This window comes from Microcaecilia unicolor, chromosome 4, assembly GCF_901765095.1.
Source record: "Microcaecilia unicolor chromosome 4, aMicUni1.1, whole genome shotgun sequence".
Taxonomy (NCBI): Eukaryota; Metazoa; Chordata; class Amphibia; order Gymnophiona; family Siphonopidae; genus Microcaecilia; species Microcaecilia unicolor.
This window is the reverse complement of record NC_044034.1, coordinates 177,068,377-177,352,523: the sequence shown is the minus strand read 5'-3', so window position 1 is coordinate 177,352,523 and position 284,147 is coordinate 177,068,377. Positions and strand designations below refer to the sequence as shown.

The window sequence follows — 284,147 nt, the reverse complement described above, 5'->3', positions numbered from 1 at the left end:
AGCAAAGGGAACTTCCCGTTCACCAATTGCAACTGGGACAGACTTGACTGTGCCTAAAGGCAGAAACGTTGGCAAAGTGGCAAGAAGTGCCTGATATTAGCGTTTGAGCTTGCATGTAGACTCCAAGAAAAATCTGTAGTGAAGTCCAGCTTATAACCGTGCGTTACAAAAACTAAGACACATTGAGCTGAGGCAATCTTGGTCCACTCCTCCTGAAACTTGTAGAGGAGTTCTGCCCAAGAAGTGAACTGAGACTCCATCATTGGGAGATGCAGCAGGCATAGGCAGACCTGGAGTTGAAACTGAGCTCATTCTACCAGCAGTCAAATGGCTTGTAGTGGAAGCGGAAACCCTGAATGTGGTTTTCTTGGCCCACGAAACCTACAACGAAACCGAGAGGATTAAAAATCATCCTTAGACATGTCCCCTAGCAATCTCCGAGACTTGAGAGGTTTTTACCCAACTGCCCTAGATCTTCTCCAGTCTCAAGATTACTTCCAAAAGGCAGGTTGCTAAATGTGACTTGGAAGCCACATCAGTGGTCTGATGACTAAGCCAGCGCTAACTTCCTTCAGAGAGGGTCAAGAATTGGCTGGTGTGACTGTGCACTAGAACTGACTGCTGCGCATTGGAGCTAACAAGTGCAGCTGAGAACAAGAGCCAGATGGCGTAACAGAATATGGCTGTTGCACCATTGCATACTAGAGATAGCAAGCTGCAGCGGGTCGTGAAGCAGCCTGTAGAGCTCTGTGCTCACTCTCAGCTGATTGCAACAACTATTAAGCTACCTCTACACTGCAGTAGTTTCTAGATCTCCTCATGAAATCTAGGTGCCCCATACATGAACAGATGCCAAAATTCCATAGAAGCAATTAAAGGTACCAGGTATGCTGCAGATACTGGGGTAACTGGGGCTAGTGTGCAAAAATAGAGAGGAAGGCAATCTTTAGTACAGTAGTAAAGTGATAACTGTTCCAGCCAGGCAAGCAGTAAGAGAATGAAATAAAATATACCCTATTGGAAACACAGCTGAGTCCACAGTTTCTAATAGGATGGATAAACCAGCCTTGATCCTGTAACCTTCAGACAGAAAGGCCAGCCACCTTCCTCAATACAACTAATTTGAGTTAAAACAGTGCACACATAGCAAATGCCACCAGGGCAGCACAGAGAGTGCAGGATTACCATGGAGACCGAGAGAAACCTGAGAGGAGGAGTTCACTAGCCTCAAAATGTGACATTTCTCACAGAAACCATGGAGTCAACAGCCCTAGGCCTGACTAACTAAACCCCAACTGTACTGCTATGCTCTGAGAAAGGGAAAGAGTGTAAAACCTAGAGTAGGATCCCTAATCCTGATCCCTTTTCCCCCTCCATTACACACACCCTGAACCTCCTTCTTAGTACAACTGTAAAAGGGTGCACCCAAACCATAAATCACCTAGTGTGGCACAGGCATGTCCACCAGAAGACTTTCAGATAGTACTTTCCAAGCTGCAACTTAAGGCTCTTGCTACCACAGAACAGCCTCATGGGTCTGCTGGGCCTCCGACCTCACCCTTGGGAAGATGCGGGAGACCCAAAGCTGTGGGAGGCCTGAGGATTTCTTCAGGAGTCTACAAACTGCCCCAGGCCACCTTCTCAGAAGCCCTTAAATACCAAATATGAAGAAACTGGGAGCGCTCCACCCCAGTTCCCCAGTCACATCTTCTGAAAGGCCTGCACATAAAACTGCCGGAATCTCAGGCGAATCAGGCCCCAAGGGAGCCGCCAGCGCTTCAGCCTTGCCATGTGGTGTGGCAGGAAAGATGGCACCCTCAGGCGCGCACACGCACCTAAGAAAACAGCTGCCCTATGCCCGCCAAAATGAGCCACGAAGGAGCACATTGCTCCACGGAGTCAGGCTGTACAATGGCGCTCCGGCACGGGAAACCTCAGCAGCCCAGTGGCTCCCACACCGGTTCAGGTAGGGTAATCACTAACCCCCTTGGGAATTGCTGTCACATGCCAAGTCGGTCCTCACACCCTCAGCCAGTACTGCAAACCCAGCATTAGCTCGCCATTTTAGATGAATCAGACTGAAAGGGGGGGGGGGGGGTTAAGGCAGGAGAGGAATCTGGAGCAAAAGAAAGACTCTTAATTTTTTTTTTAAGTCAGGAAAGTGAGAACCACAAACCCCAGTCCGGCTGAGAGGGGAGGAAGGGAGGGACCTGGCACCACCAGGTGTGCACCCAAGGACCGGGACACCTCAGACCCCAGAAGCTCAACTAGACCCAGGGGACCAGCCCAGGAGCCAATCGATCCAGAGCTGCACGTTTATGACCATCCACCTGCTAGATAGAATACTGAAGTTAAGATGGCTGCCCATGATCACATATAGTAAACCTCTGAAGTTCTCACTATCTCCACCTGCTGGTAGAGGGACATAACCCACAAGTCTCTGGATTGGTCTGTGGGACGCCATGGAATTTAATTTTATAGCACTAATAGAGTTTTATCTTATTGGGCAGACTGGATGGGCCATGTAGATCTTTATTTGCCATCATCTATTATGTTACTAATTGTTTTATGAGGGTAAGTTCTGTATGCTTGATCTTTCCTATTTGCAAATGAAGTTCCTTTTCTTTTATTGTTTTTTTTTTGTTGTTGTTGTTGTTGTGTTATTGTGAACCGCCTCAATTTATCTCCAAGGTAGGTGGTATATCAAGTTGATAAACGATAAAATACTGCAAATCGCTTCAATGTGTTCTGTGGTAGCCTGTTAGCATGTAGTAACCTACAATGCCCTTTAGTAAAAGGGTGCCTTAATGACTTGCTGTCCCAAGCTCTGATGCAAATACAGCTTTGCAGAAGTATGAAGGAAAGGGATTAGGACTTGATATACCGCCTTTCTGTGATTTTTGCAACTACACTCAAAGCGGTTTACATAGTATATACAGGCACTTATTTGTACCTGGGGCAATGAAGGGTGAAGTGACTTGCCCAAGGTCACAAGGAGCTGCAGTGGAAATTGAACCCAGTTCCCTAGGATCAAAGTCCACTGCACTAACCACTAGGCTACTCCTCCACTCCAAAAGAAATTCCAAAAGGATAAAATAACCGGTAAACCTGAGTACTGTCTGTGTGCATGCCGTGGACTGCAGTGAAAACTATGGTTCTGACCATTGTGCCACTTCATTTTGTGAATTTAGTGCATGTAAAGTGTTTACTGCAAGCACTAGAAAATGCTCAACTAGCTCTGGAAGGACCTTGGGACTTTCCTTGTGAAAGATTTTCTCCCATTCTATATCGGGGGGGGGGGGGGGCAGTTTAGGAACAGTGACCTGAACCATTTTTAAATTAGTGTCTCAGGGTAGAGAGACATTTTTATTATTAACATTTTAAACTTAAGTACATAACTATTGCCATACTGGGAAAGACCAAAGGTCAATCAAGCCCAGCATCCTATTTCCAACAGTGGCCAATCCAGGTCACAAATACCTGGCAAGATCCCAAAAAAGTACAAAACATTTTATCCTGTTATCCCAGAAATAGTGGATTTTCCCAAGTCCATTTAATAATGGTCTATGGACTTTTCCGTTAGGAAGCCATCCAAACCTTTTTTAAACTCCGCTAAGCTAACCGCCCCTGCCATATTCTCTGGCAACAAATTCCAGATCCTAATTACATGTTGAGTAAAGAAACATTTTCTCCGATTTGTTTTAAATTTACTACATTGTAGCTTCATTGCATGCCCCCTAGTCTTAGTACTTTTGGAAAGCGTAAACAAACGCTTCACATCTACCCGTCCAACTCCACTCATTATTTTATAGACCTCTATCATATCTCCCCTCAGCTGCCTTTTCTCCAAGCTGAAGAGCCCTAGCCGCTTTAGCCTTTCCTCATTGGGAAGTCGTCCCATCCCCTTTATCATTTTCAACGCCCTTCTCTACACCTTTTCTAATTCCACTATATCTTTTTTGAGATGTGCCGGCCAGAACACTGAGCAGAAGGTTTCAACGTATCATCAACGACGACACCTAGATCCCTTTCTTGGTACGTGACTCCTAACATGGAACCTTGCATGACGTAGCTATAATTCAGGTTCCTCTTTCCCACATGCATCACTTTGCACTTGCTCACATTAAACGTCATCTGCCATTTAGACTCCCAGTCTCGTAAGGTCCTTTTATAATTTTTCACAATCCTCCCGCAATTTAACAACTTTGAATAACTTTGTGTCATCAGCAAATTTAATTACCTCACTAGTTACTCCCATCTCTAGGTCATTTATAAATATGTTAAAAAGCAGCGGACCCAGCACAGACCCCTGGGGAACCCCACTAACTACCCTTCTCCATTGAGAATACTGACCATTTAACCCTACTCTCTGTTTTCTCTCTCTTAACCAGTTTTTAATCCACAATAGAATAGTACCTCCTATCCCATGACTCTCCAATTTCCTCTGGAGTCTTTCATGAGGTACTTTGTCAAACGCCTTCTGAAAATCCAGATACACAATATCAACCGGCTCACCTTTATCCACATGTTTGTTCACTCCTTCAAAGAAATGTAGTAGATTGGCGAGGCAAGATTTCCCTTCACTAAATCCATGCTGACTTTGTCTCATTAATCCATGCTTTTGAATATGCTCTGTAATTTTGTTCTTAATAATAGTCTCTACCATTTTTCCCAGCCCTGACGTCAGACTCACCGGTCTATAATTTCCCGGATCTCCTCTGGAACCTTTTTAAAAAATTGGCGTTACATTGGCCACCCTCCAATCTTCCGGTACCACGCTCGATTTTAAGGATAAATTACATATTACTAACAATAGCTCCGCAAGCTCATTTTTCAGTTCTATCAGTACTCTAGGATGAATACCATCCGGTCCAGGAGATTTGCTACTCTTCAGTTTGTAGAACTACTATTACTATTTAGCATTTCTATAGCGCTACAAGGCATACGCAGTGCTGCACAAACATAGAAGAAAGACAGTCCCTGCTCAAAGAGCTTACAATCTAATAGACAAAAAATAAATAAAGTAAGCAAATCAAATCAATTAATGTGAACGGCAAGGAAGAGAGGAGGGTAGGTGGAGGCGAGTGGTTACGAGTCAAAAGCAATGTTAAAGAGGTGGGCTTTCAGTCTAGATTTAATAAGACGTAGGGGCTCAGGAAGTTTATTCCAGGCGTAGGGTGCAGCGAGACAGAAGGCGCGAAGTCTGGAGTTGGCAGTAGTGGAGAAGGGAACAGATAAGAAGTGTTTATCCATGGAGCGGAGTGCACGGGAAGGGGTGTAGGGAAGGACGAGTGTGGAGAGATACTGGGGAGCAGCAGAGTGAGTACATTTATAGGTTAGTAGAAGAAGTTTGAACAGGATGCGAAAACGGATAGGGAGCCAGTGAAGGGTCTTGAGGTTTACAGAGAATTCATTTTCTCCGACTCAGCTTCGGATACCATTTTCGGCACCAGTATCCCACCCAAATCTTCCTCAGTGAAGACCAAAACAAATAATTCATTTAATCTGTCTGCTACAGCTTTGTCTTCCCTGATCGCCCCTTTTACTCCTCGGTCATCTAGCGGTCCAACCGATTCTTTTGCCGGCTTCCTGCTTTTAATATACCTAAAAAACATTTTACAATGTGTTTTTTGCCTCCAACACAATCTTTTTTTTCAAAGTCCCTCTTAGCCTTCCTTATCAGTGCTTTGCATTTGACTTGACATTCCTTATGCTATTTTTCAGTCAGTTCCTTCTTTCATTTTCTGAAGGATTTTCTTTTAGCTCTAATAAGCTTCCTTCACCTCACTTTTTAACCATGCCGGCTGTCGTTTGGTCTTCTGTCCTCCTCTTTTAATACGCGGAATATATTTGGCCTGGGCTTCTAGGATGGTGTTTTTGAACAGCATTCACGCCTGATGTAATTTTTGTTTTTAATTTATAGAAGTCTTTATTTAATTTTGAGAAACAGTTCAAGTGCAAATACATCTCAATGGCAAATAAAACGCAAGTGAAAACCCCCCCTCCCAGGGACTTTGAACGAGCCTCAAAAACAGATAGAGCAATGTGACACCAAAGGTTCCCAGATGGCCTCCCATTTATTTTTTATTATTTATTTATAGTTTCAATACAGTACAAGATTAATTCTTGTTAAAGAAAAACAGATCATATAATTTCCAACAATATACATATTATATCACCTCTTTTAGAATTAAAAGAGGAAAAAGAAAAAAATCCTAGACCACCAATATACAATTTTGAGGGTGTTAAGAAACTCTGGTGGAACTTTAATTATAAAGAAACTTATAACATCAAAGGCCTGGCTTACTCCTCATTACATATTTGTTAATCCAAGTTCTCTTAACATTAGCATCTATCTGGTTACTTTCTTCATTTCTAGAAAAACTTTCAGCTGCTCTGGTTCAAAAAACACATTTTTTATCCAAATAATTTACCAAACATTTACACAGGTAAGACAAAGTGAATCATGCCCCCAGCCTCCATGTCTCCTCTCTAAGTGATAAGAAAACTTTTCTTCTATCCTATGTGGTTTTTACCACATCAGGGTAGATCCATATTCTGTCACCAAGAAAGACTTTTGTGGAATTTTTGAAAAAAAGTTTCAGAACTGAGTTTAAGTCCTGTTCAAAGACCAACGATACAAGTAATGTTCTCCTTTCAAGTATTTCAATTTCAGATTGTTCTAGAAGAGCAGTTAAATTCTGTAGTCCCTGTGTTTCCTTCAATCTCCCACCTTTTTTTGTAGCAGGCAAATAGTAAATTTTATTAAATGGAGGAAGAAGCTCTGGAGAGTATTGAAGATTTTCAACCAGGTATTTCTTAAACAGTGTCATTGCATTCATTTCTGAAGATCTTGGAAAATTCAACAAACGCAAATTTAAATGTCTATTCTAATTTTCAAACTGCTCTATCTTTTGATGGATCATTAGTTTATCTTTTACTAGGACATCTGTCTTCTGTTTTAAGGTGGAGCGGTCATGTTGCACAGCATTATTATTTTCTACCGATTCTTTTTTAAAGGTTTCAAATGCATTTGTTAGTAAATCCAATTTACTCACGATTCGAGCAACTGAATTGGTCAATGACTGTAACGCCTCCCAAACAGAGTCTAATGTTACCGCTGCAGGAGCTACTAGCTCAACTTTGTTGGTATCTCCGAGCGTCTCAGCTTGAGCTCCGGCGATAGAGATTCCCGTTGCGCCATCTTCGGACGTCTCCAGGGAATCTAACCCACTTCTGAGACCTGCAGGGCGGGGGGTTAACATCCGGCGAGGACAAAGTTGTTATTATACCCTGTGAGGGAGACGATCCACCAACGTCTCCTCCCGCGGGAATGGGACTCAAGCAGGTCTGGCGAGGAGTACTGGTGGCATATCTGTCGATCGTCATCTGGGTAAGGGCATTTTCCGGGTTTATCACCAGTAAACCCTTAACTACCCCTCTTGCGGTGTGGCATGATTAACCAAAGGAAAAAAGAGAAATAAACTTCTCCTTGAAGAAAATCTTATCCACCAGGGAAGATCTCAGAGATGTGGCAGAGCGTCCATCCGCTAATCCGCCATCTTGGCACACCCAGAGATGGCCTCCCATTTAGACAAAGTTTTATAACTTGTTGCTCACAATCTCTCCATTTTGCATGAACCAGAGTTTATTTAACCACTTTACCAATGAAGGAAGTTGAGGAGACTTCCAGTGAGCAGCCAGAGTGACCCTCACGGCCGACATTGCATGCCTAACCAGCAATGACTGAGATGTAGTTAGACCATGCGGTTTTTTTTTTTTGGAAAAAAGAAAATATTCAGGGGACCATTTGATAGGTTTAGAGAGCCACTTCTGAAGTCTGTATTGAATAGCTTTCCAGAAAGCATGAACCTTAACACATGACCACCACAGATGACCCATAGTACCCTTTTGCCCACATTCCCTCCAACACAATGGAGATGTCTTTAGAAACATGTGCTGCTGGTGTCAAGTACCACCTATATAAAACTTTTACAGCGTTTTCTTTAAAAGGGACTGAAATAGAGATTCTAGATAAGGCATGTTCCATAGAACTCCATTCATCATCATCCATTGTCACGCCCAGCTCCCGCCACTCAACAGGAAGGCTTCACCTGTCTATACTGGTAAGTATATAGGCATGTGATAAGACCCTGCCTTCCCCCAGAGTCTTCACACAAGTCCTCCAGAAAAGAAGCCTCTCTTGTCACCTTATCTCTTATGGCAGCTGAAGAAAGAAAGTGCTTCACTTGTGTATAAGCATAAAATTCCCTGGGTGAGATAGCATATGTTTCAACCAGAGTATCAAATGCAATAAGTACACCCTCGTCAAAAAATTGACCCCAGGTCTCCAATCCCCTAGAAAATCAATCTGAAAAAGGCCCCAGGTCAAGACCAGGTGGAAAAAGGGGAGTTATGTGTTAACGGCGTAAATTTTGAGAGAACTAAGTCAGGCTTGGCAAATAATCTGTCCCAATAGTAAAAAGTGGTAAGTATCGAAGGGCAAAAGCCACATAGACGAACGCAAGGGGCACACTCCCAATCCACCTTTTCTGGGGGCTCGCGTGGAACCATTCAATAGCGGCCTGAAACTGAACTGCTTTTTGTAATACCAAAATACATTCAGTACCCCCAGACGACCCTCTTTCTGGTCCCGATGGAGCACATTTCTGGAAAGCCGTGGCAGCTTATTGGGCCAGATAAAGCGAAACAAGCGATTCTGGAGACCCGAAAGAAAATCACGTGACAGGAGAAGAAGAAGAGCCTGAAAAATATACAGCAAGCGAGGTATCACATTCATTTTCAAAGTAGCAATCCTGCCAAACCATGATAGCTCAATGGAACCCCAGACCTCCAAATCTTTGTACAGTTCCCGCAAAAGGGGGGGGCTAATTGGCTGAAAATGATTCAGAAAAATTCTTAGTTAGAAAAATCTCCAGATACTTAATGCCCCGGGTAACCCATCAAAATGAAAAGGCCTGTTGTAAGGACATTAAAATCGGACCAGGCATACCAATGGCCATAGCCTCTGATTTAGTCATATTAAGCTTAAATCCGGAGACTCATCTAAGAGCTGGATTAGGTTAGGCATGGAAAGTAGCAGTTTAGTTAAGGAAAGTAAAATATCATCGGCAAACATTGCCAACTTGTATTCCTGGCCTTCTACCACAACACCTGAAATATTGACATTAGAACGAATAGCAAGAGGTTCCATAACTAAAGCAAAGAGCATGGGTGAAAGAGGACAACCTTGGCGAGTACCCCTAGACAAAGGGAACATAGGAGAATTGCCCCCATTTATTCGAACGCAAGCTCTCGGGGAATTAGAGAGAGCCTGAGTCCACCCCTTAAATTCCACTCCAAATCCCAAACACTCCATAATACCAATCATAAAAGGCCAGTGAACACGGCATCTAACCCCAAAAGACACAAAGGAACATTAGAATTTTTGGCTACGTGTAACACATTAATCATATGACGAACATTGTCCTTGGCCTGCCTCTGAGGAACAAACCCTACCTGGTCGGGGTGGATTAGATTTGGAAGTACCTTTGCTAACCGATTTGCGAGGACCTTAGCTATGATTTTGACATCGGAATTAAGAATGGATATAGGACAGTATGAAGCGCACTCAGCCTTGTCTTTCCCAGGCTTCGGAATCACTGTTATCCAGGCCTCCATCATGGAGACAGGTAGAGCCTCTCCGCCCCGTATACCATTAAGAATCTTAACCAAAAGAGGAGCAAGCTCCCCTCTAAAAGTCCTATAAAAATCGTTTGGTCTTCCCGGTAGGTAGCTCCTTCAGGACTTTAGCAACTTCCTCCACCTTAATAATGCCATCTAAGAAACTACTTTGTTCCACTGATAGGGAAGGAAGATTCTGAGCTGCCAAGAAGGCCTCTGGCCGAATCTTAGAATCAGCAGAATATAATGACTGGTAGAAGGACTGAAAGCGCTGTCGAATCAAGGAAGACTTAGTCAACATCTCAGATTTCCAATCCCCAATCCTCAAAATAGTGTGCTCAAATCGTTGCTGTCTCAATTTAAGGGCCAAAGAACGGCCAGGTTTATTATGATTGAAATAATGAAGCTGTTTTTGTTGCTTCTGGATAAAGAGTAGCTGATCTGAATAGATATTATCTAATCTTAACCGGAGAGAGTGGATCCTCATCATGACATTAAGCGAAGGAGAGGACTTATGAATGGCGTCTGAGATATTTGCAAAATACAGTCCGACACTTCCTGCCTCCTCGCCCTAGCCCGCGAGCTTGCAACCTTTAAGAAGAACCCCCACGTCACGGCCTTTAAAGCGTCCCAGATGATCCCCAAAGAAGGGCTTGAATTTAAATTAAAGTAGAGATATTCCCTCAAAATGGTTCGATACTTTGCTACAATCTCATCTTCCTTCAACAAGGACACATTCAAAGTCCACATACTATCTCTGTCTTCCTTGCATAAGGATAGCAGCTGAACCCAAGCCAGGGAGTGATCCGAAATAGTTGTAGGGCCAATATCTGAAAGACAACCCACCTGGATCAACTGAACATCAAACAACAAATAATCTATTTGAGAATAAGAATCATGTGGGTGAGAATAGAAAGAATAATCCCGTACCCTAGGGTGATGTAATCGCCACACGTCAGAAATGGCCAAGGCTCGGGCCAACTCAACTAACGCCTTGAAGTTTGTAACATCAGACCCTAATACTACCCCTGACTTATCCAGAGATGGGTCAAAGTAAGAATTGAAGTCTCCTCCCATTACCAGTTTACCATAGGGGTCTGATTGAACAACTTTTCCGAGCTGAGCATAAAATTCCCCCTGCGATTGGGCGCATAAACTACAACCAATGTAAATGCTAAATCATTCAATAAGACATGTAGAAGCAAAAACCTACCCGCAGGGTCCTGCCAAATCTTCAGCACTTGAACCCGAAAGGAAGTGTGAAACAAAATTGCAACCCCCCGTTTCCTCGGTGCTTCAGCCGCAGAGGCACAGTAGACATATAGATAATGATGATGAAATAAATATTTTTCATGAGCCTTCTTTAAATGAGTCTCCTGTAAAAATATTACATGAGGTTTATGGTACTGCAGTTCTTTGAACAAGTTTTGACGCTTCTGAGGAGAGTTTAGGCCTTTAACATTGTATGTCAAAAACTTTAAATCTACACTCATTTAAACGTCATACTTCATAAGTACATAAGTAATGCCATACTGGGAAAAGACCAAAGGCCCATCAAACCCAGCATCCTGTCCCCGACAGCAGCCAATCCAGGCCAAGGGCACCTAGCAGCTTCCCAAACATACAAACATTCTATACATGCTATTCCTGAAATTGTGGATTTTTCCCAAGTCCATTTAGTAGCGGTCTATGGACTTGTCCTTTAGGAAACCGTCTAACCCCTTTTTAAACTCTGCCAAGCTAACCGCCTTCACCACGTTCTCCAGCAACGAATTTTAGAGTTTAATTACGCGTTGAGTGAAGAAAACTTTTCTCCGATTTGTTTTAAATTTACTACACTGTAGTTTCATCACATGCCCCCTAGTCCTACTATTTTTGGAAAGCGTGAACAGACGCTTCACATCCACCTGTTCCACTCCACTCATTATTTTATATACCTCTATCATGTCTCCCCTCAGCCGTCTCTTCTCCAAGCTGAAAAGCCCTAGCCTCCTTAGTCTTTCTTCATAGGGAAGTCGTCCCATCCCCGCTATCATTTTAGTCGCCCTTCGCTGCACCTTTTCCAGTTCCACTATGAGGCTTATTTTCAAAGCACTTAGCCTCCCAAAGTTCCATAGAAACCTATGGAACTTAGCCTCCCAAAGTGCTTTGAAAATATGCCTCTATATCTTTCTTGAGATGCGGCGACCAGAACTGAACACAATACTCAAGGTGCGGTCGCACCATGGAGCGATATAACGGCATTATAACATCCTCACACCTGTTTTCCATACCTTTCCTAATAATACCCAACATTCTATTCGCTTTCCCATCTTATTTCTTAGGCTCCTGGCATTCGCATATAGACATTTCAAAGTATGTTTGTTGTTCCTATTTACATGATGCTTAGTACTTGACTAAACTAGATCCTGCAGTGCCTGCTAGATTCTATCTGTTAATGCTGTGGTACAAAGTTTTTAAAACTAAGTGGAAAAGACTATGGAGATTAGTTGATAAAATTTAAGTACATAAGTATTGCCACACTGGGAAAGACCAAAGGTCCATCAAGCCCAGCATCCTGTTTCCAACAGTGACCAATCCAGGTCACAAATACCTGGCAAGATCCCGAAAAAGTTCAATACATTTTATGCTGCTTATCCCAGAAATAGCAGTGGATTTTCCCCAAGTCAATTTATGTTTCAACAATTTTTATTTGATGATTCCATGAAATAAATAATCACCACTTACACAATTCAATGCTAGGAGATAAAATGATAAAAGTAAACTAGAAATAAACAAATCTATGATTACATCATCAAACATTTTTCTCTGTGACCCCCCTCCCTCCTTCCCCCACCCCATCCCTCTTTCTCTGAGTTTGGTTCATGTTTATAGCACAACAATTGTTACTAATAACATTTCCAAAAGATATTAATACTTCCGCTTGAGCCGAACCAAATAGAATACAAATTCAGCTCACCGAAGTCGACCCAATAATAACAGCAGATCATCCACATAGCATTAGTTCTTCCCCCCCCCCCCCCCTCTCTCATCCCACCCTTTGAACATCTAACAAAGACAACTGGAAACTATTTTGTGAACATGAACAAGCTGATTGCAGGACTTCGAGGCTCTTTATCCAGAAAATGTAATTCACTCGCCCACTTTCCTCTCGCCAATTTGTGATCCAGCGCCCAGAGAACTGGGTAAGCCAACAGGAAGCCTTGACTCTGATAGCCTCCTGTGCCACAGCCAGATCCCAAATATGGACTACCATTTTAATACATGTCTCCAGAAGGCAGATATCAAGCCCATTGAGAACAACCCCCCCCCCCCCTAGCCCCACCTACCAAACCCCCTCCCCCCCCCAAAAAAAAATCAAAAACCACTTATCACCAAACTTCGCGCTTTCGAAGATAGAGACTGTATATAAGGCCTCCAGATTTCAAGAAACCTAGCCCTCCCTTTGAGGGAGGGCCCCACCGCCCTACGTTCGTGCAGCAACAAGTCATGCAGCCTGTTCCTCCAATGCCAAAAATCCGGGGGGATCCCATCCAGCCACTTGTTCATAATCAATTTCTTCCCCAATAAGCAAGCCTTCTGTATGAGTTGTTTCTGTCCCCTACGTTGGAGAACAAAAAGCTCATATTTATCCAAAAGAATCCTCATCGGGGTAAAGCTAATCAGGGACTGCACCAGACCTTCCAAATATGTACGTATCTCCACCCAATATGCTTTTATAACAGGGCATTCCCAGAGACAATGATAAAACATACCCTCTGTCCGCTGACATTTAGCACAAAGCGGATCCGGTACCTCTCCCATTTTAAACACCTGTGATTTGGCCATGTACGCTCTATGCAGAATTCTATACTGACACTCTCTAAGGTGCGCATTAACCGAAATCGAAGGTATCCTGGCCACTAGTTTGCTATAATCTATCTCCAAGTTTGGTCTCTGCAAATCTCTCACCCAGCGGGCTGTAATGGGTGTTGTATCTTAATTGGGCCCCAATTTCCACAAGACCTTATATAGTCCTGATATTGAAAGTCTTTCTCCCGGCACTGCTTGAAAAAACTCCCTGATTTTCTGCCCATGTCCACTATTCAGCTTTTCCAAATTCAGGGTCTGGACATAATGCCGCAATTGTTGATAAGCAAATTCATGCCTAAGGTCTATGCCCACCCCTAACGCACCCAGACTCAGCAGTCCTCCGCCCAACCTCAATACGTGTTCCATTCTCGTGATCCCCAGAGAAGCCCAACTTCTGAACACTTTGTTCTCAGAACCCGGCAGAAATGATGGGTTGCCCTGCAATGGCAAAAGGTCTGATACATCCGCCACCAGCCCCCAATATGTATTCAGGTCTCTCCAAATTTCCCTCATGGGCCCTAATAACAGACTATCCTTAAACTTTTTTGGTACCTCACACTGCAACCCATGAAGCAGAAAATATAAATGGAACGGCGCAAAGAAATCCTGTTCCAAAGTCCGGGGTGTAAAGTCTCGTCTATCCAACAACCAATCACCTAGGTGTTGCAGGAGGCATGCCTGATTATATCTTTTAATATCTGGGACTCCCATGCCTCCCATCTTCCATGGCCCCAACATCAGCTTCAACAGCATCTTGGACTTTTCCCCCCTTCAGATGAAAGATCGAAGACATTTATAAAATTGAATTATATCTTTAGCACGCAAGCACAACGGGAGAACCTGAAGCATATATAGCCATCTAGGAAACTCCACCATACTGAACAACTGAACCCTCCCATGCAACGTAATTGGTAAGATCTCCCATCTACTCAATCTCTCCCTCATAAGATCTAGCAATCTTGTGAGATTTAAGGAATAAAAAACTGATGTCCTCATGGCCACCTGTACTCCCAAATATGTAAAACTCTGCGCTGCCCACTTTAAAGGAAACCTCTCCCCCCATTCTGCCTTTACGCTATCCGTGTCTGTCAATGCCAGTGATTTAGAAAAACTGATTTGAAATCCGGCAAAGTCTCCATATTCCCGGGACAATTCCAGTAGTGCCTCCAAAGAGTTCTTAGGATCCGTGAGGTGAACCAGGATATCATCTGCAAATGCCGTCACTTTAAAAACCAACGAACTCCAGGGTACTCCGACCACTTCTGGATGAGATTCAATTTCCCTAATCAGCGGATCTAACGCAAGCACAAATAGCAAGGGCGATAGAGGGCATCCCTGCCTCACCCCCCCATCTGATCGAAAAAGTCGCTGAGCATTCACCATTAACCCACATATACGCCTGAGGAGCCGAGTAAAGGGCCCCTACAGCCTCACCAAAAAGGCCTTCTATTTCTACTTTCCGCAGTACCGCAGACACAAAACTCCAAACTATCTGATCGAATGCCTTCTCTGTGTCAAAACTAATAAGCAGAGAAGGCCATTTTGCTCAGCCACCCGCTCCAATGACGCTATTAGAGCCCTCACATTACTCGCTACCAACCTACCCTTCACAAACCCCACCTGCGGGGCTGCACCCAAGCCAGTCGATTAGCCAAAATTTTTGCATATAATTTGACATTGCAGTTTAACATGGAATTTGGCCTGTATGACCCTAGATCCTCAGGATCTTTGCCCGGCTTCAACAAAATAATCATTTTAGCAGTGAGAAAGGTCCCCGACACCGACCCCCCACGTGCCATAGCATTAAATAGATTCAACAAAGGGATCGTCACTTGATCTTGGAGCAATTTATAAAACGCCAAGCTAAACCCATCGGGACCCGGCGCCTTATGTATATCACCCTGCTGCATTGCCAACAACAGCTCTCCCTCTACAATAGGAGCATTAAGAATTTTTTCCTGCGCCGCAGAGATCTTTGGGAGTGTAACATTATCCAGGAACATAGCATTATCTGACATTATCTCCCTAGGCTCTTGATATAGCCCCATGTAATACTGCTGAAAACCCTCTATTATGTCCTGTGGCGTTCTCCGCATCTTACCACTGATGTCCCGCACCTGCAAAATTCTAGATGGGCCCCTCTGACCTCGAGCCAAAAGACTTAACAGGGCCCCCGCCTTGTTCCCGTAACGAAACAACTGGTATTTATAGTATTTTATTTTTGTTACATTTGTTACATTTCCGCGTCCTCTCATGTAAAAGCTCATTTAGGTCCCTAAGGGAGGTCAAGTAAGATCTTTTCTGGTCTTCTGTCTGGGAGGCTCCATATTGAATCCTATGCAGCTTAACTTCTTTCTCCAACCACATTATTTTCTTCTCTCTCAATTTCCTCTTCCATGTCCTATAGGCTATAATTTGCCCTCTCAAAACCGCCTTAGCTGTTTCCCAATATAAATCTGTCTGTTTCTTATGTTCTCCGTTATGAAGCTCAAAGTCCCGCCACTTCCCTTGTAGAAATTCGTGAAACCCTGCGTCCCTATATAATTCGAATAGAAATATCCAGCCTCCCACCGATCCCTTCCCTCCTGCCAATTCCAATTTTACCCATATCATAGAGTGATCTGAGATCTCACACACCCCTATCTCTGCTTCTAAAGTCCTAGGGAAAATAGGGCCTGAAATAAGCAAATAATCTATACGGGGTAAGGACGAGTGTGCCCGCGAGAGGTGTGTATAATCTCTACTCGTGGGATGCAAAATTCTCCACACAGCCAGCAATTCCAGGGTTGAACACAAAAATGGAAGGCCCTTTGAATAATGTCTCTGCCCGGGACCCCCCTGTCCGGTTTTATCTACTAAGGGATCAAACATCATGTTAAAATCTCCCCCAAGGATAACGTTATTCCCCTGATATGGACTTAGCAATGCAATGAGCTCAAGGTAAAATTTTTTCTCATACACATTGGGCGCATAGATGTTACAGGGAACATACCTAATCCCCCCAACTCTACTTCTACTAATACATATCTACCCTCTGTGCTCCTCTTAACTTCCCTTAGTTGGAGTTGCAACCCTTTTACGAAACATAATTAACACCCCCGCTCTCTTGTTATTAGCCGGAAATCCCACCCGGCCCTGCTGGAATTTGAGATGCTCTTGAGAAGTCAGATGTGTCTCTTGGAGGAACACTACATCTGCTGCATTTCGCTGCAAAGCTTGCAAAATTTTTTTACGTTTTACAGGCGGGGAGACCCCCCACCCCCACATTCCAGGAGATCAACTTAACAAAATTCATTGACCCGTCCTGGCAGATAGGTGTCCTGCGAATATGCTATTGCAATACTAAGAGTGCACCCCCCCCAAGCCCTTAGGCGCCCTCCCCATTAATCGTCCAATTTTTTGTCTCCACCATTTAATGCACTGAAAATTAAAGTACACAAAAAGAACAACTAAACTAAACCAAATCAACAAAATACCCCTCCACTCCCCTACCCTCCCTCCTCCCCCCCCTCCAGCCCACACACCACCAAACATTGTTCTCCCTTGAGAACTTGTCACGTGCCCTCCCCTCCCCCTGCAGCCACAATTCTTATTCTAGAAGTTTTACCCACTATATCTTGCATTCATGCATAGTCATACTCCACAGATCCTATATTAAGTTGTTTGTTTTTTTTTTTAACAGTACAATGTTAAACACCCTCAAGTCTCAACGTTCCAACCAGCTCTCTCACTCCACATTCGCCCTAGGACCAGAATTTCTTCCAGAGATAGCACCATAGGCGGTCGGTGGCCCAACTGTTGGGGAGGCTAAATGGGTCGGGGTTTGGGGTGGGACCAGGGGCGGGGCTTACATCTATAATTGTCTGACAACACAGAAAAAAAATAAGTAAAAATAAGTCACAATTAATACTTTTTATTAAATTTAGATATTAAATATGTATCATATCAAAGAATAAAGCGGTTGCTCAAAGCATGTACTAACCACAATTGCTCAACTGCAAAACACTATTCACAAATTTGTGCAAAAACACACTCATAAACCTTACTGTACCATAACACTGGGCAGACCCTAATAAACCAATATACCACCCATAAGGAAAATGCAGACCGTCAACAATATGAAACAAGGGATCATAATATCACAATTCTCATATAGAGCCACAAAACACCCTTTTAGGGTGGAAAGTGTTCACAATGAGCTCCTTTTAGATCCTTCAAGAGGTAGTGTGTCATGATTTAGGCTCTAAAACCCTTTCTGATGATTGGTGCCACCTCAGTAAGGCCAATACACAATCTCTCCACTGCAAAACACTATACACAAACTTGTGCAAAAACACACTCATAACCTTACCAAACCATAACAGTACTAATTCCAAGGACAGGACGAGCTACAACCTTATGCGTGGAAAGGCAGCACTGTAATTACACCGGGCTCTAAAACACCAGTGCACAACCTAGTGAAACAAAAAAAAGGGCTGAAAATACTACACGCTAGCAGAATACTGCACCTTGATCACACATGAAAAACACATGACACAACAGATATGAAGGCAAAATACTGAACTGGAAAGTTACCTCAAGAAGTCAGACTCAGCACGCAGCAATACTAGAAAAATTGAAACTTACATGCAAAACATCACAAATGCATATTTCCAAAAGCTGACATATTCCAGTTAATAAATTCTGAATAAAATACTTTTTTCTACTTTTGTTGTCTGATCATTTAGTTTTTCTGTTCGCTTTGGTCCCAGTGTCTTCTGTTTTATGCAGTGTCTTCTTTCCATTTGATATGTTTTCTCTCACCATGTCCACCATCCTCCTGTGTCCTTATGCGTTCTATCTGTAGCCCTGTCCCTATTCTTTCTCCACTTTAAACATCTGCCCTCAAAGTGTTTCAATCCAGCCCTTAAATTCAGCAATTTCCCCTCCATCCATATCCAGCATTTCTCCTCACTCCCTTCTGTCCCTGGATCCACAATCTCCCTCTTTTTCTCTTTCCCCTCTAGTGTATATCTATCCCTCCCTCTCATCCATCCCCATGTACAACCTCTCTTCCCTCCTTCTTCTCTGCCACTGCCCATATCACTCTCAGTATCTCCTTTCCTTGCACCCTGGGCCCAACATCTATCTCTTTCGTCCTCTTCCTTCCTCTTATAGCATCCCTCCCATCCCCATACAGCATCTCTCTCTCTCTCTCTCTCCCTCCCTCCCACATCCATGTTCAACATTTCCCCTTTCTTCTTGCTGTGCATCTGTCCCTCCCTCCTCCCTCATATCCAGCATTTCTCCCTCTCTCACCTCTACCAGCCAGCATGCTGCCTCGGTCCCTGACTCCCTGCAGCATTCTTGTCTTCAACCGTACCTGTCACCGTCAGTGCTGCTTCCCGCACATGACTCCAACCCCCTGCAGGGCCCACCCAACATCCCCTTGCAATTTGCCTGCCTCGGTCCCTGACTACCCTGGCTGCTGCCCTTGCAATTTGCCTGTCTCGGTCCTGTTTAACAGGAAGTGCATCAGAGAGAGCCGGAGGAGTGGACGCGGCAAAGGGGAGTGGGAACGGAGCTGCCTGTGAGAATGAATGGCAGGCAGTGAGGCATCGCTGACGGCGACGGGTATGGGCAAGGGGATGTTGGGTGGGCCCTGCAGGGGGTTGGGGTCACGTGCGGGGGGGGGGGGGGGGCAAGGAGAGCTGCCGGTCGGGGACTCTCCGACGGGGAGAGCAGGAAGGACGGTGGGAGAGCTCCCTGGCTGCTGCGGAAGCCCTGCGTTTTTGAGGGCAGCAGCCAGGGGAACGTCAAGATTGGGCTGGGGAGGCTTAGCCACCCCAAGCCTCTTATACGGTGCGCCTATGGATAGCACCCTCTTAGCTGTCTAAGGCTCTCCCCTTATATTATTAACACAATTCCCTTCTTCCACTCCACCACGAATACATTAGGGCACCTGCTACTCCTCATATATTGTGAGGAATGGGTTGATAAGCAGAAGCGGAAGGGGAGAAAAGGGGCCCTGCTTCCATGTAGAGGGGAAGAGGGGAAAGAGGGTGACTACAGAAACTACCGATCCCAGAAGGCCGCGCAAAGTAAAGGGGGGGAAGAGAGGGGAAACTACAAGTCCCAGAAGCCTGAGTTGAGCAGGAAACAGGAGGTGGAGGACTTGCCTTCTCAGAGAAGCAAGGGGGAGGAGGCTGATTGGGAAATGAAGTCTGAGGAAGGGAATGAGGAACACCTGCTGGGGGAGGGAGGGGCTGAGCATATGGACTGGCAAGAGGGAGAAGGAGGGGGGGAACAAGAGGAGATGGATATCTCAGCTTTTGCTCGGGGCCAGGAGGGGACCAAAGGGAAGTAAGTCCTGGAAAACAGACTGTATGAGTGCTAACCCGGTGTGGGTGGTTGTCAGGAGTGAGTGCTGACAAATGAGGGAGGTGGGTCTCTAGGTTTAGCTGACAAGGAACTGCTAGAACCTAGGGGAACTCATACAGCAGCGGGAAAGTTTGCAACAAGATAGCATTTGAACTTGAGAACTGAACTTTGGATTAGAACTCTATAAGGGGGAGAGAAATGAACTGAAGGGGCCTGTGCCAGGAACAGGACCCGTATAGAAGCATTGTTCACTTGGGAGCCTGGCTGGAGAGAAGCCAGGGAGCCGATAGACCTGGTTGCTGGCCTAAAACAACTTTGCAGGCGTGATCTGCTAAAAGTAGATGACGGCCTCCACCTGAGGAAAAGAACTACTGTCCCGCAGGACAAAGGGGGAGGAAGGGGAGAACGGACACAGGGGGTCCCAGTAGACGGAACTGTTTTCTTTTGGCTACCCAAAGAGGAGTATCTTTTTCAGTAGCCCGCCAGTCCTGGAACTGATTGACGGACTTCAGGCGGGAGTGAACTCAGCAGAGGAAGCATGATCTGTGTTTGAATACCAGCAAGGAGGATTACTAGCAGTGCGGAGGTGATTCCCGGATCAGGGCAAGGAGGAGGCAACACCTCGAGCGGTGGACCAGTACCGAGGTGACATTTCTACAACATCAGTTAGATCTCAGCTGACTTGCGTTCGCCACCTCCACTGCCCCGTTCTCCATGTTGCCATCGATCCGCTTGGCTAGCTGTAACGCCTCTGTTGGGGAGGTGAAGAAATGAGCTTTGCCTTCGTGGTAGACCTGCAACTGGGCCAGATGCAAGGCAAACTGGACCTGCTTCTTAAATAATTCTGAGCAGACCTCAACAAACTGTTTGCGCTGTGCTGCTACCGCTGTAGAAAAATCTTGAAAGCACAGCACGGTATTCTCTTCATAGCGTACTTTTCTCGCCGAACGCCAAGCTCTCAAAATCTCTTGCTTGTGAGCGTAATTTAACACTCTACAGATACCTGTGGCCGTTGTGTTTCTTGCCTCTGCTGACCCAATCGGTGTGCGCGTTCAATTTTCACAATGTTTTCCAGCGACTTTAATTTCAGGACCATGGGTAGCCAGGATTCAAGAAACTTCCGCAGCTCCACTTCCCTAATAACTTCAGGGATCCCCACAAACCTCAAATTATTTCTTCTTGATTGGTTTTCCAGGACTTCCATTTTTAGTTCGTGCTGGGAAATCCTCTTTTGCCACTCTTTATTTTGGCTCTCCTGCTGAACACTCCGGTCCTCCAAATCTGATAACCGCTGCTGGAAGTTCATCAGATCTGTTCGCAAGCTCTCCAGCTTACCATCCATATTATCCAGCTTCTCTGATATTCGTTGTAGTTTTAGGTCTACCAAAGACTCCAGCAGCTGCGAGACCTCTGCTGATATTTCAGCTGCCCAGGCAGAGCTCACGGTTTCCCCCGAGGGGCCAGGGTCCGCCATCTTGCCATCCCAGTTCTCCCTTGTGCTCCGTCCTTTCGCTGCGATTTGGAGGTCATAGCGGTCACTGCAAATAGCGATTTTCACCAACAGACACCACAGCAGTATTCCCCTCAGGTATTGTCCACTCGTGGGTCACAAAGATGCTATTTCACGCTGTAAAGGGGTGATGTTGTTACAGGGGCCTCGGAGCTCAGTCCTGCGCCGTCCTCTCCCTAGCCTAGCATCACGTTACTCTCCCCAAGTCAATTTAATAATCGTCTATGGATTTTTCCTTTAGGAAGCTGTCCAGACCCTTTTAAAACCCCGCTAACTGCCTTTACCACATTCTCTGGCAATGAATTCCAGTTTAATTACACGTTGAGTGAAGAAAAATTTTCTCCGATTCATATTAAATTTACTAGTTTGTAGCGTCATCGCATGCCCCCTAGTCCTGGTATTTTTGGAAAGAGTAAACAAATGATTTACGTCTACCCGTTCCACTCCACTCATTATTTTATAGACCTCTATCATATCTCCCCTCAGCCATCTCTTCTCCAAACTGAAGAGCCCTAGCCACTTCAGCCTTTCCTCATAGGGAAGTCATCCCATTCCCTTTATAATTTTCGTCACCCTTCTCTGTACCTTTTCTAATTCCACTATATCTTTTTTGAGATGTGGTGACCAGAATTTAATACAATATTCGAGGTGCATTCGCACCATGGACCGATACAAAGGCATTATAACATCCTCACTTTTGTTTTCCATTCCTTTCCTAATAATACCTAACATTCTATTTGCTTTCTTAGCTACCGCAGCACATTGAGCAGAGGATTTCAACATATCAAGAACGACGCCGAGATCCCTTTCTTGGTCGGTGACTCCTAACATGGAACCTTGCATTACGCAGCTATAGTTCAGATTCCTCTTTCCCACATACATCATTTTGCACTTGCTCACATTATGTTTCAACTTTTTTATTGATGATAATGAGCAATATACAACTCCATCACTGGTAATAACACATACATACAGTTATATGATCTACATTGCTTACTTCTCTGACCCATGTACCTAAACCATCATCAAGTTTTCTGAAATGTCCCTAGCCCCCCCCCCCCCCCACCACCAATGCATTCATGTATTAAACTTAGTCCTGGTGCATTTGCTCACATTAAACGTCATCTGCCATTTAGACTCCCAGTCTCGTAAGGTTCTCTTGTAATTTTTCACCTCTCGTGATTTAGCTACTTTGAATAACTTTGTGTCCTCAGCAAATTTAATTACCTCACTAGTTTTTTTTTGTTACATTTGTACCCCGCGCTTTCCCACTCATGGCAGGCTCAATGCGGCTTACATGGGGCAATGGAGGGTTAAGTGACTTGCCCAGAGTCACAAGGAGTTGCCTGTGCTGGGAATCGAACTCAGTTCCTCAGTTCCCCAGGACCAAAGTCCACCACCCTAACCACTAGGCCACTCCTCCACTCCCATCTCTAGATCATTTATAAATATGTAAAAAAAATACAGCGGTCCCAGCACAGACCCCTGAGGAACCCCACTATCTACCCTTGTCCATTGAGAATACTGACCATTTAACCTTACTTTGTATTTTCTATCCTTTAACTAGTTTTTAATCCACAATAGGACACTACCTCCTATCCCATGACTCTCCAGTTTCTTCTGGAGTCTTTCATGAGGTACTTTGTCATGAAAATCCAGATACACAATATCAACTGACTCACCTTTATCCACGTTTGTTCACCCCTTCAAGAAATGTAATAGATTGGTGAGACAAGATTTCCCTTCTCTAAATCCATGTTGGCTTTTTCTCATTAATCCATGCTTTTGAATATGCACTGTAATTTTGTTCCTTTATAATAGTCTCTACCATTTTGCCCAGCACTGACATCAGGCTCACCGGTCTATAATTTCCTGGATCCCCTCTGGAACTTTTTTTTAAATATCGGCGTTACATTGCCTTCCTTCCAATCTTCCAGGTACTATGCTCTATTTTAAAGATAAATTATATATTACTAACAATAATTCCGCCAGTTCATTTTTCAATTCTATCAGTACTCTGGGGTGAATACCATCCGGTCCAGGAGATTTGCTACTTTTCAATTTGTCAAATTGCCCCATTATACCCTCTAGGTTTATAGAGATTTCATTCAGTTATTCTGATTCGTCAGCTTCGAATACCATTTCTGGCACCAGTATCTCTTCCAAATCTTCCTCAGTGAAGACTGAAGCAAAGAATTCATTTAATCTCTCTGCTATGGCTTTGTCTTCCCTGATTGCCCCTTTTACCCCTCGGTCATCTAGCGGTCCAACTGATTCTTTTGCCGGCTTCTTGCTTTTAATATAAATTTTTACTATGTGTTTTTGCTTCCAACACAATCTTTTTTTCAAGGTCCCTCTTTGCCTTCCTTCTCAGCGCTTTGCATTTGACTTGATTTACCTTATGCTGTTTCGTATTCAGGCACAGGCAGCTTCCTTGTGACTCTGGGCAAGTCACTTAACCCTCCATTGCCCCAGGTACAAATAAGTACCTGTATGTAAGCCACATTGAGCCTACTGACATGAGTGGGAAAGCGTGGGGTACAAATGTAACAAAAAAAAATTCCTTCCTTTTTCTGAAGGATTTTCTTTTAGCTCTAATAGCTTCCTTCACCTCACTTTTTAACCATACCGGCTGTCGTTTGGTCTTCTTCCCTCCTTTTTTAATACATGGAATATATTTGGCCTGGGCTTCCAGGATGGTATTTTTGAACAGCATTCATGCCTGATGTAAATTTTTGACCCTCGCAGCTGTTCCAAGTTTTTTTTTCACCTTTCTTCTCATTTTATGATAGTCTCATTTTTGAAAGTTAAATGCTAACGTATTGGATTTCCTGATTATACTTACTCCAAAGCTAATATCAAATCTGATCATATTATGATCACTGTCAAGCGGCCCCAGCACCATTACCTCCCGCACCAGATCATGCACTCCACGAAGGGCTAGGTCTAGAATTTTTTCTTCTCTTGTCAGATCCTGTACCAGCTGCTCTATAAAGCAATCCTTGATTTTGTCATGGAATTTTAGCTCCCTAGCATGCCCTGATGGTACATTTACCCAGTCAATATCAGGGTAATTGAAATCACTCATTATTATCGTGTTGCCCAGTTTGTTAACCTCCCTAATTTCCTTTAACATTTTTACATCCGTCTGTTCATCCTGGCCAGGTGGACAGTAGTACACTTCTATCACTATTCTTTTCCTCTTTACACATAGAATTTCAATCCACAGGGATTCCAAGATGTGTTTTGTTTTCTGCAGAATTTTCAATCTCTTTGATTCAAGGCCCTCTTTAACATACTATGCTACCCTTCCACCAATTTGATCCACCCTATCATTACGATATAATTTGTACCCCGGTATGACAGTGTCCCACTGGTTGTCCTCCTTCCACCATGTCTCAGAGATGCCTGTTATATCTAATTTTTCATTTAGTGCAAAATATTCTAACTCTCCCATCTTATTTCTTAGGCCTCTGGCATTCGTATATAGACATTCCTTAGCGTCCCTCCGGACCAGGATTGGACTGATGGGTTGTGCACGCCTACCAGCAGGTGGAGACTGAGAAAATTAGTACATAAGTAATGGCACACTGGGAAAGACCAAGGGCCCATCGAGCCCAGCATCCTGTCCACGACAGCGGCCAATCCAGGCCAAGGGCACCTGGAAAGCTTCCCAAACGTACAAACATTCTATACATGTTATTCCTGGAATTGTGGATTTTCCCCAAGTCCATTTAGTAGTGGTTTATGGACTTGTCCTTTAGGAAACCGTCTAACCCCCTTTTAAACTCTGCTAACCACCTTCACCATGTTCTCCGGCAATGAATTCCAGAGTTTAATTATGCGTTTGGTGAAGAAATATTTTCTCCGATTTGTTTTAAATTTACTACACTGTAGTTTCATTGCATGCCCCCTAGTTCTAGTATTTTTGGAAAGCGTGAACAGAGACGCTTCACATCCACCTGTTCCATTCCACTCATTATTTTATATACCTCTATCATGTCTCCCCTCAGCCGTCTCTTCTCCAAGCTGAAAAGCCCTAGCCTCCTTAATCTTTCTTCATAGGGAAGTCGTCCCATCCCTGCTATCATTTTAGTCGCCCTTCGCTGCACCTTTTCCAATTCTACTATATCTTTCTTGAGATGTGGCGACCAGAATTGAACACAATACTCAAAGTGCGGTCACACCATGGAGCGATACAATGGCATTATAACATCCTCACACCTGTTTTCCAGTGTATTATCGACAACGACACCCAGATCCCTTACTTGGTCCGTAACTCCTAACGTGGAACCTTGCATGACGTAGCTATAATTCGGGTTCTTTTTTTCCCACATGCATCACCTTGCACTTGCTCACATTAGTTTAAAACAATTTTTATTGAACATTCAATAAATCGTTACAACCATAAATTTGTGTGAATTGTTCCTTCCCCCCCCTCCCCTCATTACATATTGTCTCTCCCCTCCTTACATTAACAACGTCATTTCTTCTTGTATATTAACAGATTCAAGATAACTCCCACCACCATATTAACATAGCAGCCATATGAATGAAGGTGGTCCTAGTCCTAGAGATAATCCCTCTCTATATTGAGTAGATTCATGTATGTCATTCTTTATTAACGATTTCTCCCTTCCCCCTCCCCTGTTGCCCTCCCTCACCTCTCTCCTACCCGTTCCTTCCTCTCCCTTCCCCCCCAAAAAAGGTCAAGACTTCTATATACTGGGATTGACTGTCACCAACTTGTAGCGGGTATCACTCCCCATTTCATTAGAGGCCCCCAAATCGGTTGAGGACAAAACTGCGTGCACGTGGAGCCAAGGCTTGTATGCAAGATTTCCATATTAAATAAAACTTTTTGTCTTTTGAATTTCCATTGTACTTCTCATAGCTCCATTAATAATAACTCATGCAGTCTATTACGCCACTGCTAATAAGTAGAAGCATCTTGGTGGACCCAGTTAGTTAGAATGCATTTTTGCTCACATTAAACGTCATCTGCCATTTAGCCACCCAGCCTACCAGTCTCTAAGACTAGAAAGCCAATGAGAGCCCTGGCCATGTGATCCTAGCCTCAGTATTTTCTCAGTCTCCAGCAGGCAGGATGGTGAGCCAATTAGTTTCTCTCTCTTTCTTTTAGAGGCCAATAATAAGAACAATAATGCTACTTCTTCTTCTGTGCCGGGGGAATCTCTGTTAGATGCTTGGCTGATAGGGATTTCTTTTCCAGCCTCTGGGGTGTTATACTCGGGTGCCCCGAGTCCCTCCCCATCTCCCTTACTTAGTTGGGAAGGGCTACTCTTGCTACTCTTTCAGTAGAAAGTTGTATTGCCTTTGGGAGAGGCAGCCACTCTAGGAAGTTACAAGAACATGTATTTTTCTTTCCCCAGACTTTTAACGAGCAAGCTCAGCAGTTAAAAAAAAAACAAAAAACAGACTGCTAACGCGCAGGCAGCTCTGAGGTATCCTATTACTCTTCAGCATTTTTTCCTTTCTAGCTCAGCTGTTTAAAAAAAAAAAAAGTAACAGAAGAAACATAATAGTGACGGGGTTTTATCTAGCCATTTTCTTCATCAGAATTTCTTTCTCCGTTTCCTCGCATTTTGGCCAGTGAGCGGCGGTTTAAAAAAAAAAAAAAAAAAAAGGCGCGAAGCATTGTTTCTCAGCCGGGCAGAGCTTCGCCATGTAGGGGAGGCTAGCGCATGTTTTGTCAGCGCCGGAGTGTAACTGTTCTTGCGGAGTTACGCGTCTCTTCAGGCGGCATCAGTGCTTTCAGGTTTCTTCATTTTGCCTGGTCCGTCGCGTCTGTTTTACTGCCTTCCGTTATTTCATTCTTTAATTTTGGCGCGGAAGGCCGCCATTTTGTTCCCGCAGCTGCAGCTTCTTCGACGCAGCACTTCTCTGTTTTTTTCCTTTCTTCTACTGTGCAGAGCGAAACGGAGGCAGTGGAGTCTGGTGAATCTCAGGAGACGAAATTTTTTTCCTTGACCTGGTCTCCACATATTCCAACAAGTTTGGCCTAGAGGAAATTTTAGGGGAGTCATCCACCCTTTTCTTCATTTAAAGAGCCTTCACGTTCAGTTCCACAAGTATATTCATGGTTCACCTAGATTTAGCACTGTGCTCCTATTTTATGCAATGTATGTTTTACATGGAAGGCTGGCTTACTTGCACCTTTGTCCACACAATTTGCACAAATTGTTTCAGGCTGGTGGCTCTGTAATCTGGGATAATCTTAGTCTGTGGGTTCCCAGTGTTGGGGCTGTCTCATTTTGCTAATTCGTTATTTAGCTCGAGGGTATGTACACACTACATGGTTGTATTTTCAGTTTTTACAAATACCATGATTTCAAATTATGTATACCTAGAGTTTCCTTGCTCAAGCATGGTTACAGTCATGTATGGTGTTCACTGTAGCATCGGCAGTGAAAATTAAATAACAATAATCCCCATGTAAAGTATAGTCTCTTTTACAAAGCCTCTGGTGGTTTTCTTGCAGGGGCAGCATCTTCAGGTGTTTTCTGCATGGTGTGTATTACACTTTGAGACATAATTTCTTCAGATATCATACGTGCCTGAAGGATATTTTGGCCATCTACAGGGGCTGCCAAGTCATCTGGGACTATAGCTAGCTCTGCGTTAAATAATGCTATACCTCGTGCAGCACATTTTTTGGGCAGAAACTTTTTCAGCATTTTTCTCTCAGGACCAGTCTCTAAAAGTTCACCATAGTTATGCTACCCCTCAGAAAAGAGGAGATTTTTGTTCACTCATCACTAGACGCATATAAAAAAAAAAAAACATCTTGTCGACAGAGTCAGCAGGCCACAGACCGAGGGTTGCAATTTTTATTGTTCTCAGGATGCCTAGTAATGGTGGCCAAGAGCCGTCTGAATCTTTCGTAGTCTCCACAATATTTCGGGGTTACCTGCAACATAGTTGCAAGGTTTTCCCTTGGCAATTGCCTTTTGCAGTCTCATGAGCTGCACTCTCGTGCTCTTTCTCTTCGTTGCCAGTGTTTACCTTTGCGTGTTCTTTATGGGCCAGCTCCTTTGCATTTCAGCTCCCCTTTTGTTTTTTCTCCTGAGACTGCTGGTCTTGTATTTGTGCATCAGTTGGGTAGGACACTCTTGAGACTGCTGGTCTTGTCTTTGTGTATCAGTTGGGTAGGACATTTCTACTGGCATTCGGTTTTGCTTCCAGGACTACCATGTGGTCTCTTTCCATTGCTATTGACATTTGGTTTGCTTCCAGGGCTAGCATGTGGTCTCTTTACATTGCAACTTACTTTTCCTCCGGGTGGCATTTTGGAACTCTAGGGGACTGTCAGTCATTCTCAGATCATGTAGGTATCCCTGGGGGCTAGCGATTTATTCTGAGCACTGTGTCTTTTTGTCAGCATTGTTGCCATGTTATGTTTCACTCATCTCTATAAGCAGACTAAGGGGTAATGTAGCGAACAGTGCAGTGGGATGTCATCGAGGAGGCCCAGGTTCGGTTCCCACTTTGACTCTAGTCGTCCTGCCTCCTAGGAGGGTTGACATCCGGTCTTTTACAGCTCTGACATTTGGTTTATGCCATGGCTGGTGTCTGTTTTCTTCCAAGGGGGTCATTTGTATGGATCTATCATCTGGCAAGCCCTGTAGCATACCGTCCCATTCTGGCAGGGTGGCCGCCTTTTCAGGTTGGGCATTTCGATCAGGCATTTGGATCTCAGGAGGGTAACCCTTATGTTTCCTTGCAGAGATGCCAGGTTGCCTTTTGGGACTGTCATCTTGCCTTTTGTCTTATGGGGCTTGGATTTTCCTGCTTTATGGGCCTGGGGTTTTTTGTTTCTCTACAGCAGCTTCTCTCTTCCCCAGTTTGTCCTCTTTGTATCTTTCTTTCTCAGGCTGGTGTATGCTCTGAGTCTGGGACAGGCATCCAGCCTTGCTAAGCAGGACAGCGTCCTTTGTAGTTGCAGTATTCTCTTCTCAGTTTCAGCCTCTGTGCCTTAGCGGCATTGTCAGACCATAGAACGACAGGAAGTTAGTCTTCTTCACCCAATAGTCCTAAATCATCTTGTTTTCTTTAAGTTTTTTTTTTTCTCTCTTAAGACAGTGTTTTTTAGTAGCCACGGCTTCAGCTAGGAGAGTCGGAACTGCAAGTTTCTTTCATACTAGTTTCCATTTGTTCTTTTTGGATTTTTTTTCCAAGGAACAAGTACGTCTATGTAGAGAGAACTTCTACATCTGGGTACTTCTTTTCTGTCTACCGTAGTTTCCCATTTTCATCTTTTCCAATCACTTTTATTGGTCTGCGGTCTTCTTCGGGCGTGCAAGATCACAGGAAATTATATACTTTACATATTAAAAGAGCTCTTATATATTTAGAGAGCTGTTACAAGCTATTTGGTCCTTCTAGCCAGTCGAAGTAAGGGTTTGGTTGTTTCAGCCTCACTATATCCCGATGGATTAAGGAATTGATAACTTCTATTTGTCTGCTCACTGGGGGACCATTTCCGGAGAGTGTTACAGCATATGCTACATCTTGAGAAGCGGGATTTTTCCTTCGCAGAGCGATTTTTGGTGCCCTAGGTGCACATTTTGTTAGGTGCCATTTTGGGCTTAGCTTCATTCTTTTTTGATTGATACGCACTCTACCTATTCATTGTCGATCTTTGCAACTCGCATATTCTTAGCAGGTTTGATAGGGTCCCTCCCTTAAGATTACAGCTTTGGTACTTCCCATCAGTCCAATGCTGGTCCGGTCTGGAGGGACGCTAAGGAAGGAGAAATTAGATCTTACCTGCTAATTTGCTTTCCTTTAGTCCCTCCGGACTGGACCAGGCCCCTCCCATGTTTAGTCAACTTTTCACATTTTCTTTTTTCTTACGTTTGCAGTGATATCGTTCCTTTTCACTCACGGAATTAGAAAAAAAAAACCCAAACCAACCATATGCTAGTATATATATAGATCTTTAACTGGGCCATTCCACGTCTCTGGTGAGAGTTGCTAGTGGGCTCAGTTGCTGGTATAGCTATCTATCTATCTATCTATCTATCTATCTATCTATCTATCTATCTATCTATCTATCTATCTATCTATCTTTAAGTAGGACATACCACTTCTCTGCTGACAGTTGCTGTGATGTTAAGTTGCTGGTATATATATGTAAAACTTTCAGTGAGCCATACCACCTCTCTGGTGAGAGTTGCTGGTGAGCTCTAATACCAGTGAGCCATACCACTTCTCTGGTGAGAGTTGCTGGTGAGCTCTAATACAAGTGAGCCATACCACTTCTCTGGTGAGAGTTGCTGGTGAGCTCTAATACTCGGCATTGCCGAGTGCTTTGTGGCTGCTATGATTCCATGTGGCACAGAAGGCTGGTCTTTCTTTCCTGCTTTGTTAGTCAAATACTGAGGTTAGGGTCACATGGCCAGGGCTCTCATTGGCTCTCTAGTCTTAGAATTTTCTCAGTCTCCACCTGCTGGTAGGCGTGCACAACCCAATCCTGGTCCGGTCCGGAGGGACTAAAGGAAAGCAAATTAGCAGGTAAGATCTAATTTCTCCTTTCAAAGTATGTTTGTTATTCCTATTTACACCATGCTCAGTACGTGACAGTATTAATTTGCAATCTTTTGTCCGATTTTTATTTTTATTTAAGGACACCTGCAGCATCTACTACGGTCTCTTTTGCAACCTATCGGTATACCCTATCTTTCCTGTTTTGGTGATATCTTTAAAAGATACCTTATTCTGAACCATGTGCTTTTGAGCAACTGTCAGCCTTCCCTCAGTCTCTAGTTTAAAAGCTTCTCTACTTCCTTTTTAAATGCCAATGCCAGCAGCCTGGTCCCTCCCTGGTTAAGGTGGAGCCCATCCTTTCGGAATAGGTTCCTCCTTCCCCAGAATGCTGCCCTGTTCCTAACAAATCTAAAACCCTCCTCCCTGCACCATTGTCTCATCCACAAATTGAGACTCCAGAGCTCTGCCTGTCTCTTGGGCCCTGCGTGTGGAACGAGTAGCACTTCAGAAAATGCTGCCCTAGAGGTTCTGGATTTGAGCATTCTACCTAAGAGCCTAAATTTGACTTCCATAACTTCTAGCAGGTTAGGCAAATCCTCCGAGCGAAAAAGGCGCGCTGCGGAGGGGTCATCCGCTCCATCCAAGCAAGGGTCAGTCTCTTCCATAGAGTCCGCAAAGGATCTCTGGGAGAACTCAGACACGCTGCCGTCATCCACATCCGAGGAGACCGAGTCCCCTAGTGGCTGAAAATCCACCCGAGGGCGTTTGAGCAGAGGCCTCCTCACTCTTATCAGACAAGGGTGCGGGGGCCGTGTTCTGCATAAGAAAGGCCTGATGCAGCAGCAAAATGAACTCAGGGGAGAAACCCCCTAGCCTGTGCATTTCTGCAGCTTGCGCCGCGGCCCTAGAGGCGCTCTCAACCTGCGATCCCAAGGTCGGAGGAGAGGCGCGATGCGCGTCCAAAATGGCGTCCGGCGTGAAACTCCGAGAAGGAGCCGCGCGTGAAGAAGGGCGTTTTAATTTCGCCGACTTCTGTCGCCCGATTCAAGGGTGACCAAGCTGTTAACGTCTCCCATCTCGAGGGCGGCCCAAGAAGAAGCCGACCGAGCTGTGTGGCCGGTCACGACCGGGAGGGCGGCCAGCGGGGGATGGGCGCCTAAGATGGGAAAGGCCGCCAAGCCGGAGGAAAAACCTATGAACTCTCCCGGCTCCGAAAGGGCGCCCAAAAAAGGCGACTCTACCTTCGAGCCCCCTGCTAGGCGCTGCGAACGCGTTCCGAGGAGCGTCTTTCGCGCCCTTGCCATCCGAGGCCATAGCCACGTGGAGACCATTCGGGGAACCCCCTGCCCACTAGTAAAAGGTAAAAATTACCTGCTTCTTGCTCCGAGCTGTGACGACTTGTTCCAGTGAGCAGCTGCAAATGGACGTCCCTTTTGAACGTTTAAAAATTTTTTTTTTTTTTAACGGAGCCAGCGGGAGGGGGGAGAAAAGGAGGGACCTGGCACCACCAGGTTTGCACTTGCTCACGAAGAGCCCTCAACCCCAGGTACTCAACAGAACCTAAACAATTAGGCTTGGAGACCTAGCCAGAGCTGCTGCTGTGCGACCACACACCTGCTGAGATAAGAGAACATACTGGGGAGTTTCCGGCAGCACATGACCACATATAGGGAGGCAAAAGATTGCTCTCTATCTCCACCTGCTGGTAGATGGACACAACCCACCAGTCTATGGATTGATCTGCTTGATGAAATGGAAGTATGTATTTTTTGAGGCAAGTCAACTGAACTCCTTTTAGAAGTAAAGCTGAGAGACTCACAGCTTCCATTACCAGGGACATTAACAACTTCAACCCCATAAATAGTTTATACTGCCTGGACTGCTTATACCAGTCAACATTTTTCAAATTTTAGAAGTTGGCTTCTGAAAATTTATTGGTTTCCTTAAAATTGTGAATACACCCCCTGTTATTGTGGACTATAGACGAGTAATGGTATCTTTCTTTTTTCCCAATTTTCCTTAATGTTTATATCTTGAAATTTTTTTTGTTAAGACATTAAATCGTCTTTATCTGTATTCAAGATGTTCTTGATGTAAATAAAAAATTTAAATAAATAAAAAAAAAATCAAGGAGGATTTTAAACGCCTATCCTGCATATCCTTGAGCGCTACACCACCTTCACCAGAAGCATAGTTTTCTTAGTGACAGTTGTCACTAAAGCATCCACTTTAGGAAGAGTAAACTGCTCTGCCCGGTCCACCGAGACTGGATACAGCCGGGACACAGCTCTGGCCACTTTAAGCACCCCATCAGGGTCTGCCCACTGAGCTGAAATTAACTCCTCTATAGCCTCGTGCACAGGAAAGGCCTTTGAAGGGTGCCTGGTACTGGCCATTTTGGGATTAACTGCCTGAGAGGCAGCCACCTCTAGGTCCTCAATATATATATATATATATTTTTTTACATTTGTACCCCACGCTTTCCCACTCATGGCAGGCTCAATGCAGCTTACATTTAAGGCTTCTAAGGCCTGGGAAACAAAGGAGGACAATTCCTCCTTATGAAATATCCGTACAGTAGATGTGTCATCTGCCTGGTCAGGAAGAACACTCTCCTCCTCCTCCTCATCCAGACCTGTCTGTTTCCCCTCAGAAAGAGCCACCAGAGATGGGGCGGTAGGCAAGGGAACTAAGGAAGCCTCCTCAGAACCTGAAGAAATCCTCCGTCTCTTAAGGGAGGAGATCTCCTCTGGAGACAAGCCCAATACCCAAAGGTCATCCTCATCCTCCTTGACCTATCCGCCGCTTTTCACACTGTCAATCACAATTTACTGCTTACCACACTATCCTCATTTGGTTTCCAAGGCTCTGTCCTCTCCTGGTTCTCCTCTTATCTCTTCCACCGTACCTTCAGAGTACATTCCCATGGATCTTCCTCTACCCCCATCCAGCTCTCTGTTGGAGTCCCTCATGGATCTGTCCTCGGACCCCTTCTTTTCTCAAAATACACCTCTTCCCTGGGCTCGCTGATCTCATCTCATGGTTCCCAATATCATCTCTATGCTGACGACACCCAGCTTTATCTCTCCACACCAGACATCACTGCGGAAACCCAGGCCAAAGTATCGGCCTGCTTATCCGACATTGCTGCCTGGATGTCCGACCGCCACCTGAAACTGAACATGGCCAAGACTGAGCTCATTGTCTTTCCACCCAAACCTACTTCTCCTCTCCTTCCACTCTCTATTTCAGTCGACAACACCCTCATCCTCCCCGTCTCATCTGCCCGCAACCTCGGAGTCATCCTCGACTCCTCTCTCTCCTTCTCTGCGCATATCCAGCAGACAGCTAAGACCTGTTGCTTCTTTCTCTATAACATCAGCAAAATTCGCCCCTTCCTCTCTGAGCACACCACCTGTACTCTCATCCACTCTCTCATCACCTCTCGCCTTGACTACTGCAACCTACTCCTCACTGGCCTCACACTTAACCATCTAGCCCCCCTTCAATCCATTCAGAACTCTGCTGCACGTCTCATCTTCTGCCTTGACCGATATGCTCATATCACCCCTCTCCTCAAGTCACTTCAGTGGCTCCCAATCAGGTACCGCATACAGTTCAAGCTTCTCCTACTAACCTACAAATGCACTCGATCTGCAGCCCCTCAATACCTCTCTACCCTCATCTCCCCTTACGCTCCTACCCGTAACCTCCGCTCACAGGACAAATCCCTCCTCTCAGTACCCTTCTCCTGCACTGCCGACTCCAGGCTCCGTCCTTTCTGCCTCGCCTCACCCTATGCTTGGAAGGCGGCAGGCAGACACCGCCACAGACATCTGCTTAGTCGAAGCTCTGACCAGATCATAAAGGGCGTCAGCCAAAAACGACAGGGCAGACTCCATACGTGGACCAACCTCTGAGAGGGAACCCGCACCATCCTCAGGCTGATCAACCGCCTGCTGTAACCAGGAAAGACAGGCATGGGCTGCATAGGAACTGCAAACTGCCACCCTTAAGGAAAGGCCTGAGATTTCAAAGGACCGCTTCAGCGCGGATTCTAGCCGCTGGTCCTGCATTTCTTTCAAAGCGACCCCTCCCTCCACCGGGAGAGTGGTCTTCTTAGTCACGACTGTGACCAACGCATCCACTTTAGGCATCCCAAAAGGGGCCAAGAGATCCTCACTCAGAGAGTAAAGCTGACTCATAGCCTTGGCTACCTTCAAAGGCCCATCAGGGTCAGACCATTGAGCTGAAATAAGCTCTTGGATGGAGTCATGCAGAGGAAAAGCCCGAGAAGGCTTCTTGGTACTAGCCATCCTAGGATTAACCGAGGAGGCATCGCCCTCGGCCGGATCTTCAATAGAAAGAGCCTGCAAGGCATCAGAAATGAGAGCTGGCAGCTCGTCACGGTGGAAAATCCGCACCGCTTTAGGATCATCTAAATCCTATGGCAAACAGGGACCCTCATCTGGATCATCCGTCCATGAGGGCCTACCAGACTCCTCAGACTCCCCACAGCCTGACCAGAGGGGGGAAAAGGGAGATATGCCACCGTCAGACGGGGAATTTACCCGTCTACGTTTAGCATCAGTCCAACGCTCGGGGGAACCAGCCAACACTGGACTATCAAAACCTGGAGGGAATCCAGCCTGCAACGCAGTGTCAGATGCCTCTGGCAGAGTCCTTTTTAACATAAAGGCCTTATGCATCAGCAGCACAAATTCAGGGGAGAAAAACTCACCCTGGCCCTCCGCTCCTGAATTAGGAGAAGCAGAGGAAGGAGCTCCTCTAGCAGCCTCAGAATGAGGTGCCCCCTGCACTCAGACTCCTCCGCAACCGCGAGGGTCGAGACACGTGGCGCTTCCAAAATGGCGCCCGCTGCCAGCTCCATTGAGCGGGAAGAATCACCACTCTCCGTGCCCGTACTAGCACGAGCGTCTAGGGAGCACGTACTGCAAAGCCCCGCTGCTGACCTGCGTTTACCACAACGGGAGCAGCGCTTAACGCCTTCAGCAGCCATCGCCCGCCCGGAAATATAGAAATAAAAATGGCGGCTTCGCGCTAAAACTTATCCCGCACAGAATGCTGTCCGCGGGAACCTCCCTGGAGGAGCTGGGCACCACTCTCACCTCAGAAGACCGAGTCAACAAGCTCCGGTCAAGCTGCACTGAACCAGAATCTCTGGAGAAAGCCTCAGAGCAGCCACGCTGTAAAAGCGTGCCTTTTTTTTTTTTTTTTAACACTGTGATGAAAGTTGGAGGCAGGCAGCAAATGAGGGACTCCGGGAGGTGGGGTAAGGCAGGGACAGGGAACAAAACCAAGTATGCCTTCAAAGTGGGCACCACCAGCCACAACACCCCCGCTCTACTGGCAAAGCACAGGAGCCACCCCAGGCAGAATTCCAGGAGCAGATGAAGCGACGTCCACACCTGCTGGGAGATAGAGATATACTGAAGGCAGAAGGGGCTAGCCATCCAAGGTCACTCTAGTTTTTCAGTGCTCTCTATCTCCACCTGCTGGTAGGCGGATACAACCCATCAGTTAATGGATTCATCTGCTGTTGATGACAAGGAAGTATATTTAGTACCTTGAGGGCAGATAATAAATCTAAATCTAATTTTAATTTTGACTACACTCCTGTAGGAATCCCATGGCAACTTCTTCCATCACTGCAGGAATCCTGTGGCAACTGCAATTCCCACACAGCTCTCTATACTACACCTGATCTTGAGTGAGTTCTTTTTTAAAAAGGTAGGAAGTAGTTCAATCTTTATTCATTATGATTTTTTTTGTTGTAATATGCTGTGTAACAGTATCGTTGCTCCATAGGCGCCCCACCCCGTATAAGAGGCTTGGGGAGAACAGCAAACATGACCCGAACAAAAGGAAGGATCGATCGCTTCTCTCTCTCCCCACCTGCTGAGACTTTTGGCAACTTTCTTCTTTCCCTCCCTGTCACCTGCAAGTCAAGTATTTCTCTCCTTTTATTATCCCCCCCTTTTCTTACCCCTCATAGTTTCAGCGTTTCTCCCCTTTTCTTACCCCCTTGTGGTTCCAGCGTTTCTTCCCTTTTCTTACCCCCCTCGCGGTTCCAGCGTTTCTCCCCTTTTCTACCCCCCCCCCCCCGCGGTTCCAGCGTCTCTCTCCCTCCCACTCCCTATGGGTCAATGGTGCTTGCTAACCTTCCTCAACAGCTGCGGGCAGGGCAGCGATTGAAAGGAGCTGCCACGATCTTCCCTGTGATGTGTTCTGATGCAATTTCCTGTTCCGCAGGGGCAGGACACATCACAGGGAAGATCGTGGCAATTTCTTTCAATCACTGCAATACTCCTGCCCTGCCTGCAGCTGTTGAGGAAGGTTAGCAACACCACTGGACCATGAGTGGAAGGGGGAGAGACGCTGGAACCGCCGGGGGGGGGGGGGGGGTTAGAAAAGGGGAGACGCGCTGGAACCGCGAGGAGGGTAAGAAAAGGGAAGAAATGCTAGAACCACGAGAGGGTAAGAAAAGGGGAGAAACGCTGAAACTGTGAGGGGTAAGAAAAGGGGGGATAATAAAAGGGTTAGAAAAAGGGAGAAACGCTGAAACCGCGGGGAGGTAAGAAAAGGGGAGAAATGCTGAAAACTGCGAGGGGGGGGATAAGAAAAGGGGAGAAACACTGGAACCGAGGGAGCGATAACAAAAGGACAGAAATGCTTGACTTGCAGGTGACAGGAAGGGAGAACTAGAGGGAGGGACAGAGACAGAAAGAGGTGCTGGAGGGAGAGGCATAGATACTGGACCAGCTTGGAGGTGAGGGGGGCTAAGACAGAGACTGATTGACTGGCTGACTAGGGGAAGAAAGGGGAAAATATACTGGATGGAAGAGAGTGGAAGAGACCCTCAAGACCTAGGAAGGAGACATACTGAACTGTGGGGGAGGGGACTGGGATGAAAGAGGGAGATATCCTGGTCCCAGGATGGGGGGTGCGGGAAGAAGGGAAGAGAGAGGAGAGAGACTGAAGAGGTGCTAGGTATGGAGGGAAAGGGATAAGGACACAGAAGGGCAACACTGACAAAGACAGAGTGGAAACTGCTGAATATAAGGGCTGAATCCGGATACTTTGAGGGCACATGCTGAAAGCAGAGGAGGGATAGGGCTACAGGTGGACAGGACGCAGGAGGATGGTAGATATGGAGACAGAAAAAATTTCAAATGGATAGGATACATTGCAAAGACAAGAAGAAAAAAAAAAACAGAGAAAAGCATAAAACAGACACTGGAACCAAAGCAAATAGAAAAAAGAAAATGGTCAGACAACAAAGGTAGAAATTTATTAATTGGAATATGCCAGCGCCCTCCGAAGGGACACCACCTTGTAGTGATGGAGGGGCTTCTGTGTTTCAATGACTCAGAGGGCTATGCTGAAGGGTTACCCATATCAGACAGGCCTCTGAGGAGAAACCAGACAAAGAGTGTCCCAAACTGGGAGAGTGGTAAGATGGCGACCTGAAGTTCGTATGCCCAACGGCCCAGCTGCCCACTGAAGTTTCGTTTTCTTTACGTAAATTTCCTCTCTGCAATTGCTGTTACCTTAACTGAGAGGAAGGGGCCAACCGGCGGTCAGCCGCTGATGGCCAGCGTTTTGTCCCCTGAGCAGCAAGTGCGGGACCGCTGCACGACGAACTGCCCATAGATGAAAGGGTTGGCAAGTCCTTTGATTAGCGCCGGCGAAGCATCGACGCTCTTGGACCTGGAAAAAACAAGTCCATCGCTCCCGAATTATTCAACCACCATGTCCAAAGGAGTGGAGGAGTGAGTTAGAGGCATATGCTGAAACGGAGGACGTTTACAGAACCAGAATCTGCGGAACCACTCCTAAACGCCTAAGAGAAATCAACTTGGAGTTTTTTGGTTTCCGTGGAGGTTACATTGAATACCATCTGGAAGGCGCTTCAGGACCTAACGGTGGCAGTAAATAATTTTGTTTCAGATATAATTTTATTAGAGTTACATGGACAATTTAACTGAACCCTTTGAGAGTGAAAATTTGATATAACAAATGATTCTACACGAGCAAGAAGCGGTTATGATCTTGAAAATGAAAATAGACCAGAAACTTTGAATAATAAAATGAATATTATTATAGATGATTAATATTGAGATTATTGTTTTTTCCACAGAGTTCCGGGTATAACTCTTAAAGGTTTCCTCAGAAATATTTCCTCAATTATTACTTTAAAAGGAGTGAAGCCTGTGAAAACTGGGATTACTTTAATTAGTGGGATCTGAATTAGAGACTTAAGTATATGTATTGTTAAATAACTTCTGGTTTTTAAAAGAGAAAGAATGTAATCAGATTACTATTATTTCTAATATTGGACAATAAGTATGTTTTCAATGAAATGATTTGACTATACACCATATTGGCCTTGAGGAAGCCAACCAGATGATCAATGTAGAATAATGAATTAGATGAGTAACATCTGGGGATAATCAGGTTAATGCCACGTTTTTTTTCTGTTTACTGTTTAATTGATCTTGTCTTGTTTCACTCTCCCTATTTAGTGGTCTAAGGAAGAGAATAGTTACCTGACTGAAATAAGGTAAAATTATGTATCATACCTGATAATTTTCTTTCCATTAATCATAGCTGATCAATCCATAGACTGGTGGGTTGTGTCCATCTACCAGCAGGTGGAGATAGAGAGCAATCCTTTTGCCTCCCTATATGTGGTCATGTGCTGCCGGAAACTCCTCAGTATGTCGATATCCAAGCTCCATCCGCAGGACTCAGCACTTAGAGAATTACACCCACAAAGGGACACTCTGCCCAGCTCACCACCGCCGAAACGGGGGAGGGGAATTAACCCAGCTCATCCCCACACAAGTGGGGGAGGGGAATCCGTCCAGCTCATCCCCGCGGAGCGGGGGAGGGACACCACCCCGCCGATGCGGGGGGATCTGGCTTATCCTGCAACCGCAACCGCGGGAGGAGCTGACTGACCCTAACACCGCCGAAGCGGGAGGGGTACAAAGCTGCCCTACAGCCGCACGAAGCGGGAGGTAGCGCCGGCAGAATTTATGTCTCAATCCAGCCCCGTAAAACGGAGGGGAGAGGAATGCAGCAGCTCACTGTAACACAAACTCGTCTCAACTCTTGAAGAATCCAATTGAAAAAACTTGAACACGAAGTCCTCCTGAACAGGAACTGAAGACTAAACTTGAATCTGAAATGCAACCAGAATATAAACAGTACAGATATCTGGGAGGGGCTATGGATTGATCAGCTATGATTAATGGAAAGAAAATTATCAGGTATGATACATAATTTTACCTTCCATATCATCAAGCTGATCAATCCATAGACTGGTGGGATGTACCGAAGCAGTACTCACCCAGGGCGGGACATTGAAATCCCTGACCGCAACACTGAAGCTCCAAACCGGGCCTCCGCCCGAGCTGCCACAGTCAAGCGGTAATGCCTGGAGAAGGTATGGGCCGATGCCCAAGTTGCCGCCTTGCATATCTCTGCCAAGGAGACGGACCCGGCCTCTGCCATAGAGGCCACCTGAGCTCTAGTGGAGTGAGCTTTCAGCTGAATAGGCGGCACCTTCCCCGCAGCCACATAAGCCGCTGCAATGGCTTCCTTGACCCATCTTGCCACTGTAGGCTTAGCAGCCTGCAGACCCTTACGAGGACCTGCAAACAGGACAAACAGATGATCCGATTTCCGGAAATCATTGGTCACTTCCAAGTATCTGATGATGACTCGTCTCACATCCAGATATTTGAGAGCAGAGTATTCCTCTGGGTAGTCCTCCCTACGAAAGGAAGGGAGACAGAGCTGCTGATTCACATGGAAGCGAGAAACAATCTTGGGCAGGAAGGAAGGCACTGTGCAAATAGTCACTCCTGCCTCAGTGAACTGCAGAAAAGGCTCTCGACATGAGAGCGCCTGGAGCTCGGAAACTCTTCTGGCTGAAGTGATAGCCACCAAAAAGACTGCTTTCAACATCAGGTCTTTCAGAGATGCCCTCGACAAGGGTTCAAAAGGCGGCTTCTGCAAGGCTCTTAGCACCAGGTTGAGATTCCACGCAGGCACCACTGAGTGCAGAGGAGGGCGCAGGTGATTAACTCCCTTGAGAAAACGTACCACATCTGGCTGCGAAGCCAGGGAAGCACCCTTCAGGCGGCCCCTGAAGCAAGCCAGAGCCGCTACCTGGACTTTAAGGGAACTGAGCGACAGGCCTTTCTCCAGACCTTCTTGCAGGAACGCCAGCACTGAAGAAATTGAAGCAGTGAAGGGAGAAAGTGAGCCTGCTTCACACCACGCTGCAAAGGTACGCCAAACCCTGGCGTAAGCAGTAGAGCGCTTCCTCGCTCTCAGCATAGTGGCGATGACCTTGTCTGAGAAGCTCTTCTGCCTCAGACGCTGCCGCTCAATAGCCAGGCCGTAAGACCAAAGGGGGAGGGATCCTCCATCACCACGGGACCCTGATGCAACAGTCCCTGCTCCACTGGCAGCCGCAGAGGGTCGTCCACTGAGAGCCTGATCAAATCCGCATACCAGGGACGTCTGGGCCAGTCCGGACCCGCTAGGATTATCCGGCCCGGATGCTTTGCCACCCGGTCTAGTACCCTGCCCAACATGGGCCAGGGCGGGAACACATAGAGAAGCTCTTGTGTCGGCCACTGTTGGAGAAGAGCATCTACTCCCAGAGATCGAGGGTCCCGTCCTCTGCTGAAAAAGCGCGGCACTTGGCAATTGGCCGATGACGCCATCAGATCTAGGCTCGGCTGGCCCCAGCGCTTCGTGATGTCCAAGAACGCCTGAGCCGATAACTGCCACTCTCCGGGATCCAAGGTATGGCGACTGAGAAAGTCCGCCTTGACATTCATGACTCCGGCAATGTGGGCAGCTGACAGCTGTTCCAGATTCGCTTCCGCCCACTGGCATATTCATGGCTTCCTTGGCTTTCTTGGTACCTCCCTGGCGGTTGACATAGGCCACAGCAGTGGCATTGTCCGACAGGACCCGCACTGGCTTCAACGCCAGTACCGGGAGGAACTCCAAAAGCGCCAACCGAATGGCTCTGAGTTCCAGGAGGTTGATAGACCACTTTGCCTCTGCAGGAGACCAGAGCCCCTGCGCTGTCCTTCCCAAGCAGTGGGCTCCCCAGCCCGTCAAAGAGGCGTCCGTCGTGACGACAATCCACTCCGGGGTCACAAGAGGCATCCCTGCAGACAACTTGTCTGTCTTCAGCCACCAGCTCAGCATCTTGCGCACTGCTGGGTCCAAGGGAAGGCGCACAGCATAATCCTCCGACACTGGAGTCCAGCGCTGCAGCAGACAGTGTTGTAGTGGTCTCATATGAGCCCTGGCCCAGGGCACTACTTCCATCGTGGCCGTCATAGAGCCCAACAGCTGCACATAGTCCCAAACCCGAAGCGGAGAGGCTACTAGGAACTGGTCCACCTGAGCCTGAAGTTTGACAATCCGATTGTCCGGCAGGAACACTCTGCCCACTTGGGACTGAGTCGGGCGCAGCTGGCTTTTCTCCCAGTTGATGATCCACCCCAGGGAGCTCAAAAGAGCAATCACCCGGTCCACAGCTTTGCCGCACTCTGCATAAGAGGGGGCTCGGATCAACCAGTCGTCCAGATAAGGATGGACTTGTACTCCTTCCTTTCGCAGGAAGGCCGCGATGACCACCATTACTTTGGAGAAGGTCCGCGGAGCAGTAGCCAACCCGAACGGGAGGGCTCTGAACTGGAAGTGTCGGCCCAGGACTGCAAAACGCAGAAAGCGTTGATGAGGAGGCCAGATGGGAATATGCAAGTACGCTTCCTTGATGTCCAAGGATGCCAGGAACTCCCCTGCCTTCACTGCCGCTATAACAGAGCGGAGAGTCTCCATGCGAAAGTGCCGAACTTTCAAGGCCCGATTGACCCCTTTGAGGTCGAGGATAGGCCGTACAGAACCTCCTTTCTTTGGTACCACAAAGTAAATGGAGTAACGTCCCTTGCCAAGCTGATTTTCTGGCACCGGAATGACCGCACCCAGGCGGATCAGATTGTCCAAGGTCTGCTGCACTGCCACAGCTTTGACCGGAGACTTGCAGGGAGAGAGTACAAACCCGTCTCTTAAGGGTCGGCAGAACTCCAGCTTGTAGCCGTCTCTGATGACTTCCAGCACCCAAGCGTCTGAAGTTACTCTGGTCCACTCGCCCAGAAACAAGGACAGGCGTCCTCCAATCTGCACTGGGCCATGGACCAGGACCCCGTCATTGGGTACGAGACCCTGGGGGAGGACCGGAGGGCGCACCTCCGGGACGGCGGTCTCTGCGAAAGGAATGCTGCTTGGGGGAGAAGTTCCTTTTGAAGGAAGAGGGGGCAGAGGAGCCCGACTTGCCCGGGCGGTACTGACGGGCTTCCTGAAACCGTCCTCTGGAGATACCGGGGCGAGCACTGGCCCGAGCCCTGACCTCTGGTAACCTCTTGCCCTTAGACGTGCCGAGATCGGTCACGATTTTGTCCAGCTCGACCCCAAAGAGCAGCTTGCCTTTAAAAGGCAACTTAGCCAGGCGGGACTTAGAGGCGTGATCAGCAGACCAATGTTTCAGCCAAAGCCACCGCCGCGCAGAGACTGTCTGAGCCATACCTTTAGCCGAGGCTCTCAAGACATCATACAGTAAGTCTGCCAAATAAGCCAAGCCCGATTCCAGGGCCGACCAATCAGCCCTCAAGGAAGGATCCGAGGGGAAAGCCCGCTGCACAATCGTCAGGCACGCCCTGGCCACATAGGAGCCGCAAACTGAGGCCTGCAAACTTAAGGCAGCCGCCTCGAAGGACGACCTTAAGGCCGCCTCCAATCTTCTGTCTTGGGCGTCCTTTAGGGCCGTGCCACCTTCCACCGGCAACGCCGTTTTCTTAGTCACCGCAGTGATTAAAGAATCCACGGTAGGCCAAAGAAAGGCCTCCCGTTCACTTTCAGGCAAAGGATAGAGGCGGGACATAGCCCTAGCCACTTTGAGGCTCGCTTCCGGGACATCCCATTGAGCCGAAATTAAGGTGTGCATGGCATCATGCACGTGGAAGGTTCTAGGCGGGCGCTTCGCCCCCAGCATAATGGCGGAGCCAACAGGGGCTGAGGGAGAGACGTCCTCCGGAGAGGAAATCTTCAAAATGCTCATGGCCTGCACTAACAGGTTGGGCAAATCCTCTGAGCGAAAGATACGTGCTGCAGAGGGGTCATCCGCTCCATCCGAGCGGGAATCAGTCTCCTCCAAGAAATCCCCAAAGGACCGTTGGGAGAACTCAGATACGCTGCCCTCATCTACATCAGAGGAAACAGCGTCCTCTAAGGCCTGGGAATCCACCCGAGGGCGTTTACTTCCGGGGGCCTCAACCCCTTTATCGGACAAGGGAGAAGGGGCAGCGTTCTGCATAAGGAAGGCCTGATGCAGCAGCAAAATAAACTCGGGGGAGAAACCCCCCAGACTATGCAATTCAGCAGCCTGGGCCACAGTCCTAGACGCACCCTCAACCGGCGCTCGCAAGAGCGGGGGAGAACCATGCTGCGCATCCAAGATGGCATCTGGCGCGACACTCCGCGAAGGAGCCGCGCGGGAAGAATGGCGCTTAACTTTAGCCGCTTTTTTGCCGTCACCCAAATCAAGGGCGGCCATGGCATTAACGTCTCCCAGCTCAAGGGCGGCCCAAGAAGAAGCCGTCCGAGCAGAGTGGCCGGCCAAAATGGCGGAGGCGAGTAGCGGGGGATGGGCGTTTATGGCAGGAAAAACTGCCGCACCGGAGGAAGACCCGGGACACTGACCGGCCTCCAAACTGACACCCAACAAGGGCGAATCAGACTTTAAGACCCCCGCATCCCCGCTAGAAGTGCACACGTGGTCCGGGGAGCGATTCTTCGCGCCCTCGCCCTCCGACGCCATAGGCCACGTGGAGATCGATCGGGGAACCCCCTGCCCGCTATAAAAAGGTAAAAATTACCTGCTTCTCGCTCCGAGCTGTAACGACCTGGTGTCCCAGTGAGTAGCTGCAATAAACGTCGAAATAAACGCCTTTAATTACGTCCAAAATTTTTTTTTTTTTTTTTTAACGTAGCCAGCGGGAGGGGGGAGAAAAGGAGGGACCTGGCGCCACCAGGTTTGCACTTGCTCAAGAAGAGCCCTCAACCCCAGGTACTCAACAAAACCTAAAAATTAGGCTTGGAGACCTAGCCAGAGCTGCTGCTGTGTGTGACCACCACCTGCTGAGATAGAGAACATACTGAGGAGTTTCCGGCAGCACATGACCACATATAGGGAGGCAAAAGGATTGCTCTCTATCTCCACCTGCTGGTAGATGGACACAACCCACCAGTCTATGGATTGATCAGCATGATGATATGGAATTCCTATATATTACTTTCTCTGTATTTCTGGCATGTTGTTTTATCGCTTGTAAAAATGTAAATGGTTATAAGTAAAATAAAAAGGAATATGTCAGCTTTTGGAAATGTACATCTGTGATATTTGCATTTGTTTCAATTTCTCTAGCATTTTTTTTCACTAGGTAGTGCATTGGTATTTTAGGGCCCAGTGTAATATTTACAGTGCTGCTTTTTTGTGCATAAAGTTGTAGATTCTCCTGTCCTGGGAGTTAGTGCAGTTATAGGTTTTTTTTTAAATTGATATTTCAAATTACTTTACAAGAAAAAAATCTTGTTTAAGAAAAGTGTTGTTACAACACCAACAGTACAAAGTGAAATAAATTTAAAGAAATAAACACTCAAGTCCAAAAATAAGGGGATCCAAGAATCAAATGCAGGATTGTCACAAGTCTCTAAATCAAAATATGCGGCATATATGAACAGAGCATAAATTTAAACTCCAGCTATTGGTCTTCTAGCTGATATAAATGTTGTTAATTGTTGAGATTCCAGAAATACATATTTACTTGACTCAGTCTAACAACACATTTACAGGGAAAATATAGATGAAATGTCCCTCCTAATTGAAGTATAGCTGGCTTCAGCAAAAGAAACTCCTTACGATGCTTTTGCGTTTCCTTGGCTATGTCTGGAAACAGGTTTACCTTCAAGCCGAGAAAAAGCTTCTCTCGGTTTTTAAAAAATAATTTAAAGAGCCAATTTTTATCAGGAGTTAGAACTAAAGTAGCTACCAGGCTGTATTTGTTCCAATTCGGAGGTTTCCAGAAGTGCTGATAAATCTGTTAAATCTCTCCCAGTTTGTGGGGTATTCTTCTGTGGAATATAGAAAACGTGACTGAATGGTGGATAATTTTCCTCAGGAATATTTAAATTTTCTCGCAGGTAACGTAACGTTAAGTGCAGTTATAGTTTAATAAGCTTTTGAGTGTATTTTTGCCTGTTTGTGTACAGTGTTTTGCAGTGGAGGCCTTCCGTTTCTAGTGTCATGCTAATTTAATCCTCATAATGCTTGAAGTACATTTTTGAATTGTGGTGGAAAGATAAAAGTAAAAAAAAAAAAAAAGGCATGAAAAAAATGAATATTGCACAGTGAAACTGCACATTTATTTAAGGAACAGTGTTAGTAAAATTTCACCACAGGGGGTTTTGCAGCAATGACTGAGTGTAACCGCTAAAGATGTGTTCTGTAGCCTCAAACTGGACATTAGAACATCTTGTGACATCTGAGGTACTTTTTTCCCCCCTTAGAATAAGAAGTGAAAAGTGAATAGTGGACCTGTGTGTTTCTCTATATGGTGTAGTTTCACATTATTTGGGTTGAGAATACTTTGCCATTTTTCGTTAAGTGGCCCTACTGAGGTGACACTAAAAACATCAGAAATGGTTTTAGAGACTAAATTATGAGACAGCCTCTTTAAATACAACTGAATTATTTCCATAGGCGTGTTGGCAGAGGGCAAGTGGAGAGAAGAGAGGCAGACTAGATGCAGGCCTCTATGGAGGCATAGGCATCATCTATGAACACTTTTTTTCAACCTGCTTTAATTCAATTGCTTAAGAAACTTATATACTGTATATGTCTATTGAGGGTTACACTGCTTTCTTGTCACTTTACTTTTTAGCATTTTAGCACAGGCCCCATGCCCAGCCACGCCCACTTTCGCCTACCCAAACAGCTGAGCTACCGACCGCCTAAAGGCATAGGTAGCTTAAAGCTAGCACAAACAAGAGCTTAAAATAATAAAGCCAGCAACAGACATAATAAAATGTGTGCTGATATAAAATAACAACGAAAAGACAAATAGCAAAACAAGGGTGTGTCATTTCCATGCGACGGGAAGGAGTTGTGATACTTATTACTCCTCCTCTTGTAGCTGTAATAGGTCATCGACAAAAGCTCTATCCAAAACGATGTAAGTAAGCTTTAACAGCCGTGTACATTCAGTGCCCAGGGCCAAAAAGGATTAGGATTCCGTATTTGATAGACAAAGAACAATAAAACCGCTGTACTAAAAGCTAGATCTGAAGCAATTCCCTGTTGAATTGCCAGATTCAGAGCTACGTTTTTTTAATCGTGGTTTGTGCTTGTTCCACGCTAAAGAACTATATCTCTCAAGGTTCCAGCCCCAAAGCTTTAGTTCCATATCTCTTTTCAAACTGCTGTTCCATCTGCCTATTCCTCTCTCAGTCCAGCCCTTCAGAGCTGATTTGAAAGGAAAAACAGCTCAGCTATCAGAATGGAAACGAGAGCCGTCGCTGCTTCTCCTACAAGGAAACAATACCTACAGACAGTACTAATTCCCGTAGTCACATGTCCGCACGTTCGACTCATTTGCTCTCACGAGGAGCGCTATGCCATTGACTTCCCCGACCAGCGGCCGGCCCGCCGTAAGCCGAGCCAAGCCAAGGCCCGCCCGCTACTACTACCCAACTCCCCCGCGCTACAAAATGGCGTCCACGCCAGAACCCCGGAACACGCATTGCTCCAAACCCTGCGGGATTGGGCGGGGCGCACGTGCTCGAGCGAGCAGCCTATCCGGCCTGTGATCCGCCTCCTATCAGGCAGCCGTTCTCAGGTCTATCAGCAGCGGACCAATCATATTCTCCATTATGGAGAAGGCGTGGGGGGGGGGGGGGAAGTGGAACGTGTGAAACTATCACACCGCCTCTTTTTTCAATCCTCTATATTCAGTACCTTCAATATTCCAAGCAGCGACAACTGGGCGGGATGAGAAGAAGGATAAAAAAAAAAGAGGAAAGCCCTCCACCAATGAGAAGCGAGTTCACAGTTGTCAGTTAAGAGAGCTCAACCAACCGGATGGAGGAAGCGAAGAGAGCGCCCCGCCCCCGCATGAGGCCGGCGCTCTGTTATGCCGCTAAGCCTAGTGCGGGGCTCCTTAATCCCCGGCCGTTTCCTGCCCTGATGCATGGTGGTCGGACGGAGGAATTGTTGGAAAATTTCGGAGGTTAGTATATAAATGTGTTTTACCCAGTATGCCTTATTTCCAACAGCCATCTCCAGAAAGGAAAAGAGCTTGTAGAGAGTGGTGCTTTTAGTGTACTTGCTACTCGCCCCCCACCCTTTCCTCAGGCGGTGCTGGTGCTACTTGTTCTCTTTCTTACTCTGTTGGTGTCGACGCTTTGTATAGTTTGACTCGTTGCTCATGTTCTGGTCTGCCGCCGCCTTAGTCACTGCTCCTTTGCGGCCTTCCTCCGGTGCCTCCCCTGCTGTGCTTAGGCCTCTCCGTTGGTGCTCCGACGCTCTTCTGCTGTTTCTTTCGTGTCTTCAGTTCCTTGTCGACAGGTGTTCGTCCCTGGCAGCCTGGAAACCGTTCTTTGTGTTGGTAATTCTTGTGGGGTTTTAAAAACTTTTTTCCAATTCTTCTCTAATAAAATTTTGTAAAACTGAAGTTCTGTGTTATTTCTTACTGTAAATATGTTTCTTATAAGTCCGAAACTGTGTTTAAGCTCGGCCTGTGCTTTTGTAACAGTGCTCTCCTGTGGATCTTTAAAATATTAATAGGGTGAAAACGAAATACAGGCCGTAATTCCACCCTTTTAAGGAAGTTATTTTTATGTTTTTATTATAAAAATAAAGTTGTTGATATAGAGCTCTTTTGCTCATAATATGGATATTTACAACTTGTTATAACTGTTTCCTAAAATTTGAAAATGGTGTATTAAAGTGCATGTGCGTGCCTTGCTACCTAGGAGCTGGCTCTGGGTGTGCTTGAGCACCCTCAATATTGAGAACATTTCTTGTATGTGTCCAGGGAGGAGTTATTTCCATTGGGCTTAGCACCCCCAATAATTAAGTTGGTTCCTATGCCTCTCTATATATGGATTAAATAAATATAGGTACCTTTTTTTTGTTTGTTTAGAACATATAAGAATATTCTTATATTCCTTAAAACCTATTTTTTTAAAGGGAAATTCTATTTCTGTGTAAATGAGTAAATACCTGAATATTGTTGGCTTACAAGTGTGGAGTGTTTTTTTTTTTTGCTTATATCAAAAAGTTGTCAAGGTTTTGTTACATTGAAGTTTAGTGTTAGACATAATTTTTTTCTTCTAAATTCATAGGTTAGGGCAGTGATGGGCAACCTTTTGAGCTTGGTGTGTCAAAATTCGCCAAAAAACCGAGCATAACTTGGGTGGTGTGTCACTTCGAGAAAAAAACCATAATTTCACGATATTTATAGTTTAAATAAAAATGTATAATTGTAATATATAACTATTTAATAAACCAAAAACTAATTAACTTACCTGCTTAGTGACTTTTTTGTTCATCTGTCAGTCGGTTTCTTTTGTTGGTCTTGATATTATTTAACTTGTGTGGGGTGCCGTGAACTAAGATAAGTGAGGGGGAATTCTTTAACTAATCTGCCTATTAGTGACTTTTTTTGTTGCTGAATTTCATTGGCTAAATCTTCAATTGAAGGTTGGTATTTTGTACACTTCAAGCCCAACCAAGTGCTACTAACTTCATCTTTCAATCTGTTTCTTTTGTTGGTTTTGATATTATTTAACGCCGAGAATAAGGTTTCACAAAAGTACGTAGAGGGAAAAATTGTGAGTAAAGCCATTGCTATATTTTTCAGGGTGCTAAAAGTGTCTGGTAATCGGATCCAGGCACTCCAAATTTCCTGGTAACTCAGATATTCTCTTAATAATTGCATCTTTATTCTGCATATCGTGAAATAGAACTGGTGCACATCTTAGGAGAGTTTCTTTAATAAATCCTCCCTCACTCAGTGCTTTTCCATGCTGAGCTATGGAGTGAGCAATGCTCAATCTTGCAGATGTTAAATTTGTAGAACCTTTTACAAATGTAAGGATGGAATTAGATTGGCTCTTATAAAAGTGTAGCTGCCTGGAAATGTATTCCTTCCTTTCATCCTCACTTTTTTTCAAGAGCTGGGACTGATTAGTTTTAAAATGTCTGTCTATATTCCACGTTCTGCTTACTACCATTTCAGTACATAGAACGCAAAATGATCTGCCATTTTTTTTCTATAATGCCACACATCTCGGTCCATGTCTCTTGAAAGGGTCGGCTACTGCTACTACCACTTCCTTTACTTAACCTTCGTTTTTTATTTTTTGGGTTCTCCATCAGGGGGGCAGTGACAGAAGATAGAATTATAGATAGCCTGTTAGCCCTGCAGGCAATTAGGGGTTAACTAGCCTAACTGACCACCTTATGTAAATTAAGATGGCTGCCGCTATTTCTAATGGCAGAAAACGGCACCCATAGCACATGCCCTCGCCTCTCCCAGCCTCCCCCTCACCTATCTCAGTAATGATGGTCAATTAGAAATCCACGACACCCAAGAACAATAGATTGGATGATGGTTGCTGTGGTTATGTGGTAGCTGGTAATGGCGATCAAAGGGCCCTCAGAGATGCGTCCCCCACGGCATTCCGCTGCTCTCTGCTCCGCCGGCCGGAAGTGAGGTCAAACGGCCGTGCAGGAGCCGGGGCAGAGGGAGCAGCAGGGAGGGAACGAGCGAAGGACGCGGACGGAGCCAATAGGAGTGCACACGGGTAAACATGCACTGGGGGGGAGATCGCGCTGCACCTTGGGGGAGGGGGGCACATCAGCGATCCGCCCGGGTGTCAGCAAGGAACGCCGCTGCTTCTCTGTATGCGGCCACGTGTCACTGAAAATGGCTACGCGTGTCAGTGGTTCGCCATCAGGGGGTTAGGGTAAACAGAGAGAAGATGAGAAAACATTTGCTGTTAACAGATGTGAAAGCAGGATTTGTATTTTTGGCTTACTGTTGATAACTGCTTAGCCACACTTATCAAACAGCTTTCATTGTGGTTAATATTATTTTTCTCTTATCCTGAACAAGTGCTTTTATTTAGTGAGATGATTTAATACTTTTATACAAATATAATGGAAGAAGTAACTAGTTAGTCTCACTCACTCACAAGGATTGACTTGGGCTACACATACTGCAGCGGGACATGTTTATTCACTCCTACCCTAGCTGAGATGATAATTAACCATCTCTCTGACCTCGTGTGCAACTTTCTTCAAATCAATCACCTTACTTTCAAATTCTTCCTACTCTTACTCATCTATATGTTACAACTTTGCCTTACCCTTCACTACCAATTATAATGTTTTAGTACGTATTGTGTTATTGCAAGTAGTATACTATGCCATACTTTGTATTGTTTGAATATTTTTACTGCTCTAATCGCCTCCTGCTCATGTTTGATCTATTCTTACTGTACACCGCCTTGAGTGAATTCCTTCAAAAAGGTGGAAATAAATCTTAATAAAAATTAGGATAAGTCAAAGTAAACATTACAGTACATATCTTGGTGACCCTTTTACTAAGCCTAGGGTATTTAATGTGCGAGCACGTAGTTGACTTTAGTATAAATGCCCCTTTGTTTTGAGATGCACTAAAAAGTGACCTGCACTTCTTTTTGTGGGCAGCTTTCCTGCATGCTCAGGCCACCTCAGTGGGCTAAAAAAGCCAAATTTCCATTTATGGCAACAGCCAGGTGGTAACTCCAAAATTAGTGCCTGACCATTGATTGTGTGAGCCTTTTATCACCTCCTCTATACTTGGAGGTAAGAGCTCATGTGTTATCCCTGTAGTAACCAGGCAGTGTTTGGATAAAGATTTCAACCTTTTCTTCAACCTGTAACGGTCCACTCTTGTAATATGGGATTTATCTGAAAAATCATGAATTCCTTTTATGGCAATGTGTTCTGGATGCCGTTCTTTGGAAATCCCCAAATTGCTTTTTGTTAAGAGCATTACTCCTGGAATCCATCAAGTTCAGTATCCTATTTCTAATCGTGGCCAATGTAGGCCACAAGTACTAGCACTAGGCAGGAGACTAATAACTGACATAAAGTTGTATAAGCATAGAGGATCTTTAAATGCAAAGACATGAAGGAAAAGCCTGGCTGAATAACGCTACCATCAGTGGAAAGTCCTATTCCAGTATCTACATAACTTTTTTTTTTTTTTTCCAATGTTTCTAACTTGAAAGCAACCCAAATTCTGATTTTTAAACCTGCTTAGGAGCGATAAATGCACAGGGGTAATGGTAGGAGAGGGCTTGCATTGTTCCTCGGTTATATAATGACGTGTTAGAGGGCTGTAGAAGGGCATGTACCTTTCCAAGATGAAAGGTCAGTTGCATGGAATGATACAGTTGTAGGGAGCAGAGGGCTGGATTATAATTATGACCATTTTGTATAGATTACACCAACCCGCCCATCAATGAGCATAGGGTGAGCTGATGTTTGGTGGCTGTGGGTTTTAACAAAACTTGATGCTAGGATGGAAGAGAGCCTGAATGATTGAATTAAATGTGTTATAAGTAAAAAGAGGACAACACTATGGTTTAGTGTACTGTAATGTATTTGTAATAGTAGGAACAGGGTTAAGAGGTTAGGTAAGCATATTTTTAATTTAGCTTGTCTCTTCTTGGCAACGCGAGGTGAGTTAAATTCAGGCATAGTAGATATTTCTCAGTGCCCAGAGACCTCAGTCTGTTTGTTCCTGATTATGGGGGAGGAGAGCCAGTGCTTTAAGTATGGTACAGCTGTATGTTTGTCTACCCACAGAAATCCCACACAGGGTGAGCGTTTAGTTTTTGAGTTCTTGGGGAGCAGAGCTGTCCCTGAATATTACTTACCTCAATGACTGACAAAAAAAAATAGGTGTGAGATACATCAAAATGCCTCTTTATTTGAAAGTTATAACTTAAATGTGGTGTGGGAGGTGGAGGCGCACTGGTGCTAGGGGTGGAAGAGACACAGCTGTAGGTTTGCTAGTAGTGTACATCATTCCTGTGGGATGACCCTGGATGAGTCAGGTGGTGGTGACCTAACCTGTTCTAATTCTGAATAGCGATATAATATTCATCACAAATAGAACATCAACATTATACTCTATGTAGCATCCATCAGCTTTTGAAGGGTTAATAGCTGATTTCAGCCCATCAATACTGAATGACATCTTTGAGGAAAAGGACATTAAGCCCACTTTCTAAACTGCGTCATGGACAAAGACGTAGAACCTGCAACTTTTATGACTGAAACATTATGTAAGTGGTTTGATTTTCTTGAACTAAAGGATGAAGTATTTGTTACTGTCTTATTGCAACTGAATTGCCAACTTTCTTGAGTTTGGCACTTTTAGTCAAAAGATTAGTGTCTGTGATGCATGGTGGCAAACTTAATGTTTGATATAGATGCAGCATGATATGCTCAAACTTGTGCCCTTTCATCTCCCTCTTCTTCAGCAGATTTATCTGGGATATGATTGGTCTTTAGAAGTATGCCCTGAAGGAGGTAAGCTTTCTAGAAGAGGGTCAAATTACAGTGGTATGATGACAGCAGATTGATTTAGAGAGAGAGTGTATCGGAAGCAATGGTTGATTCAAGAACCTTTGCAGTAGTTCCAAAACACATTCTGGAAATTGCATAGAACACTCCCTAGTGGCTAGCAGTGCAAATCACTAGTTATGAACAGAGTCTGGGAATTATTTGTAGCAGGAGCTAGGGATAACTTTGACGCATAGATTTATGTTCTGCATGTATTTTTTTTTTGGTCATACAACATTTTACTTAATTACATTCACATTTATCACATAAATGTAAGGAAATACAGAAATTAATATAAAAAGGAAAACATTTTCTCTCAATAATATATATTTACATAATTGTTCACAATTGGAAGATCCAAGATCAGGAAAACAATCTTAAAGAAAATAAGAAAAACTCAAAATGGTTAATCTTGTACTTCACATTGTCTGAGGGAGGAAGGGTAATCGGTTATTGCAGCCGGTACAGTGGTAATTGAAGGAAGTTGCTGCAGAGGATTCTTCATCTGTTTCCACAACTCTTATAATTTCTTAGGTTCAAACAAATAAGTAATAAGGAAATAAAACACTTACAAGGTAATCACGCTAGGAAGGTCCCACCTAGGGCAGTGATTCCTGGCTTAAAAGCCAAGACTTCACACCTCCCAGTCTGCGATTCCCTTGATGTGTCAGGAAATATATGCAACTTTGAACCCAAAAAACTATCAACCATGTATCGGAAATACAATTTCAAAACATTGTTCTTATCTAAATCAAAGACGAAAGTCACTAATAATATAACTCTATCTATAACTTCTGAATTTTCCAAAATGTCAGTTAAACTTGCATCTCTTTTCTCTGATAAAGAAAATTTTAAAGGAAATATAATTTTAGTCACCAAGAGGTGGCTATCAGAAGGTATTAGCAAAGTATCAGAGAAATATTTCTTCAAGAATTCAGTAGCTTATATATAGGATATTTTAGGTAAATTTATCATTCTCAAGTTATTTTCCCTTAATTGGTTCTCCAGAAATTCCAATTTTTTACAAGAAAGATAACTATTCTTCATTACCAAATTATCTGATTTTCATAGAGAAGCCATTTCTGTAATCAAAGTCTCTATTTCTATATCTTGGACTTCCACTTTGTTAGATAAGTATTAATATAAATTCTTTAACTCACATAGAGGCATATTTTCAAAGCACTTTGGGAGGCTAAGTTCCATAGGTTTCTATGGAACTTTGGGAGGCTAAGTGCTTTGAAAATGAGCTTGATAGTGAAAAATTTTAAACATCTGAAGAAGTTATTCACATTCTGCTGCAGTTCCTATAGTACGTCCATTACGACATTATTGGCTTCACCAAGTCCAATTTCTCCACAGAAACCACTCCAGATATCTTTGGGGGGAAGAGCTCACTCTCCAATCCCCCAGTTGGTTTATTATCCGAGTCGATGCTGCACCAGGACATCCTCAGGTCACATGAAAATCCTAACCCACTTCGGGCGTTTCTATTATTTACCTCCATAGCGAAGCATTACTATTTCCGGGTCTTGGAGAGGTCGTGCCAACAGGGCTACTCAAAGTCACTCTCTCCACTGAGATTCGGCAATAAAGCCTTGCTGTTCCCCGAAGCAAGAACCGATATCCCTGACGTTATGACCCCGAATCTCTCCAAAATAGACTGAGAAGTGGTGGGAACCTCAGCCGTGTTCGAGGAGGACAGCACCACGGCTTTGCCTTTTCTCTTCCCCATTCTCTGGGGAGTGCACCCTCTTCTTCAGGCATTCTGGTGTAAAATGGGAACTCAACTAGCGTACATCCTCCCTCAACGCCATCTTGGATCCTCCAAGTTGGGACACTTTGTCTGGTTTCTCTTCAGAGGCCTGTCTGATATGGGTAACCCTGCAGCATAGCCCTCTGAGTCATTGAAACACGGAAGCCCCTCCACCACTTACAAGGTGGTGTCCCTTCGGAGGGGTTCTGCATGTATTTTCAACAACAAGCAGACCTATGGTTTGTATGTCTGTTCTGTTGATGCAGAAAGGACAGAAGTTTACTTGTAGCTACATGAAGAAATGGAAAACTAATCAGATACATTGCTTTGGAAAATGCAGACGCTAAAAATTGTATTTCACACAGTGGTCATAGCCTTGTGTTATTAACATAGCAAAATAATCACCAAGCCACTCATCCTCTTATTGGTAATAACATTAGGCTGCAGCTTATTAATACACAAACATGCTAGGAAAACAACCTAGTATCTGAGTTACCAGCTACATGTGCATCAGCTACCATACAGGCTTGCTCTGTGTCCCGGCAGCGTGGTTATTTCCACCTTTAGGTATGGTGAGCGGGTAGTGCCTGCACCCATATAGGCCCCAGCGTGAGCTGTGCATTGTTCAAGGGATACACCGGCCCTACAGGTGGTGTACTGAGGGTATCCCTCTCATAGTCTATCTGTATTTCTAGTCTATCCAGTTCCTCCTCTGCCTCAGGTACACTGGCCATCAGGCCGGGATAGTTCTGCAAACTTGCCTTGGGCTCCCCTACAATTAGCTGCAGCCTGGTTGAACTGGAATTTAGATATGGGGTGCCACATTGATGCACCAAAAGATGCTCCTCCAAGAGTGGCCTACTGGCTAAGCCTCCTAGTATTCTCTAATAGGCAGGTAACTCCTGCACCTGGTGTAGTACTAATTCAACCCTGTTACCCAACTGGTCATTCTTTGATACTGAGAATGCACAAACACCCTATGTTCTCCACTAGCTGTATATTTTTAAACAGTTTATTGCCTACCCCTCCAAGTTTTGAAGTTGCCATCAGTTCGCTGATCCTTAGTGCTGTAAAGAATGCCATAAGAAGGCTGTATGGCCCAGACATGTCTTGAAGGTGGTTTTCCCATATTATACATAGCAAGCCATATATATTTTTTAAATTGTTATTGCAAAACCAACAGCTTCCAGGCACAAAGTATCATAGTAAAATGTTTAGCAAAATGTGTATGATAGGTTGTCTTTTAGTCTGGGGTGCATGGAGCTGCCTCCCTAACTGAGCCAGCCATTACCTTCTTAACCAGAACCCCTTGGTGGGATCAGAGTGCTTCTCTGCCAAGTTAGAGGCAACCATCCCCCTGGATATTCCAGCCCTTACAAGTGTGATGTAGTCTACTATCAAATGTTTTAGTATTGGTCCTTGTATCCATCCCCTCTCTAGTGTGAAATTCTGTATCCACTGGTACCAGAGTACATCCTCCAGGTACTTGGAACGATGGATGGATGGAGCAAATCCCATGCTTCTGAACTCCAATCAGCAGAAGATGCTCTGGGACTACTTTTCTCACAGGGTTCATCGCAGGATCCAGCTTCCTGTAAAGGGCCCACTTAGAGCAAGAAAGAGCTATTTTGTTTTGCACTCTGGGAATATTCTTTCCTTGTCACAAAACAGCAGATAAATCCAGGAGCTGGTGGGTTGTGTCCATCTACCAGCAGGTGGAGATAGAGATAACAGAAATGTCGGGAGTAAGAGCAGACGGCCAGCCCCTTTATCAGTTAATATATCTCTATCTCCAGCAGGTGGTGGGTGGCTTCTTTCTAGCTGCTGGATTCAAGGCCACAGAGTGCTCCTGGGCTGATGGCCAGTTGAGTTCGGGGGAGGGGGGTGTCTGATTTAGGGTGTCAGCGTTGGAGGCATACCTTTCTCCACCACCGCCAACTCCAGACTCCGCCCTTTCTGCCTCGCCTCACCCTATGCTTGGAATAAACTCCCTGAGCCCATAGGCCAAGCCCCCTCCCTACCCATCTTCAAATCCTTGCTCAAAGCCCACCTCTTCAATGTCGATTTCGGCACCTAACCATTGTACCTCTATCCGGGAAATCTAGACTGCCTCAATCTTGATTGACTGCACTTTTTGTCCTTTAGATTGTAAGCTCCTTTGAGCAGGGACTGTCCTTCTTTGTTAATTGTACAGCGCTGCACAACCCTGGTAGCGCTTTAGAAATGTTAAATAGTAGTAGTACTTTACTGTAAGGTCCCTGCCTCACCCCATACTCACTTCTGACAGGCTTCAGGTCTCTCTTGTTCTTTCTTCTCTCCTCACTTAAAAAAACAAAAACATGGAATTTATTTTTTTTTTTTAAACCCAAACAAATTGAGAGCTGAGAGCACTTCAGTGCCTGTCTGACTGATTTCTGCTGCTGTTAGGGCTAGAGCGTATTCCCTTGGCTCTTGATGCGCGGTTTAGCGCTTGTGGGAGAAATCAGCTGGTAAGTGCCAGCTTCGGTTTTGTTTTTCTCCCAGTGGGGCGGTATGGTGGTGGAAACAGTGATACGCTGTTCCTGCTGTGGGAAACGACGTTCAGCGGCAGGAGTTTGTAGCACCGATTGTGCGGAGGTGAATGGGGCAGAGAGCTCTTCCTCTATCTTGGAGACAGTGGTTTCCCGCCCTGAGTTGCGTGGTCCGTGCGCCATTTTACAAAGTCCTACCGAAGCAGATCCTGCTCTCCCAGTTTCCCATTCTGATGGGGCCTTGTCGGGGGAGGGGTCTGAAATGCTGCCTCCCTTGACGGCTCAGAGTCCAGCGACGACTTTTGCTCAGGGGGAATTCTTTTCTCCAGAATTTGTACTTCTGATGTATCAGGCCTATATTCTGAAACGGGCCCGCCCCCTTTCTACCGCAGCCCTCTCCTCTGGACCTTCTGCAGCTCCTGGGGGCGAGATGAGTTTTTTGGGGTCCCCTCCTGATGATGGTGTGGGTCTTAAGAGAAGGACCTCTCCTATTCCTGAGGAGGAGTTTTTGGCCCCAGTGTCGGCGGCTCCGGTCGTAGCTCCTTCTGAGGAGTCCTGGAGACAGGTGGCTGTGGACGATTTAGAGGATGTTGACCTTCCTCAGGAGCAGGCAAATCTTTGGTTCGTCTCATCCATAAAGATGAGTTGTCATTTCTCATTTCACAAGCTTTAAATATTGAGTACCCAGATGTTGCGGCTGCTCGGTCTGTGAACCCTAAGATGGCCAGCACTAGACGTCTGGCTAGGGCCTTTCCAGTGCATGAGACCATTGACGAGTTGATTTCTGCCTAGTGGTCAGATCCAGGTAGCACTCTGAGAGTTTCGAAGGCCGTGTCTCGTCTTTATCTGGTCGCGTCTGTGCGATCGGAACAGTTAGCCCTTCCTAAGGTGGACACCCTAGTGACTGCAGTCACTAAAAAGACTACCAGTTGAGGGTGGGGTAGCACAAGGACATGCAAGACAGATGTCTGGAAGCCTCCTTGAAGTGCTCCTTTGAGGTGGCCTCGTTGGCACTTCAGGCTTCCATTTGTAGGTCCTATGTGGCTAGAGCTTGTCTTAGTTGACTCCACTCCGGGCAAGAGTCTCTTCAGGAGACAGATGGGACCGGGTCTCTGGCTTTTTCTCAAACGGAGGTAGGTCTGGCTTATTTAGCAGATGCCCTTTATGACATGGTTCTTTCCACAGCCGAGCTTATGGCTCTAGCTGTTCTCTCGGAGAATGTTATGGCTTCGTCATTGGTGGGCTGACTTGGCCTCCAAACAGCGCCTTATCCATTTGCCTTTTCGAGGTAAGCTGTTTGGGGAAGACTTGGAGAAAATTGTTAAGGATTTGGGGCAATCCAAATCCCAACGCTTCCCTGAAGAGAGACCTAAGCCTGCTTCCTGACAGGCCCACAAAATCCCGGTTTCGGGATGTGTGCCGTTATCGCCCTGGTCGGGCTTCTGGCTCCTTCAGCATCCCCGTTTCCAGCAAAGATCTTCCTTTCGCAGTGAAAAGCGAGCTGCAGGAGCCCTCAGCCGTCAGGGAGCCGGCCCGTTCTATGGAACAGCAGATGGGGGGGGGCACTTTCTCTCTCTGTTTCTCCCAGAGTTGGTCAAGATAACCTCAGACCAATGAGTTCTAGACATAGTGCAGGACAGATACAACTGGAATTCAGTACACCCGTCAGAATATTTTTGTGGAATCTCGATTTGACTTCTAAGGTTGGGAGCCATAGTTCCCGTCTCGCCTCCTGAATTGCGCAAAGGCGGCTATTCCATTTATTTTGTAGTACCAAAAAGGGCGGAACTTTTCACCCGGTTTCGATTTAAGAGTCGTGAACAAGTTTCTGCGAGTTCGTCATTTTCGAATGGAAACATTACGGGCTGTTATTGCAGGAGAGTTCTTGATGGCGCTCGACCTGAAGGAAGCTTACTTACACATTCCAATTTGGCAACCGCATCAGAAGTTTCTAAGGTTTGCGATTTTTAGGTCGTCGCTTCCAGTTTCAAGCTCTTCCCTTTGGCCTGGCCACGTCTCCACGCACCTTTTCAAAGGTCGTGGTGGTGGCTTTCTTACAGAAAGAGGAAATTCGGGTTCATCCTTATCTCGATGACTGGTTGATTCGAGCCAACTCTCCTCAGAGGTGGACTGCCACCTCCCGGGTAATCTCTCTTCTTCAGTCTGGGCTGGATTATCAACTCGGACAAGAGTCAACCGTTTCCAATTCAGACTTTGGAATACCTGGGGGTGCTTTTCGACACAAAGGTAAGGAAATTCTTCCTCTCCAGTGGCCGAAGAATAAAGCTGATGGAACAGGTGTACTCCTTGCTTCGAATGTCCCGCCCTCGCATGGGGTCCATGGCAGCTACCCTGGAAGAGGTGCCATGGGCGAGTGCTCACATGCGTCCTCTACCGTTTTTACTTAGATGGTCGGCAGCTAACCTGGACGGACGCGGCCACTGGAAGCATGTCTTGGTAGGTCTGCCGGACCACTTTGCAGAAGGATATGCCATTAGCCTCCCTGGATTGGGTGGTGGTTGTGTAGGGATGGGGTGCTCATTGTCTTCACAGAGTGACCCAGAGGACTTGGACCCCTTTCAAGGCGGCGTGGTCCATAAATCGTTTGGAGCTGAGAGCAGTGGTGAATGCTTTGGTGGCTTTTCAGGATCTCCAGCAAGGGAAAGCGGTTCGAGCGTTGTCTGGCAATTCGATGATGGTAGCGTACATGAATCACACGTAGGGACACACACTGTCTCTAGCAGTGGAGGCAGCCCGTTTCATGGATTGGGCAGAGACTCGTGTTCTTTGCCTTTAAGCGGCTCACACTGCAGGCCAGACCAATATCCAGGTGGATTTCCTCAGTCGAATTCTGTTGGATGGAGCAGAGTGGACGTTATCGGTGGCTGCATTCCGACTGATTTGTCGTCGTTGGGGAACTCCAGTGATGGACCTCATGGCCACGGTACAGAATGCCAGGGTTTCCAGATTCTTCTCCCGAAAGACAGCCAGGATCTGCAGGAATCGACACCCTACTGCAGCTGTGGCCGAAGAAGGGGCTACTCCTGTGTTTCCTCCTTGGCCTCTGATAGGAAGAATTCTGCATCGCATCAGTTGTTATCTCGGGCCGGTGGTTCCAGACTGGGCCCGAAGGCCATGGTATGCAGACCTTGTTCGGTTATTGCACGACACTCCGCTACGACTTCCGGTAACTCCAGATCTACTGCGCCAAAGCCCTGTCCGATGGAAAATCCCTCCTGCTTTGGTCTTGCGGCCTGGCTATTGAAAGGCACCGATTTGAAAAATAAGGGGTTTTCGGAGTCTCCGATTACCACGCTTTTCCAAGCCTGAAAACTGTCCACTTCTTACATTTATGCCCAAGTATGGAAAAGCTTTTCCTTGTGTTGTGCTCAGAAGACTGATTCACCCTTCTTGGCGTCAATTTCAGTGATCTTAGATTTTCTCCAGGAAGGTCTTGCTAAGGGTCTCGCATATAATTCTCTGTGAGTTAAGTGGCAGCTCTAGCTTGCTTTTGAGGTCGAGTAGCCGGGTTCTCCCTGGCGGCTCACCCGGATGTGGTTTGCTTTTTGCGAAGAGCCCTTCATCTTCGTCCGCCTCTTTGGTAGCCTTGTCCTTGGCAGCTAAACTTGGTGCTCAGTGCTTTACAAGCACCTCCGTTCGAGCCTTTACAAAAGGCAACGGATAAGGATCTTACTCGTAAGGCAGTGTTTTTGGTGGCTATTACCTCAGCTTGGCGCATTTCCGAACTGCAGGTTTTGTCTTGTAGGCATCCCTTTTTACAGTTTTCAGACACTGGGGTCTCGGTTCGGACAGTTCCATCCTTTCTTCCAAAGGTAGTGTAAGAATTTCACCTCAATTGGACTCTTTTTCTTCCATTGTTTCGGAAAGAGGATTTTCCAGGGGAATTTGTCCCTTCGCCTTTTGGATGTGCGCAGGGTGCTTTTCCGTTACCTGCAGGACAGAAATAAATTTCAGCGATCAGACCACCTCTTTGTCCTTCAGTCAGGGTCGCGGAGAGGTGAGGCAGCCTCCATAGCGCGTTGGATTAAGGAGGCCATTGGGTCGGCGTATCTGTCACAAGGTCGAGAGCCACCCTTGGCTCTATGAGCTCATTCTACTCGAGCGCAGGCGATGTCTTGGGCGGAGACCTCTAACCTTCATGTGGATGAAATTTGTCAAGCAGCTACTTGGGCTTCTCGTCATAGTGTTTGACAAAAAGTATCGGTTGGATGTCACCGCGAAGGAAGATGCGTGTTTTGGGGCTCAGGTGTTGGTGCTGGAGACGTCTGCTTCCTGCCCTTCTTAGGGTAGGCTTTGGTATATCCCACCAGTTCCTGGATTCATCTGCTGTTTGTGACAAGGAAGGTAAAATTAGGTCTTACCTGATTATTTTCTTTTCTTTAGCAACAGCAGATGAATCCAGGGTCCCTCTTGTTAGCTGACTATTTTTTTCCACTGCTGTGTTCTTTTTCTCTAATGCACATTCAGACAGATATTTAATTAAAAACAAACAAAAAAAAAAACAACCTGCCTCTGCAGGGATTGTAGGAACAGAAGTTTCATAGTTACAGTTCTCCAGTCGTTTCTTTTTTTATTATAGTCAGGATGGTTTCTAAATTCGTTATTGAGTTTGGTTGGCCTACTTCTACTGCTTTCGAAATACTTATACTAACTGATAGAGGGGCTGGCTGTCTGCTATTACTCCCAACAGTTCTGTTCTCTATCTCCACCTGCTGATAGATGTACACAACCCACCAGTTCCTGGATTCATCTGCTGTTGCTAAAGGAAAGAACATTATCAGGTGAGACCTAATTTTACCTTCATGCTGTCATAGGAACACTAGCCAACACAGCAGAAATACCCTCAGCAAAGTGACCATGATTTCACAAAGTGCAGTCTGCTTTTTAAATAAAGACCTCGTATCTTGATTCATGTCTGTTTGGCCACAAAGTTTGCTTTGTATTTCCTGTGGCATTTCTTCTTTGTTTGGTGATGCTCTGGCAGGTGCCAGTTGTAAACCAACTCAGGCCCCTGAATGGAACACCAAGATTTCTGAAAATACACTCAAAACTAGCAAAAACTGAGCCATTGGAATACAATTCCAGTTCCGGGGAAGGAAGAATGTTCCCTATGCTTATAACAAGCGTAGGTACAGTCCTCCTTCTCGACAGCCTTAGGCTCATCCCCAGTGCGCTTGTTCTCATCAACAGCGTGCGCCAAGGCAGGCCCCTGCAGCTCCCCAGCAAAAGCAAGGAGACTGGCTTTTGACTGGCTCCAGTTGAGCATAGCCGCTGTAAAAGTGTCCGTGCCGGACGGCTTGCCTGTCGGAGGGAGGTTACAATTTTTTCACCAAAGGTGGCCTCTCATAACCTCTGACCGGTGGGTTCTTCAAATAGTCCGGTTAGGATACTCTCTCAATTTGATATCCAAACCTCCAAATTGCCCACCGGGAGCTCAGTCCTTCAGCTTCCAGCACAGGTAGGTACTTGCAGAGGAACTCTCCGCCCTTCTCAATGCCAGGTACTTCCTTGTCCAAAAGAAAACGGGATGCATCCCATCCTAGACCTAAGGGCCCTGAACAAATCCGTAGTCCGAGAAAAGTTCAGGATGGTTTCCTTGGGCACCCTTCTTCCCATGATTCAGGAAAACGATTGGCTATGCTTTACTCATACTACCCCTCTCCTCAAGACCCTTCACTGGCTCCCTATCCGTTTTCGCATCCTGTTCAAACTTCTTCTACTAACCTATAAATGTATTCACTCTGCTGCTCCCCAGTATCTCTCCACACTCGTCCTTCCCTACACCCCTTCCCGTGCACTCCGCTCCATGGATAAATCCTTCTTATCTGTTCCCTTCTCCACTACTGCCAACTCCAGACTTCGCGCCTTCTGTCTCGCTGCACCCTACGCCTGGAATAAACTTCCTGAGCCCCTACGTCTTGCCCCATCCTTGGCCACCTTTAAATCTAGACTGAAAGCCCACCTCTTTAACATTGCTTTTGACTCGTAACCAGTCGCCTCCACCTACCCTCCTCTCTTCCTTCCCGATCACATTAATTGATTTGATTTGCTTACTTTATTTATTTTTTGTCTATTAGATTGTAAGCTCTTTGAGCAGGGACTGTCTTTCTTCTATGTTTGTGCAGCGCTGCGTATGCCTTGTAGCGCTATAGAAATGCTAAATAGTAGTAGTAGTAGTACTATGCTCTCTGGACTTAAAGGATGCTTATACACACATACTGGTACTTCCAGCTCACAGGCAGTATCTTCGATTCTGTCTGGGAGCGCAGCACTTCCAGTATTGTGTGCTGCCTTTGGTCTAGCGTCTGCGCCCCGGATCTTTACAAAGTGCCTGGCAGTAGTTGCAGCATCGCTACACAGACTGGGAGTGCATGTGTTCCCTTATCTCGACGATTGGCTGGTGAAGAACACTTCAGAGGCAGGAGCTCTGCACTCCATGCAGATAACTATTCAACTGCTGGAGCTACTCGGGTTTGTAATAAATTATCCCAAGTCCCATCTTTTCCCTGAGCAGAAACTGGAATTTATAGGAGATCTGCTGGACTCACAGGCGGCTCGTGCCTATCTTCCAGAAGCGAGAGCAGACAATCTTCTGTCTCTAGTTTGCAGGGCCAGGGCATCTCAGCAGATCACAGCTCGGCAGATGTTGAGACTTCTAGACCATATGGCCTCCACAGTCCATGTGACACCCATGGCCCGTCTTCAAATGAGATCAGCTCAATGGACCCTAGCTTCCCAGTGGTATCAAGCTGCAGGTGATCTAGAGGATGCAATCCAGCTGTCCACCGATTTTCAAAATTCCCTTCACTGACCTTGGGACGTCCCTTTCAAATTCCTCAGCTGCAAAAAGTGCTGACAACGGATGCATCCCTCCTGGGGTGGGGAGCTCATGTCGATGGGCTTCACACTCAGGGAGTTTGGTCCCTCCAGGAAACAGGTCTTCAGATCAATCTCCTGAAGTTGTGAGCGGTCTGTAACGCTCTAAAGGCTTTCAGAGATTGGCTGTCCAACCAAATTATTCAAATTCAGACAGACAATCAGGTTGTCATGTACTACATCAACAAGCAGGGGAGCACCGGATCTCGCCCCCTGTGTCGGGAAGCCATAAGTAATGCCATACTGGGAAAAGACCAAGGGTCCATCGAGCCCAGCATCCTGTCCACGACAGCGGCCAATCCAGGCCAAGGGCACCTGGCAAGCTTCCCAAACGTACAAACATTCTATACATGTTATTCCTGGAATTGTGGATTTTTCCCAAGTCCATTTAGTAGCGGTTTATGGACTTGTCCTTTAGGAAACCGTCCAACCCCTTTTTAAACTCTGCTAAGCTAACCGCCTTCGCCACTTTCTCCGGCAACGAATTCCAGAGTTTAATTATACGTTGGGTGAAGAAAAATTTTCTCCGATTTGTTTTAAATTTACTACACTGTAGTTTCATCGCATGCCCCCTAGTCCTAGTATTTTTGGAAAGCGGGAACAGACGCTTCACATCCACCTGTCAGGATGTGGCTTTGTGCTCGACGTTACGGCATATTTATCCAAGCCACTTATCTGGCAGGCGTAAACAACAGTCTGGCCGACAGATTGAGCAGGATAATGCAACCTCACGAGTGGTCGCTCAATGCGGGCGTCGTACGTAAGATCTTCCGAGAGTGGGGCACCCCTTCGGTGGATCTTTTGCCACTCAGGTCAATCACAAAGTCCCTCAATTTTGTTCCAGACTTCAGGCCCACGACAGACTGGTGTTGGATCTTTTCTCCTTCATTGGGGGAAGGCCTTCTGTACGCATATCTTCCCATACCTTTGGTGGGGAAGACTTTGCTGAAACTCAAGCAGGACAGCGGAACCATGATTCTGATTGCTCCTTTCTGGCTGCATCAGATTTGGTTCCCTCTTCTTCTGGAGTTGTCCTCCGAAGAACCATGGAGATTGGACTGTTTTCCAACCCTCATATCTCAGAACGAGGGGGGCGCTTCTGCATCCCAACCTGCAGTCTCTGGCTCTCACGGCCTGGATGTTGAGAGCGTAGAATTCGTTTCCTTGGGTCTTTCTGAGGGTGTCTCCTGGGTTTTGCTTGCTTCCAGGAAAGATTCCACGAAGAGGTGTTACTTTTTCAAATGGAGGAAGTTTGCCGTCTGGTGTGATAGCAAGGCCCTAGATCCTCGCTCTTGTCCTACACAGACCCTGCTTGAATACCTTCTACATTTGTCAGAGTCTGGTCTCAAGACCACCTCCGTAAGAGTTCACCTTAGTGCAATCAGTGCTTATCAACGTGTAGAGGGTAAGCCTATCTCTGGACAGGCTTTAGTTTGCTTCATGAGAGGTTTGCTTTTGTCAAAGCCCCCTGTCAAATCTCCGCCAGTGTCATGGGATCTCAATGTCGTTCTCACCCAGCTGATGAAACCTCCTTTTGAGCCACTGAATTCCTGCCATCTGAAGTACTTGACCTGGAAGGTCATTTTCTTGGTGGCTGTTACTTCAGCTCGTAGAGTCAGTGAGCTTCAAGCCCTGGTAGTGCATGCTCCTTATCTCAAGTTTCATCACAACAGAGTAGTCCTCCACACTCACCCTAAATTCTTGCCGAAGGTGTTGTCGGAGTTCCATCTGAACCAGTCAATTGTCTTGCCAACATTTTTTCCCCGTCCTCATACTCGCCCTGCTGAACGCCAGTTGTACACCTTGGACTGCAAGAGAGCATTGATATTTTACGTGGAGTGGACAAGCCCCTTCAGACAGTCCGCCCAAATATTTGTTTCTTTTGATCACAACAGAAGGGGAATCGCAGTCGGGAAACGCACCATTTCCAATTGGCTAGCAGATTGCATTTCCTTCACTTATGCCCAAGCTGGGCTGACTCTTGAGGATCATGTCATGGCTCATAGTATTAGAGCCATGGCTGTGTCGGTGGCCCACTTGAAGTCAGCCAGTATAGAAGAGATTTGCAAGGCTGCAACATGGTCATCAATCCACGCATTCATATCTCACTACTGCCTTCAGCCGGATACCCGACGCGACAGTTGGTTTGGGCAGTCAGTGCTGCAGAATCTGTTTAGGGTTTAGATTCCAACTCCACCCCCCTAGACCCATTTTTATTCTGTTCCAGGCTGCATTCTCAGTTAGATGTTCTAGTTCGTAGGTCAATCCTTCTTATGTCCTTGCCGTTACCAGGCCCAATTGACCTTTCTTTGTTGTTTTGAGAGAGCCTAGGTGCTAGGGATACACAAGTTGTGAGAACAAGCAGCCTGCTTGTCCTTGGAGAAAGCGAAGATACATACCTGTGGCAGGTATTCTCCGAGGACAGCAGGCTGATTGTTCTCACAGACCCGTACATTCCCCTTTGGAGTTGTTCTTTAATTCTTGCTTTTGGATATAACTGAGCCGGTCTCTCGCGCAACGAGTGGGAAGACATCCACGCATGTGCCCGCGCACCAGAAGGCTCTCTGAAAGCTCTGAAGACTTTTGCTTTGAAAAGTTCCGTTGTGGGGCTGCCGTGGATGCCGACCCCAGTCGTGAGAACATCAGCCTGCTGTCCTTGGAGAATACCTGCTACAGGTATGTATCTTCGCTTTCCTTCAATTTGTCAAATTGCTCTATTACATCTTCCAGGTTTACAGAGATTTGATTGTTTTTCTTACTTGTCATCATTGAATACTATTTCTGGCACTGGTATCTTTCCCACATCTTCCTTGGTGAAGACCGAAGCAAAGAATTCATTTAATATCTGCTATGGCCTTGTTTTCCCTGAGTGCCCCTTTTACCCGTCGGTCATCTAGCGGTCCAACAGATTCTTTTGCCGGCTTCTTGCTTTTAATATACCTTAGAAAAAATTGTACTATTCGTTTTTGCCTCGATTGCAATCTTCTTTTCAAAGTCTCTCTGCCTTCCTTATCAGCACTTTGCATTTGACTTGCCATTCTTTATGCTGTTTCTTATTATTTTCAGTTGGATCCTTCTTCCATGTTCTGAAGGATTTTCTGTTAGCTCTAATAGCTTCCTTCACCTCTTGTTAATTATGCTGGCTGTTTGGTCTTCCTTTCTTCTTTTTTAATACAGTGATATCTCGGTTTTTGTTGGTAATCCGTCCGAAAACAATAAACGAAAACCGAAACAGACGAAAACTGAGGCAATTATTTCCATATTGTGACAAGGCTACAGCCCAGAGGTACAAAAAGAAACAACAAAACCCTGAACTACGTCTCCCAGAATGCATTGTCCGTCCCAGCAAGGGGAGCCCCAGGGATAGGCAAGCTGGCTATATACCAACTCTGACCACAAGAGGGAGGGAGAATGAAGAAGCCCAATTCCCTTGGCTCCGTAATCAGTACATCATGCCTCCCACCTGTAAGAGGGAAGGGTGGGGTGAGAAGCAGGAGGAGGATTGGATGGATTGGGTGGAGGAGGGGGTTAAGGAGGCTGAGCAAGAGGCAGAAAGCAGGATGGAATGGGAGCTGGAGAGCCCGGAGGACGGTAGCACCTGAAGGTGGAAATCTATGTGTTTAAAAGATGTTCCATATCATCATGCTGATCAATCCATAGACGGGTGGGTTGTGTCCATCTACCAGGAGGTGGAGATAGAGAGCAAAGCTTTTGCCTCCCTATATGTGGTCATGTGCTGCCGGAAACTCCTCAGTATGTTCTCTGTCTCAGCAGGTGGTGGTCACACACAGCAGCAGCTCTGGCTAGGTCTCCAAGCCTAATTTTTAGGTTTTGTTGAGTACCTGGGGTTGAGGGCTCTTCTTGAGCAAGTGCAAACCTGGTGGTACCGGTCCCTCCTTTTCTCCCCCCTCCCGCTGGCTCCGTTGAAAAATAAAAAATTTTGGACGTCCTTAAGGGCGTTTATTTCAACGTTTATTTCAATGTTTATTGCAGCTACTCACTGGGACACCAGTTCGTTACAGCTCGGAGCGAGAAGCAGGTAATTTTTACCTTTTTGTAGCGGGCGGGGGTTCCCCGATCGGTCTTCACGTGGCCTATGGCGTCGGAGGGCGAGGGCGCAAAGAATCGCTCCCCGGACCGTGTGTGCGCTTCTAGCGGGGATGCGGGGGTCTTAAAGTCTGATTCTCCCTTGTTGGGTGTCAGTTTGGAGGCCGGTCAGTGTCCCGGTTCTTCCTCCAGTGCGGCGGTTTTTCCCGCCATAAACGCCCATCCCCCGCTGCTCGCCTCCGCCATCTTGGCCGGCCACTCTGCTCGGACGGCTTCTTCTTGGGCCGCCCTTGAGGTGAGAGACGTTAATTCTATGGCCGCCCTTGATTTGGGCGACGGCAAAAAAGCGGCCAAAGTTAAGCGCCGTTCTTCCCGCGCGGCTCCCTCGCGGAGTGTCGTGCCAGACGCCATTTTGGATGCGCAGCATGTTTCTCCCCCGCTCTTGTGAGCGCCGGTTGAGGGTGCGTCTAGGGCTGTGGCCCAGGCTGCTGAAGTGCACAGTCTGGGGGGGTTTCTTCCCAGAGTTCATTTTGTTGCTGCATCAGGCCTTTCTTATGCAGAACGCTGCCCCGGCTCCCTTATCCGATAAAGGGGTTGAGGCCCCCGGAAGTAAACGCCCTCGGGTGGATTCCCAGGCCTTAGAGGACGCTGTTTCCTCTGATGTAGATGAGGGCAGCGTATCTGAGTTCTCCCAACGGTCCTTTGGGGATTTCTTGGAGGAGACGGATTCCCGCTCGGATGGAGCGGATGACCCCTCTGCAGCGCGTATCTTTCGCTCAGAGGACTTGCCCAACCTGTTAGTGCAGGCCAAGAGCATTTTGAAGATTTCCTCTCCAGAGGACGTCTCTCCCTCAGCCCCTGTTGGCTCCGCCATTATGCTGGGGACGAAGCACCCGCCTAGAACCTTCCACGTGCATGATGCCATGCACACCTTGATTTCGGCTCAATGGGATGTCCCGGAAGCGAGCCTCAAAGTGGCTAGGGCTATGTCCCGCCTCTATCCTCTGCCTGAAAGTGAACGGGAAGCCTTTCTTTGGCCTACCGTGGATTCTTTAATCACTGCGGTGACTAAGAAAACGGCGTTGCCGGTGGAAGGTGGCACGGCCCTAAAGGACGCCCAAGACAAAAGATTGGAGGCGGCCTTAAGGTCGTCCTTCGAGGCGGCTGCTTTAAGTTTGCAGGCCTCAGTTTGCGGCTCCTATGTGGCCAGGGCGTGCCTGACGATTGTGCAGCGGGCTTTCTCCTCGGATCCTTCCTTGAGGGCTGATTGGCCGGCCCTGGAATCGGGCTTGGCTTATTTGGCAGACTTGCTGTATGATGTCTTGAGAGCCTCGGCTAAAGGTATGGGTCAGACAGTCTCTGCGCGGCGGTGGCTTTGGCTGAAGCATTGGTCTGCTGACCACGCCTCTGTCCCGCCTGGCTAAGTTGCCTTTTAAAGGCAAGCTGCTCTTTGGGGTCGAGTTGGACAAAATTGTGACCGATCTCGGCATGTCTAAGGGCAAGAGGTTACCAGAGGTCAGGGCTCGGGCCAGTGCTCGCCCCGGTAACTCCAGAGGACGGTTTCAGGAAGCCCGTCGGTACCGCACGGCCAAGTCGGGCTCCTCTGCCCCCTCTTCCTTCAAAAGGAACTTCTCCCCCAAGCAGCATTCCTTTCGCAGAGACTGCCGTCCCGGAGGTGCGCCCTCCGGTCCTCCCCCAGGGTCTCGTACCCAATGACGGGGCCCTGGTCCATGGCCCAGTGCAGATTGGAGGACGCCTGTCCTCGTTTCTGGGCGAGTGGACCAGGGTAACTTCAGACGCTTGGGTGCTGGAAGTAATCAGAGACGGCTACAAGCTAGAGTTCTGTCGACCCTTAAGAGACGGGTTTGTACTCTCTCCCTGCAAGTCTCCGGTCAAAGCTGTGGCAGTGCAGCAGACTTTGGACAATCTGATCTGCCTGGGTGCGGTCGTTCCGGTGCCAGAAAATCAGCTTGGCAAGGGACGTTACTCCATTTACTTTGTGGTACCAAAGAAAGGAGGTTCTGTACGGCCTATCCTCGACCTCAAAGGGGTCAATCGGGCCTTGAAAGTTCGGCACTTTCGCATGGAGACTCTCCGCTCTGTTAGAGCGGCAGTGAAGGCAGGGGAGTTCCTGGCATCCTCGGACATCAAGGAAGCGTATTTGCATATTCCCATCTGGCCTCCTCATCAACGCTTTCTGCGTTTTGCAGTCCTGGGCCGACACTTCCAGTTCAGAGCCCTCCCGTTCGGGTTGGCTACTGCTCCGCGGACCTTCTCCAAAGTAATGGTGGTCATCGCGGCCTTCCTGCGAAAGGAAGGAGTACAAGTCCATCCTTATCTGGACGACTGGTTGATCCGAGCCCCCTCTTATGCAGAGTGCGGCAAAGCTGTGGACCGGGTGATTGCTCTTTTGAGCTCCCTGGGGTGGATCATCAACTGGGAGAAAAGCCAGCTGCGCCCGACTCAGTCCCTGGAGTATCTGGGAGTTCGATTTGACACCCAAGTGGGCAGAGTGTTCCTGCCAGACAATCGGATTGTCAAGCTTCAGGCTCAGGTGGACCAGTTCCTAGTAGCCTCTCCTCTTCAGGCTTGGGACTATGTGCAGCTGTTGGGCTCTATGATAGCCACGATGGAAATAGTGCCCTGGGCCAGGGCTCATATGAGACCACTACAACACTCTCTGCTGCAGCGCTGGACTCCAGTGTCGGAGGATTATGCTGTGCGCCTGCCCTTGGACCCAGCAGTGCACAAGGCGCTGAGCTGGTGGCTGAAGACAGACAAGTTGTCTGCAGGAATGCCTCTTGTGACACCGGAGTGGAATGTCGTCACGACGGACGCCTCTTTGACGGGCTGGGAAGCCCACTGCTTGGGAAGGACAGCGCAGGGGCTCTGGTTTCCTGCAGAGGCAAAGTGGTCTATCAACCTCCATTCGGTTGGCGCTTTTGGAGTTCCTCCCGGTACTGGCGTTGAAGCCAGTACGGCTCCTGTCGGACAATGCCACGGCTGTGGCCTATGTCAACCGCCAGGGAGGTACCAAGAGCGCCCCTCTAGCCAAGGAGGCCATGAATCTATGCCAGTGGGCGGAAGCGAACCTGGAACAGCTGTCAGCGGCCCACATTGCCGGAGTCATGAATGTCAAGGCGGACTTTCTCAGTCGCCATACCTTGGATCCCGGAGAGTGGCAGTTATCGGCTCAGGCATTCTTGGACATCACGAAGCGCTGGGGCCAGCCGAGCCTAGATCTGATGGCGTCATCGGCCAATTGTCAAGTGCCGCGCTTTTTCAGCAGAGGACGGGACCCTCGCTCTCTGGGAGTAGATGCTCTTCTCCAACAGTGGCCGACACAGGAGCTTCTCTATGTGTTCCCGCCCTGGCCCATGTTGGGCAGGGTGCTAGACCGGGTGGCAAAGCATCCGGGCCGGATAATCCTGGTGGGTCCGGACTAGCCCAGACGTCCCTGGTATGCGGACTTGATCAGGCTCTCAGTGGATGATCCTCTGCGACTGCCAGTGGAGCAGGGCCTGTTGCATCAGGGTCCCGTGGTGATGGAGGATCCCTCCCCCTTTGGTCTTACGGCCTGGCTATTGAGCGGCAGCGTCTGAGGAAGAAGGGCTTCTAAGACAAGGTCATCGCCACTATGCTGAGAGCGAGGAAGCGCTCTACTTCTACTGCTTACGCCAGGGTTTGGCGTACCTTTGCAGCGTGGTGTGAAGCAGGCTCACTTTCTCCCTTCACTGCTCCAATTTCTTCAGTGTTGGCATTCCTGCAAGAAGGTCTGGAGAAAGGCCTGTCGCTCAGTTCCCTTAAAGTCCAGGTAGCGGCTCTGGCTTGCTTCAGGGGCCGCCTGAAGGGTGCTTCCCTGGCTTCGCAGCCAGATGTAGTGCGTTTTCTCAAGGGAGTTAATCACCAGAGGGCTGGAAGAGTTACAAGCCTGGTTCCCCCAGCTGCTCCTGATTGTGGTGTAAGGACTATGTTGGAGCTGGAAACCCTGGTTGGACAGGAGGGAACAATCCTGCTTAGAGGCCAGCACGGCTTGTGATAAGGACTTTGAAAAGGGGTATTTTCAAAGGGGACTATTGCAGCCCTTCAAGAAAGGGCAGAGACTTTGGATTGCTGGGTGAGGGGTAGCACAGCCCTGCCTGGGGCAGCCCTAACCCAGGGCTGGACTGAAGCTTTTGTCTGTAACTTGGAAACTAAAAAGAAAAAGAAAAGAATATTTGAAAGTATCTGTTGGTGGCAATTTGTGGAGCTTGGATTAATCCTGGGGAGGAGACTTCCTTCCTCCTCCTACTGGCGCAGCGGGCCTGATTACAATATGAATCAATGTAAATCCAATTAATTCGTTCTAGACACTCCAAAATGCATACCAAAAACACATTTTATAGAAAATAAATATAGTCCCATGATGGAGCTAAAGGGAAAGGGTTAACTTATTAGCAAGGGAAACACTTAACAGGGAAAATTAGATTTGAGCACATGTGATTTTATCTTGCGTGCGTTGCATTAGACGCGCGGGGTGATGCTCACACAATGAAAAACAACGCCACAATGAGCAGGAGAACGCTTGGTCGTCCTTTGTTTTTGCAAAATTAGCAGTGAGGTCACGTGGTCACACCAACGAAATCTGAGGCAACCGATGAAATCAGAGACAAAATTTTCACTGGAAAAATCAACGAAAACCGAAACCGACGATAACCGAAGTCAACGAAAACAGAGGTTTCACTGTACATGGAATATATTTTGCCTGGTCCAGGGTGGTATTTTTGAACAGCATCCATGCCTGATATAAATTTTTGACCCTCGCATCTGCTCCTCTTTTTTTTTTTTTTTTTTTTTCCCCTTCCCACCGTTCTTCTTATTTTATCATCTCCTTTTTGAAAGTTACATGCTAACATATTGGATTTCCTGTGTGAACTTACTCCAGAGCTTATATCAAGATATACATAAATTGACCATCAATTTTTTGGTAAGCAGAAAAATTGTATTGGCAGCAGCCTGGAAGAGTCCTCTGCTGCATCCAGTGGTGAAGGTTATCTACAAGATGGATTTTCTCTATCAAATGTCCAAATTAACGTCTTTGAGAACTGGCTGCCAGATTCTCTGTTTTCATAAACATTTGGAACGATATGCCACCTCGAGGCTTCAGTCAGAAGTTGACATTGCTGCCCTGTGCTTAATTACTTCTTCTCCATAGACCTGCACAATTTCAATATATCTGGTTTCTTCAGGGAGCCTCCCTGTTGACCTCATTGTGACGGGATGGTGAGGAGGTTTGGTTGAGTTTTCATTTGCATTGTTCTGCTTATTATAGCTATGTGTTTTGTATCTCATGACACAATAAAATAAAAGTTTGAAAAAAAATGTGTGTTTTGGTAATATAAGGCACATTATTGCCATTTTAACATGCATTAAGAAGCAAATAATGCGCTTTAGGTGAAGGGTAAGTTAATCCTAGGGGGGACTTCAATGCCTAGACCGTTAGGAGCTGTGATGAGAACTGGCTATCGTAACTCTGAGGCCTTCAAAAATCTATCTCGTATGCTAGGTTTGTGTGACCCCTGGAGGTTCTCTTATCCTTGGAGTCGTGACTACACTTTCTTTTCCTCCACCCATCATTTACTCCTGTATTAATTATATTTTATTAGCTACTTGGTTGGGGGGTGGGCTCCGCATTGGGATATTGGGTGTATAATTGTCATGATAGTCACATGACTTCCACCAGTTGTGAGCCCTTGTGCTGTTCCGTAACCAGAGGTACCAAGCCAGGGGGCGCAAGTTCAGTTCCAGAAGCAGCAGTGGGAATGTCCAGTGCTTCACCTGTGATGACCGCCATTCCCCCAGCGGTTGAGCCCCTGGATGCTGGCTGCCGACAGGACTTGGAATAGGATCTAGGCAAGAATAGACTACCTGAAACGGTACCAGAAGCAGGTTGCAGGTCCAAACAGCAGAGGCACAAGACTGGACTATGACTGCAACCAGACAGTAGCGTCCAGGAATGGCTGTACAGTACAGATGGGCAGCAACAACAGATAGTGTCAGTTTCAGGCTGGCATCTATCAGAAGTCAGGTTCAGGTGATAGGTTTAGACAGACAGCTAGCAGAAGTCAGTCAGGTTCAGGCGAACAACTAGCAGAGATCAGTTGGGTTCAGGTGGGTGGCTAGCAGAGATCAGAGTCTGAGTCAAGCTTACAGTCTCAGGTGGGCGGCTAGCAGAGGGCAGACTCTGATTCAGGTGGGCAGCTAGCAGAGGTCAATCACGGTTCAGACAGGTAGGTGTCAGGCAAGTCACTGAGATGCACCAGAGATCTGCAATGAAGTTGTAACTGAAGCACTGGGACACCAGCCGTTCAGTCCCTAAATGGTGAAGGCGTCTGATGTCAGGGAACCCGTGCGCACCTGGAAGGAAGTGTACGCTGTAACCAGGTACCTCTAGGTGCAGCCAAGGATAGAACAATCTCCTCCAGCCACAGGCTCCTGGTACAGTCAAGAAATAAATGTCCACCTGCAACTTCAATCTTAAAGATTTTATTCTATGCAGGTTTCTAGTAGACCGGATACACAGTTCCAACAGCAGCATTCACCTTCAATCTTAAGCACATGTAAGCCACCTGAAAGTGTGTGGCACATAGTGCCCTTTAAGCAGCAGGCTATCAGCACATACCAGGATTCAATACAGCCTCACAGTCAGCTTCATTCTGGGCTCTTTATCCAGTGCACAATAAACAGTAGTTCAATTCCAAATAGAAGCAGTTCTTTCAGTTCATCACAAAGCAGCAGTTTCTAACTTCTACTCTCTTTACCTTCAGGAGAGTTCAATACTTTAGGGACTCCTCATACCCAAGGGATTTCACCCTGCATCAGCTTCACTGGTAAATTCAATACTTTAGGGACCTCCCTTACCCGAGGACTTTCAGCCTGCAAATACTTTTGGGACTTCCTCACACCCAAGGGATTTCAGCCTGCTTCAGTACTTTAGGGACCTCTCTTACCCAAGGGTTTTCAGCCTGCAACTGCTTCTCTCCTCCTGTTTCTCCCCTGGGACTCCTTCCCACCTGCCTAATCAATCCCTGGCTTCTGCTCTCATAACCAATCATTCTCCTTCCATTAGCTTCCCCCACACCCATACCAGCTGAGTTAAGCATTAGACTAATGATGAGCTCCTGCACAAAGGGTTTCCTATCTCTCTTTCCCCCTAGTGGCAGCCAGTCTACATATCCTGCCAGCTTACACCCATGTCTTCCCCCATTGCAGCTAGGAGTCCAGTCCGGGTTCCTCATCTCATCCCTGGCTCCTTGCCTGCAATGCCTTCTGGGACTTGTATTTCAGACTGAAACTGCCTTAACCCAACTATCCTGGATGTGACTTTATCACAATGCGCCGCTCTCATCCAGGCGTGCTCATTCACAGAGCCCCTTGCATTCACCGGGTCAGAAGCAGAGACGCCAGCAGTTTCATGTCGAGTACCCCACACCCAATGCTGAGATCTCCGCAGCGGTCGTGACAATAATTCTTTCAGATCACGCACCTGTCTGGATCTCTCTTCCTTCTTTTCAGGAGGAGCAGAAAGATCAGCACTGGACCTTAAATACGTTACTATTGCAGGATGACAAGATAGCATTATCAGGACATATTGAAAGAGTACTTAACTCTTAATCATTCAGGCCCCTTCCTCGGTATTGTATGGGACTCCCTGAAGGCAGTGTCGCGGGGATTCTTTTTGCTGCAGGCTAGTTGAAGTTCCCTCCAACAGTTGGCTCAACTATGTCGCTGTCTCAACAACATTTCCAGGTTAGAATCTAATCACAAGGCAACTGGATCAGCTGCCACTCTATGGGAGTTGCAGGTGGCCAAACTCTAATTATGACATTTACTCTGATAATTGAGTTTTGTTCTGTCTCGTCGGAAAGTGCGCCATTATGAACATACGAATAAATCGGGGCAGTTGTTGGTTTTAAAGCTTCGCTAACTGAGATCAGAGCACTCCATCCTTAGCTTAAAAGATGGATATGGGAATCTACTCACAAAATCATCCTCGATCTAGCGCTGCATTCAGGATTTCTATCAAACCCTTTATGGCCAGGACCCTACTATTAGTCCAGACTCTGTAGATGTTACCTGCCCTCATATCATGTGCTTTCTCTTACGGACGAACAGTGCAAAGACTTGGTTCACCCTGTTACGCCGAAAGAGGTTCAACTAGCCATCAAAGAGCTCCCTACGGGCAAATCACCTGACTTGGATGGCCTACCAAATGATTTTTATAAACGATTTGTGGTAGACCTAGCACCTCTTGGCTGAACTTCTCAATGAGGCTTGGTCGAGGGGGAGGAATTGCCCCCCCTCCATGGTAAAGGTGTGGATTGCTGTCATCCCCCAAACCGGAGAAAGACCGAAATGAGTGTGCCTCATATCGTTCCATCTCTGTTCTAAATGCAGATGTAAAGCTGCTTGCAAAAGTTCTGGCTAATCAGCTAGCCACAGTATTACCTTCTCTAATTCACCCTGACCAGGTGGGATTTGTTGCCCACCGTCAAACAGTGGACAACATACACCGAATAGTAGACTTGCTCCACTTTGCTAAATGTGACCAGGTCCTAATGTGTCTCCTTGGTCTAGATGCTGAGAATGCTTTTGATCAGGTCCGTTGGCAGTTTATGTATGTTCATAGACTGCTTTGGATTGGGACCTCTTTTGTGGGTGGATGCATGCTTTTTATTCTTCTCCAAAGGCTTGTGTTAATGTTAATGGCGGGAAATTCTGCAATGTTCTCTTTAACTAGGGGCAACTGACAGGGGTGTCCTCTCACCAATGCTGTTTGTGATGGTTATGGAGCCCTTTGCAGTCTCAATACGCTCAGATCCGGATATTTCTGGTGGTATTGTAGCAGACAGGGAATTTAAAGTGGTCCTTTTTGCCGATGTCTTGCTCTCACTTTCCCGTCCTCGTGTATCTTTCCCCAACCGTATGGGAGCCAATGTATGCTATTTGGCAGTTTCTGGCTTCAAGATCAATATGAGTAAGTCAGAGGCCCTTAATATCTCCTTTCCCCAGGTGCTCCTGAATTTGCGGTCTTCTTTCCTGTTTCGTTGGGTTGCTCAAGGCATCCGATACTTGGAGGTTCCCATGACTCCTTGTCTCTTCGGACTTGTTTTCTACTAACTACTCCATTTTGGTGAATAGTCTTTTTTTGGGACTTAGAGTGCTGGGCGAGCTTGGAGCTCTCTTGGTTTGGATGTATAGCTACTGTTAAAATGAACACTCTTCCCTGACTTTTATATCTTTTTCAGGTCCTCCCAATTCAACTGTCTAGGAGCTTTCTTGCTAACATACAGGATCGGTTTCTTCACTTCATCTGGGCTAATAAGCAGCCATGATTGCCTCGCTGTTTTCTGTATAGAGATAGGAGGGGGGAGCTGGGGGTCCCGAATAATTTTGATATTATGGGGCTGCTTAGGCTAGAGTTGCATTGGAGTGGTACCAGGCACCTCCTTACAAACTATGGATATGTCTGGAGCAGGCTTCTGTGGGACCGTGCTCATTGGGTGCCCTGATGTGTGTGTGGCTTCCTCGTAAACACAAGCGTTTGGGGGAGGAGCTTGCCCTTTGATTTTTACCATTATGTATTACTGAGATAGTATTTTTTGCTTCTTTGGATTGGGTTCTATCTCACCTATAGCTTTTAATCCCCTGTTCCTTCCTGGATTGATCGCTAGCCCCTTTCACCACTGGGCTTTACTTGGTCTTAAGACTTGGGGGCTGCTGTTTGATGAGGACTCTTTGGTTCCATTTTCTACCTTGCATGACGAGTACTCCTTACCGCCCCAAGATTTTGCCTATACGCAATTGACGCATTTTCTCACCTCATTCTCTATTCGTTCTAAAATATTGAGAGGACTCCTTTTTAGAAGATCATTTTGAGGATTCTGAAAGTACACGTGGGCTGATTACTTGCTTACATAATTACCTTTGGACTTTCTCTCTACCCTGTACATTACATCGTACAAACTGGCATTGGGGTTGACTGAGGATGTGGAGCTCCTTTTAAAGGGCTTTGTTGAACATCTCTGTTTCAGTTTCTTTTCAGGAAAATGCCATTAAAGTTATGTGCAGATAGTACCTTAACCTGTGCATCTTCAGCATGTTTATCCAGGTGTTTCTGCCTAGTGTTGGAAGAGATGCGGGAAGCCTGGTACCATGGGTCATATATGGTGGACCTGTATTAAGAATCACTTTGGCTGCGCACTGGAAACAACAAACAATGCCAACTTTGACTAAGTGGCTTAATGAACTTTGATATATCTGTGATACGGAGAAACTATTAGCTGTTAAGACGCCACCTCTTGCACAAATAGAAACTTGTTTGGGAGCCTTTCCAATGACATTGTTACTTCTCTGTTTCTGGTGTTTACGGTTGCCCTTTGAGGTCTGGACTTACATGAGAGAGGGAGGAGTGTGGTGGGGTTAGGTTTGTTGGGGGGGGGGGGGGTTCGGGTGGGGTAGTCTAACACATACACCTATTTTTGAAAAATCTGTACATAAAAACAAACAAAAAATGTTGACAATTTTGAAGTTTCCTTTTGTATCCAGGGGTGCAGACGGGTAATTTGGCTGAAATATTCTCTGCTTTGCATGTTTTTCTGTCTTTTATGTTTGTACATGATTTGTACCTTTTGTTTTTCAATAAAGACTCATTGGAAATTAAAAAAAAAAAATATATATATATATATCTACTATAATAAAACTCACCCTCAACATTCTGAAGACAACGTTCTGAAGTCACTCAGTCACTCCCTGAAGGGTTCATGGATTCATGGTGGTGAAGCCACAATTACTACTACTACTACTACTTAACATTTCTAAAGCGCTACTAGGGTTACGCAGCGCTGTACAATTTAACATGGAAGGACAGTCCCTGCTCAAGGAGCTTACAATCTAAAAGACAGGTGTACAATCTAAAGACAAGTGTGGAGTCCGTCTGATAGGGAATACTATATTTCACGAAAGGTTAGGTGCCGAACGCAGCATTGAAGAGGTGAGTTTTAAGCAGAGATTTGAAAATGGGTAGGGAGGGAGCTTGGCATAGGGGTTGAGGAAGATTGTTCCAGGCAAAGGGTGAGGCAAGGCAAAATGAGCGGAGCCTGGAGTTGGCAGTGGTGGAGAAGGGAACTGAGAGGAGGGATTTGTCCTGTGAGCGGAGGTTACGGGCGGAGACATAGGGGGAGATGAGGGTAGAGAGATAGTGAGGAGCCGCAGACCGGGTGCATTTGTAGGTAAGGAGGAGAAGTTTGAATTGTATGCGGTATCTGATCGGAAGCCAGTGAAGTGACTTGAGGAGAGGGGTGGTGTGAGTATATCGGTTCTGGCGGAATATAAGACGTGCGGCAGCGTTCTGAACGGATTGAAGGGGGGATAGATGACTAAGTGGGAGACCGGTGAGGAGTAGGTTGCAGTAGTCAAGGCGAGAGGTAATGAGAGCGTGGACGAGAGTTCGTGTGGTGTGCTCAGATAGGAAAGGGCGAATTTTGCTGATGTTGAAGAGGAAGAAGCGACAGGTCTTGGCAGTCTGTTGGATATGCGCAGAGAAGGAGAGGGAGGAGTCGACGATGACTCCGAGGTTGCGGGCAGATGGGACGGGGAGGATGAGGGAGTTATCAACTGAGATGGAGAGTGGAGGAAGAGGAGAGGTGGGTTTAGGTGGAAAGACGAGGAGCTCGGTTTTGGACATGTTCAGCTTCAGGTGGCGGTTGGACATCCAGGCAGCAATGTCGGATAAGCAGGCCGATACCTTGGCCTGGGTCTCCGCGGTGATGTCTGGTGTGGAGAGATATAGCTGGGTGTCGTCAGCATAAGATGATACAGAAAACCATGAGATGAGATCAGTGAGCCTAGGGAGGAGGTGTAGATTGAGAGGAGAAGGGGTCCAAGGACAGATCCCTGGGGAACTCCAACAGATAGTGGGATGGGGGTGGAGGAAGATCCATGAGAGTGTACTCTGAAGGTGCGTTGGGAGAGATAAGAGGAGAACCAGGAGAGGACAGAGCCTTGGAAACCCAAAAGAGGACAATGTGTAAGAAGTAAATCATGATTGACAGTGTCAAACGCAGCGGATAGATCGAGCAGGATGAGGATGGAATAGTGGCCTCTGGATTTGGCGAGGAGCAGGTCGTTGCAGACTTTAGAGAGTGCTGTTTCTGTCGAGTGTAGAGGGCGAAAGCCGGATTGAAGTGGATCTAGGATGGCATGAGAGGAGAGAAAATCAAGGCAGCGACTGTGAACGTTCAAGTATTTTGGAGAGGAAGGGGAGGAGAGAGATGGGGCGGTAGTTGGAGGGGCAGGTAGGGTCAAGTGATGGTTTTTTAGGAGATGTGTGACTACTGCGTGCTTGAAGGTGTCAGGGACAGTTGCAGTGGAGAGAGAAAGGTTAATGATGCGACAGATGGAGGGGGGTGATAGTATTGGAGATGGTGGGGATGGGATCGGAGGAACAGGTGGTGCATTTCGAGGAGGAAAGAAGGCGGGAGGTTTCATCCTCGGTGATCTCAGGAAAGGAGGAGAAAGAGGCCATGGTGGGTTGGTTGTTGGATAGGGCTACAGGCTGAGGAGGAGGTGGCTTGGTAGTGAACTCAAGGTTGATCTTTTGTACCTTGTTGCGGAAGTAGTCAGCCAGTGATTGAGGAGAGAGTGAAGGGGGAGCGGGGGGCACTTTGAGGAGGGAGTTAAGGGTGGTGAAGAGACGACGAGGGTTGGAGCTGAGAGAATTGGTCAATTGGGTGTAGTAGTCCTGTTTTGCAAGGAATAGGGCGGACTGGAAGGAGGATAGCATGAATTTGTAGTGAAGGAAGTCTGAATGGGTACGAGATTTCCTCCAGAGGTGTTCAGCGGATCGGGTGCAGGAGCGAAGGTAGCGGATGCAAGGGGTCAGCCAAGGCTGGGGACTAGTACGCTTTGTGGGACGGGAGGTGGATGGAGCGAGGGTGTCCAAAGCAGAGGGAGAGAGCGGCATTGTAAGCGGAGACCGCTTTGTCTACAGTCTCAGAGGACATGATGGAGGGGAGGAGATTAGAGGTACTAGCGGATAGAGTGGGGGGGTCAATAGCCTGGAGATTCCTGGAGGTGGTGGTTAAGTTGGACGGGGCAGATGGGGGGGGTGAAGAAGTGTGAATGTGATCAGGTGATGATCGGAGAGAGGGAGAGCAGAAGCGTGGAAATTGGAGGGTGAGCCGGAGGAGGAGAGGACTAGGTCAAGACAATGGCCGTCATGGTGAGTGGGGGTGGTGGAGCACAGCTGGAGGTTGAAGGAGGATGTTAGGGTGAGGAACTTGGAAGCATTAGAGTCGGATGGGTCATCAACGTGAATGTTGAAGTCTCCGAGAATGAGGGACGGTGATGAGGGTTCAAGAAAGACAGAGCCACGCATCAAAGTCGGTGAGGAAGGAAGAGAAGGATTTTTCAGGGGGGCGGTAGATGACTGCGACTCTGAGTGGCAGCGGGTAGAATAGCCGGATGGAGTGGGCTTCAAAGGATGAGAAGCAGTGAGACTGCAGTAGGGGGAGGGGTTGGAAACTACAGGAGGGCGAGAGTAATAGCCCAACGCCTCCACCGCGGCCAACTGGGCGGGGAGTGTGGGAGAATAGATAACCTCCATGGAGTGTGGGAGAAGAGATAACCTCCATGGCAGAGGGCCGCGACTGAGGCCGAGTCTTCCAGGGAGATCCAGGTTTCGGTTAGGGCGAGCAGTTGAAGGGAGTGAGAGATGAAGAGATCGTGGGTGAAGGGCAGTTTGCTACAGACTGAGTGGCATTCCACAGGGCGCATGAGAAGGGGAGGGAAGAGGGGGGGAGGAGGGGAATAGAGACGAGATTGGAGACATCTCGGAATCGTTTGCATGGATAGGACGGGGACAGGCGAGGGGGACCTGGATTAGGGTTAATGTCTCCCGCGGATAGCAGGAGGAGGAGCAGGAAAATGCGGAGGAGGGTGGGGGAGGTCGGGGCGGTGAAGGCAACGAAGACGAGGTGTACTAAGAGGAATGGGGATGGGTTAATGGCAGGAAGGAAGTGTTGAAGGTTAAGAGCTAGGAAGGAGGCGGGGACAGGAGGGATTGGTGAGGTGGTGGGGGATGAGGGTGAATAGGGTATTGCCGTGGCGGGTAGGGCGGGAGGGCAGCGGGTTCTAGTGGTAGACAGTGGGAGTGGGGGGAAAGAAGATTAGGAAGGGACAGGGCAAGGAAGAGAACGTGGACAGGGGCCATAGTAGTGACTGAGGTGAGACTGGTGACTATGTAGTGACTGAGGTGATAAGCAGTTAACAGGTGTTAACAGGCGACTATGGAGTGACTGAGGTGACTGAGGTGTTAAGTAGATAGATAGAGCTGGAAAGCTGGGTTTTGGACTGGCGAGTAGGTAAGTCAATGGCTGAGAAGCTAGCAGGCAGATAGGTAAGTCAATGGCTGAGAGGCTTGCGAGCAGGCAGGCAGGTTACTCGATGTGTTGACAGGCAGGCGGGTAGCAGCTGGAACAAGCGGTCAGGAACAAGCTGGGGTAGATGGACAGGAGCAAGCTGGAACAAGCCGGAGCAAGTTGGAACAAGTCGTAACAAGCTGGAACAAGTTCGAACAGATACGCTGGAACAGACGGACTGACACAAGCGGGTCATGCAGGAACGGATGGAACAAGCTGGGTAGGTTGGGATGGACGGACTGGAACAAGCTGGGGCAGGCTGGAACAAGCTGGAACAACAAGTTGGAACATGCTGGGGAAGGCTGGAGCAGATGAGCTGGAACAAGTTGGAATAGACGGACTGGAGCAGGCTGAAACACACTGGAGCCAGTGAACTGGAACAAGCAGGGGGTAAGCTGGATCGTCGGGCTGGAACAAGCTAGGAACAGGAGGACTGGAACACGCTGGAGCAGATGGATGGAGAGTCTGGATCAGGCGGACTGGACCACACTGGAGCCGATGGACTGGAACAGGCCGGGAGTAAGCTGGATCGGTGGACTGGAAACAGGCTGGGATCGCACTGACCATGTCTCTCAGCCCCGCCCTATCCAGCATGACGGACCAATCAGAAAAAACACACTCAAATGTTCTGAAACACAAAGGACCATCACAAAACCGTTCCCAGGCAACGCTAGGCAACGTAAGACGGACCTATCAGAGGAAACTACGTGGCAATAAGGGAGGAGCATTCACCAGCAGAATGGCTCATTATCTGTGCAGCACGGAGAGCACAGAACCACCGTTTGAACGAGAGAAGAATATTCCTGTTGTGGGTATGTGCAAAAATAGACCGGAAGGGGGGGGGGGGGGGAGAAATTTTTAAATGCCTAATGCCGGTACTGAAGAGTGCCGGAGGGCCTGTAGCACAGACTATATTTGGGTTCGCTAGACGTGGAGCCGGAGAACAGTGTGCCCCTCACCATCTGGGACGTGGGCGAACAGGACAAGCTGTGGCCCAGCTGGAAGGATTACCCGCAACCCAGCCAGCAGCAAATTTCCCTACTCCTTCCCTGCCTAGGAATCGCTGGAGACTGGCTGCAAAACTAACGAAACAACCGCACACCGACACACCACCTCCATCATTCGAAAGGCATTCACTCTTTCTACAACAGAAATGCAAACTAATAATACAAAACAAACAAAGAATACCCGGTTTCTCACGCGGCTGCAGGTAACTCCCTACCCCCTTCCTCTTCCCCTTTTGCTGAAGCGGCCAAGGACGTGGCAAGCCATCTCCCACCTCGGGGATTTCCCAAGCACCCGGAAAAAGACGGCACTGCTTCCCGCAGCACATAAATGTTCCAGCATTCCCCTGCAGCAGGCCTGAAATGGTCAGAACATACCGGATCACCCCCCGACGGCCCGAGACCGTGCTCCTCTCCCGCCAACTTAAAACAACCATCCGCGTCCTCAGGCAAGCCGTCTCCCACCTCCAGAATGCCCAGAACCCCAGCCCAACGGAAAAAGACGGCGCTGCTTCCCACAGCACATTTCACTTCCAGCGTTCCCCTACAGCAGCCCTGAAACGGCCAAAAAATACCGACAGACCAAGAACGTGCTCCTCTACCTTCCGCCCATCTAAAACAACACTGCTGCCTCAGCACAACACAAAAAAAAAAAACTAGGAAAAAACAATCCACCACTCAGCAAAGGCTGACCCCCCCTACAACCACATTTACATTTCACCAACAGAAAGACCCCCCTCCACAAACCTCCTTGACAGACAAAACCACACACACACAATACAACAGAAACACACCCTCAAAGCCACACACCAATCCATCCCACTTTGCCAGCACAGCACATCCCCCAACCCCCCACCCAAAAAACAAATAAAAAAAAAGACACACATCAACAACCTGCACACACACCCCACCCTCACACACTCACACACACGAAAACTCTGTGACACATACACACACACAAAAAAAAGCCACATGCTAGCACCTGTTTCATTGGTTTCGGAAACAGGCCTTTTTTACTAGTATATACTGTATATAAAAGGCACCACCAACGTTCTAAATGAAGCCTCCAGCCGGAAGTGTGAAGGGGGATAGATATCCGGTTTCCCCATGAGTGTCTGCCTCGCCTCGCTCTCTCTGTAACACAAACAGTGAAGGAAAACACAGCAAAGCACGAAATCAAATCGCTCTCTCTGTAACAGTGAAGGACTCAGAGGGGGAGGGGAGAGAGGACAGAAGCCCTCAATATCTCTGTAACACAACAACAGCACAGCAGGAAACTTAACACTGAAGGACTCGACTCGGAGGGGGGAGGGGACAGAGAGCAGAGGGGAAGGGAGAGAGGGCAGAGGGCAGGGGACACACACACTCCCACATGCACACAGAAGAAAACCTTGCTAGCCCCCGTTTCATTTGCATCAGAAACGGGGCTTTTTTACAAGTGTGTGTATATATATATATAAATGCACATTAGGGCCATAACACACATTTCTAACTGCCTCCAAATATGTTTTAAAAAGATTTGCCAAACCCTTTTTTTATTTTTATTTTTTTTATTTATTTTTTTATTTTTTGTTACATTTCTACCCCGCGCTTTCCCACTCATGGCAGGCTCAATGCGGCAGGCAATGGAGGGTTAAGTGACTTGCACAAAGTCACAAGGAGCTGCCTGTGTCGGGAATCAAACTCAGTTCCTCAGTTCCCCAGGACCAAAGTCCACCACCCTAACCACTAGGCCACTCCTCCACTCAGGCAAGCACATCTGTGTGTCAGCTTGCACTTTGAACTATTAAAACCATATTTCGAGGTTTTATATCGGACATTTAAGGTAATCATCTTCTATAGAATCACTCTGCTATGATTGCTGTTTCAGGAATGTGAGATTATACAGAGTAGTTTCTGTAGGTTTGGGAATAATATTCTGTTTAGATTTTTCATCCCAAAAGGCAGTTTCTCAGGAATTGCAAGAATGCCGAGGCTTATAACCCACCAGTTTGTACAGCACCCTGTTTTAGCTAAATCAGAGAGGACTGTATTCTATCCATATCCCTAGTTACGTATGTTTGCCAGACCGAATATCAGCTACAAGTTCAAACATTTTTTTAATTGAACAAATTAAACCATGCAACTATACAGCATTATATAACATTCAGTTTTTATACAGAGTGTTAACATCCTCCTCCCAACCCCATCAAAATAGCAACCATAGAAGGCTTGGACACTTATAGTCCTCCTTGACTTTTAAAGATTCAAACCTTGTTATATATGGAACTGCTGCTATGAAATCGGCCAATTCCTTGTCATCAGCAGCAGATGAATCCATTATGAATGGGTTGTGTCCACCTACCAGCAGGGGGAGATAGAGAACACTGAAAACCATAGTGCCTCTAGGACGGCTAGCTCCATCTGCCTCTCAGTATTTCTCTATCTCCCAGCAGGGTTGGACGCAGCTTTTTCAGCACCTTCAAGATTCTGCCTGGGGTGGCTCCTGTGCTTTTGCCAGTTGTAGTAGGGGTGTTGTAGCTAAGTGGAGCCCACTTTAAAGGCACATAGGTTCGCCCTTTCCCCTGCCTTACCCTCCCCCCTGTGTGGATTGCAGGCATATAGGTTCGCCCTTTCCCTGCCTTTCCCACCCTCTTCTGCCTCCGGAGTGCCTCTGTAGCTGTTTGCCTCCAACTTTCCTCACAGCGTTTAAAAAAAACCCCACGCTTTTCAGCGCTGCGATTTCTGAGGCTTTTCCTGACTGTGCAGCGTGAACAGAGCTCATGGACTTGGTCCTTGGCAGTAAGAGCGGTACTTACTCCTCCAGGGAGGGCCTGCGGACGGCGTTCCGTTCAGGGTGATTTGGGCGCGAAGCCACCATTTTGAATTTTATTCTGCCATTTTTCGGCGATAGATGTTGGGGAGTTAACGCTGTTCCCGTTGTGGCAAGCGCAGATCAGCAATGGGGCTCTGTAAAACGTGCTGTTAGATGGTAGAGCTAGTACGAGCATGGCGAGCGATGATTCTTTCCCGCTCGATGGAGCTGGCAGTGGGTGCCATCTTGGAAGCGCGCATGGCTCGATCTCCGCGGTTGTGGAGGAGTCTGAGAGCAGAGGGGCGCCTCGGGCCGAGACTACCAGAGGAGCTCTGTTCCCCGTGGCTCCTACTTCGGAGACGGGAGGTCAGGGCGAGTTTTTCTCCCCCGAGTTTGAGCTTATTTTACATAAAGCCTTCATGCTGAAAAGAGCTCTGCCGCAGGTGTCTGACACTGCGTTGCTACCTGGTCCCCCTCCGACTGATGATGGCCTGGGTCTGATGCCAGATGTGGATGCACGCTAAGCATAGACGGGTAAATAACCCCGTCGGAGAGTGCCCCCCCCCCCCCCCCGTAGTTGGGCTGTGGGGATTCTGAGGGATCTGGCAGGCCTTCATGGTCTGAAGAGCCAGAGGAAGGTGCTGGTTTGCCACTGGATCTGGATGATCCCACTGTGGTTCGGATTTTCCACCGCGATGAGCTGCCAGCACTTATCTCTGATGCCTTACAGGTCCTCTCTATTGATGACCCTGTTCAAGGCGAGGCCTCCTCTGGTAATCCGAGGATGGCGAGTACTAAGAAGCCTGCTCGTGTCTTTCCTTTGCATGACTCCATCCAAGAGCTTATTTCTGCTCAATGGACTGACCCCGAGGGGCCCTGGAAAGTGGCCAGGGCAATGGGGCATCTTTACCCTCTGAGTGAGGAGCACTTGGCCCGTTTTGGGATGCGTAAAGTGGATGCCTTAGTCACGGCTGCGACAAAAAAGACCACCCTCCCAGTAGAAGGAGGGGTCGCCCTGAAGGACATTTAGGACCGGCGACTGGAATCAGCACTAAAACAATCCTTTGAGATTTCGGGCCTAGCCTTAAGGGTGTCTGTTTGCAGTTCTTATGCTGCTCAAACCTGCCTCTCTTGGTTACAACAGGCAATGGAACAGCCCGTGGATGGTGCGGAGTCCCTCGCTGAGGTTGCACCGCGCATGGAGTCAGCCTTGTCATTTTTAGCTAACGCCCTCTATGATCCGGTCAAAGCTTCGGCTAAACTGATGTCTGTGGTGGTGTCTGCCCACCGCCTTCTATGGCTACGGCATTGGGCGGCTGACATGGCCTCTAAGCAAAGGCTGGTGAAGTTGCCCTTTTGGGGCCTTGTGTTATTTGGAGAGGAGTTGGAGAAGATCGTTAAAGACTTGGGGGATGCTAAACCCCAGTGGTTACCTGAGGATAGGCCGTGGCCTTCTTCCAAGGATCAAGTGGTTCCCTCCTCCTCCAGACCTCGCTTCCGTGAAGCTAGAAGGTATCGCCCGGGGCGCTCTGCTGGGTTTACTCAACGTGCCCGCTTTCAGCAGAGGAGCTCCTTTCGCTCGGACATACGCTCCTCAGCGGCAGGCTCAAGGCCAGGAGTTCAAGGGCATCCTCCACAATGATGGGATGCTGGTCCACTCCTCCTTGCCTGCAATAGGAGGACGCCTTTCCCTCTTTCTCGAGGAGTGGACCAAGATTTCCTCAGATCAGTGGGTCCTGGACCTGATCAGAGAAGGTTACCGATTGGAATTCGGTGCCCCAGGGAGAGACGTGTTTTGTGGAGTCCCGATGCGGCAGTGCCGTCAAACGGGCGGCGGTAGAGGAGACCTTACAAGTCTTGTTGCACCTTGGAGCGGTGATCCCCGTGCCTCCCGCCGAACACGGCTGCGGTCGTTGCTCCATTTATTATGTGGTGCCGCGAAAAGGCGGGTCTTTTCGGCCCATTCTTGACTTAAAGAAAGTCAACGAGTCACTAAGAGTGCGGCATTTTCACATGGAAACCCTGCGCTCCGTCATTGTGGCAGTACAGCCAGGAGAATTCCTCACGTCTCTGGACCTAAAAGAAGCTTACTTGCACATTCCTATATGGCCCCCCGCACCACCGGTTCCTCCGGTTTGCGGTGTTGGGAAAACATTTCCAGTTTCGGGCCTTGCCTTTTGACCTCGCTACAGCTCCCTGAACCCTTTTCCAAGGTAATGGTGGTAGTAGCTGCCTTTCTCAGGCGAGAGGGTATCCGGGTTCACCCGTACCTCGACAACTGGCTCATCAGAGCGGACTCTGCAGAAGAGAGTCGTCATGTAACAGCCAGAGTGGTTTCAGTACTACAATCTCTGGGCTGGGTCGTCAATATACCCAAAAGTCATCTGACCCCTCTCAATCTCTAGAATGTTTGGGGGTCCGGTTCGTCACAGCCTCGGGGTTTGTCTTTCTACCCGACCAAAGGTGGTGCAAGCTTCAGAATCAGGTCCGTCTGCTCCTGAAGATGCCTCACCCGTGAGCTTGGGACGTTGTCCAGCTGTTGGGGTCGATGACGGCCACCTTGGAAGTGGTGCCTTGGGCGAGAGCGCACATGAGACCTCTGCAGATTGCCCTGCTTCAACGATGGTCTCCTATGTCCCAGGATTATCAACACAGACTCACGTGGCTCCCTGCGGCCCGACTCAGTATGAAGTGGTGGCTCTCAGACAGAATGCTGCGGCGAGGAATGCCGCTAGCGCTTCCCGATTGGTGCCTGGTGGTAATGGATGCTAGCCTGAAGGGCTGGGGAGCACATTGCCAGGGAAGCTATGTCCAGGGTCTGTGGACACCCGAGGAAACGGGGTAGTCCATCAATCGCTTGGAACTGAGAGCGATATTCCAGGCTCTTCTGGCCTTTCACAAGACACTGGAGGGACTGGCTGTCAGAGTTCTGTCGGACAACACGACAGCAGTGGCCTACATAAATCGACAAGGCGGCTCTCAGTGTCAAGCACTGGCCGCAGAGGCTGCTTAGATATGCCACTAGGCCGAGCTACATCTGCAGCTTCTGTCAGTAGCTCACATAGCAGGTCAGAGCAACGTGCATGCCGATTTTCTAAGCAGGTTTCAAATCGACCCTGCAGAGTGGGAACTGGCAGATGATGTTACGATTCTGCCCATGTTTCATACTCTCAGTCATTTCGCCACCTGGTGGCCAGACTTGGTGGCTGCATTGAACTGGCTGGTTTGTCACCCGTTCCAGATTTCAGCCCAGTCCGGTCCGGATCTTCCGGGCTGCCAGACTTGCTTGCTTTGGTTGAACCTACACAGCACCAGTAGTTGCCTGGTGATTGAACCTCAGCTGCTGCTGGGCTTATTAGTCAGTTGGATATTCTCTGCCTTTGCATCGTCTAAGGCCCTGGTATGTTGGTGCTTGTTGCACTTCAGCCTGAGTTTGTTTCCTTGTTCTAGTTGCTTGCCTGAAGTTCTTGCCTGTTTCTAGTTAGTCTATGTTTAGATTAGGGGTTGCTTGTTCTTAGTCTTACTCCTTGTTTGTAGTTCTTTGTGTAGTGCTTAGGTCTCTGTGTTGTCTGTCTTCTGTGGCTGCTTGCAGCTTTTAGTTCTTTCCCCTGTTTGTCAGTGTTTGTTTCCTGCTTTTGGGGCTGCTGCAGCTCCCAGTTTCTGTCCCGTAGATTGTTCATTCCCTGCCTTGTGTTGTGTTGTCTATTCTGTGAGTCATGGCCCAGTTTATTGCCCTGCTGTCCCTGTATGTTCCTTTCCCCTCTGACCCTCAGTCCTGGTTCTGCCTAGTGGGTATCCAGTCCTGCGTTGTCCAGTAAGTCCTGCTGGCCACTTGCAGCCAGGGACTCAACTCTTGGTGAAAGGTGGCCATGTACAGGTGAAGTCTCACTGTTTGTCAGAGTTCTGCCTTGCGTCTGGTGTGGGGTGATTCTGCCTGCCGCTTCTCAGCAGTGGCCCAAGGGCTCACAAACCCAGTTCCAGCGTTGAAAACGTGACAGACGAAGTGTTCCTTCAGATCTGTGCCAAATGGGGAATGCCCGTAGCGGATCTTATGGCCTCAAGCACAAATGCCAAAGTCCCGTCCTTTTTCAGCAGACGGAGAGATCCTCGCTCGGCGGGGTTGGATGCCTTGGCTCAACCCGGGCCTCCTGTATGTGTTCCCTCCTTGGCCCTTAATAGGGCGGCGACTCCTGCGAATTCGGCTGCATCAAGGAGTGGCGATCCGGATTGGCCCAGGCGGCCGTGGTATGTGGACCTCCAGCAGATGCTGGTGGAGGCACCCCTTCCCTTGCCTCTGGTACCGAACCTGTTGACGCAGGGCCTGGTGACCATGGAGGATCGTTGCTGCTTTGGTCTTACGGCATGGCTATTGAGAGGGCGCAATTGAGAGACAAGGGCTATTTTAACAAGGTCATCTCCACTCTTTTGCAGGCCTGCAAGCGTTCCACTTCCATTGCCTATGCTCGGATCTGGCGCCAGTTTGAGGCTTGGTGTGTTTCTAAAGCGATCACACCCATGCGAGCTTCTGTCTCGCCGATTCTTGACTTTTTGAGGATGGTATACAAAAAGGCTTGGCCTATAATTCCCTGCGTGTTCAAGTGGCAGCCTTGTCATGTTTTCGGGGGGGGGAGGTCGCTGGCCTCTCCCTGGCTGTGCACCCGGAGATTGCACGGTTTCTTAGAGGCGTGCTTCAGCTCCGACCTCCCGTGCGGGCCCCTTCTCCGACGTGGAACCTGGGGCTAGTGTTAAAGGCTCTTCAGTGTTTGCTCTTCGAGCCGCTGAGGCGAGCTTCGGAGAAGGATGTGACTCTAAAGACTGTCTTTTTGGTGGCCATTACATCGGCGAGATGGGTGTCTGAGCTCCAGGCGCTGTCCTGTCGAGACCGATTTCTGCAATTCTCAGAGTCTGGAGTAACGGTACATACAGTGCCTTCCTTCCTGCCTAAAGTGGTTTCAGCGTTTCACCTAAACCAGCTTATCTGCCCTCTTTTACTAGGGAGGAGTTTCCAGAATCTTTTGGGCAGTTGCACCTTCTGGATGTGCGCAGGGCTTTGTTGCAGTATCTGCAAATGTCAAATGCTTTCAGGACCTCTGATCACCTTTTTGTATTGTTGTCAGGTCCTCGCAGAGGGTCTCCAGTGTCTAAAGCCACTATAGCCCTTTGGCTTAAGGAAGCCATTTTTTCTGCTTATCTGCTATCTGGCCAGCCTCCGCCTGACGCCTTTAAGGCGCATTCCACAAGAGCGATTTCTTCCTCTTGGGCTGAGACGGGAGCACTCTCTCTTCAAGAAATATGTAGTGCAGCTACTTGGGCTTCTAAGCTCTCTTTTGCCCGTCATTACAGGCTGGATGTGGCTGCCAGGAGGGGCGCGCTTTTTAGAGCACAAGTGCTTGCGCGTGGGGTGGCTTGTTCCCGCCCTATTTAGGGATTGCTTTGATACATCCCATTCATAATGGATTCATCTGCTGCTGATGACAAGGAAGGGAAAATTAGGTTCTTACCTTGGTAATTTTCTTTCCTTTAGTCACAGCAGATGAATCCATGATCCCTTCCTGATTGACTCTGTTTTGTGTTCAGTTTTTCCTGCAGACATGTTCCCTCATTGGGAGAAGATGGAAAACAGTCTTCAAGCGTTCTGGTTTACTACAGGAGGTTGAGTTCGTCCCTCCTTTGTGTTATTGCTCCTGTCCTGGGGCGTTCGTTCGCTGTGAGGAAAGTTCATGTTATGCTACTTTGCGGTTTAACACTGCTTTGGAAGCTTCAAATACTGAGAGGCAGATGGAGCTAGCCATCCTAGAGGCACTATGGTTTTCAGTGTTCTCTGTCTCCCCCTGCTGGTAGGTGGACACAACCCATTCGTAATGGATTAATCTGCTGTGACTAAAGGAAAGAAAATTACCAAGGTAAGAACCTAATTTTCCCTTATCCTTGAGCCAGCTCCACTAAACACAATCAAAAATATCCATATCCCAATTAACTAAACACCCCATCCCCACTACTAACAAACCAAGCCTGAATTCTTAGTTCTGTGCACCTAATTTACTAAAGGAATTCATGAATATTAACCCTTATACTCAAATTCCCCCCCCCCCCAATCCCCCAATCCTCTACATGTAGAACTAAGAGACCTTATAGGGATCCAGCCTTCCCTAGGGTGTTCACTACCATGCTTCAGACTTCGACTAATAGTCAAATGGATCCGTGATAGACATTCTCATGCAGAATATCCAGATAATCATTATCCACTCATGGGTCAAGGAGTAGTGAATGTCGCCCATCTGGATTTCAGTAAAACTTTGGACACTGCCAGAGATAGATTGATGTGGAAACTAGTCATCATTAGAATAGACAGGTGTAAATTGGGTGGGGAAGTGATTGATCACCATTTTCTGGGTTCTGTGCTCAATTAAGTGATCTGTATAGAAACTGAATGCAAGTGATATTTTGGTTTGAGGCGTTAATGTTACTTTCCATTACTTAGCTTCCCACTATTCCAGAACTGCTGGGATAGTTGTGTTCATCAACCAGCAGGTGGAGATGGAGAACTGAAAACTAAGCTGAGACATCTCTCTTGGCATCCAGTCCAGCTCCTTGGTATTTTTCTGTCTCTAGCAGGTGGATGAGCACTTTTCAGCCGTTGGTTCTGAGTGATTTTTTTTTCCTAGTCCAGTTGGCTAACTGGCCCCAGTTGAACCTTGTGGGTGGATTGAGTGTGCAGAGCCATATCTGGAGGTTTTCAGATCCCTGGCTCTGATGCCCCGCAAATTTACTTCTTCCTTCCCTTCACCTCTTCCCTGTTTCCTGTGGAGTTTTTCCAGCACAACAACCTTTAAAAAAGAAAGAAAGGTTTACTTGAGTGTGTGGAACAGAATATCAGTCCTAATTTTTTTTTTTTTTTAATTATCTGGGCTAAGACTTGTGGAGACTGTGAGCTTGTGTCACGGTTGTGCCCATGTTTCGTGCTCTCCTTCCTCTCGCCACCTGGTGGCTGCAATGGACTGTCTGGTTATTGTCACCCGTTGCAGATTTCAGCCCAGTCCGGTCCGGATCTTCCGGGCTGCCAGACTTGCTTGCTTGGATTGAACTTACACAGCATCCGTAGTTGCCTGGTGATTGCTGCAGTTGAACCTCAGCTGCTGCTGGGCTTATTAGTCAGTTGGAGATTCTCTGCCTTTGCATCATCTAAGGTCCCTGGTATGTTGGTGCTCTGTGCACTTCTGCCTAGTCTAGTTTCTTGTTTCAGTTTCTTGCCTGATTCTGCTGTCTGCCCAGACCCGGCTTGTTTCCTGTTTTTTTTCTGCTGCCTGCCCTGACCCGGCTAATCTCCTGGTTTTCTCTTTTGTCTGCTGCCTGCCCAGACCCGGCTTGTCCTTTGGTTTACTCTTCTGTTGTGCGTCTAGACCTTGTCTGTTTGTGTTTTAGTGGCTGCTTGCAGCTTTCAGTCCTGCCCTTTAGCCTTCCCTTCCCTTCCTTGCCCTGCTGCCCCTGTATGTTCCTTTCCCCTCTGACCCTCAGTCCTGGTTCAGCCTAATGAGTATCCAGTCCTGCCTTGCCCAGTAAGTCCTGCTGGCCACCTGCAGCCAGGAGCTCAACTCCTTGTGAAAAGTGGCCAAGTGCGTTCCAAGACGTATGAAGAGAGACTTGCTGACCTGAACATGTATACCCTGGAGGAAAGGAGGAACAGGGGTGATATGATACAGACGTTCAAATATTTGAAAGGTATTAATCCGCAAACAAATCTTTTCCGGAGATGGGTAGGCGGTAGAACGAGAGGACATGAAATGAGATTGAAAGGGGGTAGACTCAAAAAAAGATGTCAGGAAGTATTTTTTCACAGAGAAGAGTGGTGGATGCTTGGAATTCCTCCCGCGGGAGGTGGTGGAAAGGAAAACGGTAACAGAATTCAAACATGCGTGGGATATACATAAAGAAATCCTGTTCAGAAGGAATGGATCCTCAGAAGCTTAGCCGAAATTAGGTGGCAGAGCCGGTGGGGGGAACAGGGGTTGGTGGTTGGGAGGCGAAGATAGTGGTGGGCAGAGTTATACGGTCTGTGCCAGATCCGGTGGTGGGAGGCGGGACTGGTGGTTGGGAGGCGGGGAATAGTGCTGGGCAGACTTATACGGTCTGTGCCAGAGCCGGTGGTGGGAGGCGGGGATGGTGGTTGGGAGGAGGGGATAGTGCTCGGCAGACTTATACAGTCTGTGCCCTGAAAAAGACAGGTACAAATCAAGGTAAGGTATACATGAGTTCATCTTGTTGGGCAGACTGGATGGACAGTGCAGGTCTACTATATGTAAAGCCGTGCTGACTTGGTCTCAGTAATCAATGTCCTTGGATGTGCTCTGTAATTTTTTTTTTTTTTTTTTAAATTTCATATTTATTAATTTTTTACATTTACATATTTAAAACATAAATATCTTGGAAATCCAGAAAAAAAGTAAGCAAATATATAGATAACATATTTTACATATAGTAAATATATTATTGAAATATACTATTAATTTAGTCCCCAATATCAAAATCTGAATCAAGATACTAGGATATTCAATAAAGAAAAATTAAATCAAATTACAGAGCAGTTAGGGACAACAGTAACCGACAGCCGACTTTACAGCATATTACCTATGAGGGCATTTCCAGGGGTCTTCTCCCTTTTTCTTTAAGTACAATGAATTCCAACAACTTTTTTGGGTATAGAATACATAATTAACAGATTCTAAAGATATACAACATCTGCAAGGAAATTTTAACAAAAAAACCACCTAAATTCAAAACCCTAGATTTATATAAAAGAAATTCTTTTCTCCTTTTTTGCGTATTTCTTGCAATGTCCGGAAAAATCTGAAGCTTACCCCAAGGAAAGAATCATTCAAGTGACGAAAATAAAGTCGAAATATATTGTTTTTATCTGGTTCCAGAGCAAATGTAACGATTAAGGTTGTTCTTTCAGTTACAATCTCGAGAGAGCTTTCCAGGAATTCTGTTAAATTAAGGTTAGGGTTATCTTGAGTTGACCCTTTGGAACCCTTTATTCGTGATAGATACTGGGCCCTCGTTATGGGCGGAAGGCCCTCCACTGGGATCTCCAGTATTTCTCTAAAGTATTTCTTAAGCATTTCAACTGCAGGTAGCAGTGGGCATTTTGGAAAATTTAAAAACCTCAAGTTATTCCTACGAGCATTATTTTCCAAATATTCAGTTTTCCTTTCTTGAATCTCTCTTTCTCTAATTAGTTCTGAGGAGTGGAGGAGTGGCCTAGTGGTTAGGGTGGTGGACTTTGATCCTGAGGAACTGAGTTCGATTCCCGGCACAGACAGCTCCTTGTGACTTTGGGCAAGTCACTTAACCCTCAATTGCCAGCCGCATTGAGCCTGCCATGAGTGGGAAAGCGCGGGGTACAAATGTAACAAAAATAAATATGTAATTTTTTTTTTTAATAATAGCCTCTACCATTTTCCCTGGCACAGATGTCAGACTCACCGGTCTATAATTTCCCGGATCTCCCCAGGAACCTTTTTTAAAAATCGGCGTTACATTGGCCACCCTCCAACACCTTAGATTTCAAAGGTCTAAACTGCTGCCCCCCCCCCCCCACGAGTGTCCTGCTTTCCCATGGAAATGCTGAGCAGTCATAATCTTGGTTCAAGCTGGAGAATTTTTCAGCACCCTCAATCTCAAGGAGGCATACTTGAATATACCCAAATGGTCACCGCATCGGAAGTTGCTGCATTTTGCGATGCTGGCCCGTCACTTCCCAGTTCAGGCTTTGCCCTTCAGTCTCGCCACGGTACCAGGAATGTTTACCAAGGTTGTGGTAGTGGTGGCCTTCAGCACCAGGTAATCGGAGTTCACCCGTGTCTTAACAACTAGCTCATTCGTGCATTGTCCACTTTGAACAGCGAAGCGGCAACAGACAGTTGTCCATCTTTGGGTTGGGTGATCAATTTCAAGAAGAACAGACTAACTCCATCACAGATGCTGGAGTATCTGGGTGTTCTATTTGACACAGTAAGGGAGAGGATCTTTCTCATGGAACGCAGGAAGTTGAAGTTGGTTCAACAGATTGTCTTCTCAGTCGTGGCAGATCCAGGGTCTTGGACTACATGCAGGTTCTGGCTCAATGACAGCAGCGATGGAAGTCCATTCCATGGACAAGGGCTTATATGCAGCCTTTACAAGACTCTCTTCTCAGTCTCTGGTATCGCAGAAGTACAACCTTCATCTTCCTTGGACACTGGTTGTCAGACGAAGTATGCAGTGGTGGTTGTCACCCAGGAATTTGACCATCAGAGCTCCTTTTCTGATAATACAACGGGAGGTGGTGACAATGGATGCCAAGAAGTCAGGTTCGGGAGCTCTTTTACAAGTTCTGTCTGGCACATGGACAGAACAGGTGTCTCAGTGTTTGCCTTGAGATTCAAGCGATTTATCAATGTGGAATGCCTTGCACGACTTTGCTCCTTCTGGCCGGGACCCTGGTCCGAGTTTTTTCTGACAGTGTGATGACTGTGGTTTATATCAACAAGCAAGGTGGGCCATTTTTTCCTTCTCTCCTTGTTGGCAGCTCACATTGCTGGGTCCTTGAATGTGGAGGCGGACTTTCTCAGCAGGCACTCCTTGGACCTTGGACCAATTGGGTTCTCCGCCTGTGGATGATGGTGATGAAATGGAATGCCAGAGTGCCCAATTTCTTCATCCATTTGAAAGAATCGGGCTCAGTGCCTTACTGCAGCCCTGGCCAGAGACATATCTTCCCTTGGTCCATGGTACACCACAGAGTTGAATTGACTGTGGAGATTATGCTACGCAGACCTGATTTGACTGCTGGAGGGGGATCCACTCAGTTTTTGCAGGTACTCAGTCTACTGGAGTAAGGTCCGTGCCCCTTTGGTCTTATGGTTTAGCCATTAACAGTACTCAGCTGAGACAAAAAAGTTATTCTGATTTGGTCATTGCTACCTCGCTTCAGGCTCTGAAATGCTCTATATCCATGGTGTATGCGAGGGTGTGGAGGTAATGCATGCTCAAAACATCAGCCTTCAAACATTCTCTATTCAGATCATGCTCATTCTAACGTTTCTCCAGGCAGGCCTTCAGAAGGTATCTGAGGATCTCAAGGTGGCGAAACAATGCGACAAGGTGGTGGCTGCAGCCAGAAGGATGCTAAGCTGCATAGAGAGGGATATAACCAGCAGAAGAAAGGAGTTAGTGAGGCCTCACTTGGAGTATTGTGTTCAGTTTTGGAGACCATATCTTGCTAAAGATGTAAAAAGGCTAGAAGCAGTCCAAAGAAAAGCGACAAAAATCGTTTTTTGGGTTGGAGACTTGATGATTTGAACGTTGTAAGGAGGTTGGAGGGTCTAAGCAGGCTAGGAGGCGGTATGGACCAGACTACATTCCCCACAAGACCCTGAGAGAAGGAATCGGGGTGGTAGGTTCCAAAACCCGGAAGGGACACCCCGTGGAAGGGAGGGAGGTAAGGACTGGAAAGAGCAGCTGCTATGGCAGACAAGGGCCAGAAGGGGGAGCCGGGATGACAAAGCTCAATTCCCTTGGGTCAGAAATCAGTACAAGATTCCTCCCACCTGGGAGGAAGGGGAAGGCACTAACCAACAAACTAGCAGAGAAGCAGAGTTAATGGAGTGCTTGGAGGAAGGAGAGTCAGGAGGGCCCAGCTCACCAGGTTTGGAGGAACTGATTGACATGGACTGTAATTGTACTCTGGGGCAGAGTTGCAGGGATTGAAGGCAGTTGGTGGTCACAGGAGTCAAGTAGCTGTGTTGTGGGAGGTGTACTGTCATTCAGCAACCACCCAAGAGGAGAAACTGTTTAAAACTAAAACCCAGGTGGTTGGAACTGGAAGAACTTGGATGTAAATTGAGAGTTTTTCTTTTTGCTATGTTTGGAACTGAATGGAACATTACCCCCCTTTGAACTGAGTTTTGTGGAGGAGAGGGGAATAAACTGGGTTTGAACTAAAAGCTGTGTTGTCTGGAAGGACTTGGTTTTGGACTGCTGAAGGGAGCTACCACCCCAGAGGGATTGCTACCGGGATACAGTTATTACAACGTGTATACCCTGAAAGTAAGAAGAACCAGGGGTGATACAGACATTTAAATATTTGAAAGGTATTAATCCGCAAACAAACTCTTCCAGAAACGGGAAGGTTGTAGAACTAGAGGACATGAATTGAAGTTGAAGGGGGGGGGGGGGAGCAACTCAGAAATAATGTCAGGAAATATCTTTTCACCGAGAGGGTGGTAGACATTTGGAATGCTCTCCCACAGCAGGTGGTGGAGATGAAAACTGTAACTGAATTCAAAAATACGTGGGATAAACACGCAGTAAGCCTGTTTAGAAGGAATCGATCCAAAGAAGTTTAGCGGAAACTAGGTGGCAACACTGGTAATTGGGAATTGCCCTAGGCAGATTTCTACAGCCTGTTCCCTGATTGTGGCTTGGATAGATATGGATGGGCTGGATTGGAGCTTTTCAAGGGCTTCAATGACATCTTCAGAAGTTTTAGTACGAGGACAGTGCTGGTCAGACCTCTCCTCTGCTCATATCCAGCAGATCGCCAAGACCTGTCATTCTTTCTTACAACATCCGTAAAATCCGCCCCTTTCTTTCCGAGCACTGTACCAAAACCCTCATCCACACCCTTGTCACCTCTCGTTTAGACTACTGCAATCTGCTTCTTGCTGGCCTCCCACTTAGTCACCTCTCCCCTCTCCAATCGGTTCAAAACTCTGCTGCCCGTCTCGTCTTCCGCCAGGGTCGCTTTACTCATACTACCCCTCTCCTCAAGTCGATTCACTGGCTCCCTATCCATTTTCGCATCCTGTTCAAACTTCTTCTACTAACCTATAAATGTACTCACTCTGCTGCTCTCCAGTATCTCTCCACACTCATCCTTCCCTACACCCCTTCCCGTGCACTCCGCTCCATGGATAAATCCTTCTTATCTGTTCCCTTCTCCACTACTGCCAACTCCAAACTTCGCGCCTTCTGTCTCGCTGCACCCTACGCCTGGAATAAACTTCCTGAGCCCCTACGTCTTGCCCCATCCTTGGCCACCTTTAAATCTAGACTGAAAGCCCACCTCTTTAACATTGCATTTGACTTGTAACCACTTGTAACCACTCGCCTCCACCTACCCTCCTCTCCTCCATCCTGTACACATTAATTGATTTGATTTGCGTACTTTATTTTTTGTCTATTAGATTGTAAGCTCTAGAGAGAGGTAGGCTAAAGTTGCAGCGGGTAGAATTTTGGTTAGTATTCAAAGCCATAATTGTGGGGAAGCAATGTATTCTGCAGCACTGGATACGGGAGGATGCCCCAACCTTCTGGGAATGGAGGAACGCATTTCACAGCCTGTTGATACTGGAAGCAAGAGGAGCTAAAATAACACCTAAACGTAAAAAAGAGTTTTGGGAGGTATGGGAGCCATACATTCAGTCACTGTCAGGTAGAGCACGCAGTCTTATTTTGAACTCCATGTCAATGTAAAATGATAGGACGGAAGAGGAGGGGGGAGGGATTTATTGGGGTAGTTAGGGCCTATAGAGGGAATATATTAATGTTAACCTGCACATAGGAAAATGATAAGATAAGGGATAATGTGTTGACTTACTAAAGATACATAGCTACAATGGACAATGGTGATGAGGATTCTGGACACAAAATTGATGCCCTCAAACATTGCAATTAGAGTGAGCGATATATGTATCGGTTTGAATCTCCGCATCTTTATACACAAGTTTACTTACAAATTTGAGTATATGATATAATTGGTTAAACGATGCACCAACATAGAACTAACCATCGGAGGTGATGGGATTCGGCAAAGGACTATAAGAAACAAGGCCCTTTGCGGTAGATTGCTTTGAGTAGATACACGCCACTGATATATGATCTCGGCTGTTCGGGATGAATGGAGTAGTGTAAAGACTGCGGAGCGATGTAATAATAAATCAAATGTTCACAATAATATAGGGTGGAAGGGGGGTAGGGATGGGGAGGGAGAGGGAGGGGATAAAAGGAAAATATATAGTTTTAATAATGTATAGCAGATATGATGTGTTTATATATTATCTATTCATGAGTAAGTGTATAAGATATGTTTCATCGATAAACAGACTTAAACATAGATTGTAAGCTCTTTGAGCAGGGACTGTCTTTCTTCTATGTTTGTGCAGCGCTGCGTACGCCTTGTAGCGCTATAGAAATGCTAAATAGTAGTAGTAGTAGTACTGTCTATGCCTTGAAAATGGAATAAACAAATCAAAGATCAGGTATACAGTTCACATGTTGGATCACCTCATACCAAAGTGAGTTTATCTACTGAGGCAGACAAGATGGACTGTACAGGTCTTTATCTGCTGTCATCTACTATGTTACTATGACATTGGGTTCTCTAAAAATTCAGGTTATGGCTTTGGCCTGTTTCAGGGGCCAACTATAGAAGACATCTCTTGCGGCTCACTCGGATAATTCTTGTGGGGAGTGGGCCGCTTGTGGCATCTATTTTGTATGCCGTGTCCAGAGTGGAACTTTTTATTTAGTCCTTTGCGCTCTGCAGAAGCTTCCTTTTCAGCTACTCTGGAAGGTCTCCTTGTAAGATTTTGTGCTAAAGGCAGTGTTCTTGGTGGCAGGTGCCTCGGCACTTAGGGTTTTCGGAGCTTCAGGCTCTCTTGTAAGCATCCCTTTCTCTGCTTTTCAGAAGCGAGGGTCTCCCTGCACACAGTTCATTCCTTCCTTTCTTCCTAAAGTGGAATCAGCATTTCATCTCAACCAATTTGTGGAGCTTCTATCCTTTTGCAGAGAGGACGAAGAGGCTCGGTATTCATCCTTGAAGCTTCTCGATGTGCATAGGGTCCTCATTAGACAACTGGAAGTCACAAATGAGTTTCACAAATCGGACAGACTGTGCATTTTGGTAAACAGAGGCTTGGCCTCATGGCTTCCAAGCCCGCAATTGCTAGATGGCTGACAGAGACTATCGCTTCAGCTTATTTGCTTATGGGGAAGCAGGCTCCTCAGGCCTTGTGGGCTCATTTTATAAAGCATAAAGCAATATCTTGGGTGAAGACCACCTTACTCTCTCTGGATGTGAAAGATGGCAACATAGTCGATGCTGCATACCTTTGCCAAGCACTACAGGGTGAACGTTGCAGCACGCTCGAAAGTCAGTTTTTGGCGTAGGGCAGTGGTGCCAGAATCTCACCTACTCTAGGGATTGCTTTTATATGTACCACAGGTTCTGGAAGCTATGTAATGGAAGGAGAAATTAGGTCTTATCTGATAATTTTCTTTCTATTAGTCTTTCCCACTATTCGAGCGGCCTGCGATGTTTAGTCAGTATGAAGTAATGGGCCGAATAACAACTGTTAGCTTGCACGGTGCTTCCTACATATCTCTTGTTCTCTTCAAGTTGTCCAAAGATGAGAGCTCCACACGTTTGCTCATCTGGTTAATGTTAGGTTAGCGAGTTGTTTAAGGTTGTGTTTATTCTTAGTATTGTCCTTACTGCATGTCTACGTAAATATTGAGGATTTGGACTGGATGCCAAGAGAGATGTCTCGGCTCAGTTTTCAGTTCACTGTCACCACTTGCCAGTTGACGGACACAACTATCCCACAGGCTCTGGAATGGTGGTAAGGACTAACGGAAAGAAAATGATCTGGTAAAAACCTAATTTCTCCTTTTTGCTCTTATTTGGTACTCTATAACTGTTGCAGGAATTACCACTATTGTTAGCAGAATCTGTGGTACTTCAGGAATCAAACACCACACACCAGAATGAGAGAGAAATCTTCTTTATTTGCCAGCAAACAAAGTAGGACATCAGCACTAGGTCTCTTCTTCTCTTTCTCAGCTCTCTGGATCCTGCGTCTCCTGTCTGTCCTCTTCTTCTGACGTAAGCTGCTTCTGCTCTGTTATATAGGGTCCTACACCTCTCTAGCCCCCCTTTCTCACCAGATGGTAAAGAATAGATTGATTACCCTGTCTTGAACTAATTATCTCTATATATTTACTCCAAAATATCAGTTACATATGTTTGAGATATTTCCTAAACTGACCTATGACCTGGGGCCTCTCACACTAGACAATGTGGCACCTATCTCTTGCATTTTATTATTATTAAATTCTTAGGTTCCCAGCTAACTTCATACTAACTGCTAACTGGACTCTGGCATTCATTAAGGAGTCAAGGGGCCAATCTTGCTTAATGGCACACAGACATGGTTTGTTATAATTAATCAAGGAGAAGAGTTGACTTGTCCTGACCTCTTTCACCTAGCTTCCTACACAGAACTAGCTAGGACTGTGGATAATTCAAACCAGATGATGACCTCTTAAACTGCAGACAATCTCACTTGAAAAGTCAGCCACTGATGTAACACTGAATTGAAAAGATATTCTACATAGAAATAGAACTTATTAATTACACAGAATAAAACATATTCTAAAATAAGCAGAAATCAGAATTCCTTATAAGACAAAATCTAAATCATCTAGAATATCTATATCTAAACTATCTCCTTCTAACCAGCATTCAATCTAATCCTTTAATCTGCCTGCGAAACTGTCCAGTATGCCTTGCTTATAATGGTATCCAGATGTGGTAAATAATTACTTCTCTCTGACCTTTCTAACCTCTAGTCTAGCAAAAGCTAGACATTTGAGTAATTAAACCCAGATGGCATTCTTCCATCACTTGCAGGACTGAAAAGTTAAACACCAAATTAATATGATTTCTTTGCCCAGGCTGCCTCATTCCCCCCTTTGAGACTAAAATCAGCTTATGCAGAGATAAGTCTCACAACTCAAACTCTTCTTTCTTCCTAATCTAAAACAAATACAGCAAACTAATCAAGCAATAATATTCCAACAGTCTGTGCTAGTCACAGATTACTCTAATATAATGTTCTCAGTCTTTAAGTTCTTATACCAGTTGGGATAGAACCTCAGCTGACAAGGATCAAGCTCTCAAATTCCAGGAAAGCCAGAATCAGGGCAAGAAAGAGTCTCAGTATGAAGCCGAAGTCCAGCAGCTCCTGCGGTATGCAGTTGACCCTTCTTTTCAGCTAGTAGATTCTTTGGTTCTGGTCAAGTGCAACTTCAATGGCTCCGCTGGATCACTTTCTGCTCTCCACTGTTTAGGCTCCGTCTGATCCGTACTGGGCTCAGTCTGGTCAGCAGACTTGATTCGAGACCAATGGACCCATGGAGTTATCCCTGCGACCTTCACAGCTGTAGGGGTAGAAAGCAAACAGTAAAAGGTCCTTTCCACCGGGGCCCCAAGGGCTGGAGCCTCCAGTCTTTCACCCAATCTCTATCCCCTGGCAGGAAGGAATGTACCTGAGCCTGGTAGGGGACAGGGTTTATTTCTCTCACATAAGACTGAAGCTCAGAAATTATCCGGCCCAAGAGGGCTACCTGGTCCTGCACCTGGGCAGACCCTAAAGTCCCTATGTCTCCCTTAATTCCCTGCAAAATGGCTGGGGGCTTCCCATACACAATTTCAAAGGCAGAGAGGGCCGTTCCTTTAGTTGGGGTGCATCGGAGGCGGAAGAGGGCTAGTGGCAGTGCCTGTGGCCATTTCAGTTGGGTTTCCTGACAAATCTTTGCTAGGCTATTTTTCAAAGTTCTGTTTGCCCGCTCAACCTGCCCTGAACTCTGGGGACGGTAGGCACAATGCAATTTCCAGGTAATGCGCAATGCGCGGGACAGGGCCTGAAGTGTGGCTTCAACAAAGGCGGGACCATTATCTGAGCCTATGGCAAGGGGCAGTCCATACCTGGGGATGACATCCCTAAGGAGGGCTCGAGCTACTTCTGTGGCCTTCTCAGTAACTGTAGGGTATGCTTCCACCCACCCAGAGAAAGTGCAGACCATGACCAAGAGGTATCGGAGCCTACCACTCCTGGGCATTTCTGTGAAGTCTATGACTAGGGACTCAAAGGATGTTAGTCCTCTGGACTGAACTCCTGGTGGAACACGGGGTCCCTGACGAGCATTATTCCGGGCACAGAGAGTACATCGAGCAGAGGCAGTGGCAACCAGACTATCCAATCCTTCCAGGACCACTACTCGACTGAGTAGGCGGGCTAGTGCTGTTTTCCCTAAGTGTGACAGGTCATGAGCTTGAGACACTACAGGCCAAGCTAGGTGGCGTGGCACCAGAACTCTGGTATCAGGGAGATGTAACCAACCATCAGGTCTCCTTACTGCTCCTTCTTCTTGAGCCCATTTCTCTTCCGTTTGGGTGTACATAGGCGTCCATTCTTGCAGTCGAATTTGGAACAGGGGGGTCACAGTACCTGCTGGGGGTCCTCGAGCAGCTTCCTTGGCCACCCGATCAGCATGGCGGTTCCCTCGGGCCACTGAAGTATCTGTCCTTTGGTGTCCCCGGCAGTGAATGACAGCTACCTTCTTAGGGGCCCAAACGGCCTCTAGCAACTGAAGTATTTCGGGTCCATACTTAACAGGTTGGCCTGCGGCATTTATGAGTCCCTTTTCCTTATACAAAGCTCCATGAGCGTGTAGAGTTGTGAAGGCATACTTGGAATCAGTATAAATGTTGGTCACCAGTCCTGCTGCTAGCTCCAGAGCTCGTATGAGGGCCACAAGTTCTGCTTTCTGGGCTGAAGTTCCTTGGGGCAGGGCCCTTCTATCACCTTGTCCTCTGTCACCACAGCATAGCCTGCCAATCGCTTGGAGTTCTCCACGTAACTGCTTCCATCTGTGAAATAAATTACATCTGGGTCCCTCCAAGGAACGTCTTTGAGATCTGGTCGACTGGAGTACACTTCATCCATGGCTTGGATACAGTCATGATCCGGTGGTCCCTTAGATGCTGGCAAAAGAGTGGCGGGATTGAATGTAGCCACTGTTTCCAGGTGTATCCGTGGATTCTCACATAAGCTGGCTTGTTACTTAACCATGCGGCTATTTGTAAACCAGTGGTTGCCCTTGTACTCCATGAGGGTGAGAACTGCGTGGGGGACTTTGACAACCAGTTCTTGCCCCAAGGTCAACCTGTCAGCTTCCTGGACCAGTAAGGCTGTTGCTGCAATGGCCCTCAGGCAGGCTGGCCATCCTTTAGCCACTCCATCCAACTGTTTAGACAGGTATGCAACAGGCCTCTGCCAGGATCCCATCATCTGGGTCAGCACACCCACAGCAACCCCCTGTCGCTCGTGGACATACAGTGAGAAAGGTTTCTCCACATCAGGAAGGCCTAACGCAGGGGCTTGGAGTAGGGCTTTCTTTATGGCGATGAAGGATTGTTGAGCAGTAGGTCCCCATTCAAATGGTTCCTTTTCACCCCCCTTTGTGGCCTGGTAAAGGGGTTTCGCCATCAGTGCAAAATTCGGAATCCAAATTCTGCAGAATCCGGCTGCTCCCAGAAATTCCCTAACTTCCCTTCTGGACTTGGGTTGGGGAATTGCAGCAACCGCTTGCTTCCTACTGACATCCAATCTCCGACTTCCCTGGGAAATGCAGAAGCCCAGATACTTCACTTCTGACTGACAGAGTTGGGCCTTCGAGTGTGAGACCTTATAGCCCGCATCCAAGAGTAGCTCCAGCAATTCTCTGGTAGCCTCGAAACACTCTTCCTGGGTCACTGCTGCAATCAGGAGGTCATCTACATACTGGAGTAAAACTCGCCTGGAAGGCTCAGATTTAAAAGTGTTAAGGTCTTGTCCTAGGGCAGTCCCAAAAATGGTGGGGGAGTTCTTGAACCCCTGTGGCAGGCGGGTCCATGTATACTGAAGCTTCCGTCCTGTTACTGGGTTTTCCCATTGAAAGGCGAAAAGCAGTTGACTGGCGGGGGCCACCCGAATACAAAAGAAGGCATCTTTTAGGTCCAGTGTCGTGAAATGGGTAGCTCCAGAAGGTATCAATCCCAGCAGGACATATGGATTAGGCACTACAGGGTGTAATGAAATAGTGGATTTGTTGACTACTCGTAAGTCTTGGACTGGCCGGTAGTCCTCAGTCCCCGGCTTCTGAACTGGCAACAGCGGCGTATTCCATGGAGACTGGCAAGGTCGAATAATTCCATGGGATAACAGACGATTCAGATGTGCTTGAATCCCTTCCAGAGCCTTTCGGGGAATTGGGTATTGGCGAAGATGGATTGGCCGGGCACTTGGCAGTAAGTCTACATGGACAGGGAGAATATTTCGGGCCAACCCTGGGGGATTATCTTCTGCCCATACCCCATTGACCTGGAAGCTGTCGGCCAGGGGTAGGTCAACTTGGCCATGCGACTGATGCAGCCGCCATTCTTCTTCTAGGGGGCAGCAGAAACTCAATATGCCCTTAGGGCTGGATGTCGGGGGCCGAAAGGAGACTGAAGTCTGGCCATCAGAGTCAAAGGAAATTTGGGCCCTAAGCTTGGACAGCAGGTCCCGGCCTAACAAAGGGATTGGACAGTCTGGCATATACAGGAATTCATGAGTGACTGTGTGTGAGCCTAATGGCATCTACGGGTCGTCAGGAAGGGCCTCCGGTTCTGCACCCCCGTGGCTCCCACCACTCGGACAGTTTTTCCAGACACAGGCGCTAATCGCTCCGTCACAACAGAATGTTCAGCTCCTGTATCAATCATGAATGGAATTGAGCGGCTCCCTATGGTTAACTTGACCATGGGTTCCTGGGAGCCCAGTTGTAGGAACCCGGTCTGTCCTATTCATCCCATTCTGCCATCTCGGCTATCCCAATGATGTCAGATTCAGAAGGCTCATACCTTCCCTCTCGAACTCGGCCTCGGCTTCCTCGATCTCCTGGTCCCCTTCTCAGTCCCTGGCGCCTCTGGGGGCATTCATCTTTCCAGTGCCCTCTTTCCTTGCAGTAGGCACACTGATCCCTCTCCAATCGTGGTCTGGGATTCTCCCCTCGTGGCCGGGATTGATTGAAGGAATCTCGAGGCCGGGCTGGCGGTCCGGGGTCCCACTTTGGCTTCCCATTGGCTAGAGGTCGACCTCGGTTAAGGGTGGAATTAGTAATGGCTGCCGCCAAAAGGTCGGCCTTCTGCATCTTCCGGTCAGCCTCTCGGCGCATCTCCTGATCCCTATTAACAAAAACCTTTGTTGCGATCTCAATTAGCTGGGTGGTATTCATCCCTGCGAATCCCTCCTGATGCTGCAGCTTCTTCCGGATATCTGGCATACTCTGGGCCACCAATGCACTATTCACCATTCTCTGGTTTTCTAGTGCCTCAGGGTCAAATGGGGTGTATGTTCTGTAGGCTTCAATTAGTCGCTCTAAAAAGGCCCCAGGGGATTCAGTTGCCCCTTGGAGAATTTCAGAGACCTTTGCCAGATTAATGGGCCTCTTTATGCCTTTCTTCATACCTTCCAGCAAGTCTCGGCAATAGCCAGACAACAGTTCATAGTGCTGCCCATTATTTGGATCCCAAGCTGGAGCTGCGCGAGGGAACCGAGTTCTAACCCATTCCTCTAGGTCCTGTGTCCCCTCGGGGGCACGCGCTCGCGTGATGGCCTCAGCATTTTGTAAAATCTTCCGCCTCTCCTCAGTTGTGAAGAGGGTCAGGAGAAGCTGTTGACAATCAGTCCAAGTTGGGTTATGGGTGGCCATAATACTAGCCACTAGGTCCACCACTGCCTGAGGCTTTTCAGTATAAGAGGGATAATGCGTCTTCCAATTCAGGAGATCGGTGGTTTTGAAGGGTACATACTGGTAGGCCTGTGCCTGTATAACCTGACCCTGATTATTAGGATCCGGTCGAGTGGTGGTTACCTGTCGGAGTGGCAGAGCTCTCGAGGAGGTGGGAATGGAACCTGAGGTAGAGCTAGGAGCTACCCCCTTATCATGCTCAAAGGTGATTGCAGCAGGTCTAACCCATTCAGGGGAGGTGTGTTGAACCCCTGAGGGATGGGGAGGGGTACTCATAGACTGAGAGGTGATCACAGGTGATTCAGTCCATTGAAAGGGATGCTGGGCCCCTGATGAGTGGGTAGGGGTACTAGAGGGAGAGGCTGGGCTGTCGGGAGTTGAGGAGTCAGGGAGTGGAGCCCAAAGCGGGTCTTGGGAGGTTAGCAGGGAAGAATGTGGCAGAGAAGGGTAGATGCTGGGTGAAAAGTCCAACCTAGGATGTGGCGGGGTTTGCACAGAAGGGGAGGAACTATCCGGAGAAGCCTGTATTGGAGAGGCTTGGGCTGGACGCCGTGGATCTCTGGGGGTGGAGCGGAACCCCAACAATGGACCATAAGGTGGTGGCTCAAGATCTGAGGGGTCATCAGAGAGTATGGGTTTCTTGGACAGGGTAGGGGCGGAAGTCACCGATTGGGTGGTAGGCTTCCTGGGACTCTTTCCCTCCTCCAGTTTAGATTTTCTAATAATCTTTCTTTGAACGCGGCCCAACATGAACTTTACTGGGGATCCCATATAAGTTTTTAACCAAGAGGGAGGGTCAGTAACAAGGCTGTCCCAGGAATCTATATAGGGGAGTTGTTCAGAATATTCTGGTTCTTCTACAACTATGCTGTAGACCTTCCAGATTACTTCAATATCTAAGCTGCCACTAGGGGGCCACCCCACTCCCATAGATGGCCACTCAACTTCACACAAGGTTCTTAGAGTACTTAAGCTTAAAGTCTGTCCATAATCATTAACTAAAAATCCTTTCTTAAAATTCTTAAGCATACAATCTAGGGGAGTAGCAGTTTGTCTAGATGATGTCCCCCCCATAATGCTTACAGTTACAACACACAGAAAGGAAGGGAATTTTTGGAAGTGTGGTATGGGGTCCACACATCCAGAGACAAAAGGTAAACAAACAACAATCGCTTCCTTCCGTCGCTGGCCAGTTGAACTCGCGTTAACTGGAACCGCAGCTATAAGAAGTCCACACTCATTTAATCATTCATGCATCACACACATACTGTACAAAAAATCCCACCCAACAATTTCAGATTTCTCAGATACAGGTAAGCTCTGGCGGTTTCCCTGCTAGTCCCCACTAGACTAGAAGGTACTAAGGCCTTCGCTGAGAGTTGATCAGACTCCCCTTCCCTCAACTTTGAGGGCTGGTTACAGTTTCCTAGCTAGGATTACAATACAGAATACATACCCGGCCAATGTTCCTCAGTCAGTTGGGTGCCAGAAATTGATGCAGGGTTCAGGATCCCACTTCTGACACCAAGAATTGTTGCAGGAATTACCACTATTGTTAGCAGAATCTGTGGTACTTCAGGAATCAAACACCACACACCAGAATGAGAGAGAAATCTTTATTTGCCAGCAAACAAAGTAGGACATCAGCACTAGGTCTCTTCTTCTCTTTCTCAGCTCTCTGGATCCTGCGTCTCCTGTCTGTCCTCCTCTTCTTCTGACGTAAGCTGCTTCTGCTCTCAGTTATATAGGGTCCTACACCTCTCTAGCCCCCCTTTCTCACCAGATGGTAAAGAATAGATTGATTACCCTGTCTTGAACTAATTATCTCTATATATTTACTCCAAAATATCAGTTACATATGTTTGAGATATTTCCTAAACTGACCTATGACCTGGGGCCTCTCACACTAGACAATGTGGCACCTATCTCTTGCATTTTATTATTATTAAATTCTTAGGTTCCCAGCTAACTTCATACTAACTGCTAACTGGACTCTGGCATTCATTAAGGAGTCAAGGGGCCAATCTTGCTTAATGGCACACAGACATGGTTTGTTATAATTAATCAAGGAGAAGAGTTGACTTGTCCTGACCTCTTTCACCTAGCTTCCTACACAGAACTAGCTAGGACTGTGGATAATTCAAACCAGATGATGACCTCTTAAACTGCAGACAATCTCACTTGAAAAGTCAGCCACTGATGTAACACTGAATTGAAAAGATATTCTACATAGAAATAGAACTTATTAATTACACAGAATAAAACATATTCTAAAATAAGCAGAAATCAGAATTCCTTATAAGACAAAATCTAAATCATCTAGAATATCTATATCTAAACTATCTCCTTCTAACCAGCATTCAATCTAATCCTTAATCTGCCTGCGAAACTGTCCAGTATGCCTTGCTTATTATGGTATCCAGATGTGGTAAATAATTACTTCTCTCTGACCTTTCTAACCTCTAGTCTAGCAAAAGCTAGACATTTGAGTAATTAAACCCAGATGGCATTCTTCCATCACTTGCAGGACTGAAAAGTTAAACACCAAATTAATATGATTTCTTTGCCCAGGCTGCCTCATAACTTCTAAATGCTAATGAAGACCCAATTTATCTTGTATCCCATTGGACCCAACAGACTGCAAAGTTCCAATTTGCGAGTCCAAAGATGTTGTTTAACTCTTGACTTTGGTAAATTTGCTTCCAATACCTTCTAACTTAACTTGCTGAGAGAATTCATACAGTTGCAGTACTTGACCTTGCAGTAATCCCTTCATTCACCACTTAATCTTTCATACATGTAAAAGAGAAACCTCTTTAGAGGGTTCTCCAATGACCTCCTAACCACCAGAACTAAAAAGAGCTGGTGTAGGCATTACTTTTGTAGTTTCCTGAGCAGGTGCAGATTGATAAATCTCCCAAAAAGTATCAATCTCCAGGTGGGATAAACCATCATGGGAAGAAATATCCACTGGAGAATTCAAGGAGAGATTAGTTGGGGGAGGGACAGGCTTTTCCCCAGAACTCAGGGAGGTGCCTGAAACGAACTCTGAAGCATTTACCTTGGGAGTGGAGCCCTAGAGAGGCTATATTTGTTTATCCACGGAGCCAGATATTCCTATGGCCTCAATAGAAATAACAGTTTTGTTTTCTGACTTGTCTCCCCATAATAATAATTATAAAAAGAGTACCTCATGCTCCCAAAAGGGGCAATAATCACCAATAGAATATTCTGGCTCTAAAGGGGCCTGTCGAGTCCTTTGAGCATGCTCCTTCAGGTACACACCTGCAGCTATATGTCCCTTTGAGCATACTCCGGGCAGACGCCTGCAGCCACATACCACAAACAGGTGCATTAAACATTTTTTTTTTTATTTTGGCTCCATTCCCAAACTTCATTGATGACTTCATGAGGGCTGACACTCCACAGGTCGTGCAGCTATCAGATCAGGCATGTCTCCTCTGAACCAAGTGACACAATCTCACTACTTCCACGTTCCTTTCTTTTTTTAATATGTTTTAATAGCCAACCAAAAAGAGCACAAAACTGCCCATTTTTCAAGAGAACAGTATTAGAACAGAAAATTAAATTAATATGAGAATAAGAAATATGCTAAAATAAAATTCAAAATACAAGAATAACTAAAACGTGACTAACTGAATAAATATACTTTCTGTTACCAGTTTGGCTGCTATCGCTGCTACTTTAAGACTGATACTGGTCACCTACATGAAAAGATGATAAAATGATTCTTGGCTCCTATTTCTGTGTGTCCTTTTTAAATAATGATCCCTTCTTTTCTAGTTCACAATGTTGTTAGCTCAGATAAATCGGGACTCTCAGGGAATGGCAGAATTTCCTGGAGGAGGAGGAGAAGCTCAGCATGTTACTCTGTGTCTCACAGAGACAGTAGCTGTTGCAGGTGAGAATCATTCTATCCTACTTTAAATCCAGAGCATTGGTACTGCCTTTAATGTGCATTCTTTCATTTTTTAAAAACTTTATCAGTACCTGTATAGAGAATAGTATGTAATTATTATTTACACAGGCTTGTTTATAAAATGACCTCCAGAGTGTGATGTTTTCAATCAAATATTAAATCCATTGCTGTTTTACTGCATATTTCATTGCAATCTAATAGTGTCTTGTTTAAAATCAACTATGAAGCCTATTGACATCTCTACTACAATAAAAAGCACCTCCAACGTTCTGAAGCTGACTCTGTGGCTTCACTGAAGTGAAAGGTTCATCAGATTCGTCAGTCTGTCACCATCTCTCTCGGGCCCGCCCTCGCATCAAAACGTGATGACGTCGAGGGCGGCGGACCTATCAGAGGCGCGAACCACAGAGTCAGCTTCACAACATTACAAGTGCATTTTATTACACTACACAGCTCCCTAATTTTGCAGTTAAACATCGCAGGGTGGCTTGGGGGGGGGGGGGGGGGGGAGGGGGGGCAATGACCCTGGAACTGGGGGGGGGGGGGGTGGACCCTGGAACTTGGAGGGGAGGGTAGACCCTGCAATTGGGAGGGAGGGGGAGAGGGCCGACCCTGGAACTGGGAGGGAGGGGGGGCCCCTGGCACACACTCTCATTCTCATACACACATTCTCGCACCCAGTCTCACTCTCTCTGTCACACACACTGACACATTCACTCTCTCTCTATCACACACACACTCCGAGGAAAACCTTGCTAGTGCCCATTTCATTTGTGTCAGAAACGGGCCTTTTTTCCTAGTGTTATATAAAAGAAATTCTTTTATATAGCTTGATTTGCTTACATGACTTTGATTTGATTTGTTATTTTGTCATTTGTAAAGCATCAGAGCAGATTACTATAAAATATATGGATGTTATTGACTGGAAGAGAGCTAGGTACTGTTGATAAATTATGCAACAACTTTTTTTTTCTCTTTAGATGGTGACAATTTAGAAACCATGGCAGGTGTAAGTCTGCAAGCAGTCACACTTACAGATGGCACTACAGCTTATATACAGCACAGCTCCAAAGGTTTGTTAATCATTGAAGTAGAGTCTATAACCAGAAAATCATTTAAGAGTACATTGGTGATCATCCCAGGTTGTAGGTGACACTAGGCCTTATAATGTATTGAATGTTATCAGAGCTGCTCTGTAAAGTGAAGGCATATTTTGTGGAATTCTTTTTGTGTTTTATAGAAAAGGAGAAACTTTAGTGGCCCTGGTCTCTCATTGGCTACACAGCAGGCAATATGAGAGAGCTGGCATTTTGCCAGTCTGAACTCGACTCTAGCTGTTGTTAGTAGGCCTTTGTCATAATGAGCCTTGAAGAGTTTATTTACAAAAGAAAATATCAGGACCTTGCTGTTTATGTAGAAATGGAGTGAATTTTTAATCATTGGTACATCAGTAGATACATTTACCAGTTTAGTATAATTTTATTCCCAGTAGCATTCGTTTGTTAAAATTTAAAACTGTACTTGTTAATGTTATTCTTACTGATGGATTCCAGATGGGAAGTTAATGGAAGGTCAGGTCATCCAGCTAGAAGATGGTTCAGCAGCCTATGTCCAACATGTCTCTATGCCTAAAAGTGGTAAGTGACTTTTATACAGTTTAAATATAATTCTAGATTCACTTTCTTCTATGCAGTGAACTAATAGGTTCAGATAATATGAATTTTTTTTGTGTGTGTTTAAAAACGGTCTGTTTTGTTAACACTTTTGGCAACAGCTTTATGTTGTATTTCCTTTCAGCAGCTGACAGTCTGCATCTGGAGGATGGGCAGGCAGTTCAGCTGGAGGATGGGACCACAGCTTTTATTCACCATACTTCAAAAGGTGAACCTTTATTAGTCATGCAATACTTACATTTCAAAAAATATTTGCAGAAGTCCAGATGAAACAAGTGAGGGTCAGATGCACTGGCATACAGAGCAAATAAAGTCACAAATGAGGGGCCTTCATGGCAAGATAGAAAGGTGATCAATACTGATGTAGTATGAGGCTGAAATATTGGATTGCAGCATAAATATTTGCTCCTTTATATTTTACAGTGCTTTTTTTTTTTTTTTCTTGAGAAGATTTTATTTTCCCAGCTTGAAATCCTAAATCCTTGTAGTTCCTCATTTGGGTTTCTAAGAGCATCCGCTGGAATTACGCTAGTGTGTGTGAAAATTTTCACTTAATATCTTCCACAGTTGGACTGGTTTAGGAGTTAAAAATTCACATCAGGCCGTCAGGTTACAGTGACTCCTGAATATTTGCCATTAAAGGGTACCAGCCTATAGCATTTGATGCTAACATGCAACTGAAAATATATTATATAGAAGGAAAAGACCTCGGACATCACAAGAAAGTTGTATAACATTTATATTGGGTTGGGGAAAAATGTCTTTAGTGACAATCAAATCATGGGTCAAAAACCTCCTTGCTATTCATTAAACTTACGTTTCAATCAATTTTTTCAAACTATTTTTTATTTTTAAACACACTGAACCAATGTCCCAACAATCGATATCATGCAGGCAACAAACTTTTCTTAACTGGAAAACTGTTGCTTCTGTTAATAACATAAAGCAGTTATAAGCAGTGTAAAATGACACTTATCTTGAAATGGTAGAACCTTGACAGGCACATGTTTCGCTGTAGCTTCATCAAGGGATCATTTCGGCTGTTACTATTTAACTGGATTCAGCTTCTACCGGGCTGCAATGCAAAAATGATACCACTCACAAGGAAAACTTTACTTAAATTATCCACATATGCCAGCAGAGGCTCCACTCCTTTTCATCTTTTCAGTTCGCAGGTCACAACAGTTGAAGACTGTGAAAACCTGGTGTAAGATGAGGAACAAGCTGCTGAGGAAAGCCTTGCAAGTACAACCTAGGGAAGCCGGAAGCATTTAAGAACTTTCCCCTACAACAAAAAGGGGTTGAATATTGTGGAACTTGTGACCTTAGAACTGAAAAGGAGTGGAACCTCTGGTTTGAGGTCTTTTTCCAGTATAATATAAGGTGTGGAGCCAAGTTGTTCACTTTGACTTGTACGTTAGTCATACTGGCATTATAGCCATTTTTGTGTTTGTTAAGCATTTGATGGTAAGACAGCCCCCCAAACCTATCTTAATCCCTGGACCACCACAGACGTTAAGTGGGACAGGAGTGAACCCCACTTGCTCTTGCCCCTTCTCAAAAATGATGGCCGCAACCTCTAGTGTAGTCTGGCGGTACTAGTAGGGGCCAGTGCTATTGTCTACTGTGCTGAAATTCTCACATTAGCTGCTTAGTAAAAGGGCCTAGCCACCCACCTGGGGCTACCCCACGGCCACTTAGAGGGTCTATTCCCAGCACAGCTCGGATACGCCTGCACCTGCCACTTGTGCTCTACACTAGCACCTTCCTCCTGCCAACTGGGTCCCAACCTCCTCTGGGTGAGTCTCCACTCTCAAATTATCCCCAGTACATAAGTAATTCCATACTGGGAAAAGACCAAAGGTTCATCGAGCCCAGCATCCTATCCTCGACAGCGGCCAATCCAGGTCAAGGGCACTTGGCAAGCTACCCAAATGTACAAACATTTTATACAAGTTTATTCCAGAAATTGTGGATTTTTCCCAAGTCCATTTAGTAGCGGTCTATGGACTTGTCCTTTAGGAAACTGTCCAACCCCTTTTTAAACTCTGCCAAGCTAATCGCCTTCACTATGTTCTCCAGCAACGAATTCCAGAATTTAATTATGCGTTGGGTGAAGAAACATTTTCTCCTATTTGTTTTAAATTTACTACACTGTAGTTTCATCGCATGCCTCCTAGTCCTACTATTTTTGGAAAGCGTGAACAGACGCTTCACGTCCACCTGTTCCACTCCACTCATTATTTTATACACCTCTATCATATCTCCCCTCAGCCGTCTCTTTTCCAAGCTGAAAAACCCTAGCCTCCTTAGTCTTTCCTCATAGAGAAGTCGTCCCATCTCCGCTATAATTTTTGTCACCCTTCGCTGCACCTTTTCCAGTTCTACTTTATCTTTCTTGAGATGCGGTGACCAGAATTGAACACAATACTCAAGGTGCGGTCGCACCATGGAGTGATACAACGGCATTATAACATCCTCACATCTGTTCTCCATACCTTTCCTAATAATACCCAACATTCTATTCGCTTTCCTAGCCGCAGCAGCACACTGAGCAGAAGGTTTCAGTGTATTATCAACGATGACACCCAGATCCCTTTCTTGGTTCGTAACTCCTAACATGGAACCTTGCATGACGTAGCTATAATTCGGGTTCTTTTTTCCCACATGCATCACCTTGCACTTGTTCACATTAAACATCATCTGCCATTTAGTCTCCCAGTCTCGTAAGGTCCTTCTGTAATTTTTCACAATCCTGTCGTGAGTTAACGACTTTGAATAATTTTGTGTCATCTGCAAATTTAATTACCTCGCTAGTTACTCCCATCTCTAAATCATTTATAAATATATTAAAAAGCAGCGGTCCTAGCACTGACCCCTGAGGAGCCCCACTAACTGCCCTTCTCCATTGTGAATACTGCCCATTTAAACCCACTCTCTGTTTCCTATCCTTCAACCAGTTTTTAATCCACAATAGGACATTTCTTCCTATGTAATAAATAAATCCCATGACCCTCCAATTTCCTCTGTAGCCTTTCACGAGGTACCTTATCAAACGCCTTTTGAAAATCCAGATACACAATATCAACCGGCTCCCCTTTGTTCATATGTTTGTTTACTCCTTCAAAGAAGAAGTAAATTGGTCAGGCAAGATTTCTCCACACTAAAGCCGTGCTGACTTGGTCTCAGTAATCCATGTCCTTGGATGTGCTCTGTAATTTCGTTTTTAATAATAGCCTCTACCATTTTCCCTGGCACCGACGTCAGACTCACCGGTCTATAATTTCCCGGATCTCCCCTGGAACCTTTTTTAAAAATCGGCGTTACGTTGGCCACCCTCCAATCTTCAGGTACCACACCCAATTTTAAGGATAAATTGCATATCCCTAACAGAAGCTCCGCATGCTCATTTTTCAGTTCTATCAGTACTCTAGGATGTATACCATCTGGTCCAGGAGATTTGCTACTCTTCAGTTTGCCGAACTGCCCCATTACGTCCTCCAGGTTTACTGTGAATTCAGTAAGTTTCTCTGACTCGTCCGCTTGAAATACCATTTCCGACACCGGTATCCCACCCAAATCTTCCTTGGTGAAGACTGAAGCAAAGAATTCATTCAATCTCTCCGCTATGTCTTTGTCATCCTTGATCGCTCCTTTTACCTCTCGGTCATCCAGCAGCCCAACTGATTCTCTTGCCAGATAGGTTACTGGGCCACACTCCCAGTGGTCCCACAGTTCTAGAAAGCACCCACAGGGCTCAGCACACAAACCACCAAGATTCTTAGTCCAGACAAGCAGAGGCAATAAACTAAAGAAGGTTTGTCATGAAAAATATTGAACAGTGAACCATAAAACAGATGGAACAAAAAAGCACATAACAGGTAACTGAATATAGATCAATTTATATCTAAACATTTTATCAGTAGCTGAATAGTGCCTGGGCAGTACAGAAAATATAGCTGCACACAAGTTACAGAATATAACTGATCACAGGATCTCAGTAGAGTGGTCTTTCTCCCTCTACTTCCAAACTGAGACTGACAAATTACCTCACAGTTAGGCAGGAAAAAAAACCAACCTGTCACTTATAGTACAACTTAAAAAAAAAATTGTCGCCATCTGCTGGCCAACCAGGAGAAACGCATATCTGCAAAACTAGGAGAAATACATGTCATCAAAACAATACAGTTTATAGGCTCATAAACCCACTGTTTCATCAGTGGCCGCCATGTATAATAATTAATCCTGTGGAAAATAAATCTTTCATGGTGCATAATAATTATTTGAATTGAGGGCAGAAATGGTGGAATAGAAGGGAGACCCTATTCAGAAAATGAACTCCCCAACAAAAGTGCCTTCTGCCACTCACTGTGATTCTGATGCCAGTGGTACCTTTCTCATCCTGCCAATTTGTTCCATTCAGGGACTAGATGCACATTATGCACATTAACACATTTCCATTTGTAATTCTGTTACCCGGAAATGGCATCCGCCACTATGGCAAATGTAAGCCACATTGAGCCTGCAAATTGGTGGGAAAATGTGGGATACAAATGCTACAAATAAAAATAAAAATGATAGTCTTTTTTTTTTTTTGCTTCTCTATTTTTAATGGATTGCTGTGTCCAGAACTGTGTTAGGAAATGCATAGTGGTAATATATTATTTGCCATATGGAGACAAGAATACTCTTATTCCAGGATTAGTTACCTGCATTTTGTTTATATAAACAAACAGGAGCCATGAGCAATATTCACATCAAAAAGAGGTTTGTATAGAGATACCATAAATAATTTTTCATCGACATTAATAAACTGAGTAACTATATTGTGTTCAATCTGACAATTACCACTTAAAATATAATCAGAACAAACTTTGTTTTTCAGCTTTGTCTTGCATGTGAAACATCTTACTTTAGATATAGATAGATATGTGTTAGCAGGGCCGCCAAGGGGGGAGGGCAGGGGGGGACAAAATTCCCCAGGCCCGGGCCTCCAAGGGGGGCCCGGCACCGCAGTCCCCTCCACCTGCCCCCCTCCTTCCACCACTAGGCCGGGCCCCCCTGAATTCAAATCATAGTGCCTCACCTCGACCTCACTCCGTGTGAAAGAAGCGCAGCAGCGGCAGTCTGCAGATCGCCTCCCTTCGGGCCTTCCGTCCCTGTGTCCGCCCTTGAGCAAGTTACATCAGACGAGGGCGGGACACAGGGAGGGAAGGCCTGAAGGGAGGCGATCTGCAGACTGCCACTGCTGCACTTCTTTCACACGGAGCGAGGTCGAGGTGAGGCGCTATGATTTGAATTCAGGGGGGCCCGTTGGTGGGTGGAGGGGCAGCGACGACGACCTTGGGGGGTGGGACCCGGGGGGGGTCCGGCTCAGTCTCTCAGCGGCCCTGTGTGTTAGACCAACACTCGACTCATTCAGAATATTCTAAAATAAAACACTTGAAACCCCATTTTTCATAGGATGTCTAGTTATGAATTGGGATGTCCAGGTTGGTATATTTACACTTCCCTGAGAATTTTATAAAAAGGTTGTGCTGAATATGGAACCATTTAAAAAATATGTATAACAATGCTAGCAAATCTGAATTTGCAGGCATGTACAGCAGGAGCATCGATTTTTACAAAATTACATGTCCTAAAAAAGTGACATCACACATGGCTTTACACATATCAGTAAATACATGTATAGATGCTGATTTCAAACAAAACAGCGAAGATGACTCAAAAAATTCAAGAAGATGACGCTTCTAATGTAAATACAGTAAAACCAAGTTTATTACTATTAGATTGTAAGCTCTTTGAGCAGGGACTGTCTTTCTTCTATGTTTGTGCAGCGCTGCGTACGCCTTGTAGTGCTATAGAAATGCTAAATAGTAGTAGTAGTAGTTTATTGGACATGAAACAAAAAAAAAATATATATAAAAAGTTAAAAATTTTAATGTGGAGGTAGGTGTGAGACTCGACACAGCTGTGTTTCAGCCTATCAGGCCTACATCAGGAGTCTTATCAAAATAAGAATGGCATATATGGACAGTATGTCTATATATGCCATTCTTATTTTGATTTCTATATTTTTAAATGTGTTGTATATGTTGTTTTTTGATAGACTCTTGATGCAGGCCTCATAGGCCAAAACACAGCTGTGTCGAGTCTCACTCACCTACCTCCTTATTAAAATTTTTAACTTTCTATATATATATTTTTTTATGTCCAATAACCTTGGTTTTACTGAATTTACATTAGAAGCGTCGTCATCTTGAATTTTTTGAGTCATCTTCGCTGTTTTGTTTGTCATCTGATTTTTGCGAAGACAGGTTTCTTCTGTTTTTTTTGCATAGATGCTGATTTCACCACAATTGTGGTATAAATCACTTCTCTTGTACGTGCAGTCTTATGAAATCCAGCAATTAATTGAATTAACTTTTTTTTAAATTTTAGAGGTGTTGGTAAGCACAATTGTCCAATCAGTTACTAGTGTAAAATCCATGTCCAAATGAGCAGGTAGCTGAGGAGCAGGTGTAAATGCTACCGGAGAAAGTTTTTTTTAAATATGTGTTTTATTGAATATAGCAGATGCATGACTAGTTTGGACTCTCCAAACTACACCCAGAATATGCATCCTTAAAATCCATGCGTGCCACGGCATCAACACATTTAATGTATGAGATATCAAGCCAGCTCTTTCTCCCTTCCTTCCTTCCTTCTTTCCTCCTTACCCAGCACTCCCTCTTCGTCTCCAGTAGTATTTCCCCACTCCCTTTCCCATACCATGCCAGTGTTGACCTTAGAAATGCATAGGCTCTATATGTAGATCCTTCAAGAGGTAGTGTGTCATGATTTAGGCTCTCTCTCTCTCCTTCCCCTCATTCCCTTTCCTCCTTTCCTGAAGTTACTATTGAGGAAACTACACTTCTCCTTTCTTCCTCAAAATGTACCACCTGTTCCTCTGATCCCATTCCCACCCACCTTCTTAATGCCATCTCTCCTGCTCTTATTCCTTTTATCTGTCACATTCTCAACCTCTCACTTTCCACTGCGACTGTCCCTGCTGCCTTTAAACATGCTGTGGTCACACCTCTCCTTAAGAAGCCTTCACTCGACCCTACTTGTCCCTCTAATTACCGACCCATCTCCCTCCTTCCTTTTCTCTCCAATTTACTTGAGCGTGCTGTTCACCGCCGCTGCCTTGATTTTCTCTCCTCACATGCTATTCTTGACCCACTACAATCTGGTTTTCACCCTCTCCACTCAACCGAAACTGCGCTTACTAAAGTCTCCAATGACCTATTACTGGCTAAATCCAGAGGTCAATATTCCATCCTCATTCTTCTTGATCTTTCCGCTGCTTTTGACACTGTCGATCATAGCATATTCTCGATACCCTGTTCTCACTTGGATTCCAGGGCTCTGTCCTTTCCTGGTTCTCTTCCTACCTCTCCCTCCGCACCTTTAGTGTTCACTCTGGTGGATCCTCTTCTACTTCTATCCCTCTGCCTGTCGGCGTACCTCAGAGTTCTGTTCTTGGTCCCCTCCTCTTTTCTATCTACACTTCTTCCCTTGGTTCTTTAATCTTATCCCATGGCTTTTCCTACCATCTCTATGCTGATGACTCCCAAATCTACCTTTCTACCCCTGATATCTCACCTTGCAGCCAAACCAAAGTTTCAGCGTGCTTGTCTGACATTGCTGTCTGGATGTCTCAACGCCACCTGAAATTAAATATGACCAAAACCGAGCTTCTCATTTTCCTCCCCAAACCCACCTCCCCGCTCCCCCCGTTTTCTATTTCTGTTGATGGCTCTCTCATTCTCCCTGTCTCCTCAGCTCAAAACCTTGGGGTCATCTTTGACTCTTCTCTCTCCTTCTCTGCTCATATCCAGCAGATTGCCAAGACCTGTCGTTTCTTTCTTTACAACATCCGTAAAATCCGCCCCTTTCTTTCCGAGCACTCTACCAAAACCCTCATCCACACCCTTGTCACCTCTCGTTTAGACTACTGCAATCTGCTTCTTGCTGGCCTCCCACTTAGTCACCTCTCCCCTCTCCAGTTGGTTCAAAACTCTGCTGCCCGTCTCATCTTCCGCCAGGGTCGCTTTACTCATACTACCCCTCTCCTCAAGACCCTTCACTGGCTCCCTATCCGTTTTCGCATCCTGTTCAAACTTCTTCTACTAACCTATAAATGTACTCACTCTGCTGCTCTCCAGTATCTCCACACTCGTCCATCCCTACACCCCTTCCCGTGCACTCCGCTCCATGGATAAATCCTTCTTATCTGTTCCCTTCTCCACTACTGCCAACTCCAGACTTCGTGCCTTCTGTCTCGCTGCACCCTACGCCTGGAATAAACTTCCTGAGCCCCTACGTCTTGCCCCATCCTTGGCCACCTTTAAATCTAGACTGAAAGCCCACCTCTTTAACATTGCTCTTGACTCGTAACCACTTGTAACCACTCGCCTCCACCTACCCTCCTCTCTTCCTTCCCGTTCACATTAATTGATTTGATTTGCTTACTTTATTTATTTTTTGTCTATTAGATTGTAAGCTCTTTGAGCAGGGACTGTCTTTCTTCTATGTTTGTGCAGCGCTGCGTACGCCTTGTGGCGCTATAGAAATGCTAAATAGTAGTAGTAGTACACCCTTTCAGATGTTTGGTGCCACCTCAGTAAGGCCAACACACAATCTGTCCACTGCAAACTTGTGCAAAAACACACTCATAACCTTACCAAACCATAACAGCACTAATTCCAAGGACAGGACGAGCTACAACCTTATGCGTGAAAAGGAAGGACTGTAATTACACCAGGCTCTAAAACACCAATACACTACCTCGTGAAAAAAAAGCAAAACAAAAAGGGCTGCAAATACTACACGCTAGCAGAATACTGCATCTTGATCACACATGAAAAACACATGACACAACAGACATGACACAAGGAACTAGAAATCAAAAAAATATGAAGGCAAAATACTGAACTGGAAAGTTAACTCAAGAAGTCAGACTCAGCATGCAGCAAAACCAGAAAAATTGAAACTTACATGCAAAATATCACAGATGCACATTTAAAAAAGCTGACATATTCCAATTAATAAATTCTGAATAAAATTCTTTTTTCTACCTTTGTTGTGTGATCATTTAGTTTTTCTATTCGCTTTGGTCCCAGTGTCTTCTGTTTTATGCAGTGTCTTCTTTCCTAGCCCTATCCCTATCCTTCCTCGAGTTTCAGTATCTGCCCTCAACGTGTTCCAAACCAGCCCTTAAACTCGGCAGTTTCACCCTCCATCCATATCCAGCATTTCTCCTCACTCCCCTCCATCCATGTGCATCTACTTCCTGTCTTCCCTCCCCTTTATCCATGTCCAGCATTTCTGCTCTCTCCCTTCCCTTCCATCCATGTGCATCTCCTTCCTTTGTCTTTCCTTCCCTCCATGCTTGTCCAACATTTCTCCTCTCTTCCCTGCCCTCCACTCCATCCATGTCCAGCATTTCTCCTCTCTTCCCTCCCCTTCATCCATGTGCATCTCCTTCCTGACTTCTCTCCCCTCCATCCATCCGTCCAGCAACTCTCCATTCTCCCCTGCCCTCTCCTCCATCCACCCATATCCAGCAAATGTCCTCTGTCCCCTGCTCCCTCCATTCATCCATCCATGTTCAGCAATGCTCTCTCCCCTGCCCTTCCCTCCATCCATGTCCAGCAACCCTCCATTCTCCCCTGCCCTCTCCTCCATCCATCCATATCCAGCAAATTTCCTCTCTCCCCTTTCCACTCCATCCATCCATGTCCAGCAATTCTCCTCCTTCCCCTGCCCTCCGCTCCATGTCCAGCGATTTCTATTCTCTCCCCTGCCCTCCTCTCCATCTATCCATGTCCAGCAACTCTCCATTCATCCCTGCCTTCTCCATCCATCTCCAGCAAATTTCCTCTCTCCCCTATCCCCTCCATCAATCCCTGTTGTCCAGCAATTCTCCTCTCTCCCCTGCCCATCCTGTTTCTTTCCATCCCCTTCCTCATTCTATCCAGCGTCTCACCCCCCCCCCCCCCCCTTCGCAGCATCTCCATCTCGCTCTTTCTCCTACTGACAGCCTGGAGGAACCGTGAACTTACATGCTCTTCCCTTTCCTTCTCTGCCTCTCGTTCTCTTGCTCGCTCGCTCACTCCCTCCCTGGCAAAGCATAATACAAATGTGCGCGGGGTTGTACTCCTGCTGCGCGCGCCACTGCCAGCTTCCCTCTTTTGTCTTCCCTCCCCTCCATCCATGTACAGCATTTTTCCTCTCCCCCTCCCCTCCATCCATGTTCATCTCACTTCCTCTCTCTTCCCTCCTCTCCATCCATGTCCAGCATTTCAACTCTCTCCCCTCCCACCATCCTTGTGCATCTCCTTTCTCTGTCTTCCCTCTTCTCCATTCAAGTCCAGCATTTATCCTTTCTCCCTTCCCCTCCATCTGTGTGCGTCTCCTTCCTCTGTTTTTTCTTCCCTCCAACATTTCTCCTGCCCTCCCCTCCAACCATCCATCCATGTCCAGCAACTCTCCTCTCTCCCCTGCCCTCCCCTCCCATCCATGTTCAGGGTAAGCCTACAAAACAGATGAGGATGTGATTCCATGTGCCCCAATGAAAGGAGAGTTTAATTCTACTTCCATTTAATTTTAATATATTCCATTGTCTTTATAAACACTAGGCTTACCAAGGCAGATTACAACCAGACAGTTAAGATGAACCCACCAGGAAACAGAATATTCTCACTGAAATCTGGCCATCTGAATTGTATAGAATAACAGTGAAGAAAAATGAGCACAAACTACAGAATTTATAATTGCTGTTTCTACTAGGTACAATAATTTTTGAAGTTGTTTTAGTGCAATTATTTATTTTCTCCTCCACTTTGTAAGGCACTGCCTACCCAACAAAAACAGTGTTAGACTTGTTAAAGATGGACCAACAATAAAGAACGACAACGTGGATGCAGCAGCTCACAGGTTTGCTTGCTGTGTTTTGAGTGAACGGCAACGGCTGCGCGGGGGAGTGGAAACAGATTTACCAAATGGCTTCCTTTCCTTACAGTGGACTAGATAGACTGGTTCACTTCCACTCCACTCTCTAGTACCGAAGTTGCGGCGGCGAACTGGCGGGCGGCGGTAGTAAAACCAGCAAGCAGGCAGGCTTGACTCCGTCCTTCACTTCCCTGCCCTGAGCCCTCTCAGCGTCCGGCCCGCCCGAAAGGAAATTACATCAGAGGAAGGCGGGACGCAGAGAGGGCAGGGAAGCGAAGGGCGGAGTTGAGTCTGCCTGCCTGCTTGCTGCTTTTACTACCGCTGCCCGCCAGTACCGGCACAAAAAAAGCACTGGGTAAGACTCATTTTGGGGGGCAATGCCCCCCCCGCCCCCCCCCCCCAAACTACGTCCATGGTACAGTGTGCAGCAGTTCTTGTTCTGTAGGAATGCGTCAGTGTCCATTTCCTTGGTAACACTATACTATTTCCTCTCTAACATTACTATAAATGTATTTTCTCAGACAGCTATGATCAGAATGCACTGCAAGCAGTCCAGCTGGAGGATGGCACCACTGCCTACATTCACCATGCAGTTCAAGTCCCACAGACAGATACAATCTTAGCTATTCAGGCTGACGGTACAGTGGCAGGACTTCAAACAGGAGATGCTTCAATTGACCCAGACACCATCAGTGCACTGGAGCAGTACGCAGCAAAGGTAGAGCTGGCCCTTTTCTGCTGAGTGCATGTTGTCATGTGGTTATAAGATCAATGTTCTTTGTCTGTGTGTGGAACTTGGTGAAGGCTGTTTATATCCCATCTTAGGAAACATGCAGACACTTTGTTTAAAAAAAAAAAAAAAAAGGAAGAATCATCAGAAAAAGTTACATGTCTGTGAGTACCTGAGACAATGGTTCTCACAGTGACACAAATTCAAATTAAGAGCCCTAGAGCATGGCTTTCACCTCAGAAGATATGGGAACAGCTGCAAATAGTCCTCCTTCCTGTTTAGAAGTAGTATTGTGGTTGCAAGAGCTGCTTAAGAAGGCTTTACACCACTGGATGCTCATAAATATGGTTTGAATTAACACTCCTCCTTTTCTCCTGTTTTAGAAGTTGGAGCTATATGCTTTGTAGATTATAGCAATAGAAATCAAACAAAATAAAACATGGAAAAGAAAATAAGATGATACCTTTTTTATTGGACATAACTTAATACATTTCTTGATTAGCTTTCGAAGGTTGCCCTTCTTCGTCAGATCGGAAATAAGCAAATGTGCTAGCTGACAGTGTATATAAGTGAAAACATTCAAGCATTACTATGACAGTCTGACAGGGTGGGAGGATGGGGGTGGGTAGGAGGTATGCATGGGGACATCAAAGCATATCATTGATATTCTAACAGATGGGTGTGGATAGCTGAGGGGTGGGGTGATCAACAGAGACATACAGCTTTATGGTTTATAATGGGCTAGGAACCCCAGATCCTTGTTAAGTCCTTTCTGTTGGGTGTTACAATATTCAATCATTCTGACTTCAAAGGTCTTACGTTCTTGTATGGTTTTAAAGTTACCTTTCAGGATTCTCACTGTGAAGTCACTGGTACAGTGTCCTGGTCCTGTAAAATGTTGACCAACAGGTGTGGGAACACTACTGGCACCAGCATTGTTCATGTGATGTCTATGTAAATTGAATCTTGTCTTAAGCATCTGGCCTGTTTCTCCAATATAGCATCCTTCGTTACATTTTTTACACTGAATGATATATACCACATTGGAAGATGAGCAAGTGAAAGATCCCTTTATGTTGAATATCTTTCCTTTGTGGATGACTTTGGGGTCCTGTGAATATTTTGGCATAGTTTGCAACTGGATAAATTACAGGGAAGTGTGCCTTCTGTTCCTTTTCAGTCTGTGATGGAAGTTTACTTCTGATTAGCTTGTGTTTTAAGTTGGGTGGTTGTCGGAAGGCCAGTACTGGTGGGGATGGGAATATCTCTTTCAGTAATTCATCCTCCTGGAGTATAGGCTGTAGATCTCTTATGATTTTCCTCAGTTTTTCCAGCTCTGGATTGTATGTCACTACAAGGGGGATTCTGTCTGTGGATTTTTTCTCCTTGTACTGTAGCAGATTCTCTGTTGATCACCCCACCCCTCACCTATCCACACCCATCCTGTTAGAATATCAATGATATGCTTTGATGTCCCCATGCATACCTCCTACTCACCCCTATCCTCCCACCCTGTCAGACTGTCATAGTAATGCTTGAATGTTTTCACTTATATACACTGTCAGCTAGCACATTTGCTTATTTCCGATCTGACGAAGGCAACCTTCGAAAGCTAATCAAGAAATGTATTAAGTTATGTCCAATAAAAAAGGTATCATCTTATTTTCTTTTCCATGTTTTATTTTGTTTGATTTCTATTGATAACCTTAAGAGTGGACTAACACGGCTACCACACTCCTCTACTTAGATTATAGCAGGAATCTGTACAAAAAAAATAAGAATACACTATGCACATGCCTGAGTTTGGGGTGCTCTACAATTTTTTCACCTATTAAAAATAAACTTATAAGGTCATGTGACACCATGCTGGAGAGAGGACACTGAACTCGACTCTCCTGCCGCCCTACTTATTAAACTCTGCTGTTTCTCGGATATAGTATCCCTTTTCACCTCTGAATTGTTACCTTCAAGTATCCCTGGTCCCCAGTTCCTCAGTGATTGTCGATCTGTCTGTTATGAGGACTAAGACTTGCTCCCTGAGACATGCCGCGCACAAGGGTGCCTGAAGACAAGATGGTGGCGCCCAGCGAGACAGACTCTGAGTTCGACGTGGGCCTGCAGCGGTGGCTACAGTTATGGAGGCGATGCTGGACAATTGTTTTCAACCACTAGAGGAGAAGCTGGAACCAGACCAGCAGACATGAGGAACCGAGGCCCTTTCTTGTTCAGCTGTATATATATGTCTTTCGGTTCCAGTGGTTCTGTTTGTTGGAACTGACTTCACATATCTGCCATGTTCCAGAGGAACTTACTATGGAATTGGAACCAGCAGCTATGAGGACCTGAGGCTGTTTTTCATGCGGTTTGGTCTGCTGAGATTTTTTTTTTTTCTGGGTCCGGCTGGTTGATGTACTGGAAATGACTTCACATATACCGACTGCCTCCCCTCTTATCGTTCCCCCCCCCTTTTTTTTTTTTTTTGCTTAGCTGATGAGACAATAGGCTGTAATGGGCTGGCTAGTTACGGTAATTTTGACATTTGGTTTTGAGTGGGGTAGGCATCTTTAGTGCTCACCCTTACTATAGGGAAAGTTGGAAGTTCTGGGGGTACATAAGTACAGCCACACTGGGACAGACCAAAGGTCCCAACAGTCCCAGTATCCTGTTTCCACAGTGACCATCCAGGTCACAAATACCTGGCAAGATCCAGAAAAGCTTAATACATTTATGATGCTTATCCCAGAGATAAGCAGTGGATTTGCCCAAGTCAATTTAATAATGGTCTATGGACTTTTCCTTTAGGAAGCCATCCAGACTCTCTCTAAACCCTGCTAAGCTAACCGCCTTTATCACATTCTCTGGCAACCAATTCCAGAGTTTAATTATACGTTGAGTGAAGAAACATTTTCTCCGATTTGTATTAAATTTACTACTTTGTAGCTTCATCGCATTCCCCCTAATCCTAGTATTTTTGGAAAAAGTAAACAAACTATTCACTTATACCCGTTCCACTCCACTCATTATTTTATAGACCTCTTTCATATCTTCCCTCAGCCGTCTCTTCTCCAAGCTGAAGAGCCCTAGATGCTTCAGCCTTTCCTCATAGGGAAGTCATCCCATTTCCTTTATCATTTTAATGGCCATCTCTGTACCTTTTCTAATTCCACTATATCTTTTTTGAGATTCGATGACCAGAATTGAACAATATTCAAGGTGCGGTCACACCATGGAGCGATACAAAGGCATTATAACGTCCTCACTTTTGTTTTCCATTCCTTTTCTAATAATACCTAACATTCTATTTGTTTTCTTAGCCGCCGCAGCACACTGAGCAGAGCATTTCAACTTATCATCAACAACGACGCCAAGATTCCTTTCTTGGTCGGTGACTCCTAGCATTACGTAGCTATAGTTCGGGTTCCTCTTTCCCACATGCATCACTTTGCACTTGCTCACATTAAACATCGTCTGCCATTTAGTTACCCAGTCTCCCAGTCTTGTAAGGTCCTCTTGTAATTTTTCACAATCCTCTTGCAATTTAACAACTTTTAATAACTTTGTGTCATCAGCAAATTTAGTTACCTCACTAGTTACTCCCATTCCTAAATCATTTATAAATATGTTAAAAAGCAGCGTACTTGGGAAGGGGTTGGAAGGGAGGGATTTGGTGGGAGGGGGGATTTGATTGTGGGGATGGGAGACGAGGGAGGGAAAAGTCTGGTGTGTTAAAAGTTATGAGAGGAGTTTAAGGAAGAAAATCATGAATGTTACCAGTTTTGTGTTTATAGATCTACTCTGGGGGCTGGGATGAAGTGTTTGATGGGGGTGTTGTAGGCTGGGATAACCCCTCTTGTACTTACTGATGGATACTTTACATATCTAAGTTATGATATTACTTTATGAAGATAGTAACATGGAATGTGGGAGGCATTAACTCACCTGTCAAAAGGTCTAAGATATTATACCAGCTTCAGAGGCACAAAGTTGATGTAGCTCTCCTGTAGGAAACACATCTGATGGCACTGGAGAGTGCCAAATTAAAACAGTGGTGGGTAGGGGAATGTATATGCGACCCCTACTCTGGGGGGAACAAAAGGGGTGTAGCTCTCCGGGTGGTCAATACCTGGGCTGCTTAGTGTCTGTAGCATGGAGAGAGCTGGTGCTGTGTAACTTGTACCCCCCTAACACTTTTGACCGGGGTGTTACAGGTAGATAACTACGTGCACTTAGACATAGTGCTTCCCCTCTGATTTTGAGTGGGGATTTAATGCAACTTGTGACCCAGATGGGGTGATAAATCTCATAATCCTAGGGGCGAGAGCAGATAAATTTGTCCAAGGTCTGCCCAACCTCTGTAGACAGTTGGTTTGGTGGATGCATGGAGAGTTCTTCACCCTACAGAGTGGGACTATACTCACCTGTCCAGGGTACATGGCACCCAGTCAAGAGTAGATTATCTCCTCTTTTCCTCATCTCTGTTCTTGGACCTCTCTAACAGAATAGTTCGGACCATGCGTGGATTTGGGTTGGACTGTCAACCCCCAGTTCCGAGAGAAATTGCAGTCTAGTTGGGCGAGAGTACGGGGCCCATAACATGGATTATGAGCATCAACCTTTAATTTACTGGGAGGCAGCTAAGGCTACTCCAGGGGGAGATTATCAGCTATGCTAGCCATGCAAAGACGGCTCGGGATAAGGAAATATTGCCTGACGTGGCAGTTGCAGACCCAGCGTCAATGTTATGGTAGAACCCATCTGGAACTCATATGACAGCAGGTCCTGGAAACTCAGATTGTGCTGAACTAGCTATTACATGCCAGGGCAATTAAATCACTAGCCTACTATAAGCACCAACTTTATCGACATAGCAGTAAGCGGGGACGTCTGTTAGCTAAGCTGATAAAATAATAGGAGGTCCCAAAAAGATCTTGTTACTACTGTCAGACGGGGGGGGGGGGGGGGGGGGGGAGGTGCATTCTGATGCGGAGATATGCTAGATTAATCAAGGTTACTTTCAGCAGCTTTATGCCTTCCCACCTGATGAGGGGTTGCCTGGTTATATATACTTAGCATATCAAGTTTTGCCTTCCTGAACGCCCTTATTCATCCGAGGCTACAGATCTGGAAAAATTGAATGCCCTTTTTCATCCTGATGAAGTCCTAACGTGATTCCGCAGAGCCCCTCTTTGAAGACCCCTGGGGAGGACGGTTTTAGAATAGAGTTTATAAGCTATTGGGTGAAGAGGCTGGTGCTTCCCTTGGTAAATGTCTTTAATCTTATGGTGGATGCTGAGGCAATGCCAACTGAGTTAAATACAACAAAGGTTATATTACCCCCGAAACCGGGAAGAGACCCACAACTCCCTGGCTCATATAGACCAATATCTCTTTTGAACAAGGAGCTCCAAATTCTTGCTAAAATCCTAGCAAACAGCTGGTGCGGGTTCTGCAACATCTGATCCATGATTCCCAGGTGGGCTTTGTAAAGGGAGACACGGTAGCTAAAAATCTCCGAAGGATTTTGGCCTCCCTGGAACACCACAGTAAACCAGGATAAGTCCCTCCCTTATTGATCAGTTTTTGATGCTGGAAAGGGCTTTGACCGCATGAATTGGGAATTTCTTTTTGCAACCTTGCAGGCATATGGGTTCACAGGTAGATTTGTGTCAGCAGTGAAGGCTTGTACTCCTCACCTTGTGCAAAGCTCCTGGCTGACTGCCCTCCGATTTTGAGGAGCACAAAGCAGGGGTGCCCCTTGTCTCCCCTGTTACTTATTTTAATTGTGGATCCTCTTTTTAGAGATATACAGAACTCACCAGATGTCCAGGGGGGTGAGAGTGGGTCCCTACCAGTTTAAATTAGCGGCATTTGCAAATGACATTTTGGTCCGTCTTTGCAATCCACATCATTCTCTGGCGTCCCTGTTAGAACTTACGCGCGAGGATGGAGACTATGCAGGATTCCGTCTGAATTTAGATAAATCTGAGGCACTAGCTTCATCGGCACAAGTATATCAATTATGGGGGGACTGGTTTCCTTTGAAGTGGGCGGGCTGTCACTTCAAATATATGGGAGTTAACTAGCAATGGATGTATCTTCCCTTTATAACATCAATGCGTCTCACTTATTGGGATGCAAAGCGTACCTGCTTGGAGGGATAGAGAGAGCTGCACTTATCGGTGTTTTGCGAATGGTTCTTTTTCCCAGGTGGCTGTAGTTGCTACAGATGTTGGCAGTTTTATTTATTTGTTAGGGACCGTAGGATTCTACAGCGGCTTTTTTCCAAATTCTGTTGGGCTTTCAAAAAACCTAAATTGAAATTTTCATGTGGCTGTTCAGAGGTTGGGCCCAAGGTGGGCTGGGGATGCTAAAATTATATAATTGGGCTTGTCTTCTTCGTCACTTGCGAGATTGACTGTATGGGAAGTCCCGTTTTTTAACCCTGTGGACATTGAACGAGTCTTTTATGCCCCTCATTCCTTTTTTTCATTGTTGTACTGCAACAGCTCTCTAATACATAGACAGATAACTCTTGTTTCCCCCAATGCGGGCGATATGGAGGATATCAGTGAGGGATTTGGGCGGGGATCCCAGAGTAACTAATCAACTTCTGATTAGAGGGAATGTTTCTTTTCAGCTGGGGCGAGACAATTTTAGCTTGATCTTGGAAAATCAATAGAAATCAAACAAAATAAAACATGGAAAAGAAAATAAGATGATACCTTTTTTATTGGACATAACTTAATACATGTATTAAGTTATCATCTTATTTTCTTTTCCATGTTTTATTTTGTTTGATTTCTATTGATTACCTTTAAAAGTGGACTAACATGGCTACCACACCACTCTACTCAAGATAGATCTTGGGAAAGTAAGGGGGTGATGTGTCTGGAACAACTGTTGGGAGAGTCGGGAGATCTTGATACTCCAGCGGAAAGTTGGGGGGGGGCCTGGTGGTTCGCATACTGTCGGGACAAATATTATATAGCTTCATTGGCGACAGAGCCGCTCTACGTGCAATTGAGGAGGAAATTGTGGGCCTTTTTTTATGCCATATCTGAGAGGGGAATTAGTATTTCAGGTGCACAGAAGGTATTGCTCCGGCTGACCTCTTCAAAAGACAAGAGATATTCGGAAGCACTGGGCTTGTGACATAGGGAGAGACTTTATGGGCTGGGATATGTTAATCTGAGGAGAATTCCTGTCCTAGCGTGATGTATCTGGCTATCATGTAGGAGGACCACTTTCGCATCTCTGCATGAAGTGCACCTCCGAAGATAGTTCTTATTCATTCTCTTTGGAAGTGTCCTTTGGTGCAGAGCTTTTGGAATGACCTGGTGGACTACTCTTCTTCTGTGCTGGGTAGAGTGGACATTTGTTCTATTGATCAGGTACTTCTGGATCGACTGGGGGCTTTTATAGGTTTCTCTGGACAGGCAAATTTACTTCTAAGAAAGTTCCGCTTGGTTGCGGGAAAAAGTATTCTGCAGTATTGGGCCTCTCAAGACCCACCTAACTTTTGGCACTGTAGAAATTAAGTTCATCTCCTGGTGGTGTGGAAGGTTCGAGATGCAAAGGGCTCACCTAAACGCTAAAACTGGTATTTACGAATTTGGGTCTAGAGTCCTTGGAGACAATGGGAGGCTGAGAATATTTTTCTTTCGTGGATAATACTGGTGCTACGAATTGGGGCCAATATCTACAAACATTGTCTCCCAGGGGAAGTGTTGTATGATTTTTGAATAATATGTGAGTAAGCCCTGTGTGGGTCTAGGGTCCTTGGAGACAATGGGAGGCTGAGAATATTTTTCTTCCTTGGATAGTACTGGTGCTATGGAGGTTGAGCTTCCATATAGCGGTGTGGAGGGGGTACTAGACACGGACTCTCTCCATGCTCATCATAGTCAGTGGGAGGGTGCGAATGGGGTTTGCATCTATTCATGGAAATTTGACCAGCACACCTGGGAGGAAGGGGAGGGTTGGGGGGGCAGGTCTTTATGTATGCTTTCTCTGTTAGTGTTCTACCAGTTACTGGGAGGGGTGGGGGAGAAAATTGTTGATGATGCAATTATATTTGATGCATATATTATGTTTGGTTCTTGGTCATCAAAAAAAATGTTAAACATTAAAAATAAACTTACTGTTATCAAGTCTGGTGTTTGGGGGAGGGGGTGCAACCAGGGCAATTACCCTAGGCCCTCATGCTACAAGGGGTTCCCAAGCCTGCCTGAGGCTGGAGAGACAGCCTTCTGACAAGTTTGGGGATCCCCTTTCACATTTCTACCCAGGGCCCCAGCATATGTAACACCAGCCCTGACCTTTATCAAGTTGAGGTCTCAACACTGTAGATACTAGGCTAACAGTCAACCACTCTTCATTACCAGTCCCCCCCACCCCACCAGTTTCTCTCCAGTTGGTCCTCTGTCAGTCAAGTTATAAAATTTCAAGATGAAACTGTGCCCTCGGAAAATGTTTTTATTTCCATAGTAACGTGCCCCTCATTGTAAAAATGTGCTTAAAAATAATTTGTGCTCAGATTTGTTTCACCCTCTAGCATAGGTCAGAGGCTATGATTTGAAGGATCCAGATAGTGACTTTAATTACGTTGTCATAGTTTGAAATCTTCATATACTTTGTCACCTGAAATTTAAAAAAATGGTTTGTCAGCTGATTCAGAGTATGGAATTGGCCACTTCTGTGCTGTTAAGGTATTGTTAAATTTTTCTGAGATTTTGAGGTTTCCGATTTTGAGGTTTCAATAGATTTGACCATTAACTTTTAAGAAACCAGAAATATAATTGAGCAGAGTGTGTGTATTCTGAGTTCCTGCTTCTTATCTTTTCTTTTACAGACCTATTTGTGTTTAATCGGGTCCTGAAGTCAAAGGAGAAATTGGGTCTTACCTGCTAATTTTCTATCCTTTAGTTCCAAGAGAGGAGTCCAGAACTTGTGGCTTATGCCCATCTACCAGCAAGTGGAGATAGAGTACAAGCTGAGCTCTGCCATAAAGGGCACTGTTTAACCCTCCAAACCAGTATTTTTATAAGAAAGCAGCAGTATGTAATAGTAACAAACATTTCATTCCTATTGATAAACCATGAACAACAAATAAACTGCAAATTTTGAAACTAAAGCAAAGGTTTCGTATCTGAACAGATAAGTCTTAGGCACTGAAATATACACACAGAAATAAAACAGAAGGTTGGGTTTCTGGACTAATCTGTTTGGATTTAAGGAAAGAAAATTAGAAGGTAATACATTATTTCTCCTTCCTTAACATGCATAACAGATCAGCCCAGAATGTGTGGGATGTAATGAAGCAGCTCCTGAAGTTGGGAGGGGACTAGATGCCCTTGCTAAGAGCACCAAAGCAAGCTTTTTTTCTTGGCCAAAACATCCAGCCTGTAATGTTTGGAAAAGGTATGAAGGGAAGGCCATGTTGCTGATCTGAAAATTTCTTCTAGCATCACCACTTGTGATTCCACCCAAGGTAGCAACTGTTTTGTTAGAGTGAGCCTTCAAAGTCCAGGGCTGCTGCTTGCCCGCCAAAATATATGTTGAAGAAATTCTCTTTCAATCAATGAGCAATGGTGGCTTTCATAGCAGGTAGCTCTTTCTTAGGGGCCTGCATTAAAGACAAACAAGTGAACCAATGAAACTTGCTTGCAACCTCTAGGCATCTCAAGAGAATGTGATGAACATCTAGTAATTTCAAGGAATCATACTAATTTGCACACTCTTCTTGGGAAAAGGAAGAGATTCAAAGACTGATTTAAGTGGAACGAAACCACCTTTGGAAGAAAGGAGGGAACTGTTAGGATTCAAATTTCATTTTCTGTGAAACAAAGGGGTCTCTACGAGAAAGGGCTTGGATTTCAGATACCCATCTAGCTGAAGTAATAGCCACCAGGAAAATTGACTTCAGAGTAAGATCTTTCAATGTAGCTTTCCTAAGAGGCTCAAATGGAAATTTCTAGAGTGTTTAAGCACCAAATTAAGACTCCACTCGGGCAAACTAGTTGAAGAGGAGGCTTTAACTGGTTTACTCCCTTGAAAAAATAGACAACACCTGGGTACAACGCCAACGAATTCTGGATACATCCTCTAAAACAAGTGAGAGCTACTATTGGACTTCCAGAGAATTCAAATCTAAGCCCTTCTTAAATTTGGGCCAAAGAAAACTGATTGGAGAAATAACCCATTCAGAGCACCATGCTTCAAAGATTCTCCAAACCCTAGCATAGGCAACTGAAATAGATCTCTTTCTAGAGTGGAGCAAGGTTGTAATAACATTATCAGCATAACCTTTCTTTCTCAGCTTTGACCTTTCATGAGTCAAGCAGTAAGACCAAAGGAAGATGGATCTTCCATCTGAATTGGATCTCAGGAGGGAAGTCCCTTGCAAAGTGGAAAACACAGTAACTCATATCTCTGAAGATGACTGTGAACCATATACCATGGTCTCCTGGGCCAGTCTGGAGCTATGAAAACTACTCGTCCAAGATGATGAGTGACCAGGTAGAGAACTCTGCCTATCATTGGCCAAGGGGGGAACACATAAACAGGGAGCTCTGCAGCCAAGGCTGAATTAAGAGTGTACTGGCCTTCCTAACTGTATTTTCTTTGATGACTGAAGAATCTGGAAACTTTGACATTGTACCTCCTGGCCATCAGTTCCAGGATGGGGAAAGCCCCATTTTGTCAAGATAAAGGAAAATACTTCTATGAAAAGCTCCCACTCCCCTGGATGAAAAGAGTTCCTGCTGAGGTAGTCCAATTGAGTGTTCAGGGTTTCTGCCCTGTGTGCTGACAAGATTGTTGACACATGGTTCTCTGTCCACTGTTAACGAAGACGAGCCTTCAGGGTTCCCCCTTACCTGTTAATTATAAGATACCGCTGTTGCATTGTCTGACAGAACTCTCATGGGTTTCCCCTAAATCAGACTAGCAAATGCCCTACGAACAGATCTCGGTTCAAGATGATTGACCATGATGATTCGTTGGGAGACCGTTGTTTCTGAGCACTGTGATTGCAATGAGCCCCTCCCCCAGCCTAATAGGCCCACTATCCACTCTGGGAATGCTAGAGAAGTACCTTGTTGAAGGTGGTATGACTGGAGCCACCATGTCATGCTGAGCCCCAACTTGAGGAGTCCAGGGAAGGTGATTGATTGTAGTCCTGAGAGGTAAGTGACCAATAGCTCAGCAGAGTGCTGAAACAGTCTCATGTTTGCTCTCACTCAAGGAATCACATCCAAAGTGGCTACCATGGACCCTAACACTTATGTTTAAATCTTCTTTATTAGACAAACCATAAAAAGCAACCTTGTACAAAACACTTAAGAAACTGTTTGCATTAACCAACATCGTACATATACATTATTGGCAATCATTTTTAATTTTACCCCCACCACCCTTCCCTCCTATTCCATATCCACCCTTACCCAAACTTCTCTTGCACTACCTTTATGTCATTTGTTCTTTTAACAAGTACTCTTCAAACTTAGCATGCTGCCTCTATTAAGGAACTACCTCATCTTCAGGCTCTCCTTACTTCCTTTCCCCCCATCCCCTTCCCCCTACCTACTCCCCCCACCCCCCATTCTAAAAAAAACAAACTTTCATACATTCAGTAGGTAACTTCGGGCTGCAGAGGTAAGTGTATTCCAGAAGGGTGCCCATATCGTCTGTAGTTCTCCTGCACTAGAGTTCATATCCACCACACCCATTCTGTCTATACGCAATATGTAAATCATCTGTGCCCTCCATTTAGATATGGTGGGATCACTGTATGACAACCATTCTTGTAAAATAACATGTCTTGCCACTATGATGGCTTTGTTGGTGAATGCCTTATAGCCCTTTGGGACAGGGTGTCCCAACGTTAATCGTCCAAAAAGCATTGTGGGTTCACATGTCCATTTGCTATTCCACAGCCTTGATATATATTGTACTAAGTTTTTCCAAAATCACAGAATCCCGGGACCTGCCCAAAACATGTGTCCCAGTGTCGCCCCACTGTATCCACATTTCAGGCAGGATCCCCATGGTGACGTTCCAATATGAAGTGCCCGTCTGGGTGATATGTACAACTACTACTACTTAACATTTTTAAAGCGCTACTAGGGTTACGCAGCGCTGTACAATTTAACATGGAAGGACAGTCCCTGCTCGAAGAGCTTACAATCTAAAAGACAAATGTACAGTTAATCTGAAAGGTCAGACAGATTGGGGCAACCTAAATGTTCGAAAGGTTAGGTTCCGAATGCAGCATTGAAGAGGTGAGCTTTAAGCAAGGATTTGAAGATGGGTAGGGAGGGGGCTTGGCGTAGGGATTCAGGAAGATTGTTCCAGGCATAGGGTGAGGCAAGGCAAAATGAGCGGAGCCTGGAGTGGCAATGGTGGAGAAGGGTACTGAGAGGAGGGATTTGTCGTGTGAGCGGAGGTTGCGGGCAGGAACGTAGGGGGAGATGAGCGGTAGAGAGATATTGAGGAGCAGCAGACCGGGTGCACTTGTAAGTAAGGAGGAGAAGCTTGAATTGGATGCGGTATCTGATCGGAAGCCAGTGAAGTGACTTGAGGAGAGGGGTGATATGAGTATATCGGTTCTGGCGGAATATAAGACGTGCGGCAGAGTTCTGAATGGATTGAAGGGGGGATAGATGGCTGAGTGGGAGGCCAGTGAGGAGCAAGTTGCAGTAGTCGAGGCGAGAGGTAATGAGAGCATGGACGAGAGTTTGGGTGGTGTGCTCAGTGAGGAAAGGGCGAATTTTGTTGATGTTGACAAGGAAGAAGCGACAGGTTTTGGCAGTCTGCTGGATATGCGCAGAGAAGGAGAGGGAGGAGTCGAAGATGACCCCGAGGTTGCGGGCAGATGAGACGGGGAGGATGAGGGTGCCATCAACTGAGATAGAGAGTGGGGGAAGAGGAGAAGTGGGCTTAGGTGGAAAGAGGAGAAGTGGGAAGTTCAACCTAAATACAAATTTATATTGCTGTTCCCAATGTATATTTATATATATATATATATGTATATTTATAATTTATAATATATAAATCTAAATTTATATTGCAATGTTCCAAATGCAAGGGCCTGAAATACAAGACGCTACACGCGTCAACCTTCTCTCACATAAGCACGCAGTTTTGGAATACACTGCCACGCAACTTAAGAACAATCCACAAACAAACTTCCTTCCGCAAAGTATTGAAGACCCATCTTTTTGAAAAAACATACGGAAAGAGCCAAAACACATAAAGTCATACTCACTGTTCACTAATGCATCACACATCCAATTCTACAATCCTCTCCCCGTAATCTCACATCACTCATACCTCCACTCAAAGAAAATATGTATACCATATGTCTTCATCCTTAATATTGCCCTTTAAGCCTCCCATTGTCCCTTCCAATGTTTCAATGTCTGTGTTCCATTGTTATATTCCTTAACGTTACTTGACTGTCTCGCTTAAATATCTACACAATGTAATCCATAACCAAGTTGTAACAAATTGTATTTCCATCATTTATATCATATTGTAAGCCCACACTGAACCCGCAAAAAGGTGGGAAAATGTGGGATACAAATGCAATAAATAAATAAATAAATGTGTGGCCCACTGTGATCTTCTCTGGATTGTTAAAACATAAGACTTGAGAAGTTCAATTGTTATTGCTTCGCTTAGGTCCAGCTGCCATTGCCCTTCCAATTTTACATAATCCGGCTCAGGTATTGTGTCTCTAATATGTCTGTGATAAAAGGTCAATGGAACTTTATCCTGCGCTTCCAATGAAAAAGCTGATGAACGCTCCTCTTGTACATCCTCAGCGTCTCCCAGGGCAGAGAAGTTATATAATGTTTTAACTGTACATAGTGAAATAGCTCCGTTTCCGACAGGGCAAACTTTTCTTTCAAGTCCGAAAAGCTTCTCATGCGCCCTTCTTCATCAACCGCGTGCAGCAGATACTTCCAATCCCTTTTCCTTCCATCTGTGAAATACTGAATACAGTTTGCCCTGTGCAAAAGTTACGTTGTCACATATCGACAGAAATGGCGTGGATCTTGGAGAAAACCTGTGCAGACGACATATCCACCTCCATGTTGCCCTAGCTGTTTGCATCATATGTTTCAAAACATAAGGTATACGGGCCCCTGTTACATGTAGGTAATTACTAAAGTGCACTCCCGGGGATAATTGCAATTCTAAGTCTGTATTTGAATACTCTTGTGTTAGTCGAAACCAATCATTAATGTGTCTCATGCCACTGGCCACATTCAGAAATCTTATGCTAAGGAGCCCCAGCCCTCCATACTCAACAGGTCGTCTGTAAAGCTTCTATGGACAACCTAGTTCTTTTTGCCCCCCCCCCCCCCCCACAAATAACGCTGAATCATTGCATTCAGACGTCTTTCATCTACCCATTTATAGATATTATTTTGTATAGTTTGAAAAAACATACAGCCATTTGGGTACCAGCATCATATTGTACAAGGCTATTCGGCCCCCCCCAATGACAGCGGCAGAGGCGCCCAGGCTTGTAATCTCACTTCTTTAAGCAGACTCTTAATATTTCTGCTCATATAATTTCGTAAGATTTGATGGATGTATACCCCCAGGTACTTAATTTTCCCCTTTGCTCTCTGTATAGGTATTTTTTTTTGACTGTCCTTGCTGTCTATCTGGGTCTATATCCAATACGTATACTTTGTCAAATTTAATTTAAACCCAGAGTAAGAGCCAAATTGTGCAATTTCTTCCAAGAGTGTGGGCAAGGAATTATCTGGGTCAGTCATGACCAACAACAAGTCATCTGCATAGGCCAGGACTTTTATTACTTGATTTACCAACCTCACCCCCGCTATCTCCGACCTCCCCATTATTGTCCTAAGCAATGTCTCTAGGGTAATTACAAATAGTAGGGGTGACAGCTGGCATCCCTGCCTCGTACCTTTACCAATTAGAAACTCATCTTCGCTCACCCCATTGAGGATCACCCTGGCCTGCAGGCTGTTATAAAGCACTTTTACCGCTTGTAGGTACCACCCTTGTATTCCTATAGCCGCCAGTGTGGAGAATAAAAAATCCCAGCGCACTTGATCAAACGCTTTTTCAGCGTCAAGGCTTACAGCCATTGCTGGTCTTCTTCCCTCCCCACAAGCGGCCATTGCCATCAGTAACCGCCGGACGTTATGGGTTGCCTGCCTGCGTCTTACGAATCCGACTTGTTCACTGCCAGACGTTATGGGTTGCCTGCCTGCGTCTTACGAATCCGACTTGTTCTGAGCCTATTATTCTTGGGAGGACCTGGGCCAACCTTTCTGCCAATATTTTGCCATCAGCTTAACATCTAAATTTAATAGAGAAATTGGTCTATAAGAACCAACTTCTTCAGCTGGCTTCCCTGGCTTCGGTATTAGTGTTATTACGCTGTATTTGTATGTTGTGGGAATTGCCCCCTTCTCAATCATCTGTCCGTACTATTCCAACAGCGCTACCAAGGCTTCTGGGGGAAGCATCTTGTAATAGTCCCAGTAAAGCCATCCGGCCCGGGGGCAGAATGTTGTTTGAGGGATTTCACTTGCCTCCTGAAGCTCTTGTAATGTATAGGGCTATTCAGCCCCTCTATTTCAGCTTGTGTCAGTTGAGGTAAGCTTGCTTGCTGAAGATATTCTGAGGCTGTTTTAGGTAGTGGCCCATGCTCCCCTGAGTACAGGGCAGTAAAGTATTCCGTGAAAGTTTTCCCTATTTCTTTTCGGTCTGTAATAGGCTTGTTATCTTTACCCTTCAGCATTGTCACCGCTCTTGAGCCCCCCCCCCCATTTTTAATAATTCTGGCTAAAAGCCTGCCTGATCGATTCCCAAATCTCTGCAGCTTATACTTTAAAAAGAGGGCAGACCTATTCTCTTGTTCATGTAGTAGTGTATTGAGTGCTACACTTGCCACTTTTAAATTCTCTAGGGTAGCTTGTGTGGGATGTTGTATATATTTGCACTTTGCCTTTCTCATTTGCTGTTCTAGATGTAGAATACCCTGCGCTCTTCTTTTCCGCCTTATGCAATTATATGCTATTATGTCCCCCGAAGTACAGCCTTCGAGGCTGCCCAAAATAACTCAGGTTGTGTCTGTGCATGTTCTGCGTTATTTGTGGCATAATCTTCCCACTTCACAGTAACGTATTCCCGAAATTGCAAATCTGCACTTAGGTAATTGGGAAACCTCCATCCCCTCCCTCCCCCCTCATCTGCTGGGATTCCTAAATCGAGCCATACCGGTGTGTGGTCAGATATTTCTTCTGGGCCAATTGTTGCCGTTTTCACCCTAGTATGCTAGTATTGCCCTCTCTACTAGTATGTAATCTAACCTCGCCAGCGTTCCATGGGCCCGGGACTGATGCATATAGTCTCGTTCCCCGGGATGGAGTGTTCTCCAGACATCTACTAAATTGAGAGTTTGCAGGAATGTATGAAATTCCTGCGCCCGTTGTCCCGAATAGTGTGGCGAAGCGGGGTTAGTGCAATCAACATAGGGTATATTACCATGTTAGTCTCCTAATATTAACCATTTTTTGTCTTATAGTTTAAGCAGCGGGCTGCTATTTCTTTATGAAAGTTAGGATCATAGGCATTAGGCCCATAGATACCTACTAAAATAAATTCCAGGCCCTGCAGCCACACCTGCAGTATTATATAGGTCCCTTGTGCCCCTTTTGCTAGTACTTTAGCTTTGTATGGTAGGCCCTTTCGAAATAGTATTGCCACCCCCCCCCCCTTTCCTTCCCTGGGCAGCTGCTGCATAACTCTCTCCCACCCAAAACCTCTGCAAATTAGCATGTTCTTTGTGAGTCTGGTTTCTTGCAGACACGCTATATCTGCTTTGTGCCGTTTCAGGGCTGTTAGAATTTTAGTTCTTTTCACCGGGGAACTAATGCCCCCCACATTTATTTTTCTTTTTGTTACATTTGTACCCCGTGCTTTCCCACTCATAGCAGGCTCAATGCAGCTTACATGGGGCAATGGAGGGTTAAGTGACTTACCCAGAGTCACAAGGAGCTGCCTGTGCCTCTGCCAGCAAGTAATTATCCTTGCCGGCATTATGTTATTGGATGTTGTAGAGCATATAGGTTAATATGCCCTTCTTGTACCTCTAATTTTTTTCTTACCCCCCCCCCCCCCCGGGGGACCTGCTTCTCCCTGCCCGTTATCCGTATAGAATTATTTGTCCCCTTAGGAACTGTCACTGTGCAGTCAATAGGGCTCAGACCTAATTTACCTGGCCCTACGGTCGACACTTTGCCCCTCTCTTCAACATCTATTGTTACCTTACCTTTATTATCTCCCCTCCCCCTTTCTCTACCCTCCCTCCCTCCCTCCCACCCCCCCCCCCCCCTTCTCTACTACTAACCCTTTTTCCATCCTACCAACAACTTGGGGATGAAATTCAGATCACGCCATGTCTAGGGACCCGTAACCCCTTGTAACCATGTGAACACCAACATAACTCACTTCATTTAACTGCAAACCTTTTCAGGTGTTGTATCTCTCCCTGGCTCAATCTGCCTCTATTAAGTCCTGCTCCTGAAGCACTGTTTTTGCTTCTGCTGGAGTCTTAAAAGTCCACCAGGAGCCTTGGATACAAATCCGTAGTTGTGCCGGATACTGGCGTGCGAAGCGCACTTTCTTCTGTACAAGCATAGTGCATATCGGGTGAAACTTCCTTCTCTGTTCTTGTATCCCTTGAGAGAAATCCTGGAATATTAAAATATTACGCCCGTCGTGTTTCAATTGCTCCATTTTAATTTTAAATCCTTGCATGATTTCCAGCTTATGCCGGTAGTTGAGGATTTTTGCAATTACTACCCTGGGCCTGCCACGATCTCCATTTCTCCGTCCAATCCGATGTGCCCGCTCAATCACTACTGGGCCCATAGAATCAGAGAGCGCTAACTCCTTTGAGAGCCAGTTTTCTAGCCAAATTTCCAGATGCCTATCGGGCAGTGCCTCAGAGAGCCCCACGATGCGGATGTTGTTCCTTCTGGAACGGTTCTCCAGCTCTTCCAGCTGGTTCGCCTGATCTTTAACCTGCTGCTGGAGGCGCGCGACATCCGGGCCAAACCCGCGGGAGTCGTCTTCAAGGGCCGAGACCCGAGTCTCCAAATCTCCGGTCCTGATGCCCAGACCGTCCAGCGCTGTTTGGACTGAATCTAGTTTGTGATCGAGTGCTGTCCACCGCGGCTCCAGTGCCTTTTCGCTCGCCGTTGTCAATTGCCCCAGTTGCATCTCAGAGAAGGCTGAGCCTGACGCTGTCGATTCGTCCGCCATTTTGTTTTCTCCGCCGCCCTTATGTTTCTCTTTTTTCGTTTTTGCAGCCATCCCAGCGGGAGATTTGCTTAAATATCTGTCCATCAACCTTTCTTCGCCGCTGGGAAGCTTTTGGTGCGTTTAATCTGTCAATTTGATGCTGAAAGGGGCTAGATCCCAGGAGCTTCGGCAATCCGCCTCTACTGAACTTCACACCATCACGTGATCCGACCGGACCCTAACACTTATATAAAGTCCCATGCCCGAAGAGACTGAAGCTGCAAAAGAAGTCAAATTTGAGACTGAATCTTTTGTCTCCTGAGAGTTTGAAGCCATACCTTTCTGACTTGCCTGTCAAAAAAGGACTCTTGAGATCCTGGGAAAGGTTAATTGTCTCTTTGCAAGGTTGACCCACCCATGGCTGTGCTGGAATTGTGGGCTCCATACCCAACTCCTGCTCTTTGGAAATTATTGGGGTTTTGATGCTGTATTTACAACTACTGGGGGAGGGAGTTCAATTTATTAAGCAAAAGTAGCATCTACCAGTTGGCTGTAGAGAGCACCTGAGCTGCATTTCAGAGGTGGCAGATCTGTGTGCCTCTTAGCCAGAGGATCTTTTACTGTAGTGACTGAGCATTAGATCATGAGGGAGTAAAGGGGCACTGGGTAGGACAGGGTCATTGTGGAGAGACTAAATTCTTTGCTGAGGAAAGATACCAGAAATCATATTTAAAGGTGATGATTCATAAAAACTGTAACAAATCTAGGTAAAACTGGAAGTTGTAATAAGCCAAATTGACAAGCTAAAGATCAATGCATCACCTGAGCTGGATGTTACACACCCTAGAATACTAAAAGAACTTAAAAATAAAATTTCAGATCTGCTATTGGTAATCTGTAAGTTTTCATTAAGACTGTATGGTACCTAAAGATTAGAGGGTGGCTGATTTTAACACCATTTCTTTTTTTTAAAGGGTTTCAGAAGTGCTCTGGGAAACTATAGACCAGTGAGGGTTACATTGTTTCTGGTCAAAATAGTAGAAATTGTTATAAAGAACAAAATTATTGAACACAGAGATAAAATTAATGAAACAGTCAACATGGGTTTAAATAAGGGAAGTCTTGTCTCACCTATTTGCTGCATTTTTTTTTTTTTGAAGGCTTGAATAAACGTGGATAAAGGTGAGCAGGTTGATCTTGTGTATCTAAATTTTTAGAAAGCTTTTGTCAAAGTCTCTAATGAGAGATTCCTGAGGAAATTAAAAAGCCATGGTATAGGAGGCATTGTTCTGTTGTGGATTTGGAACTGGTTAAAAGAAATCGGAGAAAAGTGTTATATGCCAATTCTTTCAACGGAGGAAGGTGAATAGTGGTGTGTGACAATGATCTGAACATGTGACTGATACTTTTTCATATTTTATTTTATAAAAGTTTTGGAAATGTGAACAATGAGTGAGACAGTCAAATTTGCCAATGGAAAAAATATTCAAAGATGTTAAATTGTATGCAGATCGTGAAAAATTGCAGGAGACTATAAAACTGGGTATTCAAATGGTAGTGTGAACAAGTGCAAAGTGATGCACATTGGGAAAAATAACCCAAATTTTAGCTACATGATGCTAGACTCTACTTTAGACGTCACCGCTCAAGAAAGAATCTAGGTGCCATTGTGAACATGTTGAAATCTTCTGCTCAGTGTGTGTTGGCAGCCAAAAGAACAAACAGAATGCTAGAAATTATTAAGAAAAGGGTAATAAAAAAATAAGACAATGTTATAATGCCTTTCTATTTTTCCATGTTGCAACCTCATCTTGCCTATTGTGTGCAGTTCTGGTCGCTGCATCTCAGAAAAGGTACAGCAGAATTAAAAAAAAAAAAAAAGTACAGAGAAAGGTGACCATAATGAATAAGGGGATAGAATGATTCTCATATGATAAAGGGCTACAGAGGTTCGTGCTCTTCACCTTGGAGAAGAGACAGCTGAGGGGGAGATACAGGAGATCTGTAAAATCCTGAATGGAGTGGAATGGGTAAACACAAATTGTTTAGTGTTTCAAAAAGTAGAAAGACTAGGGGATATGTGATAAAGTTATTAAGCCAACATTTAATGGGGGGTAGTAAATACATAATCCTTTTAAATATTGGGCCCTGTATTTAGTTTATCTTTTTGATAGCTCTTTTCTGGACCTTTTGCACTGTATTGATATCCTTTCAGAGGTGTGGTCTCTATAATCAGACACAAATTGAGGTTTTTTTTAAATATATTGTTAATGATGGCTTCCTTCCTATTAACATCAGTATTGATGGAAACAGTGATGTCTTTACTGATATAATTGCCAACGTTTTTCTTAATGATTCAGGTTGCTCAACTGAGCACAAATTGTCTGCCTAGATATTGAGAAGGTGTTTGTACAATAATGAGGATACCTGAGTTTCTGCTGCATCCACGGGACTGGCACAAATTCTTACTGATAAAACATATATGTAACATATATATATATATAAACCTTTTTGTCAGGTATCAATTGAAGGGAATGAAGGTGTTGGCGATGCAGGAATGATGGGCGAAAGTGAACATGAGAAAAAAATGCAGGTATGTTAATGTAGGATGCTCAGCCCACTGCTTTAACCATTAGGCTACCCCTCTGCTCTGCATGGATATCTGTGTGGCCATTTTATAAGATGGATGCTCCTATGCTGCTATACAGACATCCATGTCCCTTGTTCCCCCTCCGGGTTCATAATTTAGACATTTCAGTTTGTAAAATGATGTTTGTGCTGGATGTTTCTAGCACCTATATGTCCATCTCCCTTGTATTTTAGAAAAGTCTGTATCCTCTTCTGAAATACATACAAGATGGATGCCCATTTGTGACGTTCTGAGTTGGACAACCTTTTTAAAATGCCCCTCCACGTGTCCAATATGTATACATATGTACTTCTTGGTGCAATACTTTTAATATTACAATATATTTCCATTTACTTCATTTTTTAACTTGACTTTTTGCTAGCACTCTTTACAACCTCTGTTTTACAGATTCATATTCTGCCCATTACAGACAGTAATAAGCATCTGAGTGACTTTGGAGAAACCTGGACTTTGCTAAATTTGGTTTCTTCAAATCAGATGGTTTCTTTGATCTACTTGTGAAGAAAACTATACATCTCTGCTAAAAGAAAGTGTTTGCATTATCATAGATTGTTTTGCAAGGACACGGGGCGAGAGTAGCGGCTAAAACACAGCAGTCTGGGGAGAAAGCTTTCCGCTGTGACTATGATGGCTGTGGGAAGTTGTACACAACTGCTCATCATTTAAAGGTAAGAAAAGGCAGAAAACCTGGCGTTCTTTAGGCTTCCCAACAGCTGTTGGGGAGGGTAATACTCCATTTGGATGGTTTAGTGGGTAACAAATGCCAGCAGGCATTGTGTGACAGCCCAGCATGCAGTTACATTGCACTGTAGTCCATGGTGTCTTGCCACAATCTTTTTCATAATAATGAGGGAGTAAAAGGGGCACTGAGTAGGACAGGGTCATTGTGGAGAGACTAAATTCTTTGCTGAGGAAAGATACCAGAAATCATATTTAAAGGTGATGATTCATAAAATGTAACAAATTTAGGTGAAACTGGAAGTTGTAATAAGCCAAATTGACAAGCTAAAGATCAATGCATCACCTGAGCTGGATGTTACACACCCTAGAATACTAAAAGAACTTAAAAATAAAATTTCAGATCTGCTATTGGTAATCTGTAAGTTTTCATTAAGACTGTATGGTACCTAAAGAGTAGAGGGTGGCTGTGCACGATAGATATTCTTGGTGAAGGAAACATTCAGCATGTTTCTAGGTTTTCTCAGCTATCATAAATTGTGTATTAAACAATTAATTACGAAGGCTAGTTTTAGCATTACTCCCTCTGCCTCTTTTCCATCAAAATTTTGGTAATGCCTCCTGGGATCCTCAGCTAGCAGAAATACAAACCAACTTGTGAAGTGAAATCAGAGAAGACAGTAAGGGTTATAAAACTAATGATGTCATCCATCTGGGAACTAATGACCTAGCTAGAAAACACATCTGCAGTACAAAGACTTCCAAATTTTGGTAGAGAGGCTTAACTCATAGTCAATTATGTAATATTTTCAGAAGTTCTATCTGCTCTTGGTAAGGGAGACAAGAAGCTGCGTCACACAACCAGCTTTAACATGTGGCTCCAAGCCTGGTGTAAGCAAGAAGGCATTAGATATATAGGCAGCTGGGGCAATAGATAGAACACCATGTGACTATACTGCAATGATATACAACATCTTTCTGTGATGGGGAAAAAAAAAGGATCTTAAATGGAAAATTTCAATCAATATGTGGACTGGTGGTTAAACCAGAGGAAGGTGGGAGGACAACAAGTTCAGGATGTCACTCCCAGCCAAAGCATTATAATGTACATAAGCACTGCCATACTGGGAAAAAGACCATGGGTCCATCAAGCCCAGAATCCTGTCTCCAACAGTGGCCAATCCAGGCCTCAAGAACCTGGCAAAAACCCAAAAACAAAAATTTAAATAATGTTCAATGGACTTTTCGTTCAGGAATCTGTCCAAACCCCTTTTAAACTCAGCAAGGCCAAGTGCTGTCACTACATTCTCTGGCAACGAGTTCCACAGTCTAACTACCAGGGGCGTAGCCAGACCTGTCATTTTGGATGGGCCCAGAATTTGGATGGGTGGGCCTTCCAAAATTCCTCCACCCGTCTTTGCTCTGCATCTATCTCCCTCTCCTCCGCCCCCAGAACCAGCATTTGCTGCCCCCCCCGGCGCAGCAACTCTCCCCTCTCTGAAACAACCCCCTTACCTCAGTACTTTTAACAGCAGCAGCAGCAATGTACATTCACTGCCTGTGCCAGACCCGCTGGCTTTTGTTCCCAGCGACTTCTGCCCACACCAGCTCCATCGACGGACATCTCCTGCCACTCAGTCTTAAAAAAACGAAACAGTGAAGCGCCTCCGCCTCGCGTCTCCTCTGCTCTGCAAAGCAAGCAAATCGCCTCGTCGGCCCTTCCCTCACTGTGTCCCGCCCTCTGATGTAACTTCCTATTTCTACGAGGGCGGGACAGTGAGGGAAGGGCCGACGAGGCGATTTGCTTGCTTTGCAGAGCGCAGGAGGCGCTTCACTGTTTCGTTTTGTTTTTTTAAGACTGGGTGGCAGGAGATGTCCGTCGATGGAGCTGGTGAGCAGAAGTCGCTGGGAACAAAGGCAGACTGAACACTGGAGCAGAGGCGTATATGCGCACCCCCCGGATGTTGGCTGGGCGGGCCTGGAGGGAAAGTGGCTGGGCCTGGGCCCGTCCAGGCCTGCCTGTGGCTACGCCCCTGCTAACTACGCGCTGAGTAAAGAAAACCTTTCTCCTATTTGTTTTAAATTCTACCACATTCTAGCTTCATCTTATGTCCCCTGGTTCTATTATTGTTAGAAAGTGTAAACAAACGCTTCACATCTGTCCCATTCCACTCATCTTGTAGACTTCTATCATATCACCCCTCAGCCGCCTCTTCTCCAAGCTGAAGAGCCCTAACCTTCTCAGCTTTTCCTCATAGGGAAGTCGTTCCATTCCCTTTATCATTTTCATCGCCCTTCTCTGTACCTTCTCTAATTCCTTTATATCTTTTTTGAGATGCGGCAACCAGAATTGGACACAATACTCGAGGTGCGGTCACACCATGGAGCGATACAACGGCATTATAACATCCTCGTGTTTGTTTTCCATCCCTTTCCTAATAATACTCAACGTTCTGTGCGCTTCCTTAGCCGCCACAGCACACTGAGCAGAAATTTTTAACGTCTTATCAACATTGACTCCCAGATCCCTTTCTAGGTCCGTGACTCCTAACGCGGAACCTTGCATGACATAGCTGTAATTCGGGTTCCTCTTACCCACATGCATCACTTTGCACTTGTCAACATTGAACTTCATCTGCCACTTGGACGCACAATCCCCCAGTTTCGTGAGGTCCTCCTGTAATCTTTCACACTCCTGCGACTTGATGACCCTGAATAACTTTGTGTCATCTGTGAATTTAATTACCTCACTAGTTACTCCCATTTCTAGGTCATTTATAAATATGTTAAAAAGCAGTGGTCCTAGCACAGACCCCTGCGGGACCCCACTAACTACCCTTCTCCATTGAGAATACTGACCATTCAACCCTATTCTTTGCTTCCTATCTTTCAACCAGTTCTTAATCCATAGTAATACCCTACCTCCGATCCCATGACTCTCCAGTTTCCTCAGGAGTCTTTCATGAGGCACTTTGTCAAACGCCTTTTGAAAATCCAGCTACACAATATCCACCGGCTCCCCATTGTCCACATGTTTGTTCACCCCCTCAAAAAAATGCAGTAGATTGTTGAGGCAAGACTTCCCTTCACTAAATCCGTGCTGACTTTGTCTCATCAGCCCATATTTTTGAATGTGCTCTGTAATTTTATTCTTAATAATAGCCTCTACCATTTTGCCCGGTATTGACGTCGGACTCACCGGTCTATAATTTCCCGGATCTCCTCTGGAACCTTTTTTAAAAATCGGCGTAACATTGGCTACCCTCCAGTCTTCCGGTACCACACTCGATTTTAGGGATAGATTACATATTACTAACAGTAGCTCTACAAGTTCATTTTTCAGTTCTGTTAATACTCTGGGATGATTACCATCAGGTCCTGGTGATTTACTACTCTTCAGTTTGCAGAACTGACCCATTACACCCTCCAAGTTTACAGAGAATTTGTTTAGTTTCTCCGACCCGCCTGCTTCAAATACGCTTTCCGGCACCGGTGTCCCTCCCAAATCCTCCTCGGTGAAGACTGACGCAAAGAATTCATTTAATGGATTGAAAAATAACAAGAGAGATCATTTCAATACATTTAGCAGTAACAAAGGGGAAGTGGAGACCAGAACAAAAACCGTAATCAATAAAAGTGAACAATCTAAAAATTGGTGGAAGCTTGTGAGCACAAATAGTCTTGGCAATAAAATTCTTGATCCAGAAGCCCTAATGGTAGAAATGGGCTTGGACGTTGTGGCTGTTACAGAGACATGGTTCAGTGAGTCTCATGAATGAGATATTGCCATACCCGGCTATAATCTATTCAGGACAGATAAAGATGGCAACAGCAACAACAAAAAGGGCGGGGGGGGGGGGGGGGGAGAAGTAGCTCTCTAAGTCAAAATATTAAAGCTGTTGAAATGCAGGGGTGTGGGGAAAAGAGGACGCCTGTGCATTTGTGCTGAAAAGAGTAGCATAAAATGTATTGAGCTTTTCTCCAAGGACAAGCAGGCTGAATATTCCTCACAAGTGGGTCAGCGATCCGCGCCGGCCCAGGTATAATAATAATAAAACTTTATTTATTACCCGCTATATCTTTAAAAGTCTAAGCGGGGAACAAATCATATACAATCTATAACGGCATTTGAAATAGCAAAAACGTTTGCTGGAGTCATCTGAGTGCGCCGTGCGTCCAACTGCATATGCACTGAGTGCCTTCCTGCCCGCTGCATGGCCGCACTCAGTTATTTTTTTTTTCCGTGTGAGGAGCAGCAGCTAATTTACCTGGCTCCGCTTCGTTGCCCAAGAGAGCCTTAGTGCCTTTTTTCGCGGCTTTTTCGCCTCATTTTTTTGTTCATTTAAAAAATTTTATTAAAAAAAAAAATTCCACGTATACTCAGTTTCTCGAACCCGCGTATAAGTTTTCTTTTCTCCGAGGACAAGCAGGCTGATTGTTCTCACTGATGGGTGACGTCCACGGCAGCCCCCTCCAATCAGAAACTTCACTAGCAAAGGCCTTTGCTAGTCCTCGCGCGCCGATGCGCACCGCGCATGCGCGACCGTCTTCTCGCCCGAACCGGCTCGTGTTCGTCAGTCTTCTTTTGTCCGCGCTCGGGATGGTCGTGTTTGCGCCGTTCGCGCCCCTTAAATTGACCCTCGCGCGTCTTTTGACTTTTCGCTGGGAAAAAAAAAAAAAGGGATTTCGGTGAAAGACCTTTTCGGTCTTTTTCCCCTTCCCGTATTTCCAGTTTTTTGCCCCGTTAAGTTTACTTTCGTTTTCGGGGTAGGCCCTTTTGAGGCCTCGGTTCGAGTTTTTTTCTCTCCCTCTTTTTGGTGCCTTTACCGCAATTACGAGTTTTGATTTCGCCGGCGTGATTTTTCCGCCCATGTCATCGAAGTCTCCCAGCGGCTTCAAGAAGTGCACCCAGTGCGCCCGAGTAATCTCGCTCACTGATAAGCACGCGTCGTGTCTGGGGGCTGGGCACCGCCCGCAGGCCTGTAGTCTTTGCGCCCTTTTACAGAAAAGGACTCAAGTAGCGAGATTGGCCCAGTGGAACGTGTTGTTCTTGGGCTCTTCGTCGGCAACAGCACCGGGGGTATCGAGTGCATCGACATCGACAGCGTCAAGACCTCCGACCTCGGCATCGGCTGTATCGACTGCATCGAGGCATCGACCCTCTGCATCGTCGGTACCGAGACATCGGAAGGCTGCGTCGGCGTCGGTGGTACCGGGACCTCCACTAGTGCTGATGTCGTCGGACGGTGGTGCTTCGACCGGAGTGCAGGTGAGGGCTGTCCATTCCCCTGCTGGTGGCGGTGAGCCTTCGGGTGGGTCTCCCCCTACCCTGAGGGCTCCTGCGGTACAGCCCCCCCCCCCCCCCCCCCCCCCGAGACCGACCTTCTTCGGCCTCAGCCCCGAGGAAGCGACGGTTGGATTCTACGTCCTCCTCGTCGATACCGGGAAGTTCCGGTGACATGCTTCGTTTGAAAAAGTCAAAGAAGCATCGACACCGGTCTCCTTCCCGCATCGGTACCGAGAGCTCTGGGTCGCCAGTAGGCATCGGCACCGGGAGGACCGCTCACCCTCTGTTCAGGAGGTGTCGATGCGCTCCCCACCTTGGACAGCCCGGAACAGCCCTCCACCCCGGAACAGACTCTGACCTCGACGCCTGCATCGGCTTCTATGTCTTTCATCCACAGCCGCCCTGCACGAGAGTCCCGGGCCGTTCTTCAGAGATCCTGGGAGAGCTGTTGCGCCCTTCCCCTCCGGTACCGGGGGTGGCTTGCGCCACCGGTACCTTCGAGTGAAGGCGCCGGCTGGACCCCTTGCCCGGGGGTGAGGTCTCCGACATCGGTGCCGCTTGCGGTACCGACTGCGGTCGCCTCCCAGGAAGGCTCCCCGTCGGCGGAGGGAGCTTCGCCGGTGCTGGCGAGGGAGTCTACCTCTCGATGCTCACACCGTGGCCGTGTTTCCACGGAGTCGAGCCGGGCACGGCTTCAGACACAGGTTCATGAACTTGTGTCTGATACCGATGGTGAGGCCTTGTGGGAGGAGGAGGAGGACATCAGATATTTCTCTGACGAGGAGTCTGATGGCCTTCCTTCTGATCCCACTCCCTCCCCTGAAAGGCAGCTTTTCCTCCCGAGAGTCTGTCTTTTGCGGCTTTGTCCGGGAGATGTCTACGGCCATTCCCTTCCCGGTGGTTGTGGAGGACGAGCCCAGGCTGAAATGTTTGAGCTCCTGGACTATCCTTCCCACCTAAGGAAGCGTCCACAGTACCCATGCTCATGTCCTCAAAAAGAAATTGCTGGCGAACTGGACCAAGCCTCTAAGTAATCCCCACATTCCCAAGAGAATCGAGTCCCAGTACCAGATCCATGGGGACCCAGAGCTGATGCGCACTCAGTTGCCTCACGACTCTGGTGTTGTGGATCTGGCCCTAAAGAAGGCTAAGAGTTCTAGGGAGCATGCTTCGGCGCCCCCGGGCAAAGACTCTATACCCTTAGACTCCTTGGAGGAAGGCCTACCATTCTTCTATGCTCGTGGCCAAAATCCAGTCTTACAGCTCTACACGAGCATAACATATGCGGAACACTGTGCGGCAGTTGGCGGGCTTGGGTGGACAAGCTCCCCCTGAGCAAGCCAAGCCATTTCAGGAGGTGGTCAGGCAGCTGAAGGCGTGCAGAAAATTCCTGGCCAGAGGTGTATATGATACCTTTGATGTTGCGCTCAGGGCCGCTGCTCAAGGTGTGGGTGATGCACAGACTCTCATGGCTGCGTGCCTCCGATCTGGAGGAATAGGATCCAGCAGCGGATTGCGGACTCGCCTTGCCGATGCGGACAATATTTTTGGAGAGAAAGTCGAACAGGTGGTAGAGCAGCTCCACCAGCGGGATACCGCTTTCGACAAGTTCTCCCGCCGGCAGCCTTCAGCTTCTACCTCCACAGGTAGACGTTTTATGGGGGAAGGAAGACTGTTCCCTAATCTTCTGGTAAGCGTAGGTACAATCCTCCTTCTCGACAGCCTGCGGCCCAGGCTAAGCCCTAGCGCGCTCGCTCTTGTCAGCAGCGTGCGCCTCAGCAAGGCCCCACGGCTCCCCAGCAAAAGCAGGGGGCGAGCTTTTGACTGGCTCCAGCAGAGCATAGCCGACATCAGTGTGTCAGTGCCGGGCGGTCTTCCAGTCGGGGGGAGGTTGAAAGTTTTTCATCAAAGGTGGCCTCTTATAACCTCCGACCGTTGGGTTCTTCAAATAGTCCGGCAAGGATACACCCTCAATTTGGCCTCCAAACCTCCAAATTGCCCACCAGGAGCTCAATCTTACAGCTTCCAGCACAAGCAGGTACTTGCAGAGGAACTCTCCGCCCTTCTCAGCGCCAATGCGGTCGAGCCCGTGCCATCCGGGCAAGAAGGGCTGGGATTCTATTCCAGGTACTTCCTTGTGGAAAAGAAAACAGGGGGGATGCGTCCCATCCTAGACCTAAGGGCCCTGAACACAAACATCTGGTCAAGGAAAAGTTCAGGATGCTTTCCCTGGGCACCCTTCTTCCCATGATTCAGGAAAACGATTGGCTATGCTCTCTGAACTTGAAGGACGCCTACACGCACATCCCGATACTGCCAGCTCACAGACAGTATCTGCGATTTCAGCTGGGCACACGTCACTTCCAGTACTGTGTGCTACCCTTTGGGCTCGCCTCTGCGCCCAGAGTGTTCACGAAGTGCTTAGCTGTAGTAGCAGCGGCGCTTCGCAGGCTGGGGGTGCACGTGTTCCCCTATCTCGACAATTGGCTGGTAAAGAACACATCCGAGGCAGGAGCTCTGCAGTCCATGCAGATGACTATTCGCCTCCTGGAGCTACTAGGGTTTGTGATAAATTATCCAAAGTCCCATCTTCTCCCAGTGCAGAGACTCGAATTCATAGGAGCTCTGCTGGACTCTCGGACGGCTCGTGCCTATCTCCCAGAGGCGAGAGCCAACAACTTGTTGTCCCTCGTCTCGCGGGTGCGAGCGTCCCAGCAGATCAGAGCTCGGCAGATGTTGAGATTGCTGGGCCACATGGCCTCCACAGTTCATGTGACTCCCATGGCCCGCCTTCACATGCGATCTGCTCAATGTAACCTAGCTTCCCAGTGGTTTCAGGCTGCTGGGGATCTAGAAGACGTGATCCACCTGTCCACGAGTTTTCTCAAATCCCTGTATTGGTGGACGATTTGGTCCAATTTGACTCTGGGACGCCCTTTCCAAATTCCTCAGCCACAAAAAGTGCTGACTACGGATTGTGTCTCTCATGGGGTGGGGGCTCATGTCGATGGGCTTCACACCCAGGGAAGCTGGTCCCTCCAGGAACGCGATCTGCAGATCAATCTCCTGGAGTTACGAGCGGTTCTGGAACGCTCTGAAGGCTTTCAGAGATCGGCGTCCCACCAAATTATCCAAATTCAGACAGACAACCAGGTTGCCATGTATTACATCAACAAGCAGGGGGGCACCGGATCTCGCCCCCGTCACGGCATGGTGCTCCAAGCCACATATCTGGCAGGCGTAAACAACAGTCTGGCCGACAGGTTGAGCAGGATTATGCAACCTCTCGAGTGGTCGCTCAATTCCTGAGTAGTGCGCCAGATCTTCCAGGTGTGGGGCCCCCCCTTGGTAGATCTCTTTGCATCTCGAGCCAACCACAAAGTCCCTCAGTTCTGTTTCAGACTTCAGGGCCCCGGCAGACTGGCATCGGATGCCTTCCTCCTGGACTGGGGGGAAGGTCTGCTGTATGCTTATCCTCCCATACCTCTGGTGGGGAAGACTTTGTTGAAACTCAAGCAAGACCAAGGCACCATGATTCTGATTGCTCCCTTTTGGCCGCGTCAGATCTGGTTCCCTCTTCTTCTGGAGTTGTCCTCCGAAGACCGTGGAGATGGGAGGTTTTCCGACCTCATCACACAGGACGAAGGGGCGCTTCTGCATCCCAACCTCAGTCTCTGGCTCTCACGGCCCTGGATGTTGAGAGCGGTAGACTTTGCCTCTTTGGGTCTGTCAGAGGGTGTCTCCCACATCTTGCTTGCTTCCAGGAAAAGATTCCACTAAGAGAGTTACTTCTTTCTATGGAGGAGGTTTGCCGTCTGGTGTGACAGCAAGGCCCTAGATCCTCGCTCTTGTCCTACACAGACCCTGCTTGATTACCTTCTGCACCTGTCTGAGTCTGGTCTCAAGACCAACTCTGTAAGGGTTCACCTTAGCGCAATCAGTGCATACCATTACCGTGTGGAAGGTAAGCCGATCTCAGGACAGCCTTTAGTTGTTCGCTTCATGAGAGGTTTGCTTTTGTCAAAGCCCCCCGTCAAGCCTCTACAGTGTCATGGATCCAATGTTGTTCTCACCCAGCTGATGAAACCTCCTTTTGAGCCACTGAACTCCTGCCATCTGAAGTACTTGACCTGGAAGGTAATTTTCTTGGTGGCAGTTACTTCAGCTCGTAGAGTCAGTGAGCTTCAGGCCCTGGTAGCCCAGGCCCCATACACCAAATTTCATCATAACAGAGTAGTCCTCCGCACTCACCCTAAGTTCTTGCCAAAGGTTGTGTCGGAGTTCCATCTGAACCAGTCAATTGTCTTGCTAACATTCTTTCCCCGTCCTCATTCCTGCCCTGCTGAACGTCAGCTGCTCACATTGGACTGCAAAAGAGCATTGGCTTTCTATCTGGAGCGGACACAGCCCAACAAACAGTCCGCCCAATTGTTTGTTTCTTTTGATCCCAACAGGAGAGGAGTGGCTGTGGGGAAACGCACCATATCCAATTGGCTAGCAGATTGCCATTTCTTCACTTACGCCCAGGCTGGGCTGGCTCTTGAGGGTCATGTCACGGCTCATAATGTTAGAGCCATGGCAGCGTTGGTGGCCCACTTGAAGTCAGCCACTATTGAAGAGATTTGCAAAGCTGCGACGTGGTCATCTGTCCACACATTCACATCTCATTACTGCCTGCAGCAGGATACCCGATGCGACAGTCGGTTCGGGCAGTCAGTGCTTCAGAATCTGTTTGGGGTTTAGAATCCAACTCCACACCCTAGGCCCATGTTTATTCTGTTCCAGGCTACACTCTCAGTTAGTTGGATAAATTGTTAGGTCAATCTCAGTTATGTCCTCGCCGTTGCGAGGCCCAATTGACCATGTTTGTTGTTTTGAGTGAGCCTGGGGGCTAGGGATACCCCATCAGTGAGAACAAGCAGCCTGCTTGTCCTCGGAGAAAGCGAATGCTACATACCTGTAGAAGGTATTCTCCGAGGACAGCAGGCTGATTGTTCTCACAAACCCGCCCGCCTCCCCTTTGGAGTTGTGTCTTCCCTTGTCTTTGTCTTGCTACATATGGGACTGACGAACACGAGCCGGTTCGGGCGGGAAGAGGGCCGCGCATGCGCGGTGCGCATCGGCACGCGAGGACTAGCAAAGGCCTTTGCTAGTGAAGTTTCCGATTGGAGGGGCTGCCGTGGACGTCACCCATCAGTGAGAACAATCAGCCTGCTGTCCTCGGAGAATACCTTCTACAGGTATGTAGCATTCGCTTTATTTTAGTCATGGCCGTCCTTAGACCTGCTCGGCCAGGAATTTCCCCTTTTTTGGTGCATTTTTCTTCAGCACTGTGAAGTTTTTTGATTTGGCTAGGGAGGGTCTTCCCTTCCATATCATCGAAAACTCCCAGTGGCTTCAAACGGTGTTCTTGATGCAACCGGACCATCTCAGGTACTTATATTTGGGAAAACAAAAATATGAAAGCGCTAAACCCCTAAGAAAGAAACTACACTGGCTACAATTGAAAGAACGAACCACATTCAAAATCTGCCACAATTGTTCATAAATCATTTACGGAGATGCCCCGACCTACATGCTAGGCCTCGTAGACCTGCACGCAGAAATGCTAAAAGATCCACCCGCACCTTTCTAACCTACACTTCCCCAACTGCAAAGGAATAAAATACAAACTAACACACGTGTCTAGCTTCTCTTATATAAGCACGCAGATGTGGAACTCTCTTCCAATAAACCTAAGAACGATCAAAGAACTGACCGATTTCCGCAGATCCCTGAAGACATACCTCTTTAGCAAAGCCTACCACGAAAACCCTTAACTAACGACAACACAATACCTAACCAAAATGACACAGAATATATTTTCCAATAATGACTTGTTCAAACCTACCTGTATTCCTCTACCTCTGTGTAATACCAATTGTTTTCTTTAACCTGGTATAGTTATGCTATAACAGGTCTCTGTAAGCCACATTGAGCCTGCAAATAGGTGGGAAAATGTGGGATACAAGTGCAATAAATAAATAAATAAAAATACCCATTCGTGGTGTATTCAGTGCCTTGGGCCTGACCATTGTCCAGCTCGTTGTGCGCTTTGTCTTCGTATGAAGAAAAGGACTAAGCTGGCTCAAGAAGCCCAGAGAGAAAAACATTTTGGGGCTTCAGTCCGGTCCTTCAACATCGGCATCAAGATCGGTGACGTCGACATCGAGGGATGCATCGACGTCGGGAGTGGAGGTAGGCATGGCTGCTGAGGACCACGACACACTGGGAGTAGCGATGCATTGAGTGGGTCTCCACCTGTCTCGAGGCCTCCTACTATGCAGGCCCCGGGACCGTCCATTGTCGGACCCTACCCGAGGTGATGGGATTCAAACATCTTTCTCATCGGCACCGAGAAGCCTCATTGAGGTGCATCGATGCGAAAGGCTAAGAAGCAACACAACTCCGTTCTCCCTTGACGCGTGGTGCCAGGAGTTCCGGGGTGCTGAGGGAATCGGCACCCGAGAAGCGTCTACGCCGAGAGGACTGCTCCCCCTCCATACAATAGGTGCCAGTACGTCGGTCTCTCAGCAGCCCGGTTTCTACTCCTGAGCCCCAAGCAGCTCTGCCACCGACTGCTCCACCGGCCCCGCAGCCTCTTCCGATGGCGGCTCTCGACAAGTGTATTCGGGCCTTGCTTCCAGAGTTCTGGAAGGACTGCTGCGTCAACCTGCATCGGGGGTGCTTCCACCTACCTTGCCATCTGCTGCAGCTGTGTCTGGCCTTCCACCCACGGTGAGGTCCCCGAGCTTGGTGCCACTTGCAGCTCCGGTATCGGCTGCCACCCAGGTTGACTCCCCATAAACGTCTCTGGAGGAAGCTTCGACACAGTCTGTGCGGGAGTCAGCCCCTCGACATTGCTATCGAGACCACGGGTCTTCAGCATCGAGGCGGGTCCGGTCTCGGAAATCACTGAGGGAAGTGCTCTCCGATACCGAGGAGGAACGCTCGTGGGAGTCAGAGGAAGATCCCAGGTACTTTTCCTCAGATGAGTCCTTTGGGATTCTCTCTGAACCTTCCCCTCCACCTGAAGGAGGCTGTCTCCTCCTGAGAGACTCTCTTTCTCATCTTTTGTGTGGGAATGGCTCAGACCATTCCATTCTCTAGATGTGGAGGATGAGCCCAGGGCTGAGATGCTCGAGATCTTGGATTACTCCTCTCCACCTAAAAAGGCAGTGACAGCTCCTTTGCATAAGGTACTCAGGGGAAGACCTTATGTGAAACTAGGTGTCCCCTCTGTCTGACCCCTTGATCCCTAAGAAGACAGATTCCCAATATCTGATCCATGGGGAACCTGGGTTAATGAGGCCTCAGTTACCCCACAACTCCATTGTGGTGGACTCTGACCTCAAAAAAAAAGCCAAGAGTATTAGACACTATGCTTTGGCACGCCCAGGCAGAGAAGCTAGGATCTTGGACTCTTTTGGTAGGAAAACGTATCAGGTCGCCATGCTCATTGCCCGTATGCAGTCATACCAGCTCTTCTCGAGCATCCACTTGCGGAACTTGGTGAGGCAGCTGTCTACTTTGGCCGATGCCCTCCCTACAGAGCAGGCCGAACCCTTTCGCCAGATGATCAAACAGCAGAAGGTGTGTTGTAAATTTTTCACCAGGGGCACGACACTTTTGATGTAGCATCTAGGGTCTTTGCTCAAGGTATAGCAGTGCGCAATATAATCAAATTTGATATTAGCTTTGAAGTAAGTATACATAGGAAATCCAATGCGTTAGCGTTTAAAAAAAGGAGACTATGATAAAACTAGTAAAAGAGGCCTGTTTCAGAGCAAATGAAACAGGCGCTAGCAAGGTTTTCGTCGGGAACCCCCCCCCCCTCCCTGGCCAACCCCTTCGTTGTTCTGCCATTGCTCCGCCCCCAACATCATGACGTTTGACGCAAGGGCGGGGCCCGGAGTGATTTCCCACCCTCCCTGCCAACCCGTTCGTCGTTCTGCCATTGCTCCGCCATCGAGGGCGGGGCCCGGAGCGATTTTGGTGGCTTCACCACCACGAACCTTCGAACCTTTTAGAAGGAAGTCAGGGCTTGGCTTCACTGACGTCAGTGTCCTCAGAACGTTGAGGGTGAGTTTTATTATAGTAGATAAGAACGGTGAAAAAAACTTAGAGGAGTGGCTTTGAGGGTCAAAAATTTTACATCAGGCTTGGATGCTTTTCAAAAACACCATCCTGGAAGCCCAGGCCAAATATATTCCGCTTATTAAAAAAGGAGGACTGAAGACAAATTGACATCCGGCATGGTTAAAAAGTGAGGTGAAGGAAGCTATTACAGCTAAAAGAAAATTCTTCAGAAAATGGAAGAAGGAACTGACTGAAAGTAATAAGAAACAGCATAAGGAGTCAAATGCAAAGCGCTGATAAGGAAGGCAAAGAGGACTTTGAAAAAAAGATTGCGTTGGAGGCAAAACACATTGTAAAAATTGTTTTTAGGTATATTGAAAGCAGGAAGCTGGCAAAAGAATCGGTTGGACTGCTAGATGACCGAGGGGTAAAAGGTGCGATCAGAGAAGTCAAAACGTAGCGGAGAGATTAAATGAATTCTTTGCTTCGGTCTTCAATGAGGAAGATTTGGGAGAGATACTGGTGCCAGAAATGGTATTCAAAGCTGACGAGGTCAGAGAAACTGAATGAAATCTCTATAGACCTAGAGGATGTAATGGGCAATTTGACAAATTGAAGAGTAGCAAACCCTCCTGGACCAGATGGTATTCATCCCAGAGTACTGCTAGAACTGAAAAATGAACTTGCGGAACTATTGTTAGTAATTTGTAATTTATCCTTAAAATCGAGCATGGTACCGGAAGATTGGAGGGTGGCCAATGTAACGCCGATTAAAAAAAAAAAAAGGTTCCAGGGGAGATCCGGGAAGTTATAGACCAGTGAGTCTTAAGTCAGTGCCGGGCAAAATGGTAGAGACTATTATAAAGAACAAAATTACAGAGCATATTCAAAAGCATGGATTAATGAGACAAAGCCAACATGGATTTAGTGAAGGGAAATTGTACCTCACCAATCTATTACATTTCTTTGAAGGGGTGAACAAACACGTGTATAAAGGTGAGCCGGTTGATATTGTGTATCTGGATTTTCAGAAGGCGTTTGACAAAAAGTACCTCATGGAAGACTCCAGAGGAAATTGGAGAGTCATGGGATAGGAGGAAGTGTCCTATTGTGGATTAAAAACTGGTTAAAGATAGAAAATAGAGAGTAGGGTTAAATGGTCAGCATTCTCAATGGAGAAGGGTAGTTAGTGGGGTTCCCCAGGGGTCTGTGCTGGGACCACTGCTTTTTAACATATTATAAATGACCTAGAGATGGGGTAACTAGGATGTAATTAAATTTCCTGACGACACAAAGTTGTTCAAAGTAGTTAAATCGCAGGTCGCAAGGTCTGGGAGACTGGGCATCTAAATGGCAGATGACGTTTATGTTTCAAAGTTTTTAATTGATGATGTCACAGATTATACAGTTCTTTGATTAAATACATAACAGTTTTAACTTTGTCAGTCATATGTACACCAATCCGCTACCATTATCATCAAATTGATTTACAGTTTTTCTTCCCAGTTCCCCCCCCTCCCCCCCTTAATACTGTCTTTAAACCTATTCCTTATTCCAAAATAGAGTAATAAACATCAATAAACATTATCCGCCATCCGCACTTTCCAAGAATAATAACTTGTATTGCGTTGCGGTTAACCCCTTATCTAATATCTCCCTCCCTTCCATCCCCTTCCCCCTCCCCCCCTGTTCATGAATATTCCACCTTCACTTCCTAGCCATTCAGTTGCTTCACCCACTCACCCTTGTGTTACTGTGTTGGTTAAGGTTCTCTACCTTATGTTGTGTTATTGAACTATGGCAGATGACGTTTAATGTGAGCAAGTGCAAAGTGATGCATGTGGGAAAAAAGGAACCCGAATTATAGCTACGTCATGCAAGGTTAGGAGTCACCACCAAGAAAAGGGATCTAGGTGTCCATTGGTTGAAACCTTCTGCTTAGTGGTGCTGCGGCGGCTAAGAAAGCAAATAGAATGTTAGGTATTATTAGGAAGGAATGGAAAACAAAATGAGACGTTATAATGCCTTTTGTCTCAGTCCATGGTGCGACTGCACCTCGAATATTGTGTTCAATTCTGGTCACCATATCTCAAAAAAGATATAGTGGAGTTAGAAAAGTACAGAGAAGGGCGACGAAAATGATAAAGGGGATGGGACGACTTCCTTATGAGGAAAGGCTGAAGCGTCTAGGGCTCTTCAGCTTGGAGAAGGACAGCTGATGGGAGATATGATAGAGGTCTATAAAATGAGTGGAGTGGAATGGGTAGACGTGAATCATTTGTTTACGCTTTCCAAAAATACTAGGACTGGGGGGCATGTGATGAAGCTTCAAAGTAGTAAATTTAATACGAATCGGAGAAAATGTTTCTTCACTCAATGTGTAATTGGGCTCTGGAATTCGTTGCCAGAGAATGTGATAAAGGCGGTTAGCGGGGTTTAAAAAGGGTCTGGACAGCTCTTAAAGGAAAAGTTCATAGATCATTATTAAATTGACTTGGGAAAATCCACTGCTTATTTCTGGGATAAGCATCATAAAATGTATTGAGCTTTTCTGGGATCTTGCCAGGTATTTGTGACCTAGATTGGCCACTGTTGGAAACAGGATACTGGGCTCGATGGACCTTTGGTCTGTCCCAGTGTGGCAATACGTATGTACTTATGAGCATAGAGGGGGTAACCTGCACAGAGCAGCACATGTGACCTTGATTATCTGGCCAGACATGATGGACCATTCTGTCTTTATCTGCCATCATTTACTATACTAGTAAAAAAGGCCCGTTCCTGGAACGAATGAATCGGGCGCTAGCAAGGTTTTCCTGGGAGTGTGTATGTTTGAGAGAGAGAGCCAGAGTGAACGTGCGGGTGTGTGACAGAGTGAGACTGTCTGTGTGACAGTGTGTGTGTGAGAATGAGAGTGTGTGACAGGGCCCCCTCCCCTGTTCCTAATGCCCCTCACCCCGTTCCCTCCCCTCCTTTTCCTCCTCCTTCCCACACTTTGGGTTCCTTAAGGCTTTCAAAAGTCTATGTACCCCCGTGGCCCTAACGCCCTGTATCCAGATACCCCACTGCTTTCCTCCTCACCCCTCCCCCAAGATGTAATACTTTCACGTCCTTCATTTTTTTAAAAAAGTGTCCTATCTACCCTGTGTACAAATGCCAGGCATTCAGATTGTGTTCCTCTCGTAAATTTTCATTTCTTTCATTCATTCAGAACTTTCCCCCCCCCCCCCCCCCCCCCCCGAACACTTTGGTTCCTTCAGTCTTTATAAAACTCTCCTATCTACCCTGTGTCCTAATGGCCAGCATTCAGATTGTTTTCCTTTCCCAAATGTTCATGTCTTTCAGTCGTCAGAACTCCCCCCTCCCCCCATTAACACTTTCGGTTTCCTTCAGTCTTTTAACCTCTCCTATCACCCTGTGTCCTAATGGCCAGCACTCAGATTGTTTTGCTTTGCCAAATTGTCTGTCACTGATGTCACTGAGGTCAGTGTGTGCCTGCCTAGCAGACCACTTCCGGCAGGCACGGTCCCAGGCACATCCTGTTGGAGGTGAGAATTATTATATAGGATAGTATATTACTATCTGCAGAAGGTTGTTGACTAGCCTTCAATCGTTCTTCTTTAAAGTATGAATCATAGTACCTTTCCACAGCATGACTGACTATCCACTTTCATGACCATTAAAAATTACCATCTAAAAACTTTTTTTTCGTGTAACTTAAACTGTTTATAAATTAAAAGTTCTATTGGTGAATGTTACCTAGACCAACCTTTGCCAGGTCTGCTGCTGTTACTGAAGAAGACTCTGTGAGTTGAACTGATGCTTAACTTCTTTTGTGACAGGTGCATGAAAGATCGCACACCGGAGATAGGCCATACCAGTGTGAACATCCTGGTTGTGGTAAAGCATTTGCCACAGGTGAGGATGTTTTGTTATTCATTCACTGTTTTTGAATAAACTGCTTTTCCTATCATTTTTCTTTCTTTGCAAAATCAGAGTTGGTCATAACAGGAGAGTGCTCTGAGAAAGGATTCAAACTTTCCCTGAGATTAGCATGTAACATACCCTGGAAGCTGGCAGAATGGGAAGAGCACAGCAAGAAATGTAAAGAGCCAACTTCATTCCCTTTCCATCTCTCACTGAGAGGCTGGTGTATTAGTGCAAAATCCCATTTGTACTTTTTGCTTGCAACTTATGAATAAGCTGCTGCATTGCAAAATCATCCAGAGCAGTTCATTATTGCATCATTTTGTGAAAATGGACGCATGAAAAAACCTTTGTGGACCCATTTTTGCTAAAAGGTAAATAACACATCAAAGTGATGTAGTCCTTTTCATACAGTCCCACATGGCAGTCATAATTTTAAAGAAGCTGCATAGTCCCTATATGGAAGTATGATGTGCCTTTTTCCTCACTCCCCCTGGGACCTCAATTTCCTAGTGGGTCAGTGGGCCTTTTTCATCTCCCACCCTGGGGTGACCAAGAAAACTATCAAACCAACTGCTCCAAGGACAGTTCCTTCCCCTTACTTAAAACAAAAAATAAAACCCAAAGCCCCATTGTGGGTCTCCCACCACCACCACAACCAGCCTTTCCCAGTGGCTTATTCCAATGCACAGGGCCAGGCTTAAGCAGAGGCGACAGGGGTGGTCTCCCAGGGACTCTGCGGCAGCCTTAGCATCTGCCTCCCACTCCCTGCTTCAGCCATCATTGCCGTCTCCTGTTCTCAATGTAACCGCCTTTGACAGCTCTCTCCTACTCCCTTTTGGCTCTCTGCAGCACTGCCTTCTTCAATTTGGACTGCTGGCAGCGTCAGTGAGGTACACACTGCCTGGAAGCTTTCTCTCTGCTGCAATTTTCTGTCCCACATAGGTGGGATGCTGCAATAGAGGGAGAGCCTCCGGGGCTGCTTATGTCTCTGACACTGCCAACAGCCCAGAAAATTGAAGAAGGCTTTGGTGCTGCGAGCCAGAACTGATGGGTCGTCCTCCGCGACGGCCCAAGAGCCCAGAAATTACAAAAAAACAAGAACTTTTAGAACGTGGCATCGCGCGGGACGGGAGGCACCGTGCATTCGCGAGCAGGTTCCCGCCTGTAACACGAGCTAGTTTTTTCTTGATCCGCGTCCTGAAGAGAGACGTCTTGTTTACCGCTCTTCAAAATCGGCTCAGGAGACCCTGGTTAGCGTTTTTTCGCTTTCACGTTTTTCTTTTCTTTCTTCTAATTGTTTGTTTCACGGATATAAAAACAAAAAAAAGTTATCCCTTTATTTCTTAGGGTTTTTTTTTTTAACTCCGTTTTTGTAAGTTTCCTTCTTTTTTGTCGCAGCTGCCCTTTAGGCAGAGAGTCTAGGACCTTGGACTCTTTTGGGAGAAGAACATATTAGGCCACTATGCTCGCCGACAAAATTCAAACTTACCAGCTCTACATGAGCATCCACTTGCGGAACTCGGTGAGGCAACTGTCTAGTTTAGTTGAAGCACTGCCTCCGGAACTTGCTGAACCTTTTCACCAGGTGGTCAGGCAGCATAAGGCGTGCCGCTAATTCCTGGTCAGGGGGTCTTATGACACTTTTGATGTGACATCCCGAGTAGCTGCTCAAGGTATAGTGATGCGCAGACTCTCATGGCTGCGTGTCTCTGACCTGGATCAGAAGACCCAGCAGCGAATGGTGGATGTTCCTTGCCGGGGGGATAATATTTTTGGTGAAAAAGTAGAGGGCATGGTCAATCAGATAAAAAAGCATCATGACACCATGGATTCTCCGAGGACAAGCAGGCTGCTTGTTCTCACGACTGGGTTGACGTCCACGGCAGCCCCCACCAACCGGAACAAAACTTCGCGGGCGGTCCCGCACGCAGGGCACGCCCACCGCGCATGCGCAGCCATCTTCCCGCCCATGCGCGACCGTTCCCGCTCAGTTTTTTTTATTCCACGCTAGAGAGAGACATGTTATCATCTCTCTCTCTGTCAGCCCCGGAAACCGGAGTTTTTTTTTCTCTTTTCGTGCGCGTTCGCGCTTCTTCTTCTTTCTTCTGTTACAAAAAAAAAAAAGAAGTTTATCCCTCGGCGTCTTTAGCGCGGGGGCGCCTCGTTGTGGCCGCGGCGGTCGTTTCTTTTTTCGGATGTGCTTCTCACCGCCACCATCGACGACTTTGACTTTGCCCGACGCGATTTTTCCGTCGATGTCCTCGAAGGTCCCGAGCGGATTCAAAAAGTGTGGTCGGTGCGGCCGGCAGATCTCGCAAACCGATACCCACGCTTGGTGCCTCCAGTGCCTTGGGCCGGAGCATAATACCGAGACATGCACCTTGTGTCTCGGCTTGCGGAAGCGGACACAGGTGGCGAGGCTTGGGACCGTCTTTTTGGAACTTGCGCCGGCCCCTCGATGTTGACGTCATTGGTGTCGACGGCCGGATCTTCGGTACCGGTACTGATGTCGACGAAATCGGCACCGACCCCAGGAGTAGAGGGTACCGTTGGCCCGTCGGCCTACCGGCGACGGCGGGGGAGAGTGGCCGCGCGGGCAATCGGCCCCGGCCACTCCGTCTACCTAGGGCCATCGGGACCGAACCCTGTCAGACCCGATCCCTCGAGGCCGGGGGGGGTTCTACCTCCTCTTCATCTCTGCCGCCGAACGCCGATGACGGGCACCGAAAGAAGACTAAAAAGCACCGTCATCGGTCGCCCACGGCGCACGGGACTACTACCTCCGGCGCCTCCAGAGATGATTCGACGCCGAGGAAGCGGCAGTGCCGAGAGGAGCGTTCCCCCTCGGTTGAAGAGGTGTCGCTGCGTCAGTCCATGGGTGCTTCGGTACCGTCTTCTGGACCTGAGCAGCTTCCGGCACCGACACCCATACCGGCCCCCCTGCCTTTCCCGACAGCGGGCCTTGACGAGTGCCTCCGAGCCATCCTTCCAGGGATTCTGGAAGGGCTGATGCGCCAGGCTTTGCCGGCACCTGGGGTGCTTGTGCCCTCAGCGCCGTTGATGGAGGCGCCGGCGTGCTCCAGCCCGATGCCGAGGCCTCCGACACCGACGCCGCTTGCGGCACCGGTGTCGACCGCCACGCAGGTGGAATCCCCGTCGACGTCGATGGAGGGAGCTTTATCCCCGCCGGCGTGGGAGTCCACTGCTCGACGCCATCATTGAGGACATGGTTCCTCGCAGTCGAGACGGGCCCGGTTCAGGTCTGAGCTGCAAGAACTCATGTCCGACACCGAGGAAGAGGCCTCGTTGGGGGAGGAGGCGGAACCCAGATATTTCTCCTCAGAGGAGTCTGAGGGCCTTCCCTCCGACCCCACTCCTTCACCGGAGAGGAAGCTCTCGCCCCCTGAGAGCCTCTCCTTTGCCTCCTTCGTCAGGGACATGTCTATTTGCATTCCCTTCCCCGTGGTCTCTGTGGATGAGCCGAGGGCTGAGATGCTCGAGGTCCTCTACTATCCATCACCACCTAGAGAGTCTTCCACGGTGCCGTTGCACAATGTCCTCAAAGAGACTCTGCTTCGGAACTGGCTGAAGCCCTTATCTAACTCCACCATCCCCAAGAAAGCGGAGTCCCAATACAGGATCCACTCTGACCCAGAGTTGATGCGGCCCCAATTGCCTCATGACTCGGCGGTCGTGGACTCTGCTCTCAAGAGGGCACGGAGTTCGAGGGATACCGCCTCGGCGCCCCCAGGGCGGGAGTCTCGCACTCTGGACTCGTTTGGGAGGAAGGCCTACCAATCTTCCATGCTCGTGACCCGCATCCAGTCATACCAGCTCTACACGAGCATCCACATGCGGAACAACGTGAAGCAACTGGTGGACCTGGTCGACAAGCTCCCTCCGGAGTAGTCCAGGCCCTTTCAGGAGGTGGTCAGGCAGCTGAAGGCTTGCAGAAAGTTCCTGTCCAGGGGTATCTATGACATCTGTGATGTGGCATCTCGAGCTGCGGCCCAAGGAATAGTGATGCGCAGATTCTCCTGGCTGCGTGCCTCTGACCTGGACAACCGCACCCAGCAACGACTGGCGGATGTCCCTTGCCGGGGGGATAACATCTTTGGCGAGAAGGTCGAGCAGTTGGTGGACCAACTACACCAGCGGGAAACCGCTCTCGACAAGCTCTCCCACCAGGCACCTTCAGCATCCACCTCCGCAGGTGGACGTTTTTCCCGGGCCAGGCAGGCTGCGCCCTACGCCTACAACAAGCGTAGGTACACCCAGCCGGCCCGAAGGCCTCCTCAGGCACAGGGACAGTCCCAGCGCGTTCGTTCCCGTCAACAGCGTGCGCCTAAGCAGCCCCCTGCGCCTCCACAGCAAAAGCCGGGGACGGGCTTTTGACTGGATCCATGGGAACATAGCCGCCATCAAAGTGTCCGTACCGGACGGCCTGCCAGTCGAGAAGAGGTTGAAAGTTTTTTATCAAAGGTGGCCTCTGATAACCTCCGACCAGTGGGTTCTCCAAATAGTGCGGTGCGGATACACCCTGAATTTGGCCTCCATTCCACCAAATTGCCCACCGGGAGCCCAATCCTTCAGCTCCCATCACAGGCAGTTACTTGCAGAGGAACTCTCCGCCCTTCTCAGCGTCAATGCGGTCGAGCCCGTGCCACCTGGGCAAGAAGGGCAGGGATTCTATTCCAGGTACTTCCTTGTGGAAAAGAAAACAGGGGGGATGCGCCCCATCCTTGACCTGAGAGGCCTGAACAAATACCTGGTCAAAGAGAAGTTCAGGATGCTTTCCTTAGGCACCCTTCTACCAATGATTCAGAAAGACGATTGGCTATGTTCCCTGGATTTAAAGGACACTTACACTCACATCCCGATACTGCCAGCTCACAGACAGTATCTCCGATTCCGTCTGGGGACACGGCACTTTCAGTATTGTTTGATGCCCTTTGGGCTCGCCTCTGCACCACGAGTATTCACGAAGTGTCTCGTGGTGGTTGCGGCGTATCTACGCAAGCTGGGAGTGCATGTGTTCCCGTATCTCGACAATTGGCTGGTCAAGAGCACCTCAGAGGCAGGAGCTCTGCGGTCCATGCAGTATACTATCCACCTTCTGGAGCTGCTGGGGTTTGTGATAAATTACCCGAAGTCCCATCTCCAGCCAGTCCAATCTCTGGAATTCATAGGAGCGCTGCTGAATTCTCAGACGGCTCAGGCCTTCCTTCCCGAAGCAAGAGCGCAGAACCTTCTATCCCTTGCCTCTCAGACCAGAGCGTCTCAGCAGGTCACAGCTCGGCAGATGTTGAGACTCCTGGGTCATATGGCCTCCACAGTTCATGTGACTCCCTTGGCTCGCCTTCACATGAGACCTGCTCAATGGACCCTAGCTTCCCAGTGGTGTCAGGCTACCGGGAATCTAGAGGATGTCATCCATCTGTCCATCAGTTGCCGCAATTCGCTGCACTGGTGGACCATTCGGACCAGTTTCACCCTGGGACGTCCATTCCAAATTCCGCAGCCCACGAAAGTGCTGACGACGGATGCATCTCGCCTGGGGTGGGGAGCTCATGTCGATGGACTCCACACCCAGGGTCTATGGTCCCTCCAGGAACAAGATCTTCAGATCAACCTCCTGGAGCTCCGAGCGGTCTGGAACGCGCTGAAGGCCTTCAGAGATCGGCTGTCCTACCAAATCATCCAAATTCGGACAGACAATCAGGTTGCAATGTATTACATCAACAAGCAGGGGGGCACCGGATCTCGCCCCCTGTGTCAGGAAGCCGTCGGGATGTGGCATTGGGCTTGCCAGTTCGGCATGCTTCTCCAAGCCACATACCTGGCTGGCGTAAACAAGTCTGGCCGACAGACTGAGCTTTCCCATGGCTTTTCCTACCATCTCTATGCTGATGACTCCCAAATCTACCTTTCTACCCCTGATATCTCACCTTGCATCCAAACCAAAGTTTCAGCGTGCTTGTCTGACATTGCTGTCTGGATGTCTCAACGCCACCTGAAATTAAATATGACCAAAACCGAGCTTCTCATTTTCCCCCCCAAACCCACCTCCCCGCTCCCCCCGTTTTCTATTTCTGTTGATGGCTCTCTCATTCTCCCTGTCTCCTCAGCTCAAAACCTTGGGGTCATCTTTGACTCTTCTCTCTCCTTCTCTGCTCATATCCAGCAGATTGCCAAGACCTGTCGTTTCTTTCTTTACAACATCCATAAAATCCGCCCCTTTCTTTCCGAGCACTCTACCAAAACCCTCATCCACACCCTTGTCACCTCTCGTTTAGACTACTGCAATCTGCTTCTTGCTGGCCTCCCACTTAGTCACCTCTCCCCTCTCCAGTTGGTTCAAAACTCTGCTGCCCGTCTCATCTTCCGCCAGGGTCGCTTTACTCATACTACCCCTCTCCTCAAGACCCTTCACTGGCTCCCTATCCGTTTTCGCATCCTGTTCAAACTTCTTCTACTAACCTATAAATATACTCACTCTGCTGCTCCCCAGTATCTCTCCACACTCTTCCATCCCTACACCCCTTCCCGTGCACTCCGCTCCATGGATAAATCCTTCTTATCTGTTCCCTTCTCTACTACTGCCAACTCCAGACTTCGCGCCTTCTGTCTCGCTGCACCCTACGCCTGGAATAAACTTCCTGAGCCCCTACGTCTTGCCCCATCCTTGGCCACCTTTAAATCTAGACTGAAAGCCCACCTCTTTAACATTGCTTTTGACTTGTAACCACTCGCCTCCACCTACCCTCCTCTCTTCCTTCCCGTTCACATTAATTGATTTGATTTGCTTACTTTATTTATTTTTTGTCTATTAGATTGTAAGCTCTTTGAGCAGGGACTGTCTTTCTTCTATGTTTGTGCAGCGCTGCGTATGCCTTGTAGCGCTATAGAAATGCTAAATAGTAGTAGTAGTAGTAGTAGTCATGCAACCGCATGAGTGGTCGCTCCATTCCAGAGTGGTACACAAGATCTTCCAAGAGTGGGGCACTCCCTCGGTGGACCTTTTCACCTCTCAGACCAACCACAAGCTGCCTCTGTTCTGTTCCAGACTACAGGCACACGGCAGACTGGCGTCGGATGCCTTTCTCCTCCATTGTGGGACCGGCCTCCTGTATGCTTATCCTCCCATACCTTTGGTGGGGAAGACCTTACTGAAGCTCAAGCAAGACCACGGCACTATGATTCTGATAGCGCCTTTTTGGCCCCTTCAGATCTGGTTCCCTCTACTTCTGGAGTTGTCCTCCGAAGAACCGTGGAGATTGGAGTGTTTTCCGACTCTCATTTCGCAGAACGACGGAGCGCTTCTGAACCCCAACCTTCAGTCTCTGGCTCTCACGGCCTGGATGTTGAGGGCGTAGACTTTGCTTCGTTGAGCTTGTCTGAGGGTGTCTCCCGCGTCTTGCTTGCCTCTAGAAAGGATTCCACTAAAAAGAGTTACTTTTTTAAGTGGAGGAGGTTTGTCGTTTGGTGTGAGAGCAAGGCCTTAGAACCTCGCTCTTGTCCTGCACAGAACCTGCTTGAATACCTTCTGCACTTATCAGAGTCTGGCCTCAAGACCAACTCAGTAAGGAATCACCTTAGTGCGATTAGTGCTTACCATTATCGTGTAGAGGGTAAAGCCATCTCTGGAGAGCCTTTAGTCGTTCAATTCATGAGAGGCTTGCTTTTGTCATGGCCCCCTGTCAAGCCTCCTGCAGTGTCATGGGATCTCAACGTCGTCCTCACCCAGCTGATGAAACCTTCTTTTGAGCCACTGAATTCCTGCCATCTGAAGTACTTGACTTGGAAGGTCATTTTCTTGGTGGCAGTTCTTTCAGTTCGTAGAGTCAGTGAGCTGCAAGCCCTGGTAGCTCATGCTCCTTATACCAAATTTCATCATAACAGATTAGTACTCCGCACTCACCCTAAGTTCCTGCCAAAGGTGGTGTCGGAGTTCCATCTTAACCAGTCAATTGTCTTGCCAACATTCTTTCCCAGACCGCATACCCGCCCTGCTGAACGTCAGTTGCACACATTGGACTGCAAGCGAGCGTTGGCCTTGTATCTGGAGCGGACACAGCCCCACAGACAGTCCGCCCAATTCTTTATTTCTTCCGACCCCAATAGGAAAGGGGTCGCTGTCGGGAAACGCACCATGTCCAATTGGCTAGCAGATTGCATTTCCTTCACTTACGCCCAGGCTGGGCTGGCTCTTGAGGGTCATGTCACGGCTCATAGTGTTAGAGCCATGGCAGCGTCAGTGGCCCACTTGAAGTCAGCCACTATTGAAGAGATCTGCAAGGCTGTGACGTGGTCATCTGTCCACACATTCACATCACATTACTGCCTCCAGCAGGAAACCCGACGCAACAGTCGGTTCGGGCAGTCGGTGCTGCAGAATCTGTTTGGGGTTTGAATCCAACTCCACCCTCCAGGACCCGATTTTATTCTGTTCAGGCTGCACTCTCAGTTAGTTGTTCTTCGTAGGTCAATTTCTGTTATGCCCTCGCCGTTGCGAGGTTCAATTGACTTGGGTTCTTGTTTTGAGTGAGCCTGAGATCTAGGGATACCCCAGTCGTGAGAACAAGCAGCCTGCTTGTCCTCGGAGAAAGCGAATGATACATACTTGTAGCAGGTGTTCTCCGAGGACAGCAGGCTGATTGTTTTTTTTTTTTTTGTTACATTTGTACCCCGCGCTTTTCCACTCATGGCAGGCTCAATGCGGCTTACATGGGGCAATGGAGGGTTAAGTGACTTGCCCAGAGTCACAAGGAGCTGCCTGTGCCTGAAGTGGGAATCGAACTCAGTTCCTCAGTTCCCCAGGACCAAAGTCCACCACCCTAACCACTAGGCCACTCCTCCACCTACCCTCTCTCCTCCCCTTTGGAGTTGCGTTTTACTCATTGCTTGTCATTCAACTGAGCGGGAACGGTCGCGCACGGGCGGGAAGACGGCCGCGCATGCGCGGTGGGCGTGCCCTGCGTGCGGGACCACCCACGAAGTTTTTGTTCCGGCTGGTGGGGGCTGCCGTGGACGTCAACCCCAGTCGTGAGAACAATCAGCCTGCTGTCCTTGGAGAACACCTGCTACAGGTATGTATCATTCGCTTTCTCTTTCCCGCTGGATGTCTTCTGCTACTTCCTCCTCTTCTAGGAGGTTTTTTTGAGGAAAGAGGAGTGCTCCCTATTCCTATAACAGACGTAGGTATACTCCTGCTTCTCGGCAGCCGGTTCAGGCTCAGCCCCAGCATGTGCGTTCTCGTCAACGCTGTGTGCCTAAAGCCCCTAGGCACCAGCAAAAGCAAGGAATGGGCTTTTGACAGGCTCCAGTGCAGCATAGCCTCTGTAAAAGTGTCCGTGCCGGACGGCTTGCCTTTTTGGGGGAGGTTGATATTCTTTCATCAAAGGTGGCCTCTCATAACCTCTGACAGGTGGGTTCTTTAAATAGTCCGGTTAGGATATACGTTCAATCTGGCATCCAGCCCTCCAAATTGCCCACCGGGAGTTCAATCCTTCAGCTCCCAGCATAAGCAGGTACTTGCAGAGCAACTCTCTGCCCTTCTAAAGGCCAATGTGGTCGAACCCGTTCCACCAGAGGAAGAAGGGCTGGGATTCTATTCCAGGTACTTCCTTGTGCAAAAGAAAATGGGGGATACATCCCATCCTAGACCTAAGGGGCCTGAACAAATTCCTGGTCTGAGTTCAGGATGGTTTCCCTAGGCACCCTTCTTCCCATGATTCAGGAAAACGATTGGCTATGCTCTCTGGACTTAGGATACCTACACTCACATCTCGACACTTCCAGCCCACAGGAGGCATCTACGATTTCAGTTTGGAACTCGGCACTTTCAGTACTATGTACTGCCCTTTGGCCTCACGTCTGCGCCCAGGGTCTTCATGAAATGCCTGGTAGTTGTCGCAGCATCGCTATGCAAACTGGGAGTGCATGTGTTCCCTTATCGCGACGATTGGCTGGTGAAGAGCACTTCGGAGGCAGGAGCTCTACAGTCCATGCGGATGACTATTCAGGTGCTTGATCAATTATCCTAAGTCCCACCTAGTTCCGGTTCAGAAGTTGGAGTTCATTGGAGCTCTATTGGACACATGGACGTCTCGACCTTATCTCCCCCAGGCTAGGGCAGACAATCTCCTGACCCTAGTGTCCTTCGCTCGAGCGTCTCAACAGATCACAGCTCGGTAGATGTTGAGACTCAGGTAACTCCCATGGCACGCCTACATATGAGATCAGCTCAATGGACCCTAGCTTCCCAGTGGTGTCAGGCCACAGGGGATCTAGAGGATGTCATCCATCTCTCCACCGACTTTTGCAGTTCCCTTCAGTGGTGGACCATTTGATCCAATTTGACCTTGGGACGTCCATTCCAAATTCCTCAGCCACAAAAAGTGTTGACGACGGATGCATCCCTCCTAGGGTGGGGAACTCATGTAGATGGACTTCACACTCAGGGAGCTTGGTCATTTCAGGAGAAGGATCTTCGGATCAACTTCCTGGAATTACGAGCGATCTGGAACGCTCTCAAGGCTTTCAGAGATTGGCTGTCCAATCAAATCATTCTAATTCAGACAGACAATCAGGTTGCTATGTATTACGCCAACAAGAAGGGGGGCACCGGATCTCGCCCTCTGTGTCAGGAAGCCATCCGGATGTGGCTTTGGGCTCACCACCACGGCATGTTTCTCCAGGCCACGTATCTGGCAGGCTTCAAAAACAGTCTGGCCGACAGGTTGAGCAGGATCATGCAACCTCACTAAACATGGAAGTTGTCCGCAAGATATTCCGAGCGTGGGGGACCCCCCTCGGTGGATCTTTTTGCCACTCAGATCAATCACAAGGTCCCTCAGTTCTGTTCCAGACTTCAGGCCCACGACAGACTAGCGTCAGATGCCTTTCTCCTACATTGGAAGACAGACCTTCTGTATGCGTATCCTCCCATACCTCTAGTAGGGAGAACTCCGCTGAAACTCAAGCAAGATCGTGGAACCATGATTCTGATTGCACCTTTTTGGCCCCGTCAGATCTGGTTCCTTCTTCTTCTGGAGTTGTCCTCCGAAGAACCGTGGAGATTGGACTGTTTTCTGACCCTCATCTCTCAGAACGAGGGGTCGCTTCTACATCCCAACCTCCAGTCTCTGGCTCTCACGGCCTGGATGTTGAGAACTTAGAAGTTGCCTCTTTAGGCCTTTCAGAGGGTGTTTCCCTCATCTCTCAGAACGAGGGGTCGCTTCTACATCCCAACCTCCAGTCTCTGGCTCTCACGGCCTGGATGTTGAGAACTTAGAAGTTGCCTCTTGGCCTTTCAGAGGGTGTTTCCCGAGTCTTGCTTGCTTCCAGGAAAGATTCCACGAAAAAGTGTTATACTTTTAAATGGAGGAGGTTTGCCGTCTGGTGTGACAGCAAGGCCCTAGATCCTTTTTCTTGTCCTACACGGACCCTGCTTGAATACCATCTACACTTATCAGAGTCTGGTCTCAAGACCAACTAAATAAGGGTTCATCTTAGTGCAATTAGTGCTTATCAACGTGTAGAGGGTCAGCCTATCTATGGACAGCCTTTAGTAGTTTGTTTCATGAGAGGTTTGCTTTTGTCAAAGCCCCCTGTCAAATCTCCGCCATTGTCAAGGGATCTCAACGTCATTCGAACCCAGCTGATGAAAGCTCCTTTTGAGCCACTGAATTTCTGCCATCTGAAGTACTTGACCTGGAAGGTAATTTTCTTGGTGGCTGTTACTTCAGCTCGTAGAGTCAGTGAGCTTCAAGCCCTGGTAGTACATGCACCTTATATCAAGTTTCATCATAACAGAGTAGTCCTCCGCAGTCACCCTAAGTTCTTGCCGAAGGTGGTGTCGGAGTTCCATCTGAACCAGTCAGTTGTCTTGCCAACATTTTTTCCCTGTCCACATACCCGCCCTGGTGAGGACAAGTTGCACACCTTGGATTGCAAGAGAGCATTGACCTTTTAAGTGGAGCGGACAAAGCACTTCAGACAGTTCACCCAGTTGTTTTTTTCTTTCGACCCCAACAGAAGGGGAGTTGCTGTCGGGAAACGCACCATTTCAAATTGGTTAGCAGATTGCATTTCCTTCACTTACGCCCAAGCCAGGCTGACTCTTGAGGGTCATGTCACGGGTCATAGTGTTTGAGCCATGGCAGCGTCAGTGGCCCACTTGAAGTCAGCCACTATAGAAGAGATTTGCAAGGCTACGACGTGGTCTTCAGTCCACACATTCACATCTCTCTACTGCCTTCAGCAAGATACCCGACGCGACAGTCAGTTTGGGCAGTCGGTGCTGCAGAATCTGTTCGAGGTTTAGAATCCAACTCCACCCCCCTAGGCCCATTTTTTGTTCTGTTCCAGGCTGCACTCTCAGTTAGATGTTTTCTTCTTAGGTCAATCCTTGTTATGTCCTCACCGTTGCGAGGCCCAATTGACCTGTCTTTGTTGTTTTGAGTGAGCCTGGGGGCTAGGGATACCCCATCAGTGAGAACAAGCAGCCTGCTTGTCCTCGGAGAAAATGAAGATACATACCTGTAGCAGGTATTCTCCGAGGAGTTGTCTTTCCTTCTTTGCTTTGTTATCAAACTGACTGGGCTCTCGCGCGATGGTCGGGAAGCTGACGGCCGCGCATGTGTGATTGAAGGCTCTAGCAAACTTTTGTTGCTAGAAAGATTCTGGTCTCGGGGCTGCCGTGGACGTCACCCATCATCAGCCTGCTGTCCTCGGAGAATACCTGCTACAGGTATGTATCTTCATTTTCTCCGAGGACAGCAGGCTGAACATTATCACAACCCACCCTCCTCCCCTTTGGAGTTGTTTTTTTTCTATATTTTGCTCTTTATCAAACTAAAGGTGACACACTCGCGTTGCAGGCGGGAACCTGCTCGCTCATGCGTTGTGCCTCCCATCCCACGAGATGCCACGTTCTAGAAAGTTCTTGTTTTTTTGTAATTTCCTGGCTCCTGGTCCGTTGCGGAGGACGACCCATCAGTGACAATGTTAAGTCTGCTGTCCTCGGAGAATACCTGCTACAGGTATGTATGTTCATTTTTTTGCTGTTCCTACATCAAAAGAAAAAGATGGCATGTGGGAACTTGTTCCTTTTGCTTTGTGGAATGCAGTGGTATATTTTTCTTTTTTTTTTTTTTTTTGATTACTGCTATTTCAGAGAGAAAGGTATTGAATAATGAGGGAAGGGTTTCCTTCATACAGAACTGTCCAGAGTCAATCTAAATGTGCCAACATTGTCCAGTTCAGCACACTAGCTGCCAAGTTCATACAACGTTAATTATATTCAGTGGAAAATAAATCTGTTGGCTCAGGCTGATTGCTATGTGAATATTCAATCACTGTTTCATTATTGCTACCAAATATAGCATAGTAAGGGCATTTGTTTTAATTCATTTATCCAGTCCTTATATGCACATAATTTGCTTTTTAAACCCAAAGGTTTCCTATGATAGCATTGTGCTTATTTGAATTAGTTTTTCTATACAAGTTTTGCTTGCTTTAATTCATTTATCCAGTCCTTATATGCACATGGGTTTGCTTTTTAAACCCAAAGGTTTCCTATGATAGCATTGTGCTTATTTGAATTAGTTTTTCTGTACAAGTTTTGCTTGCTTTGTCTTTATTTAAAATAAAAAAAAAATTGTAAAACACATCTTGTCAACAAGAGGTGGAACTAGGTAGGGGCAGGGGGCCCCACCGAATTGGTCTGTACAGGGCCCCGCAACTGCTAAGACGGTCCTACCAATGCAAAACAATCCTTGTAGGGCATAGTTCTCAACGCAGTCCTCAGGGCACATTCAGCCAGTCCAATTTTCAGGATATCCATAGAGAATTTGCTTATGAGAGATTTGCATAGCAAGGAGACAAAATTGCATGCTCTGACTCATAGTGGATATCCTGAAAATCTGACTGGCTGGGTGTACCCCAAGGACTGGGTTGAAAAGCACTGCTTAAAAGGGTAGGACTGGGTTTTTTTTTTCCCACACTTGCTTCTGCCTTCCTAGCACCATCTTGGGAAATGTCAGCCAGTACCATTTTTCAGGATGGTGACAGTGATGTAGGAACAACTGGAAGCCGTTCCTACGTCCTACAGGGACCGCTTTGTGTTGAAGTACACTGTCAGGAGGTAGAAGAGCCATGGATGAGACTTTGGGTGCCTTTTTCTTGAATATGTATATATAGGTATGTGCGTGTGTGTATAAGTATAAATAAAAATTTGGTTAAGCCTTATTTCTCCGAGGACAAGCAGGCTGCTTGTTCTCACTGATGGGGTGACGTCCACGGCAGCCCCTCCAATCGGAAACTTCACTAGCAAAGGCCTTTGCTAGTCCTCGCGCGCTCATGCGCACCGCGCATGCGCGGCCGTCTTCCCGCCCGAACCGGCTCGTGTTCGTCAGTCTTCTTTTGTCCGCGCTCGGTACGGTCGTGTTTTCGCCGTGTCGGGCCCCACAAAGTCGACCTCGCGCGTTCGTCGTGTTGTTTAAAAAAAAAAAAAAAAAAATCATTCTGTGTAGTAAAAGACTCTTTGGTCTTTTTCCCCTCCGCTATTTTCAGCTTTTTCGCCCCGGTAAGTTTTCTTTCGTCGTCGGGGTAGGCCGCTTTTAGGCCTCGGGTCGAAGTTTTCTTCCCCTTGTTTTTTCGGTGCCTTTTCCGCCATTTCGACTTTTGATCTCGCCGGCGTGATTTTTCCGCCCATGACATCGAAGTCTCCCAGCGGCTTCAAGAAGTGCACCCAGTGCGCCCGGGTCATCTCGCTCACTGACAGGCACGCGTCGTGTCTTCAGTGCTTGGGGGCTGGGTACCGCCCGCAGGCATGTAGTCTGTGTTCCCTTTTGCAAAAGCGGACTCAGGTAGCGAGATTGGCCCAGTGGAACGTTTTGTTCTCGGGCTCTTCGTCGGCATCGGCACCGGGGGTATCGAGTGCATCCACGTCTTCAGCGTCCAGAGCTTCATCCTCGGCCGCCGGTGCATCGAGTGCATCGAGGCATCGGCCCTCTGCATCGGCGCTGAGACATCGGACAGCTGCATCGACGTCGGTGGTACCGGGACCTCGTCGGCTGATGTCGTCGGTCGGTGGTGTTTCGTCTGGAGTGCAGGTGAGGGCTGTCCATTCCCCTGCTGGTGGCGGTGAGCCTTCGGGTGGGTCTCCCCCTACCCTGAGGGCTCCTGCGGTACAGCCCCCCCGAGACCGACCTGCCTCGGCCCCGAGGAAGCGACGGTTGGATTCTACGTCCTCCTCGTCGGTGCCGGGAAGCTCCGGTGACATGCTTCGTTCCAAGAAGTCGAAGAAGCATCATCACCGGTCTCCTTCCCGTGTCGGCACCGAGAGCTCTGGGTCGCCGAGGGAGTCGGCACCCAGTAGGCATCGGCACCGAGAGGACCGCTCACCCTCTGTTCAGGAGGTGTCGATGCGCTCACTCTGGACAGCCCGGAACAGCCTCCACGCCCAGAACAGGTTCTGACGTCACGCCTACATCGACCTCCATGCCTTTCTCTGCAGCCGCTCTTAACGAGAGCCTCCGGGCCATTCTCCCAGAGATTCTGGGGGAGCTGTTGCGCCCTAATCCTCCGGTACCGGTGGTGCTTGCGCCACCGGTACCGTTGAGCGTGGCGCCGGCTGGCCCATCGCCCGAGGTGAGGTCCCCGGCGTCGGTATCGCGTGCGGTACCGGCTGCCGTCGCCTCCCAGGAAGGCTCCCCGACTACGTCGGCGGAGGGAGCTTCGCCGATGCGGGCGAGGGAGTCTACCTCTCGACGCCCCCATCGTGGACGTGGCTCCACAGAGTCGAGTCGGGCGAGGTTGCAGACACAGGTCCGTGAACTTGTGTCTGACACCGAGGGTGAGGCCTCGTGGGAAGAGGAAGAAGACCCCAGATATTTCTCTGACGAGGAGTCTGAAGGTCTTCCTTCCGATCCCACTCCCTCTCCTGAGAGACAGCTTTCTCCTCCCGAGAGTCTGTCTTTCGCTTCCTTTGTCCGGGAGATGTCTACGGCCATCCCCTTCCCGGTGGTTGTGGAGGACGAGCCCAGGGCTGAAATGTTTGAGCTCCTGGACTATCCTTCTCCACCTAAGGAAGCGTCCACTGTTCCCATGCACCATGTCCTAAAAAAGACATTGCTGGCGAACTGGACCAAGCCTTTAACTAATCCCCACATTCCCAAGAAGATCGAGTCCCAGTACCGGATCCATGGGGACCCAGAGCTGATACGCACTCAGTTGCCTCACGACTCTGGAGTTGTGGATTTGGCCCTAAAGAAGGCTAAGAGTTCTAGAGAGCATGCTTCGGCGCCCCCGGGCAAAGACTCTAGAACCTTAGACTCCTTTGGGAGGAAGGCCTACCATTCCTCTATGCTCGTGGCCAAAATTCAGTCCTACCAGCTCTACACGAGCATACACATGCGGAACAATGTGCGGCAGTTGGCGGGCTTGGTTGATGCGCTCCCCCCTGAGCAAGCCAAGCCTTTTCAGGAGGTGGTCAGGCAGCTGAAGGCGTGCAGAAAATTCCTGGCCAGAGGGGTGTATGACACCTTTGGTGTTGCGTCCAGGGCCGCTGCTCAAGGTGTGGTGATGCGCAGGCTCTCATGGCTGCGTGCCTCCGACCTGGAGAATAGAATCCAGCAGCGGATTGCGGACTCGCCTTGCCGTGCGGATAATATTTTTGGAGAGAAAGTCAAACAGGTGGTAGAGCAGCTCCACCAGCGGGACACCGCATTCGACAAGTTCTCCTGCCGGCAGCCTTCAGCCTCTACCTCTACAGGTAGAAGATTTTTTTGGGGAAGGAAGACTGTTCCCTACTCTTCTGGTAAGCGTAGGTACAATCCTCCTTCTCGACAGCCTGCGGCCCAGGCTAAGCCCCAGCGCGCTCGCTCTCGTCAGCAGCGTGCGCCTCAGCAAGGCCCCTCGGCTCCCCAGCAAAAGCAAGGGACGAGCTTTTGACTGGCTCCAGCAGAGCATAGCCAACATCCAAGTATCAGTGCCGGGCGACCTGCCAGTCGGAGGGAGGTTGAAAGCTTTTCACCAAAGGTGGCCTCTCATAACCTCCGATCAGTGGGTTCTCCAAATAGTCCGGCAAGGATACACCCTCAATTTGGCCTCAAAACCTCCAAATTGCCCACCGGGAGCTCAGTCTTACAGCTTCCAGCACAAGCAGGTACTTGCAGAGGAACTCTCCGCCCTTCTCAGCGCCAATGCGGTCGAGCCCGTGCCATCCGGGCAAGAAGGGCTGGGATTCTATTCCAGGTACTTCCTTGTGGAAAAGAAAACAGGGGGGATGCGTCCCATCCTAAACTTAAGGGCCCTGAACAAATATCTGATCAAAGAAAAGTTCAGGATGCTTTCCCTGGGCACCCTTCTTCCCATGATTCAGGAAAACGATTGGCTATGCTCTCTGGACTTGAAGGATGCCTATACACACATCCCGATACTGCCAGCTCACAGACAGTATCTGCGATTTCAGCTGGGCACACGTCACTTCCAGTACTGTGTGCTACCCTTTGGGCTCGCCTCTGCGCCCAGGGTGTTCACAAAGTGCTTGGCTGTAGTAGCAGCGGCACTTCGCAGGCTGGGGGTGCACGTGTTCCCATATCTCGACGATTGGCTGGTGAAGAACACATCCGAGGCAGGAGCCCTGCAGTCCATGCAGATGACTATTCGCCTCCTGGAGCTACTGGGGTTTGTGATAAATTATCCAAAGTCCCATCTTCTCCCGGTGCAGAGATTCGAATTCATAGGAGCTCTGCTGGATTCCCGGACGGCTCGCGCCTATCTCCCAGAGACGAGAGCCAACAACTTGTTGTCCCTCGTCTCGCGGGTGCGAGCGTCCCAGCAGATCACAGCTCGGCAGATGTTGAGATTGCTAGGCCACATGGCCTCCACAGTTCATGTGACTCCCATGGCCCGCCTTCACATGAGATCTGCTCAATGGACCCTAGCTTCCCAGTGGTTTCAGGCTGCTGGGGATCTAGAAGACGTAATCCACCTGTCCATGAGTTTTCTCGAATCCCTGTATTGGTGGATGATTTGGTCCAATCTGACTCTGGGACGACCCTTCCAAATTCCTCAGCCGCAAAAAGTGCTGACCACGGATGCATCTCTCCTGGGGTGGGGAGCTCATGTCGAGGGGCTTCACACCCAAGGAAGCTGGTCCCTCCAGGAACGCGATCTGCAGATCAATCTTCTGGAGTTACGAGCGATCTGGAACGCTCTGAAGGCTTTCTGAGATCGGCTGTCCCACCAAATTATCCAAATTCAGACAGACAACCAGGTTGCCATGTACTACGTCAACAAGCAGGGGGGCACCGGATCTCGCCCCCTGTGTCAGGAAGCCGTCAGCATGTGGCTCTGGGCTCGCCGTCACGGCATGGTGCTCCAAGCCACATACCTGGCAGGCGTAAACAACAGTCTGGCCGACAGATTGAGCAGGATTATGCAACCTCACGAGTGGTCGCTCAATTCCCGGGTAGTGCGACAGATCTTCCAGGTGTGGGGCACCCCCTTGGTGGATCTCTTCGCATCTCGAGCCAACCACAAAGTCCCTCAGTTCTGTTCCAGGCTTCAGGCCCACGGCAGTCTGGCATCGGATGCCTTCCTCCTGGACTGGGGGGGGAGGGTCTGCTGTATGCTTATCCTCCCATACCTCTGGTGGGGAAGACTTTGTTGAAACTCAAGCAAGACCGAGGCACCATGATTCTGATTGCTCCCTTTTGGCCGCGTCAGATCTGGTTCCCTCTTCTTCTGGAGTTGTCCTCCGAAGAACCGTGGAGATTGGAGTGTTTTCCGACCCTCATCACGCAGGACGAAGGGGCGCTTCTGCATCCCAACCTCCGGTCCCTGGCTCTCACGGCCTGGATGTTGAGAGCGTAGACTTTGCCTCTTTGGGTCTGTCAGAGGGTGTCTCCCGCATCTTGCTTGCTTCCAGGAAAGATTCCACTAAAAGGAGTTACTTCTTTCTATGGAGGAGGTTTGCCGTCTGGTGTGACAGCAAGGCCCTAGATCCTCGCTCTTGTCCTACACAGACCCTGCTTGAATACCTTCTGCACTTGTCTGAGTCTGGTCTCAAGACCAACTCTGTAAGGGTTCACCTTAGTGCAATCAGTGCATACCATTACCGTGTGGAAGGTAAGCCGATCTCAGGACAGCCTTTAGTTGTTCGCGTCATGAGAGGCTTGCTTTTGTCAAAGCCCCCTGTCAAGCCTCCTACAGTGTCATGGGATCTCAATGTCGTTCTCACCCAGCTGATGAAACCTCCTTTTGAGCCACTGAATTCCTGCCATCTGAAGTACTTGACCTGGAAGGTCATTTTCTTGGTGGCAGTTACTTCAGCTCGTAGAGTCAGTGAGCTTCAGGCCCTGGTAGCCCAGGCCCCTTACACCAAATTTCATCATAACAGAGTAGTCCTCCGCACTCACCCTAAGTTCTTGCCAAAGGTTGTGTCAGAGTTCCATCTGAACCAGTCAATTGTCTTGCCAACATTCTTTCCCCGTCCTCATTCCTGCCCAGCTGAACGTCAGCTGCACACATTGGACTGCAAGAGAGCATTGGCCTTCTATCTGGAGCGGACACAGCCCAACAGACAGTCCGCCCAATTGTTTGTTTCTTTTGATCCCAATAGGAGGGGAGTGGCTGTGGGGAAACGCACCATATCCAATTGGCTAGCAGATTGCATTTCCTTCACTTACGCCCAGGCGGGGCTGACTCTTGAGGGTCATGTCACGGCTCATAATGTTAGAGCCATGGCTGCGTCGGTAGCCCACTTGAAGTCAGCCTCTATTGAAGAAATTTGCAAAGCTGCGACGTGATCATCTGTCCACACATTCGCATCTCATTACTGCCTGCAGCAGGATACCCAACGCGACAGTCAGTTCTTCAGAACCTGTTTGGGCTTTAGGATCCAACTCCATCCCCCGAGGGCCCTGTTTGTTCTGTTCCAGGCTGCACTCTCAGTTAGTTGGATAAATTTTTTAGGTCAATCTCAGTTATGTTCTCGCCGTTGCGAGGCCCAATTGACCATGGTTGTTATTTTGAGTGAGCCTGGGGGCTAGGGATACCCCATCAGTGAGAACAAGCAGCCTGCTTGTCCTCGGAGAAAGCGAATGCTACATACCTGTAGAAGGTATTCTCCGAGGACAGCAGGCTGATTGTTCTCACAAACCCGCCCACCTCCCCTTTGGAGTTGTGTCTTCCCTTGCTTTGTTTTGCTACATATGGGACTGACGAACACGAGCCGGTTCGGGCGGGAAGACGGCCGCGCATGCTCGGTGCGCATGAGCGCGCGAGGACTAGCAAAGGCCTTTGCTAGTGAAGTTTCCGATTGGAGGGGCTGCCGTGGACGTCACCCCATCAGTGAGAACAATCAGTCTGCTGTCCTCGGAGAATACCTTCTACAGGTATGTAGCATTCGCTTTACTGTTGCAATATTGTGCTCTTTTCATGTAATTTTCTTGGTTCACTTGGACTGTACTGCCTCATGTATGTTTGATGGTTTGCCAATAAAAATTGTTTGAAAAAAAGGGCAAGGCTTGTTCTCGAGGTAGTTGGTATGGAAAGCCTACTGACCCAGAAGCCCCCAGGGATGGGTATTTTGATGTGCTCTATACGCCCTTTACATTATGGCCACTACCATGCAAGGGGGCAGTTTTGAGAACATTTACATATGTTTTCACAGATGATAACTTGGATACACTTTTGTGCAAAATGTAATTCTCCGAGGACAAGCAGGCTGCTTGTTCTCACAAGCGGGCGACATCCACGGCAGCCCCTCCAATCGGAGATCTTCATCAGCAACAACGTTTGCTAGCCCTCGCGTGCGCATACGTGACCGTCCTCCCGCCCGAACATGAGCGTGCTCACCAGTCTTCTTTTTTCCACCGCTCAGGACGGCTGTTTGCAGACGTTCTGCGCCTCAAGGACACCCCTCGCGCCTTTTTCACCGCGTTCTTCCGTTCGGAAGTGTCCGGGAAAGTCTTCTGTCGCGTTTCTTCGTTTTTCTCCAAAAGTTTCCTTTCGTCGTAGGAAACGGCCTTTTTGGCCGGACGTACGGGTTTTTCCCTGGTTTTGGTGCCTCTTTTTGTCAACGTCGTGAATTTTGATTTCGCCGGCGTGATTTTTCCGCCCATGTCCTCGAAGCCTGCCAGTGGCTTCAAGCATTCAAAATTCTGCTTTTAACGACTGGTGTCAGTGTATCCCAGTAGGGGGACCAGATTCTACAAAACAAGTCTCCAGTTTCTGATGCAAGGTCCGTTATACTATGTCTTTCCAAAGCACACATTTGTATCATTAATGATCTCCAGCGGCCAACTGTGGGCTGTTCCTCGGTCAGCCATACTTGCAGAATAGTTTTCTTCCCCATCAACATTGCCCGCTGAAGGAACGCTCTTACTCCAGCTGGGGCTTGTCCCTGGATTGTAAATATGTGAAAAAGTTGTTTGGGGGAGTGGTGCCATCTAACACGCCACATACTTGAAACGTGTTCTGCTATACTTTTCTAAAAGCCATGAACTTTTGGGCAAGTCCAAAACATATGGCCCAAATGTGCATTTGCGCAACCACATTTCGGACATGAGTCATTGTCTCTCAGTTTAGCCCGATACGCTCTGTGCGACGATATATGTAGGCGAAATACAAATTTGTATTGGGTTTCCCACCACAGCACATTTTCAGTTAGCTTGTATATCCGTTTAATGCACCTTTCCAATTGCTCTTGAGTGACTCTCACTCCAAGTTCTACGTTCCACTGCTGTGTCACCACTGAATAGTTTGCAGGTATAGTGTGCTCTCTCAAATGTGAATGAAAATATTTTAACGGGACTCTAGCCTGTGCATCCAGGTCTAACAGTTCATTAAAGCTCTCCCAAGTTTCCATTGTCAATGTCTCTTTCAGCAGGGAGCGCACATAATGTTGTAGCTGTAGATATGCAAATATGTCCGTCTCCGGCAACTTAAACTCTCCACAGAGTTCGCCAAATGGTTTCATCATGCCTTGCTCATTCACCACATGATACACATAGCTCACCCCTTTCTTTACCCAATTTTGGAACGTACGGGAGGTGGTACCCACTGGAAATTGAGGATTTCCCTTTATTGGCAGCATGGGAGAACTGACCTTATTAAGGGTAAAGAATTTACATAACCATTTCCAGGTATATCTCAAGGGTTGATATATCGGGGCTGCCAAACCCAGTTTCTGTGCCTGACCCCCCGGGGCCTGCAACCAACTTGCAAAATGTTGTTCTTTAAACCAGTGTAACTCAGGTGTTGTGAGGGTAAAATATTCTGTGTTCCTAAACCAAACTGAGAGATGTCGTATCCCGCTAGCTATGGACAGGAGGCGCAGATTTAACACTCCCAGGCCCCCCTTCTCCCGGGGCAGCATTGCGCTATTCATTGTCATCCGGGACCTCTTCCCCTGCCATAAGAATGTTGCTAATTTCCTCTTTAGCCACCTCTCGTCCCTACCCCGCAGATACATGGGCATCATTTGATACGTGTAAACCCAGGTAGGAAACAAGATCATGTTATATAGGGCCACCCGTCCCATCAAGGATATAGGCAACGCCTGCCACCTACTCATTGCCCACTCCACTTTACTTTTCAAGGGGTCCATGTTTGCTGTATATATGTGGGTTAAGTCAATTGGGATTTTTACCCCTAGGTACGTCAAATCATCCTGTGCCCACTGCAATGGAAATGGTCCCTCCCATCCCATCTGAATGTCTGACTCGGAAGGCCGAGCCATCGACTTTCGGGTGTTCAGTTTAAATCCAGAATGGAACCCGTATTCATCTATAACTTCAATCAACCGCCTTAATGACTCTTGAGGCCTTGTCAATGTTAGAAAAAGGTTGTCTGCAAAGGCCAACACCTTCACCGGGTGACCTGGGAGCAAAACCCCTTGAATTCCCGGATCCATTTCAATCGTTCGGAGCAGGGGCTCTAAATATAAAAGAAACAACAAAGGGGATAGGGGACATCCCTGCCTGGTACCCGCCTGTATCTCCAAAGGCTCAGATCTCATGCCATTTACCAACAGTCTAGCCGTGGACGCCGCATACAAAGCCTTTATGGCAGCCAAACACCAGCCCGATACGCCCACATGCTCCAACGTCTGGTACAGAAAACTCCATCTCACTCTGTCAAAAGCCTTTTCGGCATCAAGACTTGTCAACAAGAGCGGAGTTCCCGTTGCCCGACACCGAGCTATGGTTAAAAGAACCTTCCTCACATTGAGCACTGAGTGGCGCCCTTTCACGAATCCTACTTGGTGTTGCCCTATCAAGGTTGGCATATATATTGCAAACCTGTTTGCTAACACTTGAGCTAAGTTCTTAAGATCCACATTGAGGAGAGAAATGGGCCTGTAGGATTCCACTCGGTCTTCAGGTTTCCCTGGCTTGGGTATTAGTGTTATCCAGGCCTCATTCTCTCCCCGCGTGAAACTCCCTCTCTGTACCACCGCCTCGTAATAGTCCAATAATGGTGCCCCGAAGTCAACCGGGAGAAGCTTATAATACTCTGCTGAGAAGCCGTCGGGGCCCGGCGCCGAGCCCTGTGGCAGTGATTTAAGTACCTGCTGTATCTCCTGCATTTGTATGGGTCTGGACAATCCCTCACGGGCGCTCGGCGATAACTTAGGCATCCCTGAATCATCTATATAATCTTGCACTGGGGTCTCTTCCTCCTCTCCCCCCCCCCCTGGCGTATAACTGGGCAAAAAAATGTGTGGAATGCTTCTACAATTCCTTTTGAGTTTCTTACTCTAACCCCAGAAGGGAGGACCACCGACGTGATCAGCCGTCTTCGCTCCTGAGCACGAGCCACTTGAGCCAGTAACCTCCCTGTTTTGTTCCCAAATCTTAGAAATCTCATTCCCCTCACCCACATTCTTTTCTTAGTCTGTTCGTGGATGAGCGAGTTAAGGGCCACCGAGGTCGCCGCCATTGCTTCTCTATGTCCTCTCGACGGGAACTGCAGGTATCTGGCTTTCGCCTGTCTCAATTCCTTTTCTAACCTAAGGATTCCTGCAGCGATTCTCTTCCCCCTAAGTACCGCCTTTGAGGCTTCCCAAAACACTATTGGGGACTCACAAGATTCTGCATTCGTATCCACGTAAGCCGTCCACTGTTCCCTAATATACTTCCCAAAATTCTCATCCCTATACAAAAAAGATGGGAATCTCCAGAATTTTTCCCTTGCCCCTAACCCATCCAAGGCTATATCTACCCAGATTATCGAGTGATCGGATACCTCAAGGGGGCCTATTTCTGCTGCTGTTACTTTCAAGAACAGTGTCTGTGCCACTAGTATATAATCAAGGCGGAACCAAGTATGGTGGACCTTAGATTGGTGAGTATAATCATTCGTGAGAGGGTGTAACAATCGCCACGCGTCCACTAGAGTCAAGGCCATACACATGGAGTCCAGCACCCCCCTCCCCTCTGGTCTTCGCCCCTGTCTCGATCGATCAGCCTGGGGGTCCATAACTGCATTGAAATCGCCCGCCCACACCCAGGGCGCGTCTGTATACTTTAGCCCCAATGCTATAGGAAAAAAGGGGAAGCCTGGGAATTGGGCCCATAAATTGTACACAGATAGAGCACCTGCCCCTGGATCTGCAGTTTCAGTAGGAGTACCCTTCCCTTTTTATCTGAATAAATCAGTTCTGTATGGCACGGTAACCCTTTTCTAATAAGAATTGCTACCCCACTTTTTTCCCCCCCTGATGAAGAATAGTAACACTCACCCACCCATTGTGTCTTCAATTTTTCATGTTCGAGGTCAGTTAACTTGGTTTCCTGGATGCAGGCAATGTCAGCTTTGTGATGTTTGAGTTGAGTCAAGATCTTGGACCTCTTAATGGGGGACGTGATGCCAGACACATTCCAAGAAATAATTCTAATTTGCGGCTTATGTTGTGACATCACATCTCCCCCTCACAGATTTATATTGTAGCCATACGCATTGCATCTCCCAGGAGCCCAGCCCTACTCCCGGGAAGAGGTCATACTGTTTCCCCCCTCTGGCCATCCCCCATACTGCCGTTAAATCTCTCTTCCACCAGTGTTTCCCTTTTATTGATCCTGAGTTTTCCCTCTCCTCTCCCCTCTCCTTCCCACCCTCTTCCTCCCCACCCCCCATCCCTTCCCTATTACCAACTAGGTGTGCCGCCATATAGCGTCACCAGAGTCACTTGTGTGCTAGGGACCCCACCCCTCTCTTACCCAAGTTCTAAAATACAACAAACTATTCAATGTCAAACCTCACAAAGACCAGGCATACCACTCTCTCTCACTCATTCCTGGTGCCAGCAATCCACCTCCTTTCCAGGCACCATTCAGTCTTTTCAATGCTTCTTGTCCTCCTCATGGGTCTGGTACTGAGTCCTGCACTTCTTTGTTCAAAAAATCCATTGCTAATTTTTCTAATGTAAAAACATTCCACTTCCCCTGCAATTGTATTTTCAAAACTGCCGGGTAGGACAAGGCAAACCGAATCTTCTTCTTTACCAAGGTGGAGCATATAGGATGAAATCTCCTTTTCTCTTGTAATCCAGTTGAATAGTCTGGAAAAATCAAGATCGAGGCTCCCTCATATTTCAAAGTGTCCCTTTTTAACTTATAGCCTTGCATGATCTCCTCTTTATGTATAAAGTTATGTATTTTGATGATCACCACCCGGGGCTTCCTACCAGTCTGGTATCTGCCCAGCCGGTGTGCTCTTTCAATGCAGAAACCCCCTCTGCTATTGGAGAGTGCAAACTCTTGTTGAAGCCATTTTTCAAGCATAGGTCCCAGCAACTTTTCTGACACAGACTCAGGTATGCCTACCAGTCTTATGTTTGAGCGTCGGGCCCTGTTCTCTAGATCATCAATTTTTTCTGCTTGCGCATTAAGCTTCTCCTCCAACTCCTCGAGCTTCGGCGTACTTGCGGCCCATGTGTCCTCCATGTCCGACACTCGTTCCAGGGCCTGCGTGCGCTTCGATATTTCTGCCATACGCGTCGAATTTTCCCAGCCGGGTGATCAGGGAGTTAAATCTGGGTTCCAGCGCCGCTTCTACCACCTTAGCAAGCTGTGCGAGCTGGCGATCCAGAAACTCTGCTCGCGCCTCTAATTCCCCCGCCGCCATCTTGGGTTCTGCGGTCGCCGGCGGCGATTTTCCTTTTTCTGTCCGGACGCTTCGTTTTGCAGGTCCCCCAGGCATGGAGACCACAAACTGGTCCATATACTTTTGCGCTTTGGATTGAGGGTTCGAGCTCACCGATGGTTATGCGTTTCAGCCGTTTTTCATGCAAAACGAGGAGTGGGGTCCCCAGAGCTCAGCCGCTATGCTGCTTGCGCTCTCAGTGTATCACATGACTCTCTGCCAGCGGCTTCAAAAGGTGCACCCAGTGCAGCCGGACAATCTCGCTCACTGATAGGCACGTTTCGTGCCTTCAGTGTCTGGGGGCCGGTCATCGTCCCCAGGCCTGTACCCTCTGTCTTTCCCTAAAGAAGAGGACTCAGGCGGCGAGGTACGCTCAGTGGAGCCTCTTGTTCGGAGCTTCATCTGGTACTTCGACGCCTGTGGTATCGATGTCGTCAGAGGGTGCATTGTCATCAGGAGCGCAGATGATAGTAGCAGTGAGCCCTTGAGTAGGTCTCCGCCTGTCTCGAGGTCTCCTGTGGTACAGGCCCCCCGGGATCGACCTGTTTCGGACCAGGCCCCGAGGAGGCGTTTGGATTCAACGTCCTCCTCTTCGGTACCGGTGACCTGCTTCGTGCGAAGGCAAAGAAGCATCGGCACCGGTCACCTTCCCGTCGAGGTACCGAGATCTCTTGTCAGACTGGAGCTCCTCTCCGGGCTGTCTGCACTCTAGTTGCCCCTCTCCGTGCTGTCTGCAAGTCAGCCGCACCCCTCCGTGCTGTCTGCAATCCTGTCGCACCAATGTCCGACTTCGGCTCCTCTCTGAGCTGGCTGTACTCTACGTGCACCTCTCCGTGCTGGCTGTAATCCTTGTAATTTATGCAAACCTCACTCAGGCTTACTCAGTTGTGTTCTCTCCAGCCAGTAGCCCACCCCCTTCGTTCAACCCTTACCGGCTACTGGCAAGTATACATTTCCTGGTGGAGTCCCCCTTTTGGGTAGACTAGCCGCCTAGATTATTTCCAGTCCGGCTATTACGTCCCCGACCAGGTCTCTGGCCCGGGCCTGCTCCCGGCACAGGCCCCTTTCTTTAGGGCCTCTATTCAGAATCAAAGGCTAATCACACAGTTCAGTTTTTCTTAAGTAAATCTATACAGTTCCAAAGTTTTCCCCTATGGTATGAATTCCTCTAGGTTAGCACTGGCTACACCTAGAGACCCACCGCCCTCATTTGTCAGCACTAACTCCTGACAACCACCCACTGGGTTAAGGAATTCATACCTTTTGTTATCCAGTACACACAGCACTCTTTCTCCTTCCTCTCTGGCCCTGAGCAAAGGCTGAGATATCCATTTCCTCTGATTCCACTCCCCCTTCCCCCCCTTGCCAATCCATCTGTTCCTCCACTCCCTTCTCCCACAGGTGTTCCTCATCCCCTTCCTCTGACTTCATCTCCCAATCAACCTCCCCTCCCCTTTCCCTCTGAGCAGACTTCTCCTCCCACTCCTGCTTCCTGCTCAGCTCGGGCTTCTGGGACTTGTAGTTCTTATAGCCCCACTCTTTCTTCTTTTGATCTCTGTCGGGCACAGGAAGCCCTTTCCTCCCCCACCCCTCCGATCTGCCACCCTCTCTCTCACATACCCCCCTCTTTAAGCGATTGCTAGCCGCTTCCTTTAGCCTCCCCTCATTCCCCAGGCTAGCAATCCGACTCAAGACATCCACATGAGGCAATAACTTCCCTGCTTTATGCTCAATGTGATATTGAAAGGGTTGCAATGCCAGATACCACCTCATCAATCTGGCATTGCTATCTTTCATCCGGGCCAACCACTTTAAAGGGGCATGATCTGTAAACAATTTGAATGTCCGTCCCTCTAGATAGAACTGACATTTTTGTATGGCCCATTTCACGGCTAGACATTCCCTTTCAATAGTGGCATACCTCGTTTCATGAGGGAGCAACTTCCGGCTCAAATACAATACTGGGTGTTCCTCCCCCTCAAACACCTGCGACAGCACTGCCCCCAAGCCGGTCCCCGAAGCGTCCGTGTGTAGGATAAATTCTCTATCAAAATCTACGGCCCTAAGCACCGGTTCCTCACACAGGGCTTGCCGTAGGGCCACAAACGCTCCCTGCTCCACCTCCCCCCACCTTAACCGATTGGGCCTATCCTTCTTTAACATCTCAGTCAAAGGAGCAGCCAATGTAGCAAAGTGAGGAATGAATCTTCGATAGTATCCCACTAGTCCCAAAAAACCCCTCATCAATTTTTTTGTCTCCGGGCGCGGAAACAGTTGAATGCTCTCGACTTTACCTTGTAACGGTTTTATCTGACCATTTCCCACCTTGTAACCCAAATATTTCACCTCTCGTTGCGCAAAATAACATTTTTGGGGATTCAGTGTAAGCCCAGCCTTCCGAAATGCGTTTAATACCTTCCCCACCTGGAGTAGATGAGACCCCCAGTCTTGGCTATGTATGATGACATCATCGAGATACGCGGCGGCATATGCCTGATGAGGCCTCAACACCTGATCTAACAGGCGTTGGCAAGAGGCCGCCGCCGAATTCAAGCCAAATGGCATCCGCTTGAACTGAAACAGGCCCAAAGGAGTACAAAAGGCTGTTTTGGGCTTAGCTGCAGTAGAGAGCGGAATCTGCCAATAGCCTTTTGTTAAGTCTAGTGTTGACAGAAACCGGGCTGACCCTAGTCGGTCTAGCAGTTCCTCTATCCTCGGCATCGGATAAGCATCTGGGTCCGATAGAGCATTAACTTGCCGAAAATCAATGCAAAACCGCCAGGTTCCATCAGTCTTGGGCACCAGCACTACCGGGCTTGCCCAGGGGCTGTGGGATTCCTCAATCACCCCGTATTCCAACATTTCCTTAACCTGCCGATTCACCTCTTGCTGTTTCATGGGGGATAACCTATACGGTCTTTGCCTTACTACCTTTCCCTCCCCTGTTACGATATCGTGCGTCATCAATCTCGTTGCCCCAGGGCAAGGAGTCAGCACATCCTTAAATTCCCCCAAAAGAGCCCTTATCTGCTCCTTTTGGGGTCTCTCTAAATCCTCTCCCACCTGCAACACCCCTTTAGCATCCATCTCCGATATCTGGGGACCTAGATCCTCCTCCGTTAAATCTTCCGCAGTCGCCCAACAAACCTCCCGGGCCTGCCAAGGTTTGATCAAATTTATATGATAAGTCTGCCTCCTCCCTCTTTCATTCCTCACTTCATACGTGACTGGGCCCAACCGCCTCGTAACTATCATCGGGCCCCTCCAGTTCCCCCCAAATTTATGAGGACTATCTGAGACCATGATCAGCACTTTATCCCCTATCGCCACCTCCCGGTCCCGAGTCTTTTTATCATAGGAGACCTTCTGATACTGCTGAGCTGCCTGCCATCTGTCTCTGGAGTAAACCCCCAACCGCCTCAAGCGCCCCTTTAAATCATGTAGGTAATCTATTACCGTGTTATCTTCGGCTTCCGGGGGTACCCATCTTTCTCTCACGATATCCAAGACCCCCCTAGGTGCTCGCCCAAAGAACAACTCGAAGGGAGACACCCCTAGGGAGGCCTGCACACACTCCCTCGCTACATACAGGACAAAGGGCAGCAATTGATCCCATTTCTCCGGGCTCGAGCCCACCCCCTTCCTAAGTAAAGCCTTCAGGGTCTTATTAAATCGTTCTACTAGGCCATTGGTCTGCGGGTGATATGCAGCCGTACAAATGTGAACAATCCCGAAGGCCTCCCATACCTGTGCTAGAACCCGTGATCTAAAGTTGGACCCCCGGTCAGTTAGCACCTCCCGAGGGAATCCTACTTCACAAAAAATGTGAATAAGTTCCGCAGCAATAACTTTAGCTGAAATGTTTCGTAACGGAATGGCCCACGGAAACCTGGTGGCCATATCCATAATGACTAAGATATAGGAGAACCCCCGAGTTGATTTCGGAAGAGGACCTACTATGTCCATCGCAATCCTCCCCAGGGGGGTCCCTATGCGTGGCAAAGGATGTAAAGGGACTCTCCCTGGACCCTGTTCGGATACCTTCTGACATAAAGGACAAGACTCACAATACTTTTCCACTTCTTTATATATACCGGGCCAATAAAAGCGCCGTAACAGTTGGGAAACCGTACTCTGAGCTCCTTTATGCCCCCCCAGAGGGTGATCATGAGCTACCCGTAGCAGTAGGTTCCTAAATCCCCTCGGCACTACTAACTGGCTCCGTCCCTCCTCCCCTCCCTTACCTGCAGGTCTCCGAAACAGAAGGCCCTGCTCTATCACAAACCCGGGTCCCTGCACCTCCCTGTCCCCCTCCCTTGCCTGCACCCAAGCATATTGCAGAGTAGGGTAGGCTTGCTGCTCCCTCCCAAAGGAGGGGAATTGTTCCTGCACCTCCCCTGCCTCCTCAGGGAAATCCGCCGCCTGCTCCCAGTCCTTCATAGACTGAGCCCGCTGACGCTGCCCCGTCCTCTTATGCCCTGCCGAATCCCTGGTTTTCCCCGGGTTCCCCAATATCTCCATTTGGAACGGAAATATCTGGGCCAAAGCCTGCTCCTGTTCTGTCCCCTCCCCACCCCGCTGGGACCGGGTAACCACTAACCCCTCTCTCTCTTTCAAATATTGCGAAAATGGGGGCCAATCCCTTCCTAAGATAAGGGCCTGAGGTAACTTAGGTAGAACTGCCACCCAGACCCAATGAGCCCCCAAAGGGCCTACAATTCTCACCTGCCGCAACGGGTATCTAGTGGAAGCCCCGTGCACACACTGTATGGTGACTTCTCGCCCTTTCTTCCCCTCTCTCCCAACTCCCTTCTCCCTGATCTTCTCCCACAAGGACTGGACAAGCATAGTTTGGTCCGCTCCTGAGTCCAACAGGCCCTCCACCCCCACCCCCATCACTTCTACCTGTTGGCAAAACTCCCTCCTGCCCCCCTTCCCCCCTCCTGCCACCAATTGTAACTTCATAACACAGTCTCTCCTCACATGGCCCTTCCGCCCACAACGATAACACATTCTTTCTTCCCCTTTACTCCCCTCCCAAACTCTCAGGCCCCTACCTTCAGGAACCTGATGCCCTTTTAGAACTCCCACTCCCCCTCCCGGCGGGATTCCCTTGTGAGCACAATGCTGCGACTCTAGGAAACAATCCAGACTCTGGATTGCCTCCTCGAGGGTATTGCAGCCCCGTTTAATCAAGTCAACCTGGAGCCCTCTAGGTAAGGACTCCAAGAACTGCTCCAGCACCAGGTCTTCCATTACCTGCTGCATGGACCGTCTTTCAGGCTCTAGCCATTTTCCCGCCAAATCACTTAGTTTCTGAGCAAGTACCCTAGGCGTCTCTCCCTCCACCCACTTGAACTCCCGAAACCTCCTGCGGTACGTCTGCTTGCTTAGCCCAAACCTATCCAAAATAGCGGCTTTCAGCCTTGTATAGTCTGTTATTTGTCCCGTGGGCAGAGCCCGAAAAGCCGCTAAAGCTTCCCCAGCCAGCGCAGGAGCTAGTCTTAGGGTCCATTGCTCCTGAGGCCATCCTGCTGTCACCGCCACTCTCTCAAAGGCCCCCAGATAATCTTCGATATTATCCACTTCAGTTAATTTTCCCCAAGGTAACCAGTTCCCCCCCACAGGTCCTACCAGTGCAGCAGTCCCTTCGCCCCGCAAGGGTGTCCCACTTTCGCTAGGTCCAGCCACTCTGCCTCCAGCCCGCAGGAATTCCTGAAATAGGTCCAAAAGGGGCTGCTGCTGTGCTCGGGAGGCTGCCAACGACTCCTCCATAAGTTTATGTGCCATCTCTTGTTGCTTTTGAAATTGGTGAGTCATAAAGGCAAACATCTCTTTCGGATCCATCTTGCTAACTTTAATCTTCTTCCTATAAGAAAACACAAGAGAAAACAAAACCCAAGTGTGGACTTTCACAACACTTCCACCTTGCTCTCCAATCCCCCCCCCTGCTCCCAATATGCTCACCGGAAGCAGGAGGTTTGTGCGCCTCTGGGTTCAAGCTCCCCAGCTGTCTGGTCTGGCTCAATCCTCCTCCTCGGCTCACTGGAATCAGGGCTCGACCGATCCCACCACTGCCACCAAATGTCAGACTGGAGCTCCTCTCCGGGCTGTCTGCACTCTAGTTGCCCCTCTCCGTGCTGTCTGCAAGTCAGCCGCACCCCTCCGTGCTGTCTGCAATCCTGTCGCACCAATGTCCGACTTCGGCTCCTCTCTGAGCTGGCTGTACTCTACGTGCACCTCTCCGTGCTGGCTGTAATCCTTGTAATTTATGCAAACCTCACTCAGGCTTACTCAGTTGTGTTCTCTCCAGCCAGTAGCCCACCCCCTTCGTTCAACCCTTACCGGCTACTGGCAAGTATACATTTCCTGGTGGAGTCCCCCTTTTGGGTAGACTAGCCGCCTAGATTATTTCCAGTCCGGCTATTACGTCCCCGACCAGGTCTCTGGCCCGGGCCTGCTCCCGGCACAGGCCCCTTTCTTTAGGGCCTCTATTCAGAATCAAAGGCTAATCACACAGTTCAGTTTTTCTTAAGTAAATCTATACAGTTCCAAAGTTTTCCCCTATGGTATGAATTCCTCTAGGTTAGCACTGGCTACACCTAGAGACCCACCGCCCTCATTTGTCAGCACTAACTCCTGACAACCACCCACTGGGTTAAGGAATTCATACCTTTTGTTATCCAGTACACACAGCACTCTTTCTCCTTCCTCTCTGGCCCTGAGCAAAGGCTGAGATATCCATTTCCTCTGATTCCACTCCCCCTTCCCCCCCTTGCCAATCCATCTGTTCCTCCACTCCCTTCTCCCACAGGTGTTCCTCATCCCCTTCCTCTGACTTCATCTCCCAATCAACCTCCCCTCCCCTTTCCCTCTGAGCAGACTTCTCCTCCCACTCCTGCTTCCTGCTCAGCTCGGGCTTCTGGGACTTGTAGTTCTTATAGCCCCACTCTTTCTTCTTTTGATCTCTGTCGGGCACAGGAAGCCCTTTCCTCCCCCACCCCTCCGATCTGCCACCCTCTCTCTCACACTCTGGGTCGCCGAGGGATTCGGCACCAGCTAAGCGTCGACGCCGGGAGGATCACTCACTCTCCATACAAGAGGTGTCGATGCGCTCTACGATGGACAGTCCGGTACCGCCTCCACAGCCCCAACAGATTCTGAATCGTCGCCGGTACCGGACCCCTTGCTTTCCTTGACAGCCGCTCTGAACGAGAGCCTCAGAGCCATCCTTCCAGGGATTCTGGAAGAGCTGTTGCATTCTTCCACTCCAGCACCGGGGCTGCTTGCGCTGCCGGTGCCGTTGAGAAAGGTGATGGCTGGCTCCTCGTCTGTCGTGAGGTCTCCGGTCCCGCTTGCGTTACCTGCATCGGCGGCCTCCCAGGCTGACTAACCGACGACATCGATGGAGGGAGCTTCATCGCCGCCGGTGTGGGAGTCTTCCTCTCGACGTACCCACTGTGGCCATGTTTCCACAGAGTCGAGGCAGGCCCGGCTTCGGACTGCAGTCCACGAACTGGTGTCAGACACTGAAGGTGAGGCCTCGTGGAAAGCAGGGGAGGACCCGAGATATTTCTCTGACGAGGAGTCTTGTGGTCTTCCCTCTGATCCTACTCCCTCTCCTGAAAGGCAGCTTTCTCCTCCTGAGAGTCTGTCTTTCGCGTTCTTTGTCCGGGAAATGTCTACGGCCATTCCCTTCCCTGTGGTCACGGAAGATGAGCCAAGAGCAGAAATGATTGAGCTTTTGGACTATCCCTCGCCACCTAAGGAATCGTCCACTGTACCCATGCATCATGTCATCAAGAAGACATTGCTGGCGAACTGGACGAAGCCACTAACTAATCCCCACATTCCCAAGAAGGTAGAGTCCCAGTATCGGATCCATGGGGACACAGAGTTAATGTGGACTCAGTTGCCTCATGACTCTGGTGTGGTGGATCTGGCCCTTAAGAAGGTCAAGAGTTCTAGGGAGTACGCTTCGGCGCCCCCGGGTCGTGACTCTAGACCCTTGGACTCTTTTGGGGGGAAGGCCTACCATTCTGCTATGCTCATTTCCAAAATCCAATCTTATCAGCTCTACACGAGCATTCATATGCAGAACAATGTGCAGTAGTTGGCGGACTTGGTGGACAAGCTTCCTTCTGAGCAGGCCAAGCCTTTTCAGCAGGTGGTCAGGCAGCTGAAGGCGTGTCGTAAATTCCTGGCCAGGGGTGTTTACGATACTTTTGCTGTCACATCCAGGGCTGCTGCTCAAGGTGTGGTAATGCGCAGACTCTCGTGGCTGCGTGCCTCCGACCTGGAAAACAGGATCCAGCAGTGCCAGGGGGATAATATTTTTGGTGAAAAGGTCGAACAAGTGGTAGAGCAACTCCACCAGCGGGACACCGCTTTCGACAAATTCTCCCACCGGCCGCCTTCAGCATCTACCTCTTCAGATAGACGTTTTTACGGGGGAAGGAGGACTGTTCCCTATTCTACTAAGCGTAGGTACAATCCTCCCTCTCGCCAGCCTGCTGCCCAGGCTAAACCCCAGCGTGCTCGTTCCCGTCAACAGCGTGCGCCTCAACAGGCCCCAGCAAAAGCAAGGGACGAGCTTTTGACTGGCTCCAGCAGAGCATAGCCGAACTCAAAGTGTCCGTGCCGGACGATCTGCCGGTCGGGGGGAGGTTAAAGTTTTTTTCACCAAAGGTGGCCTCTCATAACCTCCGACCAGTGGGTTCTCCAAATAGTCCGGCTGCGATACACCCTCAATTTGATTTCAAAACCTCCAAATTGCCCTCCGGGAGCTCAATCCTTCAGCTTCCATGACAAGCAGGTACTTGCCGAGGAACTCTCCACCCTTCTCAGTGCCAAAGCGGTCAAGCCCGTGCCACCGGGGCAGGAAGGACTGGGATTCTATTCCAGGTACTTCCTTATGGAAAACAGGGGGAATGCGTCCCATCCTAGGCCTAAGGGCCCTGAACAAATATCTGGTCCGAGAAAAGTTCAGGATGCTTTCCCTGGGCACCCTTCTTCCCATGATTCAGAAAAACGATTGGCTATGCTCTCTGGACTTAAAGGACGCTTACACTCACATCCCGATACTGCCAGCTCACAGGCAGTATCTTCGATTCCGTCTGGCACTTTCAGTATTGTGTGCTACCCTTTGGTCTCGCCTCTGCGCCCAGGGTGTTTACAAAATGCCTGGCTGTCGTAGCGGCGTCTCTACGCAGACTGGGAGTGCACGTGTTCCCTTATCTCGACGATTGGCTGGTGAAGAACACCTCCGAGGCAGGAGCTCTACAGTCCATGCAGATGACTGTTCGACTCCTGGAGCTACTAGGGTTTGTGATAAATTATCCAAAGTCCCACCTTCTTCCAGTCCAGAAGTTAGAATTCATAGGAGCTCTGCTGGACTCTCAGACGGCTCGTGCCTACCTTCCCGAAGCGAGGGCCGACACTCTTCTGTCTCTCGTTTCCTGAGTAGGGACGTCTCAGCAGATCACAGCTCAGCAGATGTTGAGATTGCTCGGCCACATGGCCTCCACAGTGCATGTGACTCCCATGGCCTGCCTTCACATGAGATCAGCTCAGTGGACCCTAGCTTCTCAGTGGTACCAAGCTGCTGGGGACCTAGAGGACGTATTCCTGCTGTCCACGAGTTTTCTCCAATCCCTGCATTGGTGGACAATTCAGTCCAATTTGACTCTGGGACGTCCTTTCCAAATTCCTCAGCCACAAAAGGTGCTGACGACAGATGCGTCCCTCCTGGGGTGGGGTGCTCATGTCGATGGGCTTCACACCCAAGGGAGTTGGTCCCTCCAGGAAAAAGGTTTGCAGATCAGCTCCTGGAGTTGCGAGCGGTCTGGAACGCTCTAAACGCTTTCAGGGATCGGCTGTCCCAGCAAATTATCCAAATTACTACTACTACTACCACTTAACATTTCTAAAGCGCTACTAGGGTTACGCAGTGCTGTACAATTTAACATAGAAGGACAGTCCCTGCTCAAAGAGCTTACAATCTAAAAATTCAGACAATCAGGTTGCCATGTATTACATCAACAAGCAGGTGGGCACCGGATCTCGCCCCCTGTGTCAGGAGGCCGTCAGAATGTGGCTTTGGGCTCGCCGGAACGGCACGTTTCTTCAAGCCACGTATTTGGCAGGCGTACTCAACAGTCTGGCCGACAGGTTGAGCAGGATAATGCAACCTCACGAGTGGTCTCTCAATTTGAGAGTAGTACGCAAGATCTTTCAAGCGTGGGGCACCCCCTTGATAGATCTCTTTGCCACTCAAGTCAATCACAAGGTCCCTCAGTTCTGTTCCAGACTTCAGGCCCCACGGCAGGCTAGCGTCGGATGCCTTTCTCCTGGATTGGGGGGGAAGGCCTCCTGTATGCTTATCCTCCCATACCTTTGGTGGGGAGACTTTGCTGAAACTCAAGCAAGATCGAGGCACCATGATTCTGATCGCTCCCTTTTGGCTGCGTCAGATATGGTTCCCTCTTCTTCTGGAATTGTCCTCTGAAGAACCGTGGAGATTGGAGTGTTTTCCGACCCTCTTTACTCAGAACGAAGGGGCGCTTCTGCATCCCAACCTCCAGTCCCTGGCCTTCATGGCTTGGATGTTGAGGGCGTAGATTTTGCCTCTTTGTGTCTATCCGAGGGTGTCTCCCATGTCTTGCTTGCTTCCAGGAAAGATTCCACGAAGAGGTGTTATGCTTTCAAATGGAAGAGGTTTGCCGTCTGGTGTGACAGCCAGGCCCTAGATCCTCGCTCCTGTCCTATACAGACTCTGCTTGAATACCTTCTGCACTTGTCCGAGTCTGGTCTTAAAACCAACTCTGTAAGGGTTCATCTTAGTGCGATTAGTGCATACCATTACCGTGTGGAAGGTAAGCCGATCTGGGGACAGCCTTTAGTTGTTAGATTCATGAGAGGTTTGCTTTTGTCGAAGCCCCCCATCAAACCTCCTACAGTGTTATGGGATCTCAATGTCGTTCTCACCCAGCTGATGAAACCTCCTTTTGAGCCACTGAATTCCTGCCATCTGAAGTACTTGACTTAGAAGGTCATTTTCTTGGTGGCAGTCACTTCAGCTCGCAGAGTTAGTGAGCTTCAAGCCTTGGTAGCTCATGCTCCTTATACCAAATTTCATCATAACAGAGTAGTCCTCTGCACTCACCCTAAGTTCTTGCCGAAGGTGGTGTCGGAGTTCCATCTGAACCAGTCAATTGTCTTGCCAACATTCTTTCCCCGTCCTCATATCCGCCCTGCTGAACGTCCGCTGCACACATTGGACTGCAAGCAAGCATTGGCCTTCTAACTGGAGCGGACACAGCCCCACAGACAGTCCGCCCAAATGTTTGTTTCTTTTGATCCCAACAGAAGGGGAGTGGCTGTCGGGAAACGCACCATATCTAGTTGGCTAGCAGATTGCATTTCCTTCACTTATACCCAAGCTGGGCTGACTCTTGAGGGTCATGTCACAGCTCATAGTGTTAGAGCCATGGCAGCGTCAGTGGCCCACTTGAAGTCAGCCACTATTGAAGAGATTTGCAAGGCTGCGACGTGGTCATCAGTCCACACATTCACATCTCATTACTGCCTCCGGCAGGATACCCGACGTGACGGTTTGGGTAGTCGGTGCTACAGAATCTGTTCGGGGTTTAGAATCCAACTCCACCCCCCTTGGCCCATTATTATTCTGTTCCAGGCTGCACTCTCAGTTAGTTGAATAAGTTTAGGTCAGTCTCAGTTATGTCCTCGCCATTGCGAGGCCCAATTGGCCAATGTTTGTTGTTTTGAGTGAGCCTGGGGGCTAGGGATACCCAATCAGTGAGAACAAGCAGCCTGCTTGTCCTCGGAGAAAGCAAAAGCTACATACCTGTAGAAGGTATTCTCCGAGGACAGCAGGCTGATTGTTCTTGTAACGGGTCCGAAAATCAGGAGGCGAAAGACAAATTGGTTCCAAAACAAAACAACTTTTATTGCCAGCAATTCACACAGCACCGAGTACAATCTCAGAATACTGTGTGTCGAGCGTCATCTGACACTCGTTCTTATACAGATTACTGGTCATGCGCATAAAACGCATCATACGTCACACACACACATGCGCAGTACAGGCACATGCGCAATACATTAGTAGTTCTGTAGTTCTCACAGAGAAAAGATACGTCAGTTTCATAGCTTTCATAGAAATTGTTACTTTGCAAGGAAATGTAACTTATTGCAGTGTTCCAGCACATCTACACAATACAGCCTCTATGCATGGATCACGAGACTGGGCTGGCAGAGCCAGCTGCCTTCCATACAACCCTAAATTGCTGACTACTACAATTTGTTATCTAGCTGCTGGTTAGCAAATACATACTACTAGTAAAAGTCTAAACTGCACAGGTTTTGGTCTTAGTCTAGGCTCATTATATGTAAGGCACAAAAGGTCCAGTGCATTAATAAAGTATGGCTAAAAGGCCAAAAGCAGAGGTAGAGTCCATAAGTATAAGTCCAACAGTAGGCACAAAACATGAGGTTGTTCTGGTGGTCAGTAGTATTCATAGTATTCGAGTAGTATCCAGCGTTCCACCCCTTCATTCCCCCCTTTTGATACTTGAACATCCATCTGGTGGAGAGTATCACCTCCATGAACCCTGAAAAAGGAAAGAAAGGACAAGGATAGTTAGCGAGGGAGGCAACAAGCGAGCCCTAAGCCCTTGCGCAGCCGTTGGTTGCTTCGCCGGGGTTGAGACGGAGGGCCCCTAGTGGAATCCCCCCCCCTTTGTATCCGGTCTTATGCTGACACAAGGGTACTGGCCCATTAAGTGACTCAGGAGGTGAAAGATGCACGTCAGCCACAAGGTGCTTCATCGTCAGCTTCATCAGACTGGGGAATGGGGGAGTACATCTGGAGAGCCATAAGTTGGGCAGCAGCACGGCGGTCAGCGATGCTTTCCATGGTGGAGCGGAGACACCTGAAAACAAAGGGGAGAGACAAGGGTATTAATAGGCAGGACAGCAAAAACAGGCCCCCCATGACGAGGAGACCCTTTAGACTCCCGGAGGTCGGCAACCAGCTAGTTAGGGAGGAGGTCCAATCCCAAGCGCTGTTCCAGGTTTGGACGGGGACGTGGGCCAATTTGACCATCCGGTCAGTTATCTCGCTGATGACTTGGCTTTGGTCATCAATCTGTAAGCAGCAATTACTGAGGTTAAACTTGCCACACACCCCGCCTTCCTGGGCCAAGAGGTAGTCAAGAGCCAAGCGATTTTGGTAAACTGCGGTAATAAGCTTAGTGTTCTGTCGGGCTAGAATGTTGAGGGCAAAGGCCGAATCATTGGTGAGGATCTCGAGCACTGCCTGCAAGCGGATAATGCGGTTCAGCATGTAGATAGGAGTACGGTACCCGTATGTACCATCTTCAGCCCATGTGGCTGGTCCATAGTAATGAATGATACGTTCTGGCGGCCACTCGTTGTCCTTCCAGTCTCCTATCTGGACTTTGGGTTTGGTGCTTGGGAGGGACCGTTTACGTCTGCCAATGTTATCAGGTCCATTTTCCATGTAAAGGGGAATGCCCAACGTCTCGCCGACTCGCAGGGGCAGAAGGAAGAAACTAGGTCGGACGGTGCCCAAGAGACAGGTACCGTACCAGCGGGCCGGGAGCTGTTCATAGGCCCTGCGCCCGCAAATATAGTAGTAGCCCTCCGGGGCTACCCACTTAAGGGAGGCATTCCCTCCGTGTGTCCATGTTGCGTTCAAGGTGGGTTCAGTCCAGATGGGCTCCGGGGCAGGCAGGCGGTCCGTCTGCCACCAGGTATGTCGACTCCCGTTAAACTGAAGGACCCCCGTGCAAGCGGAATCTCCCACGGGTACAGAATAACGCTGCGATGGCGCTCGACTAGCGCAGAGGGTACCTATGATATTGGTTCTCAGGGCCCACTCGTACGGCTTCGGGCGCTGGGGAAAGGTAATGTTGGTGGTGTTGAGCGCATCCCATGTCTGTTGTCGGATCTCCCTCGCTTCCCAAGGCCATTGCTCACCCATATCGGTGCCTCCACAGACGAAACAGTTGGTAATCCCCAGGGAGAAGGCAATGTTTTCGGCCAGGTTAAGGAACATATTCCGCGCTTCTGGGGAGATGGGGAACTTAGTCGCTGTTTCTTCAGCGCGAGCGATTTCATCGAATACCTCTTGGTACCCAACGACAGTAGTCTGGTAGTGCGTGGGAGGCTTTGTTTCGAGGCTTTGATATATGGTAATATACGTCAGCGGATCCATTCCTCCTCCCTCAATGCCAAGGCCCCACGTTCCTCTCCATGGCATGTCGTGGCCTCGGATGGGCCAGTCTAGGGACACATAGTTACCAGAACCTCGACGAAATTCGCCCAGGCCGGTGCATCCGGTATATCCTCCTCCCGTGTAAGCGCATACTCGTTCCCAGCCCGAGGCTCGGGTGTCGCCGGCACACGGGAGCCAAACCCAAGGGGAGCAGCATCTCATGTCTGGACTGAAAGGGCAGACATACTTGTGGTCGTTCACATATGCCTCACGCCAACTTTGGCTTCCACACTTACGGGACCAAGGGTGTTTGTCCATGGCGGCGCAAACGTCGAAGGTGAGTGTAGCCACAGTTTGGGTACCGCCAGCAAGGATGCGAGTGGAATTGACGTAATACAGAATGCCATCCCCCTCAACCCCCGGAGGCCCGGCCACATACGCAGGGAGTCCTACACTGAGGGTGACATTGTAGTATCTTGGCTTGGTGGGGCTATGGCAGACGGTGAGGTTGCCTTGAAGGCACCTGTGGAACTGTTGGAGGCCAGCCGAGGTGATGATGGCGCAAGTCGGAAGGAGCCGACAACCGCTGTCCGGGGGCTGCGACTGGTGGATGAGGGTGGTGACTAGGTGGTACCCTCCTTCTATACGATGGCGCACCAGGCGCAAACATTCAGTACAGTTCTGGCTCGGGGGTGATAGCTCGGGACTGAGCAAAGGAGGAGTAGTAGACTCAGCATCATCATATATATGGTGGGAGGTATCCGAGCCTTTGCAGCAAGAAGATGATAAGGCCCACGATTATGGCTACAATAAACGCAGAGCCAAAGACGCAGTGGGTCCAGAAGCTGAGGTCCTGGTGCTGGGCAGGCATGGATCTTCGGTTCACATTTTTCTGAGGGTCAGCCGCAGTGGAGCGTCAGGATGTTGATGCGCAGTCCAACGCTTCGGGGTGCTGCTAGTAGGAGCAGCAGGCTTCAGTCGGGTCCAATGTATCCACACTGGGTTTCCTGCAATTTTAACAGCGGTCGGGGTCGTTAGGAGAACAAGGGAGGGCCCTTTCCATTTGGGTTTCAGACAGTCCGATTCATCCCACTCCTTTACCCAAACCTCATCCCCCACCCTAAACTGGTGTGTAGGACTGGTGAGGACTAAGGGACCTACACTCTCAGTGTATTGTTGGATGTCCTGCACTACCTCGCGTAAGGCTTTCATCTGTCTCACTAAGGAATTCTCGCCCTGTATCTGCAAGGAGTCGGGAAAAGAGGGTAGTGGTGGTGGTCTAGCATACATCATCTCATAAGGAGTAAGGCCTGTGGCCTTGGGGGTGCACCTCATATGTAGCAAGGCCAGTGGGAGCAGGTCGGGCCATTTGGCCTTTGCCTCTTGGCATAGCTTGGCTAGCTGATTCTTCAGGGAACGGTTAGCTCTCTCCACTATACCGCTGCTCTGGGGCCTCCAGGCACAATGCAACTTCCAGTCGAGGCCCAGTCTCGTACTGAGCTGTTGTGTAACTTCGCTGGCGAATGCAGGGCCGTTGTCGGAGTTTATTTGCTTGGGGAGGCCGTATCTCGGCAGAATGTGCTGGATCAATAAGGAGGTGACTTCCTTCGCCATTTCCGTTCTGGTGGGCTGAGCTTCAATCCATCCAGTGTAGGTACACACAGCGACGAGGATGGCTTTGTAGCCCCGGGCCGGGGGCATATGCGTGAAATCAATCTGGCAAACGTGGAATGGGCTAGTGCCCCGGAGAACATGGCTTGGCGTCGGACCGGGTCCCGTCCTTGGATTGTTCCGAGCACAGGTTAAGCATTGACTGGAAGCATTTTTGGTCCACAGAGATAATTTGTTAATGTAATAGGTCTTCTCGAGCAGGCGTCCCAGAGCGTTCTTGCCTAGGTGGGTTCGTTCGTGGGCCTCCTTGGCCACGGTCCACGCCAGGGCTTCGGGTATCCATATGCGTCCGTCTTGTAGCATCCACCAGCCATTGCGTGACTCCAGGCCCTCTTGCCGGGCCCATTCCGTTTCTTGCGGGGCATAGATAGGGATCTCGGTGGGGAGGTGAACAACGAGTACAGGGTCAGAGGAACAAGAAAGGTAAGGGAGTTGACTTGCTCTTTTTGCAGCGTCGTCTGCCCGCTGATTTCCCCGGGCGATAGGGTCCGTTCTCCCGGTGTGGGCCCTGCAGTGCATCACAGCCACCTTCTTCGGTTTCCATACTGACTCGAGTAACTGGCAGATCTCAGCGGCATTTGCAAGTCCTTTCCCCTCAGCTGTCAGAAATCCCCTCTCCTTGTACAAGGCTCCGTGCACCTGGAGGGTGAGGAAGGCGTATTTGGAGTCGGTGTAAATGTTAACAACTTTTCCTTCAGCCCACAGGAGGGCTCGGGTGAGGGCGATCAGCTCCGCTTTCTGGGCTGATGTTCCGGGTGTCAGAGCCATAGCCTCGATCACATGGTCCTCAGACACCACCGCATAGCCTGCCCTTCGAATTCCCTCTATCACCTGGCTGCTTCCATCGGTAAAAAGGGTGATGCCCCCTTGCCAGGGTTGGTCCTTCAGGTCAGGTCTGCTCGAGTGCACAGTGGCCATTACCTCTTCACAGTCGTGGAGTGGTGATTCAGGGGCCGGAAGGAGGGTGGCAGGATTGAGGTTGGTCGTGTCCAGGATCCGCACCTCCGGATTTTCGCACAGGAGGGCTTGGTATTTAACCAATCGGGAGTTAGTCATCCATCTGGGTCCGTGGCTCTCGAGTAGGCCGCGGATGGTGTGAGGCGTCGTCACAAAGAGTGTTTGGCCAAAGGTGAGTTTATTTGCCTCGTGTATCAGCAAACAGGCAGCCGCAATGCTTCGGAGGCAGCCCGGCCATCCTCGTGCCACATTGTCCATGCTCTTGGAGAGGTATGCTACAGGGCGTTGCCAGGTGCCGACCAGTTGGGTGAGGACTCCAAGTGCCAATCCCTTCTTTTCGTCGATGAACAAGTGGAACGGCTTAGTCACGTCTGGCAGTCCGAGCGCTGGTGGGGCCACAAGGGCATCCTTAAGGTCCTGAAGGGCTTTCAGTTCGTGTTTCTCCCACCGGAGATTTTGGCCCTCGAGTTCAGGTCCTTTCAGTTTGGCATACAAACTGTGGGTCAGGATGGCAAAGTTGATGATCCAAATGCGGCAATATCCAGCGGCTCCGAGGAGTGCCCGTAGTTCCTTCTTATTTGCAGGAGTGGGTTGGTTGCGGATAGCTTGGGTTCGGGGGATACCGAGCCTTCGGGTTCCTTCTCGGAGGCGAAACCCCAGATACTCGACTTCGATCTCGCATATCTGTGCCTTCTTGCGACTGGCCCGGTACCCCTGGGCTTCCAGGGTTTTCAAGAGGTAAAGGGTAGCTTCTGCACAGTCCGTGTACGTTTCACGGGCCACCAACAGGTCATCCACGTATTGGACGACCGGCCCATACTCGTCCTGATACGTCTTCAGGTCCTGAGCGAGTTGGTCGCCGAAGAGGGTGGGGGAGTTCTTGAATCCCTGGGGGAGTCGTGTCCAGGTAAACTGCTGCTTATTACCAGTCTGTAAGTCTTCCCACGTGAAGGCAAACAATTTCTGGCTGTCGGCGGCAAGGGGGATGGAGAAGAAGGCGTCCTTCAAATCAATGACACTGTACCACTTAGTCTGGGCTGGCACTTGGGCGAGAATGGAATAAGGGTTCGGTACGAGGGCAACTATGTCGGCTACCTGGTTGTTGACCTTTCTCAAGTCTTGGACGGGCCTATACTCCGACGTTCCTGGCTTCTTCACGGGCAATAATGGGGTGTTCCAAGCAGATCTGACAGGTCTAAGGACCCCTTGCTGAAGGAGTTTCTGTAGGTGTGTTTGCATGCTATGCCGGGCTGCATAAGGGATGTGATATTGTCCTTGGTTGACAACTTGGGCATTTGGTTTGAGTTCGATCCAGAGGGGGATGGCATTGACGGCTAGTCCACCAGGGTTCACCTCCGCCCATACGTTGGGCACCTCTTCCATTAGGTCCCTTCTCTGTTGTGCGAAAGGGGTGTCCTGGTAATAGCGGCCGTCGTCAGGGCCTGCAATAAGGGGGGCATATAGTCTCCATTCCTCCCGCACCGGGCAGAGGAGCGTCACTGGTTGGTCTTCGAAATGGGCTTCCACTTCGCCCGTTGGTTTGAACTTCAGGGTGGCTTGGAGTTTGCACAGTAGGTCGCGGCCAATCAGGGGGACGGGGCACTCGGGGATATGGATGAACTGGTGAGACACCATCGTCCCACCGATCTGGACTTGGCGTTCCCTGAGGAGGGGGGCTGTGAGCGATTTTCCAGAAGCACCGATAATTGGTATGGTTTCTTTTGTGGCCGGGGCGATGGCAGTGGTGATGACGGAACGTTGGGCCCCCGTGTCTAGGAGGGCCTTCATCAATTGCGTCCCCACGCGGATCTCCACCAGAGGGTCAGTGGGGACTCTGCCCTCCCGGTCCCTTCATGCCGTATGGTCCCGGGTGGCGTCCAGAGCCATCTGCCATTCCTGCTGTTCGGCCCGTTCCCGGCCGCGGCCCCGTCCTCGTTGTCCTTGTCTGGGGCCCCTTGGGCGGTCGGTGTCTTCCCCCTCTCTCTTCTGGTCCCGCGGTTTCTCCGGGCAGTCCGCCCACCAGTGCCCTTCCTCTCGACAGTTTGCGCATTGGTTGCGTCCTAAGGGGGACCGTGTTCCCCTCCCCCCTCGGCCTCTACCTCTGCCCCGTGGCCTGGACCCTAAACGTTCTTCCAGCACTGTGGCCAACACATCCGCATTCTCGCGCATCCGCCTGGTGGACTCCTTCCGGGATTCGGCCTTCTCTTCTTGGTCGCGGTATCCGAACACGCGATCAGCTATGGCCTTCAGTTGGCTGATGCCCATCCCTTCAAATCCTTCGGTTCTCTGGAGTTTCCTCCGTATGTCGGGTGCTGACTGGCTAACAAAACTCATGACCACTGTGGAGACGTTTTTGGGGTCCTCGGGGTTTATTGGACTATGTCTCCTGAATGCGTCCATAAGGCGCTCGAGGAAGTCCCCCGGGCTTTCATTCTTCTGTTGGACTACATTGTGAATTTTTCCCATATTGGTAATTTTCTGCTTTCCCTTTTTAAGGGCCGCCAGGTATGCCTGTTGGTACCGGCGAATGACGGCCTGTCCCTCCTCGGTCCGGTAGTCCCATGCAGGGACCGCGGTAGGGGCTTCTGTATCTAGGATGGCCTGTACGTTAGCATTTCCCGGGTTGGCGTCTCGGATCGCTTGTTCCATATTTTGCTGTAGGAGGCGGCGTTCTTCAGTGGTCAGGATGTGGGCGCTCAACTGCCTGAGGTCGGCCCACGTGGGATTATAACTGTAAATGATGCCTTCTACCAGTTCTATCAGTTGTTCGGGTTTCTGATCATAAGATGGTCCGTGCAGCTTCCAGTTATATAGGTCAGCGCTGGAGAAGGGGACGTGGCTGTAGACGGTCGACTGAATGGGCTGGGCATCGGCCACTGGGTTAGGGGTGTAGGTTGTAGACTGCCGGACCGGGTATAGGTTAGTCACTTCTGTCCTCCGGGAAGCCGGAAGTGTACTTCTCGGACTCGACTGGGGGTATCGGGTAACGGCTTTCAATACTCTTTGACTCTTCCTGTTAGTTGTGGGGTCCGGGATTATAGCGTCTCCAGTGTCCGACTCGGACTCGGAGGCCTCAGCGTCATCTGGCCCATCCGACAAGTCCGCGAGGTCGGGGTATAGGGGAACGTATGGAGGAGGCGCCACATCATCTTCGTAGGCTTCCGTGGTAACAAGAACTGGACCCTTAGGGGGCACCTTTTCGGGCGGGCCCTGAGCTTTCCCTCGGCCTTTCACGGGTGGTCTAGGTTTGGGAAGCGCACTGGTAGCACGGGGCGTGGCCTTATTGTTCTTGGCGGTAGTACGGGGCGTGGCCTCTGGGGTTCTGACGGAAGGGGCGGTGGGCGTTATAGGGGCGGTTCCCCTGGCCTTCGGAACGGCAGCGACTGCCGGAGTTTGGAGAGCGAAGGCCGGGGTTCGTTTGGCTCCCCGCCCCTTCCTTTGTTTTATCACCATAAGGGCGGCCTTCTCTACCTTATGTTGGGCCCAGTCGGGCGGGTCTCGGACAACGCTTAACCACGCCTCAATGTAGGGGATGTCCTCTGGGCACCCGGGGTTTCCCCCAACTATAACAATATTCATGACCGCCGCCACCTTTTCGTACTCAAATGACCCTTCCGGGGGCCATTCGGCAATTCCTAACCCGGGCCACATAAATTGACATCGCTGTATCATCCCGGCCCTACTGCATTTATCTTGGTCGAACACTTCGCTAAAGTGTTCCGTTATTAAGTCTAGCGGTGTGGAACCACCCCCGCCCATCCTAACCTGAGTGCCAAAGGATAGGAGACAGACGAAGGGGAGAGGGATGGTGGAGGAGTAAGGGGTCTCGTTCCACCGGACACAGAAGGGTCAACACTCGGCCTGACCAGGACGTGGTCGCCCAGCCTGGAACTGCAGGCCCAATCACACAACTTTCACACACAACAAGAAACCCTCCCGTACGGTTTCTTCGCCCAAGCCTAGTGAGGTTCCGGGACCTAGTCCGTATTAGTCACTGGCTAAGAGGGTGATCAATCCTCTTCTTCGGCCCTTTACCGAGCCGGTCACTACGTCGAGTATACTCGCCTGTCCGTCGTCCCAGCAGGCCGCGCCGTCGTACGCGTCTCTCCGGAGAGGAAAAAGGAAAAAATGAGAAAGCTGTTTTGTCGGAGCCACACAGTCCCACCTTCAGCCGGCCGGAATTGATCGGCCCTCCCGCCGTGAAGTGGACGCTGAAGTCAGCGGTGGCCACTAACCACTTTCCCGGCCGGGGGAGTCGGTGAACCGATCCGCCTGCAGTGGGAAGGGGAAAGAATATAATCCGATTTCCCTTTCTACTCCTGTCCCATCTGGGGTGCCAATGTAACGGGTCCGAAAATCAGGAGGCGAAAGACAAATTGGTTCCAAAACAAAACAACTTTTATTGCCAGCAATTCACACAGCACCGAGTACAATCTCAGAATACTGTGTGTCGAGCGTCATCTGACACTCGTTCTTATACAGATTACTGGTCATGCGCATAAAACGCATCATACGTCACACACACACATGCGCAGTACAGGCACATGCGCAATACATTAGTAGTTCTGTAGTTCTCACAGAGAAAAGATACGTCAGTTTCATAGCTTTCATAGAAATTGTTACTTTGCAAGGAAATGTAACTTATTGCAGTGTTCCAGCACATCTACACAATACAGCCTCTATGCATGGATCACGAGACTGGGCTGGCAGAGCCAGCTGCCTTCCATACAACCCTAAATTGCTGACTACTACAATTTGTTATCTAGCTGCTGGTTAGCAAATACATACTACTAGTAAAAGTCTAAACTGCACAGGTTTTGGTCTTAGTCTAGGCTCATTATATGTAAGGCACAAAAGGTCCAGTGCATTAATAAAGTATGGCTAAAAGGCCAAAAGCAGAGGTAGAGTCCATAAGTATAAGTCCATCAGTAGGCACAAAACATGAGGTTGTTCTGGTGGTCAGTAGTATTCATAGTATTCGAGTAGTATCCAGCGTTCCACCCCTTCATTCTCACCAACCCGCCCGCCTCCCCTTTGGAGTTGTGTGTTCCCTTGTCTTTGCTATTTACTGGACTGGCGAGCACGCTCGCGTTCAGGCGGGAGGACGGTCACCCATGCGCACTGTGCATGCGCACACGAGGGCTAGGAAACGTTGTTGCTGGTGAAGATCTCCGATCGGAGGGGCTGCCGTGGACATCGCCCGCTTGTGAGAACAATCAGCCTGCTGTCCTCAGAGAATACCTTCTACAGGTATGTAGCTTTCATTCTATGGATGGATGTGAGCCAGGAGTTCATTTATATCCATAGCTGCATTTAGTTCAAAATGGCTGCTAACCTGTGGCATTTATCACAGGTTAGTACATTGGCCTCTGTGTGAGTATGGGTTCAGGTCTAAATTTAAGCTGTCTGGTACAAACAGGGCAATAAATGTTAAAAAAAATTGCTGAAGTAAAATTATATTAAAGGAAAAAACCCTACAGCAGTACATATCTTATTTACATATATTGCATAATATATATCATATACTTGCAAGTTAGTGATTTTAAGTGTGATTGGACAACCGGGGAGACCAATGTGGATCAAAAATCAGTGCTCACCTTATGAAGGTTTGTTGACGTGTGCAATGATTGATTTTTAGGCTTATTTAGGTTCTTTTGATCCATATTGGTCTCCCTGGTTGTTAGAGCACACTAAAATTGCTAACTTTAAGGTGTGTGATATATATTATCCAATATATGTGATAAGATATGTTCTGCTGTGGGGATTTTTTTATTTATTTATTTTGTTTTGTTGGTGTAGAGAATTGGCTTGTAAAATACCTATATAGAGCTGTGGCTAAAGCCAAATCTAGGTGTTAGAACTCTTGGAGGAATGATTCTGCATCACATTTATCGTCGGATCTGAAAGGTTTGAGCCTTTAATATGTATTTGTTCCGTGTTTTGCTAAGGCTATGGATTAAAAAGCCATGTCAGAACCCATACTGGAGAAAAGCCATACCGCTGCTCAGAGGAGAACTGTACAAAGTCATTTAAAACATCAGGAGACCTGCAGAAGCACATCAGAACTCACACAGGTACAGCTGACAGTATGGCATTTTTTTTTCCACATGGTCCAAGCCCATTTAAAAAAAAACAAGCCTGCGAGACACAGTTTTAAACAGAAGCAGAGATGACCTAGTTGCATAGGAGAACTGCTGATTTTTAAAAAAACAACATGTACTTGAGTTAAAGGTTGATTAAGGGCATGTCTGGGATGTGTTGGTGTCTCTGCTTGTACTACTTTATAGTATTTATTAAACAAATCCTGTAGTAACCATGACAGCACTGCATTATGTAACTTTTTCTTAACCAACTTCCAGCTTGGACAGGAAGAACAGCAGGAGCTCATTTTGGGGAGTGACATTGAAAGTCTCTAGGCAGCATGATCTAGAAATATCCCAGAATGTTTCAAACCTCGGGGTTTGCCTTCTCATATTTCTTATCCGCATCCCTTTTTGGAACTGTCACAGACACACATGAACAAAACAGACGAAGGGCATTGGCAGGACTTGAACAATAGCAAAAGAAACATTGATATGTAAGAAACCAGAAAGAATTTTCTCTCGCATTTGACAAACCATCTTGTTTAACTGGGACTGCAGAAGACAGACTTGTGCACTCGGTTGTACTTTCTGTATTTTATTTAAAGAAATGCTAGCGTTTTGTAGAATAAACATCAAGGAACAGATGCTTTTTACTTTCTAAGGGTAGGACCAATATCAGCTGCTAAACCTGAGGCTAGAAACTTCCCAGGAGCAAGTTACTGACCTCTTTGTGGTTCCTGTAATTTTTCCTCCTCCTCCTCCTCCTTCCCACTGGTGCAGTCTGCTGGAATGGAGTTCGTTTTCTGTCATTTCTGTTCACAAAGAAGTGTGTGTATGTGTGTGTGAACAACAAATGTGGAAAACAAATTGCACAGGCCTAGCTTTCTAAGAGAGAGAACAGACAGTCTAAACCTCTTTACAGCCAGTCTCATCCATTTGCACAGTCCAGGAATTTGTTCTTGCACTCTTTATCCAGTTTTCTCTGTCAAAGACGCAGTAACTGCTTTTCAGAACAGAGCCTGAGGTTTTAGTAAAACTAGGTTTTTGACCCAAATTGTTTTCCTGGGGAGGACAGTCAGTCTCTGACTCAGTGGCGTAGCCAGACTTGACATTTTGGGTGGGCCCAGAGTTAATATGGGTGGGCACTATGTATATAGGTATGAGTAGTGTTTCTTGGGATACTACAAAATAAGGCCTTAGAATGCACTTGATGATGGATTTCTAAGTAGTCTCCCCCTAACAGCTGCATCAGCGTAAACCACATACATAACAGAAAAACCAATTTTTTTAAATATAATTACATTTTCCCATATCTTAAAATTGACCCGACATAAGTCTACTACAGTGGCAAACCTCTCAACACACAACAGGATCTTGCAATATAAATACACAGGAAAGATGTATTCAAATTCTGGTAGCACCTCAATAATAGCAATACAAAATCCCTTAACTGTCAGGTACTTTGTGAAGTAACACTAAATCCTGCAAAGAAACTTCTTAGAGCCTATGTTGCAAATCTCAACACCAATTCTGAACCACGAATACCAATAACAGTACTTTTATAAATGCAGCAGTGCATATACATAACAGCAATACACTTCCCATTGGAAAAGTCAGACAAGTCAGACTCATACAACCCGACACAACCTACATGCCAGCAGAATCTCTCACCTTGGTCACATGCAGAGCACATAGCAACTCTCATCAATTACAGAATAGAGGACCAAACATTAGCAATTGTCCTGTAGACTGGCATCAGTCCATCCCTGCCCTTCAGCCTGGCATCGGCTTTTCCCTTCCCTACCCCACCCCACCATCCATCTCCATAGCCCAGCATCAGCCCTTCCTACCTTACCCTCTTCCCCATTTTTCCCCGTAGCACTGTATCTGCCCTTCCCAATCATTCATCCCATAGATAAGCCCTACCATAACCCCCCACCCCGCCCTTTAGCCTAACATCAGCCTTGTCCTACCCCCTACCCATCCTCCCACGGTCTGGGATCTCTTCCCCCAACCATGAAGGACACCAGCATTAAATATAAGACTTTTTTTTATGTCCTGGGCACTGCAGAGCCCACCTCCACCCAGAAACCTGCCTATATTAAATTTAAAACATTTTTTTTTTAAATTTGTAACCTGGGCCCTGCAGAGAACAACCCCCCAAACTCATCAACATGAAAAATATACAACCTTTTTTAGATTGCAACCTGAGCATTATAACAAATTTATTGTTGGTGGGCTTCTGGGTGGGGGTGGGCTCTTCTCTGCCTAGTGAAAAAAGGTATATGAAAATTATTAAATATGCCTTTTTTTTTTTACCTAGGCAGTGAAGAGCACACCCCCACCCACCATTACATTGTACAGGATGTTAAAATTAAAAAAATTTATTTGTTTTACCTGGCCTGGGCAGCTGGGCTTTGGTGGTGGTGGAAGATAGTGGAGCAGACAGAGCACAATAATTGTGCTCTTGCTCCATGTGTTTTGTTGTGGGGCCACGGGGGAGTGCTGCTGAGGCAGGGCAGACTGGCAGAGTGGAGGAACAGGAACCGCGATGCGACGATAGCCGGCACAGACTCCCCTCCCATGCAGCACTGCGGTGCCGTTGCGCATGAGGGAGGGGAGGAGCAGAGCTCAGGGAGTGAGGTGAACGACAGAGTAGCGGCGCCAGCGTCTAACAGTACAATGGCTGCAGCTGCTGCACTAAAAACAAAATTAGGCAGAGGAGGACCGGACAGCTGCTGGCTGCCTGGGTGGGCCTGAGCTGAAATTGGGCGGGCCTGGGCCCACCCAGGCCCACCCTTAGCTACGCCCCTGCTCTGACTAAAGGCAGAAATGAATAGTCAGCTTCTCTTTGTCTGGGCCTTGGGTTTTCTGTGTCAGGTGGCTCAGAAGAAAAGGTGAAATATTGTGCATCATATAAAATATTGTGTTGGCTCAGCCACAGCAGTGACAGATGAATAGTTGCTCTCTTTTCAGTGTTCTTTAATCAGCTATTGTGATTGGATTTTATCAGAACGGGGTCCATAGCAATGACCATATTTAACTTCCTTATGTTTTATGTTTAAACTAGCCATTAAGCCCGTTAAAACGGGCGAGATTTGTGTTTTGCAAAATGTAATAATTCTCACCTCCATCCATCCATGTCCAGCAAACCTCCTCTCTCCCCTGCCCTCCCCTCCCCTGATCCTTGTCCAGCAACCCTGTTCTCTCCCCTGCCCTCCCCCCCCATGTCCAGCAGCCCTCCTGTATCCCCTGGTCTCGCCCTGTACACCAACCATCCTCTCTCCCCTGCCCTCCCCCTACTACTACTACTATTTAGCATTTCTATAGCGCTACAAGGCGTACGCAGCGCTGCACAAACATAGAAGAAAGTCCCTGCTCAAAGAGCTTACAATCTAATAGACAAAAAATAAATAAAGTAAGCAAATCAAATCAATTAATGTGAACGGGAAGGAAGAGAGGAGGGTAGGTGGAGGCGAGTGGTTACAAGTGGTTACGAGTCAAAAGCAATGTTAAAGAGGTGGGCTTTCAGTCTAGATTTAAAGGTGGCCAAGGATGGGGCTCAGGAAGTTTATTCCAGGCGTAGGGTGCAGCGAGACAGAAGACGCGAAGTCTGGAGTTGGCAGTAGTAGAGAAGGGAACAGATAAGAAGGATTTATCCATGGAGTGGAGTGCATAGGAAGGGGTGTAGGGAAGGACGAGTGTGGAGAGATACTGGGGAGCAGCAGAGTGAGTACATTTATAGGTTAGTAGAAGAAGTTTGAACAGGATGTGAAAACGGATAGGGAGCCAGTGAAGGGCCTTGAGGAGAGGGGTAGTATGAGTAAAGCGACCCTGGCGGAAGACGAGACGGGCAGCAGAGTTTTGAACCAACTGGAGAGGGGAGAGGTGACTAAGTGGGAGGCCAGCAAGAAGCAGATTGCAGTAGTCTAAACGAGAGGTGACAAGGGTGTGGATGAGGGTTTTGGTAGAGTGCTCGGAAAGAAAGGGGCGGATTTTACGGATGTTGTAAAGAAAGAAACGACAGGTCTTGGCAATCTGCTGGATATGAGCAGAGAAGGAGAGAGGAGAGTCAAAGATGACCCCAAGGTTTTGAGCTTAGGAGACAGGGAGAATGAGAGAGCCATCAACAGAAATAGAAAACGGGGGGAGCGGGGAGGTGGGTTTGGGGGGGAAAATGAGAAGCTCGGTTTTGGTCATATTTAATTTCAGATGGCGTTGAGACATCCAGACAGCAATGTCAGACAAGCACGCTGAAACTTTGGTTTGGATGCAAGGTGAGATATCCGGGGTAGAAAGGTAGATTTGGGAGTCATCAGCATAGAGATGGTAAGAAAAGCCATGGGATGAGATTAATGAACCAAGGGAAGAAGTGTAGATAGAAAAGAGGAGGGGACCAAGAACAGAACTCTGAGGTACGCCGACAGGCAGAGGGATAGAAGTAGAAGAGGATCCACCAGAGTGAACACTAACGGGGTGCGGAGGGAGAGGTAGGAAGAGAACCAGGAATGGACAGAGCCCTGGAATCCAAGTGAGGACAGGGTATCGAGAAGTATGCTGTGATCGACAGTGTCAAAAGCAGCAGAAAGATCAAGAAGAATGAGGATGGAATATTGACCTCTGGATTTAGCCAGTAATAGGTCATTGGAGACTTTAGTAAGCGCAGTTTCGGTTGAGTGGAGAGGGCGAAAACCAGATTGTAGTGGGTCAAGAATATAATGTGAGGAGAGAAAATCAAGGCAGCGGCGGTGAACAGCACGCTCAAGTAATTTGGAGAGAAAAGGAAGGAGGGAGATGGGTCGGTAATTAGAGGGAGAAGTATGGTCGAGTGAAGGCTTCTTAAGGAGAGGTGTGACCACAGCATGTTTAAAGGCAGCAGGGACAGTCGCAGTGGAAAGTGAGAGGTTGAGAGTGTGACAGATAAAAGGAATAAGAGCAGGAGAGATGGCATTAAGAAGGTGGGTGGGAATGGGATCAGAGGAACAGGTGGTACATTTTGAGGAAGAAAGGAGAAGTGTAGTTTCCTCAATAGTAACTTCAGGAAAGGAGGAAAGGGAATGAGGGGAAGGAGAGAGAGGGGAATGGACTAGTGGAGGGAGAGGTGGTGAGGTAGAAAAAGCAAGGTTTATCTTTTGAACCTTGTTGTGAAAGAATTCAGCAAGGGTCTGAGGAGATAATGAAGGGGGATTGGGGGAGGGGGCACCTTGAGGAGAGAGTTCAATGTAGTGAAGAGAAGTCGAGGATTAGAGCCAAGAGAGTTGGTCAGTTGGATATAATAATCCTGTTTGGCACGTAAAAGAGCAGATTGGAAGGAGGTCAGCATGAACTTAAAGTGTAAGAAATCAGCAAGGGCCCGAGATTTCCGCCAGAGGCGTTCGGCGGAGCGGGTACAGGAACGTAGGTAGCGGATATTAGAAGTCAGCCAAGGTTGGGGTTTTGTACGCCTTACAGGGCGGGTCATCAAAGGTGCAAGAGTGCCTAAGGCAGAGGATAGAGTATTGTTGTAAGAAGAAACAGCCTCGTTGACAGACGTGGATGGTGCCACAGTCTTTCCCTTGGCCTCCCCCCCCCCCCCCCCATCCACCAACCCTGCTCTCTCCCATCCTTTCCCCCCATGTCCAGCAACCCTCCTTTCTCCCCTCCCCTCCATCGATCCATGTCCAGCAACTCTGCTCTCTCCCCTGCCCTCCCCCCCCCCCATGTCCAGCAGCCCTCCTGTCTCCCCGGCCTCACCCTGTCCACAACCCTCCTCTCTCCCCTGCCCTCCCCCCATATCCAGCAACCCTCCTCTTTCCCTTGGCCTCCCCCCTGCTCTCTCCCCTGCCCTCCCCTCATGTCCAGCAACCCTCCTCTCTGCCCTGCTCTCTCCCCATGTCCAGCTACCCTCCTCGCCGCCGCTCCCTCCCCCCTCCGTGCCGGGCCCCCTGCACTGACATGAGAGCGCCTCTCACCTCCATGTGAAAGCGCTGCAGGCAGCAGCAGGGGGCCCAATAAGGAGGGGGACGGCGGCGGCGACAACGACTTCGGGGATGGGGGGGTGGAGGTTGGTGCGCCAGCGATGTTGCTTCTTCGGCAGCAACAGCATTTGTTTCCCTCTCTGTTCCGCCCTCTGACATCATCACGTCTTGATACGAGGGCGGGACAGAGAGGGGAGTCTCTACTGCGCATTTGCGGATGAGTCGGTCACTTGTCATTTATATGTTTGATACGAATAAGTGATCTTAGCAGATCGAGTTTTAAAAAGTAAAGATCATCCACAGGGTCCTTCTTCAAGCACTTTTTTATGCTATGAGAGTTATAGATATGACCGGATGATGCTATTGTCAGTAGCACAAGGTGCCCTTATGTTTACATCTAATACATTCTTTATTTTCCTTAGGTGAGAGACCCTTTAAGTGTCCCGTTGAGGGCTGTGGCAGGTCATTCACAACATCTAACATTCGCAAAGTTCATATTAGGACGCACACTGGGGAAAGACCATATTACTGTACAGAGCCCGGATGTGGAAGGGCATTTGCTAGTGCAACGAATTATAAGAACCATGTGCGGATACACACAGGTACTCCACTAGCGTTTCACAAGTTGTATGATATATTAAAGGAAAAGCTGAACAAAATAACTTTGCTATGTTAACTATTAACTTTTTACTTAAAAAAAAAAAAAAAGTTGGGGTCAATATTCAAAACAATTGAAATGGCCAGGAGAGGCTCCTAGCCATTTTAATAACTTGTGCAGGGCTATCCAGGGATATTCAGTGGCACCTAACCAAATAGTGCCACTGAATATCTCCTGCAACTGCTCATGCTGAAACCAGCTAGTTTGTTGGTAATCCAGGGGCGGGTTAGAGCAGAACCAGTTAGTGATTTTCAGTCTGCTAACTAGCTAAGTAAGGGTTTTTTTTTGTTTTTTTTTTTTACAAAGGCACGCTAGCGTTTTTAGTGCACGCTAAACACTAGTGACACCCACAGGAATATATGGGCGCTTTTAGTGTGTGCTAAAAATGCTAGCGCGCCTTTGTAAAAGGACCCATAACTGTGTAAAGTTAGGACAGAAAAGTTGTTCTAACTTTATGCTACACGTTCATTAGGCATCAGCTGAATATTGGCCGGTGCCCGGTTAGCTTCTGGGTCAGCAGTCCTACCTGGATATGCAAATGCTAGGAGTCTAAGAAATAAGATGGGAGAGTTGGAATATATTGCACTAAATGAAAAATTGGATATAATAGGCATTACTGAGACCTGGTGGAAGGAGGATAACCAGTGGGACACTGTCATACCGGGGTACAAAGTATATCGTAGTGATAGGGTGGACCGGACTGGTGGAGGGGTAGCATTGTATATTAACGAGAGCCTTGACTCAGATAGATTACAAATTCAGCAAGACACAAATCACACCTTTGAATCATTGTGGGTTGAAATTCCATGTATAAATGGGAAAAAAACGGTGATAGGAGTGTACTACCGTCCGCCTCGCCAGGATGAGCAGGTAGACGCAGAAATGATAAAAGAAATCAGAGACGCGAACAAAATGGGCAGTGTGATAATAATGGGTGACTTCAATTATCCAAATATAGACTGGGTAAATGTAACATTGGGACATGCTACAGAGGTACAATTCCTTGATGAAATCAAGGACAGCTTTATGGAGCAGCTGGTGAAGGAGCCGACGAGAGAAGGAAAAATTCTAGACTTGGTCTTTAGTGGAGCGCATGATCTGGTGAGGGACGTTATGGTACTGGGGCCGCTTGATAACAGTGATCATAATATGATCAGTTTTGATATCGACCTTGAAGTAACTGTACACAGAAAGTCAAATACGTTAGCGTTTAACTTTAAAAAAGGAGACTATGATAAAATGAGAAGAACGGTTAAAAAAAAACTTAGGGGGGCAACTGAGAGAGTAAAAACTGTACAACAGGCGTGGACGCTGTTCAAAAATACCATCCTGGAGGTCCAGGTCATACATATTCCGCGAATTAGAAAAGAAAGACGAAGTCCAAAAGACAGCCGGCCTGGTTGAAAAGTGAGGTGAAGGAAGCTATTAGGGCTAAAAGAAACACCTTCAGAAAATGGAAGAAGGAACCGTCTGAAAATAACAAGAAGCAGCATAAGGAGTGTAAAAGCAAATGCAAGGCGCAGATAAAGAAGGCCAAGAGGGATTACGAAAAAAAGATAGCATTAGAGGCAAAAAAACATAGTAAAAATTTTTTTTCGGTATATTAAAAGCAGGAATCCGGCAAAAGAATCGGTTGGGCTGCTGGATGACCGAGGGGTAAAAGGGGCGATCAAGGAAGACAAAGATGTAGCGGAGAGACTGAATGAATTCTTTGCTTCGGTCTTCACCGAGGAAGATTTGGGTGGGATACCGGTGTCGGAAATGGTATTGCAAGCGGACGAGTCGGAGAAACTTACTGACTTCACGGTAAACCTGGAGGACGTAATGGGGCAGTTCAGCAAACTGAAGAGTAGCAAATCTCCTGGACCGGATGGTATTCATCCTAGAGTACTGATAGAACTGAAAAATGAGCTTGTGGAGCTACTGCTAGTGATATGCAACTTATCCTTAAAATCAAGTGTGGTACTGGAAGATTGGAGGGTGGCCAACGTAACGCCGATTTTTAAAAAAGGCTCCAGGGGAGATCCGGGAAATTATAGACAGGTGAGTCTGACGTCAGTGCCGGGGAAAATGGTAGAGGCTATTATTAAAAACAAAATTACAAGTATAGTTGGGGGGGGGGGGGGTAAAAATGTTAAAAAGTTTGATGACTGTAAGCAGTGGTGTATATTTGCTGTGTTACTACCGTGAGTGTTGCAATATTGTACTGAAATCGTTGTGATGAGGTGGATTTGTACTTTTTGATTCATCAATAAAAATCGTTAAAACATAAAAAACAAAATTACAGAGCACATCCGAGGACATGGATTACTGAGACTAAGTCAGCACGGCTTTTGTGTGGGGAAATCTTGCCTGACCAATTTACTTCAATTCTTTGAAGGGGTAAACAAACATGTGAACAAAGGGGAACCGGTTGATATTGTGTATCTGGATTTTCAAAAGGCGTTTGACAAGGTACCTCATGAAAGGCTACAGAGAAAATTGGAGGGTCATGGGATAGGAGGAAATGTCCTATTGTGGATTAAAAACTGTTTGAAGGATAGGAAACAGAGAGTGGGGTTAAATGGGCAGTATTCGCAATGGAGAAGGGTAGTTAGTGGGGTTCCTCAGGGGTCTGTGCTAGGACCGCTGCTTTTTAATATATTTATAAATGATTTAGAGATGGGAGTAACTAACGAGGTGATTACATTTGCTGATGACACAAAGTTATTCAAAGTTGTTAAATCGCGACAGGATTGTGAAAAATTACAAGAGGACCTTACAAGACTGGGAGACTGGGCGGCTAAATGGCAGATGACGTTTAATGTGAGCAAGTGCAAGGTGATCCATGTGGGAAAAAAGAACCCGAATTATAGCTACATCATGCAAGGTTCCACGTTAGGAGTTACGGACCAAGAAAGGGATCTGGGTGTCGTCGTCGATAATACACTGAAACCTTCTGCTCAGTTTGCTGCTGCGGCTAGGAAAGCGAATAGAATGTTGGGTATTATTAGGAAAGGTATGGAAAACAGATGTGAGGATGTTATAATGCCATTGTATCGCTCCATGGTGAGACCGCACCTTGAGTATTGTGTTCAATTCTGGTCGCCGCATCTCAAGAAAGATATAGTAGAATTGGAAAAGGTGCAGCGAAGGGCGACTAAAATGATAGCGGGGATGGGACGACTTCCCTATGAAGAAAGATTAAGGAGGCTAGGGCTTTTCAGCTTGGAGAAGAGACGGCTGAGGGGAGACATGATAGAGGAATATAAAATAATGAGTGGAGTGGAACAGGTGGATGTGAAGCGTCTGTTCACGCTTTCCAAAAATACTAGGACTAGGGGGCATGCGATGAAACTACAGTGTAGTAAATTTAAAACAAATCGGAGAAAATTTTTCTTCACCCAACGCGTAATTAAACTCTGGAATTCATTGCCAGAGAAAGTGGTGAAGGCGGTTAGCAGAGTTTAAAAAGGGGTTGGACGGTTTCCTAAAGGACCAGTCCATAAACCGCTACTAAATGAACTTGGGAAAAATCCACAATTCCAGGAATAACATGTATAGAATGTTTGTACGTTTGGGAAGCTTGCCAGGTGCCCTTAGCCTGGATTGGCCGCTGTCGTGGACAGGATGCTGGGCTCGATGGACCCTTGTTCTTTCCCAGTGTGGCATTACTTATGTACTTATGTACTTGGAGCTGCATGTGCCCCAGCATTTTAATACCTGGGGTTGTCAGCCCACTGCTGGAAGTGGCTTTTAATCCTCTCACCGCCACGGCCTGACTATCCAAGCATATTTACCAGATTGTATGTGGGAAGAGGGTATTTTGATCTTTATTCTCATGTTTCTTGGGCATTTCTGTGAACATATTCATTATTCTCCGAGGACAAGCAGGGTGCTTGTTCTCATGACTGGGTTGACGTCCACGGCAGCCCCTCAAACCGGAGTAAAAATCTCGCGGGAGGTCCCGCACGCAGGGCATGCCCACCACGCATGCACGACCTTCTTCCCGCCCGTGTGCGACCGTTCCCGCTCAGTTTTTTGCTTTCCGCGCTGGAGAGAGGCACGTCTTTGTCCCTCTCTGTGTCAGCCCCGGAAAACCGGTTTGCGGCCTAGTCCGCGCTTTTACTTTTCTTTTTTCTTGTTGCGCGTTCGCGCCCCTTTATTTAAAAAAAAAAAAAAAAAAAGGTTTGTTTTTTCCTTCCCCTTGTCGAGTTTAGTCGCAGGGTCGCCTCGTCGCGGCCTTGTGGCTGTGCGGCCGTTTCTTTCTTTTTCTGGTGTGCTTTTCACCGCCACCATCAACGATTTTGATCTCACTGACGCGATTTTTCCGTCGATGTCCTCGAAGGTCCCGAGCGGATTCAAAAAGTGTGGTCGGTGCGGCCGGCAGGTCTCGCAGACCGATCCTCATGCTTGGTGCCTCCAGTGCCTTGGCCCGGAGCATAATTCCAAGGCGTGCACCTTGTGTCTCAGCTTGCGGAAGCGGACGCAGGTGGTGAGGCAAGTTCTTCGGGACCGTCTTTTTGGAACTTGCGCCGGCCCTTCGACGTCAACCTCGATGGCATCGGTGTCGACGGCCGGGTCTTTGGTATCGGTACCAATGTCAACGTCTTCGGCACCGACTATGGCACCGACCCCAGGAGCACAGGTTCCCTTGGCCTGACGACCTGCCAGCGACGGCTGCGGTGAGCAGCCGCGTGGGCAGTCCGCCCCAGCCACTCCCGCTGCTCAGGGCCATCGGGACCGAACCCTGTCGGATCCGATCCCTAGAGGCCGTGGAGACTCCACCTCTTCCTCTTCAGTGCTGCGGAACGCCAATGACGGGCATCGGAAGAAAGCTGCCAAGAAGCACCGTCATCAGTCGCCCACAGCGCATGGGACTGGCAGCTCCGGGATGTCAAGAGAAGACTCGACCCCCAGGAAGCGGCAGCGCTGGGAGGAGCACTCCCCCTCTATCGAAGAGGTGTCGATGCGCAGGTTGTCGGGTACCCCGGTACTGTCTCCTGGACCCGGGCAGCTTCCAGCACCGACGCCCGCACCGGCCCCCCTGCCTCTCCCGACAGCGGGCCTAGACGAGTGCCTCCAAGCCATCCTTCCGGGGATCCTGGAAGGGCTGATGCGCCAGGCCTTGCCGGCACCAGGGGTGCTTGTGCCCTTGGTGCAATTGATGGAGGCGCCGGTGGGCTCTGGTCCGGTGATGAGGTCTTCGACGCCGCTTGCGGCACTGGTGTCGATTGCCACTCAGGTGGAATCCCCGTCTACGTTGATGGAGGGAACTTCATCCCCGCCGGCGCGGGAGTCCACCTCTCGACACCCTCATCGAGGATGTTGTTCCTCGCAGTCAAGACGGGCCTGGTTGCGGTCTGAGCTGAGAGAGCTCATGTCTGACACCGAGGAGAAGGCCTCGTGGGGGGAGGAGGAGGACCCAAGATATTTCTCCTCCGAGGAGTCTGTGGGCCTTCCTCCGACCCCACACCTTCACCGGAGAGGAAGCTCTCGCCCCCTGAGAGCCTCTCTTTCGCCTCTTTTGTTCAGGACATGTCTATCAGCATTCCCTTCCCAGTGGTTACTGTGGATGAGCCGAGTGCGGAGATGCTCGAAGTCCTCGACTATCCATCACCACCTAGAGAGTCTTCCACGGTACCGCTGCACAATGTCCTCAAAGAGACACTGCTTCGGAACTGGTTGAAGCCATTATCTAATCCCACCATTCCCAAGAAAGCGGAGTCCCAATTCAGAATCCACTCAGACCCGGAGTTGATGCGGCCTCAACTGCCTCATGACTCAGTGGTCGTGGACTCTGCTCTCAAGAGAGCACGGAGTTTGAGGGATACTGGCTCGGCGCCCCCTGGGCGGGAATCTCGCACTCTGGACTCATTTGGGAGGAAGGCCTACCATTCTTCCATGCTCGTGACCAGAGTACAACCATACCAGCTCTACACGAGCATCCACATGCGGAACAATGTGCGGCAACTGGCGGACCTGGTTGACAAGCTCCCCCCGGAGCAGTCCAGGCCCTTTCAGGAGGTGGTCAGGCAGCTGAAGGCGTGCAGAAAATCCCTGTCCAGGGGTATCTATGACACCTGTGATGTGGCATCCAGAGCTGCGGCCCAAGGTATAGTGATGCGCAGACTCTGCTGGCTGCGTGCCTCTGACCTGGACAACTGCACCCAGCAGCGGCTGGCGGATGTCCCTTGCCGGGGAGATAACATTTTTGGCGAGAAGGTCGAGCAGTTGGTGGACCAACTACACCAGCGGGAAACCGTTCTTGACAAGCTCTCCCACCGGGCGCCTTCAGCATCCACCTCCGCAGGTGGACGTTTTTCCCGGGCCCGGCAGGGTGCACCCTACGCCTACAGCAAGCATAGGTACACCCAGCCGGCCCAAAGGCCTCCTCAGGCACAGGGACAGTCCCAGCGCGTTCGTTCCCGTCAACAGCGTGCACCTAAGCAGCCCCCTGCGCCTCCACAGCAAAAGCCGGGGACGAGCTTTTGACTGGATCCATGGGAACATAGCCGCCATCAAAGTAGCCGTGCCGGACGGCCTGCCGGTCGGGGGGGGGGGGGGTTGAAAGTTTTTCACCAAAGGTGGCCTCTCATAACCTCCGACCAGTGGGTTCTCCAAATAGTGCGGTGTGGATACACCCTGAATTTGATCTCCACTCCACCAAATTGTCCACCGGGAGCTCAATCCTTCAGCTCCCATCACAAGCAGGTACTTGCAGAGGAACTCTCCGCTCTTCTGTAGACTCCTGATGCAGGCCTAACGGCCGAAACACAACGTTGTGTCGAGTCTTCGTACTTCAATAAACTCCTTTCACCAACATACATCTTCCAGTCTTTGGTATCCTTGGTCACCCTCCCACTTTTTCTGTTGTACTGTTATTTTCCGTGGGGCGTTCTGAGGTCTCCGTCTTTGGACGGATTTCTTCTTATAGAATACGCTTAGACAGTTGTGCATGTAAATTCTAATTAATGCCAGTTAGTGTCAGTAATTGCTTAAGTGGCGATTTATTGGCTTGTAACTGATTTAGCTGTGCGCACAAATCCAGAATACAACTGGATTTGCATGTGCAACTTAAGTTGCACTATGTACAATTTGGGGGATAATGCTTGATCTATAAATATGCATACTGGGCCATAGGATTCAAGAAGAAAACATTTCTTAATTGGTTATGGGGGTGCACCTGCCCATCCTCATGTATTACATGTCGTACATGTTGTATTGTCAGTGCCCAGATTTGAAATGCCTTGCTAGTAATAATACCCACTGAAATTAGTATTCCTCCTAAGAGGTAACCACCCAGTGATGTGCCAGTTGATGATTAGATTTATACTACCAACCAACCTCTTGGCATGAATAAGTGTTAAACTTTTCAGGAGACCTTTTAGGGTGACTTGTGTTGGAGAGTCAACCAGTTTGAGGAGAGATTGTTGTACTTAGGTGTTTATTATGCAATTTATCAGAACTATCAAAACCATTTTCCCAAAATACTTAAGAGGTGCATTTTGTTTCCATGGTACAGCTAAGGATGTAGACACTTGGGGTCAATTTTTATGATATCTTGGATGGGGAGGGTCCATGCTGTATGAATAAATGTTCTTCCTAGCTTACTTATTTGTTTAGGGCACTGTTGATGGTGCCAAGGAGGGTTCTGTGACATACTTAACATAAGATTCTAGACTTCCTGTGGTGAGGCAGACCACAGAAAATGTCCAAAGAAAACCAGCTAAAGAGAAGGGGGACTAGGGGTTCCCAGTCTGGACTGGTACCTTAAGCCCTGTCAAGTGAAGGCAGTAGTAGACTAGTTTCAGTCATCCAAGGAGAAGCACTGGGGTAAACTAGAGAAATTAAAGATGGGGAATTTCTTCTGGATCTCTAAGAACCCTGGGCCCTCTTGGCAATAGAGCACCCATATACTAGCTATGGAGAGAAACTGTGCTGGATGAGTTGGTCAGGGCTGGTAGATGATGGAGTTCAGCTACATATTATAATCTTTGGGAGACAGAGAATACGGGCATCAGTATATGGTAACGTAGCAGGCTGAGCTGGGCAATGTTGTATCAAACATATATACAGATGGGAGACAGAGAATACGGGCATCAGTATATGGTAACGTAGCAGGCTGAGCTGGGCAATGTTGTATCAAACTTATATACAGAAGTAAATTGATTTTTTTTTTTTTTGCTTGTTCTAAAAGTACAAAGACTAGGGAACACTCAAGGAAGTTACATAGAAAAACTTTTAAAATAAATAGGAGGCAATATTTTTTTCACGCAACAAATAGTTAAGCTCTGAAACTCTGCCAGAGGATGTGGTAACAGCAGTTAGTGTTTTATAATAGTTTAGAAAAAGATTTGGACAAGTTCCTGGAGGTAAGTCCATAGTCTGCTATTAAGACAGACATGGAGAGGCGACTGGTTGCCCTGGGATTTGTAGCATGGATTGTTGCCATGATTTGGGTTTCTGCCAGGTACTTGTCACCTGGCTTGGCCACTGTTGGGAACAGGATATTGAGCTAGATCGGACCATTGGTCTGACCCAGTATGGCTACTCTTATGTTCTTACGTAGAGAGAAATGATATGAGTTGGGTTTCCATTTGAACAGATCCTTTAGAGAATGGGTACAAGGTCTTATTTAGATATATGCAGACGCTTAAGTGTCAAATACTAATATATGAGAGCACTTCTTTAAAGTGTTGGAGGGGTTCCAGTTATTGCATTTTGGAGACAACGAACTATTGCATACACATTTGGGGTAGGTCCTCCTTGGGAATCGCAGTATCTTCTGTTAAAATACTGTCATGGCAGGGATTTCATGGTGAGAAAGTAAGCGTATAAATTTTGCTTCTAGTGATGGACAAGTGCTTTATAGCTACGTTTTGGAAGGAACCCCAGGTGCCTAGGCTTGTAATCTGGATGGGGAGGGTCAGGGAATAATTCTCATCTCCAGCGTTCTATTCGTCTTGCTGACTGAGACCGTGGCTCCTTGGTCTGCTAGGCTTCGTAGATCAGGCTGACGTCAGAGCCGGAGGAGGAGGGGCGAAAAGGGCAGGGCACAGGGGTTGAGGCGGAGCTTCAACAACAACACAATCCAAGGCAGGCTGGAATCAGCAGGCAAGGGAGATACAGATTGGCCAGCCAGCTGGAGGAGGTGGAGCCAGGACGCAAGTGGCCAACCCGGGGCATCGGAGGCATGGCAAGAGTTCCCGGGCCCCGCGCCCGGAAGAGAAGCACTATCCTTGGAGCACCGGTGCTGCCAAAATGGCTGGCGCTCCAAACTGCAGCAGTGGCAAGAACGCTGCATCGGCGCCACCTTGATGGCCGGTGTAGCAATCAGGGTGAGGAGTGTGGTGTCGGAGCATCGGCCCAGCCAGCATGGCCGATGCTCCCCTTCACGGAGGCGGGGTCGAGGAGCAGGCAGGACGTGAGGAGCGGGCAAGACGCGCAGCAGGTGAGGAGCGTGACAGGTGCTCAATTAAAAAGAAGTTGGGGCCCTGAGAGGGGGGTGAAGGGGGGGTGGGGGCACACACTCACTCTGTCTCTCACATACACTCTCTCTGACACACTCTCTGTCTATCACACTCTATCTCTCTGTGCACGTCGGACAGAAGGGGGGCGCCTGGACCCTGAAACTGGGAGGGAGGGATGGGGGACGGACCATAAAACTGGGAGGGAGGGGGGCCCCTGGCACACTCATTCTCTCACACACTCTCTCTCTCACAGACACACTCGCACCCAGTCTCACTCACTCTCTGTCACACACACACACTCGCACAGTCACTCTCTCTCTCTCACACACACTCTCTCAAACATACACACTCCGAGGAAAACCTTGGTAGCGCCTGTTTCATTTGTGTCAGAAACTGGCCTTTTTTACTAGTTATACATGATATGAAAACTCAAAGTGGAACAGAGGGGGAGCTTAAGATTGAGAGGTGGGATAGAATTCATGGATGGTTAAGATCAGAGGGGGATAACTTGAGGAGTGATGCAGAATAGGTGACCTTAAATGAAGAATGAATGAGATGGGGAGTTCTCTGTACAGCAGTAGGAATCCAGTGGGCAGGTGAGATTTTATATAACTTTGGGGGGGGGGGGGGGTTGTTAGTGGTCTGGTTGTGAAAGTTGAAATAAATTATGCATATTTTCTAAACATGGCTCTGGGGAGGTGGAGAGTATTAGGTGGTATAGTCTTGTCAGGAATTTGGGGAAGTGGAGCGATTGGATTTGCCTCTGAGGCTTTGTCAATAAAAAGGACATTTTTAAAAAATTTGTATTTGGGTTTTACTACTTAGAGTTCCTCTGTGATTTGCAGTGGGAGCTGGAGGAGAGGGCATTCCCCTTCTTTTCCAAAAGGTGAGGGGTCAGTTTTCTTTCCAGTGTGACCTTGTATGTGATAGCTTTGGGAAGGGAAAATAAGTTCTCAACCCCGTCCTTGAGGCACACCCAGCCACAGTGTATGTGCAGGTTTTCAGGATATCCATAGTGCATGTGCATGAGAGACAGTTGCATACCAAGGATGCAGTGTATGCAGATTTATCTCATGTATGTTCATTGTGGATATCCTGAAAACAGTTTTGCTGGATTACATAAATTATACGACTTGGAAATTAAACAGTGTGATATGAAATGATAAGAAGGGGATTCAATGAGGATTTGCACCACACCATTGTGCTTGTGACGCAAAGAACATAACTATTCAGATGGATGTGAGAGGCAGTTAGATCTGATGAACCCCGAAAATAATTTGGAGTAAATCGTGGATGACTATAAAAATTTGCAAACCCTGCAGTGAATATATATGTTTGGGACACTAATAGGATATTGGATGGAAGTTTAGTCCCCACATTTGTTCTATCTGGTGGGCTGTAATTTGAATAGTTTTTGGAAATGTGCATCTGTGATATTTTTCAAGTAAGTTTCAATTTTTGTAGTATTTCTGCATGCTGAGTCCGATTTCTTGAGGTAACTTTCCAGTTCAGTATTTTGCCTTCATGTGTTTTTCAGGTGTGATCAAGGAAGGTGCAGTATTCTGCGTATAGTTTGCAGCCCTTTTTGTTTTTTGTTTTTTTTTTTCACTAGGTTGTACACTGGTGTTTTAGAGCCCGGTGTAATTACAGTTGCCTTTCCACGCCACGCATAAGGTTGTAGCTCGTCCTGTCCTTGGAATTAGTGCTGTTTATGGTTTGTTAAGGTTATGAGTGTGTTTTTGCACAAGTTTGTGTATAGTGTTTTGCAGTGGAGAGATTGTGTGTTGGCCTTACTAAGGTGGCACCAAACATCAGAAAGGGTGTAGAGCCTAAATCATGACACACTACCTCTAAAAGGGTGTTTTGTGGCTCTACATGAGAATTGTGGTATTATGATCCCTTGCTAGCTTCATATTGTTGACGGTCTGCATTTTCCGTATGGCTGGTATATTGGTGTATAAGGTATTAATTGTGTCTATTTTATTTTTACTTATTTTTTTTTCTGTGTGTTGTCAGACAATTATGGATGACAGACAGAGTCAGAGTCTTCTTGAGTCAGAGAGTTGTGGTATATATTTTAAAACAATTTTAATACCTTGGTGGTCTATATGTTTTTCTATTGTACATTTAAGTGGTCCTTAGAAGAAGAGTGCAAATGCTAAACAGATGCTGACGTCTTCTGTCTTCTTCACCTCTTCCATAACGACTATCATCAACACTAATCTGTTCCTTTCAGCTTTCTTCCATTTTTTTTTGTTACCTAGCCATTCAGATTTCATTCATATTATCCAGTCTTCCATCTCCCCTCTTTTTACTGCATCTACCTACAGCTTTTCATCTCTTTTCCTCACTCTGGCTCTCACATTCTCCTTTCTCTTATTCCCCAGTCTTTCACTAGCTTTTTCCTCTCTCACACTGCCATTCAGCATCTCCTCTCTCTCTCTCTACTGGTCTGTGCCAGAGCCGGTGGTGGGAGGTGGGACTGGTGGTTGGGAGGCGGGGATGGTGCTGGGCAGACTTATACGGTCTGTGCCCTGAAAAGGACAGGTACAAATCAAGGTAAGGTATACACAAAAAGTAGCACATATGAGTTTATCTTGTTGGGCAGACTGGATGGACCGTGCAGGTCTTTTTCTGCCGTCATCTACTATGTTACTATGTAACCTCACTGGCTGGGTGTTCTTCGAGGACTGGATAGAGAAACATTGAACTAGACAGACCTTTTAATGTTTTCACTATAATTTCTCTCATTTTTTTAAATTATTTTCTTGATAGAATCTATAGAGAGGGAAGGCATTTTTAAAAAACCTTTTATATAAATAGCTACTTACCCACGAAGAGTGCTATTTGAAAGTTGTCAAATCTGTATGCAGGTAAAAGTGGGCACTTTGTACCTTATATTTAGGAAGATGTTCCTGGAGCAGAGTTAGGTGGTAATGTATATAGTTTTGTACTATATTTTCAAAAGTAGACTTATTGTTGTCAGAGCATCCACAGGAAAAGCAGGCACATGCCTCTGCTGTACATTTGGACAATTTTAACCAGGAAATTGTGTGTGTATTTTCCTTTTCATAATTGGTAGAAACTCCACGGGGAAAATACATGCAAACTTTGGATCAAAATACAGTTTTGAAAATTTGTTCCAATTATACTAGTGCTCTGTAACCACAATTGCTCATATTACCTGAGAATTCCAGCAAACATCAGCAGCTTTAAAGATCTATTGTTTTGATATGGTTTCCTTGTTTATTAGGTGAGAAGCCTTATGTATGTACAGTCCCTGGCTGTGATAAACGGTTTACAGAATATTCCAGTTTATACAAACACCATGTAGTACATTCTCATTCCAAACCTTACAACTGCAACCACTGTGGGAAAACATACAAGCAGATCTCCACGCTAGCTATGCACAAGCGGACAGCACACAACGACACAGAGCCCATTGAAGAAGAGCAGGAAGCTTTCTTTGATCCTCAGCCAGGTGCGTGCCTGCTCTTTTGTTCCTCTCTGGAGAGACTCTTGGTAACATGCTGTTAAGTTTTAGATTAACAAAACTCTTCTGTGTGATTTGTCTCGTGTTATGAGGCTGCAGAAGAATGTCCCTTTTAAATAGTTATTTCTGCTCAAGAAGTTTTCACACTAGCAGGAGCTGTATGTGCAGGAAGAATCATCATGTCCCATTCAAACGTATTAAAAGGGTAATTTTATAAAGCATCTTCCCCCATGTTAAGCATGTTTTAAATGCCAAAAATGTTGTGTGGCCAAATACATATGTGTATTGCATGCAGACAAGATGGCACATACATGAGGGCCTCACAGAGGTGTTACAGAAGGGTTTTGGACAGAAGTGTGATGTACATGTGTATTTTATAAAATGTGTGTGCACACACAAAGGTCAATTCTATAACAAGGCGCCTAAAATTAGGGCGTGTGATAGCAGCCTATTTTTCTCTATTGAAAACAGTCCACTAAAAGTAAACAGAACTTATAGGAAAAATCATTGCACTTAAGAGTCTGTAGTTAGAATTGACTGTAACATTATTCATTGTTGTTTGCCAGCTTCTGGCAATTCAAGTCACCATCTTGTGGTTAATTATTTACAAAAATAGTACAGTATTATCTCACTTGGCATTATTCTTCAACCGTTTGTGTAGCCCTCAGCCACTTTAATGATGGTAATTCTCTATAAGTACACTGTATAGTAACAAGACTATGGGCAAGATGCACTAAAGACTTGTTAAAACCCTTTCCTTACCGATTCCCTTAGCGAATCGATAAGGAACGGGCATGCATCAAGGAACAGGAATGCAAATGAGCTGCTTGTTGAAGCTCACTTGTATTCTCTATTCTGTCGTTAAACAGTCGGCCTGTCGAGCATGCACAGAGCAGCCAAGCGTTATGCTGGCTGCTCTGCGCATGCCAGATACGCCTCCCTGTGCTGCCTGAAGACGCCGCGCTGCTCACCCCCTCCGATGTGGCTCGACAGAGGACAGTGCAGTTGAGGACGCCCATCCAAAAAAAACGTCCATTTTGGCCGTCATCCCCCCCCCCCCCCCCCCCCCTGCAATAATAAAAACGTCTTTTTTGGTAGTGCTTCACTCAGCTGAGAGATCTGGAAGTCTCTGAGCCAATCACAGCACGTTTTGCTTAGCTAAACGCGCTGTGATTGGCTCAGGGACTTCCAAGTCTCTCAGCTGAGTGAAGCACTGCCAAAAAAGACGTTTTTATTATTGCAAGGGGGGGAAGGCGCCCATCCAAAAAAAAAAAACGTCCATTTTGGCCTCCTTAATAATAAAAACGTCTTTTTTGGCAGTGCTTCACTCAGCTGAGAGACCTGGAAGTCCCTGAGCCAATCACAGCGCGTTTAGCTCGGCTGAATGCGCTGTGATTGGCTCAGAGACTTCCTGGTCTCTCAGCTGAGTGGAGCACTGCTAAAAAAGATGTTTTTATTATTGCAAGGGGGGAATGACAGCCAAAATAGACACCCATCCAAAAAAAATGTCCATTTTGGCCGTCATTCCCCCCTTGCAATAATAAAACGTCTTTGTTGGCAGTGCTTCACTCAGCTGAGAGACCAGGAAATCTCTGAGCCAATCACAGCACGTTTAGCTTGGCTGAACGCGCTGTGATTGGCTCAGGGACTTCCTGGTCTCAGCTGAGTGAAGCACTGCCAAAAAAGACGTTTTTATTATTGCGGGGGGGGGGGGGGGTGATGAGCAGGGAAACCTCTTCTTCTTCAGGGTTCAGCAGCAGGGTTAAAGACAGGGGGGGGGAGGGGAATGACGGTTTTGGGGTTTTTTTTAAGCGTAGCGTTTTTTTTGTTGCCAATTTTGTTTTGTTTTGTTACTTTGGGCCAATTTTTATCCTGGGCAGCCCCAACGAGAGATACAGACCTCTTGTTAGATTTTCCAGCGTTAAGGCAATCGGAAAAGGTTAGTGCATCTCATTACAATTGGGTTTCTACACAATTTGCTCATCTGCATTCCGTTTTCGTTAGCTGCTACCATCGTGGGAAAAAAGTCTTTAGTGCATGCCAGGGTTTACTACTTGCTCGTTAAGGGCTCGTTAGGGGCTTGCTAAGTTTAGTGCATCTGGCCCTATGTTGGCAAAGATTGCAGACACTAGGTTAAAAATTAACACAATTACATAATACCATATTGACATTTTACTTTTTGCCTTTTTGTTACCTAAGGAAGAACTATTTTTGAAGCTGTTGCATTCTTTCCTCTTTTCAAATCTTTCTTTTGCAAGAATATTTATAGATAATCAGAAACTGCAAAACTTTTGATAAGCCAAATTTATTTTTAAATTCTCAGGGTTCTTTGCATTAGTGTTGACAACATGGGTCGTTTTGGTAATTTGTTATTTAGGGTCAGATGAAGATATACTGAAAGTGCCACACATAACCTATGTGACTGGTGATGATGAAGATGATGGAATTTCTTCTCAGGTGTCCACAGCACTGAGCCAACAGGTAGCGCTAATATCCCAGGATGGGACCCAGCATGTAAGTATTCTCCAGTTTACTCTCTGCCTAAGATGCAGTTCTAGTTTCCCCAATTTTCTCGGAATCCAGTCTGGGTCTTTTTTTTTTTTTTTCTTCCTCCATTTTTTTTTTGGGGGGGGGGGGGGAGGTGGGGGGTCCTCAAAAAGATTTCAGTAGAAATATTCTCTGAACTTTGCACCATGTTAGCTGTAACTTGAAAATATCTACTACTATCATATTTTTTATGTGAATCAGAATACTGAATTTTAAGTGCCAAGTGTTTGGTAGAACCAGATCATTTTGTTTTGCCAAACTGTTTGTTGTCTTTCAGGTCAACATATCTGAAGCTGACATGCATGCCATTGGCAACACCATCACAATGGTGACACAGGATGGCACTACAATCACAGTTCCTGCCCATGATGCTGTCATTTCTTCAGCAGGAACACATTCTGTAGCAATGGTTGCCGCAGAAGACACTGAAGGACAGCAGGTAAAATCAGTCCCGTTTGATTCATAAGTATTTCTTTTCAGATGACATAATTGCAGCTTTTGCTTTGGACAAGGTATGAAGCATCGATCTTGGCCATCAGCTGCCCTTTTCTTTCCTTTAAAAACTCCAGGGAAGATGCAGTGATCAGTTAACCTGTCAAATGGAAGTTACCTGCATATAACAAAAGTAAACCACTTTGATTGTAACACAGAAAGGCGGTATATCAAGTCCCATTGCACTTTATATGATCTGTGTTTTACAGAGGGAGGTAGCATGGATGGATGTAATGCATTCTGGTAATGGATGATTACCTGAGTCTTTACAAATAAGTTTATTTAAAATCTTAGCATCTGTATCACAATTTTGTTTTGCTTAATTTTAACTGCATTAAAAAAAAAATGCCTTCCATGGACATTCACCCTCCACTATGATTATCTTGTCCAGGCTGTCCTCGTCCTATATAATAATTTGCAGCTCTGCACATCTGTCTGGATGCCTGGGTTCGTAACACAGTTCCCATTGGTCCGCCCTTGGGATGACATCACAGGGTGGACCAATGGGAAGTGAGAGGGAAGAGAGCCCAGCAGCAGCCACCGGAAGCTTCAGTCCGACGCCCCACCTCTCCTCCGATTTCTTCCACCCAAAAAAGTTTTACCTCCTGCTCTGCGGTCTGCCGGCAACAGTGAAGCCCTGCACTGTCATGGACAGGATGCTGGGCTCAATGGACCCTTGGTCTTTTCCCAGTGTGGCATTACTTATGTACTTATATGCACGCATGGACGCCGCCTTTGCTTTCGCTTCTGTTTCAGTTGTTCCTGTGATCCCGCCCTTCCGCAAACAGGAAATGAGGGCAGGACCACAGGAACAGTTGAAACGGAAGCGAAAACAAAGGCTGTCTGAAGCGGCGTCCATGCGTGCAGGAGGTAAAAACTTTTAAACAGCCGGCTCTTACAAAGGGGAGGGGGGGGGGGGTTCGGGTCCTGAAACGACAGAGGGGGGAGGGGGGTCCTGAAACGACAGAGGGGAGAGGGGGGTCCTGGAACTCCACTGGAAGGGGAGGGCCAGTCCTGGAACTGGAAGAGGGGGTCCTGGAACTCGAATAGGAGAGGTGGGAGGGGGATCCTGGAACTCGAAGAGCAGGGGGGAAGGGGTCCTGGAACTCAAGGAGGGGAAGAGGGGAGGGAGGGGTGGGGGGATGGGGTGAGGGAGAGGGTGATGGGGGAGGGGCGCTTGGAGCTCTGGGGAGAGAGGGACCTTGCTAGCGCCCGTTTCCTTTCTGTAGGAAACGGGCCTCTTTTACTAGTGTCTTTATAAACAGGGCTGGTCTTAGGCAGAGGCGGCCGCATAGGGCCCCGCACCAAAGGGGGCCCCGCGCGGCGCGCCTCAGCTCTGCCTCGCCGCCGGTCCGCCGCTGCTTGCCCGCCCTCCACCCATGTCAAACGACATGACTCTCCGCGTTCCCCTACTCCCCCTCCCTCCAGGCACCTGAGCCCCCCTCCCGTCTGAGCCCCTCCCTCCCCACCAAACGACCCTCTTCTGCTACCCGACCCGGCCGGCACCTCACCTGACCCAACATTTTAAAAAAATCTCCAAGCGGTGATGCCTGCGTCTGACTAGAAGAAAAACCGCTTTGCAGTTCGTCCATCAGCCGGCCTTCCCTCATGTCCCGCCCTCTGATGTAACTTCGGCAAGGGCGGGACATGAGGGAAGGCTGGCCGATGGACAAACTGCGAAGCGGTTTTTCTTCTTCTAGTCAGACGCAGGCATCGCCGCTTGGAGATTTTTTAAAATGTTGGGTCAGGTGAGGTGCCGGCCGGGTCGGGTGGCAGAAGAGGGTCGTTTGGCGGGTCGGGGAGGGGGGGCTCAGACGGGAGGGGGGCTCAGGTGCCTGGAGGGAGGGGGAGCAGGAAAACGAGGACAGTCGCGTGCTGGACATGGATGGAGGGCATGGGGGACGGGGGGTTACTGGACATGGGTAGATGGCAGGGAAGGGGGGGGTTTGGACATAGGTGGATGGCAGTTGGCAGTGGAGGGCAGGGGGACAGGAGGGTCGCTGGACATGGGTGGATGGCAGGGGAGGGGGGTTTCTCCGAGGATAAGCAGGCTGCTTGTTCTCATGACTGGGTTGACGTCCATGGCAGCCCCCAACAACCGGAAGAAAACTTTACGGGCAGTCCCGCACGCAGGGCACGCCCACCGCGCATGCACGGCCGTCTTCCCGCCCGTGCGCGACCGTTCCCTCTCAGTTTCTTTCTATTCCGCGCTGGAGAGAGACGTGTTATCGTCTCTCTCTTTGTCAGCCCTGGAAACCGGATTGCGGCCTAGCCGCGGCTTTTTTCTTGTTTCGCGTACGCGTTTGTGTATTTTTTCTTAGAAATCCAAAAAAAAAAAAGTGTCCTCGTCGTTTTTAGCCACGAGGGCGCTTCGTCGCGGCCTTGTGGCCGCGCGGTCATTTCTTTTTCGGGTGTGCTTTTCACCACCACCATCGACGACTTTGACTTCGCCGACGCGATTTTTCCGTCGATGCCCTCGAAGGTCCCGAGCGGATTCAAAAAGTGTGGTCGATGCGGCCGGCAGATCTCGCAGACCGATACTCACGCTTGGTGCCTCGGGCCGGAGCATAATTCCAAGGCGTGCACCTTGTGTCTCGGCTTGAGGAAGCGGACACAGGTGGCGAAGCAAGTTCTTCGGGACCGTCTTTTCGGAACTTGCGCCAGCCCTTCGATGTCGACCTCGACGGCATCGGTGTCGACGGCCGGGTCTTCGGTACTGGTACCGATGTCGATGAAATCGGCGCCGACCCTGGCACCGACCCCAGGAGTACAGGTACCGTTGGCCCGCCGGCCTGCCGGTGACGGCGGGGGGTGAGCGGCCGCGCGGGCAGTGTGCCCCGGCCACTCCCTCTACCCAGGGCCATCGGGACCGAACCCTGTCGGATCTGATTCCTCGAGGCCGGGGGGGTTCTACCTCCTCCTCGTCTCTTGCGCCGATGACGGGCATCGAAAGAAAGCAAAGAAACACCGTCATCGGTCGCCCATGGCGCACGGGACTGCCAGCTCCGGTACTTCGAGGGATGACTCGACGCCCAGGAAGCGGCAGTGCCGGGAGGAGCGTTCACCCTCGGTTGAAGAGGTGTCGCTGCGTCAGTCCGCGGGTACTTCGGTACCGTCTTCTGGACCCGAGCAGCTTCCGGCACCGGCCCCCCTGCCTTTCCCGACAGCGGGCCTTGATGTCCTCAAAGAGACTCTGCTTCGGAACTGGTTGAAGCCATTATCTAATCCCACCATCCGCAAGAAAGCGGAGTCCCAATACAGGATCCACTCAGACCCAGAGTTGATGCGGCCTCAATTGCCTCATGACTCGGCGGTCGTGGACTCTGCTCTCAAGAGAGCACGGAGTTCGAGGGATACCGCCTCGGTGCCCCCTGGGCGGGAGTCTCGCACTCTGGACTCGTTTGGGAGGAAGGCCTAACAATCTTCCATGCTCGTGACTCGCATCCAATCATACCAGCTCTACACGAGCATCCACATGCGGAACAATGTGAGGCAACTGGCGGACCTGGTCGACAAGCTCCCTCCGGAGCAGTCCAGGCCTTTTCAGGAGGTGGTCAAGCAGCTGAAGGCGTGCAGAAAGTTCCTGTCCAGGGGTATGTATGACACCTGTGATGTGGCATCTAGAGCTGTGGCCCAAGGTATAGTGATGCGCAGACTCCCATGGCTGCATGCCTCTGACCTGGACAACCGCACCCAGCAACGACTGGCGGATGTCCCTTGCCAGGGGGATAACATCTTTGGCGAGAAGGTCGAGCAGTTGGTGGACCAACTACACCAGCGGGAAACCGCTCTCGACAAGCTCTCCCACTGGGCACCTTCAGCATCCACCTCCGCAGGTGGACGTTTTTCCCGGGCCAGGCAGGCTGCGCCCTACGCCTACAACAAGCGTAGGTACACCCAGCCGGCCCGAAGGCCTCCTCAGGCACAGGGACAGTCCCAGCGCCTAAGCAGCCCCCTGCGCCTCCACAGCAAAAGCAGGGGATGGGCTTTTGACTGGATCCATGGGAACATAGCCGCCATCAAAGTACCCGTACCGGACGACCTGCCAGTCGGGGGGGAGGTTGACAGTTTTTCACCAAAGGTGGTCTCTCGTAACCTTCGACCAGTGGTGTTCTCCAAATAGTGCGGTGCGGATACACCCTGAATTTGATCTCCACTCCGCCAAATTGTCCACCGGGAGCCCAATCCTTCAGCTCCCATCACAAGCAGGTACTTGCAGAGGAACTCTCCACCCTTCTCAGCGCCAATGCGGTCGAGCCTGTGCCACCCGGGCAGGAAGGGCAGGGATTCTATTCCAGATACTTCCTTGTGGAAAAGAAAACAGGGGGGATGCGCCCCATCCTAGACCTGAGAGGCCTGAACAAATATCTGGTCCGAGAAAAGTTCAGGATGCTTTCCTTAGGCACCCTTCTACCCATGATTCAGAAAGACGATTGGCTATGTTCCCTGGATTTAAAGGACGCTTACACTCGCATCCCGATACTGCCAGCTCACAGACAGTATCTCCGATTCCGTTTGGGGTCAAGGCACTTTCAGTATTGTGTGCTGCCCTTTGGGCTCGCCTCTGCACCACGGGTGTTCACAAAGTGTCTCGTGGTGGTTGCGGCGTATCTACGCAAGCTGGGGGTGCACGGGTTCCCGTATCTCGACGATTGGCTGGTCAAGAGCACCTCAGAGGCAGGAGCTCGTCGGTCCATGCAGTGCACTATTCACCTTCTGGAGCTGCTGGGGTTTGTGATAAATTACCCGAAGTCCCATCTCCAGCCAGTCCAATCTCTGGAATTCATAGGAGCTCTGCTGAATTCACAGACGGCTCAGGCCTTTCTTCCCGAAGCGAGGGCGCACAATCTCCTGTCCCTCGCCTTCCAGACCAGAGCGTCTCAGCAGGTCTGGCAGATGTTGAGACTCTTGGGTCATATGGCCTCTACGGTTCATGTGACTCCCATGGCTCGTCTTCACATGAGACCTGCTCAATGGACCCTAGCTTCCCAGTGGTGCCTAGCCACCGGGAATCTAGAAGATGTCATCCGCCTGTCCGTCAGTTGCCGCAATTCGCTGCACTGGTGGACAATTCGGACCAATTTGACCCTGGGACGTCCATTCCAAATTCCGCAGCCCACGAAGGTGCTGATGACGGATGCATCTCGCCTGAGGTGGGGAGCTCATGTCGATGGGACCCAAGGACTGTGGTCCCTCCAGGAACAAGATCTTCAGATCAACCTCCTGGAGCTCCGAGCGGTCTGGAACGCACTGAAGGCCTTCAGAGATCGGCTGTCCTATCAAATCATCCAAATTCGGACAGACAATCAGGTTGCAATGTATTATATCAACAAGCAGGGGGGCACCGGATCTCGCCCCCTGTGTCAGGAAGCCGTCGGGATGTGGAGTTGGGCTTGCCAGTTCGGCATGCTTCTCCAAGCCACATATCTGGCAGGCGTAAACAACAGTCTGGCCGACAGGGTGAGCAGAGTCATGCAAACACACGAGTGGTTGCTCCATTCCAGAGTGGTATGCAAGATCTTCCGAGAGTGGGGCACCCCCTCGGTGGACCTTTTCGCCTCTCAGACCAACCACAAGCTGCCTCTGTTCTGTTCCAGACTACAGGCGCAAGGCAGACTGGCGTTGGATGCCTTTCTTTTCCATTGGGGGAACGGCCTCCTGTATGCTTATCCTCCCATACCTTTGGTGGGGAAGACCTTGCTGAAGCTCAAGCAAGACCATGGCACCATGATTCTGATAGCACCTTTTTGGCCCCGTCAGATCTGGTTCCCTCTACTTCTGGAGTTGTCCTCCGAAGAACCGTGGAGATTGGAGTGTTTTCCGACTCTCATTTCGCAGAACGACGGAGCGCTTCTGCACCCCAACCTTCAGTCTTTAGCTCTCACGGCCTGGATGTTGAGGGCGTAGATTTTGCTTCGTTGGGTCTGTCTGAGGGTGTCTCCCGTGTCTTGCTTGCCTCTAGAAAGGATTCCACTAAAAAGAGTTACTTTTTCAAGTGGAGGAGGTTTGTCGTTTGGTGTGAGAGCAAGGCCCTAGAACCTCATTCTTGTCCTGCACAGAACCTGCTTGAATACCTTCTGCACTTATCAGAGTCTGGTCTCAAGACCAACTCAGTAAGGAATCACCTTAGTGCGATTAGTGCTTACCATCATCGTGTAGAGGGTAAAGCCATCTCTGGAGAGCCTTTAGTCGTTCGATTCATGAGAGGCTTGCTTTTGTCAAGGCCCCCTGTCAAGCCTCCTGCAGTGTCATGGGATCTCAACGTCGTCCTCACCCAGCTGATGAAACCTCCTTTTGAGCCACTGAATTCATGCCATCTGAAGTACTTGACCTGGAAGGTCATTTTCTTGGTGGCAGTTACTTCAGCTTGTAGAGTCAGTGAGCTTCAAGCCCTGGTAGCTCATGCTCCTTATACCAAATTTCATCATAACAGAGTACTCACCTTAAGTTTCTGCCAAAGGTGGTGTCGGAGTTCCATCTTAACCAGTCAATTGTCTTGCCAACATTCTTTCCCAGACCGCATACCCGCCCTGCTGAACGTCAGTTGCACACATTGGACTGCAAGCGAGCGTTGGCCTTCTATCTGGAGCGGGGACAGCCCCACAGACATTCTGCCCAATTGTTTATTTCTTTCGACCCCAATAGGAAGGGGGTCGCTGTCGGGAAACGCACCATCTCCAATTGGCTAGCAGATTGCATTTCCTTCACTTACGCCCAGGCTGGGCTGACTCTTGAGGGCCATGTCACGGCTCATAGTGTTAGAGCCATGGCACCGTCAGTGGCCCACTTGAAGTTAGCCACTATTGAAGAGATTTGCAAGGCTGCGACGTGGTCATCAGTCCACACATTCACATCACATTACTGGCTCCAGCAGGATACCCAAAGCGACAGTCGGTTTGGGCAGTCGGTGCTGCAGAATCTGTTTGGGGTTTGAATCCAACTCCACCCTCCAGGACCCGATTTTATTCTGTTCAGGCTGCACTCTCAGTTAGTTGTTCTTTGTAGGTCAATTTCTGTTATGCCCTCGCCGTTGCGAGGTTCAATTGACTTGGGTTCTTGTTTTGAGTGAGCCTGAGAGCTATGGATACCCCAGTCGTGAGAACAAGCAGCCTGCTTGTCCTCGGAGAAAGCGAATGATACATACCTGTAGCAGGTGTTCTCCGAGGACAGCAGGCTGATTGTTCTCACCTACCCTCCCTCCTCCCCTTTGGAGTTGCGTTTTACTCATTCCTTTGCTTGTCATTCAACTGAGCGGGAACGATCGCGCATGGGCGGGAAGACGGCCGCGCATGCGCAGTGGGCGTGCCCTGCGTGCGGGACCGCCCGCAAAGTTTTCTTCCAGTTGGTGGGGGCTGCCGTGGACGTCAACCCAGTCGTGAGAACAATCAGCCTGCTGTCCTCGGAGAACAACTGCTACAGGTATGTATCATTCGCTTTTTGGACATGGGTGGATGGCAGGGGAAGGGGGTTTCTGGACATAGGTGGATGGCAGAGGGGACGGGGGGGTTGCTGGACATAGATGGATGGAGGAGAGAGAAGAAATGCTGGACATGGATGGAGGCGAGGGAAGAGTGAGGAAGGAGATGAGGTGAGGGAAAAGGAAGAGAGGAGAAGAAATGCTGGACATGGATGGAGGCGAGGGAAGAGTGAGGAAGGAGATGAGGTGAGGGAAAAGGAAGAGAGGAGAAAAAATGCACATGGATATAGAAAATAGGCAGAAGCTGGATCCACTGAACAGTCAAGTCTGCAGAGGACCCAGCTTTTACTTATGGATGTAGGGCAAGAAATGAAGAAGAAAGGCGGAAAGTAAAGAATTAAATGGAAAGGAAGCCCTGGAAACGGAGTTAAGAGGACAGATAGCAGCACAATCGGATACTGAGCCAGCATGATCAGAAAAACAAAGTTACCAGACAACAAAGATAGAAAAAACTATTTTATTCAGGATTTATTAATTGGAATATGTCAGTGGTGGGGGTTCCCTAGCGTTTACAAGCTGTTGTCATTTAAAGATAAGTTTTTCACTGAGATATGTTGGGCATATTTTATTATTAAAAACAGTTTTGCTGGATTACATAAATTATACGACTTGGAAATTAAACAGTGTGATATGAAATGATAAGAAGGGGATTCAATGAGGATTTGCACCACACCATTGCGCTTGTGACGCAAAGAACATAACTATTCAGGTGGATGTGAGAGGCAGTTAGATCTGATGAACCCCGAAAATAATTTGGAGTAAATCGTGGATGACTATAAAAATTTGTAAACCCTGCAGTGAATATATATGTTTGGGACACTAATAGGATATTGGATGGAAGTTTAGTCCCCACATTTGTTCTATCTGGTGGGCTGTAATTTGAATAGTTTTTGGAAATGTGCATCTGTGATATTTTTCAAGTAAGATTCAATTTTTGTAGTATTGCTGCATGCTGAGTTCGATTTCTTGAGGTAACTTTCCAGTTCAGTATTTTGCCTTCATGTGTTTTTCAGGTGTGATCAAGGAAGGTGCAGTATTCTGCGTATAGTTGCAGCCCTTTTTGTTTTTTGTTTTTGTTTTCACTAGGTTGTGCACTGGTGTTTTAGAGCCCGGTGTAATTACAGTTGCCTTTCCACGCCTGTCCTTGGAATTAGTGCTGTTTATGGTTTGTTAAGGTTATGAGTGTGTTTTTGCACAAGTTTGTGTATAGTGTTTTGCAGTGGAGAGATTGTGTGTTGGCCTTACTAAGGTGGCAATATAATTAATAGGGGATATACCTTAACTCCCAGAGCCAAAATTCACAATTTAATTCAAAAAAAGCTCCAGTTTTAATTCAAAAACAACATTTAATTATTTAAAAATATATATACCATTCCAATTGTTTCCTCAAACTTCTTACCCTATGCTGCACTACATAATATGTACAAAAACAGCATTCACATAGAATTACATGCTTATTGGATTCATACAACAATCATAGCACAATGTTAAATCCCTATGAACCAATGATTAGCGCCACGCTTTCCGCGTGACCGCTATATTATAATCAATTGTATTTATCCGCTTTCAGTTCAAGATGGGGATCCTTCATTAACTGGGAACCGAGGGGAACCGATTTACACTGAACACTTTATGTGAACACGGAGTTGTTGACTAACTTCTTAATACCTGCAATATGCTGCACAAGTGGGATTTATAATTCATGAACAGTTAATGAAGGATCCCCATCTTGAACTGAAAGCGGATAAATACAATTGATTATAATATAGCGGTCACGCGGAAAGCGTGGCGCTAATCATTGGTTCATAGGGATTGAACATTGTGCTATGATTGTTGTATGAATCCAATAAGCATGTAATTCTATGTGAATGCTGTTTTTGTACATATTATGTAGTGCAGCATAGGGTAAGAAGTTTGAGGAAACAATTGGAATGGTATATATATTTTTAAATAATTAAATGTTGTTTTTGAATTAAAACTGGAGCTTTTTTTGAATTAACTTACTAAGGTGGCACCAAACATCAGAAAGGGTGTAGAGCCTAAATCATGACACACTACCTCTAAAAGGGTGTTTTGTGGCTCTACATGAGAATTGTGGTATTATGATCCCTTGCTAGCTTCATATTGTTGACGGTCTGCATTTTCCGTATGGCTGGTATATTGGTGTATAAGGTATTAATTGTGTCTATTTTATTTTTACTTATTTTTTTTCTGTGTTGTCAGACAATTATGGGTGACAGACAGAGTCGGAGTCTTCTTGAGTCAGAGAGTTGTGGTATATATTTTAAAACAATTTTAATACCTTGGTGGTCTATATGTTTTTATATTGTACATTCAAGTGGTCCTTAGAAGAAGAGTGCAAATGCTAAACAGACGCTGAAGTCTTCTGTCTTCTTCACCTCTTCCATAACGACTATCATCAACACTAATCTGTTCCTTTCAGCTTTCTTCCATTTTTTTTTGTTACCTAGCCATTCAGATTTCATTCATATTATCCAGTCTTCCATCTCCCCTCTTTTTACTGCATCTACCTACAGCTTTTCATCTCTTTTCCTCACTCTGGCTCTCACATTCTCCTTTCTCTTATTCCCCAGTCTTTCACTAGCTTTTTCCTCTCTCACACTGCCATTCAGCATCTCCTCTCTCTCTCTCTACTGGTCTGTGCCAGAGCCGGTGGTGGGAGGCGGGACTGGTGGTTGGGAGGCGGGGATGGTGCTGGGCAGACTTATACGGTCTGTGCCCTGAAAAGGACAGGTACAAATCAAGGTAAGGTATACACAAAAAGTAGCACATATGAGTTTATCTTGTTGGGCAGACTGGATGGACCGTGCAGGTCTTTTTCTGCCGTCATCTACTATGTTACTATTTCATTTTTATTTTATTGCATATATGGGTTACAGAGTAATAGGGGAATTTGAAAGTACTGAATCTTTTCTTAATATTTTTCCTTTATTCTCCTTTGTTATGAGAATTGGAACTACTAATTGTAGTGGACTTGAACTGAATAATTTCTGGGGAGAGGAGGTTTCATGATAGCATTGTGCTTATTATTTCAATCAGTTTTTTTGTACAAGTTTAGCTTCATTTGTCTTTATTTGAAATTTCATTAAAAATGTTCTAAAAATGGAATAATCTTATCAATGGGGTGGAGCTAGGGTGGGGGCGGGGCTTGGATGGGGCCCCACCAAATTGGTCTGCATAGGGCCCTGCACTTGCTAAGACCGGCCCTGTTTATAAACTAGTGACAAACAGTCTGTATTAATTTGCTTTCCTTCCCTACTTATGGCTGAACTAACTCTTCTATAGCCTATCATCTGCTGTTTATTGCTGGAGGCAGCAGAAATGCTGACTAATATTCCATATGTTTATGGCTTGCGTTGTACCCAAGAATAGATTTTGTGTGTACTTTATAGAATGCTTCATAAATCACAATTCTTTTAAAAACTGAAAATAAAGTAAATACTTTGATGTGAGTAAGGGGAATTCACAGTCTTCCACTTTTACTTCTCTTCTGACTAGAATCATTTATTTATTTGTTGCATTTGTACCCCACATTTTCCCACCTATTTGCAGGCTCAATGTGGCTCTCATAGTACCGTCATTATAATACTGATTCTCCGAGGACAAGCAGGCTGCTTGTTCTCACTGATGGGTGACGTCCACGGCAGCCCCTCTAATCGGAATCTTCACTAGCAAAAGCCTTTGTTAGCCCTCGCGCGCCGATGCGCACCGCGCATGCGCGGCCGTCTTCCCGCCCGAAACCACCTCGTGCCGGCCAGTCTTCTTTTGTCCGCGCTTGGTACGGTCGTGTTACGCCATTCGCGCCCCTTAAGTTGACCTCGCGCGTCTCTTTTGACTTTTCGCTACGGAAAAAAAAAAGGATTTCGGAAGAGGACCTTTTCGGTCTTTTTCCCTTCCCTCTATTTTCAGTTTTTGCCCCGTTAAGTTTCTTTTCGTCTTCGGGGTAGGCCCTGTTGAGGCCTCAGGTCAAATTTTTTCTCCCCCCTCTTTTTGGTGCCTACCGCAATAACGAGTTTTGATTTTGCTGGCGTGATTTTTCCGCCCATGTCATCGAAGTCTCCCAGCGGCTTCAAGAAGTGCACCCAGTGCGCCCGGATAATCTCGCTCACTGACAGGCACGCGTCGTGTCTTCAGTGTCTGGGGGCTGGGCACCGCCCGCAGGCCTGTAGTCTGTGCACTCTTTTACAAAAGCGGACTCAGGTAGCGAGATTGGCCCAGTGGAACGTTTTGTTCTCGGGCACTTCGTTGGCATCGGCACCGGGGGTATCGAGTGCATCGACGTCGACAGCGTCCAGACCTCCGTCCTCGGCCGCGATTGCATCGAGTGCATCGAGGCATCGACCCTCTGCATCGAGGCTGAGACATCGGAAGGCTGCGTCGGCATCGGTGGTACCAGGACCTCCACTTCTGCTGATGTCGTCGGACGGTGGTGCTTCGACTGGAGTGCAGGTGAGGGCTGTCCATTCCCCTGCTGGTGGCGGTGAGCCTTCGGGTGGGTCTCCCCCTACCCTGAGGGCTCCTGCGGTACAGCCCCCCCGAGACCGACCTTCTTCAGCCTCGGCCCCGAGGAAGCGACGGCTTGATTCTACGTCCTCCTCGTCGGTGCCAGGAAGCTCCGGTGACATGCTTCGTCCCAAAAAGTCGAAGAAGCATCGACACCGGTCCCCTTCCCGTATCGGCACCGAGAGCTCTGGGTCGCCGAAGGAGTCGGCACCCAGTAGGCATCGGCACCGAGAGGACCGCTCACCCTCTGTTCAAGAGGTCTCGATGCACTCCACTATGGACAGCCCGGAACAGCCTCCACGCCCGGAACAGACTCTGACATCGACACCTGCATCGGCTTCCACGTCTTTATCCACAGCCGCTCTGCACGAGAGTCTCCGGGCCGTTCTCCCAGAGATTCTGGGAGAGCTGTTGCGCCCTTCCCCTCCGGTACCGGGGGTGCTTGCGCCACCGGTACCGTCGAGTGAGGCACCGGCTGGCCCCTTGCCCGGGGTGAGGTCTCCGACACCGGTGCCGCGTGCGGTACCGACTGCGATCGCCTCCCAGGAATGCTCCCCGACGATGTCGGCGGAGGGAGCTTCGCCGGTGCGGGCGAGGGAGTCTACCTCTCGACGCCCACACCGTGGACGTGGTTCCACGGAGTCGAGCCGGGCACGGCTTCAGACACAGGTCCGTGAACTTGTGTCTGATACCGATGGTGAGGCCTCGTGGGAGGAGGAGGAGCACATCAGATATTTCTCTGACAAGGAGTCTGATGGCCTTCCTTCTGATCCCACTCCCTCCCCTGAAAGGCAGCTTTCTCCTCCCGAGAGTCTGTCTTTTGCAGCCTTTGTCCGGGAGATGTCTACGGCCATCCGCTTCCCGGTGGTTGTGGAGGACGAGCCCAGGGCTGAAATGTTTGCGCTCCTGGACTATCCTTCTCCACCTAAGGAAGCGTCCACAGTACCCATGCATCATGTCCTCAAAAAGACATTGCTGGCAAACTGGACCAAGCCATTAAGTAATCCCCACATTCCCAAGAAGATCGAGTCCCAGTACCGGATCCATGGGGACCCAGAGCTGATGCGCACTCAGTTGCCTCATGACTCTGGAGTTGTGGATTTGGCCCTAAAGAAGGCTAAGAGTTCTAGGGAGCATGCTTCGGCGCCCCCGGGCAAGGACTCTAGAACCTTAGACTCCTTTGGGAGGAAGGCCTACCATTCTTCTATGCTCGTGGCCAAAATCCAGTTATACCAGCTCTACACGAGCATACACATGCGGAACAATGTGCGGCAGTTGGCGGGCTTGGTGAACAAGCTCCCCCCTGAGCAAGCCAGGCCTTTTCAGGAGGTGGTCAGGCAGCTGAAGGCGTGCAGAAAATTCCTGGCCAGAGGGATGTATGACACCTTTGATGTTGCGTCCAGGGCTGCTGCTCAAGGTGTGGTGATGCGCAGACTCTCATGGCTGCGTGCCTCCGACCTGGAGAATAGGATCCAGCAGCGGATTGCGGACTCGCCTTGCCGTGCGGATAACATTTTTGGAGAGAAAGTCGAGCAGGTGGTAGAGCAGCTCCACCAGCGGGATACCGCTTTCGACAAGTTCTCCCGCCGGCAGCCTTCAGCTTCTACCTCTACAGGTAGACGTTTTTATGGGGGAAGGAAGACTGTTCCCTACTCTTCTGGTAAACGTAGGTACAATCTTCCTTCTCGACAGCCTGCGGGCCAGGCTAAGCACCAGCGCGCGCGCTCTCGTCAGCAGCGTGCGCCTCAGCAAGGCCCCTCGGCTCCCCAGCAAAAGCAAGGGACGAGCTTTTGACTGGCTCCAGCAGAGCATAGCCGACATCCAAGTGTCAGTGCCGAGCGACCTGCCAGTCGGAGGGAGGTTGAAAGTTTTTCACCAAAGGTGGCCTCTCATAACCTCCGATCAGTGGGTTCTTCAAATAGTCCGGCAGGCATACACCCTCAATTTGGCCTCCAAACCTCCAAATTGTCCACCGGGAGCTCAGTCTTACAGCTTCCAACACAAGCAGGTACTTGCAGAGGAACTCTCCGCCCTTCTCAGCGCCAATGCGGTCGAGCCTGTGCCATCCGGGCAGGAAGGGCTGGGATTCTATTCTAGGTACTTCCTTGTGGAAAAGAAAACAGGGGGGATGCGTCCCATCCTAGACCTAAGGGCCCTGAACAAATATCTGGTCAAGGAAAAGTTCAGGATGCTTTCCCTGGGCACCCTTCTTCCCATGATTCAGGAAAACGATTGGCTATGCTCTCTGAACTTGAAGGACGCCTACACGCACATCCCGATACTGCCAGCTCACAGACAGTATCTGCGATTTCAGCTGGGCACACGTCACTTCCAGTACTGTGTGCTACCCTTTGGGCTCGCCTCTGCGCCCAGAGTGTTCACGAAGTGCTTGGCTGTAGTAGCAGCGGCACTTCGCAGACTGGGGGTACACGTGTTCCCACATCTCGACGATTGGCTGGTGAAGAACACATCCGAGGCAGGAGCTCTACAGTCCATGCAGATGACTATTCGCCTCCTGGAGCTACTGGGGTTTGTGATAAATTATCCAAAGTCCCATCTTCTCCCAGTGCAGAGACTAGAATTCATAGGAGCTCTGCTGGATTCTCGGGCGGCTCGTGCCTATCTCCCAGAGGCGAGAGCCAACAACTTGTTGTCCCCCGTCTCGCGGGTGCGAGCGTCCCAGCAGATCACAGCTCGGCAGATGTTGAGATTGCTGGGCCACATGGCCACAGTTCATGTGACTCCCATGGCCCGCCTTCACATGAGATCTGCTCAATGGACCCTAGCTTCCCAGTGGTTTCAGGCTGCTGGGGATCTAGAAGACGTGATCCACCTGTCCACGAGTTTTCTCAAATCCCTGTATTGGTGGATGATTTGGTCCAATTTGACTCTGGGACGTCCTTTCCAAATTCCTCAGCCACAAAAAGTGCTGACGACGGATGCGTCTCTCCTCGGGTGGGGAGCTCATGTCGATGGGCTTCACACCCAGGGAAGCTGGTCCCTCCAGGAACGCGATCTGCAGATCAATCTTCTGGAGTTACGAGCGGTCTGGAACGCTCTGAAGGCTTTCAGAGATCAGCTGTCCCACCAAATTATCCAAATTCAGACAGACAACCAGGTTGCCATGTATTACATCAACAAGCAGGGGGGCACCGGATCTCGCCCCCTGTGTCAGGAAGCCGTCAGCATGTGGCTCTGGGCCCGCCGTCACGGCATGGTGCTCCAAGCCACTTATCTGGCAAGCGTAAACAACAGTCTGGCCGACAGGTTGAGCAGGATTATGCAACCTCATGAGTGGTCGCTCAATTCCCGTGTAGTGCGACAGATCTTCCAGGTGTGGGGCACCCCCTTGGTAGATCTCTTTGCATCTTGAGCCAACCACAAAGTCCCTCAGTTCTGTTCCAGGCTTCAGGCCCATGGCAGACTGGCATCGCATGCCTTCCTCCTGGACTGGGGGGAGGGTCTGCTGTATGCTTATCCTCCCATACCTCTGGTGGGGAAGACTTTGTTGAAACTCAAGCAAGACCGAGGCACCATGATTCTGATTGCTCCTTTTTGGCCACGCCAGATCTGGTTCCCTCTTCTTCTGGAGTTGTCCTCCGAAGAACCGTGGAGATTGGAGTGTTTTCCGACCCTCATCACACAGGACGAAGGGGCGCTTCTGCATCCCAACCTCCAGTCTCTGGCTCTCACGGCCTGGATGTTGAGAGCGTAGACTTTGCCTCTTTGGGTCTGTCAGAGGGTGTCTCCCGCATCTTGCTTGCTTCCAGGAAAGATTCCACTAAGAGGAGTTACTTCTTTCTATGGAGGAGGTTTGCCGTCTGGTGTGACAACAAGGCCCTAGATCCTCGCTCTTGTCCTACACAGACCCTGCTTGAATACCTTCTGCACTTGTCTGAGTCTGGTCTCAAGACCAACTCTGTAAGGGTTCACCTTAGTGCAATCAGTGCATACCATTACCGTGTGGAAGGTAAGCCGATCTCAGGACAGCCTTTAGTTGTTCGCTTCATGAGAGGTTTGCTTTTGTCAAAGCCCCCCGTCAAGCCTCCTACAGTGTCATGGGATCTCAATGTCGTTCTCACCCAGCTGATGAAACCTCCTTTTGAGCCACTGAACTCCTGCCATCTGAAGTACTTGACCTGGAAGGTCATTTTCTTGGTGGCAGTTACTTCAGCTCGTAGAGTCAGTGAGCTTCAGGCCCTGGTAGCCCAGGCCCCATACACCAAATTTCATCATAACAGAGTAGTCCTCCGCACTCACCCTAAGTTCTTGACAAAGGTTGTGTCGGAGTTCCATCTGAACCAGTCAATTGTCTTGCCAACATTCTTTCCCCGTCCTCATTCCTGCCCTGCTGAACGTCAGCTGCACACATTGGACTGCAAGAGAGCATTGGCCTTCTATCTGGAACGGACACAGCCCAACAGACAGTCCGCCCAATTGTTTGTTTCTTTTGATCCCAACAGGAGGGGAGTGGCTGTGGGGAAACGCACCATATCCAATTGGCTAGCAGATTGCATTTCCTTCACTTACGGCCAGGCTGGCCTGGCTCTTGAGGGTCATGTCACGGCTCATAATGTTAGAGCCATGGCAGCGTCGGTAGCCCACTTGAAGTCAGCCACTATTGAAGAGATTTGCAAAGCTGCGACGTGGTCATCTGTCCACACATTCACATCTCATTACTGCCTGCAGCAGGATACCCGATGCGACAGTCGGTTCGGGCAGTCAGTGCTTCAGAATCTGTTCGGGGTTTAGAATCCAACTCCACACCCTAGGCCCATGTTTATTCTGTTCCAGGCTACACTCTCAGTTAGTTGGATAAATTGTTAGGTCAATCTCAGTTATGTCCTCGCTGTTGCGAAGCCCAATTGACCATGTTTGTTATTTTGAGTGAGCCTGGGGGCTAGGGATACCCCATCAGTGAGAACAAGCAGCCTGCTTGTCCTCGGAGAAAGCGAATGCTACATACCTGTAGAAGGTATTCTCTGAGGACAGCAGGCTGATTGTTCTCACAAACCCGCCCGCCTCCCCTTTGGAGTTGTGTCTTCCCTAGTCTTTGTCTTGCTACATATGAGACTGGCCGGCACGAGCCGGTTTCGGGCGGGAAGACGGCCGCGCATGCTCGGTGCGCGAGGGCTAGCAAAGGCTTTTGCTAGTGAAGATTCCGATTGGAGGGGCTGCCGTGGACGTCACCCATCAGTGAGAACAATCAGCCTGCTGTCCTCGGAGAATACCTTCTACAGGTATGTAGCATTCGCTGCACTGGCAAACCAGAAAATCTAGCTGCTTTTTTGAAATGCTTTTAGCAAGAAGACTGGCTCACTAAGGGGTTTTTTTTCCTTTCTTAGTTTGCAGAAAAAAAAAATCCCTTGATAAATCAGATTCTTAGCTACTCAATAATTTAATGAAACCTGCAGAAAGAGCCCGCATGAGCAGAAGTCCCTGCCTATCTTTCTTTGGGTACTCTGCATGGGTCCTTATGGAAGGCTGCGTGTGCATGAGTTTCTTGTATTTTTAGAGTATTAATTGATCCATTTTTGCTTGAAGGTTGCCATTGTGGCACAAGACTTAGCAGCCTTCCACACAACGTCATCAGAATTAGGGCATCAGCAACACGGGCATCACCTAGCCACCAGAGAAACTAGACCTGTGACATTACTAGCCACGTCAAATGGAACTCAGATTGCAGTGCAAGTAAGTTTGGTACCTTCGCTAGTATTGGCAGCCACTGGAAGACAGAGACCAGTGGTCTTTGTTTTATTACATTTTATACAGATCAGTTTAATGGCTATTTGCATTGTCACTTTTCCTCCTGTTTCTATCTGAGCATCACACTCTTATCCCTGCAAGTATATGTAAAGATCTGTAAAATTTTAATTTTAGAAAGCAATGATCATTAGCATTCCTCAGCAATCCTCCAGACCGTTCAAGACGCTTGGGTTATGCACTCCTATCAGCAGAGGGAGACTGAGAACACTAAAACTTCTTATACAAGTAGCCTGTGCAGACCTTCTACTAACCAGTATTTTCTGAGTCTCAGCAGAGTGTAGATGTGTGCAGCCTGTGTAGTGTACGCAGTCTGGTAGGCCCGTTTGGGGGTTTCTAGGTTGGGTTGTAAATGTTAGAGAACCCACACTTGGATCTCTGTTACAGGGTGTAAGTCCTAAGGGGCTTCTTATTCCCTGTGGGTGTCACACCCGGGTGGCCGGGTCCCTCCCCCTGTGCTCTTCCTCTGGAGGACTGCTTGACCTCGGCTACAGACCTCGTTCTGTACCCTTGAGGCGTTTAGGCATCAGCAACGAGGTTTAAAAAATAAATAATTGTTTTTAAAAGGCGGCTATTTTGGCCGTTCTTGTGGCAGTCCAGAGATAAAACGTTTTCAAGGGCTCTTGCCTTAGGCGGTTTTGCCTATTAGTCTGTCAGAGCACAAAGCAACTGTTTGTTTTTATTGTGTTCGCGGCCATTATGTCTAAGCCGGTAAGGTGTCGGTTTTGTGCGAAGCGCAGCGTTGAAGTGAAAGGTGGCCAATGTAAATTTTGTGGGGAGCCTACGTTGTCAGCGCTCTGGCCCCCCTGTGCTTTCCCCTGAGTTGGCGGAGGTGTTGGGTGGCGATTTGACCGCACATTTCAGGCTGGCAACGGCGGGGCCGGTTTTGGCGGGAAACGCAGCCATTTTGGCTGCACGACCCAGGTCGGCCTCGATGGAGCCGTTTTTGGCAGGAAGCACGGCCCTTTTGGCCGCGCATTCCGTACCGGTGCCGGGGAACCCGTGTGTGGCGGGAAGTGCGCCTAGTTTAGCCGCGGATCACGCGATGGACCTGCTGCGTCGGGAGCAAGGGGGGTCCATCGCGGAGACTGTGGGAAGTGTTGTTGGGGCTTCAGCAGCGTCGGGGGGGGGGGGTCTGGCTTCCCCCCTTTGTCTGGTCTCTGTATAATGCCTGGAGAGCTGGCCCCTCTCAAGCTGTTTGTTCCCCGGAGGCTGCTAGCTCAGTTGGAGTTAAGCGCCCACGGGTGGATATTTCGGAACCTATGGAGATACTTTCTCTGCCTGGGTCGAATGTTTGGAGTGACCAAGGAGAGGAGGATCTCTTAGATGTGTCTGAGGATCTGGATGGGCTAAGGCCTGGGGAAGATTCTTCAGTGGTTCGCATTTTTCACAAGGAGGAGTTGTTAGAGCTCATTGATCAGGTGATCTCTACTTTGAAGTTTGCTCCGGCGGCCACTCCCTCTGCGGAGGGACCCCAGGTAGATCCCTTGGTTAAGGGGATTCGGAGAGCCTCCCGTTCCTTTCCCATGAATTCAGACATTAGGGACATAGTTTTTCAGGAATGGTCTATGCTGGAGGCTGCTTGTAAGGTGTCTAGGGCTATGGCGTAGCTGTATCCCTTGCCTCCAGAAGATTTGGCCCTGCTGAAACCACCTACTGTGGATGCGGTGGTTACAGCGGTTACTAAGGCTACGGCCATTCCGGTGGATGGCGGTACAGCCTTACGGGATCCTCAGGATAGGAAGCTAGAGTCCTTTCTGAAGCGCAGCTTTGATTTGTCGGCTTTGGCCTTGCAAGTGTGTGGGGGCTTGGTAGCCAGAGCTTGTTTCCGTTGGGCGGAGAAGCTCTTGGATGAGCCTGCGTTAGATAGGACTGGTTTGGTTCAGGACCTGGCCAAATTGGAGATGGGGGTCTTCGTTTTTGGCAGACACTCTTTATGATTTGCTAAGGGCTTCGGCTAAGAATATGGCTCTGGCGGTGACGGCTCGCAGGGCTCTTTGGCTTAGGGGCTGGGTGGCAGATGCAGCCTCTAAAGCAAAGTTGTGTTCTCTACCTTTCAGAGGTTCTATGTTGTTTGGAGAGGACTTGGATAAACTTGGGGATACCAAAGTCTCACGGTTGCTGGAGTTACGGCCTAAGGCGGCTAGTCGAGGTGGTTCGGCTAGAGGTCGGTTTAAGGACGCAAGGCGGTACAGGCCGGGCAGATTTGTATCTCCTTCTAAAAGCCGTTTTTTCCAGTGGAGGCAGTCCTTTCGAGGGGGTCGTCGAGGAGGTCAGGACTCCTCCGGAGGTGCCGGAAATGGTAATAAGTCCTCCTTATGAAGGTGTGAAAGTCGGGGCGCGACTTTGTCTGCTTTATCAGGGGTGGACCCAAATTTCTTCAGATCAGTGGGTGCTGGAGGTAGTGCGCGACGTTTATGCGCTCGAGTTTGAGCACCCACTGCCCAATCTGTTTCTTCCCTCGCCTTGTCACTCTCGAGTCAAGTTAAAGGCTATTCAAGAGACTCTGGGTCGCTTAATCCAGTTGGGAGCTGTGGTACCCGTTCCTCGGCACGAGCAGGGAATGGGTTGTTATTCCATTTACTTTGTGGTGCCGAAGAAGGAGGACCAGTTTCGACCCATTTTAGATCTCAAGAGGGTCAATGGGGGCGCACAAGCTGCCATCCTTCCAAATGGAGACCCTGCACTCGGTCATAGTGGCTGTTCGTCAGGGAGAATTTCTCACGTCACTGGATCTCACGGAAGCGTATCTGCACGTGCCGATTCGAGAGGCCCATCAGTGTTTCCTTCGTTTCGCTGTTTTAGGGAGGCACTTTCAGTTCTGTGCTCTGCCGTTTGGTCTGGCAACAGTTCCATGCACCTTCTCCAAGATAATGGTGGTGGTAGCAGCGGCTTTGCAGAGGCAGGGAATTCTGGTGCATCCGTATCTGGACGACTGGTTGATCTGGGCGAAGTCTCGGGCTCACAGTGTGGGGGCGACAGCTCAGGTGGTCGCGTTTCTGGAGTCGCTCGGATGGGTAGTGAATGTAGTCAAAAGTCAGTTAATCCCATCGCAGAGTCTGGAGTACTTGAGAGTGCGGTTTGACACGGCAGTGGGTCGTGTTTTTCTGCCGGATTCTCGGATCACCTCTTTTCAGCAGCAGGTCCAGCTGTTAATGTCCGTTCGGAGTCCGACAGTTCGAATGTACCTTTGGTTCGAATGTACCTTCGGGTTCTGGGCCTCATGGCAGCGACAATAGAGGTAGTACCATGGGCTAGGGCGCATATGCGTCAGCTTCAGGCAGCTCTGTTGTCCTGGTGGTCTCAGGTACACAGTTTGGAGTTGCGGTTGCCATTGGGGGGGGGGGGGGCTCCTCGGCGCAGTCTCCAGTGGTGGCTGTGCTCGGCCCATCTGAAAAAGGGCATGCCGTTGGAACCTCCTCAGTGTGTGATTCTGGTAACGGATGCCAGTCTGCTGGGCTGGGGAGCTCAGTGTCTCGGTCGGTCCGCGCAGGGGCAGTGGTCGACAGAGGAAGCTCAGTGGTCTATCACTGGAGACGAGGGTGATTCGGCTAGCTCTGTTGGCGTTTCGCTCAAGTGTGGTCGGAAAGGCGGTAAGAGTCATGTCTGAAAACGCGACAGCGGTAGCGTATGTCAACCGGCAGAGCGGTACAAAGAGTCCGCGGTTGGCAATCGAGACGGCTCTGCTCATGAGTTGGGCGGAAAGGCATCTAGTTCAGATTTTGGCAGCGCACGTAGCCGGGGTGGACAACATGAATGTGGATTTTCTAAGCAGATACATGTTGGATCCCGTAGAATGGTCTCTGCACCGGTCGGTGTTCGACCAGATACTTTAAAAGTGGGGAATGCCAGTAGTGGATCTCATGGCGTTGGCACAGAATGCTCAGGTTCCTCGGTATTTCAGTCGGCGTCGGGATCCGCAAGCGGAAGGGATCGATGCATTGGTCCTTCCGTGGCCTCAGCGGGTGTTGCTGTACGTGTTTCCACCGTGGCCCTTGATAGGTCGAATCCTACAGAGGGTAGAATGTCATGCGGGTCCGGTGTTCTTGGTGGCTCCGAATTGGCCGCGTTGGCCGTGGTTCGGGGATCTGATGCGCTTGTTAGAAGGCGAGCCTCTGCGGCTGGGGGGTTTGGTGCTGTTGTGTCAGGGTCCAAATTGTCATGCCGGACCTGGATCGGTTCTCTCTTACGGTGTGGCCCTTGAGAGGGAACGGTTGAGAAGGAAAGGGTTTTCCCCTCAGGTGATTCAGACGATGCTGCAGTCTCGAAACGTTCGACGTCTTTGGCCTATGTGTGTGTGTGGCGCATATTTGAAGATTGGTGTGGGGACCGGGCGTATGTCCCTTCGACAGCTTCTGTGTTGTGCATTTTAGATTTCTTGCAGGATGGTTTTGAGAAGGGCCTTTCATTGTCATCTTTGAAGGTGCAGCTGGCTGCTTTGGCGTGTTTTCGGGGTAAGGTGCAGGGCAGGTCGGTTGCGTCTTCCCCGGATGTGGTCCGTTTTTTGAGGGGGGTGGTGAAGTTGCTTCGTCCTCCTCAGCGGCCGGTAGTTCCTCAGTGGGATCTTAATATCGTTCTTGACTCTTTGGTGGGTTCTCCTTTTGAGCCCTTGGAGTCTTGTTCGATAAAAGACCTTACTATGAAGGTGGTCTTTTTGGTAGCTATATCGTCGGCTTGCAGGATTTCGGAACTTCAGGCTCTTTCATGTAGGCCTCCATTTCTGTGGTTTTCTAAGGAAAAGGTTTCGCTGCATCCAGTGCCTTCGTTTTTGCCTAAGGTGGTATCCTCCTTTCATGTCAATCAGATGATTTCATTGCCGGTCTTGGGGGACCGGACAGGGGATGCTTCTCAGCGTCATTTGATGAAATTGGATGTGCTCAGAGTGTTGAAGGTTTACTTGTGCAGGTTGGAGGAATTCAGGTCTTCAGACAGGTTATTTGTCCTTCATGGGGGGCCCAAGAAGGGAGCGGCTGCTTCTAAGGCATCTATACCTCGGTGGTTGAAGGATGCCATCTCTTTGGCTTACATATTGCATGGTCGTACGGTGCTGGTGGGGCTCAAGGCACATTCCACTAGGGGGATGGCGGCTTCTTGGGCAGAGAGTAGTTTTCATCCACCGGTGGACATTTGTAGAGCGGCGGTGTGGTCCTCCCTGCATTCTTTTGTCAAACATTACAGAGTGGATGTACAGGTAAGGGAGGATGCCAGTTTTGGAGCTCCAGTCCTCTCCTCTGGGCTTCGCAGGTCCCACCCTTAGATGTGTTTACTGCTTTGGTGCGTCCCAAGCATCTTGAACGGTCTGGAGGATTGCTGAGGAAGGTGAAATTAGGCCTTACCTGTTAATTTTCTTTCCTCTAGATCCTCCAGACCAAGAGCCCACCCAGTGTATCGAACAGTTCAGTATGATAATTTCTTTAGACTTCAGTTGCAGATATTTCTAGTAGCTCCTGTGATTTGGGTCCTGGAGTTTTACTAAGGGCAGTTTGTGGTACCGTTTGTGCCCATCTGCAGTTGAATTCCCCCGTCTTAAGGGGAGGAGATCTGAGTGTGGATTCAGTGGTTTTGTTTAGGTGGAGGTGTTTTGTTTCTCTGCTTTTGTTACTGTTTTACTGGTTAGTAGAAGGTCTGCACAGACTACTTGTATAAGAAGTTTTAGTGTTCTCAGTCTCCCTCTGCTGGTAGGAGTGCATAACCCAAGCGTCTTGAACGGTCTGGAGGATCTAGAGCAAAGAAAATAAGCAGATAAGGCCTAATTTCACCTTATATTACCTTAAATTGAACTACATGGGCAAAGTCATTAAATAATTGTAAGCTAAAATTTGTATAGGCTGTTCTCAGACTTTGTCGCTGATTCTGAGGATAGTTTTCAAAATTCTTTATAATGTAAATAGAAATGTATATGTAAATTGTATGAAACTTGCCCTCTAACATGGCTAAAGGTTTTCCTGGTGGTCCACAATGCACACACCTTACATGCACTAGGGAAAGGCATTCTGGGGGATGTGTTTTGGTCAAGGAAGTTAAATGTAGGTAGGTAGAATTTAAAATGCAAAGGGCATTATTTTCCATGAAGAAATGCTATCAGCCAAAGCGGTACAAATTTCAAAGCAAAGTTTCCTGCATACTTTCGCTTTCAGAAGTGGCACAAAGTCTGTGGGTGAAATATACCCATAGATTTGGTCTTAAAATGCATAGTGTGAAAATTACCCCCTCCAAGGTATAGGATATACATTGTATTGTAAAGACTTATACTCCTACTGCAAAAATTACATATATAGGAATTTGGCTTTTGAGGGAAACCTTATTTATCAAGAGTTAATGTTTCACCACTGACTGTTTTAAATGGTTTTGTGCACCCTGGCATACTTTTTTAGCCCTTTTTACCCTACTCTTCTTCCCCCAACCCCCCCCCCCCCCCCCAAAAAAAAAAAAAAGCTGATCATCACTATTGCATTTAATTATCAAAATCTTACCAGCACCCCTTCCAGAACAATAAAATATAAAATTTACATCATACATTAAATGTTTTTAAATATACATATATAATATATAATATACACATGCACATATATACAGTATATGCACACGTGTGCATAATCCATATCTATAAAAAATTAGTTCAGAACTGGGTGAGTAGAAGGCGACAAATAGTAGTGTTAAATGGAGCTTGCTTTGAGGAGAGGACATTAAGAGGTGTGCTACAAGGACTGGTTCTTTTAACCATTTGTGTAAGTGATATTATAGAAGGGCTAAGATTTGCCTCTTTTTACAGATAATACCAAAATCTTCAGTAGACGTCAATAACCTTAGAAGGGACCTAGCAAAGCTTAAAGAATGGTGCAGAATTTGGCAGCTAAAATTTAATGCTAAAATATGCAGGGTTATGCATTTGGGCTACAATAACCTGAGGGGCGGGTACAATCTGGGGAGTGAAGTACTTCTATGCATGAAAGAGGAGCAGGGCTTGAGGGTGATCATATGTGATAATGTCAAGGTGGCCAGAAGTCAGAAGGATGCTTTGGTGCATAGGGAGAGGAATGGCCAGCAGGAAAAGGAGATGATGATGCCTCTGCATAAGTCGCTTGTGAGAGACCTCATTTAGAGTACTGTTTACAGTTCTAGAGACTGCATCTTCAGAATGATATGAACAGGATGGAGTCAGTCCAGAGGATGTCTACTAAAATGGTCAGTGGTATCCGTCATAAAGCATATGGGAAGAGACTTCAAAATTTCTATACTTTGGAAGAAAGGCAGGAGAAGGGAGATGATATAGACATTTAAATACCTTTGTGGCATAAATGCACAGGAGACAAGTTTCTTTTTGAATTGAAAGGAGCTCTGAAATGAAGGAGTATAGGATGAAGGTGAAATGGGACAGATTCAGGAGTAACCTAAGGAAATACTACTTCACAGAAAGGGTGGTGAATTCATGGAAAGGCCTCCTAGTGGAGGTGGTGGAGATAAAAACTGTATCTGAATTCAAAAAAACTCGGGACAGGTATCTCGAGGGAAGAGATGATAGTTGTATAGATTGGCTGACTGGATAGGCCATGTGGTCTTTATCTGCATCTGTGTTATATGTTCCTGTGTTTCAGTTTCTATTCTGCACGATCAGAATGTATTAATCTCAGCAGTAGTTTATTAACCTATCTTTTCCTTAGCATCCCGCCGGACCGATCCAGTGATTGACTGATGGGTTGTGCACACCTTCCAGCAGGTGGAGACTGAGACTTCTGACTCATCAGAGATAGCCAATAAGAGCCCTTGCCAGATAGTAGAGTCCAGTATTCTCAGTCTCCAGCAGGTGGAAGGTGGTGAGCCCTGTCAGTCTCTCTTCTTGCTTTGTGTGTGTGTTAAAAAACAAAACAAAACCGACAATTAGAAAATAAATTACAGTTTCTTTCCTTATTTTCTGTGCACCTACTGGTTAGGAACCTTGTGGAGGTAGTGGTCCACAGGGGCCTTCAGTTACCTCGGGGGTGTTATACCCGGGCGGCCGGGTCCCCCCCCCACCCAAGTCCTCCCTGCCCATTGTAAGCTCACCCTGTGGGTCTTTAGGCAGCTCAGACTCTTTGGGGAAGAGATTCTGAGTCTTGGCGAGGCAGCTGTATTTAGCTTTAAAAAAAAAAAAAAGCACTTCTGTGACCAGTAAGTGCAGCTCTGCTCTTCCCTGCTAGATTTCTTTGCCCGACATCCTTTCTCTCTCTCGGTGCCAGTCGGCATTGAGTAGAAAAAAAAAGCGCTTTGCAGGGAGCCAGGTGTACAGGTGCGCCATTGCTGTTCCTGTCATGGCCGAAAAGCTTAAGTGCTACACCGTTTGTCAGCGCCAGGGTGTGGACAAAACTGGCCGTTGTAAGTTCTTGTCTTGTGTGGGAATTCTGTGAGCCCTTGGGTCCTGCTGGAGGCGGAGGTAAAGGTAACTGCTGGCCTCCAAAGGACAGCTGAACAACCCCTAGACTTCACCCGCGGCGACCGCCGTTCACCGGGAGTTGAGCTCCCAACTGCAGGTGGCCAACGGGACTTCTGGAACCGCAGGGGTTGGCGGACTGGCCAGATGAGAGAGGCAGGAGCAAGCGAGGATAGTCAGGAACAAGCAGTGGTCAGGGCTGGCAGCACGCGAGGATAGTCAGGAGCAAGCAGTGGTCAGGGCTGGCAGCAAGCGAGGATTATCAGGAACAAGCAGTGGTCAAAATCAAGCAAAGGTCCAAAATCAGGAACACATACAAAAGGTCCAAGTGCACTGCAACTACCCAGGAACGGAATAGAAGCCGAAGCACAGAAGGACTGAAGGCAAGGCTTTAAATAGGCAATCAGAGTCAACCATTCTCAGCTGAATCCAACATGGCTGTCCCCACAGGAGATCTCCAAGGACCAAATATGGGCTTCCTTCCTGTCCTCGTTACTCCAAGATGGCTGGATCCCCTGAGCTAACCAAGATGGCCGCTGCCATTGATCCAACCCAGATGACGGCTGCCAGAACTAGGAAACCGAAACAGACCTTCCTAAGCCTGATCCTTGTCCCTTTCCGATGGAACTGCGGAAGGACTTGGTCGGGAGAAGCGTCGAACAGGTGAGGGACGTGACAGTGTTTAAACTTGTACAGCGCTGCGTAACCCTGGCAGCGCTATAGAAATGCTAAGTAGTAGTAGTAGTAGTTCTGCACTTGTGTAGAGAGCGCTTCAGTCCCAGGTCCTGCAGCAGCAAATTTATCTAATTTGGGGGGAGTTGATGCTGCGCTTCCCTCTGTTGGTACGGGAACTGCTGCCATTTTGCCACCCTCAGCTGATCACCCGTTTTCCCAGTCTCCTCCACCGGTACAGTCTCAGCTGGCCAGTGTTTCTAATCAGCCTGCCGGCTCTGGGTAAGGTTTCCCTCCAGAGTTCGTTTTGCAGATGAATAAGGCTTTCTTGTTGAGGCAATCAGATCCTCCTTCCTCTCCATCAGTTGTACTGGGGCAGAGTCAACAGCTGTCGGCCAAAAGGCCTAGAAGATCCTGTGAGCCTGATGAGGATTTGGATTCTGATCCAGATTTTACCGTGCCTTGTTGAGAAGACCAGGATTTACCCCAAGGGGACTCCATGGAAGATCCTTCTGTTTCTTTAGAGACAGATATGGATTCTCTGATCCCTGGTGAGGATTCTTCAGTTCTTAGGATTTTTCACAAGGAGGACAAGATTTAATTTTCCAGGTTTCATCTACTTTGCACTTTGAGGAAGAGGAGGAGTCTCCCGCTCCACAGCCTCGCAAGGTGGATCTCCTGTTGAAGGGAGTTCGTAAGCCAGGGAAGACATTTCCCATGCATCAGGATATCCGGGACGTCATTCAGGCCCAGTAGGATGCTCCAGACTCAGCCTTCAGACCTGCAAAATCTATGGTCCATCTTTATCTGGTTCCTGAAGCTGACAAGATCCTGTTAAAGCCTCCGATGGTTGTTGCGGTTGTCTCGGTGGTCACAAAGCGCAATACAGTACTGGTGGATGGAGGTTCAGCTCTTAGACTTACAGGATTGCCGGCTGGAATCTTTACTCAAGAATAGTTTTGATGTCTCGGCTCTGGCGATGCAGGCTGCCATTTGTGGTTCCCTGGTGGCTAGCACGTTCTTTCAGTGGTCCGAAAAGGTCCTGGACCGATCTTTGGATGATTTGGCCTCTATTGATGCAGAAGTTGCGAAGCTAGAGATGGACGTGGCCTTCTTAGCAGATACTTTGTATGACTTATTGAGAGCGTTGGCCAAGTCTATGGCATTAGGAGTGACTGCTAGGAGGTCTCTGTGGCTGAGAGGATGGTCAGCAGATGCAGCTTCTTAATCTAAACTCAGTAAATTTCCCTTTACAGGCTCACTCTTGTTTGGTGAGGATTTGGATAAGTTGGTTCGTAGTCTGGGAGAGTCTAAGGTACCTAGACTCCTGGAGGACCGGCCGAAGCCCTCGGGTCGCTCTCTATTTTTGGCTTCCGGTCGGGGACGTGATTTTCAGCGACCTCAGCTGGGTAGGTCGGCTCGGAGCTCTTGTTTTTTTCTAAGGATTCAGTCCTTTTGTGGTGCTCACAGAGGAGGTAAGGACTCAGGAGCCTCCTTCCAGTCGCCCTCTCGTTCCTCCCAATTAAGTTTTCAGGGCCCAGCCTCTTGTTCCTGTGGGAGCTCGTTTGGCGCAGTTCCAGAGATGGGCCCAGATTACCACCGACCTGTGGGTCTTGGAGGTTTTTTGAGAAGGGTATGCCTTAAAAGTTTGAGCGTCCTTTGGCAGACGCCTTTCTGGAGTTTCCCTGTCGAGCTTGCTTCAAGGTGGAGGCCGTAAAGGGGACTCAGTCTAGACAGACTTCTCAGCCTTCAGGCTATTTGTCCCGTTCCCACCACAGAACAGACAGGGGCAGTATTCAATATATTTTGTTCCCAAGAAAGAGGGTTCTTTCTGGCCGATTCTGGATCTCAAGATAGTCAATCGAGCCCTCAAGGTTTCCTCTTTTTGTATAGAGACTCTCTGGTCAGTTATCGTAGCAGTCAGACCCGGAAAGTTTCTGACGGTGTGGCAGAGGCCTATTTGCATATCCCCATACAACCCTTACACCAATGCTTCTTGTAATTCGCCATTCTTGGCCAGCATTTCCAGTTTCGGGCATTGCCATGCGGTTTGGCGACAGCCCCCCCCCCCCCCCGGACCTTTACCAAGGTGATGGTCGTGGTGGCAGCGGCTCTCCGCAAAGAGGGAGTTCTGGATCCAAGATGGCGACTTGTTGAACAGCCTAAACGGACGCATTCTGACCTGCTCTTGAGCCAACCTGGTAGCGAACCTTACCCAATTGTAGATGGGTAAGAGGAGAGGCAGAGTCCGAGAGGCTCCCCACGTATCGAGCGGAATGCCCCCATCGCGCCAGACGACGCTGGAACAGTTCTGTGTTGGGTCCGGTCCTGCGCTGGCGTCGACTCCTTCTGCCAGGGCTGGCACTTCGGCGCTAGACAACAGCGTAGACGGGGCCTCCCTGAGCCCCGTCGAGCGTGCAGCACCCCCGCAAACTGGAAGTGAAGCTTTGGATGCAAGCCCTGGAGCCATGGCCTCAGTAAGAGAACCGGGCGTACAGGGAGGGAGCCTGCACGAGCTGACAACTGGAGCCCAAGTTTGCCCAAGTTTAACAGCTGCTCAGGTTTTGGAAAAAAACAGTGAGTACTTTGGAGCAAGCTTCTAAGGCCCCTCTTCCGGATTTTTTGGTGGGAAAGATAGGAAAACCTGCTGTAGTGACTTTAGAGTCACTGTGGGACTTAACTTCATCTACTCAATCAGCTTTACAAAACTTAATTCTGAAAAATATGGAGACCATAAAAGTTATTTCAGAGACAGCATTAAACCAGATACAAACTAATACACTCCAAGCCTCTGAGGTTAAAAGGTTGTCAGAAAAAACTGAAAAACTTGAACTTTTGGGACAGTCTTTAGTTAAAGACAAGAACTATACCTCACGACGCCTGGAGTACTTGGAAAATCAATCTAAAAGACTGACTTTGCGTTTTATAAATTTTCCTCGGTCTCCTTTGGTGGTACCAATTCAAATGGTTAGAAAATATTTTATGGAAACTCTGGGAATGCCGGAGACTTCGTTGCCGCCTATAACACATGCTTATTATATTCAAACTGGTGGGAAACCACCAGAAAATTTACAACAAGATGCAATGAACCTCAAGGCATTCCTAGAATCTTCTCTAGAGGTTATCACTCAACGAACCACATTACTGGTAACTTTTGCGATGGAAATGGATAGGGACGCTGTCCTTAAGCTTTCTTTGAGGCATTTAGATTCCCTGTTTTTGGGTTCAAAAATTAGAGTTTTTCCTGATTTAGCTAGAGATACTCAACAGAGACGCAAGATATTTTTATCTTTACGTCCTAGAGTTAATGCTATAGGCGCAGATTTTCTTTTAAGATTTCCATGTGTATGTAGGATAAAATTTCAGTCTAAGCAATACCAATTTTTTGACCAAAACAGTTGGAAGATTTTTTATTAAGCAGAGAAGAGGTTAATGTACAAGTATAGTCACATATGCAACACTGTATGGCAGAGCTGAGTTAGCTGCTCGGGAATCAAGCTGTTCTTTTGATATAAAATGTTTAGTATTGTATTGTATTTCCCAATGTTTTGGATTGATTACCTAAATAGTGGGCGTTAGTTTGGAATAATATTTCGCAATGTTAATTTGCAGATTCTATTTGATTTTTATTTGTATTTTTCAGAGTTGTGTATTATCACTCATAAGTAAAAATTATGAATGTTAAAGATTGATAAATAGATGGGAACAAGATGGCGTTCAGAGAGGAAGTTGATCTCTGAGCTCCTGATCTCTGCCTAAGCTTGCGGTGGATTGAACCTTACCCGGTAACATCATGGGAAAAAGGAAGGGGAAAGCGGTGAAACCTACCTCCTCTGGTCCCGTTAACTCCACTCCCCATCAGCAGACGCTTGAGAATTGGGGAATTCAGAGATTGGATCCGCAGACGCCCACGACGGTCAGTCCTGACGTTGTTTCGTCGGACCACAGCACAGAAGGCGTCTCGTTGAGCCCGCCTTCATTCACTGCCCCTCCACGACCCGGAACTATGCTTGCAGTGGGAGTACAGCCTGTAGGGCGGACCGAAGTGCCCAGCTCTCAAGCTGCGAGAGGAGGACCTACTCCAATGCCGACCCCAGAGGTGATTTCTACCTGGAAAGACGATGTGGGAAACCCCGTGTCTACCAGGCTTCTGAGGGAAGTATCCGGGGAGTCTCGTGGAGTTGTTAAACCAGCAGTGATAACCCTAGAGAACCTATGGGACGCCATACAGAGCATGAACAAGAACCTGATTCAGGTAACTGATATCTTAAAAGAAGATTTATCCTCTGTTAAATCTTCACAAGCTCTTACAGCCTCTCAAGCTCAAAAAAACGAAGAGAGGATTGAGACTTTAGATGGAGAATTAAAATCTTTTCAAAGCCTTACAAGTCTAATAATTAAGGATAAAGAGATTCTGGGTAAAAAAGTTGAGTATCTTGATAACCAGACTAGGAAGAACAATTTGAGACTTCTTAATTTTCCCAAAGCACCTTTAATACCATCAACAGATATGCTTAAGAAGTATTTTGAAGAAATTTTGAAAATTCCCAAAGAGAGTTTTCCTCCGGTAGTCAAGACTCAATATATATTTGGAAAATCTGCTAGACCAGAACCATTACCTGATTTGAATGTAACAGCTTTCTTAGAAAACTCTCTTGAGACTGTTACACAAAGATTGACTTTGTTAGTATCCTTCGCTTTTGAGGTTGATAGGAATAATGTATTTCGTTTATATTTTAAACATATGCAAGCCAGTTTTTTGGGGGGAAAAATTCAGATTTACCCGGATTTCAATAGAGATACGCAAAAGAGAAGGCGAGAGTTTTTGGTTTTAAAGCCGAAGACTCTCGCCTTAGGAGGGTCATATACTTTGAAGTATCCATGCAGATGCTTGGTAACAATTAATAATGCTAATTATATTTTTCTTGACCCCAAAAAGCTAGCTGAATTTATTATTTCTAAGGAAAAGGGAATCGTTCAGCCCTGAATGACCCCTTAGGATGCTGGTTGTACCTTTTAGTGGGCGTCTAACGCTCACCCCTCTGAGTGATTGCTTCTAAAAGGAGGATTATACCTCCTTTGGTTTTTTTTTTTTCCTTCTTGTTTTGTATTCCTATATCTTGCTCCCAAATTATGGTGGTCAATATGTATAAGAAATATTTCCTGTTTTTCTAATTTAATGAAGAGAGATGTATCTCTGTTGTATATTATTTCCTAATCCTGCATTTATATTATTATGAATGTATTGTTTTTTGAAAAATCATAAATAAATAAAAAAATTTGATAAAGAATTAAAAAAAAAAAAAAGGGAGTTCTGGTTCATCCTTATCTGCATGATTGGCTCATACGGGCCAAGTCATTTCAGGAGAGTCAGCAGGTCACAGACAAAGTGGTCCACTTCCTTTAGTCCCTCGGGTGGCTAGTCAATTTCCAGAAGAGTCGCCTCCACCCCTCTTAGTCTCTGGATTACTTGGGGTTGCGTTTCGACACTCTAAAGGGGTGAGTGTTCGTGATGGAACCCCGGATTATCAAGTTGCAGACTCTGGTCCGTCATTTCCGCCGGTCAGTTCGACCATCAGCGAAAGACTATCTCCAGGTCCTAGGTTCTATGGCGGCCACGATAGAGACTGTAACCTGGGCCAGGGCCCACATGAGGTCGCTTCAGACACCCCTCCTCTCCAGGTGGTCTCCACAGAGGGATTCTCTTTGGAAAAAGCTGCTGCTCCTGGCACGGGAGCGGAACGCTGTACTTTGGTGGCTTCAGACATCCCAACTCTCCAGGAGAATGCTGCTGGATGCTCCACAGTGGACAGTGGTTACAACTGTGTGAAGGGCTGGGGAGCTCATTGCCTGAGCCAATATGCACAGGGTCTCTGGTCACCGGAGGAGGCGACCAGTTCCATCAACCTCTTGGAGCTGTGGACAATCCGCTTAGCGCTCCAAGCCTTTTGCCCTCTTCTGGAAAGCCGGGCAGTGTGCATCATGTCCGACAACGCCACGGCGGTGGCTTATGTCAATCGTCAAGGAGGAACAAAAAGTCTTCCCTTACAGCAAGAAGCTGCTCAGCTACTAGACTGGGCGGAGATTCATCTGCTAGTGCTGTTGGCGGGTCCCATGGCAGGAGTGGAAAATGTGCAGGCGGATTTTCTCAGTCGCACTACTCTGAATCCCAGAGAGTGGGCTCTAGGTGAGGCAGCATTCCAGCTACTCGTGCATCAGTGGGGTCTTCCAGTCCTGGATCTTTTTGCCTCAGTGGCCAATGTAAAGGCTCCAAAGTTCTTCAGTTGCCGGAGGGACCCCAAGTCTCAAGGACTCGATGTGCTCCTTCAGCCGTGGCCAGAGGGTCTTCTCTATGCCTTCCCTCCGTGGCCACTGTTGGGTCACCTGATCCAGAAGGTAGAGGCTTACAGGGGTCGAGTGATTTTGGTAGCCCCGAACTGGCCACGCAGGCCTTGGTATGCCGACCTTCGCAGTCTGCTGGTCGGACCTCCTCTACGCTTCCCAGTTTTCCCGGCGTTATTGATGCAGGGTGCTGTTTGTCATCCAGACCCCGGTCGATTTTGTCTTACGGCTTGGCTATTGAGCGGGCGAAGTTGACAAGAGAGGTTACTCGGCAGGAGTGATTTCCACCATGCTCAAGTCTCGACGTCATTCTAGTTCTCTAAATTATATCAGAACGTGGAGAGTTTTTGAGGAGTGGTATGAGAGCGGCGGTGCTTCTCCATTTTGCGCTTCTGTATTGCAGATTCTGGATTTTTTGCAGCGGGGGCTCAACAAGGGGGTTAGCTTTGTCCTTGCTTAAGGTCCAGGTTGCAGCTTTATCTTGCTTCAGGGGTCGGATTCAAGGAAAGTCCCTGGCCTCGCATCCAGATGTTCTCTGGTTTTTGCGGGGGGGGGGGGGGGGGTCTTGTGCGACCTCCCGCGCGGAGTATTTTTCCTTTGTGGGATCTCAATTTGGTTCTTTTGGCCTTGTCTCATACTCTCTTTGAGCCTCTCGCATCCTGCACATTGAAGGATCTGACTCTCAAGGTAGTTTTTCTAGTGGCGATTGCTTCAGCAAGGAGAGTTTTAGAGTTGCAGGCCCTTTCGTGTCGGTTGCCGTTCTTGGAGTTCGCGAATGATAGGGTGGTGTTGCGACCAGTTCCGTCCTTCCTTCCCAAGGTCTTGTCACATTTCCATGTTTCACAGTCTGTGATCTTGCCAGTCCTGGGGTCTTCCTCAGGTTCGGAAGAGCAGCGTCACCTCAAGTGTCTAGACGTTAGAAGGGCACTCAAGACCTATTTGAGGCTTACAGATGAATTTCGGCAGACAGATCGTTTGTTTGTCCTTATCTGGGGAGCCCGGAAAGGGTTGGCAGCTTCCAAGCTCACCATTTCTCATTGGCTCAAGGAGATGATTGCTTCTGCTTATCTTTTGGCTGGTAAGCCAGCTACTGTGGGAGTTAAGGCTCACTCTACCAGAGGTCAGGCTGCTTCTTGGGCCAAGCGCTATTTGGTTCCTCCATTTGAGATATGCAGAGCAGAGACTTGGTCCTCCTTGCATTCTTTTTCCAAGCATTACCAGTTAGATGTGGAGAGTCGGCAGGATTCTGCGTTTGGGACACAGTTGCTTACAGCAGGGTCCCGCCCATGATTTCACTGCTCTGTTACTTCCCATCAGTCAATCACTGGGCCGGGCCGGAGGAATGCCAAGGAATGAGAAATTAGACCTTACCTACTAATTTGCTTTCCTTTAGTCCCTTCGGACCGACCCAGATCCCTCCCATTTCACAGCATGTTTCTATAGTTGTATTTAGCCTGTGGTTCCTTTGAGGAGTGCTGCACTATCTATGCTTCCTTATTGTTTGAAAACAAACAAATAAAACCCACAAGATTGTTCCTTTGTTATACTTTGGTGCCTCTGAAGAGTGCGGCACCTTCGGCATGTTACACAGGCCTTTCATTAGCCTGATGTTCCTGGGTGCACAGAATGTATAAGGTTGTTTTCGTCTGCTTTGCTACTGTATAGTGGTCTCTTCTATCTGGCAAGGGCTCTTATTGGCTATCTCTGATGAGTCAGAAGTCTGTCTCCACCTGTTGAAAGGCGTGCACAACCCATCAGTCAATCACAGGGCTGGGCCGGAGGGACTAAAGGAAAGCAAATTAGCAGGTAAGGCCTAATTTCTCCTTACCCAAGGCAGAGTACAAAAGCACATACATAATCATAAAACAAATACAAGACACATACAAACATATCAAATTACAGCACAAAGCTATACAGCCCATCAGTGGTCCTAAAATGATGCATATGCCAAGTAAGAGATGCTGCTTCAATCATTTACTAAACAGTGCCCCACTGCTGCTTAATTGCTAAAGGTAATAAATTCCACTCATGGGGGTCCTGTGACAGAAAAAACTCAAATAAAAACATTATAGTAGCTTCCTAAACTGCCTTCTGTTGCTTCTCTTATAACCTTTAAAAAGTATTTATTGGAAATATTGAAGATTCCGGAGCAAGCTTATGCTCCGGTCTCTAAAATTTATTACCTATTACCTTATAATAAGAAGATAACTGATTAACCTGTAGTTGAAGGAGCTGAAGTTCCTTTTGACACTTTAAATCTTACACAAACACTTGAAGATGATACCCTAGGTTTAAAACCTGCAACATTTATTGTGACCTTTGTACTACAACCTGATAGAGACCGAATATTGAAGCAATTTTTTTGTCATAGAGATGAATTCTTTATGAATTGTAAGATCAGAGTATTTCCAGATGTGTCTCTAGAGCAACCCAAAAGAGGCACCACTGGTTTTACAACTGGGCAGGTGGTTTTGGTTGAATTTTCCTTGCAAGTGTGTATTGAAATTGAATTCAGTGAAGTATGTTTTTTATGATCCTATACATTTAAGTTCATTTTTGTAATCCAAGACTGTCGTAACTCCCAATTTCACAGCCAACAGTAGTAATTTCATCTACTCCATAATCTATTTTAAGGCAGAGTTATTCTCTTCTTATATCTCATTTCAATTAGTGATATGATTTTTCCTTGGAATTGTGCCTTATTCTCCTTGTTCAATTGTGGGCTAGAGATTGAATAATATATTTTGCTTATCTTATTTTGCATGTAATATGAAGTTTCAATATTATCCATCTTTTCTGTATCAAGATTATTCTTGGAATTCTGTAAGTTGCATAAGACAAAGAATAAAACAATCAAAATAAGACAAAGAATAAAACATCAAATCCAAATTTGAACCGTAACGCTATCCCCTGATTTCTATATGACAGCCAGATTTAGGCATGATCCCAAGATGCACGCACAACTTAATTAGCTAACAAGTCATTAACGAGCAATAACTGGCTGCTAACAACCAGTATTAGCATCAGGACAGACATCTGGCTGCACACTATTCTATAACGCATGGTGCCTGAATCCCATTGTGTGGAACTCGAAGGGGCGTTTAGACTACTGCAATCTGCTTCTTGCTGGCCTCCCACTTAGTCACCTCTCCCCTCTCCAGTCGGTTCAAAACTCTGCTGCCCGTCTCATCTTCCGCCAGGGTCGCTTTACTCATACTACCCCTCTCCTCAAGACCCTTCACTGGCTTCCTATCCGTTTTCGCATCCTGTTCAAACTTCTTCTACTAACCTATAAATGTATTCACTCTGCTGTTCCCCAGTATCTCTCCACACTCGTCCTTCCCTACAGCCCTTTCCGTGCACTCCGCTCCATGGATAAATCCTTCTTATCTGTTCCCTTCTCCACTACTGCCAACTCCAGACTTCGCGCCTTCTGTCTCGCTGCACCCTACGCCTGGAATAAACTTCCTGAGCCCCTACGTCTTGCCCCATCCTTGGCCACCTTGAAATCTAGACTGAAAGCCCACCTCTTTAACATTGCCTTTGACTCGTAACCACTTGTAACCACTCGCCTTCACCTACCCTCCTCTCTTCCTTCCCGTTCACATTAATTGATTTGATTTGCTTATTTTTTATTTTTTGTCTATTAGATTGTAAGCTCTTTGAGCAGGGACTGTCTTTCTTCTATGTTTGTGCAGCGCTGCGTATGCCTTGTAGCGCTATAGAAATGCTAAATAGTAGTAGTAGTAGTAGTAGGGTTGTGGGCATCTCGGGGATGTTCTGAAAAGTTCCACGTGGTGTTACAGAATATCGGATCTCTGTGCCCAAATTGGGCACCAGCATTTACACCAGTCTTTAGCAGGTGTAAATCTGGTACGCAAAGTTACAGCATGGGAATCGGCTCTTAAGTGTGACTCTATAAATGGTGCTTAGCACCGATCTTTTCCAGTGCCCAATTTTTTAGCACTGTTTATAGAATCTGGCCCCATATGCCTGCTGAAATGAAAATGTGTTCAGCTGCTTGTGAAATCACTTCTCATTAACTCCAACTTCAGAGAAAATAGCGTATTCCACGGAGATTAGTCCTACCACTGAGATTTATGTCAACACATAAAACAGCTATCTGATCCTATTTATTATATCGTATTAAATTAGGGCAGTTTCCAAAAGCCATGATGTGTTGTTTTGCCTTGATTGTAGCTGCTCTTTGCCATTCCTTAGGCACCAGTTTAGTCTGCCTAATGATTAAGATAGTCCTGCTTCATAATAGGTAAAGACAGTGATAATCCAGAGTGTGCAGCTGCCCATGTGTCTAAAATTTGGGTCAGCATTAAGAGGACTATGGAGAGTGAGAAATGACTTCCTTTAGCTAGAGGGCATTTCACTTTCCCACTGAAGTACCAAAGCCTGGCACCAGGAAACTTAAATTTACAGTAAAAGCAATAAAATCACATAAAACATAGTGTCTGAAAGTACTGAAGTGAGAATAACATTGAGATTTTCTAAAATATATTTAAATGAAGCCTGTAGGAAGGGAGATATATGTGTTAAGTGCTTTCAGCATGCCCCCTTCCCCCAAAATAAATCTCAGAAATTCTTCCCTTGCTTAAATATTTAAAACCTTGACGTCTTCTGCCATTTTTGCCCACAGCAAAGCAGATTAAAAGGAAATTTGAAGCTGGAAGATAACATTGTGGTCATGCTGCTGTTCTTTTTTTGATGAACTCACATTTTTTTTAATAATAAATTTTTATTGACATTTGAAAAAACAGCAAACTGTTCATAAACAGAGATGTACAACATTAAGCTTAAAGAAGTCCTAAAGAAGTCCTATGTGTCCTCCCCCATCCCCGCCATGCTCCCCATTATGTAAACCAAACTCCCATTATAACATCTCATACCAAGCCACCCCCCCTTGGTCCTTACTCCCTGTGCTTCCCATCTGAACTCACATTTTATGCATATTATTGCATTTCTTCTATCTTTGCTGACATATTTATGCTTCTGTGTGAAAACATTTTATATTATATGTGCAAAATCTGGCAGACAGATGCATATACACGTCTTTATAAAACAACTAATTTTAAGTATCTTGTTTGCAGACTTCTGCTTGTATTAAATGTTTTCTCACAGAAGGAAATTTTCAAAACTCCTGCATAGTTGCAGAATTTGTGGATACTTTTACTCTTGTAGACTTTACACCAGTTCTGTAAGAAAATATACAAGCATTCTTTCTTTTTGGTAATTACCTAGAGAGGAAGCAGCTGCAGAGATCTACACCCGCTTTTTCTTCAGGAGCATTTTCCTTTCAAAATAATGTGCAGAAGTTTGAAAATACAAACTGTACACATTATTGCCTTTCCCGAACTGAATTTCTGTACTTTTTCTGTGGGTAAAAGTAATATACATCCATGACCATTCTTTTATCTACAGAAAGAGAGAGAGAGGACAATTTTCAGACGGCCAGTTGCTTTTGAAAATTATCCTCCCCATGTTTCAGCTGGAACAGTATGGCTGCTTCTAGCTGATAGAAGGAGATGGGCATTTAGGAAAATTCTAACAATTATTGGACAAAATGCTGGTGCTCTTTAGTGGGCAAATAAGTCCTCTCTATATATAATGACATTTGATTGCTATCTATTCACAGAAACAGAATCACTTGTATAGTCAAGGTTTCAAGTTTTCTGTGGTTCTGTTGCTGTACAGTTTAATTACTAGTACAGAAACTGTCTCTCCATTTGTTTTTTTTATTTTTTTAAACATTTTCATGTGTATTGATACAAACAATTCATGTGAACAATTGAATGAAAGAAATAAAGAAAATTACTGAAATGTTTTACAATATTAAAATATTTTTACTTCAAAATGTTCAGTAGTGTAAGACTGCTTTGTTAGTGTAGATTAAAATAACATTGAACAACTAGTCTAATCATTATTGCATTAACGAGGAGCACCAGGTAGTTGGTCTTCTATAAATGTTTGTAAGCTTAAATACCTGAAGTGAAGTGGTTAAGAGGAAAACAAAGATTTTGAAAATAAGCAGGGTTTTAAAATGTGTATTTATAAATATTGAATATATAGGTCAGCAGTTTTTAGTCAGGCTAATAGATGTTTCACAGTGCAGGATATGGGATTGCTATGGTTCTTTCCCAGGTAGTGTGCTGCACTTTAAACTGAAATTCGTGCTATAGAGAAGAGTGCAGGCCAGTAATTTGCTAACTATATGATCATTGCATCTCATATACATCATAAAGGGATTTTCAACAACAGCATGGATGTGTTTGTTAGTTTTAAAATGACAGCATTGTCATGCATGTGTATTCTGAAAAATAACAGCGTAGAAAAACAGCACTAAGCACAAAACGAAAGTGCTAATTCACCCTGAAGAATTCTCCCCCTCTCACCTCTAGTCCTTTTATCTGATTATGAAATACAACCTCATTGAGAAACATTAATCTGCAATTGTGGTAATCTTGCTTTTATTATAGGTTAGAAAGTAAACTAGTAATGCAATTTTTTGATGACTTACTAAACTGTTTGAAAATGTTTGCAGCTTGGGGAGCAGCATTCCTTGGAAGAAGCCATCAGGATAGCCTCCAGAATACAGCAGGGTGAAACTCCAGGAATTGATGATTAACTGCTAGCACCCCAGGGAACAATGCAATGCACTGGTATCTTATTTACTGTTGAGAAGGCCATGTCAACTAGAGAAACACTTCAGAACGATGTGTGCAAGCATTATGCAAGAACAAGTCCGCTCTTAGCTTTTGTGCACATTGCTCTTGAAATCCATACCTGAAGTGATCCAGTGTATTTCCCAGGATTTTCAATCAATACGATGTGTACAATAACATCCTGTTAGCCACACACCTTACCTTCTAGGGCTGGCTGGAGCCTCTGGACAGCACAATATGACCTTCCAAAAGAAGTGGAATGATGTTTTACTATTAGTGTGTGAAAATAATGAAGACTCTTGGAATTCTAGAAAAGAAATTCCTGCAATCATCATTTCCCTTGGAGGCAGTAAAGGTGTGCAGAGCCTTTTTTGCAGCTTCCTATTACAGAACAATTAATTCTTGGCCTTTACACACTTCTTTACACTTGGATTTGTCTTTGCTGCAGTAATATCCTGTTTTATCTCCCCTTTTTTGCTCTATGTAAATACAGACTGTTGATGCTGAAGTGCTAATTATATTTTAACTTTACATTGGATTATGTAAAAAATCAGAAGCTTCAGTTCACTATTAAAGGAATTAAATCTACTGGGGATTTTTTTTTCTTACTAAATGTATCACATCAGTGTCCTTTTTCAAATCATGCTGTAATCGAAGTATGACAGAGCTGTGTTGTGTAACCTTACTGTTAATGTGATGTGAAGTTACTGCAGACAAGGGACATCATTTTATTTCCTGACTTGTTTCCATTCTCTAGTATCAAAGCAAAAAGGAGCACCATACACTCATTATATTAAAGTCTTACATTCCACATTTACCTGCACAATTCAGTGTAGATCACAATAGTAATTCACTGAGTCAACACCCAGGTAATTGAATAAACAAGTGAACACTTGATTAAGTAAGTCAAAACCAACCATATATCTAAATATCATAACAACAAAACACCTGATAATTCAGCTTATGGTAGTCTGCGGTTTTAAAGCCGCTGATCCTCACTTAGGTATTTAGAGCCTAGGCATTGTCCAGGCACTAACATTGAATACACGGGACAGCCACCAATCTGGAAGTTATTGTAGTGTTGGCCAGTGTTCAGTACCGGCATCCGCATAGCTAATCGGTCAAAGATATAACTGCTGCCTCTTCCCCAGCTCTGCCAGTAGACCTCCTTAACTAACTGCATAGTGCCACAGTGGTCAGAGGGGATATTTAACGGACACTGTGAGATTAAATGCTGCTGAATGTCCCGGGATGGCCCACTTAAACCCCCTTGAATATTGACCACAGAATAGTTAGAAGAGGTATTAGAGATAGCAGTACTGAATTTTTTTTAAATGTAGCCATATTTTTTGTTGTTTATGGAGATGGTTTATGTACCAAGATTTAAACCTTAAATGTCATAGCCAGCATTTAAGAAAACACACTTGCTGCTGTGGCTGAATATTGGGCTGTTTATACCTATTTTGGTTTTTGACTCCTTGCATGCTCACTGGTACAGGTCTGAGGGTGCTGGTGATGCATTAATAGGTCTTGCTTGACTCTAGAGAGTTGCATGGCTACAGCAATCTTACCCATCCCTGTCTGTCCTTGCTGGAATCTTACCCAACCCGGCAATAATTTAACCCGTTACAATCTGTCCCCACCCATCCCCACAAAACCCATTCCAGTCAGCTCTCTCAATCTCTGGATTTGAGCCACAGCACTGCTGGCAAGGAAGGAACGGATGTTGGAACTTGGAACACTCTGGTGCATACATGTAAGATTTGTCTGTGATTCACTGGCACTGTGTGCTGAGTGGTCACCATATGCATGTGCCAGTAGATGCTCGTGCCTGTGTCAGAGCTGAGGTCTGTGCATCAGCCCAGGAGCAAAGAGGATTAATAGTAACATAGTAAGTGATGGCAAATAAAGACCTGAGCGGGCCATTCAGTCTGCCCAATAGTCACACATTATCTATTCATGATTAAAGCAATGAGTGTGATATATACTTGATTATGTTATTTCTTTGGTGTTTCTGGGACGTAGACCATAGGAATCTATCTTGCCCTATCCTTATGTTCCAACTGCTGGAGCTGCCATCGAAGCCCACTCCAGTCTATTTGTCTTATTTGTGGGACACAGACTGTAAAAATCTGTCCAGCACCGTCCTCATGTTCTAGGCACTGAAGTTGCTATGTAAGCCCTTTACAACCCATCCTAAACTAGATTGCTATATATTAAACACAGACCATACGGGTCTGCCTGGAATTGGCCCTAGTTAATCACATCCCAGAGTTGCCATCTAAGCATCGCTTGACACATCCACACACATGGAACCATTTAAGTTTAGGTTTTTCATAACTTCCCTTTTTTTTTATTAGAGATCTGTGTTATCCCATGCCTTTTTGCATTCCTTCATTATTTGTGTCTACCACCTCCTTAATGGAAGACTTTCCGCATTTGTGCTGTTAAAGCAAGGAGGAGACAGAACTCAAAGAACTTGGTACTTGGTAGATGAGGGGCTGGAGCAGGTGGAATCCCGCAGAAACTGCTTCCATCCCCACGGGAACCCCGCAGAACTGATTACATCCCTGTGGGTTCTGTGGGATTCCCGTGCAGGTCTCTACTTGACTCTCACCTCACCTAGTGATTTAAATTATTCCTGCCACCTCTCCAGGGAAACTCGCGCATGTGGTCTAATGTGTAGCAGATAGGAACTGAAAACTCTTGCTTCAGTGACAGCACCTAACAGAGTATTTCTTTAATATTGTGCATCATAGAATCTATAAACAAAGACTGGGCCAAGTAATTGTACAGGTGCAGCCATTGCGCTTATTTGCTACAAAAGAGCAAACTGGTCTGATGTTTATGAAGTGGTGAAAGCAGTTAATGTAGCTGGGTTTAAAAAAAGGTTATGATTTAAAAAAAAAAATTGGACAACTTCCTGGAGGAAAAGTCCATAAATTAAAGTAAATTTGGAAAAAGCCATGGTTTATCCCTGGGATTAAGTAGTATGGGATCTTGCTACTTTTGGGGACTCCAGGTACTTATGGACCTGGACTGGCTGCTGCTGGAATAGGATACTGGGCTAGATCGACTCTTGGTCTCACCCTGTGGGGGCAACTCTTATGTTCTTAAGTGGTGCAATGTGCAGAAAAATAGGTAGAAAGAGATAGTCATACTGAAAAATCTTAAATGTAGAAATACTTAGCACTGCAAAATAAATACTACAGGTGTACATATAGAAATAGGAGAGTCAGGCTACCACAGTTATGTGGAAGAAAAGGGGAAAAAAAACCTAGGTTTTACTTTTGCTTACCAGGATGGCTGAAGCTGTTACTGCAGAGGCAGTGTTGCCACACTGGGACAGACTAGGGCTGACCTGAAATCCTTCCCTCTGCCATGTCTTCCCCCCAACTATTATGTAATTTCCTGGGAGGAATGTTACGCAGCAGAGGGAAGGCTTCTGGGTCAGCCAGCAGCAGCGTGGCAATTCTCTCTTACATGCTGCCAGCAATCCTTTGAAACGTGCTGCGGTGCCGTTATGCTCCTGATGCTGCATGGGGGGGGGGGGGGGGGGTTGGAGAGAAGATAAAATTGTTGGGCTGCTTGGGCATGGGAGTAGAGGGGAGGGAAAGAAAAGAGATGCTACATGGGGCGTAGGAGTGAGGGAATTTGTTAGGGAGGGGAGGGAGAGATGCAGGGGGGTGTAGGAGAGGGAGACATGCATGGGAGAGTAGAAGAAAGGGGATCATTATTGGGATATTGGGGGAGAAAGAGGGATAATTGCTGGATGTAGGGTGGGGAGGGAAGGAGGGGTGAATGACAAAAGAAGGAGAAATGTTGGACCTGGGAGGGAGGGGAGGAAAAGGTACTGCACAGGGGAGAGAGGGATGAAGGAGAAATGTTACATGGTGGTGGGAGAGATGCTGCAAGGGGGAAACATGTTAGACTTGGGATGCAAGGGTGAGAGAGAAGAGGAAAAGAGGGAACAATGTTGAACATGAGGGTGGAGGAGGGGGAAGAAGGAGGGAGATGTAGGATCCAGGGGTAGAAGACAGTGAGGGAGAAATGCTGGAATGTGGGTGGGAGGGAAGAGGTGGAGAAATGCTGGCCCCTGGGGGACGGGGCCAGAGGAAAGAGAGAAAGGACAGGAAGATGCTAGGAGGGGATAGAGGGTGGAGAGAGGAGAAAGAGGGGGCAGATGCTGGGCTAGAAGGGTTGGAAGGAGGCAGACACTGGGAAGGTGGAACCATGTGAAAGGCCATGGGGGGTGGTAAGGAAATGAACGAGAGGATGATAGTGATTATGGGGAGTAGATTGAACATGGAAGACTGGAGAAGGAGTGAGATGGGGAATAGGAGAGCTAGTGGGTGAAAGAAGGAGATGGAAATCAGGTAGGTATCTGAAAAGTAAAAAGGAAAAGGATTAGAAGATGAAATTTGAGTGGACAGAGAGCAGGAAAGAAAAAAAAAAAAAAGGAAAAAGCTAAAATGAAACAAACATCAATATGTCAGTGTAGTGAGGGAATGGAATGAGAGTGGAGAAAAGACAAATGAATAGCAGCTGCTTGAAGGAGAATTAACAGAAAGACAGGGAAGTGAAAAAGAGAAACTTGAACCAACATAATGGAAAAATAAAATGACCAGACAACAAAGGTAGAAAATACGTTTTATTTTTATTTTATTAACTGAAATTTGTTAGCTTGAGAAATGTGCATAGCGGATATCATTTTATTGTGTTCAGTAGAAAAAATAAATACATTTCTGATTTTTTTTCTCCACTGTAACATGCTGAGGTTCCGAGTTCAATTTTTGTCTACATATTTTTATTTCTAATTTGTGATCCCTTGTTCTGTATTTGGTGAGAGTCTGGACCCTAGCATGTCTAACACTAGTCCTGACCCTTGCTGTAGCTGGTGGGAATCCCCAACCTACATCAGCTGAGAACCTCCTCTAAAAGCAGCCAAAACTCCCTTCTACTAAGCTTGGCAGATGGTGGCAACATCCTTGAGCCACCGATAACTAAGCATGCATGGGGTGCCAGCATTGTTGCTACTGCTGCTTGCCAAGCTTGGTAAAAGGGATTTCTGGCTGTCTTTGGAGGAAGTTTTCAGCTGACAGGAGCTAGGGGATCTTTATGAGCTAAAGTATATTTTGAATTGGGAGGGGCCAGGGGAGATGTGGAGAGTATGGGGAGGAAGGGGGCAGGGACAGAGAGAAAATTTTGTGCCCACCCACTTTGGGCTCAGGCCCGCTGACATAAACTAGTATTTTAAAAAGACAATTTTTCCTAGACATTTGAGAGGTGGCAGAGACAATACATTTAAACGATGTGAGGTGAGACTCAAGTAAAACCTATTAATGCATCACCAGCACCCTCGGACCTGTAATGGTGACCATGTAAATAAGTCAAAACCAAAACAGGTACAAATCTTAATGCCATATTAGAATTTCCTGCACATTTCCAGCCCCAACTTATCCAGGTTGCAGAAGGCCTAACAATTGAACTGGGCACCTTCCACAGTGCCGTTTCTACTAGACTAGTAGAATATACACATAAACATTAGGAAAGTCAATAGTGTGGCCACATCAGCATTCATTCAGCCAAAACTAGTGTTTTCACTAGCATGCCATACTACCAATCCCAGGGCAAGCAGTGGCTATCCCATGTCTATCTCAATAGCAGACTATGGACTTTTCCTCCTGGAACTTTGTCCAAACTTTTTTTTAAACCCAGATACACTAAACACTGTTACCACATCCTCTGGCAACAAGTTCCAAAGCTTAACCATTTGTTGAGTGAAAAAATATTTCCTTCTCTGTTTTAAAAGTATTTCCATGTAACTTTGAGTGTCTCCTAGTCTTTGTATTTTTTGAAAAGAGTAACAAATTGATTGACTTTTACCCGTTCTACACCACTCAGGATTTTGTAGACTTCATTTACATCATATCTTCCCTCGGCCGTCAATATTGCTTTGTAAAGAGGAAATAATTGAGCAGACAAATCTAAATGTTTACCGCAGTTTAGATGGCGTTGTTCATATTGATGCTTTACTGCATGCTTCTCATTCAGACCTTGAGGGAAGTGGTGTGATAGCCTGTTAATCCACCTTTAAAGATCGTAAATAGAGATAAAGCAAAACAAAATCCAATTTAAAAAAAGGTATCTTATTTTTGTTTCTTTTATCTCTTATTACTTTTATAAACTTTGAGGGGAAAGAATTGGAAAAATCTCTATGCGGCTTGATTAGATAGGCTTATGGTTTTTATCTGCCATCATTGTCTATCTTTGCTGCAGTCTTTCTAAATCAATCAACAGTCACTGCAATGACCACTGGGTGTGAGTGGTGAATGAGCTACAGTAGGTGTCTACTGTAGGATGTCTTTAAGTATTTCATCTTCTTCCTCTTAGTCTTATCCAGTTTATGTTCCTCATTCTATTAGTTAGTTCTTAGTCCTAATACTATGATTATTTGATCTGGTCGTCCTGTTCCTTTTCCTCCCCAGCTGAAATGGAACCAGGCTAGGAGTTTGTGTTACAAGCCTTCAGTTGTATTGCCTTAGATCCCCTTCCCCAAACATGCTTACTTAGGTCATTTCAGCTACGAGCTCATGCAGCCTAGCTCCCTTTGGAGTCTTCCAGTCATGATTCTTTTTTTTTCCACTTTACATTTTTTATTATAATAGTTTTATACCAGTCAACTTTCACAAAGAACACCACTTGCTCACTCTAGCCCGCGCAGGGGCCAACAATTACTGGACTAATACATCTTGTACAAGCTTATCAGCTACATAAACTCCTCTACAGTATGTGTTTTTATAATAGTCTTACAAACAACTTCCACACCCCAAGTAAACTGTGCGCCAATATTATGCACCATCCCCTCTCCCAGCCCTCCAACCACTTCCAGCCCCTTCACAATATGAGAATGCCCCTTGGTTCTTTGGGACACGCTCCCTCCCCCTCCCTTTACCCACCCCCTCCAAGCTCACCTGCATCCTCTAATTCTCCACCATCCTAAATGTGTGTTAATCGCTGTTGAAATCGAGCCCACACACCTTTATGTCGCAGAAACCCCTTCCTGCGGTATGCCGTAAGGCGCTCCATTTGTATTAACTGACCCAATTTGCACTTCCAATCACCTAATGTTGGGGGGGGGGGGGGTCTACTTTCTTCCAATGCTGGCTATGAGGCACTTGGCTGCTGCCAGCCCCCATCGCAACCATTTGCTCTCCTCCCAAGAATCCCTCTTGTTACGTAAACCCAAGAGACATACCAAAAGGACCGCACACCAAAGATGACTCAATCAAAATTACCAATGCTTTCATAACAGCCTGCCAAAAGGGAACCACTCTGGGGCAGGTCCACCATATATGTACAGTACAAATAGAGAGGGTAAAATAGCATACAACCAAAGTATACAGACAAAAAAGAGCAACA

General features: G+C 47.6%; 1 protein-coding gene across 7 annotated transcripts; it reads left to right on the top strand.

Moving 5' to 3' along the window:
* The first annotated feature begins 48,210 nt into the window (after nt 1–48,210).
* On the top strand, nt 48,211–277,313 carry ZNF143 (zinc finger protein 143). 7 transcript variants are annotated; one of them, XM_030201004.1, is made up of 18 exons: nt 48,268–48,315; nt 53,633–53,678; nt 86,131–86,206; nt 112,637–112,754; nt 113,753–113,845; nt 114,326–114,409; nt 114,570–114,653; nt 125,965–126,161; nt 146,989–147,063; nt 147,669–147,788; nt 165,046–165,121; nt 214,133–214,258; nt 220,647–220,826; nt 233,588–233,815; nt 236,205–236,341; nt 236,652–236,813; nt 254,412–254,558; nt 276,605–277,313. In XM_030201004.1, exons 4-18 carry the CDS (start codon nt 112,643–112,645, stop codon nt 276,686–276,688), a joined length of 1,905 nt encoding a protein of 634 aa, XP_030056864.1. In that variant the 5' UTR covers nt 48,268–48,315; nt 53,633–53,678; nt 86,131–86,206; nt 112,637–112,642; the 3' UTR covers nt 276,689–277,313. The 7 variants fall into 7 exon arrangements, with proteins under 7 accessions (XP_030056860.1, XP_030056859.1, XP_030056866.1 ...); XM_030201002.1 differs by having other exon boundaries at nt 48,280–48,315; nt 53,630–53,678; XM_030201006.1 differs by lacking the exon at nt 53,633–53,678 and having other exon boundaries at nt 48,254–48,315.
* Nucleotides 277,314–284,147: the final 6,834 nt, after the last annotated feature.

Excerpts from the sequence above, each read along its gene's own strand:
- ZNF143 (XM_030200999.1), top strand. The coding sequence starts at position 48,277 with ATGGTGGTCGGACGGAGGAATTGTTGGAAAATTTCGGAG. Across the intron at positions 114,654-125,964 it reads TATTCACCATACTTCAAAAG|ACAGCTATGATCAGAATGCA; the intron begins GTGAACCTTTAT and ends GTATTTTCTCAG. Across the intron at positions 147,064-147,668 it reads AACATGAGAAAAAAATGCAG|ATTGTTTTGCAAGGACACGG; the intron begins GTATGTTAATGT and ends GCATTATCATAG.